This window comes from Centruroides vittatus, unplaced genomic scaffold, assembly GCF_030686945.1.
Source record: "Centruroides vittatus isolate TY-2023 unplaced genomic scaffold, ASM3068694v2 contig_577, whole genome shotgun sequence".
NCBI classification, from domain to species: Eukaryota; Metazoa; Arthropoda; class Arachnida; order Scorpiones; family Buthidae; genus Centruroides; species Centruroides vittatus.
Window position 1 is genome coordinate 236476 of NW_027122345.1, and position 279307 is coordinate 515782.

Genomic DNA, 279307 nt, shown 5'->3' on the forward strand with positions numbered 1-279307 from the left:
TAATAAATTAATACATAATTTAATCGCTTAATTGGGACAGTTGCAGAAAAGGAATTTAGCAGTTTTTTTAATATATTTTAGTGATCTTCCGAAAATATGTAGGCACTTTGTACTGTACGCTAATGTCGTGTAGGCCTAACGGTTGGCAGAGAGAGCGATTTTGTCTTTTGCTCGGGCAGTTCTGTTTTTCCGGGGGAGGTCAGTATAGCGGAATGAATCGCACGGGGATTTCGTCTGAGGCAGATCTGAATGCTAGTTACTGACCCTGCTCCGGATTGGACCGAATGATCCCCTTAAAAGAAAAGGGACAAAGACCCCGGGACAATTTTTTGAGGTCTCTCGACCAAGTTGGAAGACAGCTAGAGTTCCTTTGGAAGGTATTGCGTGCATGATTACGTCTAGATTCAGACAGCAACCATTTGATCATTGAGACCAGCATCCGAAGCTGGTGGATTCTACGGACATGCCCACTAAAGTAGCCCATCTCCAAGTAAAGGAAACTGTGCTGAAAGAAAGGCTGTAAGGTGACTTTTGAACGAACCCAGACATATTCTAACTAAAAAAGAAGAAAGGAAAGATTGTTCGATCAGGAACGGATCGAACAGTCAACCCTTGTGTATGTCTACTAATATTTGGCAACACTAGCATTATGCGAATTATGCGATATCTATCGACGTGAATCTGGCAAATTTATAGTACAAATATTTTCTGTATTTTGGTTTAATAATTAGGTACCTATTTATTAAAATAGGTACCTAATTATTATTTATTTACGTACGTATTACATATTTTATTATAGAATTTATTATTAGTTCTTTTAATTGGGACAAAATAGATTAGTCCCAATGTGTCCCAATTAAGCGGAATCGACTGTATTTGCTCTTCTTTTTTGAGATATTTATTTGTTGTTAGGATGAACTGATGAGGATCGTAAAATTGAAATGCATATACAAGAAAAATAAGGAAAATAACAAACAGTAATGGTTTTAAATTATTTATTAGTACCAATTTATTGTTTTTAACATTTCACCTCGGATGAAGAGTCAGGAAAGCAAAAAAGATAGCTAAGATTTTATCGAAGTTTTATCAAATTTTATACATTTTTAATATAATTTTAATAATTAAATACCGGACTTTGGTAAAAATATACAAATGGAGTTAAGAGTCTTATCCTTTATTTTAGTCTTTATAATAAAGGATAAGAGTCTTGAACTTATTCTTTTTTTCATTTTTTTTCATTTTTTAATAGATTTAATAGAAGTTGCTAAATTTCTAATTTTGACAATAATAAATTATTCTGCAATTTTATTTTACCCTATTTTACTTGTTTTCAGTTTACACTTACCTGAACTAATTATTGTTTTCTAACCATTAAAGGCCTTATTCACAGCCGAGGACCGAGTTAGAGTTAGAAGTTAACCCAGTGTTTTTCAACCTTGTTTTAATAGTGGCACCACAACTTGGTAATTTTTTCTTGCGGCATCCCCACTTCTTTATCAATGTACTATTATTACGCTTTGCGTACTTTCAGTAATAAGATACACATAAGAAGTGTTATCGCGCTGCTTAGCGCTATACTTCGCTGCACTTTCGAAATGTCATTACTGTATCCTAGTGTGCCGCGGTACCCCGATTGAACACCACTGACGAGGGTACGGCATGACGTTGGGATCGCCGATTTTGATCAAACTTGGTGAGGATATAGTGCATTTCCAACGACTGACATGTGCCAAGCAGTAACGCGCAATACTCAAAATTAAACGAGAAAACTGTGGTTGAAAATTTCAAATCACTTAAGTCCATTAAAATTTCCAACATTTACAGAGCGGCTGGTGTCTCGGTGAGGCCGCTTCAGTTTCTTAATCGTAGGGTTGGTGTTTTGAATCTCGTCGATATCATTTTAATTTTTTTCCCCAAAACTATACTTTACACTTTATTCTTGGTATTTTGAGACTGCAATTTGAAAAAATTGTAGGCCTATAACAAATTTCCACTGTCGTCCGTCTGTCGTTCCTTAATGTCGAGAATGAATTTAGATAGATGAAAGACGAGACCAGATATGAAAACCATAGGGGCAGGCAGCCCCGATTAACTATATACAAACATCCAATGCAAACCGGAAGTCACATTATTTCAATTCAAAAATTTTCCCCTGAAAAGTGTTAGATAGATGACCGGCACGACTCTATTGTTAAAGGAAAAGTATGATGTAGGGGGAAGTCACTACTAATTTCAGGTGGAGAGAATATATTTTAAATTAAATAAATTAAAAATATGATTAAAAATTGCAGCCCCGTACTGTGCCAGAAGCACAGTTTGTGGATTATTGTTGTAGAAGCATGTGAAACAAACATTTCTGTAGTGTGAGCATTGAATAAATACAGGTTTACACATGTCTCTGGAAAAACAAACTTGATTAATGTTTAACCAGTTACCATTCACTTTACTTTTAGTTCGTGAACGCTTATTGGTAACTTCTAACTCTAACACTTGATGGCTTATAAGTGATGAGTGGATAAAATCACTGGTGGTTGGTCGCTAGTTTACGCATCATCAGCGAGCTGGCAATATGGAGTTTTCTGGGTTTTCTTCACGTGTCTAACACGTAAATAGGGGCCAGTTTCCCCATAAGTCCTCCCGGGAGGCATCTCCCTTGGCAAATCGCCCTTATGTTGCCTTGCCTTGTCCTAATAATGCTGCGATCCTTTCTATAATAGAAGTCTGTCACAATTTTATTATCATTCGAAATGAAAAATGTTGAAATAAATTTTTCTCTTATATTTAATGTTCATTTTTTAATATTTTATTTTCTTTACATGTTTCTGAAAATAGAAAACTAAAAATTTACATACACGAATATATTTCCTGTAGCCTACACTATTATATCATTTTACTACGTATTACTATTATTTTTATTTAACATTGGATAACTTTCAATCATCAAAAAAAAACTTCTAAATTTCTTCAGCTATAATTTAAGTATTTAAAAAATGCTATAAAGAAAGAAGGAATATTGCAATGAAGAGGAGCGTGCTGAAGTATGCAAAGTGCAAAGGTCAGATCAGAAATTTAGTTCAACATTTCTCTAGATTTGGGTCACATTTTTGTTTTAAAAAAGTACGGATAACATTTTGTTTCTCTCTATTTTTAAATTAATTTTAATTGTTCTACATTTTATAATTAAAATCTTTTCAAATGTTTTAAATGTTAAACTGCAATTATAATTATCAATAATTATGATTAAATTTTAAAAATTAGAATTTTTTTTCTTTTTGAAACGATTAAGTATTTTCTACCAGCAAATTTGAAAATTTTGCTTTTGAAATTTTATTTTTCCACTTATATGATGATAGAAAATAAATTAATTTGTGAAAACAATATTATTTGTTCGTTATCAAATTCATGAGTAGAAACAAATAAGTTCCATGCAATTTAGTCGAAAAAAATGGAAATGGAACAGAACGATGATGAAACTTGATAAAAGATTTTGTTTAAAAAGTTTAAGTAATTACTGTATATCTGTTTGAAATTAAACTATAGGCCCATATTTAAAATTTATATAAATTTATTATATAAGCTACACATATAATAATGAATTTATTTTTAAATGGTAAAGCAAGTTTTATTCCACCCTGTGCGTTTATATACAATATTTTGCTTGTTTACTATTTGTATCTAGTTTTTTATATAATAAAGTACAAAAAGTGGAAAGTTATTTGATTATGTTTGAAAAACGATGTCACGTAAATGACCCCCTTTATCGCTTCGTAAGCATCGGGCTGGGCTGTTTCTACGGTATTTCATGTAATAAATATTAAAATGCGCTTGAATTTCTTTACAAATGTTGTGTTTAAACATCCGGATAGTTAGGGGCTCTTATAACTCATCTTATTAGCAGTTTCCCACCACTGGTTGAGTGGGTAAAACCACTGAACAGGCGCAAATCCTCGACCAACTACCATTGAATAGTTGGTAGAGGATTCGCGCCTCACCAACGGTCTGGCCATGTTGAGTTTTCCGGATTTTCTTTGCGTGTTTAACGCCCAAATAAGACCAGTTGTCCATAGAGAGATCCTTTCTGAGATGTATTTTCCCTTGGCAGATGTGTTGCGTTGCCCTTATTCTGTTAATCCTGCGATCATAAAATTGTAACTAGACATTAAACTTACGAATAATGCTAATTTATAATACGGGACAATTATTTTTCCATAGTGTATAAGTGAAAGTAGTAGGAGTAAGTTCATATCAAAAATATTAGTTACCTCGATACGAAAATATATAGGTTAAAATAACTTTCATTATCTCGTCTGTGTGATGCGTGAAGATATATTTTTGTCGATCTTTAATACAGGTTCGTACATTCTCGACCATTTTCAAGCCCAACATGGAAGAATATATCTATATATTAAGACTTTTCCAGTTAATGGGTCATTCATCAATTACGTTACAATTTTTGAGCCATTCTCCTACTTTTTATCTTGATGTACTTTTGGCAAATCTCCTCCCCTTTAATTACGCGTTCATGGACCCTCTGACATCGAAGAAATGACTTTAAAAGTTCAGCAAATATTTTCTAACGGATATTGTATTCGCATAACTAGTACCTAATTAGGTTTGTACAGTGCTCTGCCGGTGAAACAGAAATAGATATACGTTTACGATAACGATATTCGGTATTTCGACAATCGATAATTTACGGTATTTATCGAAATTTTTCAATTGTCGATGTATCGAAGGAATTTCGGTATAAAGCCCGATGTAGGTATCAAAATTCATTGAGGAATATTCTTATTTTAAATATTTAAATTTTGGTTTTGAGATGTTATGTGGCACCACCTGGTTGTAAAAAAGATTTAAATATATACTTTATTTGTAATACTATATTGTAATAATAATTTCATTTTTCCAAATTCATGTAACTGATTTTAAACCAAATTAATATTGTTGTAATTTTAATTTTTGCTTTTTAAAAGTTCTTACTAATACAAATATATAGCCTATATCGTGGGGTGAGAACCGGATCTATCTGCATTTTTCTCGCTAATTTTTTTGTTTTTTTACATTAACCTGCTGTTTACTTTAATAATCATCATTCTGTTTTTCTGTTAACGTAAAGTTTTGTAATTTTATGAACAGTTGGGGCCTAGAGACAAGTTTTTGACATGAAAATTTGGTTCGATCTGCAAAAGATTGCAAAAAAGGTTCAAACTTCAAATACTTCTACTTTAAAATTTACATATACATTTTGACTCTTCCCTTACGGACACTGACGGGGCCTGTTTTTAATTATACCCATCAATGGTACCACCAATGGTCCGAGTAGATGAACCACTAAACATTGGTGGTCGCGGATTGGCGCACGAATACGTAGTATTTTTCTTCTCGTATTTAACATCTAAATAGGGACCAGTTTCCCATAGAAAAAGTCCTCTTGGGAGACATCCATCCTTAGCAGATCGCTCTTGTGTTGCGTTGCCATATCACATCAAACCAAATCATTGGAAGTTCGACCAGGCCCATAATGGGGGCGGTTGGGTGGTGAGGGACAGGGACAGAGACGAACTACCTCGCTTGCTTGGACTCGATCCTGGGTCCCCAGGTCATAGACCAGCCGGCCGTTCTACAAATATATATATTAATGATCATATTATAAAATCAAATTTTCATATTTTTTCACAATACATTTATTCGAAGAATCCCCAGACACGTAAATAATAAACTGATGATCTAAGAAATGGTAGAAGTTCAGTCTAATACGTTTAAGTTAATTTATTAATAGCGAGATGTGTTAATAGCATTTTATTAATTCTCGGTATATTTGAAATATAAGATCACTTGTGATTTGTTAAATTATAACGGTTTCTCCCATTAGAAACAACACTATTCTCATTATGCAATTTACTAAAATTTACAACAAAACTGCTTTTAGTGCTACACTAACTTCTTGAATTACTGTAATTATTTACTCCGATGTATTTAACTCGTTTCAGTTAAATACATCAATTTTCACAATTTGTAACCATTGACTTTGTTGTAAATGAAATGTGCAAATTTTTCTGTAATCTGTAAGTCATTGGACATAATTAAATGAAAACAGCAAGTTCTTTTTAAACAATATGTTTTTAATAATATAAATTATAGCGTAACCTTCACTGAAAATATAAAGGGTGAATTTATCGAAAAAGTATGCTTTTCTAAACAGAATTATCAACATATTGTAATACCAGATGGTGTAATTAAAGTATCCCCCATTCAACGCTGTCTAGAGAGACCTTAGCAGTCCAAATGCAATCAGATTTGTAATGATGACATTTCAGGACTACGGCATTTTTGGCTCTTTGAATCTTAATCAGTACGATTTTTGGCTTTGGGCCACTTAAAATGAGATTTATCGAGAAAATGTTGCAAATTTGGCTGCTTCAAAAGACAGCATCGCACTGCATGTGAGAAGCATCACAGAGTGTCTATCACCATCGGCCGTTGAACACGCTGTTCATCGCCTTCAAGTTTCTCACCTTCAAAATGGGACCACATTGAGCATTATTCCCTACATTACTCTTATTTGACGAATTGTGTATAAATGAAATGTTTGTTGCTTGTAGCGCCAAAAGTGCCGTAGTGGTAAGTTTTAGTACTAAGGAAATGTCTTCATTGTGTCTTGAAATGTTTCTGAACTACTAAATATATCAGCAGTTAGCGCTGAAACTATAATTACATAATAAATTAAGTAAAACGAAATTACTTATACATTACTTATTTTATAGTCGAATTACGAGTATACTTTACAGAGAATAATTCCTATTTGTATTTTATTGAACACATTATCAAAACACTTTTTTAAATTGCCAAAAATGTCTGTAATTATAGAATTATATTCAAAAGATAGTTTCATTGTCCAATGTATATGCAATATTCTTCCTTTTATTGAACATTACTTTAAAAATTGGACCACTTCAATGATTGAATTGAAGCAAACATAATAAACTTATAATACTATTATCTTATTTTGTTGCATTGCCTTGTAATAAATCTTTATTATTTTTTCTTTATATCCTATTAAATTTTATTTCTTTATCCATTAATTCAGTAATTTTGAAACAAAATAGATCTTTTAAAGTTTCAGTGTTGTTTCTATGTAATAATTTTACTTTATTACAATAGCCAATCATTTATAAATTAATAATTTAAATTTAAAATGAAACTAATATCTGAGATTATACGGTTTAAAAATAACATTTAATTTTAATGGTGTGTTAATTTACTATGCTTACAATTTAAATCTAAACAAACGGCTGCTTTAATAAATAGCTTTTTTGTAATATTTCTTTTTATTTAAGTTTTAATTATAGGCCCTGCAGAGGCCCAAATATATACAAATTTCATAGTGCTCTAAATTTTCTTATTTATATATTTAAAATATCCTGACAGTTCGAATAAATAACATTAAAATTTATATAAAATAAAGATCATTTTAAGTGATTGAAAGACAGCATTTGAATAATTTTCGATCGTTGTAAAGCACTCGTATTCTTTAAGAACGACTTTCATTACAAACATGACCTTGATGAATATCATCTTAGAATTTTTTTTATTAAGTTATTTTCATTCTCTTGAGACTAATTAATTCTATTGTGTAAAATGCACATCACCTTGTGCGAGTGTTAATTTTTTAAAAATTTTGCTTGTTTTATTAAAACTTTCGACTTTGATTATCGACCTTAAACGGCCGCATTCTTGGATATTTATTTACTAGAAAAGGAAGAAGACAGTCATGAGTCACATCTTCCACTGTCGGATTTTGGAATTCGTGCTAAAGAATTGTAAATTGGTAGACAAGCAATAAGCAATGGAAATGAAGCGAAGGAAATTACAGGCGAAAGATCGAAAGGTAGATAAGTGTTAATATATACCGTTCGATTGTGTAAGTAGTCGTCTAGTAAATATCGAATTACTTATGCAGCGATTGGACCGTGCTAACCAGTTTTTCGGCCATTTGTCATCGGAAACTTTAGCCTATTTACTTTTCTTGTTACAGACGTTGCCTATTACCAGTCGATTATCCAAGACCACCGTGAAGGCATCTCGCGCAATTTATTATCGGCCTGTAATTTATTTTGAGTTAAATTCGAGAAACCGACGTTAAAGCTGGCTCGGTAACCTGTGGTTTAAAGGGGAGTTAAATCGGCAGGTTGCCTCGAAGAGCAATTTCTCACCCCTTCGTCCGAAGGCGGCGCTGTTGACTGCTCCCGTTCCGATTATCCTCCGTTCGGTTCGGGAGAGAAAAAGGTGGCATTCTTCTCCTCAGTGTGGCTGGCGCTGTGCGGGAATAAACGTCGTGGACAGTCCACTGTTTTGAGGTGCCGAGCCAAGTTGTAGGACGAGTGCTGCGGGACAGAAACGTGTCGGTAAGTTAAACTATGAAGGATTACTTTACACCTTTGGCTTGCTTAATTAAGGTTGAACAGCCTCCCGTAAGTAAAGGATGACGACCCTTTTTACTCTTATTATCCTCTTTTTATTCACTTGTAACCTTCGTTTCTATTATGAAGGCAAATGGACGAAAGAAGGGAAAACAGTATCCGGCCATCTAACTCTAATTATTAATTAATGATGATTTGAACAGATGTATACATCGATTAGAGTCGTGTCGTCCGGCCTTTTTCTTGTTTTCTCTCTAACTACAGAGACGAACGAGTTGAGATATTTCGATACCTGTGGAAGGTGACAGGTGAGACGGATAGAAACATAAGTTAAGACGATAACGCGCGTACACCATGGGGTGTTAAAGTCGCGTGTTTGTCACGTGAACCGTATACTATTGAATATTTTAAAATAGTATAACGACCGTCGAATTTAGGAGTGTCTCGAGTCCGCCAAAGCCATTAGAAAGCGTTATCGTTTATCGATATCGACATGCGAAATATTGAAAAAGTATCCATTTATAGTAATGTAATTATTTTGAAGTAATTGTGATTAAACTCGAGATTATTTCTATCGTCTAATTATCGAGGGGGACGTTTTGAATAATAAGAACTGCTTGGTGTTTAATTAACATTCAACGCTTGTTTTGTTTTGCGCGCTATGTAATTATTATTGGCACTGAAGTTTTATGGACGCCATTAATACATTTTAGAAGGGATTTTTGCATAAATGGCTCTTAATTAAAGATTTAGGCCATGAAATTTAATATAGGCCTGTAGGATAGATATTTCTAAAAGGTTTCTCTTGTCTTTAAGCAAAATTAAATTATTATTGATGAATTATAAGTGCAAATTGCTTTTTTACATCTCTTTTTTTATATTCGTATATTTTACGATGTGACTCTATTAATAGCGTTATAAAATAACATCACGATTGACTTTTTATTAAAGCCTCTTAACGTTATTGAAAAATCTATTCAAACTGTTTTTGAACGTCATAAAATCATGATAAGCAGGTATTTTGTTCCTTTTTTTAAATATTGAATTAGAAATACGAGTTTAATGTAATTTTATTTTGTTACTTTTATCATGTTTTATATAAAATATCGTGTTACTTTTGATTCTAAATGTAACCAAACGTCATTCGAAAGGAAATTAACGACGCAAAAACGTGATGTAAGAGATATTAATAATTTAAACAATTCTGTAATAAATTGTAGCATAACTTATTTTATTTCTTTTAATATTTTCTTCAAAAAATCTTATTTGGATTTTTCTCCAAATTCCAAAGCTTGGCACAAGCAAAAAGGAGGAGGCATTTATTATGACACCTGTAGAATTTCGTTGAAATTTTGCTAAAATTTCATTTATCTTTGGTGTATTTTAACGGCGATTTCATTATATGGATGTTCCGATTTCAAAATGGAAAAGGAGGAATATAGAGAGATGGATGATACTTGGTCCAAGGTCAAATAGGGTGTGAACAGTCGACTATTTTTCATCTTCTATTCCACGACTGAACAAAATTCCAATAGCCTATTTCTCAGATCTTTATAAGATTTTTTGAACTAGAAAATTATATAATTAAACAAATATGGGTCGTTGTTTACGCCAAAATATATTCGAAACTTTATTCTGATTACTGTAATTATCATGTGTGAGGTGAAAGAACAGGATGAAAGTACTTATTAACCTACAGAATAATTATTTCACATATGAATTATTTTTGTTTGTTTTTCTTAAAGAAGGAAAGTCCGATAATTATATTTTAAGGCTAATATGAAAAACGTAATACACTTCAATCTTTGTTTAATTCTGAACAGTTTCTAGTATAAGAATTAACAAAATATTTCTTTTAATTTGAGCGAAATTGAAATAAATACTTAAAATTTTGCTGAATTCTAATTATGTTAAAGATTAAATTTATTTAAATAAAGCATTTACGTGTTTAAATTCTGCAAAATTGCGTATTCGTTCTTGCAGTTGACTGAAAGAAGTCCATAGGATTTTCATTATCATTGTTATTCAGCAAGATGTAAGTTAAATAAAGTTTATCATTTATATAACAGAAATGTGTAGAAACTATTTTAATGGTCGATTCGTAGCATTTTAATACAAATAAATTAAAAATTTTCAACTAAATATCGTAATTTTTAACGTTGATTGAGGGAACACAAGTTTAAAATATAGGATCGCTCGTTAATAAAGGTTTAAAGTAATTAAGCGCTTAATTACCGATATAAAAATATTAAATGGAAATATGTATGATATATCGGAAGAATAATTTTACTTTAATCTATATGCGCTTAGTGATCTTCGGGTCGTGACTTCGAAAATTATTCGATTATATATACATTCAAGCATCAGTTTAAAACAGCAAATAAATCATGTGAAATTATTATAGACGGAATATGTTATTAAAGTTGTAAAATTAATTTACTTTGCTAAAACTTCATGTAAATTTTTTTCTTCATTACCTTTCCTACTCGTTCCGAAAGGCTTAAAAACCCGTTTTGTTAATATTTTCTTCCAAGAATATTTTCGTATCTCTATAACAGATAAGATGTTAAGATTTAAATATGTTTAAGGGAAGAAAACGAACTGTTAAGAGTAATAATTAAACTTTTATAATTCTTTTATCGCTCACAATGAAGTGTTTGCTTTACAGATTCTTATTTCGATTGTATTCATTTAATGATGGATGCGGGCAACATTTAGGAAAATATAATTATGAAAGTTACTCGAAATAAAAAAGCGGCTGATAAATTATAAAAGTGATTTAAAAAAAAGTAAACGATTATTGATAAGAGTACATTCTGCATCACGTGTTAGTGTATTTCCAACAAATCATCCATCAGTCTTTGCACCACGCGTCTCCTAGACCGGGTCATTAATTTGCAGGATCTGTGAGTAGATGGAGGTTATCATCCCATCTGTGAAATGCTTCGGGGTCGATTCCGTCCTCTGTCACAGGTGTCATAGCGAGTATGCAGGCTTCGTACATGTTGACTTGCCCTCCAACCGGCCACTGACAGCTCAATTTGCATATCTTCCCTTTCTACTCATTAGTAATCTCCTACGATCGTTTTCCAGAAGATGCTGAAAGCCTTGAAAGAGCTTTAAAGATTATCATTCGTGTTTTAAAAAAAAGAAAGAAATACTTAGTCGAACTTTATTTAAGGGTGCTTCGTCCTTCTAACTTATTATATACAACCTTATAACTTAATTATTTTATAAGTCTACGGCAATTTGTAGTGTTTGTTTTCTTTACTGTTAAATAAATATCTTTCGCGTGCGTTAATAAAGTATTTAAGTTTAGCTATTTAAAGTCAACAACTTAGACTAATAGTTGATGTTCTCTAATCATACGTATTCATCACCGCACCATTCTTCCTCTGCCAGTCAGAAGCTATTCATCATCTAAAACATGGCGCCATAGATCACTTCAGCCTCTTTGCGCTGTCAGCTTTTCGTTTTCGTCATTCTTCACGTTCTAAATTGTTTTCCTAATAAAAACGTCAATTACACTTTTGATGCAATAGTTAAATGCGAAACGCAGACTTTTTACAAATCCAATAAAAATATTCAATGGCCTACATTCTACTTTTATAAAGTCCCTATAAATAAAAAGATTTATTTTAATTCTGATCAACTCGTCGGCATCCCAAATTATGTGGATATCAGTTAATCAAGATACTTTAAATCGGCAGTGCTCAAGCTGTGAGTCGCGACCTCGCTGAAGTGCTAAAGATTTGCTATCAGTTTACTAGAATTAGCATTCAGTGGGGCTCGAGGAGGATGGAAAGATTTTTTTTTATTCTTGTGAATTTTCTACGAGTAAAATAAGGCAGCTTCGATTGCATTGTCGCGCGAGGAGGGTAAATCTTTCGGTCGTTGGCCGAAGTGAATTATTAGCAGGAGAATGCCCCGAACAACAATGACACCTTAACGATGTGGTGGTCGCCGTTATCGGGAGGTGTTAAATGTAGTGGGATAGATTTGGGTGAAGGTAGAACAGGTCGAGGAGGAGTTTGTCCCCTACGACCACCTGCTGACCACCAAATTATCAGATGCTGTTGATTTACCTTGATCGATAAAAGTTCTAACGTTTTTAGCATATTAACAAGCTAGCTGATCCCTTCAATAATCAATTTTTAGCACTAAATTTTGAATTAATTAATTACCAGACTCTACCCACTTTATGTATACATTTTTTTTACGATTTCTGAACTTTATCAAGTAGCCCATGTTCAATGTAAATTATATTATATTAAAAAATAAAAATCGAGTTATTGATTAGAAGTAAGAACTTAAAAATAAGAATTAAAATCTGTTTTCTAAATTAAGTCGTGTCAATTTAAATACCAATTATATTATACTCAGGTTTTCGATTTATGTCTATCGAAATCTTTTTGTTTCACTAAATTTTGTATATATTAAAGTTTATAAACATGTGCTGTTGGTTGAGTAAGTAGGTCTGAATATACTACGTATGCGATGTAAAAACTTCATTGAAAATCGACAAAGCGGTAGTGTTGTCTCTGTCACAGAAACACGTGAACAGACTGAAAAATAAAGAATGAACAGATGTCATTCAGGCAAAAATATTTGACGGTGACTTTGTGAGCGTCGATGGTTCCAGTTAGTGCATGAACAATAACAGCCTTTACTTTAATGACTCCTCCAAAGTGGCCACTTCTGCAAAGCAGGCAAGTGCCAAGCTTGGATGTGCCAATTCGACATCATCCATCATAATAGAATTGCTTATATCAGCAAATTACAGACAATACAGCTTAATTATATCATATTTTTAACTTAACGATGGAGTTAATAATTCTACAGCCGAATTTGATCTCAACCAACCACACTTTTAAATTTGATTGAAGATCTTATTAAAAATTACAAAATACTTAACATTTGATATGTAATTTTATCACTTTCCATCGAGGATTTGTCGGAGCGTTAAACAGTCGAAACGAAACATGTGGCAAGACAACTTCATCATTGTCGAACCTTTCATCAATTTTTTTTACAAAAGTATATTCTGTAAGCGTCCAGTTTTAAGCAATTATACTACCAATGAGTGCTAAAAGTAGAGAAAAAAATCAACATTTATTATTCATTTATATTTGATAATCATTCGTAAAGATTGAAGTCTGGCATCTAAAATTTCCTTATTCGGAGCAAGACTTTGGGATATATAATTAACATAATCGCTACAAACATATAATTAACCGCCAATGGATAGGGGAAAAAAGGCTATTTTGACCCATTAATGAAAATCTTAATAAGCTTTAAACGCTTCCACTACAACAATTTTACGAACATAAAAAAGGGAAGCCATTAAAAACACGGAAAAATAAACACTTCTTCGAATTTAAGAGAGTAGATTTTCTAAAAATTACAGCAACAGATAGAGTAAATTGTCCGTTTCTAGGTTCACAAAGAAATATCAAATTACTATTGCTGCAAGATTCATAAGAGATCGAAGGGTATGTCTGGACTGGCTTCTTCGCGGGTTAAGAGGAAAATCTAATGCTAATTGGCAGACGTCTCCCACGGACATCACTTTTTTATCCATAGATTTAACTCAGACCTGTTTGACAAAGCTGTCGCTTTTTTGAAAGGCTTACAGACGTGTGACAGGTAATTTATATACTTCTGGTGCAATTACTAAAGCAGGCGCTGAGAGAGATCAGGTAGAATAGAATGTTTGAAGGACGAAATGAATATTAACTACTGTATCTAGAGTTTTTAATGGTTTATTTTTATTTGAAGAATCCCTAGTACTTGCATAAACGTTTATAATTAAAAAATACACATAATAGTGCTTCTTTATCAGTTAACTTATACATAAATGCAAGAGATTTTTAATTTATTCTCGCTTCTAATCTCCCATACTTTTGCATGTAAGAAAAGTTTTGCAAATAATGCAAATTTATAAATTTATTTAAAGCTAAATATTAGAAAAAAAACTGAAATTACTACTATAAAACAAACATTTCATTAATTACTTTGTTTAAAATGTTATTATTAAAGAGTGAAAAAAAAAAAAAAACACATATCCGTGTTCTTCCTCCCTGTGTCTACGGTACTTGCTTGGCAAAAATGTCGTAAAGCTTTATTTTTTTATTTAATAAATTTTTTAAAAAATTAAAATTTTAGCCGAAAGATAATTCTAAAAAATAAAGTCATTGAAGTAAAAATATTTTGAAAATTAACCAAGTAGTTTAGTTTCTTATATTGCCCTTTTTTCAAGTATTTTGGGTAGTAATTTTTTGTATAGGCTATAAAGCAAAACTATTTATTAATTTTATTATTTAATGTTAAAATAATAAGTTTTTAGATGGAAGCAAATGGCATTTTATTTCCATGATGGAGTTACTGCCGTTCTGCAACGATGCTACAGTATTTAAAAGGTGGGCTTACTATCTTATCTTTATGGTGAGGTGTAGGTATAATTTATCTTCATAAGACTGGAATTGAAAGGTATTCATTTACAAATATATCAGAAATTAACGATTAAACGATCTATTAACGACTATCAATGGCCATCACCGGGTCTTCTGTTCTAAGTATTTAATTAAGTTGTAGATTGTTAATGAGTTAGAAAGACATTTTAAGAATCTATTTAAAAGGATATCTTGATAATTAAGTATAAACTTAGATTAATATACAGTTAATTTTAATTTCTAGTTCGTGGAATTTGATGCGTAGTCAATATTTAAGGAATAGCTTAAAATGCGAAAGAATATAAAGGAAATTTCGTTTTAAATCATAGAATGCTTTTTATGTAATTTGTAGTTTTTTAAATTTTTCTAAATATTAAATATTTATTAGAACTTTATATAGGAAAATATTTATAATAGCTTATTTATAATGAATTTGAGCATGTAGTAAGAGCTATTGTTTTGTTTTTGTAGTATTCTTTGGTTATAGAGACCGCAATATATGATCAAAATACTTGCCCGTCTATTAAAGTTTAAACCGATGCTGGTTACTTCGTGAATCGAAGGGTGGTTTAAGAGAAAAATAAAATCTCATCGCGGGAGGTCTCGTAAAGTGGAAAGAATTTACCCGAAGGTATCGAGGAATCGATAATTAACACAAAACTTTCAAAATACTTGGCAAGACTATCAAACAGGATTTTACTGGATCTATCAAGTGCCCAAAATCATTATAGTAAGGCGTGTGGATATTTTGTAAACTTTTAAAACATATTATTGTTAAAGAATCTTAATGCAGATAAGTACAGTGAGCCGCATTTATACATTTAATAAGGTATAATTTATCTATAGTCATAGAGATTCCCATTAATTTTATTACTATAATACTTATTGTATCGTAAAGAGATTAATTTCAGCGATTTATTTCAGTTTTCTTTTAGATAATTTATTGCTCTCCTAAATTGTTATAGGCCTACCTGTAGTATGATGAAAGTTATTTAGGCCAGTTCAAGGCAGGAGACTTAGATTCATTCATTTTCTTCCAACAGGAAATCATTATTTTTACGGAGATTCATTCTAAATATATATATATGCATTTATTTAAATATTGTAAATATAGTGTAGGCTACCTCATTAAAATCCGAAACTTCTCTGAAAAGCAGGCGCTATTTTAAGTTAGGAGATAATTTAAAAACCATATTATCAAGTAAAAGTTAATTACTGTTAAATCATTTGCCCTTTGCTAAATAATTATCTGAAGGAAGTGGGGTTATCTAACTGCAATTAAATCTAATCAAAGTCAATTTGTTTTGATGTAACCAAAAGCGAAACTCGTGAACTTCGCTTGATAATTAGGGATTTTCTAAATTCTCGATTGAGATCACTCAAAACATTTTTATTTTCTTAATGTAAGATATTAAATACATGCTGCTTAATGTGTCCTCTGCTGGATTTAATCTTCGGTTTATTCAATTTGTTCTATTATATTAGGTGTTTAACAGATTTGGAGAAGAAATATACGAAATCAGTTTTCTTTGAGCGCTAGAAACTTTATGCTCTTTGCGATCCATGCTACCAATTACGCTTGTCGAACGCAACTGTACATAAATAAAAAGTTATGAAGACGTTATCGGTGTTTACTTAATTTAAACTGATAGAACTGGATCATAAATTTAAATATCAAAAAGGCGCGTAATGCGATACGCGTTGATTGTAGCGCGTAAAAGAAATGAAAGTGGCACGGGAGGAATGCGATCGACCCACGTTTCTAGAAAACTACTTTTGTTTTAAGGGTGCACACAATCTACGAAAGTGTCTCCTCAATCATTCCTTTCTTTGTAAGATGCAATGTCCGGAGTGTCAGCGATGTGTCGAAAGTATTAGCGGTGATAAACGAGTAGTAAGAAGGAAATTCACAATCGAGATAAGAATACGGATGATCTCGGTACAATCTCGCGCTTAAATTGAAGAAGGATGTTGGATAATTTGAACATTTTATGGAGAAACTGGTGCATCGGCACGGCCTGGTCGTGAAGCAATGAATTTGATCAGTGGAAACAGCTGAGAGTTTGATTTAATTGCAGAGAAGAGGATGATTTGGCAGCGGGTGAAGTAGTATCTAAAGAATCCAACAGATGGCACTATGACAGATGTCCTGAGTTACGATGAGTTGTTAGAGTCGATTGTTCCACTTGTTTGGTGGGTGGTCGTGACATTTTCTCGAAAGTCGGCGCTTCGGCACCCAAGCATGCGAGATTGTTGTCAATCAATCTTCTGGAAAATTCCGTAGATTCTTATTGTTTGCCCACATTAAATTTCACTTACGGCCAGAGAATAATTGCAATCCGACGGAATTAACGACAGGATGAAAAATTGATTCGGACCGGGCTCCGGGGACATAAATAGCGTCAATTTAAACTTGACATAAAACGGAGGAAATGCTTTCCTTCCGGGCAAATGACGTCACTAGAGGGAAAAATCTCCGAGATATCTTTCGCATTATTTTCTCGTTTAGGCGGATTGTGAGATAAAAGCTCTTGGGCTCCTTTACAGTTGGGGTGAGTCCTAAACATCTGTTACTGTCCCGCCGCCATTATCTAACTGCCAAATTGTTTTCCCATTAGATAGAAAAGTGATATTAATAGCACTTCATCCCAACGACTCTCTTTCGAAATGTTTGCAAAACTCTTCTCTGCTGATGTCAAATAGCGACCTTGAAACGACCTTCGCCCGGAAAAGCCAAACGAAACTCTGAATTAATTGCCTGCCGGAGATAGTTTCTCTGCTAATTAGCCTTGTTGTTAAGTTAATTGGATGGGTTGCGGGGATTAAAGGCAAAAGCCGAACTTGGCAATCTCTTAAAAGCTGGAAGAGCAACGAGGTTTGCTCCAAATTATTAACAGATACGAGGCGCGCTTCGAGTACTTACCTTTTCTAAATAATCCAATAAGAAACAACATTTGATATTCTGCAATTCTTCAAACTGTCCGAGTGCAATGCGCAAAGTCTAGCCTCAGACGTGCTCCACTTTAACTCCAAATACTTTCGATATTGTAACAAACAAATCCTATATAAATTTATCCAACACAACCATTCCAATTTATTTCGTAGGCCCGAATTCCCTAAAGTATGACCAAACGCTATTCGAAAAATATTACATATATTAAATGTTACTTGCTAGAAATGGAAACGAAGCTTTAATTATAATTAATAAAAGGCAGACAGCAATTTAATTTAAATAAATGAAGCGTATCTTGGAATGATAAATTTTCTGCAAAGAAGAGCCTGGGGCTAAGCAGAATCAACAGAGAAAACTTTCATTTTACTAAGAAATTTAATGATATTGGCTAAAAATACCGGATAAATCTTACCGACCGAGTAGACCTATTTCGTTCGCTTGACAAATTAGTTTTGTATGATTATTTATCCCAGATGTCAAAATATTAATTTATGATTATTGGCAGCCATCTTATTAACTCAATTGGAACACCTGTTCTTAATTATTTTTATTTTTGAGTATGGTCAATAAATAAACGACATTGATGTTTACTTAACGCAATTACTTTATAAGGATGTTAAATTGATAATAAATTATATATATTATTTACAGATAAGTCTATTAATTTTTAATGTTTCATTATTAGTAAAGGCTACTTGAACGATAAAACTCAACATCTGGAATGCATTCGTTATAGACGATGGTAACTTGACTATGAAGTGTTATGGAAAATAAAAGAAAGGGAAAGTTTTTGCTCATTCAAGTTCTTTTATTCCAAGGTCATTCATATATCAAATCATTATTGATATAACTTATTTACAATTTTGAATTTATAAAAGCACTAATCTGTGCTTTTTTCCCCTCCGAATTTATTTTAAATAATGATTTTCTGATGTAGGACGTGATCGAAATGAAAACAAAAAAGAAAAGCCACAAGCGATTCGTATTTTCACTTTGTGAATGAATTTAATAAATGGCTTATCTCATAACTTTTAATGAAATTTACAAAACGTAACATACAGTTCTTGTTGGATATTTTTTTTATTTATGCGACTGATAAATAAAACATGCATTAACTTTTTTAAATGTTTATCTGGTAAAAAAAAGGTGTTTTATAAATGACTGAACTATCAAAATTCTCTAGAATTGCTAGTTCAGATTAAATATAGGTTTCTTACTACCAGTATACCGAGATTAAATGCTATTTATGTGTCTTACTGTCTGTCTAACAAAGGGTGAGCATTGGCTATTTAAAAGGTTCCAATGCTACAGATGGCGAATACCTAGTCATAGACCTCTTGGGGCCTCTATGACATATCACAGAGGGAATCCCCACGTGTTTCGTATTTTACATTTGAAGTTTGCCTGAAGTATTAACAATCGTTCCCGGTAGACCTCTGACCTAGGTGGCCATCGACTCCTAAATAGGGAAAGCACTCTCCTAATCTGTCCCGAGATCCCTTCCATGTTACAAAGTGTAATCGCCTCCATTGTTTCCTACAGGAAAACGTATGGACCTCATAATTCCATCCTCATCCCTCTCACCCCGCTGCCTGTGGTGATGGCCAGATTGAGTTATGGATGTGGTGACTCATGGGATTCCGTTACCACTATTCGGGTAACCAATTGCCGTAAAATTGGTAGACAGATAATAACGATGGCCAAATTTTATTGTAGTAAGAAATACGAATCAAAGTTAGAGCTTAGAAAATGTTTGTATGCCAAATATGGACGTATTCTCTGCTCTTATCGAATTTAACAGGTGGAGATGGATCTTACAGCTACAAGTAAGGGAATATCAGAAAAAAAGCCACACTAAAATGTAGGTCCAATCCAGGAAGCTCCGACTAACTTCAACAACGCCCATTTCTACCGGAGGGAGAAATCTGAAGATGGCCAGAAAGATAAGGGGAGGACAAAAATAAGAGGGGGTGCGACTGGGGCGTAGATTAGATTGTGAATACCACATAAGATTTGGATGTCGATATTGCGCTTCAACTTGGCCTTTCAAAACAGTCTACGAAACAATTCTACACCATTCATTTTTCCAGACTAATTATTTCTGACGTTACAAAATAGCACGATATCAAATATTTTTTTCTTTCTTCCTAACTAAATATACTTATTATTAACTTTATCGCGGTTTATTTAACTTTTCTAGCATTTACGAAAGATATTTATATATTAAAAATTGATTTAATTTTCTTGACCATTTCGTGTATTAAAAGAACATTGTCCATTAGGCATATGTCACCATCATTTGTCACTGTTATACGTGACAGAGAGGAGATACTTGAGAAAATCGAAAGAGATCAAGTTAAAATTCTTCAAACATAAAAATCTCATCCACTTTTATTTATATGAGTGATGGTCTCTCCAATCATTGTACTCATATTGTACATCACTCACGCTTTGTCAAATGGATGGAGATTTCTGTTGCGTGATATAGCTTTATAAACGTGAACTGAGATTGGCATTATGACAGTTTTTAACCTCTGTATATTGTTGTATGTAGCAAAAATGATTCTCTTATATTTCTGATTAGAAAATTCTTTTTTGATGGCAAGCTACTGATAAGTAGGCCCTAAATCTACGATTTTCTCGATTTTAAAGCAGATTTGTAGAATATATAGGGCCTACTCAAAACAATTCTGTTCGTGCAGCTACTTTAAATTAATTTATTTTAGATAATAATTCATATTTTATTAAAATCGAATTTAAAGGATTACATCTCATTTGAAATGGTGAATCGCGCAGTAATCAATGGTAATGATGGCTGTAGTCACGCGATGTTAAAGGTATTCTAACGGGAAATTAAATATTATGCTGCTTATTATTCCCTGCTTTAAACATCAATTTTTTTCTAGGGGAAAATCTCTGAAGGAGTAATGAAAATATTATGAGTAGCAGGACATGTAAAATGTTGTCTTCGTGCTTGAGTTTGGTGTCGCGTGATATATGATGTTGAATAAAACGCTTAACTTTTATGTTTACTCCGATTGAAAATTGAAAATAGAATGGAAGGAAAACCAATTTTATAGAGTTAGTTCTATCCTTGATTAATGTTTCTAGACGACGTTTGTTTTCATAGGTCGATGCGGAATCACTTTTATCGTAGTTTTACAAAATGAAACTGTCAAAAGGAAGAACATTTGTTGTAAAATATATGAGATGCGTCATTCAATTTTAGACAAGTCCGACTTCTGACATATTACACCTCATCGTTTTCGATGTGTAAGTAAATTCTTACACACCATCGGATTACAATATCCATCTATCACAGGACGGAAGGTCTTATAACTAAAGCTGCTTAGAGGGCGGAACTGATCCTGTTCGGATTATCTTCCATCCTCATCTCTTGCACGTTGCATCTAATGACATATGCGTCTTGCGCTTTAGCTCTTGACGGGTGGAACCCATAGTCCGGGTGGTCCGTTTAAATAACCACGTATCACAATGGTGTGTCATTCTCCAACGACCCGCGTTGTATATAACATTAATGTCAACCCTTCTGCCTGTTGTCGACTTACGGAAGATCGGAGAATCCGACATCAGATATCCAAGTACGTTGTCCGCTTGATTTCAGCCTTTGATTTATAATTCTAAAGGGAAATATCTTAGAATATCTTAGATGCGGTAGTTTTTTGGATGTCATTTATAAACGTTATTAATGATAATGTCCGGCGTTAGTGATTAATGATGGATAATGAAGAGATCTAGGCAAGCCATGCATCTTGCTTTGCCTGTGCCATTTTTTTTATTACTCTTCAATCTGCTTTAGAAAAGCATAAAATACAAGGTAGGTAGATTTCGAAAAATTATTGCCCCGGATGATAAGAGAATAGCCATCTCGGTAGCTCCATTTTAAGATTCTTCTCATCTTTGTGAGGATTTTACAAATCGTCGATCCTATCGACAAGTCAGTTTTATAGACTCTTAAAAGCAAATATAATCTCGGCTAATTTGAACGCGTGCCGAATTTCTAAAGCTTCTATCTAATTGGAGAAGATTTAGTTCAATCGTCATCGCTAGAAAATCGATGAAAAAGAGAAATTCGGAGATTTATCCTCAATTCACGTAGATATCAGCAGATTTTCTTCCAATCATTAGTTGTCATCTCGAAGCTGGGGTGTGTCGTCAGATACGCCCGTGGGTGCTGGCTCATTTGAAAAAATAAGAAAAGGAGAAAGGGCACAAACGCCACCCATGGGCGTACTTCCGACGTCGAGTTGTGAGAAGTAAAATTTTGGAATTCGACTTTTCTTTTATCTTCTGTCGGATCTTGCATGCCAGGTGTGTCTGCTGGAAGTAACGTAGGTGGATGGACAGATGTGAAAACCAAACTTCATCGGCTTGTCAGGAATATTAAATAGATGAAAGTGCGTGCTGCCATCAGATAGGTAAGCTTTTCCTTCTCTTGTGTTTACATGATCTACTTCAAAATATCTTGTTTATATTTCAACAAATCTGAAATTTCCTAACACGAATTGTTAAAAGTGACTGTCATTATTATTAATGTCACTTCAAATATATTCACAATATTTAAATGTAAAATATGCCTAAGTTCGAAAGGAAAATATTAGAATTACTTGCACCTGTGCTATGAATTCCATTTCGGCATAATTTCGCAAAACTAGTTTGGAAATACTTCTCAACCCTTTCTTGAGTCTCCTTTTCTGTCATTAGTCATTCTGACTGGAATTCCCATATTCCGAACCTATCATTCTCGTGTCAGCATCACGAGTACTTTATCACCGTCACGCGTAACGTGACACCGTACATCGTACATCATACCACGTGACAATAATGCGAATTTACCAAAGTAAGAATTTCACTTCCAACTTTTTCACTTATAAAGTTTTTTAATGCTATGTATTATTCAAAAGCTTTTATTCTCCAGTCATATGCAGTAATTTACACACACTTTCATAAAATAGTGGAAAATATCTTCGTATGGAAAAACCATTTGTAGAAATTTTATTTCATAAAAATTTCAACCATTAAAAGAAATTACAAGCGTACAAAGTTAATAAAAATGTTCGTTTCGCAATACAACAACTCGGCTTGACAAATAGGTCAGAGATTTATTTAAACGTCTAAAAATATAAAATTATGTACAAAAAGAGTGGAAAACTCCAAGTAGTATTTTACTAGAATGAATAGGAGGAAATTTAATATTTTATATTCTAAAGAGATTCGTTTATGCGTAGGGAAGATCGTGTTACAAAGAGGGGGACGATCCAATGGGATGCTCTCAACAAAATATCTTTGTCTCGAAAAGTGACGTAACATCAACAGATGCGAGATTTCTTCCTGTTCTCCGATGATAAAGAGGCTTCTCAGAATCTTTCCTGTCTCTCCCCCGAACACGTGGCTTTCGTCCTTTTCTACAACATTTGTCGACTCCGCATCGAAGGACTATAAATTGACGAGAAATGGACTTAAAACAGTGTCGAAGCTCCTACCTTTTCAACTGATTGTTTTCACGACAAACGAGTCTCTTAAATCAGAAGCGCCAGATAGCAATTTCCGGACAGTTGCAACGGAAATGGTTGTCGCTATTTGCGTCTATTTTATTCTCCTTGTTTCGTTAAGGAGATTTTCATCCATCTTAACATTGTTAGAAGAGGATTGAACGTTAAGTGGTGAGATTAGGCGTTTGCCCCGAAGACAGCTACACCCTCTGTTGTCAAAGGAGCAGGAGATAAAGAGCTGTCGTCGCATTCGTCCAACTAGACGAAAAGGCGATAGCAAGGCTACTCCTCTGCAAAAACTTATTCTCTCTATATGCAGACAAAGATGACACGATTGACACTAAACTTTCATTTGACAGCTAATGCTGAATATGTAATAATAAAAATTTATAATAACTCTTTCCTTACTCATTCATTCCTAGATCTGCTTAGAAAATAAAAAAGAAAACTTTATTACTATGCAGATAAAAGTAACTGATAACGTTATGTTAGTTTATTCGATAATTGCACAGTTTATCTGGAATATATTACATACTCCTCGTTGACTTATTTTATGAATTTCAAGCTTTTGCTCTAGCAATTTTATTGGATTTTTTAAAGTCGAGATGTGAGGCGATACTGTGATTAATTTCTACTAATTAGACAGAAGCATTCTAATTTTTTTAAATGATATATTAACACGCCATACAGGTTTATCCACAGATTTATTTACACTTTATACATCATGCACAATGCACAGATTTGTATACAAATTGTATGTTAAAGATTTATTTGTTTCGAGGTGAAAGCTCCTGTGATTTGCCCTAATTTAGTATAATTTAAATTTATTTATTTTTAAAGTAAAAATAAAATTCGCAATTTTAATATTTGATTTTCTAGAGAGATGGCGCCACGGCAATTTATTCGGGGTGAAAGTTAAAAATATTTTTTTGTATTTACATCAATTATTAATTTAATTCTTCACACTTCAGTTTAGATGAGAGGCTGCTTAAATCACGGGGAGATACGAATTTATTCCCGGTTACCTGCGCTATTCGGAGACTGCCGAGTCAGTATCTTCCCACAGAGCCTACAGCGAGAATTACGACCTCTTGTATTAGAACGAAGTGTGTCCCCTCTGCACACCAACTCCACCTCCTCATTAGAGGTCTAATACCCTTGTGTAAATCACGGGTCTCTCGGGGTCTCGCCAGTCACTCGCTGCATCATTCTGGGAAGTATCACATAAGAGTAACGGTCTGATTGGTTCGTGAACTTCCACTCCGATATCGTCCACTTAGAAAGGTTTCTCGCATGCAGTAGCCAACTTATCCAACGGAAATTAATCATATATGCTAAAACTCCTTATTAAAAAGGTCAATAAAGCCATTATAATTTAATAGGCTTTTCGTGCGACTGCGAAGGGATGCTTTTGGCAAATTTGTCAGCTGTTTTATATCGGTGCGTTTTAAAATCACGAGTTTTCACGGCTTTTTCCTCTTTACTCGCAACTCGTGATTAACGAGGAAATTGGAATGTGTATCCTGACGCCGTCAAAATATTTCTGCGACCCAACGGTCTTCCTTATCGTCGACAGAGAACACTCTAAAGTGTCCCAACGACGCCGTTCTTTCCAAGTGCCTGTAACACGAACCGGGCCACATACACACGGACACAAACGACTTCACGTGACACTCTTCCGCGATATCCAATCGAATCTAGATTAAAAAATAAAGTCGGAAAACGTCGCTTTATCATCGAACACGACAGAAAACAAAATAGTAAAATTGGCTGCGTTTTATTGTCTTGAAATCATTCGCTCCCATTTTATGATTTTTCAAAAACTCTCTTTCTCTTTCAAATAACAACCTTATGTTTATATTTTCAAAAGTAGCGGATAAAATTACGTGTTTACTCAAACGGAACCCTATAATGGATAAGGAAAGTTGGTAGCAACTGGTGCCGCTCTTTGTAGAAGAGTATGCGCATATCCCGTAAACACCCAGTTTAAATATTTATATAATCACAATACTGTCTGTCTCTAGAGAACGAAAAAATTAATTCTCTACTGAGAAGTGGATATTTTTTTTTGCCCGCTCGCTTCTATGCACTCGTATCGGATAGAAATCGTTTTGACGAAAAAATGCGCTAGACTCACCCTGTGGGTGGGCCACCTACGACCGATTTCGCGACACCTGCACGCACCAGTTTGACCTTAGGGCGATTTTTCTTAACATCGTGCCTCCCTACATTTAAAATGTTTTACGAAGCTGATAATTGGTTTTAACTTTGTTTTTTATGCAAATTTCGCTTTCGGTGTAAAGGAGTCGGCGATCCATCTTCGGTTCCGTGCGAATCGTTACCCGTGTTATGTCGTTGGCCCTCTTCTACATGCTAATCCTTGTTATAGCCATCACGATTCGTTATTATCAAAGAGCCGTAGTGCTGCTAGAAAGCGGCGTTATCCTCCACTAGTTAGTGTTGGCCACGTGTTCTTCTTAGTCGAGGAGTTGGCTGCACGCTGGGCAGTTGCTAGTTGCACTGGATACGAAAAGACTCTCCTCTCTCCACCCGCTCCTTTGTAAGTACGTTTCTTACCTTACACTTACGCTTGTTATTTGGCCGCGTGTCGATTTAATTAATTTCGGATGTGCACTTCTCCAATTTCTCTTTCGCTATTATATACGGAAGCTTTTAATATCGACTTTTTCTTCACAACGATACACTTTGTGTTAAATATAGAAAACGTGCCACTTAATTATAATTAAGTCGCACGTTTCTGACTCTGACATAATTAAAATTATATATTTTTTTATTATGTTGCAATATAATGTAAAGGGGACGAAATCTTTGTTGGATGAAGGTTACATGAAAGATGTTACACGTGATTATTTGGTATAATTCTATTGGTTGAATATTTTTAAAATTTATTATATTAATGATGTTACTATTTTTCATTAAAATATTAATCAAGAGCGAAATTTGGAGTATTTTTTAAACCAAACACTGGCTGCTCCAAACTGTACAGAGATTATAAATCTAAGCGGTTACTACAATTGTTTAGCAACCGTTAACGTATTCAAATCATGGAATGCCATAAATTTCGTTTTCCAAGTCCCAGCTTTATAAAGAATGTTTCAAAGTCCTTTTCAATCCGACTCTGCCTTTACCTTTTCCAGTACAGTGGAGAACGCCCTGTCGAGGTTCGTTTTAATTGACCTTTGACCTACCTAACAAAGCGTTACATCTGCCATTGTAGCACTCAAAGTTCACTCACTCCATTTACTTCACAGAGAGTTTATTATAGCCACCAAGAGAATAACAGAATTTTGAAATTGCCTTTTGACAAAAGACACAAAAGAACCAATTATGATTTGTCCACTTATTTTTATTTTTCGAGTTAAGCGCTTTTTCAATTAGCAATCCATCATTAGACACGGCATCGCAAGAAGTAAATTAAAAGAAATTATAAAATAATTTCTCTAAAAACAATCCTTCTAGAAAATTAAATACAGAATTTCGTCTGGTAAGTTTATATTAAAAAATATATATAAAATTGTTAACATTAATTATCTGTAATGGTAAGAAATTTTATTCCTTTCGAGTGTTTCGAAGGGAGATAATCTATTGAGACGTAATAAGTGCATTAACACTGTTCTGTAGTCAGAGATATCATTAAGCATTTAGGCCCTATAGTTTGTATGTTCGAAACGATTCGTTTAAGAATTCAGTTGATATATCGGCTATTATCGCACTTCCACCCAACTTGGTGTCACCTTTCAACTGCTGTGGGCTGAAGGTGATAAGTGCACTGACATGGACATAGTTTGCCAAGACATGCAGGCAACGGGTGTCGTGAATTACAATAACAATTTCACTTTTAAGTATTAACATCGCTAATATTTGCTAGTGCCTTCCAGAGATGTTTACGATTCTTTCCGGAAGAACAACGACTCTGTTCTGGAATCTCTCCAGATAAATTGTATCTGGAAGCTATAGCCTTTATCCGTAGTCATAAAATGGTGTTTTAATCTTTTAAATATGCTTTTATTAGAGATAAATCATTTGAAAATTTGATCGAGTAAGAAAAATGGACGATTGCACAAGCTAATTTGTCATTTGTAGCCTTCATGGCTGTGATGGAAAGTTTATTGTTGAAAGGGGGTGAGAAAATAGATCGCTTTCTCGCGATTCCGGATGACTTAAATGAAAGCATTTTCTCTCTTGTCTAGACGTGTCATTCTAAACTGGCGTCATCACTGAACACTTCTATATTGCAACAATATTCTACTTTGATATAGGTTTACTTTGGATAACAATTGAAACCATAGTTTTTAGTTCGCTTATAAAAAAAATATTCCGAAAGATCGATAAATTTGATTTCAAAATTGACAAAAAACAAATAATTTTTAATTTTATTTGAAGATTGCTGCGGAATTTTAGTATTACTTGAGGAAAATTTGAATTTTCAACAAGTCAAACGATTTGAAATATTCATAGCTTCAGCATAGCGATTCGGAATATTTTTGGCTAAATTAATAATAATAAATATTTTAATTCGTATTTATTCTCAATATATATAAGTACTAACATTAAAGATAAGACCGTTCGGGAGGGAGATCTAAATTTGAGGATCGTCACCGTGGCATAGTCTGAAGGTTGTTTGTCAATCCGACACATAAGTATGAAGGACAAGCCTCACTCGGCTACTATATTTATTGAGAATTTTGTCAAATATTTTAATTTTTTTATAAGTATTATATTAAAGAATCGAGTTATCGTTTAAAATATCAATTTTATTTTAATTTTTTATAAATCTTCTGAAATTCTCTGTTAAAATTATTGTTATTTTCATGAAAATGCAGAAATTTTAGAGAGAAATTATTTTTTATTTTAAATTATACTCTCGAATTCTCAGAAATTCTAGACACAGGACGAATATAATGTTTCTTAACAATGTTAATCGGTTCATTGTATTTGTACAGGCCATACATACAGCCTGTAAGCCTATATCATTTGTATGAATGATCTTAGTTTATCCTAATAAATAATACCGTAAAATTAATCTCTTTTAGAAAATAAATAAAAGAGAAAATCGGTTAAAAATTTGCACGAAATAATTTAGACATTAATTTTTTTTAATAAGATTTATAGCAAAAATCCATCCGATATGCCATGTTAATTTACAGTGTTTCGTGATCCGTACCATAGTGTGACTTCAGGCAATTAGGCCTAGTATCTAGGAAGATGTTACGGGTTTTTCGACTCGATTTTACGCAGTTTTGATGCAATAGAGACGACCCATGTGATTAGCTATACTTCTACTACGCTAAGTTATAGAGGGGATTGAACGGGAGACTGAAATCGGAGCGCTAGAGCAATTACGATTGGATACGGATGGGTGAATCTTAGAATATTCCAAAGTTCTATCACTCACTTTTTCAATTCGGTCGAATTCGAAACGATAACGATTCCTGCATAACATACACTTTATTAAAATAAAATGAAAACTTACGTGAAACCTTTCGTATTCGTTTACACTCAGCAAAGTCCTTATACAATGTTTAATATTACCGAAACGTACGTTCTTTCTAGAGACTTTTTTCCGTGGCCCTGGTAGTTCCTATCTGTATAAATTAGCTAACAGAAAAAAATCTTTAAAACTAATTGTTATCAATAGAGAAACATCCTACTTATTTCATTTATTCAAAAGAGGGGCCCGCTCTTTCTGGGCCTGTACAAGCTCGACATTCCCATTCTCACACTCAATCATAGAGACCGTTCTGATTTATCTAAATATTTAATCTTGTAAATTAAAAATTCTAACAATTTGGGATATTTCGGCTTTATTAATTAAGCCTATTTTCATGAGCGCAATTTTGCATATTTTTCACTGATTACAAAAAAACTGTGTTAATTGAAATATGTAAAACACGTTCAAATTAACACATCGGGCGGAACTATTTCGAACAAATGACATAAAAATAAGGTTTAATTAACATTATACATACATTATAATATTTAAAAAGGGGCATAACTTCTCAAACTTTCTAATTTATGTCTAATGATGTATTGGTTCCTATATGATTCGAATAGGGAAGTATTATTAGATACGATTCTTAAATGATAAGGGAATGAATACCTCTTAATGGTTTTACTTGTTTATTGATCTCTACTAATGTTATATTAAATGTTTTCTCTTTAATAAATTGTTGAGGATACTTAAAATGTGAATGATAGGGATATTTAACTGGCGATAGGCATACCGAGTTTATAATTAGATAAGCAAACCTAATTCTATACTGTAAGTTGAGATAATAGTCACTAAGTTCACATCTTGTCTTCGTAATATTAAGTTACAGTAAACTACTGATTTTGTACAGTTGTGTAATGAGGGAGATGAAAAAGTCAAAGAACACTTCAACTTTTTAATCTTTTGAATAAAGTTACAAGGGAAAATAAAAATAAAAATAATAATAATAATAGGGGCCTATATACAAAAGTAGAATTTTAAATTATGCAGAAACATCTGAACTATTTAAATATATCATATTTTAATTAGCAAGTCAAGTGGAATTATTTAAACAAATGAAAAAGTTTAGTAAATGGCATAGAAAGAGTTTAGTTTAACATTATTTGTCGATTATAAATATAAAAAAGGCCAAGTATCTTCAAACTTTCGGTTTATATCCTTGTAATGAGAACAAACGAGTCATTTTCTTCAAAAAAAAGAAAAAAAATGGCCATTTTCAAGCATACGAAAGTTGGTTTTTTCTGTTAAATGTCAATTTAATGGTCTCTACGTTTACTGTTTTTAAAAGTAGAAATAGTTTTAAAAATCATTATTTACTTACACTAATAGCGATAATTAATCGAATGGCACTTAATAATTGAAATGAAAAATAATATAAAATACGTAAATTGCATTGGGAAAATGTCAAAAGTATTTCGTTGCCGTTCGCGTCGAAGATTGAGAAAAGAAACAGAAACTATTCTGAAAAGGGAAGAAATCACGATCTGGAGTAACCGGATCTTCTTCTGTTCCTGTAAGTGTTTACAGGTTGTTGGGAGTCATGAATAATTGCTACTGCACTTTGTTTTCTAGAGGGATACAGTTGGGTGGTTATGATGATGCGGAGTAGCCGCGACATGTGTAAACTAATTAACACGCTGAGATATATGTTTTTGTCCGGGATAAATATAATATTTGATAAGAACTGTTTATATTTATCAGGCGAAAGTAGAGAATAGTATCATTGTAACTCGACCGACCTTCCTTTATTGCTACAATCGCTTTAGTAATGCCGACTCGATCCTTTACGTGTTAATATTGTATTAATATATAAGATAGACTTAGCCATTAAATTAAAATATTTTAAATAAGAGTTTAGATCAAGATTTCAAGATGAAAAATTTATTGATGGGTTTAGTGAAAGTTTTACGAGATTCAGTTCTTATCAGTAAAAACCGAAGATTTAATCCTGATTAATAGTTTTCCATTATGAACTCATAGACGTGCTTGATAAATTGGATGCGATGACAACTTGATCAAGCAGAAAATCTTTATCCTATAAGAAAAAAAATCGGGCATAGGAAAGCATTGGCATTCTATTTTAACGTGTCAATTTAATTTCATCGTTAAAAGTTTCGAGTTTTAGATACAAGACGGGCTTACTGCCGATTTAGTAAATTAAAAAATGATAAACTAATGTAAAATGAATTTAATTGAATTATTGTAGATTACTAAAAATTAAATTTTAGTCGCTCTTAAATTTACTGAAAAGAGCTGAGACTAAAACGAACTTCTTATAAAATCCATTAAGCTAGAGAATAAATCGTTAAAAGTGTCACGATACAAACCTATCAATCTAATGAATTTATATAGGCTTACGTATATATATTTTATCTCTAAGTTGCAATCATAAAAATTAATTCAAACAATCCCGACTAACATCCTTTCACACTGCTTTATCTAAAAATTTAATCAATAAAAGGAGAAAAAAGATAAGTACTCCTTCGGGATTAAGCAGTCTTATTATTGTCAGTATTTGGTCATTATCAAACTAATAGGATAATTAATTACCTTGTTATTCCTTTTTTCACGTCTCGTCCCTCCTCCTTCCGGCAGCTGATAAATCGAGTTTCGTATCATGGCAGAGATTCTCTGGGGAATAGAACTGCTCAAAAAATTTCATCTGGAGAATTCGGCAGCGGAAAAACTCCAGAAAACACTTGATTAATGAATTCGCTCTCACCTGTTTGAAAATTCAATTTCTTTCATTCAATTCTACTCAATATGTCAACAGCCAATTTGTTATATTTGCAGATATCGTTTGTCAATGACTCGTTTCGACTAGCATTAATAAAATTATCATAATTTCTCAATTTTCTATATTAATATATATGGCGTTTGTTATAAAATTTGAAAGATTGAAGACTGTCTTAGAAGTTCCGAATGGCAGGTGTGTGTTACCGACCCCTTTAATGCATTAAACACTACTCATTAAGAGTGTTATATGTAAATTAGTTTTTCATTCCGGATTACAGAAATTGTCGTGTAGTATTATACATAGCCTAGTATTTAATAGATGAATGGAAATGATATGTAGATTAACTTCAATTTTGTTTTTACCATAGACCATTGCAATCACAATGATTGTTATAGTCTTTAATGTTCGTTTAATTTATTGTTTGTTTAATACAATGAAAAAAAGTAAATAAAGCTTGTGTCTAGAGCCTTGGTTGAACTTATTTTTAAAAAATTAATTAAAAAATAAGATATATATGCGATTCTTCTATGGCTTTAACATATGGATGAAATTTCCTCTTGTGTATAATTGTATAAATCCAAAAAAAATTCCTTTTTTTTGCTTTATTTTGAATTTTTTCTTGATAGAACTTGTTTATTATAAAATTCAAAGTATTAGAGACTCGCTTAAAGGTTATAATTGGCAGGTGTATGTTACCGACCCTTTACTTAAAGGCATTAAACACTACTTATTAAGAGCCTTGTATGTAAATTAGCGTTTAATTTCCATTCGGAATAACAGAAACAGGGCCGTCGAGAGGTAGGGACTGTTGCATCTTTCCCCGGGCCCGTACTGGTTTTTACCCTATAAATTAACGTTATTTTTACTAGTAAAAACAAAATCTTTAAGACTGTTTTTATTAATAACGAAACAAACATTCTACATATTTCGTTCGTTGAAAAAAAAGGCAAAAGGGACCCTCTAAAGTTCAACAGGGGCTCGCTCTATACCCGGGCCCCATACAGAAATCATTTTGTATAGCCTAATATTAGAAATTATATGGAAATATTCTTTTTTATTGATAGGTCTTTAAAAATCATAATTTTCTTCTTTTAAAGCTTTTAATGTTTAAAATATTTCAGGTTAATTAATTTACTTCAATTAAAAGATGTGCAAATCAGTTTAAAAGTGTAGTGAAATAAGACATTTTAATTCTAACAAAGGAGTAATTTAAGAGTGAATTTGTAGCTATACTATTAAACAATGTCGTAATAAATATAGAAAATATTTTCAGTATTTGTTAGTACATAATTCTTCAGCCAGTGGGTTATGACCCTCGGGAATCTCTGTATCCTGGCTAATGTCATGGGAGCACTCTGAAAGGGAGTCTCCAACTGAAGAAAGATGCAGGAAACTTTATTAGAATATACAAACTGTTTAAAATCGTTTTCACATTTTTATATAACAATAATTTATTGTAAAATATGCAAATCTTTCAGAACTTAGTTGTAATCGATACCCATTCACGGAAAAAAAATCGTATTTAAAACAGCTGTAATAAATTAATCTGCGTGAAAATAAAATAAGAAAACATATATTTAAATACAGATTATAAAAATAATTAATTTTAAAGTATTTTCGGAATTTATAATTAAATTAACTACTTTTCAGCGAAGTTAATAAATTTCTGAATTTTTCACTCGCAAATCTTATTTTCCCTATTAAATTAATTTATTAATTAACGTATAGAATTTTAATACTACTTACAGAACCTTGTCAATGGAAATTTGCAGCATTATTCCGATTTATATATATATTTAATAAAACAGGAAGGATTAATAAAGTTGTCATTCAATATGAGTTAACCTTACATCAAGTTCTATTTCCAGGTAGTAAATATTGTAATTAAAGCATTTGAAACGATGTAATTACTTTAATTTTCGGAATTTCTAGAAAATATTTGTTTTAGATATTTTATTTAATTAGATCTAAAATAAATATAAATATTTCTAACATTTACAAAGCCAAAATTTAAACTTCGAATGGTGCAGGAGATAAGTATTCGAGTCTATTTTCGTACTGCATTCCAAATATATATAGATGATTATTTATTATATCTTTGTATATCGTTTCTGAAGGTATAATTTATTCTTTAACACCGACAAAAATATAAATTTTCAACTCGATAGGAAAATATTTTATACACTACTTTAAAAAATCGCGTGCAATAATAATTAAATTCTGCTCGCCGAATGGTAGTGTAAACATCGCAGCATTATTGTAAGTATACATCAATTATTAACTATGCGTCATTGAAGAACAGTTTCGTCACAAATATTAGTAAGTTGCGAAGCCAACACGACATTGATCAGTTGGCATTAATTGACTGACTGATTTGTAACATTTGTAATAAAGCTGTTGTAAACGATGTATGTTTGCTCTGTTGTATAATGAATTTCTTATGTTTTCACCGCCATTCCACTTGAGAAATTTGATTATTTGTTGCAGGCTGGCTTTAAGGTGCGTCGATCCTTTTTATTTATTTTTTTGCAACAGTCTACACATTCTTAGATGAAAACGTATCTAGAAACTGACCCAAAAAAGACGTAATTCTACACAAAAAGATAAATGAATAATTTGTATTTCTATAATAGAAACAGACTGCGATTAGTAAGTGTTTTTAATAGCCATTCATAAAAACGAACGGATTATTATAATATATAAACGGCGTTTTTACTAAATTTAAATTATCTTAAGCGAATTGATTATTATTATTTTTTTTTTTTTTAAGATACTGATGGGCATTTATTATGAATGAGATACCTTCCAGTTCTCCTTATTTGGATATGGATGAGTTACTGGTAGCATAGGGCTGTCCACTTATACTTTATGTTAAGTAGTTTTATCCCACTTTTTATATGTTACAATTATCATATATTATTATTCTGGTCTAGAAACGTATCGCGTAATTCGAAATAATTTCTTTTTCTTTATTTTTGCCACCATTTAGAGAAGATTATTTCGAATTTTAACTAACTCATTTATTAAAATTGTAAAAATTAATTTTTTTTATTAAAAAATAGGGAAAAATGAGCTGCGGGGTGATCATTGATGTATGATACAAAACACGTGCTGAATGATTTAAAAATAAAATAAAAATGGAAGATATATCGGCTCGGTCTGACTTTCGTCTTGCAAATTAATTAAATAAATTAACAATAATTAATGGTCTAAGCGTATAAAGTATAATATTTAAAGTGTATATATATATATATATTTTTTTTTTTAAGTGGGTTGCATAACGAGGTTTTATCGAATGGAAACTAATGGTTAGATTTAATCTAGTGCAGTTAAATATTTATGATCCACTCGAGTTAGCTTTTTAGTTTCTTTACATCAAATAGTATAGAAGCAAGACTATTCAGAGGCCTTCTGTCTTCTTTCAATCGCGAACCTCTCAGCACAACTCAAAAGTCTTTTTATTCCTTTTTCAATAATCGTATAATTAAGCGCTGTCTGTTTTTCTGTTTGAAAAACGCTCGACCGATGTGATTATGAGCAATTTCTGCAAATGATTTCTTTGTCGAATTTTCTTTTATGCATTACATAACTGTCAAAGAACTGTAAGAAAAATGACTTCTTTAACAATTACAAATACAAATTTTAAAACCAAAAAAAAAAAAAAAAATTACAAATTATTTAAAGGTTAATTAATTCGAGATAAGGGAGTCAATTTTCTAATAGTTAAACAGGATCTGCCGTAGAAAAACCCTATTTAATTACGTTTAAAACTGGAGATAAGCTTCTAGTTATCGTTCAGTTTTTTTTATTTATTTATTTTTTTAAGCTCGTCCTATTCACTTCTATTGATGTGCTGCCATCTATTGTTAAATCTGTAAACTTACATAACTTTGTACTGTATGTAAAATTGAATTTAATTTTCTTCGAAATGTTTTTAGAAATTACAATTTATGATTAAATAAATATTTATTCATGTATTTAACTTTGTTTTTTACCAAAGTATGTAATTATTTAAGTGAAAATTAAATATATTTGTAACATGATAGATATGTTTCAGGCACGATCCATCAAAATGACACTTTTTTTTTTAAATTCGAGAGAGAGAGAATTCTCTTGTAATAAACACTTATGGTTTGTTACAGCCGAGAAATTAATGTATTCTATCGTCATTCGTGAAGGATTTATAGAATGCGATCTACTGTTCAAATGTTACAGCTAATAAATACTCTTAATGTAAAATATATATAAAAAATATATATATATATATATATGTGATGAATTATAATTAAATATAATGTGCTGAATTAATGTAAACAACTTTTTCTAGTGCTGTATTTTTTTATTATTTTTTTAAATAATTAATTATTATAGAAACTGTAACAAAAACAGAGAAATTCACTATCTAGATCTGGCCGTTCTGACAAGCTGTTAAGATATATTACATGGAGATTTATAGATATAAACATTTGTAAAAATTATCTGTACATAATGACTTTCAACATAAAAAAATTTAAATATGTGCTATATTTATATCTTAACATATAAAGGAAGGGTTAGAAAATATCCAAATACCTGAACTAGGGTTGCTCTGACCTAAATTTGTTCAGGGCCTCTTCCGTCGGGAGGTGCAAAAATAAAGAATAATAATAAAAAAAACTGTAAAAGTTCCTGAATAAATTCTTATACTGTGCATACCGATGATGAATATCGTCCTGGAGAGGGGCATAGTTCAAGAGGATTTAATTTTTTACACAGCTTTGAAAAAATACTTTTAATTCTCTGTATATATTTATAATAAAATTATCAAAAAAATGTATTCTAAATAAACTGTCGGAATATCAAAAGACTGTAGATAAAATATTATAATGCTTTCTCTGATAAATAAACATAAACAACTTTATCTTTCAGGCAACTGAAGAAACAATTTGACCTTAGTTTTTCAAAATATAAATACATACTGTTATATTGTCAATGATCTTATTTCTTTAATAAAGTATTTGTTTTATCTGACAAGAAAGCATTTGTTTCGAATTATTGTGACCTCGGAAGTATGCCTCTTTACGTTTTTTTGTAATCCTCCTTCATGGGAAAAGTCTAGTTGAGGTCAAACTGTTTGGGTTCTTTGCTCAAAGGACAATCTTTAAATGAAATTTTTAATTGTTTAAAACTGTTTTACAATCTCCCCTCTCGCCTTTTTTAAAAATTTTATCGTATAAAAACATTGTAGAGTATCTTTCCAGCATTATACTAAGTAGTAGCTTGATACACTTTATATATTGTAATAAGTGGAAAAGATGTAACAGTCTTCTTTTTTCCTTTTCTTTGCCCATAAAGGGGTGTTATTCCCCTTCTCCGTGCCTCAAAGGGCCTCGGGGATGAATCGTTTGTCACATTCGAATGCTATCTGTAGACACAGCTTGACTTTCCTTTCTGGGTTACAAATGATCCGTTATTTGTCGATATTCCCCTGAAACTAGCTGACTAACAATGTCTTACTGACATAAGCTATCATCATATTTGTTTATGTAGTATAGTCATAGCCTGTGGTTATATATAAAAATTATTTTCATTTTTAATTAAAAAAAAAATTGATTTATTTGGAAATAAACTGCGTGGAAAAAACTAAATAAATTCTAGATACAGACAATATTAAAATAAAGATTGATATTAAACTCCATTTTTTGTTTTTCAGGTGTGCAAGAATATTCTCACGTTATTCTCTACATCCAGTTAAATCTGGGAAAGTAAGTGTTTTCAGTTTATTTCTTTAGTAGCTGACGTAACTTCCTGTCAAACAGCTCTCAAAATAAATGTAAATTTTCAGAAATTCATTAAATTTTTATGAAACACAATCCTTCAAAAATATAGGAATTTTGGGCTTGTATAAATCCCCCAAAATTCCTTATATAATTTAAATTAAAATTCAAAAGTAATTGCTCTTGTCATTTGTACGGATAAAATATCAAGTAACCTTTCTTTCCTTGTTTTTTTAGTGATATAAAAATGATTTTAATAATAATAATTAGTATTAATTTATAATTTAAACGGTAGATGGCGACACTCTTATAGGTCGCATACCAGATGGTTTCGATTAAATTGGCAAGAATAAAATAATTTTGTAAATTATTGATTTTTATTTTAATTAATTTGAGAAAATGCTAATTATAAAAAAAGCATTATTTTTGCTTATAAACGAAACATAATTTAAAATTGTCGTATTTAAGTTTAAGTGAGAATTTAAATATTTCTCGGGAGCCCTCTGGCGATGAATATATATATTAATATTCCAACTTGTGTAGTTTTATTTTTCATTACTAGAGGGCTCTCGAAATATATATAAATATATATTCTAGTATTTATTATATTTACATAAAAAGAAATCTAGAGTCAACCTCTGAACAACGGCCACTGACGGGTACATAAAAAAAGACCGTTAATGGAGGTTCGACTGTATATCAGTTATTAATTCGAGTTTCTTGCTTATAAAATTGTTGAATATTAAAAAGTTTCTTTTCTTTTATGGCATTCTAGAAATGGCAAAAAAAAGTGTTTTTTTCAATGTTTTTAAAATTAATTTTACTCAATTTAAATGATTACGGAAGAAAATTATGTAGAAAGGAAATAAGTCAAAAAATCGCTACTAGGTGAGGAAATAGCGCTGTCTTCTTTTAGTAAATCGGTCAAAACCGAAAGTGAAATTGATAGTAGCGACGGCTACTTTGAAACATTAATCACATATTCTAACAACATTGATTTCACAGGAAATGTTATCTTATTCTTCAGTTACAACAAATTGCAGAAATAACGAGAAACCACGTGAATATTTCACACTTAAGTTATGTTTCGCACATTTATAAAGGCTACAACTGCCGAATCTAAAGTCTTTATTTATTTATTTATTTATTTATTTTTAATTCCTGTGAGTTTTCACTTCATAATATCAATTTTTTTTTTACTCTCAGCTCTATGGACACTAAGAGCGCTTTTCTCTAAGTCTATCGTTGGGCCAGGACCACAGTGGGGCGGCCGATGGTGAGGGACGGGACCCGACTTATCCGGAATGCACCACCCCCGAAAATTATCGGATTATTTCGAGCGTCCGGATTCGATTTTGGGTTCACCTTAACCGCCTCGGCTCCAGGTATCAATTAAAATTTTGCATATAATCGATTAATTGATACCTGGGGATGCGCAGGGTGCAGCTGCACCCCCTCGTGAGGTTTTTTCTCCCAGTAAAGCCAGGTAATAAACAATTCTATAAGGCATATTGTTTCCTTTCTGCACCCCCTTTAAATATTTCTGGATCAGCTGTTGAATAATACCGATATAGAATATAGTTTTATAATTTTTTTAAGAAGAATATTTTGCCACCAACGAGAAAAACTTCAATTTTCGTAAAGGTCAAAGGGTGTAAATTGTCATAGATAGATGGCAGTACGATACCGCATGCTTCAAAATATTATTTTCGGCTGTTGAACCGAACCACAAGAATTTCTTAAAATGCTTTAAGCGAAAAGAATGGCATAAATGGAGCGAAATATAAAATTTTTTTATCGAATATCGGAATATTCTTATCGTATGCCATCCCCAGTCGTGAATATCTATTTTACTTTCTCCAGAGATTTGTGAGAATTGAAAGTCTCTGCTCGACCGCGCCTAAGGCTATAGATCAGCAGTATCCGTTACAATTTACATAAAGTTCAAGGGCAAATATCCGATAATTTATTCTCTTTGGATAATCAGAAATACGGAGAATACCCGAGGATATTACAAATTTCCAAGCAATATCATTATTTATCGGCGAATGTATTATAGAAAATTATTATTTGAAGTTGCCTACGTAATGAATATTGATTAAATTAATATCTTTAAAGTTATAAATTAAATGTATTATTTAATAAATTTAATGCGTTACTATCTTTAATATTATTAAATGTGTTACAAAACTAGAAAATTATATTGCCGTAGTATCATTTTAACTTTTAATAATTCATTCGATCAGTTGATTCGGTTACTCTCCATGCCACCAGTGGTACAGTACATGAGAATGATCCGTTAGTACTACAAGTATATACACAGAAGACTCAGGTGGTACGCCAGTGAAAAAGGTTGAGAACAACTGCCCTATGCAGAGCCGCATTTACCTAGCTTATATGCTATAGCTTAGGGCCTGGAGTTACGAGGGGCCTCGTTGTATTCTCAAAGATGGTATTTACATACACGGCCGGTTATCATTTGGTGAAGGAGGAAAGGCTTCTTGAATGTTGTAGCATAGGGTCACAAGTAGAATCGGGCTCTGGCTCTATGTAATTGAAATAAGCAGTAGCCATCTGTATTTATGTAAAGATTTTTTGGAATACAGAACAATAGTTTCTGAAAGTTTACTCGTCACTTGCACACTACAGATGTAATGCCTTATGTTTTCAATCAAGGTCGAAAATAATCTCTATTAATTTGTATCATTATCTATAACTGTAGCACTAGTTCTGTTCAAAATTAGGTTAGTTATACTTCTAGCGTGTATCGGGATTCCCCCCGTGTTCTGTAACTACCACCATTATTCTCCGGATAGCGAAGATGATAAGGATTCAAAATCGATAGCAGCAACAGATGAAGGAATTAGTTTATAAATAATTGCGTTTTTAATAAACAAATTTAATATATTTTAAATCTTAAGCTAAACACAATGATGGAAATTAAGTATTAGCATGTAGTTTAAATTCGTAAGCTTTTATCATAATGTAGAGCTTTATATAGATTATATACATCATTCGTATGAAGCTTTATACAGTAAAACATGTTCAAAACGGAACTTTAATAAAACAGAAACCTGCCTAAAAGGGAAGGATTCTTCGGAACGCAATGATTTTCTATGTTAAAAAAGAAAAACCTGTTCAAAACGAAATTCTGCCAAACCGGAAAAAAGTATTCGCTACCGTGCTAGTCCGGTTTATTGTATGTATTGTCAATGCTTGACGTAGGATTTCATCAGGATGATGAATATTCATCTTTTAATGTTAATTAAAAATAAAAAAATATAGGCCTATATATAGCGATTGCATTTGAAAATACAAAAATGGTTTCTGAATTGTTAGTGAAATAATATATTAAAAAGTAAAACGATTGAGCTTTTTTCTTTATCAATTTTAATCATTATAAAATGCATTTAACGATAAAAAATACGCTATTATAAACTAATTCCCATAAAAATTAAACCAAATTTGATGTTTTTTTTTATTCGATATTCGTAAAGTTAAATTAAAATTAAGGGAGTAATAAAAATTTTAGTATTTGATTTTCTTTTAATAACAGTTTTATACTTTTCCAAGAAGCAAATTCTATCGTAAAACATACAAAACCGATATTCTTAACTGACCGAACAGATTAAATCCAGATTAAATCGGAGGGATTAAAGAGTGCAAATCGATCGTTCCCTTAATCCGTCCAATCCTAAAATCTCCCAAAATGTTTACAGAATTACTTATTTTACAACCCGTAATAAAAATGATCTTGATTTTGCTCATTAAACATAATCTTCTATTATTTTACATCGCAGTGATTTTGCATTTTATTAACTTTTATATATTGAGATTTAATTAGATAAAATAAATCATTCACTAGATTATTATTATTATTTTTATTTTTACTATTTTTTATCTTATTAATGCGGATGCGAATTTACTTCTTTCCATCTTTTGATCGAAGAACACTGACAATAAGTAGCGGTAATGAACTTAATTCAGTTTAGGAAAAAACAAATTTGTTTTTTTAATAAAGAGAAAAAAAGGAAAAAAAAACTTAACTTTTGTTTACTAAGAAAGTGACTAAACGAATATAAAAAATAACGGTCTACGGCAATTTATAATATTAAGAAAAAATGTAAAGAAGAAAAGGTATCAAAAGAGCCACGTGCTTGTCATCAAGATGGCGTGACATCGACTAATGGTTGCTTGGCAACAACCACGTTCGGTTCAAGTAGACGATATCGACTCGAATCTACGATTATCGAGTGTTATTGGCATGTCCCTCGGCAGGTGTTTTCTTCGCTGGCATCGCTACGAGTTATTCCCGACAATAACACGATTAATTAAACTGCACTCGATAGGAACGTTGTCAGCGTTAAAGCCATTCATTTCCCCCTCCCCCTCTTTCTTTTAATCCGCTAAGTCAACTAAAAGCGCTAAATTCTTCATTATTTTAGCGATGGGGAAGGAATATTCTGCGCTCGCTTCGGATCATAAAAATGTAGGCCCATGTTTTCCGGTTGTAAACGTTAAAGCGCTTTTTTTTTCCAACTTTGGCCAAACTTTTTCGTCAATGCTTATGATTGTTTCGTTATATCATTGCGAATAGAAGTGACAACTATTAACAAGTGTTGCGCTTTTAGTATTCTATATTCATACCTGATGGATCGTAAAAGCGAGGGAATTTTGGAATTTTCCTTTTAGTGTGAATTTTCTGTTTATTTCCCACTTGGCTCGGCTCCAAAATCGCATTTTTTCCCTCCTTTTTTTTTTAAACTTTTACCTTAAAGGAGGAGAGAGAAAAATGCTCTAAGTGCTGCATACATCTGTCAGATTTTGGATATTATATTATGGTGTTATAAAGAGGGGAAAAAAGAAATCTGTAGATGTCAAAATGTTCAAATAAAAATGAGGAAAAAAACATGCAAACCTTTGATGGAAACTGAATTCCCACTGTGTTGTGTAATTTAGACATAATTATGACAGATGATGTCTATCCGACGATTTCCCTGCTTTTTTATACAACTATCGCAGTAAAAACGTAAAAAAAAAATATATATATACATATTTGAGTATTTCCTATTGGGAAATATCTCACATTTTTAAAAAATTTAGCATATATATCATTAATACGCAATTTTTTTTAAACACGTGTAATACGATTTTATCCCATAGAAAAGTAGTTTATCCGTCGAATATGAGAGGGCGCCACGTTACAATGGAGCGGGCATTTCCAAAATTAATTCCATTAATTAAAGAATGAATAAAAACGTTTAACAGAACTCTCTTATCAGCTTGGCATTCACAAAAATCTAGCACTTTTTGAACCTAGCTAACGCCTGATATAATTGAGTTTGACTTTTCTTTGCTGAAAATAATAATAAAACTCCTATTTCTTCATCCAATTTTTGATGTATCGCATTTCGTGTTTATCACATCACTGCGTCATTTTTTCCCCTCTTTCTTTCTTTCTTCTCTCTAGAAACAATGCCGAAATATTATTTGACAAAATCAAGCGTATATCTATCGATATTGATGATATCGGTTATATACAGAAAAATACTCACCCCGTTAAACAAGTCGATACATTTTTCACTTTAAAACAACACAATTTATCAAGGGCAATTGATTCTATTTCTTTTTGTAAAATTAAAATATATATATATATATATATATATTTGATGGGGTTACACATATAGAGAAATCGGCAAAACCGGAAAGTTATCCGAAAGATAAATTAGGTAGTTTGAGATGGGCAAATATTTGCATATAGATTAACATAATCCGAATAAATTATCTTAACTCCGCGATAAAGTTTCGTTATAAATGAAGTAGGTAAGGTTCCTCTTGTTTTAAGTGGTTAACGGCATTCTATCGTCTAAACTAGGCTAACGGTGGCATGCGTTTAACATTTATCGTGCGCGGTAACAACGTTCATCTGTTCGAAATCGGCCGGAAGAAAAGACTGATGTTCTTTATATCTGCCCGTTTACATGACTTAAACAATTATTATATCAAACGCGAATTATTTAAGTTGTCTTCATTTTCTTTTTATACGAAATGCAATCCACGCATTCCATTGTAAGCACTGCGTTTTGAAATTCTGGTATTTTGCTCTGTCTCCTTCTTTCGTAATACATTTTTTACCTGCAATTATAAATAACTGCGTGTTTTTTTAGTTTTATTACGAGAGAGTGGGAGAGATTTATTTGCATTTTTTTTCCTTTTTAAAGTTCTAAGTTTAGTTTAATTTTTTATAGTTTAAAATGGAGAAGTTTAATGTTTTTCTGAGCGCGTAACGTGATCTTACTCCGTTCCATAAGTTTAAATGAAGCCAATGGATTTTAGTCGTGTGACATAGGATATTTAAAGAATTTTTTTTGTGTGTAACAATAGGAAATTAAATAGGGAAATTATATTCATTTAAAGCATCTATATTTTGACTCTTATCCAATTTAATTTCTCATTATTTGTAAGTAAATTAATTGGTTTGCAGTTTATCATTAAAATTTCCTCGAACGCAGATGATATTAAACGAGAGCTGTTGTTCTAGTAATTTACGTGCAAGTATTTTTCTATTGTAGACGAGATAGACCGTATCTTACGATCTGGGTTGATTTCGTGGAGCAACTGTAAATCGAATATAAAACCGTAGGTATTTTATAACGTATAGCGTTCCGAAAAAAAATGAAACAATAGATATGATGAGGATGGTGTTCCATTTGGGGCGGGTCAGTTCCAATAAACAGGTCTTGTCTCATCTCCCTGGGTGGTGATTAAGTTTCCCCTGTAGCCTCTCGTGAAGGAGTAACGAAAGAGAAGGACAGGTGAGATAATAGACAGGTGGAGAGAAATTATAGCTGGTGGACGTACAGTTGTACACATTAGTCTTGTAGCCAGACTAGTTAGCGGCACGCCCCCTCTCGATGTCTGGAGGAATTAAAATAATAGGTTAGGATGTAATTTACACTTACTTCCCTTCTGCAGCGAACATTCAATGCCAAAACCTGTCATGGTCTGTCGTCCTCTACGACCTTTCACCTTCTCTAGCTACTTGCAATTTCCGCGCTTCCATCGAGGTGTTACGATTCGTTTACACACTTAGCACGGAGAATACTGCACTATTACTAGCAGTATCGCCCACAGCGAAGAGGCTCCTGGTAAAACAATGCTCTAGTAAGGTGGCATTTCCCCCGGGCGATATTTAAAATTATACGAAGAATTTAGCTTATTTCTTACCCTTATTTATTCGAATAAAAGTCAAAATACATTACACTTAAATAATAGGATAAATTTAGTCAGAAACCAAATTAACTTTAACCAATTATAGAAGCACAAAAGGCTCTTTTTCGTTTGCTGTTTGTGGCGGCAATCCTATTTAGGCTTAGGTTAATCATAGTTGTGATTACCTAAACAACTCAATCAGTTGAAACGTGAATCATCTCACTGCACTGATAGCCTGCAACATTTAGAGTAATGCTGTTTCGAATCGTTCGGCGTAACTAATGGACCTAGTTTCGACAAGGTACGTTCTCTTCCATCCAAGTAGGTCGGATGAAGAAAGTTTTTTCCCCTCTGTCTAAACAACAACTGACTTTTAAAGACAAATTCTACATTAATTTGCCACGTTACTTCAAATATTTGTTTTAAATTAACAAACTTAATTGTGCTCATGCTTATGGCTGGACGAGTTAATGTTTTGGAGAAAAGAATTTCTAATAAACAAAGACAATAAAAAGTTTGCTTTTGTAATTCGCTTTTCTAAATGAGATTTGACAATTTTAATTCTATTTAGTACGGCTTTAATCAATATTTCTGAATGATTAGTCCTGTTAAATATCTCTTTTTCATAAGAAAACTTAAAAGGTAATTAAATAAACACAATTAACTTGAATTCAAATTTGAAAAATATTTCATATATTCTTTTGTTTTCGTTTAACTCGTCAATTTGTTACAAATTGTATAACAGAAATTTAACCTGGTCCCAAATTCCGAAATTTACTAGCTTTAACTTATTCTAATTTTTAAATATTTCTTTCCTCCTCTTCGAAATTTCACACGTTCGTGTCAAACGAAACTTCACATTTTTTCATAGAAATTATCATAAATTACAAGAATTTATGATCATTTCTATCAGTTAACTATGAGAAAAAAAAATCGTTTTTCAAATAAATTTTAAAGCTCAATTCCCCGAAATCTACTTCTTCATCGAAATTCCTTCACAGATTAGAAGTTTTGGCTAATTTTCATCAAATATTTTATTATGATTTGTTAAATTTTCAAAATATCAGATCATCTACTCAACACGTGCCACTTAAAGAAGAAACTAGTTTAAAATTTCCATTTTTTTTTTTTTTTTTATAATTTGAAACTAAGTTAGAGAAATTTAAGGGTAAATTTTGTAAATCTTTAGTTTTAAAATTAAGAAAAATCAATGAATTTTATCAATCTGTAGACTTGATATTTGGTGAAGTTTATGGCAATTTCGGTTACTCCATCCTTTTAAAATCATGTCTTACTTGAGGAATTTCGTACCATAATAAAATGTGGGAAATGTCACTTAACTCTTTTTCTTTAAGCCAGAAATGATTAAAAAAACCTTTTTTTAAAATATAATATAAAATTTTTTGTAAATATTTAAATAATCGAAGCGAAATTGCCGATAATCCCGAAATGGACTTTATAAACACTTAGGAATAAAAAAAGAATAGAACTAATCTATTTTTTGAGGGGCACCTAACAAATTAATCGCCGTTTGGGGGACTGACGCCCCGCAAAGGCGGCGATCGATGAACGTTGTGTTTCCCCATTGAATATTGCATGAGATGCGATAAGCCCGTTTTCTCCTAAACCGTTGTCAAGGAAACAGCATCCGGAAAGAAAGAAAGGAAGGTTAAGCCGTCTTTGCCTTTTCTCCCTCCTCTTCTTTTTCGTTGCACGGCGAAGGTAAAGAACACCTGTTGGTCGCTTTCGATTTTTTCCCTTCTTTTTACTCTCCAATGAAAGCTACCACAGGAGATCAGTATTATGTTTCCGTAATTACATTGGGTGGTTTGGTGATTAGGGCATCATTTTTCTTTCTATTCTCTTGATTTTTTTTCTTACTTTCTTGATGATAGATCAAGTCTTTAGACTGCAGTCTCTACGAAAAAAAGCGAAAATTACCAGAATGTTTGCTTTTTATTTCGGTGTTTTTTTTCCCTTCTTCTTTTTTCTTCTTTCAACTCTCTTCTGGCTCCCCAGCATTTAATATGACGTAATAATTACATGAAAGAATGGATTTAGATTAGATAAGCATTATTTTTATGAAGTAACTCCTATTAACTTGCAGAAGTTTGCAGATAATCGTTTTGTAATTTATTGAGAAATATACAGTATATAGCCTAAAACAAAAGTCTAAGAATATTTGTAAATAATATAAATTTTTACAATTGTATAGTTGCAGCGACTTCTGGCATATTAGAGCACCTGTATGATTATAGAAATATTCTTCAACCCCCCCCCCAAAAAAATGTTAGCGGATGTACAAAATAACGAAGCTAATTTCAGAAGAATTTTGAATAGTAGCCAATGACTTTTTATATAGGCTTATATATTTTTTTAAATTTTTTATGTAGTTTTTAACCGCAAACTTTATATAACTCGAATTACGATACTCGTAAAGTAATTATTAATGTTTCCTAAGTAGCGTATCAGTTAATATTAATATTTTAATAAAAATGTCTGGAATCTTTTATTAGTTTACGTTATATTTACATTGGATAAGAAGTATAAAAGAAAGGGGAAATTAGTTTTATGATAAGATATAAATTGCATTTTAAATAACTTAATTAGATTTGATGAACGACTGATAATCTAGTTTAAATTATGAAAGTGGCTACTCGAAAATGGCCATTTCTTTCCAAGTTCAAACCCAAAATTTACTTGAAAATAATCTCATTTTGAGTATTATAAAACGTCTTAAATTTAGTGTTCCTCGCGGATTTTATAAGCCACCTTAACTAATTAGCCCAGGATAATGGTAATTAGGTCTAATTTGTTTCGCTTGACTAATTTCTGCATTAAATAACATTCCATAATCATTTTTGGCTAAAATTCCAGAAGAGCTTTTGTTTCTGGAAATTTGCCAAAAATTGTGGTCCTTGAGCTAAAAAGGTTGTCCACCTCCCCGTTGTTACACAAAAAAGAAGAGCAATCTTCGTTCTCTTTCTCAATTTATATTATTAATTAATTATCTAAAGTTTAATTTTGTCTAATGAGAATGAGAATGAGAAAGAGGGGGGAGAAGATTTTATAAAATGAAAATTATCGTCAGAACAAATAGACATAACGATTTATGAGATTACAGTATGTTCAGTCCATGAAAATATATTACAATTCGATAATTTATGTATAGGACACGGCCGGATAGGATAGAATAGGACCAAATTTGCACGTAAACTAAACAAACTGCAGCTTAGGGCCTCGCGTTACAAGCTTATAAGACCTCACACATGTATCATTTTGGTAGAAGGGAAGGAGGGCCTGTTATATATTGTAGCCTAGGGCCATAACAAGTCAAAGTCCAGACCAAAAGTTAAAAACTAACTTATCTTCTCAGTTAAGCTTCACATTAAGCAATAACAATTAAACAATGTCAATATGATTTAAAATTAATGGCAATTAACTTTTACATATTCTACCCCTCGAAATTGAGAAAGTTAAAAGTTTTTACACGCTTAAATTGCTGTTAATTCGAATTATAACGATACAAATGAATGGAGTTTTAAGAATAAATGGAGATCTGAAGAAGAAAATTGGGGATGTCGCTAATATTTTTTAAGGGAAATAAACAAAATTGTTTCAAGGACGAAGTAAAAATAAACTAGATCACACGTTAAAACATTGGCTCACTCATAATTTTCATCTTCTTTTTTTCCACTTTTAAAGTCGAAGAAAGCTCGATTCATTTCTGTAGAATGGTCTACTTTGGAATTTTCTGACATTTATATTTTGGATCATTACATGACATGAAAATGCCATTACATTTTCGATCGTGAGCGACTTTAGGTGGTCTCCGCCACTTTTTCCTCAACAAACAATCTGTAAAGTTATATTGCCTTCTAATGCTTTTCGCTATTTAAGTGCCTAAGAAAACTAATACTAATTACGGCATTAAAAATTAATGACGTAATTATCTCGCTATATTCTATATTTTACAATTAGAAAAAAAATGTAGCCTATTATTATCTTGCATTCGCTATAAATTACATTATTATAAGCCTTATAAACGAATTTTAATGTGGAGAAAATTGTCATCATTCATCGATTGGTTTTGGTACGGATCGGGTTAATGGTCCAATTTTCACAGTAGGACATTACAAGAGGAAAAGTTTCGTTTCGAAATGCAAAATTCCTCGAAGATCCGGTAAATTAGAATGTCCTAAAGGACGTAAAGCATATGTTTGTCTCGCAAATAACGCATGAATCGGATTGTCGAGCTTCGTAGAGTGGATGGTTTCGTGATATTACCATATTTTACTACTGTACTTCCGAGATTATAACATTACAAATTTTATAGGACGTGTTATATACGCTTAAAACGTTCAGATAAATGTAGCTTAGTACTACAAGAATACATTTTAATTACTTAATTAAGGCAAAAAATTAAAGAAGTATAAAATTAAAAGAGAGAAAAAGTCGGTAAATTTTATTTCGATGATATAATTTATGGAAGGTGAAGCGAGATAGATCGGTTGAAAGTCGAAATTAAAATATCAAATTGTCCATTCCGTTGTATTGAAGGGAATTGAATAATAAATGGAATAATGTTTCACGTTTGTCTGGAAAAGTGCAGAGGTATGAAGTATGCAAGGTGGAAATCCAGTGGGCACAGCGCAGAGACCACACGGCCGCTCTGGTCTCGATACGCAGGCGCAATAGCCTGCAGTCTGGATGTCCCCAGAGAAATCATTCCGGTTGGTCGGAAGAGGGAGAGAAGATGGGGAACGGAATGATGAATGAGTCCCGTGATACTGTAGGTTTGCAGATAGTGTATCCTAACATCTTGCCCTGTATTGATAAGTTAGCGACTGGAACAGACCAAGTTGTGCGGAGTTCGAACGGGGATTGCTTTAATTAGATGCATTCGTTCTAAGAGCTGACTGGCCTTTTTTCTCCTACTAAATGTAGATTTACTAGACGTCGCTCTCTTTTTTTCCTCCATGGAAAAAAAAAAAAAATAGACTTTCACGGAGGCCTTCTTTATCTGATTATTATAACTCTTGTTAATTTGATGAATCGAGGAAAGTGTCTTTCCGAAGAAATGAACGAAATTTATACTAAAAGTAGAAAAAATCTTAGCATCTTACGCTTACTTCGATACCATTTAATATCTTAAATTATATGCTTAAAGTAGATCGATGTTTTTTAATTCTTGATTGGTGTTTATTAATTTCCCAATTTAAAATAATAATAATAATCGATCCGGATCGTGTCGAGAACCTTCCTCCTTAATCACTAAAAAGGCTTATTTGATTGTAGAAAAATAGTTTTATTTCACTTATCGATGGTCTAAAAAATTGTCAAATAGAACTTGAGGTTATTTTTAATGTTTTTGTAACTTCTCCTTTTTTTTTTATTTTTCTTCTATTTAATCCAAACTTTAATATTTGCATATTTCTTCGCATTCTTTTTAATGTAAAACAATTTTTGCGTTTCTTTAAACAAAAAGTCAGCTACTTTTTAAAAGAAATTATACAGTAATATGTGAACAATTCTAATGTAATTTTCTTAATTAAAGGCATTCTCAAATGCATAGATTATTAAATTTACAACTTTTTGCTTCAGCATTAATTATTAAGCGTACAATAATTAATTTTAAACCAAAAAAACATTCTTGTTCTTCAGCAATTTATTCACATATCTGAATTCTGATGCTTTTTAAAATCTTAAAAAATAAACAGAAATATATCTTTGCTTAATTTCATTTCAATAGTTTTTAAAAAAATATATCTTTTTCGATTCTTTACATTTTTATAATTGAAATAGAAATCAAATTTTTTAAACATCAAAATAAAATTCTTTTAACTAAGTTTTTTCTATTTAAATTAAAGGACAAAAATTGAAATGAGCATCTTTTATAACTCTCTCCCCCCTTTTTATTAATGTTTGGTTGGCGAAATAAAAATTTAGAAAAAAATTCCTTCGTGTTCGTATGTTTAAATTAAATTAAAATGTTCAGATTGTTCATATGTTTAGCTGCTTGCATTGCGCATAAATTTACTTTAAGAGAAATCACATAAAAGATTCATGGTGCAGGATCAATATAATCCGTAATCAACGGAATAAAAGGAGGAACGTATTGTGTTATGTGTAAATATAGCATAACAAATCAACCTGTTTATTGATAACTATTATTTTGCACGTAGGTACCAATTTGATATGTTTCGCTCATTGCTCATAATTCTTTCTTTTTTTGTGTGTAGATCTAATGAATGAAAAAGTTGGACGAAACTGTAGAAAAAGTCTTTTCTTATAGAGCATGTGGTTTTACAGTATGCATGTATGCAATAATTAGTGATACTTGTAATGACAGCCATGATAGATAATATAAACACAAGGAGAGAAAGCCTTCTGCAATCGTTATCCATCATCATTTACCAAATTACGGTCAGTTTTCTGAACGGACAGTTCCTGGAACGTCGGGGATGCGGGGGATTCCTTTTACAGTCTCCCTCCCCTGCTTACAGTTCTTTCCTTACTAACTTAGCCCTTGTATGGAAATGAATGGCGAATTTTGGCATTTTTTCCCTCTGTCGCCTTTTGTATTATGGTGGTTTGTTGTTTCTTCTTTTTTACAGTATGATGGATAGACTTTCTCCTCTACTCTTCTTCACCCCAAATATTGCTTTTTGCCGTGTTCCTACTCTTCGGTAAAACTGGCCAAAATTTCCTCACAGCAACTTTATCGATTTTGTTTTCAAGCTTCCTAACATTCCTAACATAGCTTTTTATTTACTCCCTTTTGATATCATTGCAATAATTGGATGTAAACTTTTTGCTAGAAACAAACATTCGCTAACTTTCCAGATGCACGCATCAAATTTATATTCTAAGAATGAGTACTAATAAGCTACAAATAATAAAACTCTAATTCCCTCACGTTTTTCGCTTTTTATCCCACATCTTCTATTCTTTCCCATTGTTTTACAATAGAAATTATGGATAAAATTCAAGAAATTTATAGTTCTTTGAGTTAAAATTAATTAATGATAGGTATTTTTCACTTATGTATACATTAATAAATGACTAATTATTCAAGTAGCCTTATGTATTCTTTTATCTATAATTATATCGACCGTGCTAATTCTAGAATTATCAGATTAATTTCTCGATAATCTTTCGAGTAAACCTATACATCTATACGTTTGCAACAATTTAACATTCTTCATCATTGTCCAATCGATAAATTAGAATATTGTCGATAATTTTTAAAATAAAAACAACTTATAAAATTCTAAATATTCCTAATTGATTTCTTATAAACACAATTAAATTTTATAATAATAAGATTTCTAAATTCATAATAATTACTTTTTTGAATAATTATAATAAACAAGAAATTTAGCTTTAAAAAGTCCTCGATTAGTTTTTTTTAATCCTGAGAAAGACTTAATATCGTTGTTTAATAATGGCAAACAGTTCATAATCTTCTGCCTTCTAATTACTATTCATTAATGTTATAAAAACTTTATTTATGTTAAAATATTAAGCTTGAAGGAATTGTTCTAGAGATTTTTGAGAAATTTTAACTATAATCTAAATAATGGACAATACTTTAAACTAATTTAATCCATTAGAGTCGTAAAATATAATGGAAATTATAGTGTCAATTTATACAAAAGTCACCGAAAAAAAAAATGATATTATTGGAAATTTCTAGTTGGTTTCTTCTTGAAAATTTCAATTATACGAATTGTCCCTCCCTCTCTCTCTCTTTTTGCCCTGTGGGTACTAAGAGGGCCTTTTTTTCATACCATAGTGGGTTGGAACAGGCCCACAGTGGGGTCGGTCGAGTGGTGAGGGATATCCGGGACAAACCACCTCCGAAAAATTCCTGGGGAGTTAGTTGCTCGTCCAGATTCGATTCTGGGTCTTTCAGAGCGGTGTGTAATCGCTTCGGCCATCCAGCATCTATTCGAAAATTTGAATTTCTGTGAAGTTTTCGAAACTTAATCTAACTTTCTTCATATTAAATTAAACTTTTTTGTCAGATACAGGAAATTATTTTTTGTTGTTTAGGCAAAAACTTCGAGCGATATGCTACGAATCAGAATACAAAATTGGTCCAAGTCGGATACGTCACGTTTAGAGTTTGTTGTTAAAATTTCAAAAATGAGCCGATTGATAATAAAATGAAATCCGTGGGATTAATTAAATTGCATAATAATCTAAATTTATTTTAGCTTAACAATATAGCAGCAATTACATTAAAGTTGTGAAGGTGAATCTGTAGAAAGAATATAAATTTAGCATAACCAAGCAATGCCTTTTATCATATAGTGTTAGGAAATCAACGTCTAAAATTCGATTTATTACCATTTAACATTCATATAATATATTATTGGATGACAAAATTAATTTTATTCAACTTAAAATTGCATTTAAATTTATAACTCTTTAGAACTTTAATAACGGCGTTCGGATTTATTCGGAATAAATATGATTAATGAATGATAAAATATCTTAGCTCATATTGTGTAAATGAAATTTATTAGTAGATAATGATAAATAATAATAAATAAATGATACTAACGATCCTGCCAGGATAGAATGCGGGTTGTCCATTTCCATAGCAACTCCTATTGGTCGCAGATGCCATCTGTTATTAAGGGGATGAAGGACATAGCAGGGGCATTTGACCACTTCTGTCAACCTGTTGCAGTAATGCTTTGTTTATTAGTGTGATATCCCTTACCAAATGCGCTCATCGATCTAGGGGAAGAACCAATTTTCACTTTTTTTTTCCTACCGATTCGTGTTTACAGTGTAGAATTTATAATATAATTATACGTGTACTGGTTCTATTTTAGTTAACTCAACAATAGTCTTCATCTTGTAATGTATTTTAGCGGTTAATTTGACGTTAGAAGCAATAATAACTATGCTCAGGCCTTTAAGAATACACGAAGAGTAGAAAATATCGTGTAACCTTTAAAGGCAATGGTTAGAATGTGTTTTTAATTAGAAAAAAAAGAATTTTCTAATTGAATTTCTAAAAAAAAATAATATAATTAAAATGTAAATAATAAAAGTTTATATTATATCTGATGCGTAAATTTACTAAATATTCATAAAGTGTTTGTTTATGAATATAATTAGAAAGTTATAAATTGTTTCTGATTAGTCAAAGTAAATAAATATAAATTCTCATATATAAAAAAAAAGATAACTTTAAATTTTCGATTTTTTAAAATATAATTTCCGTTATTAACGTTTAATTTTTAAACATTAAAAGTCAAATTTCAATTTTTGTCGTCGTGATAAGTCAAATCTTCAATTTTATTTTTCGTGAGCCCATTTAAAAGTTTTTATTGGATAAAGGAGATACGCGCTTTGATAATTTTATTTATTTTTTCCCCCTCTCTTTGCAATTTAAGATTAATTTTTTAAAGTTAATTTCGATGTCGGCTTATCTTATTTAAAATTATTTTATGTAAAAATCTCTCAAAGAGTAAATATTAAAAACAAAAAATCGAAAAATTTAAAGTAATGAATTATTCATAATGAATAATTTAAGTAAGAATATATAGGTGTAAATAGATTTTTCTCACAAAATACCGGCATTTTCTTGATTTTTTTTTCTTTTTTTCTTTTTCCTGGGAAGATAAGCTTAGTAGGTCTATATTACCAAATTAGACCTCTAACTTGACGTAATGTTTGTTTACTAAGAGTTATTAACAGCATTACAAGTAATAGCCTTATAATTTATCCGTTAGACCTTCTGATAAAAATACTAAACGAGAGCTTTTTATATTTCTATTTATTGATCTAAGTTTAATATAAAGACGTAAAAGCAAATGTTAAAAGCTAATTTGCTGCGAAAATGCAAATTATAACTTAAAGTGTATAAGGAAAAAAAAAACACACTTTCCCCTTTTTGTACATAAGATGTAATAAGTCTGAGAAGTTGGAGGCACTTTATGTTTATCAATCATTTTCTAGAATATATCGAGGATATTTTTGTGATATATTGCATATTTATATGACCTTTTGCTGCCTTTGGATACCACATTTGTTTCTGTTTATATTCATTCAAAAACAGAAAAATATCATAAAAGCTAGCACTATATCACTATAGTATGATAAGATGCCACCATTTATTACATATATTTTTTTCACCTCTCTTTGTATATTTATTGTAAGTTTTCTCTTTTTCCATTTATTGTCAGCTTCCAATTTAGTAGCCATAGAAGAGACATCATTTAAAATTAGTGATAAATGACTTCATTCCGATGATCTGATTCGATCTTTCTTCGAAATAGCCTCTCTTAAATCAGCTTTCCTTTATTAATCTTTTCCCTTCTTTCCTTCATAATTTTACAATTTTATATTGTTTCTCAATAATGAGTAAAGGTTAAGATTGAAAAATATACTTAATTAAAACTTATTAATGTAAATTGCCTACTAGAAGCCTAGTAAGTAAGTGCTGCTTATGTAGGCTACTAATGTACTAAATAAGTATTACTAATGTAAGTAGCCTAGTAGAAGCTTGCTAATGCAAGTAACCTACTAAATTAGTACTCAGGAATTCAGAATTTTACATAAAAACAATCAGAACTTTTATAGAACTGTTCCGTAAGTTTACATAGGTATATTACAATTATACTACCCTTTAACAGTAATTCTATGAGAATTGTTAGCTAAAAGTAGTTTGAGTATTGAAGTTTATTATCTAAAATATCGAATTCTTGCCGAATTAAAATAGAATAAAATTATGCTACTGGCTACTAAAGGATTAAAATGAAATTTAACATTGAGTTAAACTTATAAGTTCTGAATAGTTTATACGATTGTGACAAAGACGGATGATAAACTTTAAATCTGCAAATTTGGGCTAGTAATTTGTAGGAAATTAGTGAATCTCTTCATGCAAACGGATCACTTAGGAAAATTTAATCAGATCTATCTTGCTGCACTTTATTACCTTATAAAATATTATTTAATTATAATTTAATTATTTTAACGTATTCAATTCCGACTACAGTAAAGTCGAAGCGATTTTCTACGTATCTGTACAGTACGTAATTTGAATATTTAACAATGAATGCATCGTGATAAAAACGGGGGGAGGAATTAAGTGTATATTAAATAGCTTTTTTTGGTCAGCAACGAAAATAAAGAAGCTAGTTAAAACAGTCCTACATGCTTTTGTTCTTTTTTTCTATTGATCAAACGGATCACCGAGTCAATTTCTAGATTAGAAAATATTTATTCGGAGAAGGATGTATAATATAAGACCAAAACAACATTTATTCTATTTGATAAGAATTTATTTGAATAGGATACTTTCAAATGATTTTAATTCTTTATTTCCCTGTAAAATTAAATGTATTAATCAATTTTTTTTTCAATAATGTTTACTAACAAAGGAAATCCTCCAGTTGCCATCCTATCAATAACATTTCAATCAAAACTTTTCTAAATTACAATATTCGTGTTTAAATTAATTTTACAGTAAATAAACTCTTGCATTAAATTTGTATTTTTTCTATGTATAGAAAAAACGAATGTTCGGTGTTTTACACTTTTCGACATTGGCGTTGATAAGTTTAGCACGTTATAGAGTCGAGATAAATTTTTAGCAAACCATTATTTTTCGATCGATACAAATAGAGCCAAGAAGCAAATTTAATCTTAATTTAATAACAATGTTAGTACCACATGATTTAAATTATTGGAAAATTTTCCCCATTCGAAAATTTATTAAATAATTACGAATCCATCGAATTTCTTATCACGTGATTGTTATCGAATTTGCATGACGTCAATCCGTTACGGATCAGTGACACTGCGTAATGACCTCGAGTAACGTATCCCTGTAGACTGCAATAAAACGGATTGGGAATTTGCACGACTGACGATTCGAGATGGGTTAACTGCGATTTTTCATTACAAAGGGGTTAATTCCATCGTTTTATTTAATTCGAGAAGTATATAAATATATATAAAAATTCGAATTTCACTTTAATTGAGACGATGCACAATGGATTAATTCGTTTTATCCATTGTTAATCTCTGTTGAGTTAACTGTGCGTTGCTAAGATTGAAAGAAGTAAATTAAGAATTTCTTAGGTGTTTGCAGGTAATGTTTAATAATCGCATTGGTAATCCAATGGGATTATGCCAAACTCTTTGATTCAAAGGACAGACTAAGTCTTAACAGTCGCTTTCTTTCCCTGAAGACCAATCAATCAAAGGCAGACATGATTGCAGGGTGCGCGGTAACTCCGGATGGAATTGCGTTGGATGAAATGAAGGAGAAGAGAGAAGGGGGATGGAGGAAACCACGTGACCCGCTAAGATCGATGCTGTATATCATTACATATCTCATTAGAGTGGCAAGTGGATCCAAAATGGAAATTTCAAACTCTTGCTACTTAGCTAAAAGTAAGGTTGCCCAACAACTTTATCCAATGTTGGATAACGGGATATATATTAAAACCGTTACATCATTTTTCAAATCTGGCTTATAGTTTTAAAAACTCTATACTTTAAATATAACCTTATATAGAAATTAATCTTAGCTAAATCAAATTTCTTCCGTTACGATACAAAGGCAGCCGTAGGAACCGCGCTTTCTTCTTCTAGATTTAAGTCGGCAAGGGCAGTCAAAAAATAAAATAAAAAAAGGTTTTTTCTCTCACATTTCCTAATTGGAATCGGTTTTCCCGAGTTGACGCTCGATCAGCGAAATAAACTTAATCGAATCAGGTTTCAACCCACGTTTCGTCAGAATGGAAGAACTTTCTTCTAGATAATGTTTTTTTCGAGGACGAACACCTTTCTTTTAACCTTCTTCATCAGGCAATTAAGCCCATTATAGATAGATAAAATTGATTTTCTCAATAATTGAATATTGCTATAGCTTATCAAAATTTGGAGCCCGTTTAATCTTCTTTTTCACATCGTTCTCCCGTTTTGATGCCTTAGCAAAAAAATGAAATTCCAGTAGCGGCTTGGCGTTTATTTTCTAAACCAAAAAAATATTTATTATTAAATAAATAGCTCACGTAACATTTTACATTGAAGTATAATATGATCTAATTTTGTGGCTGTGCAATTTTTAGTTTTTTTTTGTTTTTTGTTTTTTGAATGAATAATTGGTCTGTTATTTACCGAATAGTTAATTTATGTACACCCATTTTAGATTTTAATTTTGTTACTTATGAAAATTCTAAGCTTAGTTAATTTTATAAAATATCCGAGGAAGACTAAATAAAACTACTTTTTAAAAATTAAAATTACGTTACGCACGATAAGAAAAAATTACGTTTATACTCTAAAACTTTATCCTAATAGCAGTTTCTTAAATGGAAAAATTTAAAGTTTACTCGGAGAGTAGAAACACAATTATGATTGATAATCTAAATACACAGATAGTAGCTACTATTAAACGTAAAAAAATTCCCAACGACTAGTTTAATAATAGCCCATTTATATAAGATTGGTACAATAAATAATCCCGATCCCGAAGACATGAATATATGTAGAATGTAACTTAAGCCACGTAACTGAAAATTGTATCCGACTGTTAGCAAAAATAAATTATAGAATGGCTGCAATTTTCCCCTATTTAAAAACAAATGCATAAATTCTAATTTGGTTATAGTAAGATGGATTTAATGCAAATTTGTAATGATTGATATTGCTGCAATCTCTAACTGATCACTAATGATATCCTTAAATATATATATATATATATTTAAAATCTGATTTACTTTGAAAGGAAAAAACACAATAGCAAAAGTTGTTGTAAATTCAATATAGCAATAGTACTTTAGATGAGACTGAAAAAAAATAAACTAATTCATTCGCATTGAGCAAACGAATCCTGTTAGACAGGTTGGATTTTTGAACTTGTGGAAGAAAACTTAGTACGCTTAATGCGTTTCCTCTTCGTTAGCGAGAAGGCGAGCTACAAGTTGGTGTCCAATGTTCGGTCCTGTCATTCAACCGCGAATCCGATCGATCACGAAGACAGAATTATCCCAGGAATTCAATATATCTCCGGGCTCACGTGGCTTCAAGTGTTGCGGTTTGTTGGCTGCTGTCTCGCTCCTCTACTAACTTTGTTTGATTCTGTCGCTCAAGAAATTATTCCTTCTTACCTGTCTTGCATTGTCTACATAATTCTCGAATAAAATAAAAAAATTCTCTTTTAAAAACTAAAATTTGCAAGTGAATATATTCAAAGAATCTAAATAAATATTTATTCTATAGCTAAGCAATGATAGAGAAGATTACTTGTTTATGAAACCTAAATTGATACGTTCAATTAATTTAGTTGAAAGGAGATTAAAAAAATACATCAATTATTTAGTCTAAGGTTAAAATTTAATGGTTTTTTTTCCTGTATCGGTAGTATTTAGTATCTATTGTAACAAGCAATAACAAAATATATCAATCATGAGCTGGTTACATAACGTTTTCATGAGAACTTTCTTATAAGTTCGTTTAAAGTTTACGATTTAATAAATTAAATTACTGACTAGATTTTAATTATTAGGCCGAAATTATGTTTTTTTAAAAATACTAAATATATTTTTTCGTTACGTAATTATGTTACTTAAAACACATCTTAATACCGGTTAACTTATGCTGATGAAATATGTTTTAATATAAGAGCTTTTCCATTTAAAAATTGTTTCAAATTTTAATTTAATTTTATTTTATAAACATTTTTAATCTAAAATGTAGCATTTTAAAAGAAATTTTTATATTAATAATCCTATTTACAAAAAGGAATTTCTCACGGGAATTTTCGAAATTTTACGAATATAAATTGATAAGAAAATAAAATAAAAATAAAAATTTATCGAATATTTGGAATACGAATAATGTTTTTAGATAAAATAATAATTTACATTATGATGTAATAAATTTAATAACAGAAAAATGCATGGAAATGTTTACTTAAAAGAATATTTAACAAATTTCAAAATGATTTTAGACAATTTTCCTAATATTTTTGCTTACGATCACCTTTTTTACCTTATTGAATGGTGATTCGTGATCTACCGATTGAGGAAACGACATTCTACAATGCTTTATTCTAATCTCTTTAAATTAATATTTATGATTATGATAACATTTATTTTATATTAATTATAAATATTTTAATTTATGTTCCGTCTAAGATCTTTGAAGTTAATTTAAATAGCGATTTTGTATTTATTATGCAACCTACATCGCAAACAGAATTCTAGATTTGATATTGGCTTATTAGAAAAGCTTACTACTTAATAAATAGAAGAGACAGAAGATTATATGTAAGCTACTAACCATAATAAAAGTTTATATTTTAATATAAGTCCTTTCTTTAGATCCTACGTAGAATTTAATCTGTCAAAATTAATATTAAACTACTTTCTGAAAATATTTCTTATTTAATTTTTCAGCATCGGAAAGATTTCTGTGTCCTTTTTTTGTCATTTTTTTTACTTTCCGAAAAAAAATATTTCAATATAATTTTCGGAACTGAGAAGTTTCCATATTTTCCTTTTTTTTAAAATTTTTGTAGTTATATAAATGCAGCATCTCTTATCAAATAGAAATTCAAATATACTTAAAATGATTTTATCTATATTTTTGTCGGAAATTTATTATGTTGAATTTAATTAAATATGTCATTTAATTATTATACGAATAGATTTAAAAGTATGGGGGAAAAATATTGCTGCTTATTCTTCTAAGTAATGAAATAATTGTAATACTCTCAGCTAGAATCGATATTAAAGGTGGCCCGAATTAAAACGTGCATTTAGATATTTTATGTACTGTACTTGTATGTTTATCACATCCAAATCTTTCTCCTGTACTTATTTAATTTTTGTTTTTTCATTTATTTATTTACTAAAGTAAAAGTGGATCCCCTGGGCTCCTCCTTAGTTACGCTGCTGGATACTCTTCAGTTTTACAGTACAGAGATCAAATTATATATTTTAATTAAAAGGATTCCTGCTTAGAATAATACAATTAACATGATTATCTTTAAATACCATTTAAAACTTCGTTAAATGAAAGTATTCAATAGTTTCGTTTTCATTGTTAAAGTAGATAAAACTGATAAATATCTGTTCTTTTTCTTGAAGATGGAAATATTTAGTCTTCGATATAAAGATCTATGGGAATTTCTAATTAATTAAATTCACTGTAAACAGTGTAATTTCTTCCTTTCGAAAATACTTTCGGAAGCTGCGTTTTTATATTCTTCTTTCCGAATTTTTATAGTTATTTCAATAAATATAGTTTTAATACTACTTAAATGAAAAAGCAAACTTATCTTCTTATCAGATTATATGCTTAAATCGAGAACTCAAGTAAATAGACCTATAGGAATCTTATATGGACCTACTATTTTATTGATTTATCCGAAAGAAATTTTACTTGAATCAATCTTTCAGAAAATAGGTTATTCATTGAATTTATTCGATTCGAGTCTCCAATTTTACGTTTGAAGTACTCTATTGGAATGAATCCAATTAATTTTCATGTCTTTTTCCTTAAACTTGTAGTATTTAAATTAAGAAAAGCTCGAGTTTCGCGAATAACAGAGTTATTAAAAATTTTCTACATTTCTCTCATCTCAATTTAGTTCTTGTTAGTTTCTAACGATACATAGTAAATTAAACGGAATGAAGAGTTTATACCAAGTGTTTTTTTCTCGTCTTATTTTTTTCTCTAATTAGTGGTGATAGAAAAAAAAACAACCTCCTCCTTTCTTAGCGTGTCTTTAAGCGTTGTGCTGATGGTCAGTAAAATAAATGGCCGGCAATTACCAGTATTGAAATTTAAAAAATTTTTGATATTTCCTTTATTAATTGTCTTAAAAATTAAAGTCAATTTCGCGGTTAGACTGTTACATATAATTTTGCGTGTCGAGTAATTATATTCGGCGGTAATTGTTGTATCTATTTAACAAGAATTTGCTGGACGTATGTCACTTCGTATTTGAATATTTTGAATAGTTTGAATAGTTAATACTGGAATGGTTCTAATTGTTTCGAATTTATTTTATTCGTATACGTCTCGGATTTATTATATTTTACGTTCATCTTTCACCCACACCAATGCGCCGTGAGAGTATCCTCTAGAACATCCACCCCTGGGTCGGAGAAGTGAGTCAGGTCCGAGACTGCCTCCAGGCTGCACTGGTGATCCTGTCCAAGATAAGTCCAGCTCCAACCTTCCATGATAACTGCTGCTGCTTCAATGTACTCTCGAATTCCGTCCCTGCGCATTATGTGCTGCATATCTGCATACGTATCATTTACTCGAACATTTACCTGCTGAAATTGGCAACCAATGAGTGTTTTCGAATTTGAATCACTTTACAACGGTTTTTACTTTTTTGGCAAATAAATCTCGGACGGAGATATATTGGAAAAAATGAAACTAGTTTAGAAATATCACCCAAACTCAATTTAAACTTGTAAAATAGTTTTATTCTGATAATGCTCGTTTAAAGTTAACAATTAAAACTTTAAAAATATGTATAAATAATCATTAAAAACCATGCGAAAGTTAAATAAATGCTTCTTTTTTTATATATATATTCTTATTTCTAATTAAATTAACAACTGTACTTAAATTTTAATTTCCTATTACAGAAATCGAACTAAAAATATATTTTTAAAATAATATCGATAATAATTTAAATAGAAATAGTCGGAATTTTAATGCTGTTTAAAAAAATATATTAAGATATTAGAAATGGATTCAATCATATTCGTCGAAGGAATTTAACTGTAAAATGTCTAATGTACAGTACACGACTAACTACAGTAATATCTACATTATCTGCTTCACTAAGAATTTCGAGACATCTGCGAGACAGAAATTTCCTTGAACTACCTTCGGATTTCTTAGGCTTCTGTTTGGAACTCTATAAATAATCGTACAGTTATCTATCACACTGTTTCTGTTCTACTGCTTTGTTTTCAGCAATAAAATGACTATATTTTGCACAAAGTAGTAGTAGTAAAATATCAAAACGCTGGTCGATCACAATCAATCATAAAAGAGGAATTTTATACAATATAACTTAAGTTTCTAAATATTTAAAAACTAGCTACAAGTAGAAAATAATAAAAATAAAAAAAAACTTCAAGTAAATGTCGAAAGTTTTGAAGAGTCCGTAAAGGAAATAGTCTAGAATAAAATGAACGCTATAACGATTCGTAAAATGATCGCTATTTATCTGCAAAGTTAAATCAAAATTAGAATTTTGTGAGCATGATATCGTTCAACATACTTTATTATAAAGTGTGAGTGTATACATGGATGCGTATTCTCCCTGGAAACAAATATTGGTGTAAGAAAACGCACGGAAATCGCATTTGGCACGCGACAACCAATTGGCAGATGGCCAGCAGCTGTTACGGTAGAGCCTACAATTCCTGTCTAGATGCATCTAATAAAAACCGTAATTTCACTTGTTTATTAAAAAGTACAACGGTTTCAGGATAACGAATCGCACTCTCGAGTTGTATAAACTTGTTTCTGAATTCAGAAAAAAAAGGAGCGCATGTCTGTATTTGTATCTGGAAAAGACTTGAAGGAGCAATCTTTATCAGAGCCTATAACAGTTTAACAGAGGTACTAGGAATTTTCCTAGTTAAATTACAATTACGCATTCATAGTAGCATTGATAGCTACGACGTAAAGAATTGTCTAAATTGAGTTTGTTATTGTATAATAGGTAGGGTGCTTCCTCGTGCTTGAGCCCGTTATTTCATTGTATTGTTACTACTAATGGTTGTAGCAGGGTGGATTTGCTTCCGTGCCCCCATCACGATTACATACTCCTCAACCTTTCAGTGGCGACAGAACCTAAAACCACTTTTTTCTTGTTTCCTCGAGCTGTTTCTCTGTCGTTTCTTCTTGTTTATAAGTTACCATAAAAAATAAAAGTAAAAATAAAAAAATCTATAGAAATAGAGTAGTAATAGCTACATTTTAAATATAATGAAAGTTTATTTTTATATATATAAAAAATAGGATAAAAGAGAGAAATCGAAACTTTGTATCTTACTATAATCGGACTATTTTGGTTTTTCTTCTTGGAGTAAAGCCGTTTGTCTGGTCTGGTCCGGTTTCAATCTCTTCAATGCCTATCCACATAGGTCAATGACATCTATTAATGTCTCATCGATAAATCGTCTTCATGATTTTGATTACAAAAGTACTTTCTATTTTAAAGCACTTTTATTTTTTATATGAATATATTAATATTCTTTTAATGATTGATGTATGAGCTTCATTTGATAACAATGCCAACGGGTTAGAATGCATTTTTCCTTTTAGAATTCTTGAGATTTTAACAAAGTTACTTAGATCTAGTAATTAATTTTTACCATCAAGTCTTAGTCAAGACACAAGAAAACTATTCAATAAAAAGTCTACAACTTAATAATTAATGTTTCAGTTATTTTTTTTAATGAAAATAATTAAAGATATAATTTTTTCTATGTATATTTATATTACATATAATGTTAGAGTAACTGATTGTTATTTCTTAACACGATAATTGATACGCAAATGGAGCGAACGTCTGTACAACTGAAAACTGTATTTTGAATAAAATTTTAATAAAAATTAAAGTGTCGAAGGAAAAATATTAAAATAAATATTGAAAAATTTATATCGGTAGTTACTTGGAGTAAGTTTGTTGTTGAATATTAACGAACGTAGAGATTTTGATAGTTTGGTTGTTCGGAGAAGAACTTTGTTCCTAGCTGAACTGATTTTATGCAAATGAATCCAATTAAAGCAAATTGGTCACTTTATGGAGTTTGTTCTCATTTAGAATAGTTTACGAGAAATCATGTTGAATAACAAAACGTTTAAATAATAATTCTTACTATATAAAGCCTTAATTATAAAGATTAATTTTTTGAAATTGCATAATCAGGATTTTTATATATTAAAAAAGATATAATAATAATAATAATAATTAAAATTTTTATTACTAAAACATCTTTGAAGACGAAAAATTTAATATTTTTTAAATTTTTATTCGTCAGTTCAACATTTTGACATTTAAAATTCTAATTTATACGTATATCAAAGGTTAAACATGCATAAAATAAAACTAGAAATTAAGAAATAATATGAAGTATTAGAGAAACTAGTCTATGAGCTATATATAGACCTAATAATTAAACTAAATTGCGAAAGTCTTTAGAAGTTTTAAGAATAAACTTTTTGTGTGTGCTTTAACATTGAAGTAATCATTAAATAATTTATGAGTTTTAAGAATTTAAAATCATTGTCTTCACACTTCGATTACTTCCTATTCTAACTTAATATATCATTTTAAAAATAGTTATAAAATGGTTTTTCCTAACATAAATGAGAAAATATAAGAGGAAAAGTCCCGACAGTTTTCATCTGAAAGCGTTTAATCACTATTGAAAAGAAGAAAAACCAACAGAAATTTATTTTTAATATTTGTACAATATTTTAATATTTTATTCTATAGAATAAAACCGAAGAAATGAACCTTTGAAATTCAGAAGGGATTTCTCTTCTACAGAACTAATTTCATCCATGTGCCTACTTTTTATACAATATCCTACAGAGTTCGAATTTCGATTTCCAGCATCGGGCTAAAAGGATATTGTACAAAAGGTTTCTTTGCTGTGCGAGTCCTTACAGTCGACTGAATACAGCTGAACATATTGGAGCAGAGTCTTGTCCATCCTCTTCCTCCCATCCGCTCAGACCATCTCTATCAGAGGACACGATGGCCAACGGATCGAACTTCGTGTCCTTGCTTCTCTCCTATACAATCGCCAGACATGCTTTCTGTTCGTTTTTTGCCCTCTGCTAAAAATAACCTAGAAATATCGCGTTTAGATGGAAGGTACGCCCACGTCTGATAAGCCAGGTCAAAAAAGTTTTCTGTTTGTTCTCTCTTACATATGAGATCCAACATGTGCACATAGGCCTAGATACTTTTAAATAGCGTATTACTTTTATAAAATTTATTTAAAATAAACTCCGTTTCTTTAACGTGGATCAAGTATCGAATGAGGTTTGCTTGTCGGATTAATTTTCATTACTCAATTTGACGGAAAAATACCAATTACACTTACGACAATTCAACTTATTTGTTTACCTTTCACCTATGGTTTTAATCTTAAACCACAGTTCTATCGGGTTTTGATTTTTAATCTTTCAACTAACTTCACAGAACGTAATATTCTTATTTGTTGCGCTTTTAAAACAGTAAATCTTTAATCTCCGGAATTCGAGGAAAAGTTTCCAAGTCTTTTTCGTGACTTCAATCTAGAAGAAAAAAAAAAAAGAGAAACTTCAAGAGGAATAAGGATTTTTTACTATAAAAGCCTCTCGTTTGAAGTATTGATTAGTTTTCGAAGTTTTCGAAACGGCGAGTAAAAATTTTTGTACTTTTACCTCACAAACCAACGAGTTTTTCCATTAGCAAAAAAACATTATTTAAAATAGAAACAGCCGCCTTTCGCGTATTTCCTCTTTCCCCGCAGTCAATCATTTCCCCAATATTCTGCAATAGTCTAGAATCGTCGTTAGCACTGTGGAGGTTGGCACGTCTGGCCGCTGGAAGTCCAGAAATTGGACCCAAGCCGGAAAGAGAGAGAAAAGGAATGATCGATCAGTCGTGCCAGGTCAGGGAGAAGATCTCGCCCATCCGGGATAAAATACGGGATAAGTAAACAGCGTGGCGAGTAGCCCCGCTCTGTCAGTTGGGGAGGAGATTTTTTTTATGTCACATCTTTACTTTCCCCCCTCTTCCTTTTTTCGCCCGCAGCATATTCAGTAACTCGAATTTCGATGCCCTCATTCCGATCAGATAGAAATCAGCTAAAATGAAAACGTTGTACAGTCAATAATACGACAGTTTTCGAAACGAGAAGAATCGATTTTAGTAGATAACTTTTTTTAAGTTCTGTGAAACTAAACTCTGTCACTGTAAACTGCGAAATTTATTTTTGTTTTGCTCGGTGCCTAGAACGATCAAGCGAAAAAGAGAAAGTACCTTTGATTTCTTCGCTCGACCGCTCTGACGTCACGCAACGCGACACCGCCTAATGAGATTAGGTGCGCCAAAGTTGCGTCAGGTATCTCCATGGTAACTGTAGTAGGAAGATGACGACCGATGAGTCGTTCTCACTATGCCTCAGGAAACGGTGCAGTTTGTTTCATTCTCCCTTACCTTGCTTTTAGCAAAACCTTGACTCTCTCTCTCTCTCTCCCTCAACCTCTCCCATAAGATAGAAAATTACAAATTAAAATTGAAAATCGCAAATAAATATAATTATAGAAACTAAAGAGACCATAATTCAAATCTATTTCGCTCCACAATACCTCCAGCAAACTTGGAATTATAAAAACTTCCCCGATATTTAATGATTTCTAATAATTATGGAGATTGATATAATTCAATTATGCTTAAATATAAATGGTTATTTTCCATTAAATCGTCGAGATGATTCACCGAAATTTTTCCGGGCATAAGAAATAATCGAAAAGAAATCGATAAATATAATTTATTTATTTTTTATTTTTAACTTTTATAAAAATGTATTAAATGCTCGATCATCTTTAAAATTCTTAATCATATTAATACAATATAATTAGGAAATGATAGAAATTGGGGAATGCACGTGATGTGAAGTTAAGGGCGTGCCTTCTTTACGCCATTAATTTTGTTCTAATATTCTACACCAGGTGGCATTTCGGCTGGCACCCGATTTATTTCGAAAGTTGTCAAAAGTGAGTGCAGCCAGAGAAAATGAAAAGAACTAATCTAGAAAAGATTGTATCTTTCTCAACAACAAACGTAAACTTTATAATTTCTATTCGCTACAGAATTATAAATAATTCAAAAGATTATTACTCGGAATAATAAAGTTGATAAATTTTAGATTTCGTAAAATTAATATTCGAATCGGAGACCGCGTTTAGGAGATAAACAAGAAGTTCCTTCTAGAAATATCACCGACGCAATTAAGAAAGAGCCAAGGAAGGAAATGAGCTTTTCTTAAATCCATCGTCTTAGATTCCATCTTGGTATCAAACTTCGTGATTAGTTTTCACGTTTTTCTCTTTTCTGCTTCGATATTTCCTTCAATCTCCCACGCTCTTAACTTAAGATGATGTTAATCATTTTACTTGTTGATTGAATTCTTAATTTTTCTTTCAAAAATACCACGTCGGATGAGACGTGCCAATGTATTATTTTTGTAAGTACGTTCCAGTCAATGAGAATAACCGTGACAATCTTCCCCACTTTTTTTTTATTTAACTATTTTATGGTTATTGTTTAATGTTATTAAACGTATAAAATTATAATAATATTTCTGAATTTGGTGCTAGAGAAGCAATTCTTTTATTCAATAATATCATTAATAATTATTGAAAAATTTGTTTTTTAAGTCATCTTAATTACTAATTTCGAATTATTTTCGGTTATTTATCTTCAACAAGTTACCAATCTTTAAGAATTTATGATGCTTCTTTCGAGTTTATCGAGCGATCTGCGGCACTTGTCTCTTTCAGGCAATGAAACTATTAGAAGTCTATGGTGAAATAAGATACTCGTGTATTATTGCATAATGAAATTTCAGTTTAAGCTTATATTTAAGTTGTAAAAACTTTCTTTTATCTTCACAAATTCTTGTCTAAGTAAGATCTTACTTAGAATTTTTCGTATTGATCAACAATAACTTTTGTTGGATTTATTTTTAATATTACTATTTTCGATTTATTTTATGTTAAATATTAATATAAAAATAATTTTCGTACTTTATTTAAAGTGTAAAAAAATTAACTTTTGTAAATAGAATTGATTTAATTACGTTTTAAACCTTATTTTCATTCACCTAATGCCATTTAGTTACATTAAATTTTCATTGAGATTATTTGTTTTGTTTTAGATTCTTTAAGATTTATTAATTAACACGCTTTGTTTTCTTTGGAACATGTAAAAATGAAATGGCTTTCTCACTTTATATTCAAAAGTAATTTATAAAATCCAAACTTTGATCCAAGTAAACTCTAAACATGATTTTTTGTGTAATAAATTGCGCGTAGTTCGGGGGCTAGTAAAAATTCGGAATTTGTTTTAATGTCAAAAACCCCTAACTGATTTTGTTAAGCCCACTATTCCGCTGCTCTGAAATCCTCACTTTAGCTGTTATTTTTATCTTTAATTGCTCTTTAAAGAAAGTAAAAATAGTAAAAAAGACAATAATTTTACACAATAAAGTAGAAAGTGCGGTTAAAAGCTATTAAGATAGTCAATTTTCTTTTCAAATCCAATTACCCGAATATAGTTCTTATTGATTGAAACTTTTTTATTCAATAATATCACAGAATCATTTCCATTTCAATATGCTGGGACTTAGGGAACCTCGAAGCGAAGAGGAAAGTGGAGCATCCCACTTTCCTTTTACTCATCCTAGAAAAAGTTTTCCTCGATGTAAGAAAACTCTAAAATACAGTTAACTAATAAAGACGAGATGGAAGAGAATTGATAAAAACTTATAGAATTTTAAATGTTTCCATTCGATTTTCAAGGCAAGTCTTTTCTACTCAATGTGACTTGGATCTTTTCTGTCCTGGAACAGTTCTGTCAATCTATCCCATATTTTACGATTACTCGATTGAAATTTTCGGAATTGGATATCAGAAAACTTCAGAATTTCTTTAAAAAAATATAATTGAAAGTGGATAAATTTGTATCGGTAAGCTTAGGAGAAATATTCTTCTTTTTGGGATATATTTTTTAACTCTATGACAAACTCCGAGTTACTAGATAAATATTTATATTTAAAACTTTACAGAATTCATTATAATTCATCTAATTAAAAACATTTTTCGAAAATTTCAAGTAACCGAATGTCTCTATATCATTCTAATTATACAGTTTAATATTAGCGTGTGTATCAGAAGTATTGCATGAAATGAAATTAAAATAAATATATTAAATGCCAATTGTATTTTTTAAATACTTGGCTAGTGTAAATAACTTAAATCTTAAGTACAGTACGTTCGGATTTGATTAGTGAAAGGGAGAAAAAATTGAATTACTGAAAAGGTAAAAAATATATATATATATTTCGGAACATGATTTTCTTTCGATTCTTAATTAGAAATATAAAATTGGAGAATCTAATAATGGAATTGTAGGAGAGAAAGGCACAAGATGATGCAAGGAGTAGTGAGGAGGACGTTGAGTTGACAATCTTGTCTCCGAGGGAGTGTCTATGAAGGTAGATGAAGACGTCGACCCTTTTTCTATTGAACTTGTCGACGAAAGCAGCGAGGGCCCTCCGGCGAGTCCAGGATCCTATTGACTTTGAACAAGAGTGAGAATGTACTGGAGAATATTCCGTTCGACATCGATTTCTTGTCGACCGAATGTCCACCTGGTCCGTGTTAATTGTTCATTGTGGTATATACGTGAACGGAACATGAAACAAAGGGCGGGGGCCGAAACTATAATTGCACATGCAGCCTTCCAAACTTGACAGCTGTCAGCGGAAGTGCTGCAGGCCTCCCGCGTGCCAGCCAGGTGACGGGCCTGCTGGAACAGGTCGATTCGATGCCAACGGGTAGGTGCTGCACTCTGATGGGAACTGGTTTTGTTTTTCGAGTAGGCAGCTCCAACTTTCCCTCAGGAAAGTATAAGAATACTTAATGATATTCATGATATCCTCTTTTTTGTACAGAACCATATGCGAATTACACGTAACACTTTATTAACAGCTTAGATCGAATGAATCCTTCTTTGATATATATAAAAAATAATAATAATAATAGTTCTTTATCTTATACTTATTCGAGTTTGGTATTTGGTATTTTCTCATGATATGTAATAAAAAATTAAAGCATCAAAAAGTGAAAAAATTTATAATATTAAATAAAATTTTATGCTTCTTTTTTATTCAAAATTTAATTATATATATAGTTTTTTATTTACTTATGCCAACTGTTAGCATTGAGCTATATTATGTAATGTTATATTAAGTTTGAGAAGACGGTTGACAAAAATCCAGCGAGTCCTTTTCTATTCGTCATCAAAATCCACCACAGACACCACAAGTTCCAGTTGGAAACGCAAAATAATTTGGTTGAGAGAGAGGCCCAGCGGGGGTCTCTTTCCCTCTTTCAGCAGTTGTTCCCTACCGGCCTAATATTAATAATGAAAGTGGCCTCCGCGTGTGTGATGTTTCCATTGTCTAGACGCAAAAATCGACTGGATATTCAAGTAAAGATCCCTTACTTTTTAAAGAAGACCTCTTCGATGGGCGCTAATTTCTTGTAATCCTCTAGAGAAGAGGGAAAACCAAACTAACCATTCGATCTCACCAGGATTTCATAAAGAACTTCACTCTCTCACAGGAGAGAATGCTATTTTTATTACAACATCTTTCGAATTAAAAAAAAAAAAAAGAAAAAAGATAACAATTTTTACTCGAAATATTTGTAATTGAAGGTTGTTTTGCATCGATGCATATTAACTTAACATTTGGAACGATTCTCACAACACGAAACTATAATAGCATTCCGCATGTTAATATGCCAGTCATTGAAAGGCGTTGGAATTAAAATTAATTGAAAGAGCAAAACTCTTTCATTCAATAAATTTTAAAACAGAAAAAAAAGAATTTAAATTAATTTATTTAACATTTAATACTTATTATTTACATTATACAAATTCACGCGAAATAGATAAACTGACAGTTGGTAGGTAAATTTGATTAATAAGTAGGATATTGAGAATTTTGATCGCAGGAAGTAAAAGGGCCAAGAGCACTTCAAGGTCAGCATGTTGCAGTTATGGTTACAGCAATTGGGCCGTACTTAGCCAGCGGGTGAGTAAATTTAATTATCACATAATAGAATGAATTTTTCACGACAACCCGTGTCATTTCTCGTGTACGACGACGAAGGTTAGGTAGCGACAGTATTTCATTAGGTGCACATGACAAAGCAGAAGATTAGTGTCGATCCCTAAGATGAGATAGCAGACTTATCTGGCTTTTTCTTATTAGGAATGCAGTTTTCATCTTCATTAATGAACGCCTGTGTTTGTCATTGGATGTTATTACAAGAATAAGAATGATTTGAATTGTAGAAATTTTTCTCTCATACTTGTATAAGAAGACTCGGGATTTTATTAATGAAACTAATTTCACTTTTGATAAAAGTTGAGCATCTTTGATTAATTGAATTACTATCAATAAAATAAATACATTTTCGGAATTATGTATATTAGTCTCTTTTTAATTTGTTATTGTTCAATCTTTTCATTCGGGGATTTTTTAAAGCAATCTATCCTCTCTCTCAATTATTTTTCTTCTTATTATTTTGCTTACTTTAAATAATAAATTATTACTAAATTCTCTCTATATTGCCGTGTGCCATATTTATTGTTGCATGAAATATATTTTTATGATGTTTTCATAACTTTAATTATCGTAGCAGGTGGGTGATTGTTAAATTCCGCACTCTCTTAATATGCTGGTCTTTCAGAGTAGGATGAATTAACAGAAAAACAAAACAGATTTTCTAATTTTGTACTAAAAAATATAAAAATTATTGAAAACATTAACATTTCTAGAGAAATTTTATATGAATACAACTGTGTAACTTAATTGCGGTTAAACTGTGAAGTATACAGGGGAATAATGCATCAAAAAATCTACTTTTTTTGTAAAAATTTTAAATTTATTTAATAATGATTGGACTAGTTTTAAATAGTAATAAATACTACTAATCAATTATTAATAATGCATCTCAAAAGGTTACTTTATTTTATTAAATAAATGAATTGTAAATTTTTTTTCCTCTTTCGGATATTCAATTTGCTGAAATTTTTTTCGAAGAACTCAATATCTTACGGAATTTTTTCGCATGAAAAATATTTAATAAATTAGATATTAATTTCTTATGGTATTTTTTTTTATAACTAAAAGAATTTTTATTTTTTTATAAATGTTTACGATGTTATAATCTAATATTAGTCTAAATTTTGAAAAGCATAACATGTCATAGATGCTTTGGCTTTCCACTAAATAGTTTGAAGACGTTACTTTTTGAAAACTCAGGTATTTTGGTACATTATATTTGTAAAGCTTTCATTTTAAGCATCTTCAAAGAACTTTAGATTAGCTACGTGACTAGAACTTTAAATATAAATACAAAATTAAGTAAAATACACGAAATTAGGTAACGCATCTTAAAAAAATAGCTCAAAAAGAAATTGGCCTGGCTTTTTTTTAAAACATTTTATCCTTATCATTCGAAATATGCGTGACTATGCTTTGTATTTAGTCGATATTGGAAGATGTTGCTTGGTTTTCATCTGACTACATTCATATATAACTTGTTATTTATCCTTTGCATAAAGGATTGGACAGACTTCATAACAAAACTGAAAGGAACGAAAAAAATTATATGATCAAGTACACATTTCTATCGAATTTTTACACAATTTTCTTTATTTTGTTTCAAAGAATTCATTTTAAAATATTTCTAGAAACTTCTTTTACTCTTATCCACAGCCTTCGAGGCCCGAGATGAGAGCGGGTCCATACAAGCTCTGGACTTATTTTTGGCCATTTTTTTAACACATGAAATATGTAGAATGTTTTTTTTAATAAAAAGCAGTCCTAAAAATTTTATTTTCTGTTAGTAAAAAAATAACGTTAATTTATGGGGGTAGGAGTGGTTCCTACCCCTATAAATTAACGTTACTTTTTTACTAACAAAAAATAAAATCTTTTACGAGCATTGCCCTGCTCTTATTTGTAAATTTAATATAATTTATTATATCTTGTTTTTATGTTAATAAAAATCGAATACAGTAAAACCTGTCGAAAGCGGAAACCTGCTAAAATGGGAAAAATAGTCGGTACCGTGCGAATCCGGTTTACACAGGTTTTACTATACAGTATTACTCTATGTGGATTTAATATTATATTTAAAATATTATTTAATTATTTCGTAATACTGAACATTATTAGGATCACAGTTAAAGTTACGTTATTTTTTTCCGGTTATGTTATATATAAGCGTTAGGTAACCCATGCTTTTCTCACGCTGAGAATGAAGGCAACAAAAAAGAGGAAAGCAGTAATTTCCAAGAAGTGGAGGTCCTTAGCTCATTAGGAGGGTGGAGAGTTAAGGGTGGCTATCCATCTCCTTACCGTATTTCATGCATGCTCTATGGGTTCTGGTTTGGCGATCTGCTGGTATTTAAATGGTCTACTGCAAGTAGACCCTTTTCCAAATGGTCATTAACTTTGACCAGAAAGGATGTGCATTGTTATTCATCGAGAATAAAACTGGTACAATGCTATCCGCAGAAAAAACAAAATTGGGCTGGGTTGATTTCGCCTGTAGTTTATAGCAGGAACAATTCATAATGTTGGAGCCATTCACTGCTTTCTGTTATTCTCTATCGAGCATGTTAAGTACAGCAAAAAACAAAAAAGTTTAACCCTGTAGAGGTATATTATTATATAGATACGTTTACGCAATTAATGAAAAATATATAAATAATTTATAAAAAGTTTGTCTATAACTAAGCATTTTAATCTATTTTTATGTATATTTAAAGTTATACATGACCGGAACACTGTTTATTCATGGAATTAGCACAAAAGTTATATTTGCTGTTTTTAATATTATAATTAAAATGTATCATTGCCTCGCCGCAACGTTGATTTTTAATACTAAAATACTCATTTTTTCGCTTTTAAAGTTTTTTCCCTTCTTATATATAGCTTTTAGTATTTGTAACTGAGTGATACGTCGGGATAAGTCGAGGATAACCCAAAAAATTCTCTGCAAACCTTAGCGGCTACCATCAATCCGGTTGTTGTTATATAGTAGACCATAAGAACCTAGAATCAAAAGTACTTTAAGCCTTATGGGTCTAGCTTGAAAATGACTCCGGAGGATTCGAAGATCTCGAAAGAAAGTTTAGAAAATGTCACGAGTCTGTTGTGCCTGCAGAAAGAGCCAGATAATGGTCGTCTCGAAATGATGTGACCCTAGGACGTCCTTGTACAGGTCCGGGCAATATATCCTGTCTGTTGGAATTGATTCCAAAGCCTTATCACATTTCCGTGGACATTGAACCATCTGGCTGCTTCAGCCTCCTTTTGCTTAGCTTTTAATCTTCTTTTAGTACTCAAACATAAATATTCTTAAAATTTTAATAAATTTTAATACGTTTCTTATCCAAAATTAATCTTTATGATTTCTGAAACAATTTGAATTTAAGAAACTTAATTAAATCTACGTCATTTTAATCAATTAATTAATATATTAATTAACAGATAAAAGTTAGTTTATTCAAAAATTCATTTTAAATTCTTAATTGTGTAAATCTTTGTGAATATCTCAAGATTTTCATGGAAATTAGACATAACATTTGACAATACAAATCGAAAATCTGTGTATATACTACAGAAAGAGAGAAGCTAGGGATTTTTCTCCGAATCTAGAGAAAATTTAGGGGTTTATAGTGGTTCCTTAAATTAATGTTATTTTTTTTAACAAAAATAAAATCTTCGAGGCTGCTTTCTATTAATAAAGAAACATTCTACGTATTACAATTGTTCAAAAAACAAAAAAAAGGGAACCGCTCTCACTTCAGGCTCCTCTTCAAGCTCTCAATCGCCCTATATATAGTCTATCTGATTATTTTTAATTACGTTTGTATTATGTATATTTTTCATAATTTCATTCTAATTTGAATAGAGCTAATCAACTTATGATTGGGAAGAAAGTGTTTTAATTGTTACGACTTAATTTTGTCACAAGTACGATATCCATCGACCCCTCCTAGTTGGCAAGTTACCAAGTGACTTTCGCAGCATTCCTCGCCTTTCATACGACTTCGTCGCTTGAATGAAAACCGGTTGGTTATTGTTGTTTTCACCCAGCTTCACTTCCTTGTTTCTACTCCAACAGAAAAGCGACTGAAACCTTAAGAGAAATACTTAAAATAAACCTATTCAGTCGGTTTCTTCAGAACTTTATATAAGACATTTCGCGCTTTAATCGTATTCGAAAACTAATGCACTTCAAGTTATTCTTTTATAAAGTTATCATTTAGCTATTTAACTAATAATAAATTATAATTTCCACATTTTCTTCAAATCCTCAATATGGCGCTGGTTAATTTATCTTAATTGGGTTAACCTGTAGATATCGCGGGATTTTATTTTATTTTTTTTTATGCTCCGGAAAAATATCATTATTAAAACTAGGAACCATTATTAAATTTAGGACGAGTTAAATTTTTATTAGATTAGCTTCTTAAAACGACACGATTTAAAATTTACAAACCAATGACGAAAAGAAGTGACAAATCCTTCGAGGATACTTTATTATAATTATGTTCTGAAACGAGATGATTAATTAAAATATTTTCTAGTTACTTTAATGAATTTATTAAATTAACACACAAAAAAAAGAAGTTAAATAAGAATGCCTTAAATTAAATAAAATATCGAAGAGGAATTTCACAAATATGTATAGGTTTATTCTGCATGATTAAACCTCCTCCCGTAGAAGAAGAGGAAGAAGAAGAGGAAGGAAAGTTGTTTTTATAAGTTTGAGTAGGAAAAACTGGATGGAAAAAAAAATGTTTCTTATCAGTTCATTTTTTTTATTATTTTTTCATTAAGTTTTAACTAGATGATCTTAACTCCACGAATGAATGGAGGTGGTAACATCAATGTAATTAAATTACAACATTTTAAAATAAATTTAGGATAAATGATAATGGATTTTATCTGATGAAGTCTTGTTTATCGGGAGTTTAAGATGATTCGAACGGCGATAATCTATCGGCAAAAATGCAGGATTTTCGGGATACGGCTTAAGGAAAACACGCTTCAACCGGGAGAACTAAAAAATCGAATAGTATTCAGCGTCGTCATCTAGCTGTAGCGATCCTGACACATTTTCAGTCCTTAGAGAATGAGATATCATTCACGTTCGAGAAATGAGTTCGTGTTAATCGATTGAAAGAAAAAATTCTTTCGAAGCGAAAAAGAAAAATGAGGCGAAATGACCTACTAAAAGTTTGCAAGGAAAAGTATTCTTAGAAATTTTTAGCTGTGAGAAATCCAGATAATAACTATCGCTTCTTAATGTAGACGTATAGGAAAGAAAAAAAAAAAAAATACGACTGTAGTCATTTTATATAGAGAGACTAATCTAGCTAATTCTATTTAGGCATATAATCTAATATCGCTATTCATATTAATTATTCGTGTTCTAATCAAGCGATTATCGTTATCTTGATCTAAAATTGTCGCTAAACCCAAGGGGGGAAAAATCAATATTTCAGTTTGTTTTCTACTGTATCCATATTAAATTTTTCTACAAAATGTTCTAATAAAGCGCTTTCTGAGGAAAACACCTGTTGCTTATTGGAAAATACTTTTCCGAGTTTTAAATCTAAAATTTACATAATTTTTAAGGATATTTTCGCATTAGTACTTGTTAACTTTATTATAAAATATCGAAAATATGTTCGAAAAAAAAAATTATACTTTTGCAGGCTTTTTAAGAAAACAAATTAAAACGTAGCTGACAAATAATCTAGAAACTTTCCCAATTTGCTATTTTTTCATTAAAAAATCATTCTGAAATAGTCATAAAAATAGATCTATTTATTTTAAGAATTCCTAATCCTTAGCAATTAATTCATTTACTATCTTTAATAAATGTCTTTTCGCAGATATTTGCAAGAACTCTTGCCTACTACGTCCTGTTTCTATGGTCGATTTTTTCTAAATTTTTTTTATTTTTCGAGATATTGAAGTGATTTTAATGCTATTGATTGATTACTTCTTTTATTTAACTCCTTCCGCCCTGTGGGCACTAACGGCCTTTTTAGCAAGCCCATTATGGGTTCGGCCAGGCCCACAATGGGTCAGCCGGATTGTGAGGGAAAATTCCTAGGGTTTTTCTACCCTTCCTAATTCGATTCCGGGTCCCCAGAACATATTGATTACTATCATATCGAATGTTTTTCAATACATAATTTAAAATTTATCATAAATTTTATTATCTAAATATTCGAACTAAATGAAACATTTTTTTTTCTTTTTGTAAAAGTTTCGATATAAAGTATTCTCATAACTTATTTTCCTCGAAAAATATTTTAAAAAATCGATATTTATTCTATGCAATGACCAGAAAACGATTCGCTTAATTCGAATATTTAGTTTAATTATAAATAAATAAAGAATTAAATTTGTATTGCTTAGAATTCTAACCATTATATTCAGGAATTAGATTGTAGCTATGTAGCTATACATAATAAAGTGATTAGTATCTATTTAAATATAGTGAATTAAGAGGAGTTAAACTGGAAATGTTTGGTAATGAAGATCGAGATGAGCAGAGTTCAAGCTGGAGGCCTCCCGGTTGCATTGTGATAAAAATATCTCTGAATGGAATTCTGTTTCGTGAACTTTTTTCATTTAACGTTAATTCTATAGGTTAGTTCATTATATCTTTTCAGTCGTGTTTTTAATGGCGGAAATAAAAAGACATATCGAAAGCCGGTCCATCTCATTAGCTTCATTTGTTTTTGTTTGTGTACTGAACTCGATCGCTATTCTCGTCTATCTTAAGGTAATAAAAGATAGGCTAATTTCCTATATCAAATGCGATTGTTTGATGTCTGGTACTTTATTACAGTCATAACGTACGGGTAGGCCGTTTTTCCTACACTTGGGTACGTGTCGCGGTAAAGATAACCCACATTTTTAGAATTGCTTTAGAAATTCTTAAAAAATCTGATGACAATGCGTTTCCTGAATGCTTCAATAGTCTATTAATTTTAAGATGATCAAGCTCTGAAATCTATTATGTAACCTACTTCCTGTAATTTAAAAAAACTAGAATATTGTTATAATAATTTGTGAAGAATTAGCGGTTTAAATTGTTGATAATTAAAATATGACTGGTTAAGTATGGAAAGAATCCTTTTATTAATAGATTTAACAAGTGGAACTTTCTAAGAGTACAGCTCTTTAGTTTATTTACAACCATTTCCCCCCTCAACTTCATCACGGATGTGTATGGTTAGAAACGAAACTGAAGCGAATACTCGATGTTACTTCTTTTTGTATTAAATAAAATAACTTATATGACATATTAATTTCATTAAACTTTTAAATACTTGCCATTAATCTTTATTCTTCGCATTCACCTGGATTTGGTAAGTTTCTTTTCCTTAAAACGGCTATTATCTAATTAAATGTATATAAAACTGATAACAAAGAATATCTCTTTTTACGGTGGACAGGATAATTTGTTCGTGTCTTAAATCATTTAAAACTTGAAGCAATATTCATATCTCAGCCAAGCATTTTTTAATGCTTTTTTGACAAATTATGGTACCTGGGTGTAAAGCAGAATTATAATAAATAAAAAAAGTAAGCCCGTTTTATGAAGTGTTGAACATTAGTATTCTATTCTGGCATTTTCTTGCTTTAAACATATTAGCTTGGTCAACATTTTATCTCACGAACAATGAATAATGTTAGAAATTTCAAATTTAAGTTACTCAGTTTAGTGAAAATAGATTATTATAGGTAATAAATTAACAATCTTGACGTCTTAGAAAATATCAAATTACCACTCGGTATTAGAATAAACTAGCCTTTGTATCCACATAATCGCAAAACCTCAACAAGATTAGAGGGTTACTTCAGTTGACCCTTGCGATCAATAAAGTTGTTCTCCGTGAATACAATAACAGCATTTTGAAATGTAAGACCGAGTGGAACGGCACCTGTGCTTTTGTGGCACGACACTAACACTTTTTTCATCATCGTTTTTACACGAACTGACCAGTTTGGGCCACGTTACTCGTTAGATCGGTTCAAACTGGATTCTCATTTAGCCTAGTTAGGTTAGAATCTGCAGTCGATAGGGGGATTTTGCGGAGAAATTTAGGTGGTTTACTCCTATAGATTCACGTCATTTTACTAAAAAAAACTGAAATCTTTAGCACCCCTATTTACTGATAAAGAAACCTTTTATTTGTAGCAAAAAAGCAAATTGGGCCCGCTCTACCCCGGGCCCCGTACCAAGCTTCGAGGTCCTGTCTGACGTTAATGAAGCGCAACTGTTATCGAAAATTTTAGCTTTAAATATTTATGATTAATTTAGAAAATTGATAGGAGACGTAGTAAATTCTATTTTATTATTTATTCCTTCTGAACCTTTTCAGAATTGCGATCACGTGACAAAAGCGAGTATATAAAACTGCAGAATTTCTAAATCTAAATTTTGAAAATTTTTCAACTTCGTCGGACGTATTGTACTAATTTAGGATGTAGCTGAGTTTCCAGAGTTATTTCTGGAACATCTCACAAAACCCAGTAAGTCTTAAAGAAAGTGTCTGGCTTATTTAATTATAGGCCTATGTCTTATGATCGTAAAATAGATACGACAAACCTCGAATTATATAGAAATTGGATTTTATAAAATATTTTCATAAATATATATTATTCAGGAAGACTTATATTTAAAAATTAAGTTTATTATTTACAATATTGAATTGCATTTATTAAAATGTTCTCTAGATTTAGAAGGACGCGAAATGCTAAATTTATAAAAGAAAAAATCATGTCTGCAGTAGTATTTAAAACTAAGCTAAATTTATTCACTATACAAAATTTATTTTCAGAAAAAAATGAAAAAAAAAGCGAAATTTTCTTTTCCTCAAAACAAACCAAGCAATAAGTTTTTTATGCTCAGTGAATTGTCTTTAAAGTTTTCATTCTCGATACTTCATTAGATCATCCATTAAAGCCGCCATTATAAACAGATTCTGCTAAAAATACGACAAGCAAATATCCTTTAATTAAAAAGAAAAGAATTGTATCCTTCTCGCATGTTGAAATTAAACTTATCTAGCTCAGTCTGCTCTGACCATCTGCATCTGATAGCAAAGAATAAATATAAAATGCCTTAATTAAGCTTATGCTTTTTAGTAATCCGAGATAAACAAATCAATAAAAAACAGATGTCTAAGACAAACAGCCAGTGTGCATTTGAAGCTACAAATAACTGATCTGGGAGAATGCTTGTCAGTTCTAATCACAAGTGTTTCTGGTTGTAACGAGACGTCTCGTATCGAAGCACTCGCTGAGATGTCGAAAATATTTTATTACAGAATTCAGCAGTTTTTAATAATTTAAAATATCGAAGAGTAGCTGATATGAATATTGTAACAATAGACAATGCTGCGAGGATCTTTTGTGAACGTCTTGGGACCCGTAGCCTAATGTTTCTCATTGTTGGCGATGGATTATGTTTCGAGTGCAGAACAACTAAGTTAGTGTTACCGCAGAATGAAAGAACGGAGAACATTGTCTTGTTCCTGTGACCTGTTGAAATGTTTACGACAATGTGCTATTGATGTCTCGGGTTACGTTCGGTAAGGGGAAAAATCCGTTCGGACTTTCTGTAATAATACTTTCGAATCTGATGGGACTATGTCTTGTTATAGGACTCAAAAGATGTTGTTTCTTTTTAGTTTGTTAGGAGCGACTCTGATCTCTTCGGGGACATGCTGATCTTTTCCTTCATTAGTTATGGAAAAGTATGTCATCACAAAATTTCTCTGCAGAACAAATCGCGAAAACATTGATCAATGGATGCAGGAAAGAAATCTTCTAATGCCAGAGAAAAGTTTTGCTTTTCTTATAGCAAAGTCTAAATCTTATCTATCTATTTATATCTACTCTAGTTGCTATACATATTTCCATTACTATAATTATTAATAATTATAATAATATTAAATTTCCGTTCGTAGTTATTAATAGAAAACAATAACAACATCTAATGATTAAAATGGCATTCATAGATGTAAATAATTAATAGAAAAATTTCTGGTAATAATTTTCTATAAATTGCTTAAAATCATTTTCTATTGAATTACATAATTGACTATTTGAATATTGCATTAATAAATAAGACGTTCTTTTTGTTCTTCTAATTAAATTTCAGTTTAAAATATTATAAAAAGAAAATCGTATTTCCTTGTTCTAAATGCAGTAAAAGTTTTCTGAATGAATTTAGAACGAGATATTGGATTTCGTCAACGCTTTATCTTTCGAACATAGAAAATAAATAGCATAAAATTAATTTTAACAAGTCACCAATAATTTATTCCCCTTTCTTATTTGATTGAACAAATAGCAAATTATAATAAATCATAATTATAATAAGTTTGCATTAATTCTACAGAATTATGTCTTTCAAACTTTAACATTAACCTATAGCCTATGCAAGTTATTTGTTATTCGATATCGAATATGTGTTATATTAATTAAATGAACGTGATCCAAATTTTAATCATTAGTTTTAAGTTCGAGATATTCATTTGTGAAATGAAAACGATAGAAAAATCGCCCTAAAAGTGTCGGATTCAATAAATTCCATATTAATTTAAAGGCATAACATTGAGGAAATTCAAAAAATGAAAAGAAATGCGTGTGTTAAGTCATTAAAATTTGATCTTAAATGTACAAGATTTAGGCATGAGTCTATAATTCCGCTTAATTATATACATTAATTAACATAATTAAGATTTTAATAACTGTAAAAGTAGTGTAAGTACATTAACTGAAGAGACTGTTTAATAGTTTGATCATATGTGCAGTTTGTTATAAATTGAATAAATTATTAAAGCAAAATATTTAATAAATTTGAGCAATTTCGTATAATTAATAAAATTTGCAAGCCTCATACCGTACACCATAAAACCGTTAAGTGCAATAAAAAAAGAAAAAAAGAAAAATCCAGTTCTACAGGACCGGTGCGATCACGTGACTAGGGAATTCTTTAATTTTCGGATAAACTGATGTAAAGCTAAAATAACATAAATTAATGTAGCTTAATTCTGTAATAAAATGATTTTTATGTCATCTTAAAACGGGAATGGGTAAATGACGTCTTAAATTTCGATTAAGTAAATGGATCTAAGCGCGGATTTTTTTCCAGAACTAAAGTCGAGTGTAGCCATAATTCTAGAATTTTTTTCTCTTTTCTTCCGCTGCGTGTATATAATTTGGAGAAGACGGCTACAAGTATAGAAAATAATAAATGTGCCGAGAATAATGACAGAGGAATAAGTCTAACCTCATTTGTTTGTCCGAAACTTGACAAGAGTTCGAATTTGTAAATAATAAGTAGCAATTAGCCTATTTGATGAGTGTGTGTTTGTCTGGCGAATTTCTATATTTCGAATGGATTATCGATTCCAATAATCTTGTCGGAGAAGGAAAAGTATCTGGCAGGTCGAAAGGAGCAGGACAGTGACTCTGCACCAACTAGTAGAGTGAAGCAAAGCGGCGCCAAGCCGATGACCTCCGGGGTCACAAGGTTCTATTGGTAGATGGCCAAAAATCATGCTCGACGCCTCCCGTTCATCGATTGATGCAAAAATGATTATCGCCATTAAGACAAATTCAGCATCGATTTAAATGTCATTTGCTTCATCGTTTAAATTATGAAAACTTAACATTGTATTGCCTTTATTTCATGGCATAATCTCGTTAAATAAATGGGATTTTTTTTCCTCGATTATCGCATTCAGAGTTTAATGATTCGATTGCTTCTTAAAAGGAAAATTATTATTATTTTTTTTTTAGTTTAGAGTTTGTAGTTTTAGTGATAATATGATCGGTTCTATGTCATAAGTCAAAGGTTTAGATTGAGAAGAGCATTCTTGATAAGATTGATACGCGCGGCATCTAATAATAATGAAATATTTTGTGATGTAACACGTAAAATATTCACAATACGGTTACATTTTGAGTTTTGGCTAGAAATTTCTTTTAAATGAAGCGATAAGGAGTGCGGGTACCGTGATTTATTTCTGGCAATAAATCCTTGCAGTCAGACTCGATGCTGACATTGGCTTTAATTATAGAAATGTAGTTGTTTGACGCGAGTAGGTTAACGTGACTGTGTTTTAAGCAAAAAAGTGGAATTCTTAAATGCTTACTAAATTCCAAGCAAAGTCATTTCGCAGTTTTGGCAGCGACTAAGTTAACTTCAGTAGGTCAAGTGTGGCACCGTACTGACGCTTCAGGCATTCGGCGAACCCGTGGAATGTGGCCGGGAATGAGAGCTGACATTCGGTAAAAGAAGGGGGAGAAATGCTGATCTAGCAGAGTGACCGACTCGCCAGTACTCTGACTTTTAGAGGCCGAAATCCGCTGTTTGCATTCAAAAATGTTTAGATGCTTTTCTTCGTGTCGGTTCCAAACCGTGGCATCACTCGGTTTTGCACTTTTCACCCTTGTTGTTTTTCTCGATTAAATCAGTTCTATTCCTTTAAGGATATAAAAATATTCCCTTCCCGAATATAAAAATGTCGAAAAGAATAGCTCGCGAAATGCGATATCTTAAATATTATTTGAAAGAAAAAAAGTATTGTGCCTGTTATTGATTATTGCAGAGGCTACGTGCATTTGTCCCAGAAGGCTGAACATGAAGCGTTGTGATGGATTCTATCAAATTACCAGTTTGCTCATCAGAGCCATTTTTATGCCCCTCTTGTTTTAAATAGTTATTAATGTTTACGTCCAATTTTCAAAACCGAGAAGGTCATTCGGAATCGTGTTTTCCAACAAATTTCCATTTCTGCGTTTGCATGAACAGAGTTAAATCTTATGGCTCGCAAGAGGTAAATAACAATAACCCAGAGGAATTGAAGTTTTCCTTTAACGACTTATAAGAAGACTGGAGTTAGAGATGGATCTATGGAGTGTGACCATAAGTTCTACTGTAAACAACTTTCTCTTTGATCGGATTATGTGCTATGCTTCTTCTATTTCCACCTCGTTTGATCTTTCAAGTTGAAAGTTACTTATGGATTTCGCATACTTTATTTTAGCCCTAAACAACATTAGATTTAGTTATTAGTATTAACGGATTGAATATTATTATTTGAAATGAGTCTGTCGTGTGTCTGAATAAATCATTTGACGAATCGTCCGCTAAGAACGCATATTTATCATTTAAATCTTACAAAATGGAACTTTTTCGGATTGTAATAAATAAAATTTAATTTTGCATTAGTTAATAATAATTGTTTAAATAGCATTATTTCTTTTTGTGATAAATAAAACATGGAAGCATTTTACATGTCTCTAATTAAAGTTAAAAAATAATCATTTCCAGTGGCAATGAAATATCTCCCGTCACTTTCATCCTGTGCAAGAATTGTATTAATCTCAATCAAGTAGCTTTTTCTTACCTCTATTCTTCAGCAATGTCCATTCGCTTCTCGACTCTTCTTCCAGCATATTCTATCTATCCATCCGGATATACTGTCTTGTACGTTTCTCATTTCCACGCTTGGAAAACGCCATAATTTTTAAATTTTCGAAATCTATGGACCGACGTGAAATCTCTTATTGATACGACGAAATTGTATTTTAGAAACCATTGATATATATTATTAAAACTTAGTTCGGAACAGCTCCGGCGTAGGAAATTATTTCGCCTTTTTGAAAAGTACTGATTAAACTTTCCGCTGAATTTAGTAGCTGAATAAATCCATTCATTTATCACTATTATGGTGCTTCCAATTTCATTTCGATACAATTTAAAAATTAAAATAAAAAATGTATCCGATATTTGAAATTAATTTTATTTAGCTTTTAAATTCGTCTTTATATACAACGTTTTAGATAAATGTTTTTCTATAATATCTAAAATTCAACGAAGTTTAATGGATATCGCTTGATCTATCGCTTAATTCTTTATGTCTATCATTCATTCAATTTAAATGTTTTAAAAAATAAGTTTAATGGATTCTACAAACCTAAATCTCTAAAGTTAAACCTTATAACTTCGTTTTTTATTATTATTATTTTAAAAAATCGAATATTCTACGTAGAACAGACTACGTAAAATAAAATAGAAAAATAAAACCTACAATATGTAAGAAGTTAGTTGATTGGATGCGATAAGGTCACGTTGGATTTATTTAACCCGAGATCCGAGTGGCAATCAGCCTCGAAGAGTCTCGTAATTAAATTAAACGAAACCCCATAATTAAATTTTGAATTTATTCGAGACTCTGCCCCCTATTTATCTGACTGGACGTTCGAATACCTTAAAGATGTGACCAATAACCGACCAGGAAAGAGTTAATGGACAGGTGAGTCGAAGTTGATCGATGGCCCTCATGACCTTTCGAGTCGCAGTCACACTCGACTGAAGTCGAAGAATGCGATGCGAGCTCAAGGGGATGCAAAGAAACGAGGGGATCGGCTACGGTCACGGATGGGAGAGGTAGAGAGCTTAGCCCGTCCAACCGACGCTACATTACCTTATCGATCGCAGTCTGTGTTTACATGGGAATTAGGGTGGAGCGATAAGCGTTCCGACAAATGCCTGACATGACCCCCAAGTCAGGTAGAGTTTCGCACCAATTTTGACAATGCACAAAATCGTCACGGATAAAGACCAAAAATAGTTTCTTCGTTCCTTATCTGCATGCCCCGACTTTCCAGCTTCTGTTCAAAATAAAACAATTGTTATATATCTTCGAAAATCTCCTCCACGAACTTCTGCAGTAAAGTGAAACGCCAATATCTGAATGTCCTTAACACCAAATTGGTAATAGAATAATGTTTCCGATCGTCTACAATTTAAACAAACGTCTCCTGTTTTAACATTATATTTATTGGGTATCAAATATTTCTTAATTTAATGAAATGTAAGCTAATTATAATATGGTCTATTGTATTTCTTAATGTACAACTAAGTTATTTCATCCTAATATTAAAAACTGCATTGCTTATCGTTGATGACTAGAAAAATAAAACAAAAATTTTCAGTTGAAAAGATTCTTCTTATACTTGACTATTTAGCATAATAAATTCAGTAGGATTCCAGTTTTGTTTCCTTATGTTTGAAGGGCTTCATTCTAACTCTACTATTTAAATTATGCAATTTTCTTTATTAAAATGTTAATTAATTAGCAAAAGGTTAAATAGTACATTTTATTTCTTAGCTTTTTTGCAATTGTAAAAGTTTTAAAACTTATTTTTCAGGCAATTATTATAGCTTATGTAGAATTATCAACGCCACAAAAAAATGGAGTCGCGTGTTATTTTTTTATAAAGTCTGAATATATGGAAGCGCTAAAAACATAATGAAATTGATAACTGGTAGTAAATTTTATTGCTTTTCATGTCTAATGCATCCTATTTCCTCCTGAAACTTTTTCGGAAGGAGGAATGTCTGATGATGTCACGCTCCATACCTCAGCAGCGAGGGTCTCGCCACATCAGATCGTCTAGTACATCCCCGCCGAGATGGGAGACTCCCTGGGCTCCGGCTAGCTCTTCACTAATGGATTCTAATCCCGAGTCGGGGATGAAGAGCCTTTCCCCGTGACGACCTTGAGCCCAGCCCTTAAGTCGCTTATAACAAGACCGAGTACACAACAAACAACACGCGGGGGGACCACAATACTCAAAAACTGCATAACTAGAATATCGAGGGTAACTTTAGACTCTATATTGTCTTTCATACAATTCTAATACAGATATTATAAATAGTCTTTTCTTAAAATATAGTACCGAGCCTTAAGTTAGCACGAATCGTTCAAGCTTAATACTTAGCGCTTTTATATGTAAAGTGTAAGTGAAATACAAAATTTATTTCCTTTATAGTATCTAATATGTATTTTAGTCTGAATCAGAATCATGCTTCAGTCAAAAATGAATCGACTTCACCAATATGTAATTACTGTTCTGTGTAAAGAAATTTTTTTAAAATATTTTAATAAGGACTTAATATAAAAGTAATAACTTGAAAAATTTTCCATCTCACAGTCAGAATTTTGATTGGACCTTCGGGGCATTTTTTTTAAAAATCGATGTTTCTGAAATGAAAATTATTATACAGTAGTATATTAGACAGGAATCCTCGCTGATAGTTAAATAAAAATATATTTTTGGTAGCGCACTTTTTAGTTTTACCTTCTCGAGTAAATAAAAGTAAAGTATTACTACAGAGAATAGGCCGAGTAATTTAATTTCCTTCTTTTTTTTTTATTGGAGCTTTTTCAAATTAAATTTCGAACTAAACGGATCTAAAGTCTTACAGATTTGTTTTAAAACTATATTTTATTTCCAAGGTTTTCTAGATAGATAAATCGAAAAGTAGGCTAAGACAGGTACAAATGTGGCACTTTTCTATACGTAAGATCTTCGCTCTTTACAATGTTTAATGCAGAAGGAAAAGTGACAAGATCTTTACACAAATTTTAGACAGCTTCTTCTGTTCTACAATCGTATCAGTTCCTTCCGTGCGAAGCAAAACGTGTTTACAGTTAACATTACCGTTACACACCCTTAGAAAATCTGGTTTCTAGGAATCCCAACAACTCACCACGCAAATGGAAAACAACGTGAATACACGCTATCTTCACGAAATAGGCGAACAAATATTGATCCTTTAAATTTTTTTTTCTTTCGTAATTTAAAGGTATGAAAACAAGAGAGCTTATTTTATCTACGACCGAGGGATAACTTGATAATTGATAAAATTTAACAAAGATAGTAAGGAGAAAAAGAAGAAAATTTTCTTTTTAACTCTTTTCTCCCTGAAGATACCTAAGGTCTTTTTTATAATACCCATCGTGGGTTTGGTCACGTTCACAATGGGGTGAGTGGCATATTCGGGAGAGACCACCCCTGAAATATTCCTGACCCGGGCTCGAAACCCGGTCTCCCAAAACGATAAGCTGACTCCTCGGTTGTCTTTCAAATATACTATGCTATTGGTTTGGTAACTTGGCCGCTTGTCACTTAGAACCACCCCTTAATCGCTTCTGCCACCGAAGTAGAATAACATCTAATATCAAAATGAAATCATTTTTTATAATTTGTTTTTTTTATTAGTCTAGAAAAGTAAAGAAATAAGTTAACTCTTTCTGAAAAAGTAGAACAGAATACTTTAGATATTTTAGGGGATCAACTAACTTCGATTTAAGATAAACTGAATGATTTTTATATTGATACAATTATCTAAATTATATTTGATTATTTATTATTTAACAGTAATAAATTTTTCGCTGAAAACTGGAAATTCTTTGTCAGATTTTATATTAAAAAAAGAAGAAGAAAGTGAAAAATAAAGAAACAAAGCATTGGTGAAAATGATTAGGATTATTACAGGCGAGATCAATACAACTTTTTAAAGGAATTTTGGGGACTGGTCAGTGCGCTGTTCCATTTGTCGAGGATTAAGTCCATTCAACCGGATCCTCTTTTCTATGTTTAAAATTTGACCCAAATTTGCAGCATATTTTCTTCATTTTTACCCCCTTTTTTTACGAGGAATCGAACCTGTTTATTCTAGATTCATGCAAATTTCATTTTCTTCATTTCAAATAAACAATTACTAAACGAAGTGCATTTAATTTGTTGTTATTAAATTACAGTTAAATCCTATAATTTTTGTAATTTGAAATTATTTTACGCCGCTTTTCTGATTTTCAATTAAAGTTAAATTTGATACTTCTCTATTAATCCTGCTTTAATTGAGTTGATTTAATCTGCTCAACTATTAAAATATGAACTAAATTGTGTGGAGGAACACCGCCTTAACTTCTATAGATATTTCGAATAATTAGAATCTGTTTTGCTAGAAAATTTATATTTCATTTTCACAGAAAATACTTAGAATTATTACTTAGAAGCCACTTTAAATTTGGAAACTGGTATTTATTTTATCAATTTTGATATGTATTCACGAATAAAGTTGTAGCTGAGTATACAGTCAAACCTCTCAACAACGGCCACTGACGAGAACATAAAAAATGGCCGTTGTTCGGAGGTTATTTTGTATGCATTTTTATTCGGAGGAAAAAAAATGGTGGCTGTTATTGGAGGTTTGGCTGTATTTGAGTCTTTCTAACCCTATTTTTTTAAATGTTTGAATATCCAATCACCTGATAACTGGATACTTTTCTAATCTACTAAAAACAATCGAGAGAGAGAGAGAGAGAGGAAATTTATAAAATATTTTAATCAAACTTTTTGATAATGAAGTTACAATTTCAAAAATCATTAGTCTTCTTTGATTATTTAATTTGTATTTAACCCCATTAAAATCACGTGTACATGATAAAATAGGGAAATAATGACCTCTTCTATTTAAATGATCATTCACTAACAACAACTGCAAACGAATTTTGTTTAGCATTTCAAATCTCTTTTCTATGCTACATAATACATAAATAAAAATTCGAAAAGATGAGGAAATTCGATTGTCGAAATATTAAAATCGCAATTAAATATTTCCATTTAATTAATTATATATTTTTTAAAATACTTTATTAAATAATAATAAACATATTTTAAAATGTCGAAAACTGTAATATAGTATATTGTAATCCGGGAAACAGTGTTGAGGAATGGACCGTGCGGGGTGTCTGTCTTCCTCCCGTGTCCGCTCACGTGTTACACGAGATAGTGCGAGAGAACCACCCGGATGACCTCGACGGCGACGTTAATGACTGCCGCGTTGCCATAGCAACCGATGGCAACGGGTCCCGTCGGCATTTGCCATTAGCTGCAGAGAGATGATAAATAGCCGGCCGCAATATTCGTCATCATTGTTTTCTTCGCAATCCGAAACCTGCATACTGCATAGGACACAACAAAGACGACAAGAAAAAGCATCGAGCAAGAGGCAAAAATCTGCTTTATTCTCTTCTTTGATCAAGTCTGGGCCACGATAATTTAGTTTCTTCTATTTAATAAATCAATTATTATCTCTTTCGATGAAACTAGGCCGCAATTTACAGTTAAACTTAGCGCGATACTCTAAAAATCCCTTGTATTCTTATTAACAGCTCTCATTCTTTCCTTATGTACTGTAGGTACTGTACCTATTTATCATAAGAAACTCGTTAATTTGGACCACAAGAAATGGATGATTCCAAATAATTTATCCAAAAGAAATTCGAAACTGAAGCGTCAGTAACTAGAGTTTATGCCAGCTCTTTTTTTCGGTTTTTTTCTTGTCAATTCTCAGTGTAAATATTTATTAGTTTTAGAAGTATGAGGTTTTGTGTGCTAAGTTAAACATATACCATGTTAAGTTTAAAATATGAGAGATATCATATAAAATCTAAGACTCGAAATGAGTGATTTTAGACCGCATGCGACCGAAAACACCCTCATAAATATAATAGCACTCGGCGATTTGACGCAGAAAATACGCCAAAAATGATATATAAAATGGTTTTATATACCATTAAGATGTTTATTAAGTTAGAGAATTTCCCAATTTTTTAATTTAATTGTCAGGATTCCGATCAGAATCGCATTATAAATTTGTGTTTAGTGAAAAACCGCGTTGCAATGGAGACAAAACTGGACTTGGAGGCAGTAATTAATAGAATACAGCATATAAACAATAGTAGAGTAAGGAGAGAAAGAAGAGTGCAAGAGAATCAATGCAAACGGTTTTGTTTCTTAATAGATTTATCTCTCAATGCTTCTATTATTAAGCGAACTTTAGTGGTTTCATTGGCTATTGAGAGCAAGAAGAGGGGATTATCCGGAGATTATCTGGTAGGATTAAGCGACCTTTTGAGCTTGGCCGACCAAACGTGTGGGAAGAGAACCAACGGAAGTAGAGAGAACAAACAGAAGCGGAATGGGTCGACAGGAATCGGAAACAATGGCAGGCCCCTCTCGACTGCCCGTCCCCCGACTTTAAAGAGAGATCGTCCACTAATTCTATTTAGTCTCAGTCGATCCTTCGTGACAGATAACGGGAATATGATAAATTGTTCGACTCTACCCTAGAGACACGGCGGTTGTTATTTCCGTAAATTATTTCTCTCTCTTCCGTCGGCCACTTTTTCTCTTCTCTCTCTCTCCGTTTCTCCGTCGGGATTTGGCCAGATGAAAGTTTTTTCTCGGCAGCGGAAACTTATCCCCTTGTTTTTCTTGGCGATGAAGTTGGTTTCGGCCGAATTTCCGGGAAGGGGAAAGAAGAAGAAGAAGAAAAAAAAAGGAAATTACAGCAGGAATGCTCATCTCCAGCACGGAGATCCTCTCCCTCCTCTCGTGACGTATCGTGTTTTGTTGAAACGCATCAAAGATTAATTCGCGCCAACTTGGCCATAAATCTCTGGAGAGGAAAACATATTTTAAACTCTGGCTACGCGTGGCGCGAAGATCCGTTGGTGGTTGCGCGCTATCTTCTCTTTTATAACTTTTCTAGTTTCGCTTTGATGAATTAGTTTCTGGCGAAATTCGGGTTTTAATGCTATTTCTTTTCGATTGTGGTCGAGTTTTGAGGGTAAAACGGGCGCATTCATGCCTTTCCGCGCATCTAATTAGGGAGACGAATTACAAATTTCTGATTACGTGCCCGGACACGGTTGTGGCACTTAACCACTCTAAGCTGATTTCCCTGTTTGCTAACACGCTTGGGCGAACCTTTCCATCTTCTCCTTTGGAACGAGTAGAAATCCTCCGAACTAACCACCCACCTCTCCACCTTTCTTCCGACAACTCGTCTAGCGTTAGAATTAATTTCTTGGAATTCCGTTAAACACTGGAACAACCCGGAATGTCTGGTCTATCTTTGAAAGCTAATGAGCACCCGCGGCCAAGCTAGTGACTCGCATCGACTGAAACTTACTAGATTCGAGGTGTTAAGAAAGATGCTAATAATCGGCTCTGGAGGAACGAAACATCCAAGAGAATAATCTCTAAGTGTTCGATACTTTGCATAATTTAAAAAGAACTAAACATCTAAAAACATTCTTTTTTCGTACACAGTAAACCTTTGATATAACGGACTAATTGGAGCAAAAAGGTGTCCGCTGTTACCGAAAGCCCGTTTTAAAAACGTATATTAATAACGACCTTAAAATATTATTACGGTGTATAGGTTGAATAAAATAACATTGTAATTTGTACTGTAGGTTGCATAATTGATACACATTACCTCATTGTTCCAATCTGTTGGCATGCTCTATTCGAGAATAAGTGTTTTAAGTTTTTCCTATCGGACAGAAATTTTTGTCGTTAAATCGAGGTTTACTCTGTTACTTAAATGTAGTTGTAGTTAAGAACTAGATCTAAATATAACGAACTAAATCTGACAATAGAGTTGGTTGTCAGTTTATTCCGATCTTCGTTCTCTTTTACTTCAGATGAAAATATTTAATTTCAAATTAATTTATAATCATTAAAAGGCGCATTAGAAACGTAAAATCCCAGTGGCCCTCGATCGAATAATAAAATATATTTTATCTCTATTCTTTTCATGAATGCAGTGCACTCTGTAAACTAATGTGTCTAATTTATAACGCAGACATCTCTGTTCTAACAAGAAACTACAAACCATATTAATTTATAGCATCTAAATTAAATTTTGTCGTATGTTTCGCTGATATATATATATATATATATATATATATATATATGTATTTCGTTATAACCGCATCAATGCGTATTTTATCAATTATACAGTACGTAGGAAAAGGCCTAAATCAATTATAAAGGTTGAAAATCATAACATTTGGTATATACAATATTAATTCACTCGAGCGATTGTGGATGATATTGCGTGATTTATAAATACCCAAGTCGGCGGATAAACCTTTGAGAGGGAGTCACCCGGAAACGGAGTCACGTGACAATGAGTCACTTCCTGCAATCGTTTCGTAGATGTAGATCACATGTGGACATTTATTGCGTCGAAGTAAATAACAATTGTTTCTGTCAATATTATCGTTAAAATGTATTAAATCTCTGATTTTTTCTGTATCGTATCATACGTATTTTTAGATATAATATCGAGACGTGCGGTCAAAAACGTATTCAATATATTTGCATTACCTCGCAAATCGGGTGTCTACATAGCAGAGCACGTAAAATATCTGCGTTTATAGGAGGCTCATTAGTTTTTCTAAGCACCTGTAGTGAAGGAAGGATACAACATAGATTGAATTCTAATTTTCCCCCTAACCATAAAGTGGAATAAATATTTAAATATCATCTTTCTTAAAATAAATATTATTTTTAAAATTACGATTGAAGCATGAGAGAAATCTCTAATAATAAAAATCAAAGATAAATTCTCAATAGACGTAAATCTTACGTGCACGATAAGCTATCGAATGGATATGTTTAGATCGAAATCCTGTTTCGGTAATTTGATAATCTTTTTTAATAGTAAACAAGATTATCAACTGATTTAAAGAATCGTCAGTTTTAATATTAGCAAGTAAATATTAAATTTACAATTTTTGGATTCGATTTTTCCCCCCTGAAAAATTATTCACTGTAATGGTCTATATACATACCATAACATAAAATAAACATATTTAAAAGCTATAGATCTAGCTTAATATATTTATTTTTCAGAGTGGGCCTCCGGGAAAGAAGAAACCATTTTCAAAGTGAGTAGTGTTTTTCAAATGAAACCTTTTGAATAAAAATGTGTATTATTGATAGATGAAAATGTTTTGGAAAATATCGTCAGATAATATAGTCAGAACGTATTGAAGTGTAGGTGTGTAGGATGCAAAAAACTGGGAAGATATTGTGTTGATTTGGCGAATTTAGGCCAAAGAAACGACTCGAAGAGTAAATACTAGGGCTATAAATGCCCATATAAATATTATTAACAATAATTAAATTCTCATCTACTCGATACAAGCAGAATATCGTCCACATATAAATTAAAGCATTAAGTATTTAATAAAATATAAAAAGCAAAGACATAATTTTACTTAAGATTGACTGCAATGCTTGAGTAACAATACGACAAGGTTTTGTTAGTTAAAAAACAGAAGGAACTTGTAAATAAATAACTCAATATTTGAATGTTAACATTTGGATAAATAAATGTCATTCAACTTCTTTGGAAGATGTTAGTTGAAGATTTTGAAACATGACATCATAATATTCATGGCATTAACTACCATTAGGCACATTAAAGACCTCTTCTATTTTAAAATTATGCGCATTTAAATCTTACTCGATGGCTTTAAAATTTAAACTTATAGATTACTAAGAAATTATGTTAAACACGATACACGGAAAGTCTCTCAAGTAAACCTCACTCTCTTCTACCCTTCTACTAGTTTATCTGGGCAAAAATAGAGCGGTTTTTTAATCTTTTAACACCAGACTCTATAAATATCACAGGTTTCTTTACAAAAAAATTCGGAACTTTTCAAATATTACTGCCTTTTCGTATTGACTAATTCATTTTACTTGTAACACTTTCATCAGTAGTAAATATAATTAATTGAATTATTTGTCAAGATTCATTAAAAAGAAATTATGATAAATTATAAATTTTAATGAAAATTTAATTATAAGAACAAGCCTATTTGATTACAATTCTTAGCTACATCTTCGATAGGAAAACTATAGACTTAAGTAGCCTGAAGGCCTTCGTGAAGCGTGATCATATATAAAGTGGTAGTCGGAAGAACACGTCTTTTAATATTAACTAGAAAAGCCGACATATTATTTAGTATCAAGTATTTTAATATATTAAAATTTTTTAAAAATTAATTTGACTGAATCGCTTATATTAAATATTATATTTTTGGCAAGATATTTGCTAAAAAAATCAGGATAATTTTAATATGCCATTCTAAAACAACGTTTCTTATAAACCATTCCATAATTTAAACTCGGAATTAATTAAATTTATTTAGTGTTTACAGTTATTATGGTCTAATTTGCATTAAAAAAATTTTTCTAGAAGCTTAAGTTTGTAAAATGTAGGAGGATAAGTTACATGTGAGTTGCTATTTTACAACATAACGGAAATAGATTTGGGTAAATAAGGAAACAGTTTTTTCCCTGATAGATCAAGGATTTTATATCGAGTTATAATAAAATAATTGATGCTAATAGATTGCCGGGGAAGTGGAAATAAAAGGAGCAGCTCCGCCATCCCTTTTTAATGCCTCTTCTTTCAATTAGACTCGTTCAACAAGTACACCGTAACGAGAACCGAATTAAATATTCCACCCGATAAAAAAACAGAATTGCCTCAATTGCAAAGAGGAAATGCTACTTTGATCCCCTATTAGGATTCGACACACCCTGTTCAGCCAGTGGCGAATTTGGTCAACACCTGCAGTCAACTCTCACCTGCCCCGCGGCTTTCTCTCCTCTAATATAAAATTTTACTTAAAACTAATCTACAAACTTTAAATTGTACCTTAATGCTCGTTCTGTCGATTTAATTTAAAAACGAATATCTTAAAAAATTGCCACGTCCAGATAAGGTCAAGTTTTTTTCTCCTTTTTTTTGGAAGGTTGGCAGTGCCAGAATGCACTGAAGGTAGGAGTGTAGAGTGTACCCCGCCGAGTGACAGGCGACGCAGGTGGATCTGACAGCTCTAGAGATTTTCCCACAGAAGGTTGCGTTGTTGGGCGAGGTGCACGGATTCTAGCAAACATTTTACACTACGGTACGGGTACAAGAACTGATGAATTGCAGATGCGAGCCGAAGATCGCTTTCTTTAATTCCTGTAAATCATTCGAAATCGAAAGATTTGGCACAATGTTTGCTCGGGAATGTGTTAATTTCAAAATCGGGAAGTGAACATTTTAAAATTCAACAGGAATAAACGCCGAGAAGTGACATAAACTTGTCTTCGTTGCATAGGTGTCACCTTGTATTTCATCACGTAATGACCTTCACCCTCAACCCATTGTCTTCAATCCGTTCCCATGTCGTAAATATGCTTCCCTCTACACCCGACGAAAATGTCTAGAAGTATCTAGCATAGAAATTTAAATAAAAACTTTAAATATTAAAGCGGAAAGCTTAACGTTATTAAAATTATAAATTAAACTTTCCGAAACGTGGATTTTCTGTATTACACGAATGAAATAATACAGTTTCATTTTAGAATTTTGCCGTATTTATTGTTGAATTTCAGAAAGAAACGATGATAAAATACTAAGTACAATTGATAAAAGAAGAAAAAAAAATTATTATAATTCAACGCTTAGCCATATTTTCTCTTTAAACCCTGCGGAAAATTTTAAAAATTGCAAAAATAAATCGGGTCTTTAATATTTTTTTTATCGCACTAAAATCAAATTTTATCTACTTTCAACCTAAATGTGATTTTAATAACTTAAAAATGTATTTAATTTTAACTTGACAACTCGTTAATTGTCTTTCGAAAATTAGCTAATTTAAAAAAGGAAAAAAAAATTAAGGGGGACAAATATTAATTTTAAAGGCACTTTAGAACAAAAAGTTAAGAATTATAACAATTAAATTGCACTTTTTAAAATTATATAATTAGACTTTAACTGATTTTTAATTGTTAAGCGATCATTTATTTCTAAACTCTAAATGAGAATATAAAATCCGTACTTGTATAATTTAAAAAAAAACTACTTTGGTCATACGGAATTAACGACAAATTTCGATAAAATTGATTTATTAACAAGAGGAAAAAGATGATAAATTCCTTTATTTGTAGTAGACCTATTGAAATTAAGAAAGATGCTATCGTCCAATATTTCCTCAATTAGATCTACCACTTAGAACTTTCATCCAACCCTTGACAATCTATTAATTTATTTCGAAAATTTGATAGATCGATAGCTCGAAAGTTTCTCACCAAGATCGCGTTTCTATCTTCCATTTCCAAGGAACACACTCAAAAGAAAATGGACATTTAATTGCGTACGGAAAAAAAAAATTATTGTGTTGTACCGTTAAAGCTGGATGTATCTCCGCGGTACTTTATCAAAAATTAAATCTTTTTACAATGATTAAAAGTTTATAGCACTGCTGTAATTTTTTCTTGAATGATGAAATGTGTAGGTTTGCTATATTTACACAAAATATTATCTATTTTTAACGATCAAGTTATGAATAAGTTTACAGATTTTTGCAGCATATAAGCCTGTAATCATAAAAGCAAACCGCTTAAATTATTTTATAGAAAATATTCTTAAGTTAAAAACAATTTTGAAGATTAAAGAACTTTATTATTAATCATTAATCACAATAATTTTATTCTTCTTTACTCAGTTTTCGTGATAGAAAAAGAAAAATCTGAAACTCTCTAACCCCTGCACCGAATCAACTTTTGCGCCTTAAAAAAGAACAGCTACTACTTAACGAATATTGTAATTTGTGTATTGGAATTTCAGTTCTAATCAACTCTTTTCCAATAATTAAAAATTTTCTTAGATAAATAAACAAGAAAACTCAACTCTTATCTAATAATCCGGCTCCCATAAGGCACTCGCCGAATCAAATTAAAATTCCGGAATGTGATTAAAATAATTCTACAAAAGAAATCCAAGAAGCCAATTTGCAAAATATGACTTCATTGTGATTGATTGCTTATTAACCCGAACCATTGTTAGAAGAACCCCTAAATGTGTCCTTGAAATTATTTTGGAAAATATTCTTTCCTTTTACACGTTTTATAAAACACATTCCACGGCAGTTAGAACGGGGATTTAGAGCTGTTTCTTCGATTCTCTGGCTGTGTATTTAAACTGTAGCAATTCAAGTTTATCTAATAAATAGAAAGGTTAGAAAATTAAATTAAAATCCTATTTAACTATATTTCTGATATTTATTTATTTCCATTTTCCATTATTAATGCGTTTTACTACCACGAAAATATTCTACTTTTGCCTTTTCTCTTCCTCTAAGAACTCGGTTTTCCGATTAGATTTCATAATTTAATCATAATTTATTGAGATTTAATGACGTAAACAGCATCCTTTACCAAAATAAAGAAAAATATTTTAAAGATAATTATTATATTCGAAAAACTTTGAGAAAAATGTAAGTATTTAATTAAAAAGCAAAAGGATATAAAGGCAGCTAAAAATCTGGAAGTAGAAAGAAATCGAATGGATAAAGAAGAGTTATTAAAATATTTAAAACCGCAACCCTATTTAGAATATCGTATGGAAGTTCGAATTCTTCTCCGAGGGCAGAAGGTCGAATATAATATCAGATGACCTTTCTAAACGACAGCTGCTGCTTGCTACGTAACCGGTTCTGCAACTGATGGCGCATCTATTCCAAGTACAGCCCTCGCCTTTTGCAAGCCACACACCCGTGCATGACAGATATAGTCTGCGAAAACCATTTATGCAATATAATCACCCATTTGTTATTAGGGGGCATGCAGAGTTTCGTTGTAAAAAAACGCCAAGTTTGTGCCAACGAATAAATAAATAAATAAAGGCGTTAGCGAGCATTTAAATAAATAAAAAAAAACTACAATTAATTTCACAAAATAAAATAAATAAATATATCAATCAATCCGATTAACCGTAAGCAAAAATTTTATAATATTATAAAAGTTTCGGACGAAATAACTAAAAAGAATGGTAAAAATTTCATAGAGAAAATTTGAAAGTAATATTTTTAGCCTTTTTTATAGTGTTATCACCAAGGCGATTATCCGTTTTAATCTATAGAATGAAAAATATGCCGCATCATGCTAGATTAGCAAACCGAATCACGATTCACGTTCGAATTCGAAATTTCTGCCCCATCATTTGTTTCTATAATTATTCAGTTCGATTATCCGTGCTAGAGAAGTATCGTTATATGCGTTGGGAGCAAAGAAAATGGTTTTTGCATAGATCGATTCACCCATCCAAGTAATTAGAATTTCTATTCTAGAATTATCGAACAGTTTCCAATAAACCGTTACGTTATGATTCTTACGCCTTGGAAACAGAGCCGTAAAATGTTGCAAACGTAATGATAATTTTTACGAGAGATAAACAGCATAATAATTGGAACCGAGGTCAAACGGTGCGAGAAATATGGGTCGTTTTAAGGGCGTGGTGGAGGAGAAAGCTGGCCTTGAGTTTGAAAAGTGCGCTGCCTCGCAACATGCGTTACGCCAAAGAAAGAAACACGTTTCTTTTCGTTACGGACGAGACGTTTGGGTGATGCGTGGGGAGGATGATTGGCATTTAGGCGTGTCGGGACGGTACTACTACCGAAGTACTCGTGAATTCGCGAATATAATATTGTGAGTGAGTATTTGACTAGAAATCAAAACACTCGAAACGAATAGCAAACTCGCTGGAATGTGAGTGGTAGGTAAACCGCCGATCAAAACGATATGCATAAACCGCTACAGTTTCGGAAATATTGACACAATGTTGACACATAGTTTCCACATTACTCTTGGCACGGCGTTAGTACAAAATGTCAATCTGCTCTCACGCAGTTGACACAGTAAACATCGCATCCGGGACCTCTCCGTGTTGTCACAGCAATCTAGGAAGAGATTGTGTCAATCGATATATTCGGTCCCTTTCTCTGTTCCCCACTCGCTAAACAGGCCTCGAGGCCATTGTCTTGTCAGCAGGTGAGTTTAGAGGCCAACTTTTGATAAGCGGTATCCTATTATGAAGATAGGTTCCTCTTATCGGGATGAAGATAATTAAGAGTGTTATGTAAGTTACGTCCAAAAGACAATCGTTATCGCAAAGATTTTCGCAACTTTTCATCGATTCCTGCTATATTTTAATTATTTCTAATGTACGAGTGTTCTGTTGTAGCATTCTCTCAAACAATATTTAACTTATTCGATATTCATGTTTTTGTTTCTATTTCTGGAATTTCATTATCTCAAATTAATGCGACTTTTAAAATTTTCACTTTTTTAAGACACGAAGAAAGAGGGAATTATGGAAATTCTATCAGTTTACCAATATTACATTGGTCTTGCACTGAAAAGCAAATTATTCTTTTCTGAATTTTTTTCTACTTTCATAACTTTAGTTCGAAATTGTTTTGCGCTTAAATTATAAATAAACCATCGTTCCCCCCTTCTTATCGCACTCCTGACGCTTATTTCAACTCGTCACAAATTACAAGAAAATACTCTAAGCAAACACGATTTAAAATTATTGGAAAACACAAAAGTCATTTATCAGGAATTTAAAGGAAAGCAGAGGAGAAAAGAATGAACTTAATCACAGTAACATTTCTCATTTTTCAGAAAATATATTTTCTTAAAATTAATATTTCTGAATATAAAATCCTCTCACTACCTTTTGTTTATTTCCGTTATTTCATTTGAAATTTTTATTTCAAATAAGACCGTCAATAATAGGAAGAAGAGGAGATTCGACCAAGGAAAGTGAATAGCACATTATACCTTTAAAATTCCTTTACTCTCAATTGCCTTCAACTAAACAGTTCTATTATTTGCTCTACATAGTAGACTTAATTACTTTATCATACTATTTATATATACTATGCAAATTAAATATTAGCATTTTTTAACCTCTACCATACAAGAATAGAAACCTTATTTTATATTTAAGTTATGATTTTTAAATGAAATTTTAAATTATTTCACTTTAGGTCAGAGTTTTGTAAATAGCGGGACGGAATCACATGAGAATTTCTGGGTTGATTATTTTAAAAGGGGGTCGCCGACTTGAAAAAAATGCTCCTTAAGACGACTCTCCCCATAAACTTTTATATAAATCGGTTGAAAAATATGGAAGTTCCGAAAGAAAAACGTAATTCTTACAGATAATTAAAAAATAAAACCTATTTTAAATTAAAATAATTTCTAATCTACTCCGTAGATTTATAATTATTTAATTATTTTAATAAGTTTAGAAATTTATACTTAAAGACGGAATTTTTCTTAACTAGAATTTTTTGCGCAAAACAAATGTTAACCTCTAATAGAATAAGTTTTTGAGCAGAATTTTGATTATAGGTGTTGTTGGGGATTATTTCTGAAATATCTTAATTAATGAACTATTTTCTTAATCTTCTTCATTTATTAGAAGCAGTTTTTTTGTTTTGTTTTTCATTAAGAAAGAACAAACGGTTTTCGGATAAAGAAACGGACGAATCAAACAAGAAAAATCTATATTACTAATTGCTTAGCTTAATCAAATGACGTCACACTTGTCTAGGGATTTTCATTTACATTAAAGATTTTTTTTTTCCTCCCGAAATTCCACCATTCCTTAAAAACTTTAAATCCGATCATAATCCGTGGAATTTTCCGAAAGTCCTTCTAAGCCAATTTAACGACAGAGTAGAGAACATCCGAAAGATTATAAATTTAAGAATCCAATTTAGGATTTAAGAGACAACTAATCAGAAAAAAAATTAAATTATGAGATTCCCGCCTATCTGATACAATTGGAATGTTACTATTTACAATATAGCGGTCGCTTATTTTCCTCCTTGTTGGGTCTGCGATTCTTGTATCTAGTCTAAGTTTAAAATCTAAATCACGTAATTTATTGTATCCCCAGAAGCACACGATTTACTTTAAAAGGAAACTGAAACGAGTGAAGTTGGTAAGAAGAGAAGAATTCTCCATTGATTAGATAGTGTTCTAATCATGATTGAACTGATTTACGGTTTAAAAAATTACTGAAGAGGATTATGAGGATAATAAATATCTAAAAATACAATCTTCGTTAGATGAGGAATATAAAAAAATATAATTTATATACGTTATATATTCCTATATTATATTGGAATGGCCGGATTTGCGTACGAGTAACTGCAGCTTACTGCCTCACACTTGTCTATAACTTAGGGCCTCATATTTTTAAATGTTTCATTATTTGGTGGAGGGAAAGGGCCTGCTATGTGCTATGGCTTAGGGTCACAAGTCAAAGTCCAGCTCCCGTATATAGGTTATATACACTTTTACATTTTGAAGATGACACCAATCCTTTGGAAGTTTGCGAAAATAAGTTCAGTCTAGGTGATGCTCCGGGTTAACAAAAAGGCGAAACCGAAAATCCGTCTCAATCGGGCGTTCACTCGATTCCTACAAATATCTATGCAAGATTATATTCGTAAAAAAAGAAAGTAGGTTAACTCCCACACTTATTCCCAGTGGACGCCCATCGGACAAACCTCCCGCATTTCACATTTAACTGTTCCCAAGTACATTAAAATGTCCGCAGTAGGCCTAACCTCCAGCCTTATTTGAAAGCTAGTTTACAAAAGAGCTTTCTAAATTATATATCATTCTATGGTATTCGCTTAGGCACGTATGCGGCTCTTCTTTAATTGCACCAGGAAAGTACGAGCTGGATTAAAAAGTTAAAAAGTAAATCAAAGTATAAATGTATATTAAACAATTTTATTAATATTAATTTATTAATTGATATTTTTGGCATCAATAAACTTTTAATTATTTTGAGATTTTAAGTAACCTGACAAGTTTTTAACTCTAATGCAAGTCCAGAGTTTTTAAACTTAAGTATAGATTTTTTAATAAATGATAATATAAATAAATGGATTAAATATACGTTGACACTTTTATACGTTTAAAATTGCTCTATTTGAAAATTTTATGTAACCTTTTACTTTTCAACGTAAACTTCAGGAAAGTTCTTTTACGGTATAATTATTTACTTTATTGCTTGTAATTTATAATAAATTAATAACGGTAAAAAATTGCCGTTTAAATCTCTACATTAAAGTTTTATAATAGCATTAAGATTGTTTTTTATCCATTTAATCACGTAAAAGTCTTCGATTAAAAATTTAAACTTTAAAACAGTTGTAAAGGTTTTGTAAAGCAAATGTAAAATAGAAAGAGATTAAAAAAAGAAGAAGAAAAATACAGCGATTCTGCATTTGTGATTGTGGCAGCAGTCATTCTTTCTTGTTTTGAAAGCATAACATGCTGAGTGCTTTCCGAGCCAACTTTGTCTTCAACTCCGAGAGGAGATGGCGCAAAATAGACTTTTATGGGCGCCGAGAGACATACCATTGAACAAATGGGGGAGATGCTTCTAGGGTGGGACTTATTCCTCTAACTGGCTCCTACTTGTTTTGTATCGCAAGATACGTTATTGTTCGTAAAGCTTTACGAAATCGGGCAGTTTTCTTAACGCTCTTTTCACTGATAGAGTTGGCACAGTGGCGTGATTAAAATTGCTCCTTACCTGGCATAACAAAGCATCTTTATCAGTTCGGATAATTGCCTGTCTCTATGCATGACTACTAATCTTATGTGTTTATAAGAAACATCTTTCTCCGCTATTTTAAAATATTGCCGTTCCTTTCGTAATAGTTGTCGATAACAGCCAAAAGGGATCGCAACAACTACTGTCCTTGTTTAGGCGCCATAATATTTTGGGTCAGAAAAAAGAAAAAACCATTCTGCCAGCTCACTTGGCTCGAGTAGATAATCTAGATCTACTGGAATTTCCAGTCTCATATAGAAGATTTTTCGATAAATTAATCTGAAATCGAATCTGGAATCTACAACTCGGTTTTTCAACAACTATCAGAAATTAAAAGTTAATAACTTATAAATAATATAAAACAAACAAAGGTTAATGTGTGTTATATACATACGAATATATTCTGAGCATTTTCTATGTAATAAATACTCGCATTCAAATAAAATATCTAAAAATTAATAGTGCATAATTAATTCCAAAATTTAAAATATTAAAATAAAAGGAATTTAATTTTAAAAAATGGATGTATTGAAGCTTGATCTGACTTCATTAATTAAACTAAATTATCTTTTAGTTTTACATATATTTGTCTATATAAACTAGAAACCACATTCTTAATTGAAAGAGAATCTAAAAAATCAAGTATTCGATTCTTAATTATATAATGAAATTTGGATAGAAAAATCCCTTCGTTAATACCAAATAGTATTATTAAAAGATATAGTAAAGGAATAAATTCGCATATTGTCTAGATTCATTGTGTTTATATAATTCGAAATCATTGTTTAATATATATAAATTGTAACTGATAGTAATTGAATTGATCAGAAGCATCGATTGATAGTGAAATGGGGGAAAGCTGAGTTTTATTTTAATGATCCATTCAAAAATAGCTCGGAAATGCATTTTCTGCTTATCTCTTATATTGGCCTAATTTGTTTTAAAACTGGTTATCTTTAGAATTTGATTTATAATTCAGGATTAGATACAGTTAGACCTACTTATAACATGGAAAGGAAGACAATAAAACAGAAAGTACTTTTTAAAAGCCCCTTCGAAGCCTACTTTCCCATAGACTTTTATTTTATGGTACTAAATTCGTTTCATTACCCTGTAATAAACGGTCCTTGTTTTCGAAAAGTATATATTTCATCATCTTTTATTTAAATTGTTATCGAAATTCTGGATAATCTACTACAAAAAAGTTAATTTATGCAAGAAAAAGTCAACTAAGTAACAATTACATTTGAAAAGAATTAATTATTCACAAAAAATAATTATTTCTATCGTGTATTAAATGTTTAATATTAAATAATATACATAAAAGTTTATAAGCAAAAATTTGAATAAAGATTTTAGTAGTCGAGTTAACTAATTTATATAGAGTTATTAATTGTTAAAATATAAGAAAAGAAAAATTAAACTGAACGATTGAAGGGGGAAAAATTTATTATTTTATTGATATGTGGAGTAAGAAAGATTATGAATATTTTAAATGTAAAGATCCACGTTTGAATTTCAAGTTGATTTTGTTTGGAAAAGAGAAATTCCGAAATGCAAACTTAAACTGCAAACATTTCACGAAAGTACAGGTACAATATTTATAATGCAAATTATTTTTCAAAACATAGCTATTCTGAAAAATTCACTGTTTTTCCTACCATCCATCCAATTTTGAATTGATACAAATAAGTTGTCCAGTATAAATATATATATATATGTGTGTGTGTGTGTATATATATATATAAAGAAGAAAAAGAATCGAGTTCTGTTATTCGATTCAATAGTTGTATTTTGTATAAAGTGTTCTTAGGAAGATTATTTGGAAGTAAGAAATCCGATAGCCCCGGGAAACGCAAGTAATCTTTCATTCTTCGACATAAGACATGGAGCACACAAAGAGTTAAAAAACATCCCTCAACAATAGATAGCAGTTCAAATAACGTTTTAAGGCCTAATATACTGTAGCAGATGCCATAAACATACTTTACTTTGGAAGTAAAATTTATAATAAAGTTCAAATTATGTAATCTTATTCGGTGTTGATATTACACTAAACAAAATTTCAAAATTTAATTATGAATAAGACTTTAACATAACACAGATGTTGACCATAAAATTCGCTATAATCTCTAATTTCATTTAGAAAATATTTTTAAATTTAAATATAATCCATTTAGAATAAAAGAAAATAGAATAAATTTCTACTGTAGATTATTTCAATGATTCATAACGACAATTCACAAAAAAAAGGAAAAAACCCTGAAATCATGCTTACTCAACAAAAAATTAACTTGGCTTTAATTACAAAGAAACATATCAATTGTAACTGAACCTCTTAAATATCCTCATCCTGCCATATATTAATCCATCTATAGGATTTATATAAGATAGGAGGTAGTTAATCCTATAGGAAAGCCATCTTTCCGATCGTAGGATTTTATGATCGAAAGACTGCTGGACATAAAGTACTTTTATGGCGGTTCCTCCATATTTTCTTGCAATTAAACTAACAACCTCTTCCTGCAGTGGGTCATCAAAAAAAGCTGAATGGGAGTAGGAGTGGCACAGAACCATACTCAGGATCTGTCACAATAGGATTTAAACATAAATAGGAACTGACTGCTCGTTTAGTAGGTTCTTGGGCTTATAACTACGAATTGACATTTTAATTTCTGTAATAATTTATAAATGGGTAATTATACAAACCTTAATGGGAAAATTACTAAAAAATGAAAATAATTTACATTCTAAAAACAACTTTAGATAATATAAGTGAATTATTTTTAAAATTATAAGTGAATTATCTAACAATTTTCTCATCTAACCCTCAAAGAAATTATTATAAATATACTGCATTTCAATTATTACTGAATGCATTTTCAACTATACTTATCATCGTTACAATTAATTTATTGGAAAATAAATTCTATTCCTTTAAGGAAAAAATACGAATTCAAGTTCTTATTTCTATCCTCTTAACGAATTTTTATTTTTTACAAATTAAATATTACTGAAAACAACCACAAAAAATTAATTAAACTGACTTCATAAATAACTGTTAAAAATAGTTTTAAATATGATTTATCTGTAAATTACTGCAGTTAATGAGGTTTACTTTGAGACACTAATTAAAAATTACTCTTTAAATATCTAAACACACAAATACAAACATGCTGGATATACATGTGTTTATGTGTGGTGGTTCTGGACGGTATTAATAATTAGGACATTTCAATAAATACTATAAATTAATTTTAAAAATCAAGAAAAAATGTTCTTTTATTAGCTAAATAATTTCTGAGAGTGATAATTATCTACCTTTAAATTAATATTCATAAAAATCCCATATTTTATTGCTTTCACTCGATTTTTTGATAATATACAGTATATATATATACTAAAATTCACGATTGATTTGGGCAAAATCATTGTTTATGTTTATTTATGGCTATGGTTCTATTCAAATAGCTGAGTGAAGTGACTAAACAGATATTTGGAGTATTTTTATCATCGTAAAAACCCTGCTTACCAGTAAAACTTTTTTTGATGACCTTAAAAACAAACCTATAATAGTTCTATTACACTATTTATCATCCATTAATTTATTATTAACGAAAACTATTTATTAAATTTAATAAATTATAAAAGTAATTAGAAAAAAGATATTCCTATTGTATCGATCTAAAGTTTGTAATTAAACCCTTAATATGTAATCTAGTCCATGGATAAATTATTTAAGTATAAAAATTACTTTCATAATAGATATAAATCTTTCACGTTATGTTATAAATAATTTTCAGTCAAAAGAAAAATTAACAAATGTCTGTGGTAAAATCATGTTTAAAATTGCAAAACTATTAATAAAATAAAATTAAAAGTATGTAAAATCAAAATGGAATGGTATAAATATATTTATTTTGTCATCTATGCGTGCTTTAAATAGTTTCTTGCTTCTGAACCGAAAAGGGTTTAGGAATTTTAGTGTTTTCGAAAACAGTTATTGAGCAGAGTTTGTGTTTTCTCCCAGTTTTTTGCAACCAAACTATTTTAGTTAGAAATTGAAAACACAAGACTAGTTAACAAAAATTACTTTTATAATAGTACTTTGTGTGAATAAGGCCTGGGGACGTATCAGGTCCCAAGGTCAAAGAAAGCATTCTGAGCACCACCTCACAGGTCTTGCCATTGGCAGTTCCTGACAGATAAATTGTTGGGAATGGGGAAGGGGAGTTTTCGGTCCTTTTTTATATATACACCCACGAACTCCGTCCCTATTTTTGCAAAGTAACAGACAACAGAACGAAAATAGATATATACAAAGTCCACGGAATTGGAAGGGAGATTTTACACACCATTGCTTTGTCTCCTGCTGGGAAGGTTGGTTGTAGCACTTTCTTCATTCGATCAATCACACTTCACGATCACTCATTGCAATCACACACTGAAGCTGCCATCTGCTATCCGTTCCTCGGCGAACCTGAACAAGTATTGGACAGTTGTCTACATATACATTACTATTTACACATCTTTTAACACGTAAAAACACATTTCACCGCTGTTTTTGCCACAGACCCAAGTTTAAGACGCTTAAATGTGGAAGTTGCATCACTTTTTCCAGACCGACTGTCGTTATTTTCGTACAACCGTATAAATCTATGCACCTGAGCTGATGCAAATAATCTGCTATAAGACTCAGTCCTTTGTCTGTGATCCTACTGCACTGGCCGATGTTGAGCGTATGCAGGTCACTGAGAGTCCTGGCGATGCGATTCAACCCTTCATCACTAATGGGACATGCATTGAGACTAAGACTACGCAAATTGAAAAGTCCCTGGGAAATATGTAAAAGTCCTTGGTCGCCTACCTTGTCACAGAAACTGACGTCGAGCGTCGTGACTCTTGACCCTCCCTCAGTCAAGTACGCCATTCCGACATCAGATATATTATCACAGCTTCGAAGGTTTAACTCTCTGAGAGATGGCATCCGTGCTAGATGTTTCAGGCCCGAATCTGTAACACTGGCACAAAAACTTAGATTGATACTCTTGAGGTGATGTAGTCCCAGACTCAAATGTCTCAAGGCATCGTCTGTCAACTTCTGACAGTCCTGAAGTCCCAAATGTTCTAACGCCAAAGTGCCATCGGCAGCTTCTGTCGTCAGACCTGCCAAATGACCTATTCCCGTGTCGGACACGTGTCGACAACTTCTGAGATTGAGACTCCTTAACCTTTTCAGTCCCCAGGCGATAAGAAGCAGTCCCGTGTTAGTGACATTCGAACAACCACCCAAATCTAACACTTCTAAATTCTTGAGATATTGCGCTATTCTACCCAGACTGGAATCGGTCACCTGCTTGCACATACTGAGGTTGAGCACACTGAGTGTCGGCACTTCGTGGACAAAGGCGTGACTAAGCCACGTGTCGGTCAGATTGTAGCATCCGATGAGGTTGAGACTTTCGATATTTGGCACACCCAGCACCACATCACGCAAACTGCGACGGAGACTGAGAACTTGGACACGTCGTATTCCCCTCTTCACTAGACTTGGAAACAAAGACGGATTGGCTCTCCTCAAGTGGAGTTTAGCTTCCACACCCCTCCACACAGATTTGTGATAAGCCGCGTCACGCCAGGCGGTACAAACCTGAGCAGCATGTCCTTTGTCCCTGACGTCGAGATAACTAAAGATGAGGGCAAGAATCTCAGGATACAGGCACGAAATATGCGCCGTCGGCCCAACTGGGCAGCTGCCCTCCATCTTGGCGGCACAACACTGCCACACTCTCGTCAGCACAGCACCGCTTCCCTACTCTAGTGCACAGACACAAGCTGGCTAACTACAGTCCCGCATCCTCTCGCGAGAAATGAGAACCACGTAGCCACGCTATTGGTTCGTTTGGTTGAGGCGCCTTGTCCGATCTAGCCTCGCTTTCACTCGGAGGCGGGGTCGGGAAGGCCAGTCGCCACGCGCAGCCTTGGGCGCGGCGGATGCACACTCTCTCCCTGGGGTGTCTGCTTCTACCTGCCTTCTACCTCTACTTCTCTTCTTCTATCTCCAACAACTAACTGCTAATTTTATATTCACTCCAACTTTTCTTTCGCGCGCTCCTACAAATATATTCCACACCCAATCACACTCCACACAACTACACCGCGTGTAATCACTACTCCATATCACACTAAATCAATATTTTCTAGCTGTAGTTCGATTGAAATGGGACCGATAATCTATAGAAAGAGAGTGCTATCAAGTTCGAACAATCAACGCGTTTATTTATCGTACCTTATTCTAAACAGTCGCGTGTCGATACAGATCGATGACCCTTTTGACTGTTTACTGGGGAAAAAAAATTAAGCATATCTTTTGTACATTTGCAAAGGTGTTATCGATTGGATACTGCTAATTCCGAATCGATATTGACATGGATACGAGTCAATGTCAGCGTTCCTTCCTCCCATGTTTAATGACCTTCAAAAATTAATACGTACAGTACATTTGTCATCATTTTTCCAACCAAATAAACTATTTATTTATTTATTTTCAACTTAATATTTAGATATTTTGTTATTTCGCATTTTATTTTTCCTCTTATTTAATCGTCATATATTTAAATTATGGCTGTAAAATCAGAATTATAGCATTAAATATATGGAAATTCGTTTGACGACAGTTTTTTATACATTGAAATTCGCATTTTTAAAATTTAATTCTTGTAAATTTAAAGACCAATTTAAAAAGAGAGGGGAAAATATATTAAATTAATTTTAAATATTGAAAATAACTATCAATGCCTAACATTTTATTTATTTATATATTTTGTGTATTATTTGTATTTAAATACATATTTCCCCCTCTAAAAATTCACTTTTTTTCGGTTCAAATTTAATTTTCTCTACTTCAAAACTATGATTTTAAACTGAATTTAAGTGTAAAAATTTGTAAAAATTTCTACTATAATCGTTATAAAAACTATTATTATTATTTGGCGCGTATTTCTATTCATGTGCTTGGCAGAAAAGACGAGTGACCTTCACGAAAAGATCTATTCGAAACACTTGTAAACCCTAAAATTTATTAAATTTACATGCAGGAAAATTAAATTTCGAAATGACAGTATTATTAAAATACAATAATTTAGTAATTTAAAATTTTTGTAGTTAATTTTAAAGCTTGCTAATTTGAATAAGTGTTTAATAATAATTTTTAAATTAATTTATGAAGTCTGTCGTTAAAATGATCTGTCCTTATGAATTTGAATGAGTGTAAGTTGAGTCACAGTTTTCGAAGTTGTGACCCAGATGGAGCACAAACATGTAAGATGAGTCGAGTTCGTAAAAAGTAAAAGAAAAAAATATATCTTTATTTTTATTTACTTTTTCGTTTTCATTGCGATTCTTTTATCATATATTAGAAACGTTATATATTCAGAATTTTATCTTTTTATCATAAGATTTAAATAGTTTTTAATGAATATTTAACTGGAAAAAATATCTACCTAATCCTAAAATATAATTTTTAATCAAATATTAATTTTAAATATTTTATTTTTAATTAAAAATTAAATTGAATCGATTGCTAGATTATATTATTTTTTTAACCTTTTTATCTTGTATAAAAATGTTCATTTTAGTTATTAAAATATTTTTATTTTTTAAATAGGATAATTAAAATTATTTTATTAGTTTCTACGTAAAATGTTTTTTGTTAAAACTGGATTAAATTTACATAGATTTATCGTAGTTTTTTAAAAAAATAGTTATTTATTTATTTTGTTATTTTAACTGCAATGTTTCTGAGAGAAAATAGTATAGAATTTTAATGCTGTAAGAAATAATTAAATATTGGACAAATTCTAATGTAATTTCTCGTTAGTTTATAAAACAGATACATATTATTCGTCTATATATGTATATACTTTTTTAAATCTTGTATATCAGGTAATTGTGGCTGTATAATGGTACTTATATCTTCTCTTCTCATATGGTTTGGAAGGATCTTGCTGTTTAATTCTCTAGACTCAAACTCGAAGAATCGTCGGTAGAAGTGATTCCTCTAATGCCATCTGTCAAAGATCCCGTAAAAATGCAGAGCAGTGGTTTCCTTAAAGCTCTTCTTGCCGTAGATGAAGATTACATATTCTTCCTACGTGTCATCCCGAGATGAGACTATCGTCCACTGATAATTTATAGTTCCTGGAGGGAACCTTTCTTAACGAGAACAAAAGATCGTCCTGTTCACGTCTTGTTCCAATTTCTTTCCTTTTTTTCTCGTCTCGTTTATTTTTATTACCGGTAACAACTCGAGATGTCTGCTGAAACCATGATATTCTCGTCAATTGTTCCTGATTCGTTAGACTGAAAATTTATCGACTCCATTTTGAAACCTTTTCTTCTTGGAAATTTCACGAAATGACTCGTTATCATCACTGAATGGTCTTAATGCTAATCCAATAAACAGTCTCTTTAAAATCTATGCTTCTTGCTGCTTATGATATATAAATTTGCTTCAAAAAACCAAAACAAAGTTTGAGTTGTTGGAACAGAGCTTAATTCTGAATTTTTCAACAACTTTTTATATCGATTTAAAAGTCTACTTGTACGCGGAATTAACTATAAGAATGGTTTGAAATTCTTAATTCGTTCGAGCAACCAGACGTTACTTAGAAAATTAAGATTTTATTAAATTAACTAATAATTTATAACAATGATAGCTTGATTAAATTTCGGTATTGCTTTACAGATGATTTATTCGAATAATAATAATAATTAATTAATTAATACTTTGTATTATACGAAAATGTTAAACTAAACTTTGATTAAATGAAACAAAAAACATTTCTTCCTATTTTAAATTAACCATAAACTCGCACACAACAGGAAGATATAAAAAAGTGAGGAAAAAAGCAAAGGCAGAAACACGGCTTCTATCATAACAGCATCTAACCACACGCTAGAATCCAATCTCCACAGTTTGGTGGGGTGGTTGGGAATCCTGCAGAATTCCTATCGTTAATCCTGGAGGATTATTAGACTCTTTGGGAGAAACGGGGGAAGCGTTGTTGGTGACAGTATGAAGCTCTACAGTGACTCCTGATGCATCAGTCTAGATCCCGTTTTTCTTTTATGGCCTGATCATATGCTTAATATTCTTATAAATTAAACCAGATGCTTATCTGGTTATAGGAATTTTAGATTCCTACTGAATATTTAAATTTCAATTATACGTCTGAGAAATATTTTTCAATAAGAAATTTTTTCTTTTTTTTTTTGTTTTAATAATGCCCGAAGCACAAGGGAGATAAATAAAACATCTTTTCGTGTAAACAATGCCTATGATATTTAAAGAGTGATATACATGTCGTAATCACTCTTCCGGATCATATGGTTTATCAAAATTATATATTTTTGAATTAATTTCTTCGCCAAATTTCAAATAAAATTCGTGTTCTGAATTGAAATTTATTTATTAAAAATAGAATAAAATCTGAAAGTTTTTTTAAAGATTTTAAATCAATTTTAGTAAAATTGATTAGTTAACGTTTGAACCCAAATGCTTGATGATGAAAGTGTTGATAAAGATGATGATAAATATTAAGGAAAAAAAAAAAGAAAAAGTAATTTTAAAGATTATTCGATATTTACGCTTACATTTATATAATGTATTTAATTTTACCAAGAGATAGACAAACAGATTTTGTTAGATTTAAGCCTAGATCTATGTTTTTAAATAATTCAAACAATCACATACACAGACCAAAAATGTTACGCATGTGATGATTCTCAATTTTTGGAAGTTTGAATAACAGGTGATTTTGACAGAATAGGAATGAAATGAAAATACTAGAAAAAATGTTACAGCGTAAGAAACTAGGTGAAAGAAACTACTTATTTGCATAAAAGCCTTTTATTGTGAAAAGTTGCGATTGTAGTGCGATTTTCTTGTTTATTATCCTTTCTGTGGAGAAAGTCCGGATGCTTTGAACGAAGCGCTAAATGGAAGGAAGAACGAAAGAATTTGATTTTTCTGGAAGAGTTCATATTTTAGAACATTTTTTTAAAAGGGAAAAAAATTGCAAAAAGAGATTGTTTTAAACATTAAGATAAGAATCGCAGTTTGCTCTGAAAAAATTAATTGATCTTTTCGTCAAGGAGAAAGTCTTTTGATAGCAGGAAGACGCTAAATGTCAAGATTGGATCTAACCATTATAGTTGAATATGAAAGAGATTTGAAATCGAAAGGGGAAAATGAAGGCATGCATACACACACATACGTACATACACAGCGTTAATAATAAGAGTGAAATGAATTGATATATGGAATGAATGATGCATTTGTACCGTTGTAACATTTCATGTAAACTTTCTATTTTACATTAAACAGGATTTTATGTGAATTTGTAAAAATTTGCCGTAAAATAAACTAAATTTGCTGTAATTTTTTAAAAATAGACTATCCTTTATAAAGCTTCAGAGAATGAAGGTTATGTTTGATGGACTGTCACGACATAGAGAAAATATTAGCTATTCGTTTATCAGAAAAGCAAAGGGATAGTATAATTATTTAATCGATACCTAATTTGTGTAGAATCGGTTCGGTTAATCATTATGATAAAAAAGATAACCTCGAGGTAAAGGTTACTCAGGGTCCACTATGCATAATTCATACTTAAAACCGAGTTAGAGAATACACGCATTACTTTAATATTTAATTAAATGGGGAAATATAAACAAATCAATAATAAGTTATTATTTTTAAAAAGTTTTAATATAGATAGCTTATGAAATTTGATATTGCTATTGCCAAATGTTATAAAAATGAATTTAAAGATGCGTGATTTGATGAGATTTTTTTTCTCTTTTCGAAAAAAGCGAGACTTCAGAAATAAACAAAAGAATAATAATAAATAGCAACAATTCACACGTAATTCTGCTATAAAAGTAATGAATACTGAAGTTATTTATGGTGATGATTTGATAAGTTGAAATTAAGAGCGATTCGACCATAGAATGTTTTCAAGACTGGTAAATTGGCTTGCTGGGTAAATTCAAGAGAAATTTTGAATATTCACGACATTTATTTACGAATAATTAGATTGATTATGATGAAGTTTTGTATTTTTCAATACTTCAAAGGCGATATTACTATACAGAAAGCATTCCACTTTGAACTATGCTGCTCCCAGTCTCGATTAGTAATGCACTATGGAGTCTATTGTACTACGAAGAATTCTAACGTTCATTCAAAGTGCAAAGTCATATATCAAGTCCACCTGTGACATCGTTAAGTCGTCCTATTCTACTTAACGATCAAATCTCTTAATACTAGTCTAACTGAAGCACGTTATTAGAACGTTAATTAGAACACAACATCTAGTAATGGTGGAGAGAAGGAGGACAAATTCTGTAATTCTAGCTATTGAATACTTGTTACACATAGATACTGTGTGTTGTTTGTTAGTAATATCGAGTTTCTAGCAACTTCCGAGAATCGCCATCATGGATCAGAATAGCTTTCTCCAGTTCGGAATTTGTACGAGGTGATTACTCTATTAATCAATCATAACAATCGATTCTCGGACTGGTTGATATCCAAAGCTCTCTAGATATAAATTTAATTCCAAATTAGGATTTCCTAATTTATCCTTATTACTTGAAAATTTTAAATTTATCCTAATAATTCGATTCTCTTAAAGCTTTCTTCTGATAGAAGTTCGTAAAGAATTTGAATATTCGATTATCCTTTAAGTATTAAGTTCCTGGAATTTAACCAATAGCAAAATTAATTAAAGTAGTTAATTCGACCAGGACTATTATAATTATAATCGAATTATGTCAGTGAATCTTAGATCCATAGTTCTATTATTTTTTAGATATCTTGATCCTGATCCTTACGCAGAAAAAAAAAATAGTTAATCTGATATTATTTATCTACAGAATGATGTTATTACAGTTTACTTTACACAGAATCATACATACAAATGTCATCAATATATTTCTTTCCTCTCTTGATTTTGGAGAAGAATATAAACTTCCACGTTCTGCTTACAAAATAAAGGCTTATGAATTCGGTAATATGTTCCCAGGCTCTTCGAGAGGGGGAGAGCGAGCTCGTAATGGTTCCTACCTCTGTAGATCAATGTTACTTTTATTAACAAAAAATAAAACGTTTAGGGCTACTTTTTACTAACAAAGAAACATTATACATATTTCCTTTGTTCAATAAAATGGCAAAAGTACCTCGCTACTCCAGGCTCCATATATGCTTTCGACGGTCCTCTTGTCTAATATAAATTAAATGCAAAAGAAACAAATAACAATTTATATAAATATGTTAACTGCCATTTAAAAATGAATTTTAAAATTTGTAGATGTTTTTAATTACAATATTAACTTCACGTCAAATTCGTCTAGAGTTGAAAATTTATTTTAAATTTGTTACTAAAAATTTTTAAAAATTACAATTTCCTACTTGTTTACATCTTTCGACTGTTACATTCAAAACAATTTTATATAAGAATGAATATAATCATGACTTCAAAAATTTAATTTATTGTCTTTATTATTCATAATACAGTAAATATTTTACATTCAAGTAAAATTACTTAAATCCTGAATTAATAACAATGTTGATAAAATTTAAAAAATAAAAGAGAGAGAGAGAGAATTCTGGATTTAGTATTGCTATTAGTTTATGGGATAGTAAAAAACAAGTATTTGTGGCTAGGCAGGGAAGAGGGGGAAGGAAAAAAAAAAAGAAACCTCGACCTATAACCCACAAGAACTGCGGGACGAAGCGCGCGCGCGGATCTGGTGTCGGACCGACCTAGTTCGAGTGGCCTCCGACTAGGGAACAACGACCTGTTGTTAAGCAGGAAGTCAGTTTGCGACTCAAAAACTAGCTCGAGAGAAACTTTTTTGCATTTTACATCTTTCCTTCTTTCCAGAAGGCTGCAATCACTTTTGTTTTATTCAAAGAGGGCTGCGAGTTGCCTCGCGGTTTTACAAATTTTTCTCTAAAGATGCTATTCGTAGATCTACACATTGGTTGATATTCCGAAGTCAAACCAGTTGGGATTTAAATCTAAAAACTTGATAGTAACGATAAAATTTACAAATTTCAATAATAAAAAAAAAACTAAAAAAACGGAACCATTCATTTAAAGAACACGGAAAGAATTGTAGTAAAGATTGAAATGAATTTGTGCCAGTTTTTTATTATTATTTTTATTCATTTTTTAACAGTTATGCTTTAATAGAATTGTGCTTCCGTTACATAATGTATAGGTTTGCTGTAATTTAATGCAAGAATAATGAATGAATTAATTATGAGATCACAGAGTACATGTTCTGTTTTCGAATATTTCTGATAAATATAGGCTTGCTGTTTTAGCTACAAGTTACATAAAATTCCTAATTAAAGTAACATAATTTCAATATATTTACTAAGATATATTTATTTTTAGATCAGTTTAAAGAATTATAATTAAAAAAAATTCCCTTTTGCAACTTTTAATATTAAGAAAACTTGTAAATTTAAGTTGCTAGATAATGATGATAATCAAATATTTTATTATTATTTTATTATTATTTTTTCTTTATATTAAACATATGTCTGTGTACAGATTTAAAAATAAAATTAATTAATTAATTAATTAGTTATTAAAAAAACTGATTTAAGTTACAAATGGAATCACTGAAGTGTATACAATGCCTTTAATTATATATAAAAAAGATATATTTCTAAAATATTTTAATTGAAACATTAACAGAAAAAAAAAATTAATACAGTAGACTCTCGGTTTAACGGACTTAACGGATTTAACGGACAAAACATTTAAAAACTTGTTTTTTTTTTAATTCTCGAATAAAACACAATAAAAAGTTACATCAACGAGTCAAACAGTACATTATAACACCATTTTAATACATCTAGTACGTTGTGAGTTCGTTATTAATACAGTATATATTTTTAAAATTAATTCGATTTAACGAACTTTCGGCAATAGCGCATACCCTTTCCTCAATTAGTCCGTTAAATCGAGGGCGTACTGTATATTAAATTCGAGATATAAATGCATTATATAATGAATATTATTTAATGATAAACTAGAATGATTGAAAATTTTATATGTTTGTGAGCTATTCTCTTGATACTGAATGATAAATTGCTTTAAATTTTCAAGTTTCTTCTTTAAATAATCAATATAAAATCATTTATATTAATTTAATTGCTTTTGTATAATAATAATTCGTATTTTAAAAATCAGGAAATTGATTTTTCTATAATTAATAAGCTCGTTTTGGCGGATATTTCAATAAAAATATAATGAGTTATTTTGATTTAATTTATATAAAACGTTAAAGAAAAGTTCGCTAGAAAAGTTTTAATATTGATTAAAATTTAGAAATCTTAAATTAAATAAGAAAATTCTGTCCTATAACACAACAACATTCAAATTTTTTTTAAATTTTACTTTATTTTATTTTCTTCTTGTTTGAAATACAGTGAAACCTGTGTAAGCCGGACTCGTACCGTACCGAATATTTTTCCGGTTTGGCAGGTTCCGTTTTTGACAGGTTTAACTGTATTTAATTTTAAGAAAGATAATTTTTAATTTAAAATAAACAAAAAAAAAAAAATCCTGAAACAAAAATAAATAATATTTACTTACTTAAATAACTTTTTTTTTAAATAATAAATTCAATTTAAACTGCTGTAAATATTTTATAAATACTCATGATATAGAACATGTAGTCTGCTTCAAAATTAATGAAAAACAAAATAAATATGAAATGCATAATATAAAAATATCTATTTAAATCTAGCAGGCTTCATCGTTTAGAAAAAGTTTTGTTGGAAAATTGATATATTAATATGTATTTTGTATCGATACATAAATTGTTTCAATATTATATTTTCTTTAAAGGAACGTAATTGTTTTATGCAAAAGTAATGAAAGGTAACTATTCGATAACAACATTTGCTTTTCTTCCGGATTATTTTGTAAATAAAAGAATAGAAGAGAAAATATGAAGTTAAAATTCTTCCTTTTTTTTTTTTAGTTTTTTAAATTTTGACCCCGACTAATCTTTTTTGTTTTGATGTTTTATTGCCAAAGCAATGAAGAAGTGGAATTAACTTTACAAGGCAGTTAAATAAACAAAACAGTGGAGAGGAAAAAATTGCCTAGAATTCTTTTCGTGAAGATTTCCTTTGCTAAGCTTCCTATCTACATTCTTGTCCCGATTTTTCTACTTTTTTTTATCAGTCGACTTTTTTCCCACTGCTTTCAGCGACTTTTCTGCTTTAGCTCTCGCCTACGAGAGGGACTATATGGAGTTAGTGAAAAAAACTCACTTCAATTCAAATACTGTTTACCTAAAGTTTGGACAAAAGTGAAGACTGCTTCCTCCTTGCTCTTTTCTTTAGAGAAAAAGAAACATTTGCTAGCTCCATCTAACGGCATCCCGGGGAATCTTCAATTTTTTTCGGTTCCTTTTTTTCGATTTCGCTTTCGATTTGACACTTTGATATATGTGCTGAATCTATGGGAAGTCATTCTACTTTATGGTCATTCCCTTTCTCTGAAGAGCAAAAGGGACCGAAAGAAAGTTGCTGGCTTCGAAGTAAAGTAAACATTGTTGTATAAAATCTGGTCAGTAGAAAGATTCGGTACTTCTGAAAGGAAGTAAACAAGCTCAAGAAAATATAGTCTTTCTATTCGGAGGAGTTTTGAACTGATACGGATCTGTACGTTCTCTAGACGAGATGTACTGAATGTTTGCCAGCTGCATGAGCTTACGTTGGCAAAGAAACTAACGAAGAGGCAGTTATATTGCTCGTCATGTAGCTGTAGTGGATTCTATAGTGGGGTGTCCACCACCGATCAATACAGTGCAGTAAGAACATAACACATTGCCCGTATTGATTCCATTACATTGCCACGACCTGTCACAGGCTTGCAGGCGAAACCACCTTTGTCTCCCCAGACAAGAACCTTCTAGCTGCCTCTGACTGATCAAACCTCATTTCCGAGAATACTTGTCTCGCTCTCTCTTTTTTTTAAAATCTACTTTGCCTTAAAATTCTTCATTACCGTTTTATTAAATAATTATAAACTAAATTAAATATTTGATTAAAAGTAAACCCGTACTTTCTTAATTAATGCCATCCTTTGCTACGAAGAAAAAAATGGAAATTTTCTCTAATCCATAAAACAAAATTATCATCGTTGTAAAATTTAGGTATTATAATCTTCTATTCTTTTTGTTTATAACAAATTCAAACTTTAAAACTATTTTAAAACATCAAATTTTGTAAAAGTCTCTTTTTTAATAGATCTTATCAAGAATGATTGTAGAGTCTATGAGATCCATTTTTAAGTTTCAATAGATCTTATCAAGAATGATTGTGGGGCCTATGCATATTTCTAATCTTCTACTTAAAATATAGGCATAGTTCGAAGTAGAATGATTATTTATCTTTTAAAAATTTATATGCATATAAATATATATATAATTAAACAAGATCTATTCTTGCTCGTTCGATAACTTATCGATTTCTAAAATGAAAGGATTTAGAAAAAACTGCGCTTTAATAAATCATATAATCCAAAATTAAAAATAAAATTATATTTATTACCTTCATTTCTACATATTTTTCTACGAAATGGAAGATTTCCTCTTAAATTAATCCTATTATTTTAAATCCAAATAAAAACTTAACAATGTCTAGAAAATTTGCATTTTTACATCAGTTTATTAAATTCAAATTATTCAGAACAATAAGCTGAACAATTAATGGCATTCATAAATTCGAAAATGCGTAAAATTTTAACAGATCTTATCCAGAAAATATTCTAGAACTTTCAATACGCACAGATAGGAAACTAATATGAAATAATAGAGCTTAAATGAAAAGTTTATCATTCAGAAAATAGAAAATATTCATTTAAAAATAAAATAACACAGAAATATAATTTAAAATTTTCATATTTATAACAAGGCAGAAAGAATTTACGCCTTGATTATTCGATAAAACAGCACAAATAATGAAATTTAGTACTTGAAATAAAGAAAATAAAAATGGAATGCTACCACCTCTCTACATTATTTAAATATGCTGTTAAAATTAATCATATTTAAAGAATTTTTTTTTATTTATTATAATTAAGTTAATTTATCCATTAGTTAATTAATTCGTAGTTAAAGATCGCAATAAGTAATTAATCAATATATTATAGAACTGTGTTGTCTAAAAATGTTTTATACAGTAAAACCTCCCATTTATGACCATACTCAGCGAGAAAAAGTGGTCGTGTTGGGAGGTGGGCACAAAGGGAAGTTTTATTGTATATAGAAAAATATTGGATTGGATTTTAAATTAAAATAGATTATGATAGAGCTGTGTTAGGCAGTAGCGTCACCAGGATGTGTTAAGGGACCCGGCTCCCATATCCTTGTAAATAAATTGATTAAGAAAAAACCAAATAAGTACAGGAAGAAGATTTGAATGTGAGAAACGCACTTATACACATGTATATACAGTATCTAAGAGTTTACACTTCATCTTCAGCAGCACTAGTGGCTACATCCACAGCAGTACAGGGGCCAATGTAGATTTGCACGTTCTAATTTTGGTCCGCCTTGATATTGGTTCTAGTTATACTACTGGTATTAGGATCTTAAAATGCTTATAACTAAAACATTATTATTTAAAATAGTTGTAAATGCCTGATTATAATAAGTTATTGTTTGATAGAATACGTAGACCCCATAAATATAAAGACATTTATTTATCAAATAGTTGAAATTATATACAGTAAAACCTGTGTAAACCGGACCTGCACGATACGGAATATTTTTCCAGTTTGGCAGATTTCCGTTTTAAACAGGTTTTCTTAAACACAGAAAATCACTGCGTTTCGAAGAACTTTTCCCATTTAGGCAGGTTCCATTTTATTAAGGTTCTGTTTTGAACAGGTTTTACTGTACAGATATAGCCTATTTACAGAGATACTTTCAATTTCGGATTTTGCCACCCAAAATCTGAAAGAATATTAATTATTTTTCTATTATTAACTAAGTTTAACATCTCATTAAAATTTCGTTTCATACGATTTCTTTATATCAGGAAATATTAGAGTTTAAAGTTTTCTTCTTTATATTTGTGAAATTTATGAACACAAATTAAACACCATTAAGCTGATATTTGGACTTTTAACGATTAAAGAAGTTTAAAATTAAAATTTACACAATTATGAATCCTTTTTGAATTAGAATAACAGGAAAAAACATTAGTACAGAAGATAGGAAAATAATTCGACGTAATTTGATGTAAAACAATGTGAAATGAGCTCGATAAGTCAAGTGAATCAATTTTTTATGATCAAATTACATCTGCGCTGGGGTAAGGAATTTATTGTTCAATTCAAATTATTCTTAGCATAGGCAAATTCTACTAAGACCAGCAAGCCGGCTTCTCACCTCCCCAAAGGGAAGACCTCGTGAAACTACTGACAATTCAGCTGCCAACAACTTACATCGCCAACTTGAAAGAATAGAATCAAATTTTCCGCTTCTGTTTGATCTTTTGTCGAGTACGTTAGTACTTTTATATAACAAAATCTGATACAGTCTACTGAATCGATTTTAAAATTAAACAATTAGAACAGAAGCTGTATAGGAGAGGTTTGCTTAAATATTCCCTATTATCGTTATGAAAGGTTTTTAATTTTTGCTACTATATGCCTATTTACAAATGTTTATAGACGTGATAATTTATTGATTGCCTCGGGTAAACTCAGTATATTTATATAAATGCTATATTACAATTCGGCTAGTGGTTCTATTTACACGTGTTTGCTTAACTGGGACTCCAATTATTTATCTCTAGTTATGTGATGTTTAATAATTCTCGACTTTCAACATTAATTTTATTGTTATGTTTACTTTACAGATTGAAGATTTCTCATTATAATAACAGTACTTAATCGAATAATTTTACAAAATAGAAATTATTTATGATCTCGATTCGGGTATAATCATCCGAAAAGTCTTAATTCGGTTTGGGAAATGAATAGTCTCTTCAGAATTGGAAGATAAAATTGGATAAATCATATTCGAGTTTGTATTGTTATATTAATAAGGTAACAGTTCAGATGTCCGACTTTAACAATCCCAGGCATTTTAGTAAAATGGCGAAGAAGTTTTCTCTTGTAAGGAAATATGCGAATTGTTCGTAGGTATGTAAGGTTGTCATTGTTACGCAGACAGGCATTTTAATTGCTGGTATCTGCATACAGTTTGAGGAACGTGGTATGTTAATTGTCGTAATTGCAGAAATAGAAAAGGAAAAATACTCACCTGTATATTTAAAGATCTAGATATATCGATTGCTTTGTCTCAACGGCTGCTCTTCATCCCCCGCTCACCCCTCTCCGTTTTGGAAGCCATTGAAATTCACTTTCTTTTTTAGACACCTTGCTATTTGTTTATTCCCTCCCCCGTTTGCCGAGCGGGTTGGGTGATTCAATCTTTCTTCTTTCGTCTAAGCCGGAGAGTTTGTGTAAATAAACTTAGGGGCACGTTTTTTTCCGATAGGCTAGAAATTGCATTTCGGATCGTGGGGTGGATGGGGAAGACGTCACGCTCTCTCTCTTCTCACGCACCACTCGTGAAATATTCAGGTTGACGTGTGACTTGGCTACACGGAAGGGCTCCGTTTTGGGCTTTGAAGTCGACTTTATTTTTGACTAAAGGAGTGTCACACGGTTTTCTTGAAGGACGTGTTTAGGAATCCTAGAAAATGAGAAATTTGCTTTAAAAATTTAAAGGCGAAATTAAATTTTAAAAACTTCTTGCAAATTAGACCTCCGAAATAAATCGAGATTTCTGCTTGTAAAGCTAAAATCTTTTTAAATTTGCATACCGTAATTATTTAGAAAAATTTCAGCAATAAAATTAAATGTAAATTTTTTCTTTTACATTTTGTGAAATTCCTACGCACATCTCATCTGCTTATAAATTTAAACATAGTATTTTAGAACTATTTAATTAATTAAACAACTATTTTAATACTGCTTTAATTGATTTTTATCAAAAATTTACGTTGTGTAACTGTTTAAACACACATTATTTTTAGAAGATGAGCCTTCGATACCTTGTTTTACCTCATATTTAATGAGTTTGAGAAGATGTGCTAATATATTCATCAGAATGGAAGATTATTTATTATTAATACTAAGTAAAATTTCACCACTAGCCTATACTTTTCTAAGAAAGAAACTTTTTGCAAATATGATCATTTATTTTGAATTTATTGTTAACATTTTTCTAATGAATATTTTATGTATTTAACAACAACAACTTCGAAAATGATTTTTATCTTTTGATTAAACATTTATGGATTTCTCAACGATAATCAAGAAGAGAAATTATGAAGAAAATTTCTATTTTTAATTTTTCTTCATAAAAATGTTTAAAAGTTTAATTCATTATCTTAATACAGATTTTTATAATAAATGGAACTGATTTCGCGTCAAACAGTAAATTAGTTTTGCATTAAAAGAATATATTTAAATGTTGTATTTTACACATGAAAGTCGACAAATATTTTCTGTCTGTCGTAATTATTATAAATTTAACTATATAATTTTTAAAATAAAGTTGTTAAGTTATAAGTGGCTAATTAATTTTTTATTTATCTTTTTATATAGCCTGTAGTTGGGCTTATAAAGCGAATGGGTGGAAATTTATGACTGATAGTTGTTAAGCTTCATATAGATAAAATTGGATTACGTTATACAGGAGACATTCTAGATTATGCAATTGCACTTAGTAAGATCGATTAGAAAACATTTCCGAATAAATTCGAGACTTAATTAATTTTATAAAAAGTTTCTCAAAACAATTAAAAACTCAAACTGATTTATAAAATTCAATAACTATATTTTATCGAAGTAATTTTCGAGCTGTCAACAATTGAATTATCGATTTGAGTAAATGTCATAAATGTTAATGTTAACAATTTACAGGGCCAAGTATTATAGAGTGGAATGAGTGACTTGCTTAAAGTGTAAGAGTTGATAAAAGCTTTGACGAAAGAATTTTATATAACGTGTTGCATGATCTTTAATAAAAAAATTACCGAAGGGTATCACTCATCATCTTGATTTGAATTCGTTTTGGAAAAAAATCTAATCTAATCCGAATCTATTTTTTACCTGTTTAAAGGAGAATTCGAAGATAAATTTACGGAAAGAAAGTATTTTAAGGAAAAGTCGCATGTGACAATAGAAGGAGTGCGACTTTGACAAATGACAAATGGACATATTTTTCTAGGCAGTGATTTTATATCTTAAGGAGTTGTGTAACGACAAGATGCGGAAAATAATGAGAATCTGACATGTAAAAATATAAAGGACAGGAAAAGGTTTATAGGCGATTATTTTAAAGGTATTCATACTTTTCAATGGAATTCTTTGACATTTTGTTCATGTGTTGTTATAAGATTCGCCAATATTTGCTAAAATATCAATGTTTTGAATAAATCTATCTTTTTTAAACTGCCTTTCCGCATTTATATTTTTTTATTTTATGAAGTAAAATTTAAAAATAAAAATTAATTTAAAAAGTTTTCAAATTTTTTTTACCTTATTTAAATATTTAAAAAAAATTAAACGTAGAATAGGTTTATACTTATACTGTATATTGCAATTGTTTACTATATTTTTCTTTGTTTGTTTCAAGATTTTATTCACGCAACAGAACTTTTTTCTAAACAGAATAGCTCTAGATATGGTATCTGAAATTGACTTTGTTTCACTCAATAATAATGAATAAATATTTGCATTAATGATAATTAAGAGCGTAAAGTTTTTTTTAATAGTCTATAATTGAGGGAAGAAAAAATCTTTAATCTTTATCTCATTATTATTTTAGACTTAGCTTTATGTTTAATTTAAATAATATTTAGAGCGTATTTATGGATATTAAAATTAAAAATTTGTACTGTTTTAATTTAGTAATTTGCTATAATTTAATTTAAAAAATTAAATATTTAGTCATTATATATATAGAAATTATTTTTGATTTAAAAGCTGTATGTGAAACTTGTGGATGAATGGGTTTTTTTTTATAATTTAATATAAATAATGAAATGAAAGATATTTTTAAACGAGAAAAATATTTAATAACCTTCATGAATATTATGAGGGCTTAATTGAAGTGTGGACTGAGTAAAGGACTAGCGCTGGACAGAAAGGAATGGAGGAGGTTGATGAGATATGCTGACCCTTGAACCTTAAGAGAAAAGGCATGGAGGGAGAAGATTCGTTGATAGAATGAATGTTAATATGGACCGAGTAATAAAATAATTTTAAAGATTCTAGTTAGGACGGAAAAATTGCTTATTTTAAAAATTATAGTCTGCAGAACTTACTTAAATTTAGAAAAATAAGAAATTAAAAAATGACAGAGTTTTAGAAATACACTTACAATAATTTTAATTATATTCTAATTTAATAGATAATAAAATAATATTTTATAATCAATATTGCAAGCAAAAGTATGAAGTTGTAAAGATACGTGCGATTTGCTTGTTTGCAATTAAAATAGCTTATACATATGATACCGATGAAAGACTAAGTAGCTAGAGAATCGAATAAATCCGGTTATCGATCTCTTCATAATTAATATTTTCATTATACGAAATATTTCATATCCACGTATCCAAATCGAATTTAAAAAGTTATCCTTAAAGGAATGTGAAAATATAAAAGACGATAAATAAAAAAATTTCAGCGAAGAAATAATAAACAAGTCGTGATGTCAGAATTTCAAACTCAAAGGCAAATGCAAGAACGTTGCAAATCGAATCGATGACGTTAGTGCAATATCGATTGCAACGTATCTGTGCTGTCCGAGAAGGGGAGTTGGTCGCAGTCCAGACAGTCCAGGACCACACCTACTAGTTGGAGTATTGATCAACCTCGGTAACATCACCTTACTGTTTCGTTTGGCGTCTTTAATTTATATCTACTCCCAACAAACGTTCATGACAACACGACATTTGGCGTGAACAATTCGAACAGAATTTCAACGAAATGCATAACTATAAAATAAAAACAGAGTCAACACACGGTTCCATCTGTATAAAGCGTTAAATATAATTGAGTACAACCAACAACATTAATCAGAAAGGAATTTGAGCCGATCATTTAGAATTCGTGGTATCTGCTATATATCCTTGTACTAGAAAAGCAATATTCATAAATCTCTTTGCTCGTATTTATTTATTACGTTTGACATAGTTGATCTTTGCACTACATGAGACGGACGGATCTTTGAGATTTTAATAACTAATCGCGCATTTAGTGCTGATACGTAATCTTAAATTTTTGTAATTACACGAGAAATTAATTAGATGTATTTTTAAGCAAGATGAAAATAACATAACTATTTCATTTTAGAATTCTCGAATACGCCGTAGAAAAATATTTAATACGACTTCGGCTCCGGCAATTGTATTTATATCATCTTAAATATAAAAAAAAAACATGCTTTGGTCAAATAAATAAATTCTTGTTATTGCTTAAAATGCTTTTAGCGTATCCTTTAAAGAAAAACAGGGAACGATTGAAAATAAAGTTCGGCAATGGAAACCTGGCATACAAACAACCTTCAATCTATCTACCAATCACCATCAGCATCCGACACAAATATGCAAATATGGGACACCAGGTGGTCCTGGCATTGCCGTGTTTGCATTGCCCGGAAGAGGGGAGCGGGTTATCTTGTTTGTTTTCCCCTCCGTGTCTTGGGCACATGGGCACATGTAACCCTTGGCAACGCTGCAATTGACGTGACCGAGTTTCCTCGTATGATCTTATAGTCTCTCGGATACGGAGTCCTAGTCACGTATCCTCTTTAATATCCGAATATCGATTACTATTTTTCATTCTTTCCGTTTTTCTTTGTTTCACATGCTAAACGACTGTGTCATTTCTTCTTCAATTGCCTCCTGGTTTATTTCTGAATTGATTGAAAACGAACTAGAAAGACTGTTCAGGTGAGTCGGATACGCACCATTCTACCGAACAGTCTTTTTCTCATTCTTTTCATCCGATAATGGATTAAAGAAACACAAATTTCTATAATAAAAAGATACTTGAGAATATATTTAATCTTATCGCTTGGCTTTATAAAATAATAAAAAGTTTATGTCACTTTTATGCATCGTTAAAAAATGTAGATATAGGTCTGTTTAGAAAATGTAATTTATACGATGCCAAATTCTCATTCCATTGGCTAGTACCTTGATTATAATGAGAGATAAATTTTAATGAAATAAACGAAGATAATTATTACAAATTGACTTTATTTTAATTACAATATTTACCACGGTTTAGAGAAGTTTTAAAGTATTAAACAAAAACATTCAGATTTACAGCTTTCGGGTAAACAGGCAATAAACTACATCCGTAATCGATCAGATGAATTCTGATACACCTTTATATTTCCAGCATAACAAAATTTAGGAAAAATAATAATAAAAAACAAACAGCGCTATCGTTAGGTTCTATACTTCTGCACTTTATAAAATTACCATAATCAGATTAGTCGATGTTCTCATTTTAATGTTTTTATTGGTGATAATGGATTGAAATTACGATAATAATCTTCAAATAGTATTGATAAGATCAAAATAATTTCGAGTAAATATGGAAAAATTTTATTTTGTTATATAATTATAAAAAAAATATACTATAGTTATTAATATTAGCTACGAACTCGGCTGAATACGCGGACATATATTACATTTGAATGAATTTTGAATAAAAAGAATGCTTATATTTTAATTTTCTTCGTGAAAAAGTGCCATAATTTTTCCCCCACAACAAATTTCCGTTAAAAACGTCACTTGAAGCGTGATACGTTGGTGAAAATCATCAAAGAAAAATCAACGTTTCATAATAAATTATGTTGTCCTGCTGATACTGTTTCACTCACACAACTTTATATATATATATATATATTAAATAAAAATATATGATTTTAAAGGAAATTTTTGCGTATTTTTTAAACTGTTTAAAATATAATGAAAAAACATTTGGCTGTATGTTTTCTGCGACTAAATATATACTATTTTTCTCTCGTAGACCTTTACGTCATAAAGAAATATTACTAAAATTTAATTTCGGGTTTTATGTTAATTATTCATTTTTTAACTTCGTAGAAAAATATACGTTTGTTTTTGTAATATTATTATAATTTATATATGTTAATATTTTAATTTTTTATTATTAATATTTAATAAATTATTTAAACAATTAGGATGACTTTCTATCTAAATTAAGAAATTATTAATAAATTGATAATTTTTTAAATCTATTGATAAATTTCGATAATACATAAATAATAATTGTATACGTAATTATAATATTAAAAAAAAGAAATATTTAAGTTTATTTTTTAACTTCTTTATTTTATTTTTTATTCGTTTTGAAAATAGCTTCAGAGACAATAGCCTTTGAACCTATTTTCATTATATCACGTTTTTTTTATTTATAAAAAAAGTTGTCACTTCGTAACAAAAACATGAATTACTTACAAGTCTATATTATTATAATATAATTTAATATATAACTCGTGTAATTAAGTTTTTACACTTTAACTATAATAGCTTATATTTAATTTTATAAGCACTAAGCTAAAAATAAACCATTGTGGAACTTTATTATTATAATCTGCATAACTACAGGTAATTACATTAGAACTACACAGTTTCTAAATATAGTCTTTTATACATTTATTTTATTTTATTTTTTACTAATTCTGCTCTGAAAGTTCTAATTTTCCCTCTTGTAACGTGGAGATTTTTTTTCTTTTTTTTGCATATTAATTTAAATTTATTAAACTTATTGTTTAAACTAATGATACTTCATTGCTTCTAAAATATCTATCAATTATAATAAACTGGATGATCCACAGACTTTAATTTTATCTTAAATTTTATGAAAAATTAAGTTAGATATTAAATTAAAGGATGATTTTTACATGTCTTCAGTTTCTGTATAATTCAACATTACAGAGAATTATTATAAATTTACTTTAGAAATTAACGAAGTATTAAATTGTTAAAATTTTCTAAAGTTAATTACACGAGTAAAGAATTGAAATAGAACACAACACAGCTTTACGTATAATTATAGAAATAATTTTAACATTAGTCTGATTAGAAATAAAATGGAGTCGTCGTCTTATTTTTTGGTTTTAAAGAAACTACGTTAAATCGATTCTTAAATTTGCCTATATTTAAAATTATAAAAGTTTGAGTTGTATTCTAATATTCTTCTATAAGCACGGATAAGATGGAATACTTTTAGTGACGTCATCAGTAATTGAAACTACAGATCACGTGACGAGCAGGTCATTAGGCGAGGGATCGATTGGTTGCCCGCATCGAGCCTTGTGTAGTAAAGCATGCCAGAACAGGCTGTCAGCGCCAGGAAAAACTTCGGCCTGTTCCTTTCTTCTTATATCTCTTCTCTTTCTGGTATGCTGGTACTGGAAACTGACTCGGTAGTTGCACGTGGCTGTACTTCACTCTGCATGGTGCTGATTTTTGTATTTTCTCCGAATTTTTTTCTTTTTTTCCTTTATAGAAAAGAGCTATTTCGATTTGTTATGGCTGATAACTTTTTTGTACATCGTCCAAATAAAAAAAAAAGAAAACAGTTCTATGATTAAGAACGGTGACATTGTTTTTTTTTCCTTTAAATAAGTATAAAACAGGAAACTTTTAATTATATCTAGTATATAGGAATTATTTATACCTTTATTAATTTTGATGTTATTAAATAAAAAATATTAAAACAGTCGTTTTTATGTGAATTCTTTTAAAACTTACGATCACGTCGTTTTTAATTTTTCCTCCTGCTCTTCGCGACTTTAACACGTTGCACCTGGTTTAGTTTCGAAGATTGTATGTAGTCTTAAAAAATCATTAATCGTATTTTAAATAAATTATATATTCGGAAGTTTAATCCAATTAAAAATTCTTCAATAATCGGTTTTTCTAAGATTAATATTCCGGCTTCATAGAGTGTTTTTAATACTCTCTGTCATTAAAAAGCTGGACAGAAGAAATATTTTAATAGGACTAAGTTCATAAAAAATGTATTTTTAATAAAGCTTAAAAATTTAAAAATCGCTTATAAATTAAAGTTTTGAAAAAAAATTTATATAAATTTATATTAATAAATTTCATTAATAATTATTATTATTTATTCGATTATTTTACACTGTTTAAGTGTAATTTTGATAAACATGATTAATCGAATTTTGGTTAAATAATAAATTAGCATTTTTAAAAAAAGAATTTATAGTTTTTAAATTAAAATTACGTAGGCCTACATATTTAAGCCTCTTAAGTAAGCTGTAAACTTCCCAAATAAACGAATTAATTGGCAATATTTGTAAGCTTCGGGCTATCGAGTGATTAGAGTTATCTAATTCCGCATTTCATGTCGCGAATTTTTAAAGAGAAATCATTGTCCGATAAAATTTCCTGGATGTCATTAACACCTTTCTAGTCAAATCACGAATAATTCATCAAAATTGACTTTAACAAATGTCCGCTTAATATAACTTCCATGCATTAATTACTGACAATTATTGCTCAAAATTGAAATGTTCTTTCGTCATATTTAGAATACAGATGATGTTTCATGTATACATAAATGAAAAGTTCTTGATTTAATCAATCATTCTTAGGTATTAACCATTCTAAGAATGATCGATTAAATCAAGAACTTTTCATTTATATATATAGTTTATATATATTAATTTCTTGTTAAAAACTAAATTTTCTTGATAAAATACCCTTCTGACACTAATTTTTATTACAAATATTTTAAGAAAACCTGTCAATTTTATTAAATTAATAAATAATTATTCTTATAGATTTTATGTAAAAATTCTTATTCTTTAAGGGATTTTTACATAATTTTATTTTACAGAGATGTTTGTTCAATTAAAACAAATTTTTTGACTGGATTATTAGGTTTTACACGTGGAATTGTAAGCAGTATGAATTGTTAGTTTTACTGTTTGTTACAGGATCTTCCTTTGTAAGACATGTTGTATGTTCTAAACTATATTACTTATATTTATGGCAAACATCTCAGCGTTAATTCATTAATTATTACTGCACGTATACTTCTTGTAGAAAAACTCTAATTTATCTGTAAGGTCATTTACGTTATTAGTTAACTGTTTGAAAATGATCAGCATAAAGTTGAAAGAATTTAAAATCTTTCATTGGAATAAATGCGATAATAAGAATAATTCAAGTTTAAAAAAATGATTCAAAAGGTTTTGATTTTACAAGCAACTTTGTAAAATTTCTTACGAATGAAATGAAATTTATATTTTTACGCTTCAGCAAACGTCCCGTCGTAATCTTGTCGTTGATATCTTTATTGTATCGTAGAAAATTAATTATTATAAATAACTCGGCCTTAACCGAATAAGTGATTTAAATATAAATTTAATCTGGAAGATATCTAAATAGGAAGTTGGCAGCATATGATTTGAGCAGAGAATTTATATCAGTTGATCTAATTATGTTATTCGAGTAGAATTATCAAGAGACAATGAAAAGTAGAGTAGAGAAGAAGAAATAGTTAATTAATCTTTGATGTAAGAAGGCCAAAGCGTGAAGGAAAAATTGAAAGCTGGCTGCGCAGATCCGAAGCAATTGACTCCATGCATTTTCTATTCGCGTTAAGGAGAGTAGAGTGAGGTTGCACAATCTTCCTTTCCTTTCGACCGAACTGTGTAAACAGACTTGCGAGATTATTTCGACGGTTAAGTTATCCAGTTTGGTGCTTTTCTCATTACAACGTCTTTCAGAGAAATCTGCAAGGTGCGCGCTTCCGCATTATCGTTCGCCTCCGAATACAATAGGAAGGTATTTATAGGGAGGCTATGTCAATGTTTACCTGGCATGTATAAAGAAGGTAAAAATGCCCAAGGCATCGTTGACGCTAGTTATCACATAATAACACAACTGTCTGTAATAATACTTTAACGTAATTAGATTAAGGTAGGAGAACAAATAATGTGGCCATGTTGATTCAGCGGCTCTTTCTTGTCCTTATGGAAATTCCATCTGGTTACTCTTGCGAAATTCTCGGTTTTTATCTCTGGTAGCCTTCGGGCTTATATCCTCTTATTAATGTGTCGCTCTGTACCGTCGACAGAATTAAATTAACAACGGAACTTTATGTAATACATGTTGAGGTCATCTAAGAAAGTAAATACGACCTTGCATGTATACGACCGAAAATGCTTCAGAAAAGTACCTCATCTGAAATTGTAAAACTACTACTCGATACATTTCTTTTCTGGATTTAAGAAGAAACTGCTTCTGTTCAATTGAATCTCTCAACTATTATTTACTAAGTAGGAATATTTTCATTGAACTAACGAAAATAGCCAATTTTTTCTTTAACCTATTTATGCTTACAATTTTATTTCAAAAACACTAATCCTATTCACAAGACAAAAAAAGTTATGTTCTTACTAATATTTTTCTTATTCTTATAAATATTTTTTATTAAACAATTGTATACTCGAGAATTTCTAGCTCACTTTTTACGAATAGCATGTTTATTTTTAACTTATTGTTTTGGATAAAATTTCCACTTTTCCAATAAACAAATGAAAAACTTTCAAGTAGAATCAGTAGAATTTTAAAGAATTTAAAAAATGATAACAAAATTATAATACAATTATAATACAATAAACCTGTGTAAACCGGAATCGCACCATACCGAATGCTTTTTTCTTTTAGGCAGGTTTCCGTATTATTCAGGTTCCGTTTTGGACAGGTTTTACTGTATAATATTTTTATATATTTGATTAACTAAACGACAAGTCTAAATTCATACTTTTTACAATTTTGATGATTTTTTTCAAATTCCAATTACAAACCAAATAAATGACTAATTCCCAGAACGTAGAAACTGTTAATAATTATCTGTTATAAACTGATAACATTTTAATATAATATAATATAATATATATTCGATGTTCTAGCCCTTTCAATTATCTTTATGTAAGAGCTTCTCTTTTTTTGTTGAAAATACGAAGCTCTAAGCAGTTAGATTTACTTCCTTATTAATTTAAATCTGCACTGATAGAAAGGAAGGTAGATTTATCGTAACTACAATGAATTTATACAACTATATAAAAAGTTTTTTCTTGATCCCGAGTGCTTTTCCTAATATCTAATCTCGGATCAATATTCCGAGCCCTAAGCCCAAGCATTAGCCATTAGAGACACAGGATGACTTATTTATAATTGTGATGCGGGTACATTCCATAGCTTAAAAACATCATCAAACATTGATTGATATGAAGTCGACTGTCAATTCCACTTGATCTCTCGACTTAGAAATAAACAGTAATGGAATTGGAAGATACGATGTTTCTTACTTGAAATTAACTGTATTCACTTACATGATATTACATTTGATTTTTAAAAGTTTTCTTTAAGTGCACAATGACAATCAGCTTATTGATCTATAGCCTGAGATGTAACTAAAAAAATGACTTTTTAAAATTTTACTTCTAAGTTCTAAGTATTTTTAATGGCAATTTATATCTTAAAAATCATTTTTTTAATGACCAATATTCATTTTAATTGATTTTATATGATTAAAATACAAATTTAAATTGAGTTTATCGTATTAAATATGCTAATTTGATCTAAATATATACGAATATTCTTTCTTTAATGTAGAGCATCATTTATATTTAAAAATTTGATGATAAAATAATTTTAATCGATGACGAACTAAAGCTAATTTATTATTTTTGAAAAAAAAAAAACATTTAATCGATATTTTAAAAATAATTTTTAATGCTTCAAAATTTAATAGTATTATTATTTTTTAAATTAATAATAGAAAGTCTGAAAGAAAAAAAAATTGCGTGTTTGTTCTTTCAAAGATCAGGCTGAGATAATAGATTTTTGTTAGTGACCAAGTTAGAAATTAGCCGAAGTTTAGTTGAAAAACTTTGAATCAAGTCTAGTATTCGAAGTGGAACTCTCTTTCAGTCTTTTTTGAAGTATTTCGCATAAAGCTGTCCCGCCTAAGATAAATCAGTCATGGCAATGCTTAACGACCGCCTTTTACTTTTTTTCAATTTTTTAAAATTGGAGTTTAATGCAAATTTGAAAAGGTCTTTGGTTCGCTGTAGAATGCACGAATGCATATAATAACTATTGCGCACCATACGGATTTCTTATGGCTAAATTCAAGGACTCTTCGATCGATTAACATTGAGATAGTTCTGGAATTAGCCGACCATCTCTTTCAGTCGAAGTTACTGCTGAACCATATCCATTGTGATATTATAAGTCATTTATCTGTGATTCTCTATTGAAATAAAAACAAAATAATGAATTTTTCAGATTGAAGAGGCAAAAAACTTATCTCCTTCTAAAAATTTTTAATAACAATTTAATTTTCACCGTTTAAAATCGACAAATAAATTACTAATTTTAATCGAATGAGAGCATCTCTTTCGAATAAAAAATTTCTATCAAACATGAATGAATAAGACTTATAAATATAAATGAGCTTATTATGATATTAAATTTATATTAATTGATAAGTTTAAACGAAACTAATAATATATTATGAGCCGAATTGTTGATTAATAAAATTTAAATACTTACGTAAACTTCCTTCTAATCCTTTTATTCTTTATAGATTTTATGAATAAAAAATAGGTTTATTGGATCATCTACATTTTATTTTCTTGCATATTTACTATTATATAGGGGAGCCAATACCGGAAGATGGCATAGTAAAAGTGTTTACTTAGTCAACATGTCTTATTCTGTAACAAAATCGAAATTCATAGCTGAGAACTAGAGCTTTGTTAGCACATAATTTGCATTAATTATTATATACTCTTCGATCTAATTTCTTTAGAATATCTTTAAAATGGAGCATTTATTATAATCCAATTTCTAAACATTCAGCAATTTCGTAAAGTTAGAGAATATTCACCTTTTAAAACTAGAAGTTATGGATCATTTCGAGCGCTATTAAAGAAATAAATTGCTTTCTAGACAAACTTTAAAAGAAAAAAGTTCTAGACAAAAGAAGAGTTAAAATAAAAATGAAACTAACTTATGAGCTAGATGATTGCTGCAAACTTAAATATTTACAAGACAGAGGTTAATAGTATCTTAAAAATTTTAAGAGGTTTATATTTTAAATTTATTTAATTTTCTGAATACAAAATATAACCAAATAAAATAAACAAGTATAAAGAAGAACGTGCATGTTAAGTAATTCATAGTCATGGATAAGCTTCAGACAGTGAAATGAGATTAGAAACAGGTTTGTGGAGATGGATACAAAAATCTTCAAATTTTTAATGGAATATGAACGGAGAATGTAAAAATTTTTTTTGAATCTGTTAGAAAACATCAGATTGCTCCTCACGCTATGCTCAAAAATATTTTTATTCATATTTGTTTTTATCTGTGGATACAATTGCAAAAAATTTCACAACCAATGGAACAACAGAATCCTGCAACGCACTCATGAGACTACATTCTGTAAGAAAACTCGTGTTGACGGATTTTGATCCCCCATATGTAAAAATTGGCTTGTCAATAACTTCGTTCATCCGATACGTTTCGTATGAATTTATACTGTAAAAGGATTTTCAATTTTTTTTCCTTCTGGAATAGAAAGAATAGTTTTAAATGAAATCACCAATAAAAAAGAATATTTAAATCTTCTTTCACCGAATGAATATTACTGCTTTATAGGTATATTATTTATTTATTTATGAAGTTTAATCCTTTTTCTCGATTTTACGATATAACGATACATTTTTGATTAAACATGACTTTAAAATTACGAAAACCAAAATTTAATTTGAATTAATTCTAGGTATTCAACAAACTTTTATAGGAGAAACGATAATGAAATTAAGCTTTATTTGATGAAAGACTAACCCTATTATCAATATCCTTCGTTGTTTTCTGGATATGAAAGCATTGAAAGGTGCCTTTACTCTTTCACAGGATTTTTTGGTCGTCGTCTAATTAATCCGAATCGGATTAAGTGTCGACTTTTCTAAATCGATTTTCTAGACAAACAATATCTTATTTTTTTATTTATTTTTTGTCTTCAGGTTGTCTGTTTCTAAAATTTATTTCCATCAAAACGTAATTTAAATGAATATTTTGGGATTTTGACAGAATGTATAGAAGACGACATCTGTGATTTAAAAATCATTAATTAATTAATGATGATAAAATTAAATGTAATTTTTATTTATAAAATTGTTCAAATTATAAGCTTATTTAAAATTTAAAATGTATATTATTTATACAGCGAACAAGCTTTAAATTATTATCAGATTGAAGTTCAGTATAGAAGAGCCATAGGAAAGAACGCCTTAAAGAGGGTGGGCAATTTATATCGAGACCCTTACAAAACATATTCTTAGCTTTAGTTGCGCAAGTATCAGTTCTCACTCCCAGAACCATTAGGTGAAGTGTGGCATTGTGTTAACTCAGCGTGTCCCTCGGAACGGCTCTGGCGTGCAACTATTTACCTGCTACCGAAGCTAATAATGGGGGTGTGGCAGAGCAAGCATTGTCGGCCGTAGTAGCGGAACGGTCCACAGTATCGGCCGAGTACCGATATCCCTAATTAGACTGTAATTACAGATTGCTATTAGTTGGACACGGGACAACACACACAACTGCACTTTAAATCTATGCTTTTCCATAATTCCCGGATATTCATGGACAAGACAGACTACAATATTCTTACCATCTGTTTATTTAATATATATTTAAAACATTCGATTCGTGCTGTTTACGTTGTTATCTTTCGAAACGTAACCATTTATTATATCTAAAAACATCAATCTCGTATCTTTAACACGAAATCCATTTTCTCAATATCCCTTTCATACATTTTACAATAAGATTTCTTTGGTATTCTTTCGAAAAAATTTACATATTCCTTTCTTTAATATCGAACAATTTTGTTGGAGCGCTTCTATACTCTAAATTATTCTGCGTTAAAAAATGTTCCAGGAGTCGCATGTGGGCGTTAACTGTCGCTCTTACCTTCACTTTACGCTTCCGAGCACACAATAAACGTTTCCTGTTCGAGTTAGCGACAGCAAAAGTAGGCTATTTCAAGTAGCGATTAAGTAAATAGCCGTGCGGTGCGATACGTGCAATAGGCCATTATTCGCGGTTAGACAATGCGAACAAAATTGACAACAAACAGTCCACGGGCGGACATAAGTGGGGCTGGCTTCCAAATAACTACCCAGCCGATTTGGCAAACATTAGCTTTATTCTTTCTTCTCTATGAATAAATATGCTAATGCAGAAAAGTTATTATAACTGTATGATATTAAAATACAATATGAAATTAATACATTCAATAATTAGTATACTCTTACTTTAAAGTATTCGAATATTCACCATAATTATTTCTGAATTAAGCCTATACAAAATAATCTAATAAACAATTAATTTGATTTAGTGTGAACGTCTATTCATAACAATGTGTTCAAACACATTGTTATGAATAGAATTTGTGTCTTAAAATGGTTGCTCCTGAGTCTCAATTTGAAAAACTGTGATATAAAATATTAATGTAATCCCTGGATCACAATTGTTTGAGCTTAAATATTGGACACAAACGTTTACTATAGCAACTGTAAACTTATATTTTGATTATGAGCGAAACAATTATTCTAAATATATAATTATAATTCGCACGCAAATCAAATAAAGATAAATTTAAATGATTTTTCTCTATTTTTATATCTCTTTAAACTGAGCTACGGTTATTAATTCAATAAATTTTATTTATTATAAAATAGAATCTTGAAACTTTCAAATCAGAATTAATTATGAAATGAAATCTAAATAACTTAAATAAGTTATTAATTAATATGTATATTTATAATATTGATAATGTTTTTGAATGAATAATATTCTGTTTCAGATTTATAAGAGTATATCGAAGCTGGAAAAGTCCCCAAGGACAAGTTACAAAATAGGTAAGTTCGTCTGCAGTTTAAAGGTGTAGACATAAAACGCTAAAATTATTCTAAGGCGGAGAAATCGTGTTAATAGTGAGTGGCCGGGTACTCATTCTTAAATATTTTACAAAGCATGTGAATAGATGATGGCGAAAGCCTTTAATATTTGATCTTTCATCAAATAATAACTTATAATTAATAATTTTAATCACCGGCTTTGTTCAATTTCGAATGTTGTCTTCTTTTTTTCCCGTCAATACTTTTAAATAGCCTCCAGACTTTTGTAAAATCTACCAGACTATTTAAATTCGTCCATTATTTAATGCAAACGGATTTTTAATTAGAATTGTCTTATTTACTAAAATATAATAAATATTCATTGCTGTTTATGTTAATATCAATATTATATTTTGAATTTAAAAAAATAAATAAATAAACAGAGATTTTATTTGAAAGAAGAGAATCAGTTGATCAAATAGAATGTTTCATGTAATGTCGAACTTAAAATTTAGACTCTAATCAGTATTAAGGTGACATTTATACGAATAAAAATTAAATTATCAACTACAAATTTGAAGATTTTTTTTAAAAACTTACACCGGGTGATCGTAAAGTACACGTATTCAACGCTGTCTAAAAAGATATTTAGCAGTTCAAACGCAACTAAATCTGGTATAGTGACATTTCAGAACATTTCCATAAAAATATACCATCAAAACTTGCTATTATGGCAGTTTTGGCACTGCAAGCAACAAACATTTTATTTCTACATGACACTTATCCTATACAGGAAATGTGATCCCCATTCTGAAGATGCAAAACTTTAAGGCGGAGTACAGTGTGTGCAGTGTGTGAAATTGATCCTCTGTGATGCAATGTAGCAGTCTTTCAAAGCTGCCAAATTTGCAGCATGCCTTCTATAAACCACACTTTGCAAGTGCCTCACAAATGAAACTGCTATTTCGTTTCTTACAGCGCCAAAAGTGCCACAGTTGCGAGTATTGGTACTAATTATATTTTTTACGGAAATATCTCCCGCATGCCCTGAAATGTCTCCATACCATATTTGGTTGCATTTGGACCGCTAAATATCTCTCTAGACAACGTTGAATATACTTTAATCACGATCACCCTATATTTAAATCACTGATAATTTTTTTTCAAAATTGAAGTGGATATTAATTTTGTAATGAATAGGACCTACATATACTCGAGAGTAAGTTAATTATTCCCCCCTGCATCTGCATGTAAATATTAAGTAATTTTTTAAACATTTGCATTTTTTAGTTTATTTAATAAGTATAAAAGTGACAATGTAAACTTTATAACGTATAATAAAACAAATATCAGAAGTACTAAAAAATCTACATTGCTCTAGGCTCTTAGCACTAATATGACTGTTATTATAGAAAATTATAACTTTTCCAATTCTTACAATCACGTAGATCACTATTATTAAAAGGCTATTCCCAGGTATAATTAGTGTTTTTATTATTTAATTCTATAACTATAACAAAATGATAAAAATACTTCACTAAGATAGTGAATAATAATGAGTCCAATAATTAGGAAATATTAATAATTTGAGAATCACAGAAATAAATAAATCATCGATTCGAGTAGATAGAACGTGGCTGTTTTTAATTTATTGATGTATTCGAGTTATGACTGTATTGAAAATTAGGCCCTACAGGTTGAATCGATTTTTGTAATTAAAAAATCCCTAACAGAAAACTACTAAAACAAGGAAAAAAAACTGAGAATTACTGAAAAGGATGATTTATTTTTCTAAAATTCTAATTTAAAACTTATTTCTTTTTCGATTTAATTGAAGTGAGACGGCGATATTGGTAGAAGAATCCGTTATTTTGCAGCATATCATTAGAAATAAGCTGAAAAATATGGTACCATGTCTTTAGCATTCTTCGTAAAATATAATTTATTCAATATTAAGCTGTAAAATTCTTATCGAAATTCAATTGTATCTGCACTTAAATAATAAAAATAAATTCAGGTAAATGTCTCGAGAAAAGTATATTGCATGCGTATACGAGCCGGGAGAACGGGGGTGCAATTGCCTTCCCAAATTCGACAAAAAAAAAAAAAAAGACAGAAAAGGCAAAGAAATTAACAAATTGTCAGCGATATCAAATTAAAAATTGGTAAGTTACTCGCGTTTTTATTTGTGAAAAGTTTCGGGAAAGTCAAGCCCCCTGTACCTTCCTATCCGGTGTCCTCGTACGCTCTTGAATACAGAATGGGGAAAACTAATAATTTTGAATAAAAAAAGTTAGGTGAAAACACATCTTAGAAGATTAATTTAACAAGCTATTACATATTATGCTAATTTTAATCATGTCGTCGATAGACGACAACAAGTTTATCGAATATCAAATAGGTTATACAGATTGCTTAATTTGGAGTCTATATACAACATAAAACAACAAATTAAAATTTGACAAACGTGGAATTAATTTTTCAGATATATTATAATGTAGTTTGCTGTAAAACTCTAATGGGATTGATGTTAATATGTCATCTTGAAAAACAAAACTCTAAAATTTTTGAAGCAAATTGTAGAAAATCCTGTAAGAGAATTTAATTAAGGTTGAGAATTAAAATTCTTCTATAGAGGAAATGTAATAAAATCGCTAGTAAAGTTGAAAGAACGTTATTTTTGGAAAAATAGATTTTATCACATAACCGTTTCCTAAAATGGGGAATAGAACATATTCGGTTATGCCGAGCATATTGAACTAGATTCAGAGTTTAGTGCTGACGGTTATGATTCGCCAGTTCTGTTCTTACATCATTTACATTTTTACTATTCGATTCTTTGGAAGAAAGCTTAAACAAATGTGCCAAATTCAATCTCTTCGATTTTTATATTTCGCTGTAAAATTTTGCTTCTTTTAGAATCGTATGAGCTTACAAAATCCGAAACAATGTTTTAATTTTATTTTTTTAAAAATAAAATTAATTTGGCATATACAAAATCTATATTCCTTTTTCAATGATGCATGACATTAGCCGAACAATTTAAGGTAGAGGTGGAGAAAAGCTGATGAGATGCGATATGTGATTGAAAATTCTATTTAGATTCGAAGATTACGATAGAATCAGAGACAAGGAAAAATCGAATATAAGAAATATATTTTCGAATAAAGTCAGACTGTATAAAGTAGTAGTCAGTTTATTAAAGATAATGAAATATGATTACGTATCGATAGATATACATCTCTTATGTATGTATGTATGTATATAAAGATAGTTTGCTCATCGTCTTTTACGAATGTTAAGTATATAAAATAATTGTATAATAAAAGACTGAATTACAAATGGAATGCAAATAAACTGAATGTTGAAATGTATTTATTGTTAAATTATATTTGAAAGTAATTAGATTGCTTCTTTTGTTTACTTTTTCCGCCCTATGGACACTAAGAAGAACTTTTTTAAAGCCGTTATGAGTTCGTCCAGGCCCCTACAGTAGGGGAAGCCGGAAGTGAGGGACGGGACCCGACATAGCACCCATAAAAATTCCTATGATTTCGATTGCCAGGATTCGGCCCTAGATTCTCCAGAGTGAGTGGTAGGCTGTTTGTTGTCTTTAACCTCCTCGGTCATTCGAACAGATAATTGCCATTAACAAAAATATAGGTAAAAACAGGACCTTCGAAAGCTTGGGACAACGGTCCCCTTTTTTTTTTTTTTTTTTTTTTTTTTTTTTTTTTTTTTTTTTTTTGAGAAAATGAAATACGTAGAGAAGCAATCTAAAATATTTTATTTTTTGTTAGTAAAAGTAACATTACTTTATAGGGTAGGAATCACTAAGGGCCCCTAACTTATCTCCGGGATCGGGTAAAATCCCCAGTTTCCCTTCGACGGCCCTGGAAACCGAAAATATAGTTTGATGGATATTTGAAGAATGGAAGCTTACTTTTTATATTTTATAATGATTTCATTATTTTCTGTTATTAAACCTCCTGATTTTCTATATTAACTTTTGTAAAATAGTTTTTGAATTTAGTTTTTAATACTAAAATTTTAAATATTGTTATAATTAACCAGTATTAGTTTAAAACATGAACAGCGACGCTATCGAATACTTTTTAGTAATGATACAGTTATTAATTTTCGCTTAGAGAATAAATATAATTCATTCCATAAGCGACATGATAAATTAAGTTTCATATGATTTTATTTAAGAAAATCGGATTCTGATAAATGATTAAATAAGCTTACGCACTCTGAAACATATTTTAATATTGTTTAAGAAAACCGAGTTAAGTTATAAGTTTAACGGTGTAATGTTATGTAAATATTGAATGGGATTGATTAAGAAATCCGATCACGTACGTCAGGAAGCGAAATAATATAAAATCCTAATCTGAAAATTTAGAAAGCATGTTTCAACTTGTAAAACGATGAATAAAAATTCTTCTAAAAAAATTAGATTTTATTTCTATAATAATAATAATGGTAATTGTATCGACTTTAAGCGTAATAAAAACTAAACGTATATTAAAAATATTCGCGCATATATTTATAGTATAATGAAAAAATAATCTAAGGTAGGGAGCCCCAGTTTGTACTATTATTTTGATCAATCTACATAATGGGGTCCCCTACCTTACTATAATTTCCGGTAGATAAAACCCTTGAACACTGCGGGTTCGCTTTTGATCACGTTAAGTTTTCCGAGTTTTTTCAACTGCCTAACACTTAAATAAGGATCAGTTTGTAAATAAAAGTCCATAGAATGTCCTCCCCAGAGGCATCCCTTCTTGGAATTCCGTATCCTATTAAACCAAACCAAACCAAACTTACTATAATACTATAGTATAATGAAAAACAGAACAATTGAAAGACCGAGTACGTGAGATTAACTTAAACTTAAGGAACTGACGAATGAGGAGAAGAGGTTAGAAGGATGTATAGTGAAAGGGAGGTCAATTAACGTTTGCTTTAACTACATGAAAGGTAACTTGCGTTAGTAGTGAGAATGAAAATATATAGACTATCTATAAGCGCAGATTAAGAAAAATTATATAAAACATTTCTAGATATTGGAATAAGACTCTTACAAATAATAATCTAATCAGAAAATATGAAGTTGATAATGAAGTAATTTAATATTAAGTAATAGTTTAAATTTGTAAAATATTACTTTATCATAAATGTTGCAACAAGAAAAATATATAAGATAATATATTTTATAAATGTTATATGCTGTTTACAAGTATTATATAGTAAAAATTTCAAATACAGATTAGTTTAATTAAACAATGCAGACAATTTAAATAAATTTTTGGATTATGTTCTAGAAATTAATATATTTCTAAAACATAATACAAAATTGCTGAAAATAGTGTAAATAAATATATTTTCTTACACTTCCCTGTGTTGCATTGTATAATGTTATAAATTCGAATAATTAATACTGAGTACGATAGCAGAAAGTTTATTATTAATAGTACGTAATAAATTCTTAGATACTGCAACACGAAAGTGTATTGTTTGTTCGTATCATACCTTTAAAATTAGTTTATAATCTTCTTTAATGGACAATATGTATGCTTTTTTAACTAAATATTTATAAAATTCAAAGCAGGAAATAAGTAAGAAACATTGTAGATAACTAAATCTTACAAATGCTTGATATACCAAGCAGAAACAAAATATTTTCAATTGAAAACTTTCCATCTCTAATTAAGTTTACTATCAAAATAAATGAATTGATAGATTAAACACAAAAGACTGAAGATAGAGTTCTCGGATCGTAAATATTTCTGAATTTCATATTTCAGAAAGTATATAAAAACATAAATTAAGAAGAAAGAAATCATAAAGAGAAATTCTCTCTCTCTCTCTCTCTCTACAGAAGTAAGCTTAAATATATTAAAATAAACAATTTTTTTAAGAAATAAAAAGAAATTTTAATATATTTTATTTTGAATTTTATAGAAATAATAATTTCTGAAGAAGATAAAATATTTAAAAAATTTATAAATTGAAATGAACTTGCATATGAAATTCATATATAGACTTCCATCTTTATTTTATCAAAATATTTTATATAAGTCGATATAATTCAAATTTTTAATTTAAAAATAAATAAATATACATATGTAGCTTATATACGGTCAAATCTATGAACAACGGCCACTGACGAGAACATAAAAATTGGCCGCTGTTCGGAGGCGATCGTTGTTTGGGGATTATTTTGTATGCCTTTTTTGTTTAAAATATATTCGTTCCTGAAAAAATGGCCACTGTTTAGAGGCCACTGTTATCGGAGGTTTGATAATACAGTATTTCTTTTAAAAATTGTCTTAAAACAGATCAATTACACTAAATCTAAGATTTAAAAAAGGTGTTTTAATATTATATTAATTTCAATTATTATGCCTTTGTGTCCTTTATCATAGCTTAAATTTATCTTTGTATACTAGTACATTTATCAATTAACAGGACTTATTATACTGGAAAATTATGGATGCAGATATTTAGTCTTACAGATCAGAAATAATATTTTTTATTTAGTTCACCTGAACACATACACTTTAAGCTTGTGTTTCGGACTTGTTTGTCCCTCCTCAGCAGGCATTCAAAAAGCACTTTCTACAATTAGCAATTAAAATGTCTTTTTGTTACAATTATAATTAAAAATTAAAATAAACACATTAATTTCCCGACAATAAAATAATAAAATTCTTACAGTTTCTGTAATTCCGAACTTCTTTAAAGATTTAAATATACTTGTAATCCACATTAACCATATAATTCGAACCGTATACCTATTTTTTATACATTATAAATAATCTTATTAAATTTATAATCGTAATTTCATCTAAAATTTCTACATTAACTACTTACATTTTTGATTATTCTTTTTTACTTAATCCATATTTAATATTCTCTTTGAACTTATTAGCCATATGGCTAATAAGATCAAAGAGAATATTAAATTTGAATTAGAAAAAGAAAAACAGAACAGTATAAATTATCTAGATGTAACTATAGAAAGAAAAAATGATAAATTAGTTTATAAGAAATATGTTAAACCTATACAAATACCCAAAATACTGTAATTAATTATAAATCTGTTATACCTGTTAGTATGAAATATAATATATTTAAAATGTATATTGATTTAAATACTGTTAAAATAAGGAAAAAAGAAGAAAATAATTATAAACGTCAGTTATATGAACTTATAAATATAATCAAACAAACAGAAAGAATAAAACTTAACAATACCGAAAAGGAAATCCACCAATCCTGGAGAAGCATTATAGAAGGGGGAGGGAAGGGAAAGCATAAAAGGAGAGATTTGGAATGAATTGTAAATATAGATTAAGTAAAAAAGAATAATCAAAAATGGAAGTAGTTAATGTAGAAATTTTAGATGAAATTACGATTATAAATTTAATAAGATTATTTATAATGTATAAAAAATAGGTATACGGTTCGAATTATATGGTTAATGTGGATTACAAGTATATTTAAATCTTTAAAGAAGTTCGGAATTACAGAAACTGTAAGAATTTTATTATTTTATTGTCGGGAAATTAATGTGTTTTAAAATAAACACATTATAATTGTAACAAAAAGACATTCTAATTGTTAATTGTAGAAAGAGCTTTTTGAATGCCTGCTGAGGAGGGACAAACAAGTCCGAAACACAAGCTTAAAGTGTATGTGTTCAGGTGAACTAAATAAAAAATATTATTTCGGATCTGTAAGACTAAATATCTGCATCCATAATTTTCCAGTATAATAAGTCCTGTTAATTGATAAATGTGCTAGTATACAAAGATAAATTTAAGGTGTTTTAATATATTTGTATGTATAAATTGGATTTAATACTTATATAATCGATCACGTAAAATTGAAAAGTAAAAATATTTATAGAAGTAGAAGAAAGAATTTATTCAAATAAAAATGGTTTAACGAATATTTTGCTATAGAAATTATTCGGTTTGATTTTGGCTTAAAGAAAATAAACAAATTAAAAAGCTTAATTAGAGTTAATGCATAGGCTCTATTATAAATGAAAATCAATCTCATGGCAAAATATTGTATAGATTTGACAGGATTACAAATTCATATTTATTTATTTATTACACATAAAAAGGAAATACCACATGACAATTCCTCCTTCCGATAAATAACGCCCGTAACAAAGGATTAAAATACAAATAACAATAAAATTAATAGAGTTTACAAATATGTATTTAAATATAACTAAAAATTATAATACTTTTATAATTTGTAATTTTTATCTCCACCTCAAATTAGTAGGAGCTTGCACCTATACATCATACTTTTCCTTTAGCAATAGAGTCGTGCAGGTCATCTATTAACTTCTTTCAGAGGAAAATGAATTGAAATAACGTGACTTTATGTATGAGAAGATCATATATAGTTAATCGGGGTCTTCTGCCCCTAAGGTTTCTAGATCTATCTCGTCCTTCATGTATCTAAATCTGTTCTCGAGATTACGGAACGACAGACGGACAATAGTCGGAATATATAGGTCTACAATTTTTTAAAGCTGCAGCCCAACAAATTTGATTACGAGTAAATTAAATGGACGAATTAGTTAATTTCAAGTTTATTGACTTAAGGGAAAACAAACTACTCCCGTATCAAATGGGAACAAAAAACAATTTTAACATACATAAATGATTGCATAGTTAACAATTTTTATTCAATATGAAGGAAAATTTCGTTGTTTGACAATTAGAAAAAGATCTGTAAAATACCTTCCAGCAGGCGTTTCTATGTGAAACTGATCCCTATTTAAGAGTCAGACACGTGAATAAAATCCGGAAAACTCCACGTGGTTTGGTTGACCACTCGGCCACGTGTTTTCCGGAAACACTGGTGGACATTTTAATATAATAAAGAATGGTGATATATTAGGATTTGCACCTATCAAATGAAAAACAAATCGAAATAACGATATAATATAAATTGTTGAAAATTAAAAATTTAATGAATCACTAACATTATTCATTATCAAATCTTACGATTGGTGAATTTTCATATTAACTCGGGATTACTGTTTGTTTACCATAAAATATTTGAAAGTTGTTAAAATAATCTTCAAATATTGAACAGTTTTGTTTTTCTTGTTTATTTTTCATTAAAATTTAGATTCGTTTATAACAAATATTAAACTATTTATAATATTTCTATATTGCTATTAACCAATACGAAGAACATGTAAATAATTATATTTCTTATGTTTTCATCACATCAAAAGATTTATTCAAACATGTTTGTCTCGGGAGTGCCCCGAAATTAGCAAAAAAGTAATAATAATAAAGCAACTTTACCGTTGAAATTATATATCATCATTCTATAGCTATAGTTAGACGCTATTGGTTTATGATGTCGTAAAATTATGTAGAGCAGGGGTGGCCAACTTTTGTGTACATAAGATCTACTTTTTATCGTAAAAATGTGTCGCGATCGACTTGTTGTCATAGGCATAGTCTAAGCGGGGAGGGGGAATTGCGAAATACATACTATGTTTATACACTGTTTCAGTACGAAGTGAACTCACTGCTTATGAGTCGAGTCATAACTGCATACATACAGTTGCGTTCGGTTACAAATATAATACATTAAGTCAAGACATCGCTAGCGATCGACCAAAATTGGCTTGGCGATCGACTTGTTGGCCACCCCTGATGTAGAGGACCCTCAATCTTATATGTCAAGGAGACCCGGAAGGTCATAATTTACCACTGGTTATATCGTACTTTTAATTTATGCAACAGTAACGTTTCAAATTTATTATACGTTCGACATATAGAGCCTTAGTTTCTTATAGGTAGTCTACAGACCACTTTGTAGTTCCCTTACATTCATAATGCAGCACGTCTTTCAATCTATCTACCCGTGAGAATCATTTATTGAATATTTTATTTTAAAAAAACTTTCAATTGAAAAGATACGAATCGAATTAAACCGCATATTTCTTTTCGTTTACATTTGAGGTTATTATTCTTTTATTAAATTGCATATGGATGATATTTCTATTTTATCAGCATTTGTTTATTTGAAATTCGAAAATAGAAAAATATATGTAAATATAATTACATATAATTTAAATATTATAAATTTCATTCGTAAGATTTTAACTAAGTTATACAAATTTAATAATTATCCGTTAAATGAAACGAAATAACGAAACCATATTTTAGTTTATAAAATTATTGAAAAATTGTAATAATTTAAATGAGTGTTTAAGACAAAATAAATATATTTTTATTCGTTTGTATTTATTTAGAATTCATGTATGATGCAAAAGAATAATTTCCTGTTTTGTTTCTTTCTTATTACTTTCCCAGCTGTTATATATAACAGAGGGAAAGTACGGCAATCGGTCAAAAAATTATCCCCAAAATTTTTACATTTTTGGACTCAGGACATCTTGAAACGTTGAGAAATGCAAAAAATTCGACGGTTTTATCTGTTTGTTCGGATGTTAATGTGCGTGTGTGTGTTGGAGCACGATTTTGTTCACCTTGTTTAAAGCTTAATAACTCCTATGCTTTTTGTCAAAAATTTCTGAAATTTTGCAAGAAGATTTGCTTATTAGGGAGATTGATGCTGTTAAATTTTGATGAATAAAGATCAAGGGGGTGGCGAGATAAAGGGGGTCGTGTGTATCTCCAGTAGGATCGGACTTAATGACGATTTTACTTGTTACTAGCATTTAAAATTTTTATAAAAACCCATCCCTACTCACAAAATTACGTTTTCTGCCATTTTATAATAGTTAAAAATATAAAAAGTTTTAAAATAAAATATGATAACAGATGGCGTTACCGAATGTTGCCGAAAAAGTTAAGCAACTCGTTGCTGGATTTTTCTACTTAAGCCCAAAGTTTCATCACGATATATACACATTTTTTTACTCAATTCATAAGTAAAATTCAACCTTTTTATTTTCTTAAATTTTAATTAATTTAAATTTAAAAAATACATTGCATCAATTTAAAAAAAAACCTATGAAATATAAAAGATAAATTTTTTTCTTATTTTTGGAATTTTAACCTGTTTCAAATACAGTTGAGTAATAAAATTTATATGAAAATTAATTTGATATTATATAACATATTGTCATTATTAAAAACAACTTGTACACCTAAAATCTGCAAGAATTAGTATTAATGTAAACGTTTACAGTTGTGCGGTGTAACTTTAAATTAATTTATGTTAATTCTTGTAAAGAATGAACTTTTACAGTTAACAAGATATGAGGAATATCCAAAATGTTGTTGTTTTTTTGTATGTTTTCATCTCACTAAAAGACTGACAACAGCATCAGAAAATTCATTTTGAATAAATGCTTCTGGTGTTGTTGTCAGTCTTCTGATGAGATGATAACATAAGAAACTGCAGATTTTTCTATATTCTTTTATTTATACAATTAAAATAATAATTGTTTAAAAATGTCATTTGTCGTTGATTTTTAATCTTTGACAAATATCGACTTTTCATCTATTAATTTCGAGTTCAACTAAAATTTTTAGTCTGTTCCTAGTTCCAAAAAAGCTGGCAAGGGCTCTTGCTCGACTTTCCCCGCACTCGAGCGGGAGGTTAAGGAGACCATTAGGAATTCCGATAATTTTCAATTATACTACGATATAAAATTTAAATAATAACAAAAGTTTAAGAGGAGTAATTTTGTTGAATTGTGAGAAATTTCTTTCCCCACTCGAAATATGACACATGACTCCTCGACCTTTAATCACCAAAATTTAATAGTTTCAATGCTCCTTATAAACTAGTTACCATGCCAAATGTCATTTCGTAATTTTTACTCCATCCTGAGAAGTTAAAGGAAATAGACACCAAAATACACACACATGCACACAGGGTATCAGTGTTTTAGACTTTTTTAGGTTGAAGAGGTCTCAAAATGTCGAGATTCCAAAAACCCGGAGGGTCAGATATGACACGATTACAATATCACGTTATAACAGCCAGGAAAGTAAAACGAAGATACGAACAATGTAATTTAATGATAGTGAATTCTGATCTGTACTGTACATAGTTCAAAATACCAAGTAAAAGAATGGTACACTAATTGATATAAAATTTTAAATATCTTTTGTGGAAATATACTTTCTATATGTAAAAAATTATATAAAATACGATATGATGATTTCAAATAATCTTTTATTTCTACAAAGAATAGTTATAAAAATGCAGTTAAATTGATATTAAAATGCACAGTACATCATTCAAAAACAAAAACATATTTTCAATGAAGCATTTTAGAAAGACCTGTTGTATTGTACTCCTGTTCAGTGCCGACTAGAAAGATATTTAGAAGTCTAAATACGATAAATCTGTTCTGGTGACATTTCAGGATGTGTGAAAGACATTTCCGCGGGGAAAAAAAATTAGTACTAAAACTTACTACTGAGGCACTTTTAGCGCTGCAAGCAAAGAACATTTTATTTATACAAGACAGTCGTTCTATAAGAGACCTTAACAATGTAGGAAATACTATTCAATGTGAACCCCATTCTGAAGGTGCAAAATCTAAAGATGACGAACAGTATATTCAACGACCGACAGTAATGCAGTTTGATATTGTTTTTAAGGTTGCTAAATTTGCATGTTCTCGATAAACCACACTTTTTAAGAATCCTCATAAATGAAACTGGAGCGCCAAAAGTGCCGTAGTGGCGAAGTTTAGTAATAATTTTTTTTTTATGGAAACGTTTTCCTTATGTCCCAAAATGTCACCGTATCAAATTTGTGCTAAATATCTCCGTAGACAGCGTTGAACATGGTACTTTTAATTACGTGTACCATGTATACAAACAACTTGCAAGCCCACTGTGCATTATCTGAATTTCTGAAGGTCAATTCGTTCATTTAGAACCAAAATAAGGCAGCTAAACGAGGTATAACTCATCTGAATCACCCATCATTTTGTGGAAAGTCTTGTATCATTTTATCAGCCCTTATCAAGTGAGAATCAATTCTCACTTGAGTAGAATTTGAGCAATGTTTTCGAGTTCCTATCTCTGCTGTGAAAGAAACAAAGAAAATTTATTAGTCAAAAGAGAGCTTTTCTTCGTTATATTTTTCATGTGGTGTTGAGACAATTCCGCAATTAACGTAAATATTAGCCAAATTGACAGTTGCCAAAGTGTCAGTAAACCGTTTGATGTAGTAGCTAAGAGGGCCCAATTAAAACACAAGCATGCACTTAATTCTTTGTGGTTCGCAGAGATCGATATCGTTTCAGAACGCTGACAAGAATTTTTAATAAAATCTGCTATTTTTCTTTTTTAAATCGATTATAATTCCATATATTTTATTTTAAAAACTATTTACTTTTTAATAATAATTTACTCGTTAATTAAATGTCATAAACTTACGATTGAAGTTATCAAATACTCTAATTTCTTTTATTGTTAACGTTTACTGTACTTACGAAGCTATTAAAAGATTTATAACTTAATAATTTAAGCTCATTTAAATGGTTTTAAATGAGTCTTTGTTATATGACTATTCTATAATTAGATATAATGTAGGTAAAAATTCAAAAATAATTCGGAAATACGCGAATCGTACCTAGTCATAGAAAAACCCAAACAATACGTGGATTTTTCTATGACTAGGTAATTCCATTCTGGTGATTTTAATTAGTTAAATTTGCATCAGTTAATTTAAATATCTTATTTTCTCGGGTCATAATCTATTAAAAAATCCTTCGATATGGTTAGTCACAATGACTTTATCACAGTTAAACCTCTGAACAACGGCCATTGACGGGAACGTAAAACATGGCTGCTGTTTAAAGGTGGTCGTTGTTGGGAGGTGGCCGTTATTGAAGGTTCCCGTGTATTTAATTAAAATATATCCATATTTAATTTAAACTATTTCAATAGTTTTTATTTAAATATAAAAACAAACTATATTTATACTATTTCTTTTTTAGATTTCCGTAAAATATTCGGCACCGGTTTACTTAGAATACAAATGTATATAGCTTACATATATATATACTTTTTTTTCTAATTTTTTTGAATAAAATGCGTTGTTTAAAATAAATATCAACGAAAGCGACTTTATATCGGATTGATCATTCCGAGAATCTTTATATTTAAAGCAAAAATAATAGGAAAACAGCGAAATAAAAGCGGTCGGAGCTCCACATAACATCTGAATTTGGAAAAAGTCAGAGAGAAGTCATAAGAAGGAAAAAACTAAAACTAAAAAAAAAAAAAGGAAAAAGAAGAAGAAGAGAAAGAGAGAGAGTTCGTGTGTGTATTTACTCTCGCTGAGCGTCGTGGGACTGACACGCCATTAAAAGTTACAATTACCGAGTAAACATTGATCTGTCCAAACACAGAGAAGCCCCAAGGGAGGCTTTTCTCTGCTCTCTGTAACCAACAGAAGAGGCTTTGACTTGTATTTCTTCACTCAGAATTCCATTTACATTTTGGTCTGCATGAGAACGAATGAATTATTATTGCTGTATACCCAATCAACAAAATTCAACTGGACGAATCTTCCCCCTATCCATAATTGTTGATCTGAATTCTTTTTTGAATGGTAATTAGGAAGTTTTTTCTTTGTTTGTCGTTTTATCTTTCCTTAAAAATATAATTTATGTAGACTAACCGAATCGTACAAGACGTGCCATTAACTTTACAAAACGTTATACCGGGTCTGAACAGCGAAATTTAATCTTGTTCGATTGATTTTTGTGTATAAAAAATTACGATTTAATAATCGATTTCGACCAAACTCGATTATAGATTTTTTTCCACGGCAAAATAAAGGTTGTAGTCCTCAGTTCAACACCTCCACCGATACACGTGACTTTATATTTAGTCACGTGCTTCCCACTTTATTATACGTTTCCGTTTTGAGGTAGTTTGCGTGTTTGCCGAAGAAGCGTGTTGTCTCTCTGCAGTTGTATAGTTGTTATGCGTTTTGGAAATCATGTTGCTGTTCTTTAGTGGCTTCTGCTCTGATACGTGACTTGAATGCTTCTTCCTATATCCTACCGTACATAGGAAATTTGTACTGTATTATTATTAAAATTTATAAGAGCGATCGACCAGGCAAATAGCTTTTCTTCCTTAAAAACAATTCCGTCGTAAATGAGAGTTTACCTTGAAATAAAAGTGAAAAAACTTTGTACTGTTTTCATAAAAATTAAATTAGGATCTTAGGGCCGTGTGGGTTTGTTTTATTTCGTTTCCATTTCGTTATTTATTTATGTTTCTAACCCGTAAATTCAATAGATTTACGTTGCTCGAGACTCCTTTCTTTATCACGCTATATTAAAGTGTGAAATTTGTTGATTTCTACGTAAAACCTCCAGAAAAACTATTTTTCTTATTATACTTTCTTTTCTAAAAAAATACAGTGAAACCCCTACTTTGATACAACTAATGCTTCCGAGTAAAAGTGGTCTCTATTGAAGAGTGGTCGCTTTGAAGGGGTGGTCTTTTAGAGAGGTATATTTACGCGACGATTAAAAATAATCAATAAATAATACGCTTACGTATAGTTAATTCTTAAACTAATCGGGTAAAGCAGAATATATTATTAAAATTTCATCATACTAGTTGGAAAAATTGCAAAATAGCACATACTGCGGGAATAAATAAAATAAGAAACTTTCTTGGGCAATCTGTTAAGACAGATTATCCGATATTTTATTTATGTTGGTGAGGTAGAATATCTTGAAAAGATCGATAAAACTTTATTTCACTTTAAAATTCATCAGTTTGGCCGGAGAACTAATTGATAGATTAGATGGTCAGAATAAATTCCTGAATTTATATCTTCAATACTCTATGCATGTTACTTAAGCAGACTTATTTACTTAACAAAATTTTATTCCATTTTAGCTGGAAACTTCAATTTTTCAAGGGTTTTTGAATGTATTAACGGGAAAAAATCCGAAAAAACCAAAATTTTTATGTTTAAGAGCTTAAATTTTTTGAAAATCCCTCTTTTTTTTCTTTTCTTTTTTGTTTATAACTCGAGATTCGTTCATTCCAAAGATTTCAGATTTAAAAGTTTTGAAAAGGAGAAAAATTCTGAAAATCCCTTTATACCTTTATTTCTAAGCATTTTCGAAATTTTCTAGCAAACGGGCTTGAAAAATTGATCAAAAAAGTTAAAATATTTATTAAACTATAAGTGATAAGTTTAGTTAAACCGGAGAAAATCTATTTTAACTATTCTCCACAATTAATACCAATTACGGAACTTAACCAGTGAGAGAGAGAGAGAGATCACGGATTACAAAATACGATTAAAATTAAATTAAATAATGAATTTACTCAGTTTATGTAAGAAATTAAAGGATATAAAAGAGAATCGCTTTCATTTTCCTATTCAAACTAAACGAACAAATTCGAAATTTATTTTTTTTTTAAATAAATAATTCTAATTAATTCTTTAATTAAACAATTTAAATGGAATAGAAAATGTAAAATAATAAGCATTGAATTTATCTATTTACAGTAACTTAATTGTAAACAATACAAAGAGTTTGCATCTGACGGTTTAAAATTTGAAAATTTTGGAAAAGAAAAACGAGAGAGATTTAAAAAATTTTTCTGTAGTTTAATATTATAATATTTACCATATTTAAATTTATGATATAATCAGCGGGATAACCAGGATCTGTCTCGAGCGGCGTCCAAAGTGGGTGCTGCTCGGGGACCGATGGGTGTCTTTTTTCAGAGAATGTTACTCAATTACCTTAATATTACTTTAGTTATCTTATTGAAGCCATGCGATATGCGTTATTATATTTATTTTTATTTTAAAGTAATAGAAGTGATTGCTTTGGTATTAAGGAGGTGCCGCGGTACCTGAAGCACCCCGGAATAATGCTTATTTGTATCCACACGAAAGTTGGTTAAGTAGTGAATTAATTATGGGAAAAATTGATCCGATTGTTTTCAATAAATAACAGTATTTGTAAATGTTTCTTAGAAGTGAATAAAAAGCAACAATGCGACCATCAAAGCGAATATCGTACTACTATGGGATTAATGCTGCAGAAGGACTACAATAAGCGAGTGCATTGGCTCGCGATAGGATGCTATCGACTGACGAGGTTTGTAGCAGTTAGAAGGATTAGTTTCGAGGCGGTTTCGAGTTAGGATCATCTTGATGTTAATCCGGATTAATGCGTACCAACGACGTTTTAATATTTATCTCCACTGCAAATAGGTTAACAATTTTGATAATTATGAATACAGAAAACAAGGTAGATCCATTATGGTCCATCAAGAGAGAGTTTGGACTATTATTTTGGCCATTTCCAATTTTTTCCCCCTAGAAATGACTAACCTATCGCCTAGACTCTAGGTCATTTCTTGGGGAAATCGGAAATGGTCTAAACTTGATGGGTCATAATGGGCTTCCCTACCTTCTAAGTTGTTATTATTTTAAATCAGAAAGAAAATATAAGTTTATTTGTTATTTAAATTGAGCTTTTCATCTCGAAATATTGTTATGAATAAACCGTTTTTATCATTCCAACAGAGCGGCGGAGATGTTTTTTATTGAATAAATTCCGTAGATAAAAATCCTTTGCATGTAATATCGTTGTTGAGTTCGGTCTCTTTTGCTATTTTTCTTTGATAGGACATTCAGAAGATGGCTGAAATTCTTATTATCATATAAACCTTTCGATTATTGTTTCATAGCAATTGATTATTGATATTGCGGAAGAGCATCTCTGAAGGAAATTCTCCCAACAAATTTCTTTGGGTATAATATATGTGCAGTGAAGAAATGGTACAAGCACGACGATTGTTTCCTTGCAATTTCTATCTTATGCTGTCGAATATGCGATTAAAATGAGAAAAATCTGTCACAAATCACCGAATTAGTTATCTGAAGTTCGTAGAAACTCCTCGAAATTCTGAAAGCTCAGATCGATAATTTTTTTCTGGAGAGCTTTCTTTTCCATTGAACAAATACGCATTCTAATGACAAATTTCTGGGCTAATTTGCTCGAGTATTAAATAATGAAGCTCTAATGATAGAAAATTGTCGAATTCTTTTGCAATTAATTCTAATTAGTCAAATTAACATAAATTACTACTAGATGAATATTAGCTGTAGTGTGGACTATCTTAACCCCCCTCTTCGGAGCCCTACGTCTTAACCACTCGGCACTTTTCCTTCAAACTCTATTTTTAAAACTGTTAATTGTTTATAGATTCGCCAATGATTAATCTACGTAGAAAATTCAAAATTCTTAAAATATCAATTAGGAATTCCATCAAAAATATTTTGTTAGTTAGTCTAGACTGTCTTTTAAGTTGTCAATTAATGTCTTCTAACATCTCACTCCTTTCTAAACATAGATATATTCTTCCCAGAAGCAGTCTACAATAAGAATATCCGTTATTATTCTTCCGGAAGACAACAAAGATTTAACGCTCGAATAATCATTCTGCCATGTAAAAAACGATAAAAAAGCCACCTTTATTCCATCCGGATCAAATCTCAAAATATAAATAAGGAACTTTTCTATTGAATTCTGTTTACTTTATTACATCTACCATCGTTATTCGACTCGAATTTCTCCTTTTAAAAAGTACAACTCTTCGTTATTTTGCTAAACAACAATTTCTAGTGTGAATTTTATTGTTAATTACTAGCAATACAATATGCAAAGAGGTTTATAGTGTGTAAGGAATGAACTCTCAAATTCGGGATGTGTGGGAATCAATTAAGAAAAAGTTTTCCTTTTTTTTCCCCATCCTGTTTACTTGAATATTTACTCGATGTACATAATTTATCCTAGACAAAGCGTAGGCTACAGAGTTTATTATTTCATGAAACTCAAGGTCGATTAAATTCAGCTGTCTTTAGGGTTTATACGAATCTTCGTGCTTTCTTCTATTCAATTTTTCTTCTTTTTTTCAAGGTAAAATCATTATAAAGAGTCATTTAATATTACCCAATTTCGTAATCGAGAGACCGAAATTAGCTAATCATCGATAGAAATGAATCAAGTCTATTCCATTGCACTTGATTTTAGTAAAAATCGCGTGGTCTTATCAACAAAATAACTTTATTTTAACTTCTTGATATTTTTAATAAAGGCAAGTACTCGCTAATTAATACTGTCCAGGAAGTCAAGACTATCTGCTTTATTAAGGTCACACACTAAAGTTTAATTTATAAAGAAGAGAAAAAAGTCGGAGACATGTCATCGACATTTGGAATGTCAAGACATCTTTGACATTCTTAACGCGCTTTTTTTTTTTTTTTAAACTTAAAATGAGATGATCGATGATATGCGTGACGAGCAATAATCATAAATTAAGTAACATTAACGGAGAAGGACTTTTTCTGAATAAATCTACTAGAAAAATATAAAGATTTTCAAGAATGTGGTTTTGATTTATGAGTTTGTCATTTGTCTAAAGGAACACATACCAGATAAAGTAAAATATTTTCTTAATTTATCTATAAAGTATGAATTTTGTGCGTAAATTATATAGACCTGTAGCTCGTAATTCTTGCACATACATATTAATGAGTTATTTAACCATTAAAAAGTAATAAAAACCTGCCGATATTCTGTATAAAAATGGTTCGAACATTAATTCTTCGATGAGCGACATGTCAATATCTCGATATAAGACGGATCCAAACATTAATCCAACTTGTGTATGTCAATATCCGTGAAAAACTTGTCAATATGGTGCTACAAATATCGTTTTCCGTGGAGGACGTTGTTTTAAAGTTGAAATATCAGAATTAAAAATGCAGTATTTCTTTACTTATCCGTCAAAAATCGTGATAGTTCCTTATATGATCCGGTTGCGCCACGCTATTCACGAAAAGCGGAAATAGTGTTCGTGAGTGTGCGTGATAACAACAAACGATCGCAAAGACCACGCTGTTTCACCTTCAAACGCACGCAAACCCACACTTGTGTTTTAAAGCTCTCACGAAGCACTTTCAGAAAACTTATTGTCTATTGAAGAAGTTAAGCGTTATTTTTGTAGTAGTTTTGTTATTATTATTGTGTTGGTGATTTGCTCGAAAAGAGAAGAACAAAATGACATTTTTCGATGTTACTGCCAGTTAAAAAAGGATAAACACTGTAACTAATATTTAGAGAGGAGGAGGAAGAGGATATTTTAAATCTTGTGCTGCCCTCTTTTGATGCAATTTGTCAACCGGAATTTTGTGTATGGAACACGTAGCATCATCATCATCAGTAGTAGTAGTAGTACATATATCACATCGCAGTACATTACTATCATAATATTAATATAATGTACCATACAATACCATTACGATATCATATCGAAAATCTGAATATGTATCTAATTAATACTTGTTTCAGAAGCGTAACCGGGGGTCGTCCCTTATCTTTATAAGTAAATAAATAAATTAATTAATTAAATAAGTGCAGGAGAAAGATTTGGATACGTGTACACATGTACAGAACACACTAGTACTGTGGATGAAGGTATTGTATATACATTTATAATGGTACAGGGATGAATGTACTGTTCCAATTCGGGTGCCTTCTTAATGGTTGTATTTAAGCTACAGAATTGTTTCGAATTTAAATAAAAACAGTAAAAGATTTAAGAAAAATTCCAATTTTTATTCTGTTTTAAAAAAAGTGAATATTTCTCGAATAGTGATGTTATTATTCTTTAATCCTACTCGTGACTATTTTTTTTACACCATATTTGAATAGATTATAAAGATTTTTCTCATTTTCTAATCCAATAAAAAGACAATTCAAACAAAATTAGTAATAACGATTAGTCGAGAAAGAATATTCCTGCTTGTGTTTTCTTTGCCCGAAATTTTTATTCTTTGGGTATTAGAGAAAGCTTTTATGTTTGATTAGATTATTTCTGTTGTATGCATTAAGTCCGCTCGAATTGGGAAAACATAAGACTACGATTAAAGTACCATCTTATAAAACAATAGTGTAATAAAATATACAGCAGAAATGATTCTCTGCTTCTACTACAACTTAATATTAAACTTTTGCTGAGTACAGTCATTTCTGTGCCTCTCTTTACGGATAAGAGACAGGCAAATAAAGTCAATGCTTTAATGCTTTCGGCTCCATTGAGAAGAAATTTCCAAACTTTGCTTCGTTTCTTACTCTTTCATCTGCGTATTCTGTTTTGCTTTAGTTCAAATTTCTTCTTTGCCGGCACACAAAAAAAACAAATAAAGCCATATTAATAACTAGACTAGAAAATCATTGGAAACGCAACGGTTACCCCAGTTACAATTAAACTGGTCTAATTATAATATTAAAAATTAAATACATAAACTAAGAAAATGAGTTATAAAATAGTTAATAATTCTTAGAAAGAATTAACAAGAGTCTAAATGTATGACGCGTGTTTTTCTATGAGGAAACGAGGTCGAGTTTAATCACTTTAAGCGCCCTTTTTTAATACTTTAAATCAATTTGCTTCGATGTTCTTTGATCGAACATCGATCAGAACTTTACAAGTAAGTATAATTTATACATAAATTATATTTAATATTTGTTTAAATGCTACAAATTAACGATCGAATCTTTTCATGTCGCAATCAGAAACAGAACGGACCGAATTCCAAGGTCTGGATCGAAATAATTTCATTATGTAGTTCCGTTGTATGGATTGAATTAACAACATTCAATTATAGCAATCAAATGTTGATTTTTACACGGTTTTCTGTTACAAATATGTTTTTATTTGAAACTTCTTCCATTTCAATTATTTTTTCCCCTTCTTATTTAGAAAAATAAAGCGCGAATCGAATTTAATTTCTCGTGTTCGTCTCCGTTTTAATTCAATATTATTCATTTAAAATGATCAGTTTGGCTAACAATTTATTCCCTAGTAAATAATTCTAATCTGCTCTTAAGTTTTTCTTAAGTGCGGCTTTGTAAAGTGCCATTCAGATATAATATAAATATAATTATATTTAATGGCTTAATGAAAATATTTTCCTTCGTAGAGGGAAATATTCTTTATCATTACTTTAAATAGATTTAATAAAATAACCTTTAGCCAATTTTGTATCGAATATTCTACGAATTAAAGCTCTATTATTCTAGTTTCCGTTTATTACTTTGTTGTTTATATCAAACAGATTTATTATTATTACATCTGTTAATGATTTACGTCTAGACAATGTAAATTAAAACAGAATGTATGAATTGTAAATATTTCCATTGGACGTAATGAAGCTGAGGACTTTGTCTTTGCTTTCAATCTATTAATGATTTAAAGAGTTAAAATAGGAAATTTATTTTCTGCATTTTCTACATTTCTACATTATTCTTATCGGTTCGTAAATGAATATTCTGGTTACTTCAAGATTTCCATTCAGAATATTCACAAAATTTGCTTTGAAACAGAACTTTGCTGAAGACTCTGGAGTGTTGCATTCTAACACTTCAGACTCTTACACTTCTAAAGTTTCCATTTTATAGAAGTTTATGAATTTCTAAAAAACGGCTTTTCTTTCGTAATATGATACTTCGATATAACGCCCCCGATATAGTGCTACTGCAGTAAAGCTACAATACTTGTGAATGGAACTTTCCTGTAAATACCCACTATTTGTAATTTCTTACGATAATATTTTCACTTTAAACTAATTTTAATCCCTTTTTTAAATTAGGATTAAGTAAATTTGTTTTTAAAAAACCCATCCAAAATCCTAACTCTCTATAATTTACAACAATTAAATATATATATATAGTCTATATTATACAAAAAGGAAAGATTTAATTAACTAAATAATAATAATCTATAATTAAAATAAAATAGTAACCATATTTAATTTATAAACGTAAATCAATATGTAATGTATTAATGGAATTAATCACATAAAAAAATCAATTTTTATAAAATAAATGAAAAAAATCTATTAAAATGAAAATATTTCAAATTAAGAATAAAAATTAATTTATGTATATTATATAATTTAATTAAAAAATATATTAAATATAAAAAATACACTTCGGATAATTTGTTTTTTTTTATTTTTTGCTTTCGTATTTAATCAATCGTGAAACTATAATGTTAAAAAGAAACACAAAAATAATTAATTTTTTCCTATATTATATAACCTCGATATAACGCCCTCTGAAAACGAATACTTGTAAATGGATATTCTCTACAAATATCGAATAGTAACACACACAAACCAAAAATTGCGTATTTTCAGCCCAATTCATACTGTTCGAGGTCATTCGGTTTAGCGCCAAATTTCGATTTAGCGCCACTTTTAGAGGTTTGCTAAATCAAGGCTTGCAATATAACTCAATGCAGCAGTGATTAGTCAAATTCTTGATAACGTTAACGAATTTTATGAAATATTTAATTTTATAAGCGGTTTTTTTTAAGGTTCTTTGCTATAATAAAATAAAATTAAATAGTGGTAAAGATTTATTGGAAATTTCTCGAAATAAATTAATTTTGTTACGAATTTTTATTTTATTTTTATATTTTTAAGGAAATTAAAAATCGAGGTTAGGCTAAAATTTATGGAAAATTTAAATATTTTATTTAAATGTACCAAATATAATAACGATAATAAAAAATATATTATAAATATAAAAAGAATAAAATTGTCTTAACGCCGTAAAAAAATTTAAGCTTATATAATAATATATTTTTTAGTGTTAAAGTTTCATTTTATAGACTCGTCGAATATAGTGTCGCCATCTGATGCCATCTTTTACAAATTCCTTATACGCTTTTCGTGTTATTTTAATAAAATACATCGCCATCTGTATTTCAAAATTAGAAGAAATAAAAATTAATTTTTTTATTCGATTTTATATTCGAATTTATAATTAATAAATTTATATATTTAAATAATATTCTAATTTACTTATTAATAAAAGTTTAAAAAACTAATAAAGATATTTTATATCGTTTAAAATTAAGTATATAAAATACTATTTTTCGATAATTAAAAATTTTTAATTTATAATTTATTTAAGTGTCGCAAGATGGCACCACCTTCAAAATGTGTATCTTTTGAATTTAATTTTATTTCCTTCATATATTAAATATTTACTTATTTTTTAAATGGATATATTTATTCAGAATTTCAACTATATTAAATTAATTAATATTATAAAAGAAATTTGATTAAAACTATTAATTTTATACAAACATTTTTTTAATACGGTATTTGAGTTTCTCGCGCTAGTTGAATGGACAACACAATATTTAGAAACGATATTTCGATAATCTGTTTATTGAAATATAAATTAAAACAAGTAAAATCAACTTTAATAATTAAAAATTTCTATTAAAAATATTTTTGTACAATTAAATACTTTTGATTTAGATTTATGTCATCAGATGGCGCGAATGTCGTAGATATTATAGCCTTTTTTTATGACGGATTTGTTCGAAGTTGCGGAAAACAGTCTTTTTAGGCAGAAGGGACTAACAGTTACGAAATGCCAACCGTTGAAATACGACAGTCGTAAATATGATCATGTGGTAGAATAGGAGGCATCAGATAGGCCAGTGGACCATTCGGTCTGTTCCACATTGTTGTCTCTCATCCTCCAATCCCGCGTTGTCAGGATGGATCACAACTCTCTTTCGCTCGGTGGAATGGAACAATTTTAGAATTCTGGATAAGCTCTCAAGCGTGACACAATAACGTATAGACTCATAACCGTACCCCGACTTTTCTGTAATTTTATAAATTCCCACATTCCACCACTAAGTCAATATCTTGTTACGTTATTTATTCGCTCGACGCTCGTTCGGAAACTAAAATTTTAATAATTTGGCTATATTATTTTATATCCAGAAGGAATGATATATTTTACTTCGCTCGAACGAGTAGATTTTTTAAAGAATTATCTTTAAAATTAGTTTAGAAGATAGCCCCACTGAACTATTTAACTGATTTTTTTTTCACTCAAATATGCTGGATTTACCTCGTTTAGTTTACAAGTACTTCTCCGAATAGTTAATGTTACAAACATTATTTGGTTTAGATGTTATCTGCACTCCAGTACAAATCACACGGGAAACTTGAACTGTGAGAAGTGGTTCCACTCAATTCAAGGTTTGCCTACACAATCGACAATTTATGTCTCCGCCATTTTGCTATTTCGACTGCATCTGTTATTTACCAACTTATTGTAAAGGGTTTAGGCTCGATTTCAGATTATGGTTAATCTTATTACAAGGTTTATTTTATTTATTATTTAATCCAATAGACGGTCGAGCGTTGTTAAACTGGGATACGTAGTGTAAAGGGCAGTTGTTCGTCTATTTACCCGTATTGTAAGCACATAAGATAGTGTAGACACCGGTAGGTTCAAAGGTCGCTGTAATTAACAGAAAGAACTCAGGTGTGTGTTTTCTCCCACCCCTGACAAACTAGGAGCGACCCTGGAGGGTGGATTACCTCACGGCGCCGACCGAGAGGCCCATGGGTCCTGGTAAACATGGGCGAGGTGTTCTCACCACTATCTCCAGTCGAGTTAAATGAGTTTATAAATATAAAATACGTTTATGTAATGCAAATGAGAACGTTTCTGCATGTTCGTTTTGATGGAATAAGGATCCCCGCTGCAATTTATGCAGTAGCAGTTTAATCGTGTAATGGGATTAAGTAAAGTTGTCGTACTGGCTGCAACAGAATTAAAGAGAATGCAATAAGACGGGCAATTATTCTAGTGGAGCATTCGAGGGGCCGTCCACACTTTTCGAAGCGGGAATTCTCTCTCCCTACTTAAGAAACATCCGTCATTGTCATGTTAGGGGGACACCGTTTCGCAGCTGTTTGAAAACGAGAAACTTTGGCTGATTGGTAATCAATGATGCAAGAAGAGAATAAATTTAAGAATAAAAAAGAGGAAATCTCATTTAATAAATCTAAATCTGTTTATTTTTCTATGAAGATTTACTTTTGTAAACCATATGTGATTGAAATAATAAATATAAACTGACAACTCTGCGCAAGTCATAAATAAAAATAAAAATAAAAATAATCCGTGTTTTATTGCGAATCAACACCAAGATTTAATCAAGTAAATTCTCCGTTTAGATTTATAAACTCGGTTAAAAACTAACATAAGTAATTATTTTCTATCCTTATTCACGATGTAAATTCGAAAATAATAAAGCTAACAGAGGATATCAAGTTTTACATTGCAAATTTTCCCATGTTCCTCGACTGATTTCATTTCCTTAATGAAATATATGAATTGAAAGCAAACGAAGAAACGAATGGTTAAAGTTGTTTGTGGTCGATTCTGGGTGTTGTCTGTGTGGGTTCTCTTCTTGTAAACTCGGGAGATGCTTGAACAAGCAGAGACGTGCAAACCCTATCATTAGGGTAAGCCGGAGAACCTGTAATTTAGGATCTGCCCCAGTGGCGACCATCTGTTACGTGCAGCATCGAAAAATCTTCCAAGTTGCTTCAAAAACAAAACTATTCAAATGGAGTACAACGAAAAGATCCGTTGATTTTGTCAGAAATACGTTCTAAAAATTATTACAATTGTTATAATATATGCTGGATATTGTAATATTTGGAAGAGAGTGGGTCATTTCACTTTCTAAGAAAGCATCATTCGATTGAGTCGCAAAAATCCTACACGATTTTGAAAGTAGGAAATGGTATTACTCTTTCGAATTGAATTTATATAAAATTTTGTAAAATATTGTGATGTCTGAACTGTTTATTCTCGAGCGAGGTTGAAAGAAAAGTGCACATAAATTTATTGCGCACTGTCCATAACAAATACCCACCCAACATCTCCCGCTGAGTAGGGATCATAGAGGATAAGGGGCCCTTAACTTATGTGAAATGTTATATTCGTCATTTTCAATTCGCAATAGCGCACGCATACAAATAAGCGAGCGCACACAAGGATTGAAAACTTTGTTTCGGTGTAAATTACTTTGAATTGTTGGAGCTATGAAAAATGAAGGGGGGAGGAACAATTAAAGAGTTATCGCGCTTCTAATTCCCGATTTACGTTCGAGTTATATGCTGTTAATTGAAAAGAAAAATATAAAAATAAGCTATAAATATAATTTTACGGCTTAGTAATAAAAGATATCTTCTTTCATCTTTTCTTTCATCGCCGAACAATGCCGGCCATTAACATGGTCGAAATTCAATATAAGTTGGTGAAATTTAAATTAATCTAAAAAAAAAAATTTTATTGTCTCCGTGATGTAAATCATCTCCGAAGATATTAATTTTGAATTTGCCCAAGGTTTTTACTACTTTATTGTCTTTAAAAATTATTTCTTTATTAAAAAGGCACACGCAAACTGAAATCGTGAACCGAACAATTTATTTATACGATCATAAATTATAATTAAAAAATTAATTTTCGAATAAAAGTAAATACGAATATTATCTCGATTGTTCGTAATTAGTCGGAAAGTAATAAAAGCCTAAATTTGGTACATAAATAAGGTCTGAGGAATTTCAACTCGAAAGACAAGTCGGGGATTACCAACGCCGGATGTCATTTTTCGCTGCTTGTGCATTCTTTATAGAGAATGGCTCATATTCCTGAGGAGAAAAAAACTTCTCAAATGTGTCGGCTGGCTGCAAAGACATCCCATTACAGACTTCAGAGAGGGTTTCGTACCCGAGGGCACATGTTGACACACCGGCTAGGGCCGGGAAGTTCTATTCAGAGTTCCGACCGAAATTCCCGGAGGTAAGATTTTCTTCTGGCCCATTAGACACGGGATCATTAATAGCGGGATCCAGTCAGGACCAGACTCCTTCCATTGTTTTCCCTTTCAGTCTGGTTGGCCTGGCAATCTGCGATTCGAATCGCTCCTCTCAGCTTCCAGGGTGTAGTGGGCATTTTGGTATCTCGGTAGAGTTTCTATCCAATAGGAGTCACTGATTTTGAACGATAACGCCGCTCTTATTGGAGCGTTATCGTTCAAAATCAGTTTCCTGAAATCGACAAAGGCATTCTCGAAACATTAAACAAAACCTTTTATCTGGATATTCTTCACCAGTCGAATATATTCGTTCGTACTACTGGATATTTTAATTCGTATTTAACGAAATATACTGTATTTAAAATCTAACAAAATTAGTCTATCGATTGAATATCGTCGTCTACAATAATTTTGATTCAGTAATAAAAAAACGCGAATAATATTTTAAGCATAAATATCACTAGCTTAAGTGTAATTGAATCGAATGAAGCCCAACCCTACCTTACATGCTTGCAAATAAGTAATTACTACATAAATTCAAAAGTTTTCCAAGTTTTTTTTCATTTTTTTTTAATCGAAATTCCCTCAGGGGACCTTATTGACAGCAGTCAACCGTATAAACTTTAAATGGATGTTTATCCTTATCCATTTCTGTATCCAAAACCATTATTAAAACGTAAAAATTGATTTTTTAAAAATCTTGTTTATGGTTTTGCCAAACCTAATTTTCTAATGGCTTCAAAAGAAATATAAGATCATCATTTACAGACACTAACGTTAAGCGAATGCATTAAAATGATCGCCTCTTGTTTTGCAATCCTTAGATTAATTATTCGTTGACTTTTCACGATGCTTACTTGCTTGATGCTGGCATTTCTTTTTTGTAAACTTTTGCGAAAATGCATCAGGTTTATGAAGAAATGTACTAATGTAATTAGTTTATTTTTTCACAACTTGTCATATTAACTGACGAAGTTTACAGAAATTGCTAAGAAAATTATTTCTATAGAAATAAATTCTTAGTTTTCTCAATTAACTATTTGGCTAATATTATTATAACGTATGAAGTAAAATTTACTAATGCTTGTCACTGCATAAATCGTATTTAAAATATAAATAAAATAAGAATCTCAGAGCGGTAAATTACATTTGTAATAAGAGCGTAGACAGACAGACACGAAGAGATCGTAAATCTTTATTGAAGTGAATCTGAAAAGGATTTTAGATGTTTATTTAAATTATAAACAAATAATCGAAAATAATGAATATTACCGATTAGTAAATAGTAATGTCTATTCCTACGTATCTGTGATTAAATGTTAAAATTTTGAATAGCCTGTAAGAGCTATTAGTATAACACTACGCGTAAATTGAATAAAATAATAAAAAGCGGCCTTGAAAGAACTTCGAGGGGTCGTTCTCCTTATGATACTTTTAATAGGTTATGGCTACAGAATAAATATCTATACAGTATAACAATAACATATAGTAAAAAAAAGTCGAGTAATTATTCAAATCAATATTACCAAAGAATTTTAAGAGAGAGAAAATAAGCGAATGTTCTTTCACGAATTGCTTTTGTCAAAGATCGATAGTCGATTGTACAATAAATTTCTCATTTTTCACAAATCAATAAGAAAAAGTTTAATAAAATATGCCAAATTTTAAGAAGCATCTATACAACGATTTCCATTAACGATAATAAAGTTTGCATTATCTATATTTATGATATAAGGAGCCGATGTGCTGGATCTTGAAAAGTATCGCTCAGCTGCCGTTGCTAAGAACGGAATAAAAACTTGAAAATTCAAACACACGTGTATTTTGTATAGTTTTTTAAATATAATTTATAAATATTATTTTATATTGTTTGTGTGTTATGAATTATATTAATGAATTATATTGAATAGTAAAGAAGTAATGATTTTGAATGAGAAAGGAAAATATTTGATTAAATGTTGAGCTAATATTAAAATTATATTTAATTACATCAAATTGTTATTTTGATTTTCATTTTAAATGCATCTTCGTCTTGACCAGTGGAAAATTTAAACTTAGTCCTAAGTAGTTTGTTTCTTCCAGTAGGTCCACAGTATCACTACAATACTTGTAAGATTGGTTTAAAATGACGTGAAATCTCTTTGATTTTGGTAAAAGTTGCTACATTTAGGCCTGTATCTGGGCATATAAAAATACTTAACATTTTTATTTTTAATTCAATACATGCACTCTCTTATAATCATTAAAATTCACTTATATTCTGATACTTTGAATTGAAAGCTAAGTTAATTCAGTATTTGTTATTCCGAGAGTTCATTAAATTTCATGTATATAGTACATCCATGCTAAATTATTTATTCGAATAATTGTAGTAGTTAATATCGTAGTACAATTTCATTTTTATTAGTTCTAATAAATTTATTTAATATTGTAAAATGTTATTAAATATATGGCTGTATTTATGTGTGTCTATATGAAGTTTAAATCATATTATACGTAAACTTAACGTATTTTTTATTTACCATATTAAAAATCATACATTATGATTTGTTAGGTTTTTACTTAGAGGTTAATTTTTTAAACCTTTTCGGCCTGTAAGAGAGCCTTGTTTTAGCAAGCCCATTATGAATTCGTCCGGGTAATGAGGGAAGGGACCCGACATATCCGAACGGACCACCCCCCAAAAATCCCTGGAAATTTTTTGACCCAGACCAGATTCGAACCAGGGTCCCCCAGAGCAGTAGGCTGCCACCTTAACCGCTCGGCCACCCGAGCGCAACCTAAAATGAGATTAACTTTAATTCAAGAATACAAATATTATTTAAAAATCTGTATAATTTCAGCAATAATCGAATGGAATAAATTTGTCATTCTGCTGTTTGATATGACTTCCTGAATTAAAACTAAAGTATGTAAACAGCTCAATCAATTGTCGAGGTCAGTCATTCGTTTGAACCCGTGGTGAGAATTAAATCAAGAGGAACGTGTCATTTTAATTTTACATTTGTATTTCTTGTTATTTAGCTGGCAATTAAATATTTGAAATTAGAAGGAATTGAAAGAAATTATTTATATTCTTCCACTTTTCATCTCGAATAAACGATAAATATTACGAATAGAGAGAGCGGTGTTTTCGAAACAATATTTTTGTTAATAATGGATAAACCCAAACGTCATCTACAAATGATGGAAAACAAATTGTTTTTTACAATCAGCACTGTAGTTTTTCTTGTATCATAATTTTAATGAATATGCCTATTATACAAAGATAAAAACTTGTTTTTTTAAATTAAATATGAATTTTTACAGGAAAAAACTAGCTAAAAATAAAATTCAACTAGGCTAAAATGCTAAGTAGCATATATCAGACAAATTTAAGACTATCGTTATTGTATCGAAGAGATAAATGATTATCATTAAGCATTCGAAAATAAAAAAAAAAAGAGATCGTTGCAGTTACCAGTTTCAGCGATGACAAGGAGATGAATCGTCGTGAAAAATGCATTTTCAAAACTCCAAAGTCATCCCCAATGCTTGCCTTCCGGCCAGTTCTTTAAACCTGAACGCACTCTTGACTATTCATAATACCATTAACAGCAGTAAAGCCATGCCACGAATATTGATATCAGTTTAAAATACTAATGGGTAAAGGGTTAAACCTATTTAACAATTCGAATTTCCTGCTTCGGCCTATCAATAGAATAAAATTTATCGAACCTGACTAGAAGTATCAATCGAATTTATTTATTATGCAATAAAAAATCCTTGTCTATGATTCCTTTGTCTAAGAACTGAAGCCAATGAGGAATAAATGGGATAATTGTTTCGGGCCCGCTGGCTAAGGCGGGCCCATTTATATATTTTTCATATTAACAATACGAAGTAAATCTGTCCGGAAAAGGAATGAACTCGATAAAATATTTAACAGGTGTGAAAAATCTCTCATTACATTTGATTTCTATGCAGATCTAGTAACAGAACCTTGTACTACACGAATTTTTTAAAATAAAAGTTCAGAATTTAATTAATGTAAATTTCGAAATTAAAATATCTTTATTGATTATTTCATAAACACGCGCCTGTAATTTAAATTTCGGGCCTTAATTTGTAATTAAAGGGGCCTTTTTCTAGTCTCAGTATGGTCAGTGGTAAAGGATAGGGACTGACGTATCAGGGATAAGGCCTCATGAAAAATTTCTTGGGTTGATCGCTGGGATTCGATTCCGGGGTCTCCAGAGCGGTAAGCTGGTGCTTTACCCCACTCGGTCATCCGGCCGCCTGATGTTAAGGAGAGCCAGTTGAAACAAGTTAAAATAATTTTAGCAATTAGATTGAGTTAATATGAATGAATATAGTTTTAATATTTTTAGTAAGACATTAGTAAGAGTATATTGTCTTACTACATTATATATGATCACAAAGTAGAAAGAAACTCTCTATTCAAGGCTAATTTTATGGGACAATCTTTATTTTAATATGTATGATTAAAATATAAGGTAGCACGATTTATTATAAAACTCATACTTTATATTTGAAATCTATTAATTCTTTTATTACAGGACAATGGTTTTAAGTGTGTCGAATTAATCATCTGTTCAAATTGCTAATTCTATTGTTTGTTATTTAGTAAAATTGCAATATAGGTGTATATTTGAAAATTTTCATCCATGATTTACAGCGTTGATCTTGTATTTATAAAATGTACAGGGCTGGACTTGAGTCCAGGCAAGCTAGATAAGGGGCCAGACCCGATAGCAGTCCGTAAATCAGTTCGTAAATTTAGTGGAGGACGGGGGTAACTTCGGCATACGGGGCAAGTTCGTCAATTAAATTTTCTTTGAAACAAAATAAAAGGAGACTCTCTTTAGAGCAGCGGTTCCCAACCAGTGGTCCGCGAAAGATTTAAAACTTTTATTCATTTTAAATTATTATTCCCACATTGATACAAACTGAATTTAATTTTTACTAAAAATGTTATGTTTTCAATTATAATAGTACTGTCAAAGCATGTTACTCGAGATTAACGATTACTTATGTTAAAAGTTTTCATTAAAGTTTATTTTTAGATTGACACAGTTTATTTTTCTTAAACTTTGTGGTCCCTGCTAACAACAATGAAATCAAAGTGGTCCCTGGTCAAAAAAAGGTTGGGAACCGCCGCTTTAGAGACTAGACAATTGAGTTTTAATGACGGCTTGTTGAGTGTGGTATCTGTGTTGTTCTCCGACAAGCGTAGTTGAAATATCAAATAAGTTGTCTGTTTCATTCAATTTCTTATGATATTTTGCTTCCATTTATGTAGAATTGGCATGTTTTGTTATAATTCCATAATAACGAAAGTTATTTTTCCTGTTAGAAGAATAAAACATTAACTTATTCACGTGGCCAGATCATGACTTGGTACCCTATTCTCAGGGTTCCACTTAATGTTTCTAAAACATGACTATTGGGGCATCTTCGGCAGTTTCCGATCTTGTTCCTGATTGTGTTTTGCTATGGTTTTATTTGACCGCAAACAACAACAAGCAAAAGAAATAACTGGATCTTCATACAAAACCACACTAGAAGCCAAGGATAAAGTTAAAAAATCAGGAACTTGCAGAAGGGCAATGGATTTGGAGAAATCGGATTCGAAGTTCACTAAAGGAGAGGGGCAGAAAAGTCCTAAAAAACCGGAAAATGACGGTGAAAATACTTATTGCATATATTGCAATGAACAATATAGAACTACTCAGGAAAAGTGAATTATGTGATGCAAGTGCGAACTGTGGGCTCATGTGGCTGTACAGATGTGGAAAATGAGTTTGTTCAATTTATTTGCGATATGTGTAGGACATAAACAATTTGCTGTTAAGCATATTTCATTTCTACTGTTTGTTCGAGTTCACTAATTCATTTATGTTGCTTTTAACTTGCATTAGAATGTTTTCATTTATTATCTGTTTGATTTTTTTTGTAATTAATTTTTGTTTACGTTTTCTTTACTTAAATGTACCTTTGAACTTGTATCACGTTGTTATAATATTAAATAGGATTTTGGACTTGTATTTCTTTGTTTTAATCGTAAATTCTAACTTATACATTGTTAATAACACAAATTTATATAACTGCCTGTCTTGCCCCATTACTGTTGCCGAGGTTGCCCCTGGTATGGGGGCAACTTCGGCAATTGCAATTTTGTTATAAAGTTATTATTATTATGATTATTTTTTTATTTCCAAACTGATTTTAACCAGTTCTATGGTAAGGTTACACTCAGGTAGACAATAAACAACGCTTTTCTTTCAGTTTACAGCAGTATTTATTACACAAAATTTAACTTATTCTTAACGTGCCGAAGTTGTCCCGTCCTCCCCTAATATAAGTTATTATAGTAGCATCTTATTGAAACTATGTTCACATCGTTCATTATAAATATACAATTTTATTTAGTTATAACAAATAAAAGTTTTGACATTTATTCTCAACATATGGCATATAATTTTCAATACAATGTCTTTGGAATTTTTCTATATTATTATTTTTGTTGAGTTAAAATTCGTCTAATGTAATTTTATCTTTCTAATTAAACTGGTATTCTTTAATAAATTTTGATAATAGAAAACATCGAATACGAGACTTTTTTCTTTTAAATTTCAATGACAGGCTAAAAAATGTGTGTGAATCACTTTGACTTTATTTCCCTTAAAAAATTATTTATATAGTGACTATAATAATTTAAAATAGGGAAATAAAATTTAAAAAAATTATAGGTTGTTTTTACGCGTTAGGTTTCTTTTTAGAAATATAAAATATTAATGTTTCAATACATATCTTGCAATTAATATTAGATAATTAACTGTGAGGCATCATGATGCTACAGGAGAATAATAGAAAACATAAATGTGTTCGTTTATTTAACTTATTGTATAAATAAACTTAAAAAATAATATTTCATTTATTGTGTAATAAATCAATACATAACTTAGATGTAAAGCTTATTATAGTTTTATTAATCATTCTATTTAAATATTTTATTACAAAAACAAAACAAATTAGTTACGTTCGCATCAATTTAATTTCCCATAATTTTTGTACGATTGCAAAAATCACTCGACACTTTCTACTCCTCCATGTCCGAAATCCGAATAAAGACTTGAGCATGTATTCCGCATCATCACGCCCACATCAGGGTAAGAACTGTATGAAGTAGGATATCTTCAAATTCCTTGCTAAAATTATTTGTTCATTACTTTTGCTTCTTCATCCTTCTTTCAATTAGAAATTGTATTTTTATTGTTTCTATTCTTAATCCAATTCTTTTTTTTTTACTCCTACAATTTCTGCTTGTTTAGAGAAGTTATGGTGGTAAAAGATAGATTCACAGTCAATTCCGATTACTTAAAAAAGACTCAAATAAAATGATTATTAATCAAAGGTTACTGTGTTCCACTCCATCGCTAAATTATTTGAATAGAAATTGAACAAATTCAAAAACTCTAAGTAGCTTTTATATTGAAATGGAATAAACAACCTCTCATGCAACGTATTTCCGCACGAAAGTACCCAATTTGATTTGGCTATAAAAAATTAAGGGTTAAAGATATGTCTACCAAAGGTTTTATATAAGAGAAAAGCTCACCAAATTTCATTCAAAAAATTTCTACATCTTTATATGTGTTCCAGCAGTCATAGTGACAACATCAAGGTGACAGGCAATTTCCTGCTATGTACAGTACGCTGCAGCATGTCCTGTCTCACAGTGGCGATGGCTACGATGATGCGCTCCCGAAGATTCTAAAGGTCTCTGATCGAAGTTGCATAAATCATATCTTTCATAAACGTAACTTCACAGAAAGAAATCTGTGGGGATCAGATCGGGAGATCTTGGCAGCCGCGCTATCGGGCATACTAGACCACGACCTGCGCTTTCTCCAGTGGCGAAGCCATGATTGGACAATAATGCTGGAGATTTGACTTCTTTACCATCTTGCAGTACAAAAAGTCTATAAAACTTGATGAGTTTTCCCACCAGAAGACACTTGTGGCTTTTATATATCTTAAACCATACATTTTTTATGGCGAATTAAAGTCAGATACTTTCGAGCGGAATATTTTGTATAATATGAGATGAGATGTATAAAAAAATATGACAAGCTGATGATATATGTAAATATATATTTACCATTAGACTGGTAATACAATAATATATTTTAAGCATATTAATTTAATTTATATTGTTAAAGATAAGTTTTTGAGGTATAAATAATTCAGTATTTGTAAATGATAGTGATTCAAATTTATAGATACCACCAATGAATCAAAGCAAATATTAAAACAATAAAATATTATGCAGATAACCTTTGGTTTCGTTTTTATCCAATCGTTGTAGATTTTCACAAATTATCAGTATTGTCTTTGATATAAATTTTTCAAAACAGCACATAAACATAATATCTATGCTAACACTAGTGCATAGAAAGTAAGTAAATATAGTTAGTCCATTATAATGCTTCCTGAAGATATTTTTGATTAAGTAGATGTTACTATATTCTTATCATGTTCCGCCGTTTTTCATGCTACCTTCGAGTAAGTTTTAATATTTTTGATGCGCTTTAAATTGACACTAGAAATAAAACGTGAAGACATGGTCTACATATTTCCTATTACCATTTGTTTATTATCAATTTCTTTCAAAGATCTTATTTTCGATTTCGCAAAAAAAAGAAAGAAGTTTTTTTGTGTTGTTTCTGAATGAAATAAATTATTCGGAAGAGTTTTGCTCACTATTTTTCGAATTACAAAAGTTTTTATCCTGAAAGATGAAACGATTTTGTATATCTTTACACAGCATTTAAAATAAATATAATAAGAGGTAAAATAGATGTATTTAAACATATTGAGAAAAAGAATATTAGCCTACTGATAAATGTATATTTTCTTTAAAAGTGCTTAAAGATTTTAAGAATTGTAATGTATGGATGAAAGAAACAGCATGAAATTTTTTCGTACCTAATTCTCCGCATAAGAATGTATCGACCCATTCGAAAGTCCTTATTTCTTGTCTGTGCTTATAAAATGCTAATTTTGATATTTACACGACGGATTGTTTTGTATAAGATAAATTCTACTGTAAGCGAAGTTATGAAATCCATTTTCTAAATAAAATAACCATTAAAAATTAGTAAAAAATGAATAATATATTCCAGAATTTCGATTTTTATTCCATATGTAAAAGGCAGTCGTTAACATTTCCGTACTTTTTATAATTTTACTTTATTTCTGATTAAGATAATTTAATAATAATTTTTGGTAACAGCTTCTATTTTAATATTACAAAATTGTATGATATTTTTAAAATAATAAATATTATATAAGATAGTATATTGTTAAATCAATGTTAAACTAAATTATTACTAATGTAAAGAAATATTGAGCATAATCTATTTTTGTTTAAGTTAAAAAAATGCAATTTAACAATATAAATCTATGAAAAAATTGGGGGGGGGGGTTCGTTTTTGAAAACGAAAAGTCTCGAAGAGATCGAAATGGAAAAAACATCGTTGACGAGGCCATGGCCTTACAGGAGCTTTTACATTCGAGAGAATTTTCTCTAAGTATGAAACAATTAGACAATCGATTCTGTTAAAATATTCAGTACTATAAAATATATAAATAATGTATTTATTTATATATTTTATAACTAAAGATTTCTGTTGATTTCATTACATATTAATTTGTTTTTTTTGATATTTTTATTTTATTTCTGAATCTTGGAAATATATTATACAGGTATCCCTCGTATAACACGGTAGTTACGTTCCAAAAAAGTGTCGTGTTATGCGAATCCGTGTTATACGAAACAAAGGACTAATGCAAAACATAAGGTTATGTTCCAGAAGTTAGCAGAAATATACTATTCTTTTTCGTTACTAAAAGAAATATGTTTATTAAAGCAATCGATAATTAATTAACAATTACAATTAAAAGTACTGTATTACGCGTAATATTAATTTTACTTAAACGAGGGTGTCTTCTTTTTAGAGTATCGTCGACATCTCAGCTTTTTTGTTGATATTGATCAAAGTATCGGCAACATTTTCAAATTTTTAATTTTTATCATAAAAAATTTTTATGGATGACAAAATAAAAATACGTTATTAATCAAAAATTTGTTGAAGCGGATCGCGTTTGTTCGGTCGAATACCGAGAGGCTTTTTTCCAGAATTTGTGTTCGAATACCGAATTGTTCGAGTACCGAGATACCGCTGTATTTCGTTCATAATTTTTACGAATTCGTAAGTTCAGTAGATAAGTAATAGCTTAGCTATGGTTAAAAAAGTTTAATAACACTTACCTAAAAACGTTTAAATAAACTTTACTAAATACGAAGATGAATCTATAAAAAGAAAACAAAGTGACAGTCTTAAGGATAAAGTCTGAAACAACGAAGACAACACCTGGTTGACAGGAAAGTTAGGACAAGGAAGAAAAAAATTGCACTATCAGTTTTCATTAAAGTAAACCTGACAGAAAGCATAAGATAATTTGAAAATTTTAGTATTGTAAAATCCATGGGCAAATTTGAGACAACACGCGTACTTACTTGAATAAAAGAAAAAAAATATATATCGAATAACGTATTTACACCTAAAAATTGTGAAATTTTGTAGGTAGGATTTCCAAAACCGTGTCGTACAAGGTATACCTGTACAGTAAATTTAATATTTTACTGATCGGATTATTATTTATTCCTACAAAAAATATAGTAACTTCCAGTAACGAGTATTGCGTTTTCAGTATTATATATTTAAAATATCCCTGTTTATTGGTGATTTAAATCTGTTTAAAATTTAAATAAATTAATAATAGTTTTAAATACAATAAATCAATATGTAAACATGCTATTTCTGGGAATAAGACAGCTCTGTTACACGAATAAGCACATGGCCAATGTACTTTATTCTCATTTCAGTACACTTATTTGTCGCAATCATAACAAACAATTTGATATAAATCTAAAGGTTTGTATATTTTTATTGTATGAGTTGAATGAATAATGACTAAACGTTATTATACTTTTAAGTTTTATACAGGTTAATACATAAGATTCATGAATGTTAAAATCTATCGTTAAAACGCACAAAATAAATATTTTGTGCACTTGCTAAATGCATTAGCTATGTTAAGTTAAATAAAATAGCTCTAAATATTAAACTGATTTAGATCTAGATATACATACAAACATACATACATACATATATATATATTAAGTATATATATATATATATATGTGTGTGTGTGTTAATTAAAGATGACAGCGATTTATTATAATAAATCTAAATTATCTTGCGATATTCAATTGTTTAGTGATTCTGGTGAACCACTAGTAATCTGCAAGCATGCGCCAAGTGGTTGGTCTACGGATTGACCTAATCATTTTCTAAAATGCAGTTCTATGCTGTTTAGCCAGAGTATTTCTATGAACCACTTATTTCTTACTTTAGGTTACTGAATAGACAATATTTTTTGGCATGCACCTAAGGTGATTTTTATAGGATAAGAAGTGAAGGAGGCAAACGTTTCCAGCCACGTTTATGATTCGAATTTAATGGTCTACAAACCACTAAATTCGAAAACCACTGGTTTAGACCGTATTTCTCAACCTTTCCTTAGATATTGCTTCCTTTTTAGTCAACATTACTTTTAATTGCCCCGAACAAAATTTACATAACAGCATGCTTTATACTTATTATTTATTCACAGATATTAAAAATTAAGTATTTATTTACTCATTTATTATATCTGTCATAATATTTTATCTGACTGATATGATTCTCAAAATTTTTTCTCATTTAAAACTAATTTTTGCTTCTGTTGAAAAACACTGGTTTAGACTTATTTTACAATACAACTTATAAAATACAAAATATTCATAAACTTCTTGGGTCTGTAAATAATAAAGATGTATTAGAGAAAAAATAAAATAACGATAATTTTGTGTAAATTTTACTACTTGTTAAAGTCCACTGTGAAATACTCTTTGATTATACCAGTATTAAATGGTTAATAAAATAACAGCAAACAAATAGAAATATAATCTTTTTTCAACCAGTCTGTAAGATGCTTAGTAAATAATATAGAAACTTGGATTATGAGAAAGAATGTATGTGTAGGCTATACTGTATTTATAAATCCTCATGTCCAAGACCATTAATTTGGTGTATATCTCAGAAACCACTGATTCGAGCATGTACAACTTATAAGCATTGCATTCTGTATGCGACAAAACAATTGAAAAGCAATAATTTAATCTAAATTACGTCAAATAAAAAAATTATGAAAAGTATTAAACATCGTTGTAACTCTTTGCACAGAAAATGATTAGTATGGCGTGAGGTTGCCACTTGCATGCGTGCAAGCTGCATGGAGATTGTTTATGCTGGTTAATGTTGTTTATCTACTCTGTCGGCAGCAAAGTCCATTCTTGAAGAAGAGCATTTTGAAGAGCTTCTGGAGTGTTCTAGGTTGAGAGATTAAGGGAATGCAATCATTTCCTTAGAACATTTCACACATTCTATGGGATTTAGGTAGATCTTGCTTAGGTAGATATTCATTGTGAAGAAAAATATTGACAAGAACTCTATGTGCATGAGCATTATCGCTCATGAAAATGAAATCTGCACTCACAGCACTTAGGAAAACCTTCACGTGGGCTTCCAAAACTTTATCTCTATACCTTCCTGCAGTAGAGGCACTCCTTGCACAAATGTGGAGCTCAATGCTGCCACTAAGCCTAATGCCCGTACTAAGTTACAAGTTTCTGAACGAGGTTTCGCATACCATGATAACACCGCCTGCGAATTGCGCTTTTTCCAGTATATTCACGAGATTGTAACGAATTTCCCGTTCTCTCCCGATTCTAATCCGACGACAATTATTCTGTAGACTATACTTGAACTCGTTAGTGAACAGAACATTGTTCCATTTATTCAAATTCCAAAGTCGATGTTCGAGACACTGCCTTAAACGGATTCTTATGCACAGAAGTCAATGGAATGCAACGTACTGGGTGTCTTGCGTAAAGACCATTTACCTGAATCCTTCTTAGACAATAATTTGTCGCGAAATTCTAACACCGATGGCAACTGACAGCTCTGAAGAGCACTGCTCAACTGACATTCTTCTGTTAACGCCAAACAGCAATCCTGTTGAGGGATATTAACTTTTAGACATCCACTTCCTGGTTCGTCCAACATCTTCTGTTCTTTGAAATCTGGTTTAAAGTCTGGATATGACTCTTTGCGGCACACTGAGTCCCGGACACATCTGTCTGTGACTGATCTACTTCCAGCACTCCAACAATTCTCCTTTCATAAAATCGTCTTTGTAGCATTATCACTATTAGTAAGAAATTATCGAGGGTCGCAACAGAAACAATGCCATGCTATAGCTGTATTTTGGAGCCTGCACATTTTCTATAAATTTGTGCTTTTTAATGGAATATTCAACTACATATTGGATATTTTTATTCTCTGAAAACGTTCATACAAGTTTTTCGCTGTTTATTTGGTTTAACTTACTGTTTAGTAAGTTAAACCAAATAAACTCCGTACATTTATTAGACGATTATGCCAATTTTTGGACACGAGTGTATATATATATATGTTAATAGAATTTTTAAAAAGTTATTTAAATCTGGAAGTAAAAACAATTTAGACTTTAGATACTAACAATTCGATAACCTGAAACAATTTACGGTAAGTTATTTGGCCATTTCAAGCGATCCAAGTGCAAACAGAAAAATTCATTTTTAATTATTAAAAGCATAAACTAAAATTAATTGTCTGAATAATTATGAAAATAAATTATAAACGTAGTGAAAATTCTTGAAAAGTTCAATATGGCAATAATTTTTTAAAATTTCACTTAACTTTATAAAGTTACATTTAACAATCATTTCATGTATCATTATCTTATTTTATGGTTCCATTGTCTTCGAATAAACTTTTAATTACAGTTTATTTATATTTTTATGAATTTTGATGCCCGCATTTTAAACATTTATAGAGATAAATAAAATAAAAAGTGCATTCGTTAGACTTGTTAGATGACTTTGAAAGACAATAAAATGATAGTATTTATAAGGAAGAATTGTCTTAATCGTTAGAAAAAACGAATATAAAGAAATAAAATATTTAAAAGCATGAATAGTAAAAACAAGAAAACAGATAAAATAATTCGCTGATTTATAATTAAGAGCCTTTGAAAAAATATAAACGAATCTTTTAATTGCATTATTTTTAAATAAATAATTCTTATCTAAACAAAAACGTCCTGGAGACTTACGTGATTCGTTACCATTAGTAGTAACATCATCATCATCATCATCATTTGGGGGATGTTCCGCGAGTATTTTTGAAGCCAGCTAGTTTTTATTCTGTTCTATAATACAATTTAAAATAATAACAACAATTTAACTAAGTTAAAGAACTATGGATATAATGATTTTTAGGTTATTGTACTATTTAAAAAGAAAAATTCGTACTAAAAGATAATTTAAAAGTTTCTAAAATCTAATCGATTCCTTCTGTTGCTTATACGAACATCTGAACCTACTTTAGATAATAAATGACATCAGATTATGTTAACTCGTAAATTAACGCTGTCTAGCGGTTTCGGATGATTAAAATTATGAAATTAATGTAACTTATAGAATATTTTCTGTACACATTAAAATTGTTTCATCAGTAGTTTTTATAATTGATAAAATTCGGTGCGGGAAAGCTTTTTAAAATTTCGTAAAATTAAGATTTTTATATTAAAAAATTGCAGAAATTATTAAGAGACTTCAAGAACAAAACATGAAGCTTTATTAAAAGAATTAAACTTTGATTGTAATCATCCGAGTGAGCTAATTTTTCAACCGTTCGATATCATTTATTACCCCATGTATCGATGATTCTTGTTTCATTTCGGAATGGCAAAATGAACTGCATCTCAGTAGAACCATTAGGATCTTTATCATTCAGAGTAATCTATATCATTAACTTTCGATTTAAAACTCGATAACATCTCGAAGGGCATCCGTGAAAATCCTTATTAAAAATAATCGCCATTTCCCATGATTGCTCTAATAAATCTAGGTGCTTTCACCAACTTCGTAACTAGAATTGTTCCAAATTTGCACCCTACTCCGTTTATACAGTCTTATTTATTTAATCTTAATGTAGTATGTCTATATAAAAATAATCTATCACGCTCAGAGATATAAATGTAATTCAAAATGTCCCAAGGCATTATTCTGTGAATAATCGTTTACTGGAGCCGCTGGATGGGCATTATACTATATTTTTTCCACTCGACTAGAAATAATTGGCCGCTGTTGATTAACATCCATCTATTAATCAACTTGATAAACTCCGGTAGAAAATCAAATTAATAACGAGAATAATCAGTTTATACTAACTGGAAATTTGTTTCGGCGAAGAAACAAAGGGTCTTCTTTAAGCACGCGCTAAATATAGAGTAAATATATTTTAAAAATTCGAAACGTATGACCGACTTGTAGATGGATGGTGCTCTTAACTACTACTGAGAGCGGTAAAAAGTACCGCCAAATTTAAAAGTACATCGGATACTGTAATTAGAGAACCGTAAGTATAGAGGTGTCATACAAGTGTGAATACAGGATAAAAATCCCGAAGACAAGCCGTGAAATCGCCACACGTTATTCCTATCAATGTTACAGCAGGTAAGAAAGACACCTGGTCGTTGTACTTAATGTGAAAAACGTGATGTGTGTAAATGGCCCCGAGCTCATTGGTGGGGCTTCCTTCCAGCAAAGGCGCATCGCGCGTGGCTTCTGGAAACGAATCCTTCTTTCTTTCTAACTTTCTTTTAGATAATGATTCTTTATATTCCAGTTCTGACGTTATCTTTTCATCTTGTGTGTGGAGGCCAGATTAAAATCCTTATTTTAACCATCACGCTCAGGGCTTGGCAAAATAACTCATTTTCTTTATCCCGAAACAATTAAAACGTCCATTGAGCCATACTGTGGACAACGATAAAATAATAAATAAGAAGGAGAACAAAGCTTCTTTCGGAAAGGATTAAAGAGCCACTTCTTAAATTTAGAATCATAAATATAAGATTTCATGTTTCCATTTAAATACAGCTAGACATATACTAGTATACCGCAAGGATATTAAGTTTGAAAACTGCAGGCCCATAGACTCAATTTGAAAAGTATTACTTATATTCAGCGGATTTGTACCGAATAATATAATTTTTCATTATTTTAAATATTCTCTAATCAATTATTCCAGTTTACGATCAATAATAAGATGAGACAAGATTTATCCTATTTTTATTAAGAAGATTATCAATTTTTAATTGTGTAATACAGTATTTAAGTTTTAAAACTCAGAAGAAATATGAGTTTAAAATAAAAAAAAAACATTATATACGTATTTAAATATTTGTTTGTTTTATTCTTCCAGTATAATTTTAAAAACATATACTGTATCTTTATTTTGAATCTTATTTCTCCGAAAATATTGAAGATAAATTATAAAGGCATGCTATTTAAGTGCGTGTGGAACCCACACCCCACTCTCAAAAAATACCAAAACCATTTTTCACTCCTCTGAGGAAGAGAGAGTAAATTTAGAGTTTTAAATGGAAGCATATGTTTCTATTTAAAATTCTGAACCATTTGACTTCTTATATCTATCTATCTATGAAGGTTTAACACCTTCATAGATATAAAATGTGGATGATTATTCTATGTATGTACTGTACACCATAAATATTAATTAAATATACAGATTTAATTAAAATAAAATCCTAGTAGAGTATAAAATCTTAGAAGATAATTAAATGTACAAATCAATAAAATTACCTGATAGTAATTAAAATTAAAAACTGGAAAAAAAGTTAATATGCATCGAATACGCAATAAAATGGAAATTTATTGATTAAATCTGTTAATACGCAAACAACATTCAACGTATGACCTCTAATTTATTATCTACATGACCATCGGGAAGAAATTCAGGCATAATTAAATAAAAAATTGTTTGGCCTCAGGTAGAAATCGAATTTACGTCTTTTAAATTTTATTTGCTATTTAACAACAGATCAACCAACCATAATTTTATACTTATTTATATCATAATTAAACATAACTAGTACTTGGTTAAGTTATAAACTTCAGAAACTTTATTAGAAGGCACGAAATGCATCCTACACTAGCCTAGCTAGTTATAGCATTCAGTATATTTGACTGAAGGACGTAAGTTTAGCTTCTATCAGCTGTCGATCATGTATAATTCTACCAGAAAGAAATATATTTTCATGTTTTCTTCCTTCTTTCGTCTCTTCCTACGTTAATCTGACCCTAACTTCTTTAACCTTTCTTTCTTTCCTTCCTTATTTATGAGACGAAATATTAGACATAACGAGCGCCGAAATATATTTACGAGAACAAAATATTCCAATCAAGAGTTCGCTCCAATTTAAATTTTAATTTCCATCTTCTGTTTCATTCACATTGTGTTCGTTCATTAATTAAGGGTAGTGCCATTCGTTTTAATACGGTTGTGCAGTTTAATAAACTTAATTTTTACAATAGAAACCCTTCTATGAGTGATTACAGTTTTATTTTACTACATTTTACTTGTTTTCTGCTTACTTATTGTCTTAACTAGTTTATTCCCCTTTATCATTAAATAAAGAAATGTCTGATAAAATATTTGCTTATGTTGTATGCACTATTCTTCATATCGGTGAATAACCTAATCTTTCATTTTACTTATTTTATTTGATTTAGGATCATTGTTTGATGGCTGAATAGGTGTTTTGGAGCATTGTAATGTTATTAAGGGTAGGGTAACTGGATTATGATAGAATGAGGTACAGATTTCGACCATAAGGTAACTTGTCCCTATTACGAGAGATTTTCAGGAACATTTCTAACTACACTATTTATGGATAATTTTATAGTCTTTTATGAATTGAATAGAATAAATTTAGTATTTTTTTTGTCTTACAAACGTAATTTATAGATCTAAATTTGTTATATTAATATTGTCGTGAATGTTTCCTTACGCACATTGTATATTGGATACAGATTGTCACTTGTCTATTGAATTTATGTACAGTTTATCTAAGGTTAATACAATACTATTCGTGAAGTGGTTATTACATTCATTGCGTCAAATTAAATACAACATGCAATAACGCGTTTCAATTGTATCGGAAAATCCATTTTACTGTACTGTACTTTGATTATTTTATTAATGGACAGCCCTCGAGAATCTTAATTATTCTAAAACATATTTAGACTACAAATTAGTGAATGTGAAAGAAGAAATGATTCAATACAGACGATTTTTGTCGTTAAAATTATCATATAATTAACTATTTTACGTAATAATGTTATTTTTTCATCGTTGATTTTATCTTTTAAGATGGATAGTTTCAAAATAAATCTATAAAAGTTAAAACAATAGCAAATGAGAAAAGAATTATTTATTGAAAAAAGAACAGCAAAATCTTAAAATTTAGATTTTTACACAATTAATTTTTTAGTATTAACGATAATGTTCAAAAAGAAAAAATAATTCCATACCAGGAAAGTATCGTTACCAAATAGATTTTATAAGAACCCACCTTGAGGGATAAGACTCTACATACTTTCATGGGGTAGGAATGCGCTCTTGAACCTTGCTACACATCTTCCGAAGAGGAATTTATATTTGACATTTCTCTCTCATAATCATAGATTATTAGTGGCTACTCTCTTTATTTGCATTTTGTTTGACACTGCTCTATAATAATCTATGATTATTAAGAAGTACTGTCAAATAAAATGCAAATAAAGCCTTCATCCATGATACGATATAATTAGACTTGTTTATCTGCTATTTATCGTAATTATATCACAATTAAGAAAATTTTCTATTAAAAAACCTGTAATAAACATAAGAAATGGAACAGGATTATATTTTTTGCTAATTCTAATTAAAATAGAATTAAAAATAAATAAAATACAGTCGAAAATAAATGTTATAAATTAGTCTAGTTAGTATTCATGGCAAATTTATAACTAGTGTAATGGTTCGATTCTCATTACTGTCTTTTAACTTCCTGTTGGATTAATATATCAAAGAAATATGTAAATTGTATAATAATATAGAAAAAAAATTTAATACTGTATCAATTCCTATTATTGTATTTTAAATTAATATTACACCAAAAGAAATCTGATTTTCTCACAAGGAAAAATTTGGGATTCAGATTGGCATTTAATGATATTTCTTATACAATAAAATAATAATCCTTAACAATGCATAATTTATCGCTCTAATATGTAAAATAATAATGACATCGCTATCCATATTAATTACTTAGAACGACGTCAAGATATTTTAAGGCTACAATTTGAATATGTTAAATTATATTTATCTAAATAGTCACAGAAAAACTATAAAAACAACTTGTAAGTAGATATTTTATGTGAAAAATATTGAATAAATTTAATATAATTAATATTGTCTTTAATTTATGGAATAAATGCAGTGATATAAAATTTTTATAGATATTTATTGGAATTGAGATGCTTAGATTTAATCTATTAAAAAATCTTAAAACATATTCAGCCATTGATATAACAAATCATTTGTTTCTTAAGATCTTAATAAGTTATTATTTATTCATGCTACATAATATAGAATGCTGCATACCGGATAGCATGAACACGTCAATACTTAAGTTTGTTTTTATTTACTTTACTTTAAAAAAATCTGATTTCATTAATATCAGATTCGGTTCTCTAAAACTAGAAAAATTTCGAATTTTTTAGAAATCTTTAAGTAATTCCTTTAGAATTTTAAGTGTAATACAAAAAATCGTAAAACTGATTCATAAATGCTATGCTTGTAATATTAAGGTAGTTACATTCGAATTAATCCAGTCTAACTTCCAATTAAGTTTCCTCATTTCATTTAAATAATTGTAAAATTAAGGAAATTCTTTAAAAGAAATGTCTGTGAATTTAATTTTTTAATGAAATATTTGATTAGTAAAAATTTTATTAATGAACGAAACAAAATCTGGCAAATTGCCACATTAAATGGAAGGAAAAGCCTTTTCTTTTAAAATCCTTATATTTTAAATTTTAAAGAATATAAGTTAAAGAGAAGAATCAACTTTACAGTATTTGGCATGCCATTAATATGGTAAAGTGAATTTAATTTCAAATAGACATTATTCTATGAATGCATTAAATCTTTGATGATGATAATTTTTTTCCTCGTATTAAAATGTCGATAATTTTTAATTAATAATTATATATACAGATTTATTTCAATAATAACGAGTCATCTAAATAAAATACAGTAGCCTCTTATTTTTCGGTAAGTCTTAATTCATACCTATCACAGTGTCTTAATTTCTTTGAATTTACAGATTATTGTAATTTATTATTGATTTATTTTTAGTTACGGAAAAAATTCCTTCCGAGATACTGCGTTGATCATAAGTAATGTCGTTTTTTTATAAGTTTTAATAGTCCTTATTTACATAAAAATATTTATTTAATCCAATTTACAATGCTTTTCATTAGCTACGACATTTTCCCATCGATTTACAAGCTTTTGATGATTTTCTTATAAAAATAATCAGATTTTTATTCAAAATATGCTTCTACTTGCTTCTGGATAGCTTCTTTTGAATTGAAACTTTTTCTATTAAAGTTGTTTTAAAGGGATGGTAATCTGTAGGTTCCGGATCAGGGCTGTAAGAGGGATAAGGAAGAACTTTCCAATTTATCTCTATTAATTTTTATTGGGTTATTATTGCACATGAGGTTAGAATTATTGTGTAACAAAATAATGCCCTCCCTGTTTTACAAATAAGGACGTTTACCACAAAGTATTTCCAATTGATTCAACGACTCAAAATTGAATATTTCCCTATCTCACTAAACACACAGCGATACCTTTCGAGGATAAAGACCAAGATGGTCCTGGAGTTGGAATAGCCTTTGCCCACTGTCCACTAACCACTGTCTTTTACGAATCACATTGGCATATGATACTCATTCCTCATCCCCAGTTACAGTCCAGAATTGGGGTTTGCTGTTGCCTATTAAGAAATGAAACGCATGTGGATAATCGATCCAGACGTATCTGCTCAGTAAAGTCATGTGGAATCTAAATTACACACTTGTTTATCTTTCTTACTTGCTGTGCCGTTGATTGGGACACCAAATTTCTCGTCTGGATATTTTTAAATCTGCTTCCACTATTGAGGCAAATTTCAGCATTTTCTAAGCCAGAAGGTTGTACAGAACCTTCACTGCCATACACACTACATATGTTTGTCGTTGTAACCGCGGTGTTGCTTTTTTAAATTCCTATAACATTACATACCTTAAATGTTCTTCCGTAAAATCATTTTGATTGGCGCTAATATTTTTTTGAAAATTAATTAAAAATCGTTAGTTAAACTGCCACGTAATTCGAAAATTAGCACTTGAGTGACTGGTGTATTACACAAGTTATTCTATAGCATAAAAATAATGCGTAGAAAATTGACATTACTTGTGGCTCAACTCAATAATTAGAAGAATTTTATGCCAATTTAATTTCTGTTTGAGATTTTCGAACGGAATATGAAAAACTCGATGAAAAATGGCTGAAAATGAAATTAGCACTAGACATTAAATCAAATTATTATTCTTTACTTCAGTTGAATTGAATAAATTTCCTTAAATTATATAAATAATTAAATTTCAAGTTAAAAGATTCTTTTTTTGTAAAATCTGATATCGTCCCTCTCGACAAGAAACCACGGACAAGGTGTTGTCAGGTCAGCGTATCCAGTCATTAACACCCCATGCAAAGTGTCGAAACTATTAAGGGACTTATAAAGGAATAAGTTAATGTGCCCAGCCTCTTATGAGGCACCAACGAATCTTATCTCGGACCGGAAATATTAATTCTTAGCGTGGGCCTATCTTTTCATCTTTTCGTGGGTAGATATTGTGTTCCACCCTGCGGTTCCGCGTTAACTTTAATACGGTCTACGAATCCTATACTCAGACCTATTATATAAGACTGACGTTAGTCATTCACTTAATGGCTTTGATCATCTGAAACCGTGTTTGTTAACACGTGACATTATATAAGTAAACCGAACGTCACTAAATTTGAAAGTTTTAATCCAGGATTGTATTTAATTTTAGTTAAAACGGAAAAGATTTGTAATATCGACTCAATTTGTAGAAATATATTTCGTTCGTAGTTACAAAAAGTGGATCATTTCAATATCATTACTTTAAACCAATGGCGCTCCTCCATCAGGAAATAATTTTGTGAAGAGTCTCTGTTCTATTAGCCGGCGGATATTATTGGAATAAGTGATCCGGCAACCGGACGTAATTGCTTTTCTTGTTTCGTGCAGACTGATTGGTTCGGTTCTGATCTACAATCGATTGCGATCTTCGTTGAAACTGAATGGAAAATTCTTTTTTTTATCGATCGTAAAGTTTGAGAATCGCTTTACTTTCAATTGTATTCGAAAATGGATAAAGGCTATAAAATCATTGACCATTTATATCAATTCTAGTTATAGGACGTTTTATAGATCAGTACGTGTGCGTATCATGTGATAACACCCCGTTTCGTCGTGTAAAGATGGCAAATGGTAAGCCTGTCACCAATAGATTCCAGTTTCACGACGGTATTGAATCAGAACTATTTCGAAACCGGATTCATTTATCAGAATACAAAAACGATTCTGATCTGAGTCAATTTTTTCAATCTTTTTTATTGAACATCACTAATCCGGTCGTTGTCCATCCAAGTACAGTAGCCACAAACCGGAATATCGGTGAGATTTCGGTAAGGTTAATGGATATTATTTACCGACGTTATGGTAAATAATTGCGAAGAGGACGAAGCAATACCACGCCTATCAACTTGACCGATTGTAAGATAGGTAATATTTATTGCCGTGTTTGCTTTTGAACTTTTCAAAGGTGGCAGAAGGATGTAAGAAAAACACGCTCTTTTCGTATAAGTTTCTAATAAAGTAAAACACGTTCTTCGCCCGTCTTCGCATTGTTTAGATCATGCTATTTAATTAATGAGACATTGTTATAATTTAATGCTAGCTCTTTTTTTAAAGAATCAATCTTCTGACGAATCTAACATAAATCAAAGTAAAAAATATAAAATAATGAAAGGCTGTCTGTTCTATGTAGTGTTTAACCGACGATCATTGATCGCTCTTCTAATAATTGGTTGTTCGAAGATCTGCTCTTTGGCTTCATTTGTAAGCAGAACAGATAACGCATCAGCAAAGGGGTGGAAAGAACTGTCCTCATGAAATGTGATTATACATGTAAAAATCTTTACTGCGTGGAAAAAGGATTAGATAACATCAATTATTTTCTTTTATTTTAGTCAGTTTGCATTTATATAAAAGAGTTATTATGTATATTGCCCCCCATAAATAGTCCTATATTTAATTAGCATTAATTTTTATAAAATGAAAGATAAACTTATTTAATTTTCAAGCAAATTCGAAATAAATTAATGTTTTAATTACTTTTGTATTTATTCGTTAACTGTTGATTAATTGTATAAGTTCACAAGCTTTAGTGCGTAACACGATGACATTTTTGCACTTTAGAGCATTTTTCATTTTCCCACTTTATTTTTTACGTGGCAGTTCATTTATCGATAGCGATTTATGAATGCTTCTGTCGAATAAATAAATTACCATGCCATTATGGAAGGAAAAATCTACCAAATAACTGAAATAATTTATCTTATGAATACAGTGAGCTCTTCATTCATGTTAATAAGAAAGTAAACTGTGACATATGTATTTTGTATAAAGATATTAATAATAACATAATAATTTATATATAACAAGTTTATTGATGATGTGTATTAAATGAATATTAAATGAACAAAAATAGTTATAAGAAGAAATTTAAACACATTCATTAAACAGTAACATTATATTATTGTATTTGTATCAGCTTTAAGTATGTAAAATTTAATTTTAAAAATATTTTCATTTATAATTGACTAAATTAAAAATTAGATCCTCAGATCTACATGCAAAAAAAGAAGAAAAACTCTTGATTCCTTCTGTATCTAGCATTATCTTTTTTTCCTCCTTTTCTGACATCCATTTACAAAAAGAAAGATTTACGGTCTGAATCTGGATTCCAGAGACTATTTTGATCGTCCGAAGCTTTCCTTTCATTAAATGGAATGAAAGAAAAAAGTTGTCCAGGTAGTTGACGGCCCACCCCTCGCCTCGTAAACGAAATTAAATTTGCTGACGAATGCTTTATACACGACGATTCTTTACCGTGACCAATCTGCAAATTTATGAATGACAGGGCGATAATCCGCATGTCGTAGACGCTATATTAGTTGTAAACTATTTATTTTGAAGATTATATTGTTTAAGGACTATGATTAGGCTTCATTAAATATTTTTATAGACGCATTCATTAAAACCAAACAAGTCTGCTAAGTTTTTTTATATTTTTGTTTGCTTATTTGCTAGTCTTGAACTCGTAATGTCCTCCCAATTTAAGTCACTCAGCTTCCCATCTCGAAATAATAAATTTAAAAATAAAAATAAAAGAAAATAGTACGTTAAATATTCACTTTCTCATCTTTATTTCTGTTTGGACTATCAACAATTTCTAACAAATATTTGTTCTTCTATATTGTTAATAATAAAAATTTATGGATCTATATTTATTTTAATAGCGAATAGTTATTTTTAATGCTAGTAAATAGACGATAAATAATTTTTAATTTTATATTTACTGGTAGTTTAATACAAACTGGACAGAAAAATGAATTTTTAAATGATTTTTAAGTTTGATGAGACTAAGATTTTAAGTTTTTACGTAAATATTAATAAAAAGAAAAGTATATGTGACGATTTTTCTAATCAAATTTAATTAATTAATTATTTTTATATTAATATTAAATGTAATATTTCCGAATAATAGATGTACATTAACACGTTATATTATTTGCAATGAGATCAACTAAAAATCCTTAATTAAAAGTTAAGATATTAAAGGTATAATAATTATATAATTAGTGTTTTATTTTATAAACTTGGTGTTATTAAATTTAAATTGCAGTTTTGCCCCAAAAACTTTGTCCTAATCAGAAGTGACTCAATTAAAATCAATTCATATTTATGATTACTAATAGTACAACTTTCGAATTTAAAAAAGAAAATATATATATATATATATGAATAATTAAATAAGTTTTAAAAACAATATTAATGATTAATAATTGAAGATAAAAATCCATTTAAAACGCACGAAAAGACTAATTATGATAAGAGATGTAACACTATAGCTTCACTGAAATCCATTACGTGTTGTTCAATCTAAGATTTTTTGAGCAAATAGATAATTATATCAATAATTATCTTGTTTATTTTCTTTTTATAAAATGAAAAATGATATTTTATTATATACATTTCTTTAAAAAGAATCTAAATAATGAGAACAGTGCTCATTCAACTGTCGAATCTGTTCACTTCTTACACTTTTCATCATCTTTAAAACGATATTTTATAAATTGTTTAAACATTTTTATAATTAATGTAAAATGAAGACAATTGAAAATATTTAATCAAGAATATAAGTTACTTTTCATAAATGTTTACAGATATAAAACAGAATAGTGTTGATCCGATGTTGTCTCTTATATTTTATAAAAGGATATAAAATCAATTTATCGTTATATTAATAAATTTAAGATATTTTGTAATAACTTTACATTAAAAAAACATTATTAATTTCTTATTAAGCTTTTTTATATAATTTATTCATCCGAAAAGCACTTGTAGATCTATTTGCATAATATGAATTTTAAAATGATATATTAATAAAAATTTAAAACATTTATTATGCAATAAACGTTAAAAACATTTCACTTAATTACTTCAAGAATTCCAATATAATTTATGGTAGCATTAATGGAAAAATTCGTCATAGATCTTAAACCTTTACATTATAATTCTTTTGTTTGATTTTTTTATATCAAAATTATTTAGAATTTTTACTAATGATTGGGATAATTTTAAAAAGTTGCTAGTTTTTGGCCGTTTTTTTCATCAAAAAGTAGTAGAAGTAAGAGATAAATTACATTATTCCAATCCACACGGAAAATATTTTATCTGAGAATTGCTGTATAATTCCGTATAAATCTAACCGATAAGAATCTTAAAACTTTAGAGGCACGCGAGAGACAATTGGAGACATTTTATCTAAAGAACATCGAAGATCGTTTGGAAAACGATCAAAAAAAACTTAACTGACAAACGTCCACATGTCCCTATGTCGATCGTTGTTTGAATATCTCCCAATTCATCTATTTTCGTGTGGTAATTCAAGGATTTAAAAGTAAGATCGAAATCTAGAAAAAAAGAAAAATGGCAGGAATTGAAAACAAAAACGAATAGAAGCCTTGTATGAATATATGTAGAAATATTCTAATTCTAATAACTTCAGATAAAATTTCTTAACATCTTTCTAGATAAGGTAATAATAAGCTATTTGGGTATTAAATTGGCTAATTCTTTGACCCAAACGGAGATAAAAGTGTCACAAGCGGCGACATGCTCATTTGACATCCAAGATTGGCCAAAAGATATGGAAATGCCTAATCTCCAAACTGGTCGTCGCTGACGTGTCATACTTCCACTTCCACAGCCGGATGTGTAAGGAAGAAAGGTGTAATCAGAGGACGATCGCCTCCATTGTGTGTAATGGTCTCACCCGAGGCTCGAAATGCGCCGAGTAATTTACACCCAACACTCTTCATTACAATTCGTCACGTTATGCAGGATAAACTGAGGGAGATGATTAAAAACCATCACTACGTCTAATAACACGATTGCGTGTGAACAAACGTAAAGAATTAAGGTGGGACGCAAACAAAACAGTACAAAAGATTTCACTTCCTGATTATTTCTCCTCGGGCATTGCTTTTATGAATGGATGATGCAAAATTAAGGATGATGCAAAATTTAAGTAGTTACCAGTTTGATTGTTAAAGAAATTCTTTTTGCTTTGACATTGTGTGTAATTTAATCATTTTGACTGGCAACAAATACCCTTAATTCTATTCAATACTTTTTAATGTTTTTAATACTTGAAAGAAACAAAAAAATGGAAATTTGTTTGTTGTACAAAATGGCTGGAAAATTTTTTAAAAATATTCTTAATAACTAGAAAAACTGGATTCGTTTTGTAATTCATCTTCATTTGGTTACGGTTGCATTCTTTATTATCTCAGTGTCCATCTGGAAAGTTTATAAACCTTTTTGACTCGTGTCTTTGAGTTATTCCCTCAGCAATGTCTCTTAGAAATTTATTGATTAGCAACATTTTATTGTTTTATATCGTTATTTAAAATTATTCTCGAACAAATTTACAAAATGAAACATAATTCCGATGCATGTCGAGCAGTCAAGGTTATAATTAAGAAAAAATATACAAAATGATTTTTTATTGAACTTCTTTCAGGTTTGAATTAAAAATAAAACAAATAAGTATACAAAATAATTTTACCAACATCCCTTATTAAATTAAAATACATTTTAACCAATCGTAATTTAAAGATTCTTTGATTATATCATTTTGAACACTCATTTTATAGGTCATACTTTCCTGAAATTACATGTTTAAATAGTATTTAATTTTAGTGATTATGACTGATTCTGTATCTGTTGTGTTGATAAACATAAAATTTACTAATAAACTTTTAAAAATATCAGTTACTGGACCTTCTACATAATTGTTATTTTAAATTAATCTTTTATTTCCTAGAAAGATAGAAAAACCGAATCTATTACTTATTTATGGTATTAATATTGAGAATTTTACCCGCAATACCTGTTCAATATGATTAAAAAATGTAATAAATTCATATAAAATACTGTAGGCCTATTATTTATTTAATTAATGAATTATATCTAATTGAGGAATGAATATTGTGTTACTACTTCAATGAAACAATTGTTATATCCTCAAACAGATTAATTGGTGTAATTAATAAGTCATTGGCATAGATAATTCAAATAAAAATTGTTCCAGTTTCTAAAGTTCTCTTTCCTCTAAAGAGAAATTATAATTGTTGTTTTCTTCGTGGTAAGTAATCCGGCTAAGCTTCAATTTCTTTACGCAATTACTATCAATTAATACTTTTTAAACTGTATTTATAAAATGTAACTAGGCTAACCTTTAGGATAATATAATTTACTTTTTTTTATATACTAAATAATTAAGTCTATAACTTTAGAATTACTAATAGAAACAATTAGTCATTTTCTGTGACTTTTAATCAACTATAAACAAACTTCTGACTAATTTCCTTTAGGCCCTCACCTCGAGACATTGTTGAAAACTAGAAAATTTTCATCTTTCTTTCTCTTCGTGTTTATAATTTAAATATTATTAATATTATAGTCTTAAAATCTATCGTAAGACAACATTCGTATGCATTCTAGTTTCAGCGTAATTCATATTAGACAAACTGATAAATGCGCAAATGTATTAAAAAATAAAGCAATCACTACGTCTTACGATTAAATAATTTTGTAGATTTTCTTTTGATTTATATAAATGTCTAATTTTTATTATTATTTGAGGTACTGTACAGTACGTAGGGAATTGTGTGTAGAGAATAGGGCTTGCATGTAGGAACGAATTAAAAGGAGGAGAGAATTTGACTTTAAAAATATTCTAAATGCAAATCGCGTTTTCATAAAAAAATAATGATTTTAATTTTAAAAAGACAATTTATTTTTATTAAATTATTAAAGCGAAAACATGTAATTAATTTTGCAAAGCCACCAATGAAAGTAATCTGTCAAACTTCATCACGCGTGTTTTTTACAGGAACATTCTTGCTTATATAAAATAGGTTGTAAGAACAATCGCCTAGTTAACCTTTCCTCTCCTTTCTTAATTATATGTATCTTAAATTTAATCAATTTGATCCGAATTTTATCCGACTCTTCGAAATATACTGCCGAGCCAAGAGAAATCTCTTTACAATGCTGACAAGATCGGAATTCCTAAGAGAAGGTCATGACCTGAAGAAACTGCGGAGTATTTTCGCACTATAATATGTTATTATCCATCATTCTTTAATCACAGAGATGACTTATCTAAGAAAAGGATTTCGCTAAAGTTGTCGTTAACACAGAGATGTGAATAGAAAGGGGAGTGCAGTTATCGAATTTAAAAAAACATCCATTTGAATTCGCAATCCAGCAATTCCTAAAGTAATAAGTTTGATTAGTGGGTTGCTTTCAATGCAAACACGGCTTTTGAATTTGGCAAAACAAAACTTAGGCAACAAACTTATCATCAATAAGTGTAACAACAACAATTATATTTTAAAGATTTATGGTAATTTACTTTTAATACTGCAACTGTATAACCATTTCAACTGACATAATTCTTCAAAAACTCCGAGAAATTGATTGCCAGAGTCATCACAATTCATTTTATTTTACGGAGAAATAACCAGGGACTAGAAACTATTAGTCATTTTCAAGAACTTTAATCAATTTTACACTTTTTTAAATTGTATAGTCGAATCATTTACTTTATACATTTCAATAAATTCGATCTACATATGAAACAGTACTGCTATGATTGAAAAATGCGGACATATAATTTTGGCATGATGTGATTCTTGATGAGAAGTTTAATTTGAAATTATAAAATAAGATTTATTTACGATTTTTGATTAATGGCATTACATCGTACATACAATGAAATACATTACATCAAACGAAGACCCATGTTTAGATTTAAAAAAGGCGCAAGTCTATAAAGATGATAAGTGTTAAGCATATCTATTCCTAGTATTCTGATAAATGAATCTTACCTGATTCATTGCACCACTGACAGTTTTAAACGTTTTTATGTTGCGAAGATTTATAAACATTTAAAGCAGAGTAGAAGTTTTATTAAGAATAATGTTGAGTATATTCACTATACAGGAACCTGAAAAAAGGAGGCAACATTCGGACACTTCTAGAGAATGTAAAATTACATTAAATGTATCTTATATATATTAAGGAGGAGCTAAATTTTAAGTTCCTCGGGCATGAAAAATTTTATGCAACAACCCAACCCAGATTAATCTCTATCATATCCTGATTACCTACTAATCAGCATATATAGTCGCATGCAATTTTTTTATTCTTTCCCTTTGAATAAAAATAATAATGGAATATTAAATCATTGCATGTAGACTTCATAACTCTTTCAAACAGATTACTTACGTTGACACTTCATACATATATATATATATTTAACGATTCTAGTCCGTTTGAAGACTATCAAAAATTATATATTTAAATAACCAATGTTTTTTTTTTCTTTTTACCTATAATTTAATATTTTGGATAAAAATGCTTGTCAAGTTCTAGTAATTAAATAAAGTGGTGTAATTATTATTATTTCTACAGTAAATTAGTGTAAAAATTAAATCATTTTGGAATAATAACAGGAAAGGATTTAAATAAGCGTAAACGAATTTTTTGTGCCAAATTTCTCTTTATTTAGATGTTTATTTGAAATTTACAGACTAAAATTAAGTATACGGTTTAAAAACAAAGAATGAAAAGCTCTCTCTCTCTCTCTCTCTCACAATAGTTTGTTCTTAAAATACTACTAAACAGTATAAAAGAGGTATTTTTAAGAGTTATCCTTAAAGACAATTCTTTAAAGAATATAATTTTGTAAGCAGCATATATAATTCTAATTAAATTGTTATCGTTAAACTTCATTAAGAATGACAGAGAACGTTTTAATAATTGCTTTTAAGGTTTTTAATTCGGTTAAAAAAACATTAAAACGCATTTTTTGTTTATGGTGACTATTCCTTTAAATTTAATTTTGTTTTCAACCCCAAAAAGAAACAAGAAAGGCTTTTATTCATACTCAAAAAAGTCTGTACAATTTAATAACAGCATCGCACTGTCTGCGAGAAATAACATTTGGGTGTAACGTGCCATCTAAAAAATTCCTTTAACAAAACACAGTCGCTGAAATAAATAGATGCTAAAGAAAAAAAATTCTTACATTGTTTTTCCTATAATCACATTTTTAATGGAACTTTTTGCTTAGGGTTTAATGCAGAATTTACATTAAATAAAAACAAAAATGTGTTTAGTCTTTTATCATTCATTAGAAGTTCCTTTATTTCGTAGAGAATACAGAAAAATAATTCTTTTCAATATAAAAACTATTGCACTGATTCTAAAGGAAGCACTGTCCTTTGTATTATGAAAAATCTGAATTTTTATAGCTTAACGAACAAGAATCAAATATTCATTGAAAACCAAAAAATTGTTTTAAGGACGTAGATATTCATCATTATTTTAAAATAATTTATATATTATTTTTACTATAAAAGGAATAAAATCACGGATTTATAAGGATTTAGTATATTGGATAACTGTACTTTCTATTGATTCCTATTAAAGTATTTGGATAAAGTATGCTAAATACAAATTTTAATTAATAAGAATTAATTATATATATTAAAGTATAAAGATTTTTTTTCTATAAATAGGAGTAATATATATAATACACGCCACTTAATTTTTAATAAGATAAAATAAAAATTTGCTGTTAAATAAATCTATTTTAAACGATAACAAATTTTATTAGTGAATATAAGTTATATAGTTTTATTCATGTTTAGAATATAATTAAATTTTTTTCATTTTAAATGTTAGACCGTCAGAAAATATCTAAAGTATTGTACAAAATCGATTAATGGAATTTTATCCAATAGAAAAAACTTGAGCATTTTAATGGTTTGTCAAAAAAACTATAATCATCAATTGACCTTTAAAAGAGAAAAGATATAGGAAAGGGATGATTTCGTCATAAATCTCTGGCGTCAGAAATTTTTCTTGCCAACCGACGGGGTAGGTCGAGTAGGAGGTGATCAACTTAATACGAGGTGTGCCCTTTCTCAGGTGTAGTTAGTGCGAAGCCTACTCCAACGTGGCGTGACGTCGGCCCGGGGCGGTGACGCCTCCTGGTGGCAGGGACCTTACCGTAATATCTCGGAGCCTGCGGACACGGCGCCCCGCTTACAAAAGGGCGGCAAATGGTCGAACATGAGCGAGACCAGCTAGTAACAATGAGGCGCATTATTTGCCTTTATGGACAAGCAAAAGGCGTGGAGGTGGATTGAGAAGCGACGGGGATACGACTTTGGGCGGACGATTACTTACGCGCTGTCAAACCTTTCTATACGCGTTTTCTGAGAATTTCAAATTACTAATCGAACGTAAACAAAGAAGCTCGATTCTTCTCTCCGATAGCCCCCATACTTTTTAAAGCGAAACGTTTTCTCTATTCCATTCGCGTTTTGTCTTATTTATTTAAAAGAAAAAAATGCCATTTAAAATGAAAAGCTTAAGTGTGTATGTTTGTCGGGAGGTTTTTATACGTATTTTATTACAGATCAATTTGTAGATGTGTTATCGATTAAACGTAATGTTTCATTTAGTTAATGCATTAAAAAGAAAGCACGAATCATTTGTCGCTTAAAGACGAATCATGATATGCCCACATCCATCATTTCGCCAGCTCCTCGTACTTCTTGGCATGGAGGCCGAAATGCGTTAAGTAAATAGTCTGCCAACGACGGCACAATTGACAGCATCACTCGAAAGACCAACGAACACGTTGGGTCGAACCAATAGCCGGCCAAGGAGCCAGTGAGATAAAAAAGCAACGACTCGTTTGATTGGGCCGGATTCGTCCGGGTCCTTCCCTCTCTGCTCTGTTCGATGCGGTTTCAGTCGGCGTGTGAGGCGTGCGTGCGATGTGGACTGATCCGTCTGTCTTCTTGTGTTAGGAACGTCTGCATGACGAAGTAACCGGACCCGATATGGACATGTGGAAGACCGATTGGAATCTTCGACTGACTGTTTGCCTTTCGTGCATCGTTTTACCCGTGACGGCCATTGGGACTTGGATGTAAGTATGTTTTTCTTTGTCTGCTTCACCAGCTAAGGGATAAAAGTTTTAGGCTACCCGTAATAATAGTTGAATGACTGAATTAAATTTACATCGAAATCGGTTTAAGTGTTTACGATGTTAGAGAACCGGAAATACCATAAATATTCAATGCACGATGATCCAATTAGCTTTTATAAGTGTTAAAAATTAATTTTTAAGAATATTCTTATCTGTTAAAAATAAGAAATAATATCATTTATGTAGATTATCATTCTGCAGAATTAATTATACTAATAGAAGTTTAGAATCTCATTTCGATAAAAACTGATATAGATAGAGAATTAAAATTTATTAACTTAATTATATTTACTTCATTAACTTGTTTAAAATATCAATTAAAAGCCAAAAAATTGCTTAAATTGACAAGCAGTTGATAGATTTATCACAATCACGATAAATCGACATAAATAACAGATTATTGGATCTCAGTCGAAATGTCAACGAGGTCACGATATCTTGATTTTAATTTGATACTAAGTTTAGTCGAAGATAACGCGTGGAGTATGCATTATAAGGTGTTACGTGTGAGAAGAGCAGCCTTCAACACGGGTAGAAACCAGAAAGTTTAATTGTATTCGAGTTGAGCGGCGTGGGTGTGAAGCAACAGGTTCTACTCCAAGGCGATATGTAGCCTTAATTGCCGTAATTTATTGTTGAAGAGTACCTCTCTATGATAAACTAGAAGTTCATAGAAGTGGAAACAATGTGTGTTTGTTTGGATCGTGCAATTTGCTAGTTTCTTTCGTCTGAGAGATCATTGTCGGTGACATTTCGGTTAATATAAAAGTATAAATGTGTCGGTTGGAACGCCCCTTACATATCGCGTGCTAGGCAGTCATTATGTAAGGCGCGAGGGACCCTCCTTTTTGCATCCATGATAATCTTTGATCTCTACCGCCATATTCATTACAAATAAATTAAAGAGCGGCGAACAGTTGCATCTTTGCATGACCATTTTTTAAACGGGATCCTTATTGATAATTATGATATTTGATAAGTTACTCTCTTCTGTGTTTAGAGATTATTTTAAAATCTTTCCAACTCAATTACTTTCTCCGATATAGAACGGAAGTTTATTTTACATTTATTTTCGTTCATATTATTATGATTGCTGAGCCTTTTTTATTTTATTTTTTTCCATAAACAAAGGCTACAAATAATAATAATAATAGTCTGATTAGTCTGAACACGACGTTTAAGCTTATCGTTAAACGTTAATTCTTATATAAAAAAGAACCGCGACAGGTTTTCAAAGCAGATTATAGGCTTTGTTTCGGATTAAGAGATTTGTACGTAGTCCACAACGAACAAAGTACGTGAATATTCTTGTAACAAATGACCGCTTTATTAAATAGACCAAAGTTTATCATTAGATGAAAAGAAAAAATCCGCAGAAGCAGGCATCAATGCGTGTTACCAAATACGAAAAAAAAAATGTTTTTAAATCATAAATTAACGTTCGTGGACAGCAGCTTTCTGTAGGCGACCGCGATTAATGATATCTTAAGCCGTTCGATGCCGAACTACCGTTGTTTAGGCGGATCGATAACAGTTAATTAACTTCAACACGATCGCCAACACGAAGAAATGGTCGAGATTTCCCCCGCGGTCTCCTTTTTTTTCTAGAGTTTTTTTTCCTCCATCCAGAATAATAAATGTTCCCCACGGTTTCAGTTATTCAACTCACATTTTGATTTTATGATTCAGAGTTTTTGAGGCACCCAAAGATGGAATATTGAAATTATTGTTAGTTTAGTCGTTCAATTGGAACGAAGCTGTCTATTGTAAAAATAATTTCGTAAACTTTTATTTCTAAGTACTAAGAAACTGTCAAAAACTTAAAATTAATCTATTTATATATTATTATTAGAATTTTATTAGAGTAGGCTATAAACCAAGTTTAGCATTAAAAATCAGCAATTGATTTATCAAACTCCTTTCGAAATACAATAGGTTTAAAGTAAATGATTTTAAATTTTACTCTGAATAGTTTTACCTAATAATGATGATACAAATATTAAAAATTATTTATAGATAATTATATATCATGCATATATATTTAACGAATAATACGCAATAAAATAGTCGAATATTCTTATTTGTTTTGTTCTATAGCGAAAGAAAAAATTTCCTTAATCTTTGATATTCACGAATCATATAAAGCTTACCATACATCAGTTTTTTTTCTAAAATAAAATGGGCTAATTCAATAGAAGCTAATGTTGTGCAGACATATTTATATTTTTTAATTTTACTTATATGCATTTTCTTTTAATCTCGTATCACTTTGCTTCTTTTACGTAGGCTATATAATAAATTGCTCTTTTGAATCAATAATCTCTTTATAGTTAATAATAAATCAAATAAATTACAAGTTTAATTACTTAATAAGAATCGATGCTATTTTAGTATTCTCTCATTAAAACTTGAAGATTCAAATTCGATGAAGTGCATGGTTATTTTATGGAGCTTTTAAATATATAATAATAGTCCTATAAGTATATTTTTAAACTGCATAAATAAATTTTTATGCAATCTAAAGACGGCATAACCATAAAAATTTCCAGAATTAGCATCTTAGATTTTTTTTTATTTGAAGCAGAACCTCTTAAATTTTATAATGAGAGAATTAACGTACTTCCGCGTACTTCTTGGAGGCAAAATTGTTAACAGTTTCTCAGATAATAATCACGAAGTTAAATCGCAAATAAAAAAGTGGTCGATGAATCTATCCTTATAAAGTTTTTCAAGTTTAGAGTCGTGAGATCGCTGCTGACCCCTCTCAACAGATCTTATTTCGAATAACAATCTGCTATCAGACTTTAGCTCGGTCAAACCTGTGATTACCAATCGGTCTGTTGTTTCAATTTAAGCGATGACTTGTATTATGGCAATCAGTGCCACTGATAGCATCTCGCCAACTATGATGTATCAGGGGTTCGAGTCCTTCACGCATATAGCCGAACTAGAAAATGACGTGGACTAAGACAAACGATGCCCCACCCCACCTATCAACACACTGGATGGACGATCACGCATGCCAAACATGTGCGTAATTAACTTAAAGGGTCAGGTACAAACACGTGGAATGTTGCTTTACGTCTGTAGAAATTATCCGAGTCTGCATCACGAATTGTTTTTCATCTTCCATCGTAATTAAACTCGTGAACTTTCTGACTCACTCGAGACGAGAATCTCTAATAAACGAAGACATCTTATTGAATGATAATGCCACAAATAATGTCTAGATGCGATCGAAATGAATATATTTGCCAACGCATTCACTTGGCCTACTTTGTAACTTGCTTAACACTCAATAAAATCTCTCCATAAAATGTTCAATTTTACGAGCATTTTGACGCCAGAAGTATCTCTATAAAATTAATTTTACTGTAAAACCTGACTACATTAATTCTTGATTTTTTTTCGTCAAAATGGAAATTATATTAACCTATCTTTTACGACAGATCTGTTTATTACATGCATTTAATTATTATCTAAATTTTATTTTTAATTTAAGAATAAAATCATTAAAATTGTTCTTCAATGTAAATATAAACAGCATTGATTCGTTGAAATTAAATTAGACGGAAAAAATTCTGCGTTAGCAGCTGAAAACTGGCATTTATCCTCCATCAATTGCTGAATATACGCCTAAAAGACCAAAATTTCATATAATTACAGAGAAAAATTTATAGCATTTAAAAGAAAAAAAGGTTTTTGTAAGTGCAGTAGCGTCTGGTCTTTTATAAACAGTTCTTAGAATGATGAGCCACCCGAAAAGGAGGAATCAAGATTGAGAAAGATATAATCGGCTCCTCTCACAAACGAAGTGCACTTAGAGCTTATCTGCTGGAATAATTTCGATCCTTATAAGGCATGCATTTTAAAAAATAAATTTTCAAAAAACAGTCACGTTCATATCCTGCCATTGCGTGAGAACTCACTCCCGTAGGCCCTCGTTTTGGCAAACACGTGACCGAAACTATTATGCAGGAAGAACCCAACAATCTAAAACTGCGGTCGTGTCTTCGTAAATCTTCGGATCCATTGAGTCTTTGGTGGAACGAGAGAATTACGATCGTATCTTCAATTAAAGAGGAAATCTCCAACAATAGCGCACCACGAGAGCCTGCAAGGAGATTTTAATTACTGGTGACTATGCGGGTACGAACGACCAAAGCATGCGCTCCATCAATGTTACTCTATCAAGAGAATTTGTCATCGCCCATTCTTTCGTACTAGATGATAAATGAGAAAAATCTGATGAATGAACCAATCTCTCTGACTGTTTAAAAATAAGCAAACACTTATTTAAATATACAGGAATTGGTAGATTTGTCATAATTAATCATTAGCTCCTTAATAGAAATAGAGAATACGGCAATTAGATTTCAGACAAGGAAGTAGAACCGTTTCGTTAGAAGTGTATAAAGTTAAGCAAGATCTTTTATAAGCGGTGTCCCTTGTATCCAATAAGTTGTGTGAACTCTGTTATTATCCTGACATGATTTTGGTACAATGCATCTTTGTGTTGGTATGATGTCAGGGAATAAAACAGCAGCGCTTTTTTCATAAACAGCATTCTACCTAATACAGAGCCGAGTCTGTTTTGTTGTAGAGGCACTTGAGAGAAACGAAACTTTCCAAAACATAATTTAAATTACGTCGTAACATTCGTAATGTTTTCTTTTTCTAAATATTATTTTAGTTCGTATTGGTATGGCATTTCAACAATAAGTAAAGGGGAACGGAATAGAAAGCATTAAAGAAAACAAAGGATCATTTCATCCTACGAGTGAATTATGAATAGGGTCATAAGATGTTCTTCACTTATAATTAAACTAAAGTGTTCAAAACAATAAGTTTAATTAAAAAGAAGTTTAGAATAGTATTGAGAGATTTAAAACAAAGGTAAACTTTTACTATTTAAATATAATTGTACTTAACTACGTAAAAATCCTCCTTACATTGAAAAATTCATTTTTAAAATTAAAATACAGTATAAACTTGTTCATATTTCTTTACTTTTATAAGCTTAAAAGTAGCTTTTAGGTTGAAGTTTTCTTTTCAATTAATATTAATTATAATTAACTTATGATGATATTTGACTTAGGCTACATTAAATGTAAAAAAGTAATATTAAATACAATGGAAATAAATCTAAGCATGTTACATAGCTATCATATCAAACAAATAAGACTGTTTTAGACAAGAAATATCATTTTTATTCATATTTATTAAAAATATATTAAATTCATTAAAAATTACCATAGAAGTTTTATTTTCATAATTTCACTAAATAGCTTATTATATTTATATTAATTTTAATATAAAATAATATGTATATTATGGAACTGTATGCTTAAAAATATATTTTTGATTGAGAGAATAATGCAAATTATAACATCCTCGTTCCTGTACACACATTTATCTTTTATTTATGAACCCAACTTACGTGTAGGTAGTAGAAGCGTAGAAAATAATAAGCCTATAACTTTATAATTAAAAAATAATTTTATGAGATAAAATTCAAAGATAAAATAATAACTTCATTCATTATATATTAATTTTTAAAATGTTTTTATCGCAATATAATTATTTATAACTATCAAATTTTATTTACTATTTTATACGAGCTGTACTGTACATTAAAATGACATGTTTTTAATCTATCCGAAATTAAATTTTAATTATGAAATTTTACAAAAATCATCTTCATTAATTTTTAATAAATATTTTATTAAATAATTACAAATTTATTTATTGTTAATTAAAAAATTGAATTAATAATTTACTTATTAAAATAGGCTATTTTAATAAAGATAAATATTTGAAAGTTTCTACAATAAGAAAAAAAGGGGGAATGGTGAGTATTGTAAGTAAAGTTGTTTTGGAACTCCTTTACAATTTTATATGATGATGTCGTTTAGTAGAAGAAAGATTTAAGAGACGAAGAACACTTTGGCCGGGCCACTATGTCATCATTTATCCTTTCTCTCGGCGATTAGATAGTAGGAGGCGCTCCGGGTGACGAAATAAAGAAGCAAATGAAGGACGCCACTCGCTGTGATGAAGGTGTCGATGAACTAAGATAGAGCGTTGGTGTTGAGCTTCTTTCAAACACTCGTAGCCCCACGTACCAGTAGATTCGCTTGGAAATTCTTTACCAAATCAAACAAATCTTTTCTTTATTTTAATCGTATAATATGTATATTTAACTGATTCAGCGTATCCTTGAAATTTATTCGTAAGTTGCCATTTATTAATAGAGTTAAAAATAATCTTGTGTATTGTATTCGGTGCATTTGGTTTTGCTTTAAAAGTTTTTAAAGTTTAAACAGCGAGGAAAGATAATTTTTTTTCTATTGTTTCTTTTAAAACGAGGGTTAAATGCCCCGAATTGAGTTGTTTCAAACAGATATACTGATCGAGAACGCTAATTATCGACGGCGAGGCTCTAATCCTCATCATACGAACCTTGCAATTAACATCTTCAATCATTTATAATGATATCGACTGATTGGTAGTTTATCCTTATAATTAGCTTGTTTTGATCATCATCTCTTAGCTGCGAGGCAGAGATATTGTGGTTTTTGTGGGTGAGGGGATTGCCAACCCTCATATTTCGGATGAGAAATCTTAAAACTTCGAATCATCAGTTCAAGTCGGATCCTTTCACCATAATTGATGCCTAACTACTTTTGATCGCTTCAGTTTATATAGAAAGGAAGAAAGAAAAACATGTTTCGACTTCTATAATTTGAGGTTTCCAATTGCTATAAACAAAATAAAATGATTTTAATGTTGAAGCAATTTGGTATAATGTTGCTATTAATCAATGACACAAATTTCAATTTTCCAATTGCGAAGTAGAAGTAGCGAGTTCTTTTAAGTACAACGTCAAACATTATTGAGTTGTATTAATCTACGATTATAAAAAGTAAAAATAAAAAGCTGACATAAGCCTATGTGTGCACGGAATTGTTTGAAACCTGTAATTATGAGTTGATTCGAAGTAGATTTGGATGAGTTAAAGACACTTTCAAGTCAATCTTCTGGACAGATTAAGGGATTTGGATATGTTAAAAGTCCGGGTGGCATACATGGCAGAGCAGGTAGAACATAACCTCGCCCACTTACTTAACCTTACCGTCATTGCAGACGGATGCTTGACAGACGTTAATTGCTTCCTTGTCAAGTTCTGCCATTTTGATGTTATATAAGATCGAAATCCGGCTCTTAACTAATCAGTTTTTAACGATGCTCATAAAATCTCGACAACAGTGACAAAACATAATTCTTTCATGATTTCCGCCAGTCCTTAAATTTGCAGAGAAAATCGCAATATACTTTATATTCTGAAAATTTCTGATTAATCCAAAACAGTCGAAAAATTGTAAGCAACACGTTTATAGTTATTCAAATTTGATTAAAATTTTAAGAATATTTTTACAAGTCATTTTATTCAAATACAAGTCAAGTAATTAAAAACAGAAATGTCATTAAACCAAAATTTAGCTGTGAAATCCCAGCTTATAATCTCTTAAATATTCATCTTTAAAATTGGATCTGTTCTACAGAATAATTAAGTTGAAGAAATAAAAATGTTATTGTAAGTAACGAAAATAAATCATTAGCAGGTCTTAAAATCCAATCGTAACTATTTATATAAATTTTACATCGATTTCATAGAATCTACTTGATTGAACAAAGCATTAAATTTGTTTTATAACAATCTTATACCGAACAAAGTTTATTGAACAATTATGACTTTTACTAGTATCTTTGATATTTGCTAAGACACAATCAATATAAATTTTAGTCTTTTTGTATCATGCGAATTAAATCTACTACTAAAAAAAGTCATAAATTCTAAATTAAAAGCGTTAGCGGAAATTTGTTTTCATGTTAGAATTAGGAACTTCCGCATATTGGCTTCCGCTTGCAGTTCAGTCGAGAGATCATCGATGATATCTCATGACAAACCTTCCTTCACGGTGTTGTGCGTGTTGTGTTATGTTTTATCTGATCAAAATGTAGATTGTGTATGTCAGATTCGAGGATCGAGTAGAAAAAAACACGACTTCTACCGAGTTTCGCAATTGTGGATATAGAAGACAACAATCCTCCCGAGGAACTAGAACGATTGTTGCTTCAGATACCTATATCTGAAGCAACAATCGTTTATTGTTCCAAGTTACGTTCCATTTTCGGTCTCCGTCGAAAACTGGAAAGCTAACACTACTGTAGACAATAAACAGAGCAATATCTGTACAATAAATCGGAAGAAAAGTCTCGACAATTAATCAGGACTGGCATTCTATTTGAGATAAAGAGAAATTGCTCGAGTTAGCACGTGTTTACCTCAGAATCGTTAATAACGGATTAAAAATAATTGCCCAAATGTTAGATAAATATTTCAAATCAACGATTTATTGATAAATATTGAATTTTCAAAACTTATAAGAAGTAGGAAACATTTATTTTTGCTATAAATCACATATTTGGCTATAATTTGATTTGTTTATATTACAATATAATTACTGTTCGTAAATTCAATTTCTGTTCAGTTTCTGTAATATGATGATAAATTAATTCATTGTTTATAGTTCTTGTCACTTGTAGAATTAACCTTCATACTTTCATTCTAATGTTAAATTCGATGGAAAAATCTCTAAACTTTTTTTGTAAATTTAACTAATAGTTAAGTAACTTAAACAAAAGCATTTCCTGTGAGTTATAGAAAAGCCAAGAAATTTCTGAAAGAAAATTCTATAAATTCTGTTTTAAATCGTACAAAAATTCTTTAAAATTTTAGAAACGAGCAGCCTACTTATTTTTCTTTAAAGATTTGAGTAAAAATTGGAGATTACAATATTTCCGTTTACATAGACCATATCATTTTAGAAAAAGTAAGCTGAAGTAATTTAAAAAAACAAAATTTGAAATAATTATCTTGTCGATGGAATTTTTGTAGAGACATTGTGGTGTAGCGATGGAGATGGTGCATCCATCACTACAAAAGGCCCATTGTCGGGACGATGTCTTCTTCCAGGTGCTTTCTGCCTGGCTTACTCCCTTTTGAATCGTTCTGAACAGAAAAGGAAGCCTGAATAGAATTCACCGAAGTCAGCCAATCGTAATGTAATAACTCGAAAGCTATTATGTATTTTCCCCGTAGCTACCTTAATAATTCTATGTATGAAGATGGCCGCGAATTCTGAATGATGATGAGATCGTCTTCCAAATTGTTATCGTAGACAAGGAGCTATTTCAGGAGTCAATGCTTTCTCTCGGCATTTAGGATATATTATTTTAGTATAGATACAACGAAAAAATAATATTTCAAGCATCCGAATTTGATTAAAGAATTTTTGCTTGTCGAGATCAAACAAGCCTATTCTATACAAATAAGTTTAAGCAGATAAGAGAATTCTTACCTTTAATTATCTGTTAAAATTCCAAATAGTTTCCAATTTATTTAATTAAAAAATAAGAAATAAAAAACAGTCCTGTCGATGTCAATAGATAACAGAAGAGGAACAAGTTATTCTCGGCTGTTTGTCTTTAGACGAACTTCTGGTGCCTGATTAAGGACAAAGAGGATGATTAATAATGATTTATGAAAGACGGTCTACTTTTTTTGCTTTCAGATTTATTACTGTCTACATGTATTCTACAAATATATTATTCACATGTATAGATCAAATTTATTACCTTGTTAAATTAAATTTGTGATCTACACTAATCTGTAGTTACTGACCGAAATGATTCTAGTTCTAAAAAAGTATATTGTTATTGTAATAAACAATGTTACAGTATTTCAATAATAAAACGAAAGTGTCGTGTAAAGAGTGCTTTGGACTCTTTTAAATCGGAAAGTAATGAATGTTTCACAACTGATATTGCAATATTACGTTCTGATTTCTAAATTTTTGAAGAAAACTAAGTTGTATAGATTCTACTACTCGAATATATTTTAATTAAAGATATATCTGAATTAGAAACAAATAGTTAGAAGTGCAGTTTTAGAATTTTATACTCTAAGTAACAGTATGATGACTAACAAAGTTTTAAAATCTCTTAAAATCATTTAAAATTGTGCTTCCCGTGCTCCTAAATATTTTAAAAAACTACCAGTTTCTTACGACGTAAATTCTTTCAAACTCGATTTATACGAAAGCTGATTATTTCGTATATAATCTTCCACAATAAGAATATTCGTAGTCGTTTAATTCTTTAAGTATTAAGTTATCCGTTTGATACACTTAATATATTTATTTCGTAGTTTGAAATGATTATTAATTATTATTAGAATTCTAAATATTTCATATAAAATATGAATTATAAATTTCAAAAATGTAATTACAAAACAATAATCAAATACAAATTGCTATATAAATATTAGGCTACTTAGATCTTCATAGTTATTCATTTTTTTCATAGTTTTAATTGATATTAATTAAAAACAGCATATACCATCGATAAATAATAATTCACACACAAATTTATTATATAATATCAATAGGTACTGTGAGTTGCATTGATTTGTATAACATGGATTTGGGAAACCCATAACAATGAGTAAGAAAAATTTCTCATTGTCGGATTTTGAGTGGATATAAGGTGTACTTTTTGTGTAATGTAGTCGTTTATAATCTTATTTTAATTTTATACTATAGTACGAAAATTATGTGTATATCTTGGGAGCGGAGACAATTTGCTGGTACAAAAATATAGTGTGGATGTGTCCCTCTATCCCTTATGGATCGAGGCCTGTGGCAAGTTAGTAATTTTTCTTCAAATATCTATTATTAGCAAGCAACTTTTCTGCTGAAAATGCTCAAAGATGTAACTTTTTCAAAATTAAAGCTGCATAAAAAACATTTTCTATTAATTATTGTAATTTGGAATTTATAACAAATGAACAATCTTTTTCTTCTCGATTATTGTCTTCAGATAATAAGTTTTAGTTGGCCTCTCAAATTATAATTAAAACTATAAAATGCGGGCCATCTGATAAACGTAGGTGCGGATTTCTACTAGATTAAAGGATTCGCAATTACATCTAATTATCTCGTTCAATCTATGTGGGCCTATTAATGATCCCTAATGGAATATCATAAAAAACATTATTTCCTCTTTCTATACAGACTGAAACAACCTTTTATCTATTATTTTCGTAATTTTTTTGAGGAGCCATTAAATTAATGTAGTAAAACCGTCACCCACCTTACCAACTGTGCTAACTGGGACTTTTGCAGAGGCGATATCATTTTATAGGGCTAAGTTAAAAGAAGATTAATGGCGAGATAAGAAGAGGTCAAACGTGACGAAAGAATTGAATAGACAAATTAAAACTGAATATTAGAAACAATTGAGGAAAGATGGAACCAATTCGCATATAAAGATATATGAAGTGTCAACTGAAATGTAAGCTAGAAAAATGTACAGAAGAGCTTAATATCATTATCAATACTATAAAATAATTCTAATTTTACTTAAATATAAGTATCTTACACATTTCTGCATTTAAATAATCAAAGCTAATATCTATTCTAACGAAATCTCAATAATAAACTTTATCAAAATTGCCTTTGCCAAGTAGTAATAATAAATCAATGTTTCTAAATGATAAACAATCACTGAAATCAACGTGAATAAAATGGAATTTTTCAATATTTCTTCAATTTATAATATACAATAATTGCTGTGATGTTGACAAGTATGTAGATGACAACAACTGTATAAGTCTGATGCGAGATTAAATAAAAACTTCAGAATACATGAGAATTGCGAATATTTTATTTAATACTAGAATCTTTACAATTTAAGATACGTTTTATTTCAAGTGAAATACTTAGTGATAACTTTATAGCTTTATAGTTATACATTAACACGATCGGTTGCAATTTAAGTTCATCTTTGTATTTGACCAGTTTGCTTAAAGTGATGCATGTTAGAAGCATGTGGAATGGAAAGATCCTTCACAGTTACCCCGTCAGTACCTCTTGGGTTCAGCGGACGAGGAAAAAAACAATCCATGTGGTAGCCATAGATAAGAACTACCGTACAAATTACTATGACATACGGCTCTTGTCAGGTCGAAGAAAACAATGGCCCCGACCTTGTGATCGTAGAAGCTCCACTTTTACTAAGTGACGTCACGACAACGAAATATGGCGTCTGCGACGAAATGACGGCAAATCTGTCATGTTATTTACTGAGAGTCGTTGTCGCTAAGCACCGAACGTCTGTCTTTTCCTCCCACCCAAATACTTTTTAAGTTTAAATGGTTTACCTATTTCTGTTCTCCACCACTTTCTTCTAACCAATATCCTCGATACTTGGCTAAAATTAGAAATACTAAAACATCTTTAGTAGTCCCTAAAGAAACTGTGCATCTCTGAATAATTTATATCTTCCTTTGGGTGGATAAATTATTACATACCCTCTAATTTTAAATTAAAAATATTATTAGCTGTGATCACAACAGACCAACTTGATAATAAAAACATCATACGGATAAGTTAAAATCAAGAAATAGAAAAGTTAATTGAAGACTTCGTCCCTGTTATCAAAGTTACTACCTGTGTACAATGTGACATCTCATTGAAAATGCTACCTTCGACTTTAGTGAACTCATTCTGGCAATAAAGGAGTAATAAATTCATGTTTTCTAGCATTTTTATGGGCGATTTAATCTAAAATTGGCACGAATTCTTGTTTGACCCAATTATAATAAACTCACGTTTCACTATTTACCTCAGAAAATCTTATGGGTTGCTCTTTAGAGATATAACTCTGTAAGACCTAATTATTCCTTTTTTATTTTATTTTTTTACTTGATTAACTGAAAGAAAAACATTTACTTTAGGGTTATTAATACAAATTTTCTTTAATAATAAACTATTTTTGATACTAAAAGCTTACTGTAAAGTCTTAAAAATGAATATGATAATAAACATTGGGGTAAAATCTTAAAATTTGAAGAAAATAAAATTGTTTTAATAAAAAATGTTTAAAAATTATTTACTGTGTATATTGATATTTTAAAATCTAACAATCAGTTATTTAATTTCTAATTATATAAATAATACTAGTTTGTTCTAAGAAATTTGCAGTAGAATAAACATTGAATAGTTCCATATAAAATTGAAAACATCACAATTGGTTTAATAATTTGCTACTTATCCCTACTACCGAGTTATAAAGAAGTTATTTCATGACCTCATTATTAATAAGCTCTATTACTGAAAAATGCAATTTATAGCGTTTACGCCTACGTTCGTCGCTAGTAATAGGGAATAGGGAAAATGAATTTTACCCAAACACGAATGTCGTCTCCACTTATTACTTTTATCCTTGTTACTCTCAGGTAGAAGGGAAGAGAATACTATCAATTACGTTATGTTGCCAACTTGATTAATGGCGACAAAGACTTAATGCTATCGAGCGAATTATCTTCAGCGTTAGGTAAACGAGTTGTTCAATTTTTGCTTTTTAAGATGTGCTTATACTTGTATATTTTCTATAATTAATCATAATTTTAGATCTATGAATTAGCTAGCTTAGGAATCAGGATGGATGTTATTTCTTATCCTATATTTGTATATTAATGTCATAGCTATTGTCCCGAAGTTTTTTAGAGTTAATTATAGCCTTATACCAGTCGTCTTACAAGTATAGCTACAAAGTTTTTATTAAAAGATTAAGAATTATTTAATTGCTGAACAACTGAAGGTAAAATATTGGTCGTATTAGATAAATTAATTAACGTAAGATAAAATATGCAATTACCATTTGTTATAAGTTTGGTCATGAGTGTATAAGGACACTTTAGTTTAGGGATTTTCTTTCCTGAAATTTTACACAAATAAAAACACAAGTACCAATTTTTTATTTGCCGTCTTTGATAATTTGTTAACCTTTTTGCTTTGGCTTTGCCCAATTTTTTTTTTCAGTTTCTCTTGAATTTGCGACCCCCTCTGCTTTCCCAGTTCGTACGCCCACAGTTTATTATTCACAACTCGTGTTTAATGCAAACTTGACAAAAAAAATATTTATATCAATAAATTTTCATTTTAATTATTGCACAAGTTTCGAAATTTATCAGGGAAATCAATTTAAAAAAATAAATCAGAAAATTATTTTGTATTTACTCTATCGAATTTGTTTGGCCGTAGAAGAAATGTAAAAAATTCTGCTTGAAATATAATCTACTAAAATAGAATAATTGTAAAATAATGGTTGCTTTGTCCAACTATTTTTACTTCTTACACGACAGAGAAGGTTATAATCTAATGTAAATAACCGCGACAAAAGATCTAATATAATTTATATGGTTAAAAAATTGAATGGATGACCTTTCTGAAGTAAAAATGATGGGTTAACTAAACAACTCCACCTCTCTTCATGAAGGATATGTTAGGTGAGAAATTGGAACATCTGTCAAAGACTAGAAAGATTTCTAAGATTGTATCGAGGCAAATATCTATTAATGTCAAGTGAAAAATCAAAAGAATTAAAAGATATAAAATGTAATAAACTTGTTTGATGATTTTTCTGTGTAAAATTTTAAAACATTTTTAATCAAAATATTCCACATCAGATCCAAGTAAATTATATACAAGTTTTAACAATCGTAACGTCTAATTATTATAATTTATAGTTTACAGTATATATGAATATAATATGATAAATTTTTGTAATTTAAAAATGCTAAACAGGAAATTTTCTGGAAAAATAAATAGAAAATTCGTATAAGAAATACAAGGTTGAAAGAGTAGATAAAATTTCTGTATGACATTATCATCTTCCGTGATCTGTAGAATTCTCTTCGATAGCATCTGCAATGCCTAAGGTGCATCCTAAGAGTCACATTTCAGACTAGTTCGTATCGGCCCGGACTCTCGTCATAACGTGACCAAAAAGCATTTGTCGTTTGCAGAAGTCTAATTACTCACAATTTGGTCGATATAATTGTGGGTTGTTTGCGTCTAACATAAACACCAACAGTTGAATAGGCATACCACCCGTGTGTGTTTTAGTAGCGATAATTGTATCTTCGGGCTTGAAACTTTTTTTTGTCAAATTCGTGCAGGTGAACTGCCTCCAGGACGTAATGAGATCTATAAATTGCTCCTATTCTTTTCTACAATATCGTATGTTTATTTTTAAATGAGAAACAGGCATTTGTTCTTTAAAAAAATAAAATATATTTCGTGTAATATTTAAAATATTCCCAGCATTCTATATTTATTTAATAATTACGATAGATCTCATATATATATTATAATCATTTTTTAAATGGATTTTTCAGGAATTTAGGAATCCAGGGAATAGATATACTGAGGAACCCCCAAGCGTACATGTTGGGTGCTCAACCACTCTGTACTCAGCTGAAAGGTCTATCTCGTGGCCAGACGAAGCTCTGCTATTTATATCAGGACCACATGGCTCACGTAGGAAGGGGAGCGAGGCTTGGCATAAATGAATGTCAATGGCAGTTTCGTCATAGACGCTGGAATTGCTCCACGGTTGAAGATTCGAGTGTTTTCGGCCCAGTGCTCAATATACGTAAGTGAAAACTTTGCAATTTTCGGTATATACTTAAAAGGGAGAATCTGAAGATGTAAATAATTTTATTTTTAATTTCTATTAATTTTGTTTCTTTTTATTAAAGAATTACTATCATAAAATTTTATATCTTAATATTCGTTTGATTGTGTGTATACAAACAGTTATCATCTTGATCATCCTTCTAATTAAAATGTTTCTTTTATTCAGATTTATTTATTAAAAAAATTCTTAATTTAAAAATCTTATTTTAAAATTATATTTTAAAAAAATGTTTAAGAAAAATTTTAGAATTATGGTTTAGAGATAAAATATTTAAAATTTTTATTGCCATTTGATAGCATTCTATAATAATCGTTTTATTGTTTACTTAAGCAAGTTAATTTTATATACTAAGCTTTCGATCTAGACATTATTAATTTTGACTTTACTTTTCTATTTTTTCCCTCAAAATGAGAAAAGAGTAAAATGAGAATATGGGATTGAAAGTTTACGTTGTGAACAGGAAGTTGTCACTTTTGGTGTCATAGCAATCAAATTGTCACTTAGCTAACTTGTCCTTCATCCTCGGCATGTCGTTAGTAAATACTTAATTGCTCAGCAACGTCAACAGAAGCATTCTCTTTTCGGTCTTGCAGCGCGTCCTTGATAATTATCCGACCACAGATGCAATAAACACAATGGAAATTGGTCATTTTAAAGTGAAACGCTAATAAATGTTCCCGAGTGTTCTTAAACCTAACAATAAATGTCACTACGCAGTTAAAAATATTCAAGACGTAATTAAATTTACTGATAAAATTTAGTTTTCTGCTTGTTTATCTTTAAACAAGTTGAAATATTAAATTAGTTACGGGTTATGCCCATTTTTCTAGAAGTTGTAGAGTCCCCTCGCTGTAGAGTCCGTGATCGATAGAATTCGTCTTATCAGCAAATTTATGAAAGATAATTTTTATTAATTAGAAAAGGAGACTACTAATTACGTCTGTTAAGATGAATCCTAGTTAATTATTGTTAACAAAATGGGAGGAGCTAAACTAGGGCGTCACCGTGATTCACACTCCGAAATCTTAATTAATGGAGGCGGTCCTTTAAGCTTGATGATGTCACTCGTTTTGTGATTCATTCGAATCCAACGGAGCGTGCAGCAGCATGCAACAAGGGAATTTGTACACTTGGGTCAAAAAAGAGATTAAGACCAGATCAGATCGGCCACCTTTCCGTGCCCCATGCTGGATTTTGAATGTTGTAAGATTCCAACGTTGTTCGTAAGCTGATTGGTTCTCGCCTTTGTTCTGCATCTGATAAACGATATAACTGATTGGAATAGAACTTGTTTTCGAGATTAGAAGAAGGGTAGACCACCCGCCACGTTTTCTGTTGACGACCTGAAGCGTAACTCTAGCGTAACGCAATAAATTTTTATATCCAGACAACTTATAGATTAGCAAAATTATTCAACTTTACGAAGATTAGATTTGTGTTTGTTGTTCGTGAGAACAATTCGATACGCGAGAAAAAAATTAGATTTTAAACAGCATTTAAAAAAAATCAATTAAACTATTCCAGCTGCAACTGCTAGAACAAAATTAGGCTAAAGTAGATATCTTCCAGTTTTTTTTTTTTTTTAATTTTTATTAGTTCTTCCCCATTTCGAAAAAGTTCTGCAAACACAAGTATCTAGAATAACGAACCATTCGAAAAATTATTTTAAAAAAATGCTAGACATAAAAATTAGTGTCTGTTACTTAAAGTTTTATAAACTCAATGGCTTTTCTTGTTTACTTTTTTCCCCCCTTCGTTAATTAACCCATTTGATATTCGGAAAGGAAAGCACGTGTTATCGAAAATGACAACAAACATTAATGAATGATACCAATATATTCTGGTTTCTAATAATAGTTTTATCTACGCTTCTAAAAATATTTATCTACGTGATTTCTTTTGCTTTTTAAATCCTGACTTTAGACTTACCATGTTTACAAGTCTATATTTCATATAGCTTATATTTTCTCAATAAGTTATTGCCGAAACACACTTCAAGTTCGATAAAAATAAAATTAAATAAATGATATAATTAATTCAATTCACAAAAGATACATTCCAGACGATTTAATTTAATATTGAGAATATAATTTTTGACTCTTAGTTTAAATAATTGTTCCTTGCTACTTATTGAACTATATTGCCTGTTGTTTTTTATTCTAGATAATAAATTAAATTTTGTTTATGTTAAATTGGAAAATAAAATTAAAACGTACGAACATTTAAGTTAATTAGTTAATGTTGTTAAAGAGTTATTAACAATTATATTAATTAATTGAGTGCAATTTAGTAAACATTAGACTTTCTTTACGTATAGGAGACTAAGTAGGAAATTTAGAATAAAAAATTGTGATGAATTAAATATGCATTTAAATAGTATAAGAATTACAACATGCAAAAATTACAAACGATGTAGATGACATTTATTCCTTTCCCATTATAATTATTTGATGAAAGCTACTATGCAGGAATAGGAATGTTCAATACATCAACAATTATAGCCTAAATATTCTGTTATTTTAAGGTTTGTATGGATGTTACATCGTGGTAAATGTGAGCAGTTGTATACAAGGGATTTTATGGAAAATTCATTATTGGTAGTCAGGCAATTCAAAAATTAATATTTTTTCGTTCTCCACTCGATCCGATTATTGTGCCACACTCAACGGGCAGATAACGTTTAAAAATCGTGATTCATATGTTCGTTGCTGGAGAATGACATATAGCATACGTGAATAGAAATGCGATTTTTTCGCATTTATTTCCCTTTTTTTTTACGGTTATTCGTTAGCTTATCTTGCATACGTGAAAAAATATATATCGAAAATTGAAAAAGGTGTTGCTTTTATCGTTAAAAATTAATATCAAAATTGTCAAATTTCATGAAAAAACATCTTAACGGATTAAATATCTTATTTAATCGATCAAGTTATTTTAAATTATGTTAAAATTCTAAGTAGCGTGGACAGAATGTCACAAAGTAAAAACAGATTTTATGAAAATAAAAATTTTATAGACCTCCTATATTCTGCAATGCGAACGTGATAGGTCGAATAACCTGATAGTAGCGAGTTGCTATGTCAACCGATGTCATCCACTAGAAACCAATGACGTGTCCAGTTTTGCTAATCAGTACAATTCATTGGTCTTGGTCAGAACTGGATATAAATGCAAAAACAATCTGTTTTGTGTCAATAAATTAAACGTTACAAAATTACAAATATTGTTTATCAAATATTTCATTTGCTATATAATACTGATTCATAAACTTATGTAACTATTCTAACACTTAAAAATTTTAAAATTAAGAAAAAAGTTGTGTCAATTTTCTGTTTTAAATGTATGAATATTTATCATTTCTAAAAGTTTTAAAAAAAAACAATTAATACAGATCCTTCTAGTTTAATTTGATATCACTTATTGTGCTGCATATGATGCTAACTGTTTAGAAATTACAAAAGTTAAGATAAAAATTTTCAATAAATAAATAAGTTTAGACGATAGTGTTTTTATATTAGACCGCTTTAATTTATATGTCTAAAACTTGATTTAAATCTTAATATCTCTTAACTAAGAAAAAGTAAGTTTACATATATTCATCATTACACAAATTAAATGTATGATTTTTTTTCCTGTTGAAAATTCATTAGAAAATATCGCTTTGGAAATCATTTTATTCTTACTCAATGATATCTGAACACGAATTAAAAACATTCAATCAGGTTGGACCGATTCACGCAATAGAGCAATTAAAGAAATCATATTAAAAGAATATCTTTTCTAAATAAGGCAAGTTTTATAGGTCAGAAATGTGTCGTCCTTCACAGGTCATTCCTTGGGATCGAAGTCTCTCTATTTTTTTTTAACAGTGTTTCACCTAATGATGCGTAGACCTATGTTTAAACACTATTAGAGCCGAAAGGATAATCATGACACCTGCTATTTGTCATTGTGAGAAAGAACGGCTTTTAAATTTCGCCTGGACTGGATGTGTACAGAGCAACATATTGTTAATGACTTCTCCGCAGCTAACAACTTCATTTACTGTAATGCAATTTGCTTAATGAGTTCTTCGAATACAATTAAATAATATAAGTTAAAAAAACGTGTCGTTTTAGTTTTCAAACAATTTTATGATGAACTCGAATATAATTACATTTATTAAAGCATTTAATTACGTTTCTAGTCACGAAATTATTTAATTATCTCTTCTGTTTATAATAATTTAATCGTCTACCTGATTCATGATACACTGAAAGTTAGAAAACGTTAATTTTATCTTAAAAATTCGCAGCAAGATTTGATTTACGAGTTATTAGAGAAATGTAATAAATGTTAATTAATCTGTAATAATTTATTCTAACAAATTATTTCGAGAAGTCTCATATAATTAATTTTTAATAAAATTTATAAACTTAGACTCCCCTTAAACATTCGAATTAGAACATTTAATTATTTTGTGGGTAGAAAAGATATTATTTTTAATTTTTAAATTAAGAATTATAATTTTTATTAATAAAATATTGTAATTCAAGTAATGTAAATTAATGTTGATCCTATCTTTAAAACACAAAATATCCTAAAATTTTTTAGATATATAATTGACCTTAAAAACATTAATCTAGTTGCTCGTGTCTTGAAACAATAACTATTTTTTTTTTTTTTCTAACCTACCTTAAAGAATTAATAATGATAAATATTTTTCAGCCAGCAGAGAAGCTGCCTTTACTCACGCCGTTGCTACTGCAGGTGTGGTTCATGCTATCGCTCGAGCATGTAGAGATGGCCAATTATCCAATTGTGGTTGCAGTCGAGCTCAAAGGCCCAAGAATTTGCATCGAGACTGGATTTGGGGAGGTTGCGGAGACAACATTGAGTATGGATATCGCTTTACAGAGGGATTCGTAGACGTTAGAGAGCGAGAGAACAATCATCCACGAGGTTCTAAAGAACAGGGAAGAAAACTTATGAATTTACATAATAATGAAGCAGGAAGAAGAGTGAGTCTCTTGCTACAATAATGTTTGATAATTATTTAAGAATTTATTGTTGTAAATACATACCGACTATTTTATTTATTTATGTATTTTTCTTTTATTTCCATAAGCATATTGATATTAACACTTTGTGCAAAACAATTATTTATATTTTTTTATCTCCGATTTTTACTTTTTTCTATAAAAAAATTGATTAAACATTAGTCCCCGTACCTTAAAAAAAAAATGGAATTAAACTATAGCTTCCAAATTAAACTTCGCTTCTTTCTGAAGTAATGAAATATAATCACACTATTCACACGCTTTTTTTGGAACTGAAATTCATCACAAAATAAAAATATCAGTCTAACAAATACACCACAAAGAAATTTCAATTGTAAAAAATCAAAAATTTTCGAAATAGTGTTGTTATTCTTAATAAAAAGTTCTTCATTGTTGACATTAATTCGAGCCAAGATAGAAAAACTTATAATTTCATTAAAGACGAAACCATTTTGATTAAGAGCCTGGAGCTGTGCGGTTTTAAAAGTAGACAACATCCTATTTTGAAGTCTAGTTTAAGTTAGCAGAAAGACTGTTGGCGAAGCGCAATAAACCATTTAACTTCACTCAAGCGTTTGGTGGTTGCTGCTTCCTTTCCTGTAGGGCGCAATAGGACCGCGGGTCTCGACTTTCTCGCGAATTTGAAGTGCCCGACGGTCATTCACTCACTCCGCTGACGGTAAATAGCGACAAATAATCCAGCTAACAACAGCACCTGGGAACTGGAGACATAGAAACAGCACGAGCGAGGAGATAGGGATCCCGTCCATTGAGAGGGACACGTCCCTTGTTGTACATGACATAAAACAGGATCCCGCTTGTTGGTTGGATACGCTCTGCTGAATAGGAGAGACATTCTCTCCACTTTCGACACATGGTCACAGTTGTAAGCCTAGGGGGGTTTGTCTTTGTCGGTCCGGATCGTAACATCTCTCTTTAGCTAACATTGTTTCCGTTTCGCCGTCGTTCGACTAAGATGAGAGTGCTCTTCTCATCGCGATAACGCCTATCGGATTCGGAAATAACTCTACTAACCAAATCTTAATGGATATGATTGTCTAGCTTTTTCAGGAGGTAAATCTTAAGCTATTTAAAAAACGTACAGTACTTCACATACCATGGCTTACACATTCTTTTTTAAATCCAGGCTACACTTAAAGTAGTTTTAAACTTTTCTATATTTAATGGCGATATTATTGATTTGTATCTTTTTATCAATTTAACTGAGTTATTCCTTTATCTATGTAATTCGTTAAATTAATATTTAACATTACACAAACGGAACAATTAGTATGAAAATGTTGAATATGCAAAGTATTTAGCTTCAATTTTCTTTTTTGAACGATTTCATTGTTAAAAAATATTATTTCTTTTAAACTGTATTGCTCAACATCAAAAATGACTTATAAATAATCAAATAATAATTTCAATTATGCTTGCTTATACATAGTTTAAATAAAACTGAATGAAATCTCAGTTAATTGTGTTGACAGAATAGGCTCTAACTTTATAAGAATAAATATGCAAAATAAAGAAAATATTTCTGAACCGCGATTTATTGATATTTATTTCAACTTTCCTAGAAAAAGAAATGAGAAAAATTCTAGTTATTTGTTTTAAACAACACAATACATTTTAATTGACCACCTATTTATTTATTCAAAATCTGTTAAGCAGATTCATTATACTCTTTAATAGCCTTCTTTTCTATAATACAAGTTTTTTCAGTAAATTGGAATTTTATCTCATACTGATGATTAAAAAAATAATAATAAGCAATTTTAGTTAATATAAATAATAAGAGATATTAAAAAGTTCCACCTTCATGAAACTAGACTTATAAAAATTTCAAATTATGATAAAAACAAGAAACAAAAAATTATGAACAGTGTTAAATTACTGTAGTTAAACTTGACAGATTCGACTTACTTTTTTAGAAAAGATTCTTGAAAAATTCCATGGTAATTTCAATATTTAAGAAATTTTAAACGAAAAATTTAATATAGCCACAATAAAATTTTGTACTGTGAAATAATAATTATTTGCTAAATATATAACACACACACACACACAGAACAGTTACAAATTTGAAAAATTAATTATTAAGAAATAAATGCATATCCATGCATATCGAGATATTCATACGATGATACACGACCAGTGACTTGTCCATTTAATAGAAGACGAAATTAAGTTTCCTAGTTGAAAAAAAGAGAATTTAAATAAATAAATAATCGGAATTATATGATTTATTAGTCAATAAACATTCTTTTTCTATTTATCTGCATATTTATCCAATTTTTGACATCAAACTCCAATTCTCGTTAGGTAAAAGAAAGGAGGAAATTAAATTTTACATTTAACAGAAGTAAAAATATTGGATTTATATCTATCTTTATCTCTAATATTGGATTTAGCCCCATCTTAAAAATGATTTAATAATGCATTTTACTGTCCAAAACAAGTTAAGTTCATTTAAGTGTCATATTCAATTGGTAAAGTCCCTTCATATTCATATTCTATTGGTAATATCCTCATTACCTTTAATTTTCAATTAAATAATAAACTGAATTTAAATGAAAATCCATTTCTTAATTATCCAAGATATTAATCATTTAATGAAATTTTTTAAATAATTATTAGACTTCAGGTATAATTAATAAAACTCATGAATAGGTGATATTATTCAAATTATTTTCCTAAAATTCGATAATTCTAATACAACATTGTAGATATATTTGGGTGAAATTTCACATGCTATTGATTTGAATAATTAAAATAATTTTATTAATTTTTAATTATATGCACCGTTGCAGAATTGACAGAAAAAATTCCGCAGATGAAACTATGCGTTGCCAAATTACAGATGTGTTTACTAATTATGATCTGAAGATTACATCTTTTAAAATTAATGAGAAAATTGCATAAATTAATTCACAAATTGTGATAATGAAAAGCAATAGCGTACACATCATAATAATGAAATGAAAGAAAGATTTCACAATAAAATCAAGACTTTTCGTTAAATATGAAACATGAAAAAAAAAATGAAAATTCTCAATAAATTCTCTAAATAGAGAAGAGGAATTGCATAAATTAAAATAAACATTTCAAAAAATTAAATGTGAAATATTGAAAAATTCCGGTAACGTTTCTCTTTCTGTAACGTTACACATGCATATGCTGTACACAGGGTCAGGCAACCGTTATTTCTGTAAATAATTCACCAATTTACAAGTGTTTCAGTATTAGGTCATTTAGAACAATTTTATAAAGCTTATAAGGAATAAAGTATTTAAATAAGGAAGTAATTTAAATACTCAGTTATACAGATTAAAATGTTTAAAATCAGATTATATGCATTCAAAAACTATAAAGTTTAGAAAATATCATTACGAAATGTGGTAGTCAAACGATTTGTGTGTAAATACACAGTAGGTGTGTGACATAAATTATTTACTTTGAGAAAAAAATCAATGATATAATAATTATTCATGATAAACTGTGTTGCAACAGAAACAATTTGTTATATAGTCTTATCTTCGTTCATATGAAGGAAAAAATATGGAATTAATTCTTGAATTATTATTATTATTAGTTATAGTGTCAGTGGCATTCAGAAGTTTTTAGTTGTTGTTGATTTAGGTGTCATTTCATAGTATCTACTTTTTAGGCCGAGATGATTAAGGCGTCAGCCTACATCTTTGGAGGATCCGGGATGGAATCCGGATGAGCAATTTCAGAAATTTTTCGTGTGTGGTCTATCTCGGATATGTTTGGCTTCTCACCACTCAGCGTCCCCATTGTGGGCCTGGCCGTATCAACAATGGATACGGTTTAAAAAGGCCCTCTTAGTGTCCACAGGGCAGGAAGAGAGTCAAAAATAATGGAAAAACTATCTGCTTTTGAAAACCGAAAAACATTCTTCCCTAGTATTAAGCTGCGGAGAATAGAAATGATGTAATTAACTTAAAATTCCTGTATTTTAAAATATGTTATATTAACCAGAATCCTGGACATCTGTACTTCACGCATAAATGAAAGAAATAACGCTTTGCAAGATTCACACAATTCAGAATACCAGTACGTTTAACAATTTCTATGGGAGTCAAAACAGATAATAAAGTAAAAAATTAAGTTTTCTAAATGGACAAGTCTTGGTCGTGTTTATGTCTTCGGATGAGTATCCAAATATCAATGGGTATGCAAATTTATTATAATTTAATCTAAGAAAGTAATGCTAAATTTGAAACATTGGCTAATGCCCTTGTATAATATACTATTTCATATACATATTATTTTCGGGTTGGAACTTGAGACGCTAATTTTCTTCATTCTCTTTTGTATGATGTTTGTTTCCTTTACATATTTGCAAATCAAGCTTTCCTTATAATGCAGCTTCTAATTTTCACTTGATGCCGCTGCATATCAATGAATTTTCCTTTTCTACGTTCAGTATGGATGATATCTTTGCACTGTTTGTTCGTTTTCTGCCACGTGATTTTAAATGAGCTTCTTCTCTGAAAGCTCAATAACATCTTGTATTTAATTTAATTGAAATATTTATTTTAATTTATGCACTCCTCCTCTATTTTGCTTTATGTTTCGTGTTTGACAATAGGTTGTGAATTTATAATGAAACTTTCCGTTTATCCTTCTATTTCGCTTCTCAATCTTACAATTTGCGAATCAGTTTAAACAATCGCCAACTATATGTTTTGAAATTAATTTGCAAATAATTGCGAAGCACTTCTGTAATTTTCAACGCACAATTTCACTTAAGGAATCTTTCCGCTAAATTTATCAGGCCACATTTAATAAATCTATTATTATATCATCATAGGAGTAATTAATAAATAGGAAAATTAACTAATTCTAAATAAAATAATAAGTAATAAATAAATAATGTTGGTTAATTCTCATAGAGAAATACTAAAATTTTTAAGAGAAGCTTTAACCTAAAATTCTACGAAAGTAAAATGATAGAAATTTTATTTATATTGAAGTTTACTAGATTTGTTAAGTAAAATATCAAAAAATTTTTACTATAAATGCATTAAAATTTTATATAATTAGAAATTTTGTAAGCGTATGTTTTAAATAATAAACTCATTTCTAATTATAAGTTGTATTGTTTGAACAAATTAAAACGATTTAATTTGCATGAAATTTTTGTGTTCATACAACTTCGCATAAATGTTTTTAATTCATAATGTTTGTATTTGTTTAAACATTTAATAAAGTAAGTGGCAGAAATTTCGACTTCAAAAAAACAATAGCTATTGTTCTGTCTAAGAAAGAAAGCTGTCAACAACTTCACAAGTTCAACAAAAGACTTTTTCATAACCTATTTCGTCATTTTTAATGATGATGATGGGAAAATATCCATCACTTAAAAATAAATTAGTAAATAATAACTATTTGCAAATTCGTGAAAAAAGTTTAATTTTGGTTCAAACTTTTTCCCTTCTCCTTTAAATTTAAATTGGCATTATATTATTAGGAGTTTGCTTGAGAGAACGAATCACACAGAAACACACTACGAAGATAGATATTCACCAGAATTAATAAATCCTGTATATGTATTTTTGGACTATATGTCCCTCATTGTTTCTGTGTGATTCGTTCTCTGAAGCGAACTCCTAACAATATAATGCCAATTTAGATTTAAAACGAGAACAAGAAGCAGTCGAGTGCAAATGGCATTCTGTTATTTGTGATTTTGGTTTATTCATATTTAATAATAGCATAAAAATTTTGAAGAAATCTAATAATTCTGTAACTTTTTTGTGAAATTATGAATAAAGAATGATCATAATGCATAGTTCAAGTGAAAGGAATGAATTTATTGTAGTATCATAGAAAAGAGCACTTAAATGTGAAGCATTAGTTACGCTATAATTCGTTTTTAATTTTATTCCATTTGTAATTTATGCTTGAAGAAATCTAGAAAGGCGAAAACATTTTTCTTTCCAGCTTTATTAGTGAAATTTCTTTTTAAAAAGTTAGTTAACGTTGAAGTTTGTGTCCTTTTTTTAAATTTAGTTTATATCAATTACAAAATATCCAAGAGAAAATATTCAAAAATTATCAAAAAGCAAGACTCAATTTTGGGAATTAAAATTAAATTTGATATTAGATAATGATTTTCTCCAATGTCGAAATATTATTCTATTATTGAAGTGCATAAATTGAATACAACTGCAATTAATAAAACCGTTTCGTGTCAATTTATTATTATTTATAAAATATACTTCAATATTATTTAGTTTTTCCTGCAAATAATGTCATTTTTCAATACAAGTTTATAAAGACATGCGGTGTTTGTACACTTATTAAAATCATTACTACTAATTTTTTAATATAAATTTTAAAATTACCTATTGCACTGTCTTTTCTTTTTATCAGAAAAATATTTACTTTGGTGTGTGTAATGTTAAATATGAAAATTTTAGGAAAATAGTCTCCTATTCTTAAAAACATTGATATTTTCTGAGACGTTTCGTATTTGAAAGTAAAACTAAAAGTTTTCATTAAAGAAAGCATTTAAAGCATTAGTTATTAATTTTTATTTGCCATGCAAATGGTATAGATTCGATTTGTTTATTTCAAACTTCCTAATTTTAGATTGAAAATTTTTCTGCTTTCTCGTAAAGGGGGAAAACTAGCATTAATTTATGATGGTTAATCTTGAAAATGTTTTTCGTGATTTTTCGAATTTCGAGGTTTTTATAATACGATTTGAAATAACTTATTCAGTTTTATCACATTTAAATACTTAGCAAAAATATCTTGAATTTAATCTGAAGTAATAATAATCAAAACTTGTACTGTTTTAAATTATTTTCTAGAATTGTTTCAACAAAACTGCAATCTAAGTTTAAATGCCAATACTAAAACCAAAGCTTACTAATTTGTAACATGCTTATTATTACATACAATAACTTGTGTGTATTTCTTTTGTACTGTTGTGTATTCTTTAATTACTTTTTCATTGTATTTTTGGACATCATTATTTTTTGGTGCTATTGTTTCTTTCATTGCCATTATTCGAAAGATACTGTGACTCTTATTTCTTTTAAAATAATTAGGATTTTTTTGTATTTCTTGGAAATATATTTTATAATTTAAAAAAATCAGAGATAATTATTCGAATGCATTTTTATGTATGTTTTGAAATTGAGAACATTTACATGCTACATCTTTGTATATATTCTTTTACTGTAATTTTACTTGATTTCAAATCTATAATGTTATACGCTAAAAATAACGTCACAATTACACAATTACAAAAAATCCTTTTTCTGAAAAACTTTTATGCAATATAAAAGTTCCATTTTTCAGGAACGTATGTATTTATTTTTGTACAGAAATGCGTACAAAATAACCTCCGAACAACGGCCATTTTTATCTTCGCCTCAGTGGCCGTTGTTCAGAGATTTGACTGCGTATATGTTGTTATAAATTTATATGTATCAATATATATTATAGAAACACATAATGGTATTTATATAATAGCTAAATGAATAATTTTTTTTATCTGAAAGGAATAAATTAATTTACGTTAATTATAACAAGCAACGCGCTTGAAGCTACTACAAGAAAGTATATTGGAAAATAGGAAACTCTGTTAGAAAACATAAATCTAATTAAATTTAATCTGCAAGCAAGATAAATTAACAAACAGATCATCATCATAAAATACTTATAGCAATTAATTTAAAATCGAGAGCCTGATTAAAATAATAAAATTTAATTTTCATTTATAGAAGAGAATCAGGTACAGTAGTTATATAGATTTACTCTTATTTGATTCAGGATGCAAGCTTATTATCCCACATAGGACATGTTTATGACTCAGAAGCAATTAATCATCGAGAATAAGACAACCAGGCTGAGATGCGTAAAATTTTATTTCGCAAGCCAGTCACGAAACTTGCCTTCCTCTGAACGGAATCTAGACTTAGGGAAGAGCAGAGAAAGTGGTCCATAAAGTAGGAGTTCGTGATATTCGGTCGTAGAGAGACCAACGCTGTATCGATGTCTCATTAGTCACGACCGACCACTCTGTGCGTCGTTATTCTAGAGCAGGCGATATCCTAATTACAAATAGAGTTTTACGGTGAAGTGGTCTTCGGTAACTAATGACGTCGTTACACTATCGAATGACTCACTTGCCATGTCATTGGTCACAGTAACACACAGATATGGATGAAAAACTGATTACTTAAATTTTTGAAATTCTACTGATGATTTTGAATATGATCTTATAAAACAAATTCTTAAAATTAGGTAATTTGCAAGTATTATTTATATTTAATTTCTTATTGTTATGCACGATTCTTTAGATTAATGTTTTCCTAGTCTACGAGTATTTATATTCTGTACTGTACATATCGCATAATTTGGGGATAGAATCGTATTAAAGACGAGATTTAATTTTAGGATCCACGATTAAAATAACGTTACATTAATTAATAAAATTTGAGTGATCTATACAAATATTTTAACTTTTTAAAAATGAAAAGTAATTTGTAAAATATTTTCAGGACAATATAAAATTACTGTAAGTGATTAAAAAACTCAAATTTTCCATATTAAAATTAATCTCGGTGTAGGCAAAGTATATATTTCATTTTATAAACAGGAAGGGATATAGAGAACTCTTCCTGAATTCCAAAGTTTCCTATTACTATTCAAAACAAGAATTCTAGCAAATAAGCATTCTAGCAACGATTTAAACCTTTAAAGTTATCCGTCATCGAGATGAATCCCATTCAGAGAGGACAAAGAGTGCACTAGCGATCAAGAAGCAATATACGCACGTGTGCAGAAAGTCAGGCAGACGTGCATTCATTAAAGGGTACGACAGAGGTTAATGAGTGAGGTTGGTAGGGAAAAAGGGGAGAATCATTTACGCCTTCCTAGTTACCAAATGAAATCATGCACAGCAGAACGGACACGATTTAAATCTTGTCACAGATGCTTTTCGGATGAGCCTTTCATCTTTTCAATACTAGTTTTTTCTTCAATGTTTTCTATTTATTCAGCTTCTTCCAGTCATTCAAAAGAACTAAAGTTTTAAATTATTACTTTAAATAGTGATCGAACTTCTGGGATTTTTCTGGAACGAGACAGAAGCGAATTTTTTTCAATTTCGTTCACGATTTCCTCTGGCGAAAAGTTATATTAATATCTTTAATAAAAGGGGAAGAACTCGGCTACAGTTTAATGACATAGTAGTATAGAAGCCCACTAGTGTCGGTTATCTTTCTGTATCATTCAGAAATGTCCATTTCCGCCAGGCATCTGCATGGGATGGAAGACGAGCACAATTACGACAGAACACCATTAACGATATAATCGAGCGCATATCCGTTCATTTTCATGTGTAGCCAGCAGACCCCCGATGAATATGACATCATTCTACCTTCAATGACCGGATTGTCCCTACCCCAAACTACAGCAATTCGCAACGTTTAATACGAGTAATAATATAGAATAAACACTTTTATCTTTTCCTGTCCCAGTTTTCCTCGCCGCCCAGAGACATTTTACTGCGCTCTAGCGGAGACTGGTGACACTAACCCTGCCGGTTGTAAACAGAATGGATATTTTACTAGCGATAAAGCTGAACAGACGTGGCATTGGCACATCTGCCACGTTTTCTGATGGCCGATCGTCATTATTACGTCACCGGCGGGGGAGTTTTTGGTTTATGAATGTTTTGGCATTAAACCGTTCCCCGACATCAAAGCTTCGTAAATAAACCATCCGGCGACCGAAGTAAGGGTCATTTAAATAGTCAGCCTGGATTTATGAGTTATAAGCGTAAGTTTCAATCTCATAGTTGGAGAAGCAGACGCCTTTCTCGACAATAAACTGTGGTTTACAATTATTAAACATGCTGGCAATAAATACTATGTCCGTCGGGCTTGCGGTCATTCGTGGTCAACATTACCCAAAATTACGACTAAGGGACATAAAATCATCCTCGTAGAAAGCATTTTCCTGTTTTTTATTACATTTAAAAAAATAAATATATAAAAAAGTTAATCTGTAATAATTTCTTTAAAATGTCAATTCGGCCTTTTTCCCTCGAAAATTAAAATATTATCATTAATTAGTAATTAGGATTTCCGTGTGGAAAAAACTTTCTTACACAGGAAAATATAATTTCGCACTGGAATAATTTGATTAAAGAGGCAGAGAAGCGTTGCTTACACGCTTGGGCTGTTCCTCTTAATCGCAGATTGGAAGAATGCGATGTAAGCATTTTGCCTGAAGAGGAAGACGTTAACATTTTTCAAAAAATAAGTGAATTGTTCCAACGAGACTTTAATTTTCAACAAATATTTCAATTAAAGCTTTTAGCTTTCATAATAAGCGTTCAATTCATAATTAATAAAATTTGAAACTTAGATAATTAGTTGAAATCGATATTACAAGCATAGCTTTTTTCTTCTCAAATAAATGTTTGAACGATTTTATATTATTTTTTGTTAAATATCTATTCATTGTATTTTATCAAGATGTACATAAATTTTTCTTCACTGGCATTTTAAAACGAATTTTTGAATTGCTTAATTATATATATAAATATATATATAACATTAATAAATTCACAAAAATGACAATCAGTATAATTATTAATGAATCATAAATTTAATTAGAAATTTAAAATATATATCTTTTTACTGTTTTCAGGCTGTAATAAGAAAAATGCGAGTAACGTGTAAATGCCACGGAGTTTCTGGATCCTGTTCTTTAATTACCTGTTGGCAGCAATTGGCGTCTTTCAGAGAAGTGGGCGACCACTTGAAGGATAAGTACGATGGTGCTACAGAAGTGAAAATCAATCGAAGAGGGAAACTTCAGATTCGAAATCCTCGTTTCAATCTCCCCACGGCAGAAGATTTAGTGTACATGGACGAATCACCGGATTATTGTATTACTAACTTGACTACCGGTTCACACGGCACTCACGGTCGACTGTGCAATCGTACCTCACCGGCCACTGATGGATGTAACTTAATGTGTTGCGGACGCGGATATAATACTCATAAAGTTAGCTTGAAAGAAAGATGCAAGTGCAAATTCCATTGGTGCTGTTATGTGGAGTGCAAAACATGTGTTTATTCACTCGATACTCACACGTGTAAATAAATTGAAGGAAGGATGGTTTATAACCTACTTTCCTTTCTCGCAAATGAACTTAGGAGACTCTGATTGGTCGAAAACGATAAACGACCTCACCGTATTGAGCCTTCTTCCAGTTCCAAAGTCGGCAGATAGCTGGGTTACTGCGTCAAAAGTGCCAAATGTAGATCTGTGTACCGATCGACGATGTGCATGCATGCAGTTGGATGGAGAAGGAACAGTATTTAAATTAGCTTGTAATTTTTGTACACAGCCGGGCATTGTTCCCTTCTTTTTCTGTACATGGTGATATATATTAGATTTTAAAACATAGAGGTCTGATTTTTTTTCTCAACTCCTGTAGGGAGATTTTTGTTAGGTGATAGAAACACTCTATTAGGATGGGGACAACTGTAAATGGCTTCAATCGCAACGAATCCCAGATTTAATAATAAATTTTTCACAATTTTGAAGTTTATTTTAATGTATCTATACACTTTTATCTTCAATTTGGCGAGAAAAATCGAGGATTTGGATCTGCAATAGTCTTCGAATGAAACAAAGGACATATAGATATGAAGTTGTCGCCTCTCGTAATTCGATACGAGCTTTCACTTGACGCTAAACAATGATCACGTTTAAACGTATGATCATACTCAATACTCGATGAAAGAAAAATCATCATTAAACAGTTGCTCAGTACAATCGAATGCTTGAGAACTCTGGGCTTCTATCGAGAGTAAAATCTTTGCTCCAGAGGGAAAACAACGAAACTGTATAGAATTATTCGAAATTTAAACATTTATAAACAGACCTCTTCCTCCGAGTCCATCCTTCTAGAAGTCATTTTTGTATCACGTGAAATTCGTCATCGCTATTAGCGAACCTACTATTTATTTCTATGTATTATCACAATGTTTGAAATCAATTTAGCGATCAACCAACGATAAGGACAAAGCCGCTTTTATCCAAACTCTGATATTGTATAGGCTACGGTAGAGGTCCTTTGTTTGTCGTGTCTCATTTTGGGTTACAGAATAAATAAATATTTACATTCTATGACACGTCTATTATCATTTGTAGTCCTCAGACCACATGCTGTCATCCAACAATCCAAACAAAATTATGAATGACCTTCTCAAACATATTATAAAAGAAATTCGATAATAATTCAGTGATTGGTCTTACTAGTTTATAGAAATTTAGATATGTAAATGGAATACAGTTTTATGTTGCATATTACGTTTCTCATTCTATTCATAAGTATTGTATATTAAACTGATAAGAGAAAAATCCACAATTAGGATAATGAATATTTCCAGTTTGGAATATTAAAATACGCTTTTAGGTTTGAATTCAGTGTGTTATTTATTTAATTCATTCATAGACTTAACGTTTTAATATATATTCTACACGCAATTCAGTTTTTTTTTTTTTTATAGAACTTTTAATTATCTTTATTTCATTCTATTAAGTGTATACATTACAACAGCGGATATGTACGAAACACGAAGGCAAAGAAAGAACTGGATTGTTAAATCAAATTTAAATTAAGTTTAAATTAAATAAGTATACTTGAAATGATTGTTTTGTTAAAGATGTTGCGTGAAACTAAGTGGAAATCTAATGTAACGTGAGATTTATAAACAGCAACCGTTAGTCAGCAGCTCTGGTGATCTTCAGTTAATGTTAATGTATGAACAAGATCTCAGAATTACGTGATAAAGAGGGATCATTAGCGATATAAAAGGGTTATAACGTTATATCGAACTCAAATTTAGAATTTACTAGATTTTTTTCTTCAATTACGATAATTTAGACAACGTTTCACATCAGTTGTAAATGATATAGATCTAAGAATGATTTCCCCCATCAATAAGTTAATAGTGATTATGCTTATATAAATAAAAAGCTAATTCGAGCGTTATCTTTGCCAATCTATGAATTAAATTAAGCTATAATAAATGATGATCAATCTGAAATACTTCAAATCTCGATATCACTCAATCACTTTTCTAGGCGCATTGTCTGCTATGTCAAAGTGGGTAACGCGAATACCTTTATCACATGCAAAAATTTAATAAGGTAATTAAAAATAATTGCTCAAATGGCAGGCAAATGACAAGTTCCGTAATGATGAATAATCTAACATCGTTTATTAGCAATTTAGTTGTTTAGTTATTACTTACTTTATATAGAAGGCAGTCAATGTAAAAAAATGAACTTTTTATGACACACACACACATAAAGCTATTAGTTTTAATAAAGTTTGCAATCAAAATCTTTGATTTTCACTGTTTCGATCGAACAATCCATAACATTTAACGGTAATTATTTTCTATAAGAAAGAACATCATTCTATTTAATTAAGATTTTAATTAGACATGAGCGAAAAAGTTTAATAAATATATCAAATTATTAGTTAGTTAACGATGAAATATGCGTTATTTCTTCTTAATTTCTAAAACAAATTCATCAGATGTTATAAAACTACAATCGATACCGAGGAAAATTTCTTATAAGTCACCCCATCCCTATAAATCCAAATAGAATATCCATATATGTAAAATCAATGCCTATTTGTACACTTCTAAACCCTTTGACTAATCCGAATCATATTTTTCAGTTACACTCTAGGACCCCGAGGAAAATACAGGCTCTGACGAAACATGACACTCCGCTCCTACCCCAAAAATATAATTCAGATCTGTCAAAGAATTTAGAAGTGTATAGGAACAGACAGACATCAGACATTCTATTTTACATAGTGTATATGGTATTTTACATACTTTCGATAATAATAAGCAAGATTTTTTGTTAATTGTTAGAATCCTTTCATCTATTCTCAATAAATAATAGTAATTGTATTTTAAAAATAAATTATGCAATTCAAGTACAAAAATATAGGTTTTATAGAAAAATTATGGATGTAGTTAACAAACTCGATTGTATTTTAAGTAAAATTAACCTTTAAAAAAATGTTAAAGAAGAGTAACAATAAATCGATTAAATAACAAATGTTCGTTAACAATACATAGAAGCGATGAAAAAATTGTTTTTTTAATAAAATATTTAATTATTTGAAAAATTTTATTTAATACAACTTACTGAAGTTATATTTGGTTAAGGTAACAATAAGCAGAAATACATTTAAAGTGGGGAGAAAAATAACACAGTAAAATGCTGTTTTACATTTTTCGATTTAACGTTTACCCCACTTTACGCTCATTTTTAATTTTCCCGACTTCTACTTCTCTATAAAAACAGTAGAATTTAAACTTTAATTTAGTATTTCTCGATTTTATGATAAACTTCGATTTAAGAGCTATTTTTTCACCACACTCCCGAATGCGATTTCGAATTAAGTTCGTAGGGTAAAAAGGGTAGTAGGTGATTTGTGTGACCCGATTTTTGTCTGCTGCACTACCTTGCAGACAAAGGACTGGATTAAAGACTGATTTGCCTTATACATTCGCATTCCGAAATACTATGCAATGAATAACAATAATTAATATTCTTATGCTGTTAGATTAATATGTATACGTTTAATAAAAATATAATAAACTCTGTGTTTTATCATTTTCCCCAAACCCTTATTCTAACTTTCCTTCACTTTTAGGATGATTCCTGAGAAAAAAACGTTAAATAGGGATTTTAATGAAAGTAACAAAGTTCCGTTGATTCAAGAAAATAAGGGAAAATGATCAATTGTAAATTAAATGATAAACAGCAAAAACCGCATAATGAAAAATACTACTAGCTAAAAATAATTGTGAAATTTATCACTTAATAGTTAGAAATTAAACTTCATTAGTTATAATTTCTATAATTGTCGTTTTAATTAATGAAACTTCTAAATTTCATTTCCTTATTATGTTTCAAGAACATATATAACTTATATAAGATATTATTTTTGATACTAACAATTTTAAATATAATATCTGCTTCTAAATGATGATCAAATTTATAAATTTAAAGTCATAAAAGCTATTAATTTATGAATAAAATTGAAATTTTTAAAAATATTTTTATAAATACCAGCAATAAATAAACTTCTGACAATAAATTATAAAAACAGAATACGACGAATTTATCAAAAATTATTTATTTATTTATCTTTACAAATAAGCAGAAAAGTACCGAAAGACACGAAATTAAAAAAAATGAAATTTCAGATTCATAAAACTTATAAAAATCGCTTTAAAAATTGTATTTTTAAAATACATTTAATAAGAATGGAGAATTTCAAGATGGCAAATATAAATTACACAAGTTCCAAACACTTTCTAATTACACAAATTAAATAAATATCCCATCCCAAGCAATTTCTATTCAATTATATCAGACTGGAAACTCTGACTTAATTGCTCCCAACTTCGTCCTGGGCGTCTTAACACTGAACTTTCTTTGAACTAATGTTACGAACAACATAATAATTATAGTACGAAGTTAGAACATTCTGTATAAAAAGTTCGACCCTATTAACTGATGTATAAGGTCTTGTTTTAATTCCGTCTAGAATAAAGCAGAGAAAGATGCAAATGAAGCGCATCATCAGAAAATACAACCCGAAGGCAGCGTACTTAATCGTTTGTAATAGTTTAATATAAATCCTGTCGCAGAATACATTAAAAGTATCGTCTTGACAGGATGGTCTCGTTTCCAAGCAGTAAAATACGCCTTGGGTCATTTTCCATGGACCTTGATCTTGTTTTTTATTCTAATCCATTTGAGTAGATAATTGCAAAGTGAGATAGTTTAAAATTAAAATTATAGGTAACCTGAGAAATGTGGGAATCAATTGGTTAGGTTGGAAGAGAAGAGAGAAACAATCTCATCAGATTTGAAAACGGCTAGCAGCATCTAACACTTTTCTACAATATTCAATAGGTTAGTAAATACTATATTTATTTAAACAATACCCACGTAATTATTTACAAAATATACGATTTACATATTACAATTTTAAGGTTCTTCTAAGTGACAGCAGCTAAGTAAGCAAACCAATGATAGTTTGTTTCATATGAAACAAACTGTACTTAGTTAGCTACTTGTCACTTGTTACACTTGTAATAGCACTCAGGACCTTCGAGAGGGATGCGAGGATTTTTACTAGGGGCCGAAGAAAACTTAGGGGCCCTAGTAGAACCCATAAGTATAAATTAACGTTATTTTTAATAACAAAAAAATCTTTAAAATTACTTTTCATTAATAAACAAACATTTTATTTATTCAGAAAAAAATAAAACAATAGCAAAGCTCTGTAAGGCCCTGGAAGCATTCTAAGTCTATTCATATAAATTAAAAGCGATAAATCATCATAAACTTTACGATATTTAAAGAAAAATGCCAAAACTCCGAATCGAAACATAAAAATTCCCATAGGCTAAAAAAGAGAAGTTGAAGACCTTGAGTCAAGGTAATAAAAATATTTGTGCATAATTTTCTTTTCGTGTAAATGACGGTGACGAATTCCATAATCTGGTGTGTTCATCAACATTTCTCTTCTATAATAGTCATGTTATTATCTAATAAAATTGCATGCATAAATAAGTGTTAATTTGAAGGTATCAAATATTTAGATAGCAATAAATAATCGATTATATTGCAGGTTTTTTTTTTCATTTCTATTAGTGGTTAAAATATAGAAGCTATATTTTTATAGCAATTCAACAGAAAAAATAGTAGTTTCAGAAGATAATTTATCTTTGTTTATTTTTATTATTACAGTTGAAATTTTGAAAGGAAAAAATATAATAATGCATTTTAATAAAATTCAATTGTTAATAAAACTTACAAGCTAATTCCATACTTGTAAGGTTAACTGAAATTCACACAACTTTGTAAACATAGTATTTTCAGTTTCTAATTGTGCTTAAATAAATAAATGCTGTATATTATTTAATTGTTTAATTGAAATGGGTCCATTAGGCAATCCATTTCTGAAAAAAAAGCTTTTCGTGTTTTAATAAAATTGATAATTCCATAATTCTTTTGAAAAAGGAAACACACACACACACACACACACACACATCTGCAAATCAATTAACATTTGTGACATTCTTTAATGTTCAAGAAGCCTTTCGTTTCTTGAACATTAAAGAATGTCAAAAAGAACACGAGAAATGTTGTTCGTCGCACATTTCCTTCGATGAAGCCATCACTCGTCGATAATACTTCTTAATTTCTATCAAATTACGATCATTATATTAAGTATAGCATACTGATTTTTTCCTTCAAAAATGAAAAACCGTTAATTATGCATACCTTGACTTCAAAAGAGATTTATGGCATGCATACATTTAATAGATAGCTACCGATTAAAAAATTTGCAGTAGAGTAATATTACAAGATATTTTTATTCATATTTGCTTCATCGCGATAAATTAATTCAGTAGGCGACACATAGTTAAGAAAGATCTATAGCCGACACAATCAATGGACTATAGATCTTTCATATGATTGTAATGAAAAACAAATGGACTAATGAGGTTCTGTTGTGTTGCAGCTGCAGGCTCTTATCGAGAGACGTAATAAATAATTTAAAGTGGCTCATATTAATCAGTTGATTAAAGAAAATTTTTTAATCATATTAAAAACAATAGAGTAATGATTGGGCTTGTTAATCAATGGCGGTAAGTTATTTCTTCCGTCGTTTATATCAGATTAATCGTTGATGATTATTCCTTTTTTTATATTTTAATACAAAAATCGTTCCACTCAACACATATGTCGCCACTTTTTTACAGTTATCCGAGTTCATTTAAATTATGTCGATTTATATTTAATTGTCAATGCCCGCAGCGATGTTTTAGATAAATATGTCTAAGCAACAGCGCTAATAAAATATTGTAAAATTTATAAATGTAAAAAATAATTATGAGAAATGAATCAAGTATTCGGATATAAATTAAGAGCAAATCTAAATTGAAAAACGGTCGAAAGAAGCTTGGGAAAGTTAAGATGGAAAGCGAAAGAAGAATGGCGATAAGCTACAGTTACCTTTTGTAATTGGAAACAATTGATAGATTTCGTCAAGATAAAGAAATATATTATGTAACGAAGACAGCCATGAGAACATAATAGGTTAAGCAAAACTGTAATTAAGAAAGAAGACGAAAGAAACCCCATTGTGAGAACTTTGATACGTATTAATATCCAGATCATAGATCAGATTTGTTACAAATAATTGAAAGAGTAATTATAATATAGTTTTTAAATTCAAATTTAATATTAATGCATTCAGCAATTTTCACGGAATCTATATGAATAAAACTGGAAGAGGGTATATCAAGTATGCAGAATGTGCTAAATTAATGAAGTGAATTATTTTACATTATTACAACTTTTATCATGCAGACCATCGATATTATTAAGTCTGTTCCATCCCAATGGAGTTTTGGCTTCACCAAAATTCCCTCTCATTAATTATAGTGATTAATTGCTTCCAGTTTGACATTTTTTCCTCCTTTATCATTCTGTGGTTTATCACAATAGACAAGTGGGCCTTTGAAGAAGCAATAGATTAACATACTTCAATAACGTGAAATTTAATTTTAGGATAATTAAATAAAGATTTATAAAATAACATAAATTAAAAGCTATTTATTCTGATTCAAGATATTTTCAAACAAATTTTGATCGATTTTACCATTTTTTCATTTAAAATAACTGAAAACTCACAGAAATATCATATTTTGATATATTAATTTTATTAGTTTGAAGTGTTCTTTGAAATTTTGCATTGTTAGAATGGTTGTGTTATGGCAATTCTAAAATTGATGACCGTATATTTTAGAATAATTAACATCTCGTGACATTCGATCTTCTATTAATATAATAAACATGCTGCCTATAGTCAATATTAAATCAGCCTATTGTGATCTATGACAGATTTAGAATATTTCTCTCTTTTTTCTTATCAAAATTTACAAGTTTCAAACTTTTAAGTGGAATTTTTCTATAAAAGTAGAATAAATTCTCCAACGAAAAAATACCATATTTCATTTTTGAAAATTTACTCAAGGAAAGAAATTTTATTAAATCAGAGCAACGGTTCTCATTCGATGCTATTCCATTCCTTTACCTATTTCGGATATTTTTAAGCATACAAAATGGCGTTTCACGTGCTTCAAACCCATGAACATCAAAAGTAATCGCAGCAATTTCCTTTCACAGAATAACAAATAAAAATGGTGTTAAAAGAACAATTTCCTTTCATCCGCCAGGTGTTGGGGTGCCCGAACAGCGCGTGAGGGAATCGGCCATCTGGCCCCTCTATTTCCTCAGACTCGGGAGCGCCACCTATCCACGTGATTGATGACCGATTCCATTGGTTACGGTCCCCTCCTCGGAAGTGACGTCACTGAACGGCCAATAATACCAAAATAAAATTGGTAACGCGTCGCTTTTTTTCCCTCTAAATTTTTCTCACAATATTTAATGATTTGCGGTTGTTTTTATCTTCGTATATAAAACTTCTATTTGCTTGGAAATAAATTCCGCTTTGAATCGTTTATGTTCGAGCCACTTTTTATCGCTTTTTTCCTATTACATCTAAGTAAAATTAATTCAAAAGAGGGAAAAACATCTACTTTTTTTTCTATCATTCGTACGAGCTTCAAGGATTTTTCCTTTACACTCATAGCAATGATTAAGTTATATTTTACCAATTTTTATCGAAACGATTCCGTGAATTTGAAAAATAATTGAAAAATATATTTCTTATTCATTAATTAAATATAATAATTATATAAATGTTTAATATATTTATAATTTAAATGATTATATCGAATACGAAACGACTTTTTAAAATATTAGATGGAAGGATAATTTGATCATTAGAAAAATTATTTTGACGAACAAATTAAATATTCATAAAGACAAAATGATTATTAAAGGACTTCATTATAGAATTTTAAAGTAAACGAAAAGCTAGTGTGTGTTAAGTTTAATAAAGGTAGCAAGACGTTCGGAGTTGTTATAAATCTAAATAAAGATACGACAAAAGCAATTAAGACAATACAACTTGTCATCACCTTTTTTCTCTGGATTGATTAAGCTAGCGAGAAAGATGTGTTGCTCTCACAGGTATCCTACACATCTGCTATGAGATTCAATGTCATATCTTGGAGCGGAGGTATGACATAGAGTCTCATAAAGATAATGAGATAATCTATCACAAAAAAACTCACGCTAAATATACTTTTTCTCTTTTAAAATCATAGAAAATTGTTTTCGTATATTCAGTGACGCATTTAGAAATATGGCCCCCCTAGGCCACAATATGCAGGCGCCCCCGAACTAATAGGGCTACTTCTGCACAGAATAATTCTACTTTATAATTTTAATTCTGCAATAATTATACTTTTACAGATTTTTTTAAATATCGAAAAGGTCAAGGGTACTACTGTTGAAAATCATCATTAGTAACCTACTACCACTCTGTTCGTACGAAATATATTCATATATTAATACCACCCAATGTGTTTTAATTGTAATTGATATGTTTTATCTTGCCCCTACTTAAACTTTTAATTTGTACTGATTCTTTTATGAATTGTCGCCATATTTTGTTTTCATTATTTTATTCTTATTTTGAATTTTTGCGCCCATTCAAACTCTTATGCTCCTAGATTCGGGCCTAGTGGGAAATCCGCCACCGTGCATATTTATAATTTATCTTATTTTAATCAACATTTATAATTGAATATCTTGAAGAAAGACTCATTTTTAAAGTATCCAGGAAAAAAACTCACTCTAAATTTGCTCTGTATCTTAGTATAGATGACAAGTAATTAATGATACTAAACATCGATGGGCCAGTAGTCTATAAGAAGTTTTGGGTCATGAGTCTGGAAATTATATCTTGCCCTATATTTGTAAAAATTCAATAATGTTCAGCAAAGAAACCGAGTTAGCATGTTCTTGCCACAAGGTCTTCACTTGTAATGACGTGCATAGAAATTGAAATTGTGTGAACAATATTAATTTCATAGGAACTAAAAGTACTATATTGTATTTTCTTACAGAACTCTAGAATAGCTAAATTAATTTTAAAAGTCTTATAAGACGAATAGAATAGTTCGATAAAATATATAAATTACAAAATCTGACCTAAATGTGTAATAATCATAAACTGCTTCTGGCTTTTTTTCCTTTCTTTTTTTTTTAGTCCATCAGAAGAGGGAACAATTATGTAAGATGTGGCAAATTAATATTGCCTAACCTGTTATTAGAGGTCAGCTCCACTGGAGTTCGCAAGAAATTAAGCATATATTGTGCCAAAACAAGTATCCATAAATTCATTATTTAATAGAAAATGAAAACTAGAAAGGTTAATAATTATAGTCCTATAAATAAGTCGGATTTACATAGAATAAACTTTTGGTAATTAGCATATAAATGACAATTGATCGAAGTTCATTAATGCCTCGAAATAATCACGCTCAGTTGCCGTGAGAAAATCGACTTGTAATTAAATTTTAAAATTTTGAATTATACTTTTCTAAACATTTCTTAAATTTTATTTCCTCAAAAATATTAAAACCCATTCATTAGAATCATTCTTTTTCAAATAAAAAAAAAATTATTTAAGAGTTGAGCCTAATATTTTAATGATATATTTATTGTGGTATTCAAAGTTTAAAAATTAAATTTTAAATTTAATATGTTTATATTAAATTATAGTTAACTAAATGCTGTGCCATATTAATTAAATAGAACATACTGTATTAGCTAAATGCTGCTATAATAAACTAAATATGATTTAATTAATATATACTTAATTTATATTATTATCTAGTAATTAAAACCACCTAATTAATAGAAATATAATTTGGATTTCAAATATTAATAATAGATTCTAATTGAAACTTTTTAGAAAATTAAATAGCATAATTTAATTTATTTTTAAATAAAATCTTGATATAATTCAATAATCTTACTGTTTACGCTACTTTTAACGACGTTCTTAACATCCACAGCGGCTAATTTACATAAACAGAAATATTTCCTATAAATTTCTATTCTAACTTATATTGTAATCAAATGTACTAAAAAATAATTATAAATTTTTATAGCATTTAATTAATAATCCAATTATATCACCGACCTTCAATGTTTACAAAATTTAAGGGATCACCAATGATATAAAGTTACTTTAAATTAATTAAAAGTTTTTAAAATATTAATTTTAATTGATGAGATAATATAATGAAAGAATTTTTAAGCTAAATAAATACAAAAAACACATAAAAATAAGCTTAATGCATTCGAATTTTGCAGGGCGTTATGTAAATAGTGAACGGCGGTATCACGAAGAGTTAAGATGCGTTCTCTGGAGAATAAAGTTTTGATTTAGACAAGACCATAAAAATAATCGACTTAAGTTGGAAAAGTGCAATAAAGAGACGTTTCAATTATTCGCGTCACCTTAGCTCCCGTATTCGATCGGCTATGCCCGAGGCGGCACTAAAAGTCGTTTACCATTCTTTCGATGCCATTACACATAAAACGGACAAGCAATAAAGTAAAGCGGGAGGTAGATGAAGAAAAATAAAGACTTCAACAAGAAGAACTCTCTCTAAGAAATTACCGAAGATGACACCTAGAGATATAAGAAAGGCAGGTGCGCAATAGGGCGGAAGCCTGACTGCAGCAGGAAAAACCAGCGGCCAGAAACAGAGTTATTAAGGACAGAACGGGTTGGACTCGGACGAGTAATTTGACAATCTCTGATTAACATTCAACCTTCGTACCTTTAACGTCTCCATTCTCCAACATTCCGGCCACTGACACCAGCACCAGTTGAATGATTGGCTACTTTTTTTCAAACATTCCAGTTTCGACGTCACGGATCCCAATGAGGGCGATGCCGATTCTCATTCGTCATAATAGACGTTTTTAAATCCTGTTCTATTTTCGCGCCCTTTCCTCCCACCTTCTGAGAAGTGGCAGAAAGTATTACAACACAAGATTTCACATTTCACTGAATGAAAATATAAATATAAAATATATATTTTGATAAAATATATTCGATTTTTTCTCCTCCTGTTTTGGAACTGGAAGTCACTTTTTCATGAAGAAACCGTGGTGTTTAAGATGACACGATCTCTTATCGTGTTTTTATAATGCGAATGTTAGAACAGGTTGAAAATAACACTAATTTTCACGCTTTGCTGCTTATTATTATAGGATTCGAATGATGAAGTAGTTTGTCTATAGAATCCATTTTCCGATTGCTTGAAACTAATCCCATCAGACACGAACTGTCATTTAATGACAGATATCTTGTTATGAAGAAAAAAAGGAGAAGAAATCATGTACGAATGTACAACACCAGAACAGACACTTGAACAGATAAAAATATTGTAAGAATCTAATTATCTGCACGCGACATCTGATGCCTGAAGTGTCATGCGGATATTTATAAAGGATTGTAATTAGAGATTGCTTCTGATATTTTCGGTTACATCTGTATATCGATAATTATCTATTATTAAAACTCAATTAAAACAATTGTAACGGTTTCCTAAATGCGTTTTATTTATTTTACTGACGTATAAACATCATCCATCAAAATAACTATACTCTAATGCTGTGTTTTTGTGAAATTCAGCCAGTCCTATATTAACACTAACAATTGTTGAGAAGTAAAAGAAGTGGAATCGGTCTGAAATTATAGCTTAAATTGATGAAGATAACTTATTCTAAAAAATTTTTCTAAACTCGACAAAAACGCTAATTGTACTTAAATAGATTTTAAAAAATCCGTGCAATTACAAATAAACAGATACCGAAATACCGGATGATCGTAATTAAGGTACAGTACCTCTGTTCAAAACTACTAGAGAGATATTTAGCAACCAAATTTGGTATGGTGGCATTTCGTGGCATGCGGAAAACATTCCCATAAAACAAAAATTAGTACCAAAACTCGCCACTATGGCACATTTGACGCTGCAAGCAACAAACATTTTATATGTACTGTACAGTACAAGACGCTCGTGCTATACAGAGACCTTAGCAATGCAGGGAACACCGTTCAATGTTATCCCAGTCCGAAGGTGTAAAGCATGGAGACGATGAACATTTTTACGATTTTTACGGAAATATCTTCCTCACGTCCTAAAATTTTACCAACTTTAGTTGTATTTGGACTGCTAAATCTCTCTCTAGAAAGCGTTGGATAGGGGTACTTATAATAAAAATGAATCTTCAAAGTTAATAGTACTGTCAATACTGAAAACAACAAACAAGCTCTTAAGCTTTATTATAATTTCACAATATTAAAATCATTAATTTTAATAAACACATCAAAGTATGCTTATGTCAATATGTCGATACATATCTAAAAATATTTTTCAATAAGTTAATATATATGCAAATCATATTCGTCTACAGCGCATTAAAAAACACCTACATCACCGTTTTTATTAGAATAAAAAATAATCATATGCATTTTTGTAATGTATAATTTTTTCTAACCAAGAAAAATTGCTTACAAATAGGACTAGCTGTTACTTAGCAGTTAAAACACAGCACAAATAACTAATAAGCTGTCAAAATTTGTAACCTATAGGCCGGAAAATATAAAAATTCTTTAAAAACTTATCTGACCAGTTATATTATAAATTATCTGCGAATAAAATATCAAAAGAGTGATCATCATTCATTAAAAAAACGTGACATTTCTTGGTAAAAAGAAAGTAAAATGTGCATGACATCAAAAGAATAATTGATTCACAATTTCTATCCATCCCATTATGACGGAATCTATCCTGTAGTTTCTCATAGCTACAAAACCGATAAGTGTTTTTAAACGTCAGAGTTGCATATAGGGACAGGTTATACACTTTCAACTTGACATATATTCAATCCCTACAGGCTACATTTTTTAAACATCATGTACTTTTCAAATATTTCATTACAATATAATTAATCACATAGCTACGTTGAACATGCTTCAATGCCCGAAGCGAAGAATAAAAATGATCCTGTATTTAGAAATGTGCTGTGATCTCATCTGGCGAGATTATTCCTGTGATTTAGACAGTAAAATTTCATTATTAACCTTTAATTCTTGTTAAATAAGAATAGGAGTTTTATATAATATATATATTTTTTCTATTAACCGGTAATGTCGTTGGTAAATTATAGCAGAAGTACGTTCATAAATCCGTAAGATGAACAATGCTGATTATTTAACCTGACAAATATTTTAGAACAATTCCATGAAGTATGTAGTGCCATCTGTTGGCAGTTGAATAAATATTTCACAGCTAATTTATTTGCTTGCGTGATTCCCCTGTACAAGCAGAAAATTGAATATACATGGTTACATATATCAAGATATCGTTGGGTAATAGAATCATTCAGCACATGATGACACGTTCATTTTTTAATGCATCTCTACAACTGAATATCGAATTTTATTATTAATTAATTGATAAAACTACATTATCTACTGATAAAGCGTGCATTGACAACAGGATCCCTCCCCCTCTTATTCTGGAATACATAATATTTTAGAAGTTATCTTTAGCACGCAGCATCGTCTTTTGTGTTGACCCTACAGGAGAAGCAACTTTCATCTTTTTTATATTTAATAGTATGTAGGGTGGAACACCTTAGTTTCTGGCTCCGGGCCATGGTCATGGTCGCTGCCTACATTATCAACGTACAAGAAATGAGTAAATAAATGGTTATTATTGCATGAACGGGGTAATAAAATTTTTTCGAATGAGAGTCGGGGTCTAAATTATATCTGTAGGCTACGTTTATGTCAACTACACTTCGAAACCAATTATATTGAAAGTGTTGATTCTAGATTTTGACTGTGCCAAAAGGTGTCTGTGCTGACCAAACGACAAATTTGTGTAATTAAAACGTTTATATTTAGCGAACTTTTCACTTACGCTTATTAATTAACATAATTTAAACTTAATAAAAATTTTAGTATGCGCATTTTTACATTTGTTAAAGCAGGAAATGCGATATTCTAAAGACTAGTTTACGATAAAGGCGTTTCACATATATAAAAATAATTTGAAATGGAGATAAATCTATTTATATTAACAATTTATACATATTTTTTACTATGTTAAGTTGATTTAAGTATTAAAAGCCATAAAGATTTCTAATTACGTTCGATACATGTCAAACTTCCTTTAGAAATCGACCTTTAAAGGACGTTCCTTCTAGATTCATCTCCTTAATAAAATATAAAGGAATAAAGTAATAATAATTATTATTGATTTGCATGTCCATTATTTTTTGCTAGTTGTTATTACTTACATTTTTAGTATTTTTTCTCATCCAAAACTAACTTTCCCCTCTTTCAGAAATACTGTTCTAGAGTATAGTTTTGAATTAGATTTAATATCAATTATAGTTTAGTTAATAAATACAATATAATTAATTAATTAATACTTCTCTTAATCTATTTTTATGTTAAAATTATCTTTCTTAAGTCTTCAGTTTTTGATGAAACTAAGCGTTTCTTCTATGGTCTAAACTTTGTTACTTACTTCAAATTAAATAAAAAAAACACACCGATTTTCTAATTTTTAAATTTTGCTTGCATAAATAATCGATTAAATATGCCTAAAAAGCATTATTATTGCTAGATCAAGAATTAAATAAGATTTTTTAAATGTAATATTTAATAGTATGTAGCTGGGATTGGATAAAAGTAATGAAAAATGTCCTACTTATAAGAAAATATTTACTGTATATATTCTTTGAAGTTAAAAGTTATAGTGTTTATCAATAAAAATATTTTTTTTCAAACAACTTGATTAATTTTATTAGTCGAAGTATCAAAAGCATGAGAATATTCGCTCTTAAACAGCATAACTTATTATAGATATTATAAAACCATGTCATTAATTTATAGACAACTTTATCTTATAAAACATTGATTAAATAATTAATTTCAGAAAATATAATGTTTACATTAATAAGATGCTGTAATATTTAAGATATAAATTAAAGAAAAATATTGAAGTTTATATGTGCTATATAAAATATTTGCATTAATATAACATTATTATTATTATAAGCTACGTAAAAAATAATAATAACGTTATGTAAAAATAAGCAAATATTTTAAAATAATATTCTAATATTTCAATTTTCGATTACAAAAACATTACAAAATTTAATTAGAATTCTTTTTCGGGTGTTATACACAAACAGAAATAAATTTTGAATTACGTAAATAGGAACATCAAAGAAAATGACACTATTATATGATAAAAGCACATGTTTGCATTCAAGTTCACCAGCAGAAATGATTATTTTAGGTATTCCTTTTTATTAAAAAAGATTTATTATTATTTCAACTTATTTATCTGTAAATTAATGTTTTACGGGGAAATTATTCTGTATTTCAAAATGTTATTATGCGATACAACAAATAAAGTGATGAGATCTCTACATTTACAACTATCGAAGAAAAATTCTCATTGTCAAAAGTTGTCTTGTTTGTATCTCACATCCTGCAATTAAGGAATTGAATTTAAGATTATATTATACAACCGAATACAAATATATATATATATATATATATATATATATATTTTTAATATTTTATAAAAGTTTACACAAATATTCGCATTATAGATCATATTTAAACTTCTTAACTTATTTAAATTTCATAAGATTAATTCAAATTATTTCTACGATGAAACCGAAGAAATAGTCATCGATGCAAGCATACGACAATATAGGCACGCCTCATAGAAGCAAAGAAAAGTGAATTTATTTTAATTATTCTAATCGGAGAAGTAAGAAAAGTGTTTCTTACTATTCTTAAGAATTCGTATTTGAATCCTATTGGATATTATATATTATTATATTATATCCTGAAGGAGGAGATCCAATAGGATCTCCTCCTTCAGGAGTTTTCCATGAGTAGTGTGGCTTACATATTCCTCACAACCAACCGAACTAATGTATAGGAAGTTCCCATGATAACAGAGAAATAAAAGCGCTCTTAGTACATTCTGGATGAAAAGGATTTGTAAAAACGCGATTGCAATCTAGAATAATATACAAATTTAACATTTCTCTAAACTCCTTAGATCTATCTGTGAATGAATTTAATGAAATGAGACTTAAAAAAAAAACAATTACATAAAGTCCATGTAATTTTTATGCAAATTAATATTTGAAATCCACGAAAGTTTATTTAAAAAATCGATAAGTAAAGGGCGTAAAGGAAAAAGGAAGTAACTAGCAAACTGATGATGTTGCGAAATGTAAATTGAAATTTTTTTATATGCTACACAACGCCTTCTTCCACTAACAAACTGCAGAATGGATGAAGGTAGCCCCTTGAATCATTTACCAATGGAAAGATAGTGGTGTGGAAGAAGGGAGAAAATGCCTAATTCAAATGTCAGTTATCTTCTTCTTCTACCAAGCCCTTCAATTGCGTTAATAGCGAGGTTGGGGCTGAAGTTTTAAACGCGAAAACGTGTACGTCGGACGTTCAGCGCCGCTTTGCTGTAAGCCTAGAAGTTTGACAATGGTGTTTGGAAAGTCAGTGGAATCATGCTCGACATTCCAAACACCATTGTCAAACTTCTAGGCTTACAGCAAAGCGGCGCTGAATGTCCGACGTACACGTTTTCGCGTTTAAAACTTCAGCCCCAACCTCGCTATTAACCGATTAAGTAGCTACGTGGAACGAGGAGGGACTCAGATTTGTGACTTGCTCTACTCAATGCGGCTCTGCTCTTCTATCTCTCGTTAGTACAGTACTTTTAGTAAGCAGAAAATCAATAAACTGTTGGAAACAAAGCTAAAACAAGGGGTAGTAATCTTCACCACAAGAAGAATGGAGGCGATGTTCACTAGTCTAAATACGTAAGGGTAAATAGAAAAGGGTAAATAATTTAAAAACAATATAAATACGAAAACTTAAATACCGCTTATGCTTCGTTGGAAGATCATAGTGTTTTATATAAATTAAGCTTTTAAAAAATTAGTTAAGCAGGCCATTTTTTCATTATTATCCTTATATATATATATATATATATTAATATTTATGTACTTTCAATATTCCTAAAAAATATACGAAGTTTAACAAAGTATGACATTAAAAATATATGAAAAGTTAGGCCAATATATCTTGCTGACTCTAATATTTTCGTGAACAATAAATAGCATTGTATATGTGTTCTTTACGAAGAATCTGACATGAAAAATGTTATTCTTGGATGACTTTCTAGTTTATAAAAATTAAATTAAATATTTTCTAACGAAACACTTGACTCGTCCCCTTCCTTATTTTATTGTGCTATCGAAAACTATTTTTTATACGCTTAATTATAATATCATTCTTAAGTAATTAACAAAAACAGTATAATATTCTGAGATAAATACTGACACCCTTTCATAATTTTACATTTACTTTTGTTATCAGACTGAAAAATATAATATATATATAGTATATATAAAATTACACATATAAATAAAACTATAAGAAGAATGAGAATATGGACACAAGTTAAATTATTATTATCTTTCTCTTTAAGCATTGATAGCAGGTAAAATAATAATAAAAAATTTAATCTTCTTAATAGCTATTTTTAATTTGCTATAAATTTTAAAGACTTATCAGACCACTGTGGTCTTATAAGTCCTTAAAATTTATAGCAAATTAAAAATAGCCATTAAGAAGTTTAATTAAAATATAGAACAAAAAGTAAATGATTATAATAATAATAAATTATATTGGCGTATCCAAAATATTGAGAATATGGATGCTGTTCATGGCAGATTCAAGGGAAACCCGAATAACGTGCTCCCTGTTTTTTTTTTTTTTTTGTTTTTGGGTAATGTTACTCGATTATCTTAGAAGAATTACTTTAGTTACCTAATTAAAGTCATGCGATATAAGTTATTATATTTTTATTGTAAAGTAACAAAACTGACTGCTTTAATATCAAGGGGTGCTGCAGCCCCATAAGAACGACCCTGAAATACTATTTAATGGTACTTTGTTCCACGGATTACGAAATTTGCAAATATTGTAAATTATCTTTATTTACAAACATTAGCTACATTTACTAAACAACGAATGGTCTGCTAGGTAAATTAATCCGGTTAGATTTACCTATGGTATACAAAATGGCGGCTCGTCTCTAATTCCAGCAAACAGAAGAAGGGAAAAAGTGGGGACGCACGTTCTAACCTAACCTAACCTAACCTATTCTAATAAATTACCATAATTATTACCAACCAATTTATTAGAATAGGTTAGGTTAGGTTAGGTTAGAACGTGCGTCCCCACTGTTTCTCTTCTTCTGTTGGCTGGAATTAGAGACGAGCCGCCATTTTGTATACCATAGGTAAATTTAACCATTAATCTTTATGTAGGTTTGAATATTCCACAAAAACATACAGAATTTAACAAAATATGACATCAAGAACGTAAAAAAGTTAAGCAAATATACCTTCCTAATTGTGATATTTGCCTAAATGTCTTCATGTCTAGTTCAGAATAATTATAAATGCAGTGAATTTGTGGATTGTTTTTGTTCAGTAAAATAATCCCCCCCCCCCTATTTTGGCAATATTTTATAAATAATGGGAAGAATATTTTATCAAAGTTTTACATCTGAATGGTTTTCACTTTCCAAATCTTAAACTGTTATTGAAATAAAGATAGATAAGTAATTTATGTCTATGTAATAAATAAAATCTAACATAATATTTATTAAATATTACTTACATCTTTAATCATCCACCCATTTATTTGACTACGTCGCCATCTGACGCACAACAACACAACTAAATTATAAACAAATATAACTTAATTTTTATGTTATAAAATGAGTCACGATACTTAAAATAAATTATATCAACTCGAATATATTATTTAATAATTTTAACATAATTTTAAAGTAAGGATAATATATTCCATATTTAATATTACTTTTTAATTTTTGTATAAGTAGCGCCATCTCTCGTAGATGAATTATATTATATTATTTATTTATTTAACATAATAAATTTTCATAATATCATTCTAGAGAATAAATAAAAAATTTAATTGATTTCGCAAGTTTATATTTTAAATTTTATGATAAAAATAACAAAAGTATATAAATAACAACGAAATATAGTAAACGATCACGCTCACAGATGGCGCTTAATCTGATTTTATTATCAAAGATTCGTTCTTACTATTTTAATTTCTAATCCTTAAACTTCTTTTTTAGTATAAGCATTAAAAAAATAATAATAATGTTATTAAAATTTTATTTTATTTACGTTTCTAATGCTAATTTTTTAAATTAATATTCATCTTGAGTTCTTATAAACATTCAATAACTAAATATTTAAATACTTTATATTTAATATAACAATTATAAATAAAATACTAAATGAATTTGAGAATTGTATTAAAAATAAGTCATTTTAACTTAAAATTTTGGAAATTTACATTGTCTGTACCCTACAACTTCTACGTGACCCGAGCGGTCAAGGTGGAAGCCTACCGCTCTGGGGAACCGGGTTCGAATCTGCACAGGTCAATGAATCCCCCGGAATTTTTTGGGAGCGGGTCCGTCCGGATATGTCGGGCCTCGTCCTTCACCATTCGGCCGCCCCATTGTGGACCTGACCAAACCCATAATGGGCTTGCTAAAAGAGGCTCTCTTTGTGCCCACAGGGCGGAAAGAGTTAAAAAAAAAAAAAAAACAACTCTGAAGAGGTCCAACACAAGCATGAAGAAGAAGATAATACGGTTAAACCTCAATATAGCGCCAATCAACACTGGTAAACGGATCTTCCTCATAGCTTGTAAATAGTAGTTGCTCTTGTCATCTCCGAATTATCAAATGTGGGATTTTGCATAGAAAGGGAATTACTATCATCAAGTCATGTGACTTTCACACTTTCAAATCTCAAACTTACGCATAGATCTCATTAATATTAATACTTTTCAATGTTTCTTCCATTTAGTGCCAATGTCGAGGGAAACAAAATAATGCTCCATATCGTAGATAATCTTCATGTATCCTACCCCTTCATTTATCCTTACAAAACTGTAAATTAATTTACCTTTCTATTGAAGTGATATTTTTTAATTTATAACAATAAATTTTATTACGTGGCAAAGTATGTTCATTGAGGAGATTAGCCCCATTAAAAGTTATATATTGCTATAACTTTGCAATCATTGTATAAAAAATGATAGATTTTTAAAAGTAAAGCAATTAAATACTATAATACAACTGGACTGTTTGCACGTGAGTTACTAAACTTTCGGAAAAATTTGATTATATTTGCGTCTTTTTTCTAGAAATGCATTTCGAGTTGATATTCGACAAAACGCCCGCCAGTGGCGCGTACCCACGACCAGTTTTACTCGTAGGTTCGCGCCTGACCATCAAGCTAGCCGCGTGGAGTTTTCAGGGTTTTCTTCATATGTCTAACACCTAAATAGGGGTCAGTTTCCCCATAGAAAGTCTTCCCTGGAGATATTCCCAATTGCAGATCGCCCGTGTGTTTTGTTGCCGTATCCCAACAAACCAAATCGATCTTCGACAAAATCCTCTTCACTAAAGGTGATTTGATCGAAGATTCTATGCAACCAGCTGTTGGTCAGACGCGAACTTGCGACCTGTGTTTAGTCGTGGGTTCGCGCCACTGGTGGGCATTTTGTCGAAAAATATCAACTCGAAATTTGTTTCTAGAATAAATGCAAATATAAACAGACTTTTTTTTCGAAAGTTTAATAACCCAGGTGCAAACTTCCGGTGAAGAAAGGATAAAACAATCCGGTTCTATTACAGTATTTAAATATATTCCGGAAGATACTTCAGAACAACAATAAAGTAATTAATTTTTCTATTTAATCAGATAAAATCATTTCAAAACTAAATTCAAATATTTATTTACAATATTACAAAGCTGATAAAATAAAGATGTCGAAATTATTTATATTTATATATTTAATTAAATTGTAACTTTAAATTATAAAATAGTTACAATTAGAAATTCGTAATCGTTGAAATATCAATATTTTTTCTTAAAATAAATTTTTTTAAAATATTATTAATATGATATTTAGGTTTATTTCTATATTTAAAACGATATAAAATATGTATATAATTTAAAATTGAAAAATTTGAAATTGCTTAATCTTTCAAACAATAAATTAAGTTTGGTTTGATGGGATACGGCAGCGCGATTCTATGGAGATTTGCAATAAAGGGGTGCCTCCCAGGAGGACTTTATACAGGAAACTGGTCCTATTTAGGTATTATACACGCGAAGAAAACTTGTAGTCAGCCCGTTGATCAGGACCGAACCCACGATCATTGTTCGGTGGTGTTATCCACTCGGGCACTGCTGGGACAAACAATAAATTGAAATGTAGCGTGTTTTCTGAAGTTAAACGATTTTATCGATTGTCCCGTTAGTGTAACATGTTCTGTAATGAGTTAAAATTTAATTATAATGTTAACAAGTTTCCATTCTTTGCATCCATAACTTATTACATATATGTATATAGCATGTATAACAGAATATAATTCTGGTTATTAACTAATTCGTACAAAGTAAGAATAGTATTTTACTAAAGGTCGATTAAAATAATATTTTATCTTATTCAAACGAATGGATTGAGATGAATGTAATAATTAATACATACAGGAGTCATTATTTCATGAGTTTCAGACCTAATGCATACTTTATAGCATGAGAATAATTGTAATTGTGTTATATATTAACTTCAATTCATAGGCTACTTTTTTAATGAAATGACTTGATTATTTCCATTTGTCGGGCCCCTTCCTTCACCACCCGGCTGTACCACTGTAAGCCTGGCCGAACCCACGATGGGTTGACGTATGCCCTCTTAGTTCTCACAGGGCAGAGAGTAAAAAAATAAAAAGAGCTATGATATTTATGAATTTCTGAATGAAGTTACTCTCATAGTAATACCAACAAAATTGTTTTATCTCAATTTTAAAAAATAATGAATATATTAAACAGGAATATTTTATATAATAAATTCCCTCTTTTTTAGCCAAATATTTTGCTATTTCGGCATCGTGTGTGCTGCTATAATTCGGATTATAAATATTTCATTTGACTCTAATAATAAATAGCAGAGTTATAGAGAATGTCTTCTTAATCTCACTTACTCTTCTATTCCTCTTTCGTTCAAACTTTATCAATTCAATATTCTAAAATTCAGTAATAGAATTCTGTTAAATATACAATAAACTTGTTTAAGGTTTATAAATAATTTAAAGAAAAGATTTACTGTTTTCAGATGGTGCATTGACGTTGCAAGAATGTTCTTAATATTGAATTAAATATAAATAATTTAAAACAAAAATCAAGACTAAGATCTATAAGAATACTATTATTATTATTAATATAAAAATGCATATAAAATAATTTGTATAAATTTTAATCATTAATTAAAATTGATTCGATACTAGCGATTTTCTTATTGTTCATATTCAACTTAGGGAAATTTGTTTAATGAACACGTAAATTGAAATAGGATGACGGATGATGGTGATGATATTCAGATTAATATTTGATATTTGTATGATTGATGCTTCTGTTGGATCAAATCCGAATATTTGATAGATGTTCTCAATTAAAGTTTCTTTTCAATCAAATTACCATAGATAATTTAGAAGTGAATAGGTTTGTCGCGATCCGCTAAAAGTAGGAGGAATGCCTCCAGGAGAACTTTCTATGTAACCGACTTCTGTTTAGGCGTTAGACACGTGAAGAAAACTTAGAAAACTTCACATGGCTAGTCTGATTAGAACAATGGCGTTACCAGCAAGCAACCCTTCTTCAGTTCAGTTCTATGCTTTATACACAAGGTGAGTCAAAAGTCTCTTGCACCCTTTTCATTCTAAAAGTAATGAAGATATAGTAATTTTATTAATGTAGTTACATAGGAATTCATGTATAGAGAATCCTACAGAACCCCTTTTTTTGCTGACCTTGAAAATGATTTTCAAGATCCCATCCGATTCTCCATACATGACTTGTAAATAAATTAGGTAACTACATTAACAAAATTAATATACAGTATCTTCAGTACTTTTGGAATGAAAAAAAGGTGCAAGGAACTTTTAACTCAACCTGTACAGTGATCCTTTAAGGAAGACATCATCAAAATAAAATTATACCTAAGCATACAATATTTCGTCTCTGCATATTTCGATTTAACTGTTTATAACTGTTTAATATATTTCATTATTCAATAACAGAATAAATACGATAAACATATAGGCCTACTGCGACAAACAGCAATGGAAATGGATAAAAGTTATTATATAATTTAGTATAAAAGATTAAAGAATTAAACGTTATCAACATTCTTTCAATATATTTTTGCTATCACAATTAGAAAAATGTATTTATGCCAGTTATTATTATGAATTACTTTTATCTAAGCTAATTAGACGGCCGGACGGACGAGATAATTAAGGCATCAACCTACCACTCTGGAGGATCCGGGATCGAATATGGGCAGTCGAAAAAACCCAAGAATTTTGAACGAACTGGGTATAATGTTCCTCGTCCCTCGCTACCCTTACGGGAGCCTTTTTTTTAAATACCCATCGTAGATTCGGCCAAGCCCATAATGGCATCCATTATTGGCTTGGCCGAACCTACGATGGGTATTAAAAAAAAAAGGTTCTCTTAGTGCCCAAGGTAGAAAAAGTTTTAAAAAACGCATATTATCTAAATACCATCAAAATTGTGGATTAGCCCATTGAATAGGCCTATAGTTATTAAGAAATTAAACCGAGTTTCCCCAATTTCAGGCTCTTATTTAACCTTTTCTCGCGGGGAAAAAGAATGTAATTTCTACCATAGAGTTACAATATCATTCAGATGAATAAAATGAAATGAGTTGCAGTTCCAGAAGAGGAAAAACAGGATCATCAAACGAGTAGGCTAAAAAATCGTATAAATAATTCCTAGCTTCTATCATTGCCAGGAGCACAGAATTATTTGTATTAAATTAAAAGAAAAAATTTCTAATTTTAAATTATAAAATTAATATTTGGATGTTTCTAATTAATAAATTTAATGCCCTTTTCACTTTAGCTTTTTATAATAAACTGCTATAAACTTATGATAATTGACGATCATGAACTTGTATATCAGATAATTAGGTACTGTTGAGTCTATTAAAATTTATATAACTAAAAACTATTTTTATATTTTAACTTTATTATAAAAGTAGAAAGACAATAATTATATAGAAGTTTAACTACTGCATTTATTATAATAAAGTAGTTAACATTTTATTATAATTATTTTAATATAGGTAAACGTTAATGTCTTTTAAAAGGATTGCTTTAGAGCAATAACTTATTAAAAGAAATATTATTCTACAGTAATAAATATTATGTTATTTTGGACTTGTATATTAGAGAGGCATAAAGAAAACTATATATACAGTAATAATTTAATAATAATAATAATAGTAAATTAAAGTGGAAATTATTACAGTTCATAAAAACATCGTTAATAATAATTTACAAGACACAACGATCCTTGAAATATATATATAATCAAACCTCTAAACAGCGGTCATTGACGGAAGGTGAAAAACGGCCGTTGTTCGGAGGTTATTTCGTAATTATACGCAATTAAATTTAATTTGTAATATGCCGACTTCAATTTTGAAGATAATACAACTTAACCTTCAATAACGGCCACCTCTAAACAGCGTACATTTTTTAAGAATTATAAGTTTTCTAATGCATACAAAATAACCTCTGGCCATTTTTATGTTCCCGTCAGTGGCCGTTGTTCAAAGGTTTAACTGTATAATTCGCGTAAAAATGTAAATGTCTGACAGTATTGAGCAAAATATAAAGAATTAATGACATTTTATGAACTAAATCATGGACTTTCCCAATTTTTTTTTCTTTGTCCACCTCTCTCTACACTAAAAAATAATAATAAACTACAAATAGAATGAATGAAAATAATATTTGTATTTTACAATTTAAATGTATTAAGTTTTATTATATATCAATATTTAAATATTAAGAAAATAAATTTGCTCTCCAACTCTCGACCCCTGGATGAATCTATATTGGAAGTCCCTGATCTAAATGAAATTTATACGATTTGCTTTCTTTAATTTAAAAAAATTTAAATTTAAATTATTGAAAGATTAGTTGGTCTCGAGTAACCACTAAATTAAAGCAATTTTATTAATTATTATGAGTTTTTCGCGTTTAATTATTGAGTTAATACTTATGAATAAATAATGTGTAATGAATTGTTTAATATATTAACATTGAGTACTTCTACTAAAAAAAAAATAATAAACGTATTTAATAAATGTTCTTTTTAAAAATGTTTCTTCTTTCCTGACAATTACAGTTTCTGTTTAAAAATAGATCCTATTTTGTATTATTCAATGTTATTTATTATTCTATAGTTTGATTCATAATTTATATTATCACAGCTTTAAATTATAACCCATTTCATATTTATGTTATAAGTATTAAATCATATATATTCATTTATACGCGATGATTATTTCACTTAAAACTCAATGGATTCGACAGTAAGATGAAGATATCCAGATGTTTTTATTCTTTCAAGGACCTCAGTAATCTTTATTCTAGCCAACAGTCATCCCATCCTGTTCAGCAAGTTTCCAATCGAACTATAAATTTTCCATGCTGAATTTATTGAGTTTTCTTTTACTTTTCTCGAATTTGTTAAGATTTTAAAAACACTTTATAATAACAAATTTACTATTTTATTTATGGTTTAAGTTTTATGTATCAAATTAATTTTCAGAGGAAGTTATAAAGAAGAATGAAAATAATAAGAAAGAAGTCCTTGCCTTTTTCAGTAAAACTGGACGAATTAAACAAATAATCTTTCTTATTTTATTTAGCATTCAGCTAATGACTCATCCATGAATAATTTTTTGATGTTTGACTTGTCTTTTCTTGTCTTTCTCAAGATCCATCATAAAGAAATAAAAACATTCTTATCAGTTTTATATATATAATAATACATTTTAACGATTAAAACCACAGCAAATTCATTTTCGTGAGTATTAAATACCGTTTAAATTGGCAAATAATAATAAAAGTGTTTGCTTTAATCTGTAATCCTGAGGACAGAAATATAGTCCTGAAGAGAAGGACAAAGTTTTTTCAAGCTCTGCTACAAACCAGATTAGCAAGTAGTTTTAAAATAATTACAGATATAATTATAGGATTGCAAACACATCAATTTAAAATAAGAATAATTAATTGGTTTCTATTGCGAAGCTTTATTTTATGTGTAAGCAAATACTTGATGCAATTCAAATGTTGAAATTAAATTCAAGTATGTGTTTAAAATGCGTTACGCAAAATCTAAATTACATGATTTTATTTTTAATATTAAAGATTAAAAATAAATTATTGAAGTTATTATTTTTAATATATTATTGTTTATAATTAAGTAGAAATTATTAAAAAATAGACTAAACAGGTAAGAAGAATCTATAACACGGTTTTAGAGATTTAAAACAAATGATTTATCTGTATAGCTGTTAAAGCAAAATTCATTACCTAGATAAAATATGAGTCTATCTTACTACAGAATAAATAGGCTTGGTATTTCATTATATATAAATGTAATCAACTATATAGTCATGTCACAGTATGGTGAGGTAAATACTAAAAAATTTCGAGTACAGTATCTTCCTGATTTAGAATGTGATGTAAAGTAAGAGTAAATCATTTGAGAGATAGTCATTCAGGTTGCTAATGAAGAATTGAAATATATCCAAACAAGGTTATAAGAGGCCTTGTATATGATGTAGAAGGAAGAAGATGATGGTTATTTAGGCGTGACGTATTCGTGATATCCGTAACCACAACTAGTCACGCGCGACGAATCATATCGTGCTATTGCTGTCCCTCCATTCCATTTGTCACGAATAGCAAAGAACCACTTTGCGTCAAACTGACCAATAGTTTTTCTTGTAATAATTCAAAATATATTTCAAATATTGTTTATGATAAGCTTAGTAAGCACGGATCAGACCTAATATAGGCCTACTATATAAACTTACTGAAGTTCTCACATTAAACACAGTTTGACTGAATTGTGTGTAAATCATTTGTTATGCAAGTTATATATCATTTATTTGCAATTTTATACTTACATTATTAACGCAAAATATGTAAGTTTCTTTTTATCGCAATTCAAAGGCATATACGCGGTTTTATAGATATTTAAAATAGTCTAAGCTAAATAGATCTATATGAAATAGGCCTACATTTTTTCCAGTTTAAATTAATATTTTTAAAGAAAATTTATAAAGCTTAAGACAAATGTGCTGTTTCTAGTATTTGTAGATGACTTATCAAACCTGAAATTATCAGATGTGATTTGAATATAATCCTATAAAGATAAGATCCGAAGATGTCAAATTTGCTCAGGAAGATCTCAATTCATTTTTTGAAAAGCATAAAATATATTAGAAGGATCTGCTTGTAATAGTTATTAATCTTAAGGTATTATTAAAACAACTGGATTACATTATGAAAGACAATGAAGGGCATTATTTATCTCTTAGTTAGCCACATTATCTACTTCAGCATAGCCCATTCATAAAACAAGACTAATGGATCAATTAATCATTGTACCCAACATGTTTTCGGATAATGTTACAATTAATTCTCTTGTAAATAACTGTCAAGATAAATCAAGATATAACTATCTTATTTGCTGTTTAAGGAACATCAAATGTTCATAAATCAGGATTATGATATTCTCGGGTGAATCTCGCAGACTAGTTATATCCTATGTCCATTATGTTCATCATATAATATATTTTAATTACTTTGATTTTAATTATAGAAAAATAATTTTCCCTTTCAAAAAAATCTTTAAATTATATATTTTAAACCGTGTAATTCATTATTCAAATATTAAAAAACTCTTTTATTGATCATGTTTACCGAGATTGGATAGTGAGGATGGTGGGAGTGGGACATCACTAAAATGCATTCACACATACATGATTAAATTCTACATTTGCATATGTGGGCTATAACGTGTTTCGGAGTGGGGAGGATGGTAGGTGTGCAGTCATCCCGAAAACTTTATTAAAATGCATTGTTATCTGACTTAGATATGTCCACAAGGTTTCAGCCTTTTATATTAATTAGAAGCGGATCAAAAGATTTGAAGACATGATAGGAAGCAAATTTAAATAATAATAATAAAAATAATCCATTATTCATATTCATGTTAAAAATAATAATAATGTAAACAATAAGAAAATTTTATGTCAATGGTCACTTTCGCTTTCGGCTTGAAAATCAACTTCAACTATTACAACATAAAGAATCTTCTTTAGGCTATAAATCAAAAGCTCGAGATTTTAATCGTGTTTACGTGAAACAAAATTAAAATACAGTAACTAATGATGGTATTCTCCATTAAAATAAAAATAAAAAGCGAACAGAGATAGAAAATTTTGTAAATCGTTGCATTGTAAAAAGTGAGAAAGTTGTTATAGGCTCATTATTAAAATATCTAACGAATAATATCTTATATATTAATATAACAAGTTCAGAGTCATTCGAGATTGATGATACGTTAGCTGCTAGATAAGAAAACACCCTTAAACTACATCAAGTTTTTTTTTATTATTATTATTTTTAAATTATTGATTTTTAAATATCCATACTTGTTAAATATCTCTCGTTATATCTGTACTTTGAAAAAATGATTAATTGTTATGGGTTTATAAATGATAACTTCTTATACAAAAGCAAATTTAAAAAATATATCATGAATATAATTATCACGATAAAAAATTTAATTATACAAATAAAATTGAATAACGTATGATTTCCTTAATGATCCATTCATACTCTTATTTTTATCTTTTAGTTTCTTTTCTGATTTTATTTTTATTCGTTTAATATCACAAATTAAAATATATTAAAAATAAAAAAACTACTAATTAAAATTTGTGGATAAAGTGAAGAAACAAATTATCTATTTTTCTTTATTAAATGTTTAAAATGTTTTTAAGGCTCATTATAGATCTGGTTGGAACCCACGATGAGCCCGAAGTAAAGTGCAGGGTAAGAAAAACTCTACAAATATTTTAGAAATATGTAAATATATTTTAATTAATAAAATAATTATGTAAATTTTTAATTAATTAGACGTAAAATGATTAATTTTTTACTAATAGTTTCGATACAAGTTTCTTATTTATGAGAGGTCTCAATTTAAAACTTACGTTACTTGTAAGATTCACGATTTTTTTATGTAGTACAACATTTTTATTTCAATTAAAAAATGATTAATTCTCATTTATGATTACATACGCTTTTAAATCTGAATAAAAATAAATCATTTAGAAGAAATGTCGACCACACCTCTATTATTAATAATGCAAATAATTTATAATTACATGTAATTCGATATATTTATATTCATGAATGAATAAAAATATATTATTCTTCATAAACATAGTTTTAATAAATAATTTACGTTATAAACAAAAAAAATATTACGAAATTATCATTTATGTTTAATTAATTGACTAAATTGTATTAAAAATTAGCATTTTTAATACAATTTAATACAATATTTATTAATTAAAAACTGTTGTTAGAATTCGTGTTATTTTGTGAAAAATTCAGTGAAAAATTGTTGAAAGACAGCAAAAATGTTTTCAATATATATATATGTAAATATATTATCTTACATTATATAATTAATTTAGTATTTTTCAGTTTATAACAGTAAAATAATTAAAAATCGATTAATTATAAATATTTACAAGGTATATTATTGAAGTTAATATCTATAGGTAGACATAGTAATGATATATTTAAGATAATTATTCTCTTCTTTTAAAGATATTACAGAGATTACATAAATTACTTTTAAATTTTCATTCTGTTTAATATATGCATACTTTTAATTATACATTTTTAATTCATTTTTAGGATAATAGTAAAGAATCTAAGAATAATTTAGGTTATCTTTAAAAGAGGAAGGGAATAAACTGCCATGGAAAGTAATTACGAATATTAATTGTATCATTTATAACGCTTAATTATGAAAATATATTTGTAAATATTTATAAGAAATGGGTATTTTAATTACTTCCATATTTCAGTTTGGAAAATCTAAATTTTCCTACTTAAAATTATGCAAGAGTTTGCTTCTGTCCCTTTAATTTTCAGTCAATCTGGCAGTAAAATTATGATTTTAGCCTGGTTGAGAAAGCGTAAAATTATACTTATTATCTTTTAGAGACGTACTTTATATTAAAAATATGTACTCGAACTTACTAAATTGTATTTAAGTTGATTACAATACATATACATTTCGTAATTCTAGTCAATTAACAATGGAAACTAAAATGTGAAAGGTAATTCTGGGCGTAGTCTGCAATGACGAAAAGTCTGCAAGTCTTAGTTTGCTGATTCACAAACATAAGTGATGACAGGTCTCTCAATCTGATGGAGAACCATGTTCTAGACTAGTCTTGGAGGTCATGAGAAACAAACTGGTCGCTTGCATGGTCAAGGTTGCACTTCATTTCATTAAATTGGTTTCATCATTCAAAATACTCTCGATCTGAAATGATATTATTCGTTGTTAAATACGTATTTTCGAAGTTATATTTTTAAAACTCCAACTGGTTATAAGAATTTAATGATAAAAGAATATCTTCAATAAGAATTTATTGCATGAGTAAGATAGTCATCGACGCTTTATACTAAAGACATTCTTTAATAAGAATAATGTTAATTAAGTAGTCATTAATGTCATTACATGATTAAATGTTTAAAAACAAGAATATAAAAATACTGTATATTTAATGCATAATAATTTGAAAAAAATAAATTCCTTAATAAAAGTAAGTGCTAATTAATAAACTATTATTCATTAACGAATGATTTATTATAAAACTAAATTTTTGTCGTTGCACGACATGAATTTTAAACCATTATTTCACTTTTTGGTAAAGATAAAATAATACTTTGATTAGCTTATAAATAATTTATGGCAATTCTGGGACTTTATAAATGCACTTAAAGTATTTTAATCCAATGAAATACGTTGTTACTGGATTTTGTTTGTATGTAAACCCTTAATCAGAATGAATTCATCTTGATCCTAATTCTATAAATTAATTTCATTCGATTTAGGTAATAGATTTAAATATTATTTATTGGATTAAAAGGAGATCGGCGATGAAAAGGCATTCTTATAATTTAGAAATGCAAATGTCTTATTTCTGTAGATTAATTTTTGACATACAGATATAATTTTAGGGTCTTTTTAAGAGACAAGTTGAGGACAAGGACAAAAAGTGGGTTTATCTTGATTTGTCACGAGGTTGTCACCTTCACCATTCTACCATAAGTAGACATCTTGACTCTATCTCCAACCTTGAACAATGAGCAGTTATAAATATTCTGTACGAATATTAAATAACTTAATTAAAAATAGCCTTCAGCACTATTTTTTCTGACGTAAGTATGGTCATATTTCGATTTCAATGATGACATTTTCAATTGATTGAAATTTTCCGTTCTTTTCACATACAAATATATATATATTTTTTCCTTTTAAAGATTCTCCTGTAGAAGTTTAGTATCGAACATTTTCAAATCGGCCATAGAGAGGATGATGATAAAACATAAAATACGCATAAAATATGCAAAATATATAAACTTAAACTTACATAAATATAAATTACGATAAAAATAAACCTATAAATTTCGTGATGTCATAGATATTAAAACCACTGAACTGGTTCGAGCCTAATCAACGGCTAGTCGCGTGGAGGTTTCCGAGTCATGTTCACGTGTCTAACACCTAAATAGCAGCCAGTTTCTCATAGAAAGTCCTCCCTGGAGACACCCCCTTGGCAGATCGCCCATGTATTGCGTTGCCTTATTCTATCAATTCTCAATCAATCAATCTTAATAATATATATTCTTTAGAATATAATTTCGCAATTTTCTTTAATATAAATAAAAAAAATAATTTCACGTATGATTTTTTCATTTATATAAAAAAGTTTTTGATAAATAAAAATATTTTATTTTAGTTATTATAAATTTTTTATTAATTTATATTTACTAAAATTTTCCAAGTAAAATTAAATTCAATGCAGTATAAAAATTACTTTCTATACTACAGGTTGTGTAAATTAAGTATTGTTCATTATAAGAATTCGTAAATCTTATTCATACGTAAATCAGCTTATATAATAAATAATTAAATTAAAAATTAATATTCGCTCTATCTCTACACGAAGAATTGTAGAAAATAAGAAAATCGCACCAGATTAATTTTTGTTTTGAAATCAAAGCCAAAATACATTATGTGCTATGCAACGTCATAGTATTACACATTTTTTGCATCCGGTATTATAGTGAAATAAAATTATACATCGTTATCAAACTCAATACATAACAACATCGCTCAAATGCTACATTCGTATAACTTGGTTATTATGTATGGAATCGAATACGTCGCATAAACGAATAGAAAACCCTTTGTACAATTATGCACAAACTTTTATGCGTTGTAATTACGTTTTACAATAAATTTAGCATTTCATACATTGTCTTGCAGGTCTGTTAATTGTCGATTTGTTCATGCTTTATTGTAAAAGTGCCATTGTACGCAGCTTATAAATGTTGTCGTGTACGCTCATAAAATGGAACATAAGTTAATTCGTTATTCGTGGTGCTAATGATTGGCTCTAGATATGAAATTAGAGCGTCAGGTATTACTAGGGCGTGGTCGAAAGTTGTAGTATCTGTTTTTAAACGCAGAAAACTTCTATAAGATTTAGCAGAGGTGAATATGAAGGCAGATATTTCGACTGTATTTGTTCTCTAAGACGATCAGTCGCCATGGCACTGCGATGGAAATGAAAATGAAAATGGGATCAAAGAAAGATATTACTTATTATTATGCGTATATTGCCTATTATCTTCGATAAAACTTCGAAATAGTTATGCATTAACGACAACTTTGATACCAAGAAAAGTCATTAAACTTAGAATGGCTATTAAACTGACGTTCCTACTTATTTGAGAGGGATGGGTAATAGTAGCAATCATCCCTTTTGGTGATTATCCATAGTGTTTATGAGAAAAGAGCTTAAGACCTATTTCATCGGCAAATATCGACTGGCTACTAGATATATGTAAGATCTATCGTGCTTTGTGTTCATTCACGATAGGTGAGTTGAACGATTGTTCAGACATTCGTTTCAAACATTTCTTTGCTATCTTTACGTTTTGGCATTTTACAATTGTCCTCAATTGTAAAATGCCAAAACGTAAAGACTGTGTACATAGCTACGTTCACGTAACTTTTGTTGAATTCCATGCAGGGTAAACTATTAGCTTCTTGTTCAGTTTAGTCTAATAATGCATAAATTTTTTCCAAATTTTGAGCTTTTCGTCCTCTTTTCTGATATAGTTCTCTTTGGTATGTCATTTACAGAAACGCCTTTACTTTATATGTTCGAATGTACACGGCGGATTTATGTATTCCTATGCTTGCTGCGACGTCTTTTGCCTTCACACCGTCTTCATCCATCTGTAATTATACTTTAATTTCATCGAACGTTATTGTCTTTCTTTTGTCGTCTGTGATTACGGTCGACGCACTATTGGAAAACGGCATACGGGGCGCCCGTACTTTGGGTCACTTGGAGCATGTGCCTCTTCTTTTGTCGTCGGATTCCCTTTTCTTAATCCCCACGGGAGCTCTAAAGTTTCATTTTATTTTTAAATTATTTACTCATTTAATATTTGTTTATTAACCGAAAATTTGTTCTAGCGGGCGGTGATTGTTCGGTCGAGTACCGAGGTACCGCTGTATTTGATTAATGCGATTTTGATATACGCGGTAGCATCGAGGGATTAATTAACTGCGTTAATTAAGGGAAACCTATATATATATGCCCTTTTTTATAGCTTGTGCTCCCTTTTCTATAGTCTGCGGGCGCTGCTGACTATAAAAAAGTAAGGAAGTAAAAGTGTCGTACTACGTCTTGGCTTTGACCCTCGAAACTCATGCAATAAAAGTAAGGAAAGAATATATCACTTATTAGTGTACAATGTAAGAATATAGTCAATGTACCGGTGATCGTAATTAAAGTACCCACTACTCAACGCTGTCTAGAGAGATATTTAGCAGTTCAAATGAAACTAAATTTGATAACATTTTAGGACATGCGGATGATATTTTTGTAAAAAAAGAACAAAACATAATACCAAAACTCACTAATATGGGTATATGGCACTTTTGGAAATCTTTCAAATATAACAATCTTGATACAGTATTACACCGCAACACAGAGGATCAATTACGATCGGCCTTTAAACACTTTCGGAATTGGAATCGCATATGCAACGCTAATATCTTTGTATACGAGTGTCTTGTACAGTACAGTATAGTACAAATAAAATGTTTGTAGCTTGCAGCACCAAAACTGCCAGTACAGCTATGAGTGACAGCTGAGGATCTTTATAAACATTTTTGAAAAAAATTAAATACAATTGTTACAAGTTCTTATATCTTATAAACTCTTAACTTATAAGAAGATCGCGTATAAAAAAATGGCGGTTAATGTTATGAATTGACTGGTGTTAGATATTTGTACTAAATATGTATTGTAGATGTTTTATGGCATAATTTCTAACAAAAAAAAAAAAAATTAAAATTGTGTCTTATATCCTATTTTAAATCAGATATATTGTAAATTAATTAATTATTTATGACCAAAAATATTTATTTAATTATGTATATTAACAATTAGGAATCTTTAAGAATGTTCTTCACGATCGTTTCATTTAATTCCATTGCTATTAAAAATTTTAAATTGATGGATTTTTTTAATTGCAATAATAAAAAAAAGAAAATTTATAATAAACTACAATACAGAATTAATTTAAATTGTCTTTTTAAAATATAGAACATTTATTCTGTACAACAAAGAAAATCTATTGGAAATGCTCTCTGAATTTGAGATTTTACAGTTTTAATTTCTGTAGAATTTCACACCCAATATTATTATACACAACGATTGGTAATAAGCTCTAAGCTGAGTACACTATAAATATACTGTATAAAAAATAAAAACACGTAGGAACAAGTTCAATGTGTCCTTGACAATCAACCAATCCGATATTCGCCTTTCTAACCGTGTTCATGTATCGTTCGTCATTGGCACGCAATCGCATTAGAAATTTTATATTAAATTTTAAGTTTAATTTTTAAAAAACTGTCAGAAACTTATGAATTGATAAAAACAAGTTTATGATAACGATGCTTTTATTGCCATTTGCGTAATTGAGTGGTTTATGGCACAAGCGTGATCACATCTCTCTTCTAATAATGGAAAGATTATTTAATAAAGAAAAAACTATTAAATTCTTGACAAAGTCCCTACTGAATAGCATATTAAGCATCATTCCGAAATGACGATTAAGAAATTTTTGACAAAACAAGGATTAAAGAATTATACAATCCTCCTTGTTTTTTTGATTAATGTCTTGCAAGCAATTTCTTGTTCCCCAAAATCTAATCGATGCGGCAGGAAGATAGATTGAAGAAATAGAATTGCCATTAAAGAATTGATAACAATTAATGTTTATAAATAAGTTTGAAAAATAGTTCTAACAGTTTTATCAATAAAATGAAAGGCGTAGGCCTACAGATTCTCCAGAAATTATTTTGAAACCATACTTATTCCGTTTTTGTATTGCACGTGATTTTCTTTCAAAATCAGCTAATCCTGGAACTAAATTATCGAATTTTCGTAAACTTATTTCATTTGAAATGATTCATATTGTTATTATTTTGAATACTAGTCATTAAATTAAATTCTTACTCATTAAACCAATGGTTTCAAATTGTGTGGACTACCTGCCTTGTGAGGAGCAAGATCCTTTCTAGAGGGGAGAGAAATAATCAATATTATTATTTATTTTTTAGTACAACTTTCACACATTGTCTTTCCACTAGCTTCAATACAGCATTAAAAGCATCTGCAAAAACTATCTTTTTTAATTATTAAAATTATGTTGTAAGTTATCGTTATGATTAACGTAATCATAACAGTATAAAAATTAATTTCGTCCGTCGGTATCTCTGTATGCCATTTTACTTTTGTTTTGTGTATTAACAAAACACTGTAGGAAAATCGTAGTTTTATTAGAAGAAAATATATTCAAACAAAGACTATAGATCAATATTGTTTTACGATAAATGTAGGTGGGGCGTATCTTTAAAACGTTTGAGAACCACATAAATCTATTCATTAAATCATTCATTTTATATAAATCCTATTAGTTTTTCTAACGACTGTTCATATTACACATTGATGAGAAAAATGAAAAGAGGGAAAACCATTTTAAGGTTTTCTAATTCAACTTTATTATCTTCTAATATATTCGTAGCATAATCACAAACTTTGCTGTGTTTTAGCTCTAAAACGTCAACGCATTATTAAGTAACCATACATATAGTCTACATACATTATATACTTGTAGTTCTTATTTTGTATTTAATTTAACTTTAATTCTGTAATATAAATATTTCCAAGAATATGCCCGAGGGTTTTCTAAGAATATGTCGAAGTACTTATTAGGTTCCATTACGTTTAAACGAACAGTAATTTTCGATTAACAAAATGAGGTTAAATGAAATATTTTACTATTGAGAGCTTTAACATTAGCTATTCTCTATAGCTACATGATAGACACCAAAATGAGACTACAGTAACAAAAAACTAAGGACGTACAAAAAGTGATGATGATGTTTATCTCGTTTTGTATAACATGCAAGAATGTTAGTTTTCTCTATGTTGTAACGACTCTGCTATAAAATGTTTTGACATTAGCTATCTGATCCTCGATTAGCATAGCACTTTTCTTATCTGTTTTGTCTTTGAAAGTAATTTATTATTGATGATATAAGTTGTTTGACGAATGCATGTTAGTGCCTCCAACTGTTTTACATCCTTAAGCAATTCCAGATTTGATATCTGATAAATCCATTATAGGTCATCACGTACAAAATAACATGCTCTTATTTTTTAATAAAGATGAAAAGTTTACTATTTGTTCGGTAAATTTTGCTAATTTTTTTATCACCTATAGAAATTTAATATAAATAAATAATTTATTATTAATTTTTTTAGATTTTATTTTACTTTTATGGCATAAGTCTACATTTTAACGCAGTTTAAAACGCTTTCGTGTTTAATATTATTAATTATTTTCCTCGCAAATTTAAAAGAAAAATTAATTTTGCTAACTTAAATTTAAAAAATTACCACAATTTTCAATGTAAAATTTATTATTTAACATTTTAAAAATACTTTTTAAAATGAAATTGTTTTTTAAATGTATTACAAGTAACAATAACTTATATTGATTCAGTTATTAATGCATTAATGTAAAAATGCAATTTATTATAATTATTAAGTGGAAAAATGACTTCGAAAATATTACAATTATATTTTACAAGAGTAAGTTTATAAATAATTAATTAATTTTGATGTATATCCGCCCAAAAAATCAAATATGAAAAAATTAGGTGACGACAATTATGATACTGCTGTGAAAACTTCTGTCTTTAACTCATTATAATCATAATACGAACAACGTTTTGAAATTTGATGTTGGCATTTTGAATTTTTCATGGTTATGTAAATGTGCTTAGGTGTGGAATTTATGTAGATAACAGTACAATCGGAAAAAATGGTAAACATCTTAGCCTAATAAAGATTACTGTCCTAAATTTCAGAATATAATTTGAATTTGCGTAATACACCAACGAAAATATTACATTTATACATTTATTTAACTTCGAAGCTTAAAATTTATAATATATTTAGTTAAATAATTGATTTTATTTATACAGTAAAAGAGTTTATAAGTGATATTATGGCATCTTAAGTATACAACGTAAATACCCAAACAATGAACCGAAAAGGGTCATATTTTTTAAATTATTGTATTATTTTAAAATATATAAGTTAAGTGAATATTCTCCGATTGGGTTTTTGCCATTTGCTTCCTAATTTCTGCATTTTTAAAATGAAGGGTCATGTATGCGCCCACCCATCCGCTTTTCTCGACGAGGACCAGAGGTCAGAAATGCTTGGTTATTTTAGGCGTGTTGTTCGTGATGACTCAGAAAACAAAACCTAGCATAAGTTATCATCATTTTTGAATCTCCAAGGTTTATAATGATAATGACATGAAATTCTGTTACAATTTATTGTCTAGAAATGGTTTATATTGCTATATAAAATGAATATATGTAATCAAAACATTCGACATGACCATTAGTTTCCAGTTCTTAAAAGTAATAAATTATAAAATCGTGCTTTTGATGATTATTGTCAGTTTTTTTTATTTTTGTTATAAAGTTACGTCATTTTGGCATCTGAAATACGTTTTGAAATATATAATTGCAATGACTTTTGCAAGCAATTTTTACATCAATATAATTCTTGTTTTAAGGTTTTAACGTTCATTTGATCAATTCATTTATCATAATCAATCATTCTAATGGTAACAGTGTAATAAATAATATAATTAAATTTTACATCTTGTATAACCTTACAAGTTTTTTTTAAATTTATTTCACTACTTACGCTTTCACATTTGTATTTTTTTTAATTACAGAAAAGTTAAATAGATCAAACAAAACATAATTTCTACTTACATTTAACTCCGTTTTTTCTATTTTAGATGTCTACAAATAGTTTTTATTTGCGCAAATAAACTAAATATAATTTGAATTTTTACGAAAAAATAACATTTGTGTATTATGAGAAATAACATTAGTAGTACATTTAATGAACACCTTCAATTATTATGATATCTATGAGCTTAGAAACAAAAATTACAAGTGCAGTTGAACAGTGAAACTATCTTTATAATTCAATTACACCTGTAATTTTTATATTTGGCAACAAGAATATATTTCATCATACTGTCTATCAGAATTAGAGAAAAAAATTCTATATTAAATATTTTATTTTGACATATTTTCATTATTTAGTCTATTCGTGGTTATATTGCTAGAAATAGATCATATTTAACTTGTTTAATATATAGAACTATATACAGGCTAATTAAAATGCTATAATATTAATTTTTACAGTTTGGTGTTAAAACATATGAGCTTTATTTTCACATTATATTTTCTGTCTTTTTAATTAATATATCCGTATTTTGCAAGATAGGTATTAAATCTTGCTTTAAAATAGATCTTACTGCCATATCGAGCTGTTCCCACTGCTCACTGCCCCACTATGAGCCTCACTATGCTGTCATTCTAACTAACAGCATAGTGATGATCATTAATTCATGTTAATCATAACATACCTGTTATAAGTAAATGCATACAAAGCAATATATAAGGTTACAATTGTGTGATGTCTTTTTCGAATATTGTAACTATTGAAACCGTAAAATTTATCGATTACAGTAAGGACGAAGGCCAATTTTAGCTACCAGAACTTGAGAAGTGACTACACGAAGATAAATCCATTGTCTGATTATGTAGATATGTCATTCATTTTCTCAAGTCAGTTCCAAAATTCTAAAGCTTTAATGTTTAATGCAAGGTGTAAGGTTATCTGTAAGGTGTAGCACTTCATTTTCTTTAATAGATTTGAAAACATTAATGAAAATTTTGAACCACATTAAAAAGATATCTTTATTGAGGCATCTATTTTCTGAATTAAAAGCAAACATAGTGCTGGGTGCGTTCATCTTTATGTTCATTTTTCTCACGACTTCGTTTAATTATCATCATTGATGGCACGTAGTGACCTATGGCACTTGCACAACACGCAATCGTTGTAACTCCTCTTTCTCCATTTGAATAAAACAGAACCAATCTGATGTTTCCATTTTTCAAAGTTCAGAAAAACTCAGAAAATAATGATTTTTCTGGGTTTTAGAAATTTTTGAATGGCTTGAGCCATTTGTAACTTATTATAAATGAGAACATCCAATTAAATTAAAATTCATTTAAACATACAGTATATTCATTTTATTACCATTTCTATCTTGTTCTTGAAAAATAAAATTAATTTGACGACTGTCTTAAATTAAAAGAGGAGGCAAAAAATTATAGTCCAGTTTTTCCACGTAAGATATTTTACTCGTTCTTGTACTTTGGGAGTTGTAACTATTGCTTTTCTCTCCGAACTGAAGATATTTTACTTTATCAAATTATTAATTTCTCTTCAATTTTACAATTAAGATAGATTTAAGGTCGTTCTTTAAAAAGCTTATATTTTTTTTAAATTATAATTGTTTTTATAATTTATTTTTTACTTTCTTAGACGAAACTCTTTAAATTTTTTATCATTTTTTTTAAAATACTAATCCATATTATCAATATAGCTTTATGCATTTAGTACGTTATATAACGGCTAGCCTGTGTAATATTTTGAATTGGTTTAATACTTCTTGAATCAAATTATAACAAATAAATGTATTTAAAATATTTAATTATACACCATTAGAAAATTATTTAATAAATATATAACATAATTTATGAAAAAAGATTTAATTTTGAGCTTTCATTCATCATCAGCGAAAACATATAAAGCTTCGATATTGCCAACTTTTAGACCTCTTAATTCGTGTCCAACTGTGATTTAGTACTTTTTTAAAGATGACATAGCCTCATATTCATGTTTTTTTCTATTTACAGTTACAATTATAAATAATATGTTCATATATATATATAATATAACACAGTAACAAATTAAAATCCGTGAGTATAATACATGGTTTTTTTTCGAAGACAATAAAATAAAATGATCACAAATAATTTATATTTTTGCCAAAAAATTAAGCATGTTAATGAAAACATTATACATAATACGATGTATGTATTAGAATTATATTATTCCTACACAATTACTTAGAAATAGAGAAATAGTAATACTACATTATAGGAAACAGCAGTCTTCTGCTATATCATATTACAGTAATTATGACATACAAAACTTGATAAAATTAATAAAGCAGAACAATTTAAAAAGAATTTTAGTTTTTGATAAATTGTAAATATCGCTTACATACACACATAAATATTTTGCACATATATTTTATATATTATAACGACAACAGTGTATATTTCGTTTTATTTCTTAGATATAATATAGAATAATATACGTTAGATGTAATATAAATTGCACTATTATATTATAATTAAAACGAATTTATTTTTAAATAATATTCAGAAATTTAAACAACTTTAACTCCATCCGTTTGCACAATTTTTTCATTATAATGTAATGATTCTCAATACACGTCTGAGTTCGAATAAGCAAGTTTATTCGTTTCTGTTGAATATACATTAATTTATTTATTGCTTTTAAACAAATTTCAGTTTAAATTATAATTAATTTATTATATTTATTTTTGGACTTTTTGACAAAGTTAATTTGAATTTATTTCTATGAATTCTTAAGAAAACAAGTAACTAATTACTATAGTATAGAATCGTGCCCATAATTTTATTCAGAAATATCCAGGAAATTTATCTATTTTAAAATTATAACAACAGAAATCATTGAAGTAACTGCTTAAATCAAACAGTAGACTAAAATCCATGCTATGTAGTAAAAATATGTAATTATCGGGTAATTATATTGATAATATCTAATTGATGAGCCTTCGCTAACAAATTAACGAAATGTAATATTTTTATGATATTTTTTATTTAAATTTCTATAAACATATTTGACAACACCAACTATTATCTATATAGTGTGTTTTATAGAAATAATGTTTCCATTATAAGGAATCAAATAAATAAAATAACTATTTTGGAAGTAAGCAAAAAATGTCTTATATATGAGTCATTTTAAGTCTTATTTTACCTCAAACCTCAAATTACCTAAAAAATTTCTGTTTTTATTCCATATATTAATAAATTCCCTAAACTCCTACAAATTTAAATATAACAAAGGCAAATTATTTTTAAAAAAATTGATGTTTCATTTAAAAATTCGGTATTCTTTCATATCGTATTGGTGATTCCGATTAAATTTGGAATATAAAATATTAATTTTTTATGTCTGCATGATTTAATTTGAAAGGTCATAAAGACTACATTTTAGTTTTATTTTGTTCATTAAAATAGTTTAATGATTACAATGATTTTCATTGGCTATTGAAAATGGCTCTTGCCACATGGCCAGAGCTTGTATGGGACCAGGGAGTAGAACGGTCCCATTTTGCCATTTTTTAAACAAATAAAATAGGTAGAATGTTTCTTTGTTAATAAAAAACAGATTTAAACATTAATCTTTTGTTAGTAAAAATAAAATTAATTTATAGGGACAGGAACCACTACGAGACCTTACGTTTTCTATGGATTTGGGGAAAAATCTTCAGCTCCCACTCTTTCGACGCCCTTACATGCGGTCTTTAACAAACCAAACTAAATAAATAAATTTTTTATTTATATATTTTTTAAATATTGTAATTAATATACAAATAAAAAACTAAATTTGCTTAATATCTGAGTAAAAATCTACATCGAGATATTTTTCCGATTCTTAAATGTTTAGATATTTAAAAGTTATTTAATATATGTTTCAATTAGTGTAGTTTTAAAATTTAAATATTAAAATAACTATCTCATTAAATTAAAAAAAGATTTAGTGAATAACTTTTCAACTAAATCTAATTGACAGTAGTATGATCCAATTAATTGGAATGTTTTTACAACATTAGAATAAACTCGTAGACGAATACTTTTTTGGAAAAGAAATGAAAGGACATCATCACGACACATTTATAACCAAATTAAGCATTATTTCCAAATACGATAAACTATATTTGAATTATGACAGACACAACAACAGACCAAATCCGGCTTCATTCTTCCTCTCAGGATCAGCGACCTTGACAGCAATCTCGGTTGCTATCAAATCAAATAAAAGAAAGAGTAATTCGAAATGATACAGATTTGTCTCTCTAAATAAAGATTATATTTATAATATATATATTAAACGATGCGTGATGATTATACAGGAAGTATTTTTCGGATATATTCTTTGATGCGCTGCATCGTATGATACACCTGATATATCATACATCAACAAGTCTTTTGAATTATAATTTAAGCATTAAATCTATGTCAATTCATATATTTGGTAACTTTAACTTAAAATTTAATATTATATATTTTTTCCTCAACGTGGACTTCTTAAATTAACAGTAGAAATTAATAAATTTCAAAATACAGTTTGATTATTAAATGTCGTTTGTATACGAGATAAGTAAATATTAATTATGTATTGAATTAATAACGTATTACAGCATATTAGCTATTAGTTTAAGCAAAAAATAATAATAATATAACTAAAAAGAGCTTCAAGCTATTTTAAAATATGTTCGATCATTTTTGGTGCTAGTAGGCCTATATATCATTGTCAAATTCTATAAGTCTCATTATAAATATTATCTAATATCGCTCTACAAATTTCTTTTAACGACTCGTTTGACAGCATCTCGCCAAAAACTCTGTCGCTTCGTGGTAGACTTTTTCTTGACATAAATAATATGAAAACACATATAAATCATACGAGACAGTGCAATACTCTTAAACAAAAAAGTCTGTCGATTCTAATTCTGATAATGATAATTTATCCCTATAAATTGTTTACGATAAATCATGATTCACCGTTTCAAATAAATCTAAAAGTTTATATTCGACAATCATTGCTTCAATTATTAAGAATTAGGTGTTTAAAAAAGAAATACTCTTAAATTTCTAAATAAATAATAATTAACATTATAAATCTCTCGACAATGATAATACGAACGAAATTATTCGACAAAAAATTTAGAATTTGTCATAGAAATTAAAGTTTCATCATCAATAAGTAATGATGATGATAAGACTTCCAACCAAAGGCTTCGACTCAAAGAGGAACAATGAATGCCAATAATTATTAGAATTATTAAAGTGTATTTCTAAATATAAGACCATTTAAAAGAGTAATTACATCTTACTGGTTGATGAAATAGGACCCGAGGCTTTAAATAACAAAAGACGGACACGTCCAATTGAAGTCTTTAAAATTGATCAGGTGAACGTCTTCATGTTTGGCCTGAAGCTTATTAAGTTTACCATTCAGATTATCGCACGTCTATTGTTATGTTAAATCACAAAGAAAAAAATATAATGATAGACAGTTCGATTCGGAGAAGTTAACATACGAAATTACACATTTTCACTTCTAATAGGTAATAGAAATAAAACAGGAGAAAAGAGAAGAGGAAAACTGTTTCCGCGTGCTTCTCACGTGATGATGGAGGTTACCGAGGACCCACCTTGTCACACACACCTGTCTAAGTATCGGGCCTACGTCTAGCTATATATCATTCTCTGTGACCGCACTCTTCACTTATTCTACCGAAAAAATGGTAAATGTCGTTCGCTCATTTTACAAGATTACCGATCGTCAACTGTATTCGTCCAATATCTGAGAAATAGCTTTTGTTAATCTCTTTTGATGACTTTCGAAGCGCCTTCCTCCTTTTTAATCCTTTGAAATGATAAATTTAATAGCATTTCGTCTAATTGCACTCGAGAATTAGAGAAATTAAGTGACGCCATGCAAAATGACTTAAAAAATGATAATTTATTAGAAAAAGTTCAACGATATCGTTCTTTTCGTTCCTATATGTAATAAAGAGGTGAGACAGGTCTGATATTGCACTTAAATTAGGTATTTTAGCTGATTTCGAAGTATTCTTACTCGTATCTTTTCTGACGATCGAAAAGTTACGATATAATTATTACACTGTACCATACAATGTCACGTCAGCAATGAAAGGAAAGCAGAATTATGTGAACGATAATAAATATGGATAAAAGTTATCTGATAATTTATTGTAGTTTTCTAGAAATTTTACCAAGGAAAAGCTCTACTGACAATGTGTATCTCCTCGTTATATACCTTTAAAACGTACGGTATAAACGTCCGAAATCAACACATACATCATGGTTCGCGGTTTGGTCGGTTGAACCATCTCCTGGCTGTTAGCCAAATTTCTTCTTATTGAATAGAATCACGTGGTTGGCGAACTTGAAAAATGTTGGACGGAGAAATGGCCACTAGCAATATACTGTGTATTTCTTTTACTGTTTTAGTCGGCCAACAAACATTCATTAAAACTTTTTAATCATAAATTTAAATGTAAATAATTAAAAATCATATTACTAAGGCAATAAATTATAATGGATAAAATTTTTTTCGGTTTTAAATAACTTTATATTTTATCTTTATTTCTATTTTAAAAAATGATCATATATTAAAAACACACTCGAAAAAACAAGCGAATAAGTTATGTTTTATTTTAAAATAATAAATTTTAATATAAGCTTTTTATATCGAAATTATGTGTTTAAAACTAAAATTGAGCATTTTTTTTATAAACCAAATTATTAAAATATGTAATTTCTTTTGTAGTGTCAAAATTTAAAGTTGTATCTTCATACTTTCTACAGAATACCAATTATTTTCGGATATCATCATCTAAATTCAATTAATTTATATATTACAATGTGAACACATCCTACTTGAGTGATAATTGAAATCAAATTACCAGCATAAATGACATCTTCCCATTTTAATTGCCCACGCAACAAAGTAATTCCTGCTTATTCACACTTAGTTAAAATGCACTTAAAGTAATCTCATAACATTATATGGACTTCTTATCAGTAGTCTAACATCAATAATAGACTATTAAAACTATATCAAACCGAAAAGTCAAAAATAACTTTTGTTTTTTTGTTTTTTATTTATTAGTGAGCCTATATCATAATTTAATTTAGATGAAAACACATAGATTGGCTTAATGATTTTACTCAAATTATCATGTAATTCAAGTAAAAATAATCAATATATAAGTCTAATGAGAAAGTTTCATCGATGATTTCTTCTAGAAGTGTTCAAACATTTAAATTAATGCTTAGAAATAATACTTTAATTAAATGCCACATCTTATTCTTTATTTAAACACAAAAATATTCAAAAAACATGAACATGGACCGTATGAAGTTGAATGCTACTAAACTGAGCATTAGCATAATCATCATTTGAGAAGGCAAAACTCATATTATAAAAAGAAAAACTTATAAAAATAAAAATAGTCGTGATTGATGAATTAGATGGAGATATCGCCGGTTTGCGTGTCTGATTCTCCATTTTATTCTGCAACTCATTTATCAAGATTTAAACTTGGAGACAGGAAAACAATTCATTAATTCGTTGCTAAGTTTTGTAACCTGACGAATTGCATTCAACATTGACTTACATATTCATAACTCTTTGTGAATTGAAAACTAAATAACATTTAAAGTTAAGCAAGCTGCAGTTTCCCTCACATTTCGAGTAAATTCAGTAATAAATCAAGAAAATGTGAGGCCTTTTACATAATTTATTACACTGAAAATACCTGTTATTATAGCATAATAATAATAAGTTTACCTCATTATTATTAATAATATTAGAACATTTATTATAAATTTATTACTGTAATAACACTTTAAATAATTATGACTTATAATTTTGCAAACACGGTAAAGTAATAAAACCGAAAAGGCTAATTAAATTGTCTATTATCATCAGAAAGATATCGAAGTATGTATTTTTTCATAGAAAAATTTCCTTTATTGTAAACCCTGTCAAAATCTAAACAAGCTTCTATCCTTTAGGTCCTTAATCATACGAATTCTAATTAATTAATTCTAATCTCGATTTTTCATAAT

General features: G+C 29.9%; 2 protein-coding genes across 3 annotated transcripts; one reads left to right on the forward strand and one right to left on the reverse strand.

The window, feature by feature from the left end:
* Positions 1–7849: 7849 nt before the first annotated feature.
* On the forward strand, positions 7850–232492 carry LOC136979074 (protein Wnt-5b-like). 2 transcript variants are annotated; one of them, XM_067274978.1, is made up of 9 exons: positions 7850–7921; positions 8036–8405; positions 37280–37331; positions 94061–94095; positions 138722–138776; positions 199465–199586; positions 214954–215210; positions 219963–220255; positions 231002–232492. In XM_067274978.1, exons 6-9 carry the CDS (start codon positions 199498–199500, stop codon positions 231458–231460), a joined length of 1098 nt encoding a protein of 365 aa, XP_067131079.1. In that variant the 5' UTR covers positions 7850–7921; positions 8036–8405; positions 37280–37331; positions 94061–94095; positions 138722–138776; positions 199465–199497; the 3' UTR covers positions 231461–232492. The 2 variants fall into 2 exon arrangements, with proteins under 2 accessions (XP_067131079.1, XP_067131078.1); XM_067274977.1 differs by lacking the exons at positions 7850–7921; positions 8036–8405 and adding an exon at positions 25827–25898.
* On the reverse strand, positions 107717–109481 carry Ppa (Partner of paired). Its single transcript, XM_067274973.1, has one exon. The coding sequence runs from the start codon at positions 109402–109404 to the stop codon at positions 108193–108195; it is 1212 nt and encodes a 403-aa protein (XP_067131074.1). The 5' UTR covers positions 109405–109481; the 3' UTR covers positions 107717–108192.
* Positions 232493–279307: the final 46815 nt, after the last annotated feature.

What these genes read in the sequence shown, in the direction of transcription:
- LOC136979074 (XM_067274978.1), top strand. Translation starts at nt 199,498, where the DNA reads ATGGACATGTGGAAGACCGATTGGAATCTTCGACTGACTGTTTGCCTT. An exon ending in ACGGCCATTGGGACTTGGAT is followed by an intron (nt 199,587 to 214,953) that starts GTAAGTATGTTT and finishes TGGATTTTTCAG; the next exon opens with GAATTTAGGAATCCAGGGAA. An exon ending in CGGCCCAGTGCTCAATATAC is followed by an intron (nt 215,211 to 219,962) that starts GTAAGTGAAAAC and finishes AATATTTTTCAG; the next exon opens with CCAGCAGAGAAGCTGCCTTT.
- Ppa (XM_067274973.1), bottom strand. Translation starts at nt 109,404, where the DNA reads ATGGAGGGCAGCTGCCCAGTTGGGCCGACGGCGCATATTTCGTGCCTG.